Source organism: Hydra vulgaris, chromosome 12 (assembly GCF_038396675.1).
Source record: "Hydra vulgaris chromosome 12, alternate assembly HydraT2T_AEP".
NCBI classification, from domain to species: Eukaryota; Metazoa; Cnidaria; class Hydrozoa; order Anthoathecata; family Hydridae; genus Hydra; species Hydra vulgaris.
Genome location: NC_088931.1, coordinates 69581963 through 69870320, shown reverse-complemented (window position 1 = coordinate 69870320; position 288358 = coordinate 69581963). Strand labels below are relative to the sequence as shown.

At 27.4% G+C, this 288358-nt stretch overlaps 2 protein-coding genes and 1 long non-coding RNA gene across 5 annotated transcripts in view; 2 read left to right on the top strand and 1 right to left on the bottom strand.

Annotated features, from left to right (window-relative positions):
* The window catches only part of LOC136088969 (receptor-type tyrosine-protein phosphatase alpha-like), a 107205-nt gene extending 86151 nt beyond the window's left edge, over positions 1 to 21054 (top strand). The window contains exons 13-20 of the mRNA XM_065814260.1: positions 648 to 687; positions 4169 to 4286; positions 8089 to 8174; positions 8261 to 9349; positions 14571 to 14881; positions 20108 to 20250; positions 20373 to 20508; positions 20620 to 21054. Of these exons, the coding sequence (XP_065670332.1) occupies positions 648 to 687; positions 4169 to 4286; positions 8089 to 8174; positions 8261 to 9349; positions 14571 to 14881; positions 20108 to 20250; positions 20373 to 20508; positions 20620 to 20694 (1998 nt within the window). The 3' untranslated portion in view covers positions 20695 to 21054. The remainder of the gene's footprint in view (positions 1 to 647; positions 688 to 4168; positions 4287 to 8088; positions 8175 to 8260; positions 9350 to 14570; positions 14882 to 20107; positions 20251 to 20372; positions 20509 to 20619) is intronic.
* An 11681-nt stretch (positions 21055 to 32735) lies between these two features.
* Positions 32736 to 35326, bottom strand: LOC136088968 (uncharacterized). Its single transcript, XR_010642673.1, has 3 exons — positions 35020 to 35326; positions 33821 to 33923; positions 32736 to 33287 (listed from the first exon to the last, which is right to left on the bottom strand). It is a non-coding gene; the product is annotated as an uncharacterized LOC136088968 (long non-coding RNA).
* Positions 35327 to 88780: 53454 nt separating this feature from the next.
* Positions 88781 to 247360, top strand: LOC136088967 (receptor-type tyrosine-protein phosphatase epsilon-like). 3 transcript variants are annotated; one of them, XM_065814258.1, is made up of 24 exons: positions 88781 to 88885; positions 90588 to 90751; positions 115424 to 115555; positions 136129 to 136273; positions 147697 to 147974; positions 171228 to 171375; positions 173222 to 173475; positions 188502 to 188649; positions 192293 to 192393; positions 192503 to 192689; positions 192801 to 192903; positions 216340 to 216583; positions 216744 to 216798; positions 221840 to 221927; positions 222035 to 222201; positions 228542 to 228675; positions 233122 to 233161; positions 236005 to 236122; positions 237440 to 237525; positions 237612 to 238700; positions 241414 to 241724; positions 246466 to 246608; positions 246732 to 246867; positions 246979 to 247360. In XM_065814258.1, exons 1-24 carry the CDS (start codon positions 88825 to 88827, stop codon positions 247051 to 247053), a joined length of 4407 nt encoding a protein of 1468 aa, XP_065670330.1. In that variant the 5' UTR covers positions 88781 to 88824; the 3' UTR covers positions 247054 to 247360. The 3 variants fall into 3 exon arrangements, 2 of the variants coding, with proteins under 2 accessions (XP_065670330.1, XP_065670331.1); XR_010642672.1 differs by lacking the exons at positions 246466 to 246608; positions 246732 to 246867; positions 246979 to 247360 and adding an exon at positions 239953 to 240075 and having other exon boundaries at positions 241414 to 241604; XM_065814259.1 differs by lacking the exons at positions 88781 to 88885; positions 90588 to 90751; positions 115424 to 115555; positions 136129 to 136273; positions 147697 to 147974 and adding an exon at positions 160019 to 160122 and having other exon boundaries at positions 246979 to 247175.
* The last annotated feature ends 40998 nt before the right edge of the window (positions 247361 to 288358 follow it).

The following is a 288358-nucleotide window of genomic DNA, read 5'->3' as shown; positions in this document are numbered from 1 at the left end:
TGTTAGTTCAATAAATTAATAATATCAAATTAATTTGTTTTTTATAATGTAGAGAAATAATCAAAACATTTTTTTAGAAAATTGATTTTACTGTTGGAATACTTGATAAAGTTTACCAAAGGTTCAGCTAATAATAAGTGAAAATAATATTTTTCATAAAAACCAGTTAGTACTATCAGGAAAAAAAATTAGGAAAAGCTGGCTTTAATTTTTTAGAAAAAGAAGAAAAAACATAGATTAATTGAAGAAACAATTGCTGCTCCAACTCATACACTTAGTTGATGTGGCAATAAAAATTAAAAATAGTTTTGTTTACTGATTTTTATAAAAAGTCTATTTATTTGTCTCTTTTTAAAATTTTAAATTTTTCTTACGTTACCTGGATGGTCTTTATCTATACATAAGAAGAACATTTATCACAGCAAAATAAATTTTACTTTTTTTATTATTATTATTTTTTTTTTCTTTGTTCAGATTATATTCATCATTTAATAAATTATTATGTTTAAAACATATTATATTATTAATTGTGAGAGTACTGACCAAAAATTTCAGGGGTAATGTTAGTGTGTGTGTTTGTAAGTGCGTAATTTTTTTTTCCTTTTATTTGTTCATAAATGCTGTATTTTTTATTAACTATATTTTAGGGCCGAATAATTACTAGTCCATGGTTTCCTGAGTTTAATGGTAATTTTAAAATTATTATTTCTTATAAATGTTCAGCAGACAGAGCAATGTATATTTACAATATTACTTTACAATGATTAACCAGATTAATAATGTATACTATAAATATAAATTTGTTCATTATTGAATTTGTATTTATATTTATATCCATAGAACATATATGGCTAAATATGATAATAATAATTATTTGTAGATGTTCCAAACATCTTCATATATAAAATATAAAATTAATACAAAATTACTGAAAAAAATTCAAACTTTTTTTTTTTACATTTTTATTTTGATTAATATTGGCACAAAGACACTAAAATATTAGAAAAATTACATAAAACCAAATAGTTGCTACCAAAACAATGTAAATTTAAAGTTAAAGCTGAAAATAATTACATTGATACTATGTTTTATAAAAAAAATTTGAAAAAAAAGAAGAAAAGTATATTTTTATTAAGATTTGTTTACAATTAACAAAACAAAGTACTATTAACTAAATATATATTTAAATATGTATTTATAAAAAAACATTTATCTATTTAAATAGGTATTTATAGAAAACATTTATCTAAACATTTCATCTTTGGTATGGAGTATCCCATACTAAGTAAAAAATAGGAGAAAAAAAAGGTACAGTAATTAAAGATAAAAGGAATAAAATCACTGCATATAAACAATAAAGTTCATTTATGTACCTGTTGGTGTTCTAACATTTGTTGTTATTGCAGTTGTTGGCTGGCTATGTATTAAATGAAGTTAGATATTTAGAAACAATTTTGAATTATGAAACTATATTGAGTTACATTTGAACATATTTTTTTTAGATTGATAGACTACATTAACAATGAAAAAAAGTATGCATCTAATTTTAGTATCTACCAAATTACAATCAGCTAATTTGTAATGAGTAACAGATTGAAAAAAGAGTCATTTAATTGACAGAACATATAATTGACAGAACATATAATTGATAGAACATATAATTGACAGAACATATAATTGATAGAACATATAAATAATTGAACAAATTGATAGAACATATATATATATATAAATACATTTAATTAACAGCATATTGTCTCAATAAAGCTCAATACTGACTTGCAAAAGCTTAGGTATAAAATTAATCTAAACCTCTTTCCACTATCCGCTGATAAAGTTAATTGCAACCACTTTCCGCTATCCACTGATTTTTTTTAGTGAATTATTAAATATTGTTAAATACTATTTTATTCCTTGTTTTTTAATGTTAAGTGAATTAGTATGAGATTTTATATAGTTAGATTTTATTAATTTTCTTCCAACATACTTAGAAAAGGATTGACTACCCCCAAAAAAGTTGTGTTCTTTGAGTTTACTTGACCAGATTTGTACATTTCAGTTTGGATGTCAAGTTTGTTGTGCTCTGTAAAGCTTGTACTGCTGAACAGGAAATTCAGCCAGCTCCCCAAAGACACATTTTTTGCTGCACAATAACTAAGTTACAAATAATTGTTTAGCTTGTTGTATTTTGTTACCAAGTGTGTTTGTAGTGGCTCCTCCCCATGATTTGATTCTTATCAATTCATATTAGAGCATAAAGCTATAGATTTAAATATTGCTAAAGGTGTTCTAAAAATATTCAGCAATCATATGTGATACCTCACTTAGAAGTCAGGCTTTTCTGTATGATAAAAACCTTAAAGATAAGCAAAAAGAAAAGATTGTCGATAAAATACTATTGCTAAAAGATTGTGAAAATAAATAAGTTTGTTGTTTGAGGTTTGCTAAATCTATACTTCTGATGCTTTCTGTTAATTTCTTATACATTACACTTATACGCATTATAAGGTTGTTAAAATGTCAGCTTTTTCATTGTTGAGATTTTGAGAGGTTTTTTGAACTTTACTTTCTACTTCTTATACATTACACAGTACACACATTTAAATGTTAATAAAATGTCAGCTTTTTCGTTGTTGAGATTTTGAGAGATTTTTTTAACTTTACTTTCTATTGTTAATCTGATGCTGAAATTTTTGAATTTGTATATATTTATCATTATTAAAGTTAACAGTAAGTTGCAACATATTTCAGATCAAAGATTCAAATTTCTTTGATGGATGTTACCATACCATAACAAATTCATTAGAGTAGTTCAAACAATCAAAACTTAGTTAGACAATCAGCGCAATAAAAATAAGCATATAAAATAGTATTTAAAATATTGTATATCTTTTTGCATTGAATTGTTTGTTGCAAATTTTGGTTGGAACTCTTCTCTGAATGGTATTTACTTCTTGCTTTAGGATCTTATACGGACCTTGATTGATTATTTGTCCATCCAACTGCATTAACACCATTGTTTTTTCAAAGTAAAATGTTTCTAAATGTATTTAAAGTTGTTTTTTATGGTTTTTATTTAATGTGTTGGTAAGTTCACAATTTTATTTTGTATTGGCCCTTATTTAAAAAAATGTAAGATTATTTTTGTGCTCCATTTTTATTTTTCAAAATTCCAGATCTATTATGATGTTAGATGTCCGCTGTCATTTTGAAAGTGTTTCTGATACAATTCTCTAAACAAATTTTAATCTTTTTGCTGTTTTTCTGTAATCATAGGGCTATCCAATACTTCTGTGAAATAATAATGGCATAAATTTAATAATGAAATTATATAAAATTTGATAATAAAGATAAATAATAAAATTATATAAAATTTCATGGAAATTATAAATTGCTATTACTCTCTTAGTTTTTAAGCTATTAATATATTTATAAATTATATATTTATAAATTGAACAGAATTTATATATTATATATTTATAAATTAAACAGAAATGTATTTATATAGAAATTTCATTATTCAATTGTTTCAATATTAAACTTCTTCTATCAACCTATTATTTCTAATTTTTCCAATTTGAGGACAAGCAATGAAGCCAGGTTATGGCAAAATAAGTTTTTTTAAGATTTTTCTTGCAAATTCTGACAATGACATCACCATTTCTTTCTTGCCGGTCATTATTCCACATTGGTATCTTTTTTTTTTTTTGGCAACTGATACTGGTCTTTTTTTTTTTGAGTAGTTTATATACTTTGATATAATAATTATTAACAGTTAATTTGATAAAATGTAGAACCAAGTTTTTACAACATTTTTTGGCATATTTTTTGTATTCCTTTGATAAAACTAAATTAATAAAAAAAGAAACAGTGTACTTGTTTCGTTAGTTGTAGAGAAATAGTTTTCCTATATCAAAGTTTTTTTTATGATGATATTAATTTAACATTCATTAAACTGATTTTAATATAAAATAGGCTTGCTTAGTTTTTTACAAAATGCAAATGTTATTTTTAAACATTTATATTAAATTTATAAAAATAGTTTTTATTAAAACAATTTGAATACAAACTACATATTAAATTCTAAGGAAAAAATTCAATTGTAAACAAAACATCCAATTGTTTTGAGAAAGTTTTAACATTTATAAACATATTTTTTTATTTATAGCTTCTACCATTATTTCGTCTCCTCTAGTTAGAAAAAAAAAAGCTTCAAATTACTCATATCTTTTTGCATTGGCTGCCATACCAGTTTTTGTAGTGCTTCTGATAGTATTCTTGATTAAGTATTTTACTTTTTTTTATTAGTTGGAGATACAGTGGGTGCAAAAAGTATCTGACACAAAGAAAAAATTTTATATGATTAAAGACCATTAACAAAATAACATAAACAAACACTATTCTAATGTAATTTTACATGGGAAATACAAGTATCATATCAAAACAACAATATCATTAAATGTTGACTTGATAATTGCAATTTTGTAAAAGTTAAGGTTCAAAAAGTAGCCAACACATTGTTAAAAATTTACTCAATACTTCGTCATGTGACCTTTAGCAGCCAAAACTGCTTCTAAACGATTGGAATACTTTTCACAAGATTAGCACATATGCTAATAGGAATTTTAGCCCACTCTTCCTCGCATATTTCTTTCAATTGGATAAGATTTCTTGGATCTCTCTCCTGTACCCTCAATTTCAATTCCCATCACAGATTTTCAATTGGATTGAGGTCAGGTGATTGGCTTGGCCATTCCAATAAGTCAATTTCCCTCTCCTGAAACCATGCACAAGTTGTCCTAGCCGTGTGCTTAGGGTCATTGTCTTGTTGGAATATCCAACCTTGAGGAAGGTTCAATTTTTCGACTGACTTCACGAGACATCTCTCAAGAATGCCCCGATACATTTCGGAGTTCATCCTTCCTTCTATCATTTCTAATTCCCCAGGGCCTGCAGAAGAGAAACAACCCCAAAACATTATGCTGCCACCTCCAAACTTCACTGTTGGGACAGTATTCTTCCGGTGAAATGTAGAGTTCTTCTGTCTCCAAGCACAACTGACACAGTTCCGACCAAACAACTCTATTTTAGTCTCATCTGACCATAATATTTTATCCCAAAAGCTTAAAGGTTTATTCAAGTGCTCTTCAGCAAAGTTCCGGCGTTTCTTTATGTGAATGGAATCCTCTCTTTCGAAGAACTGTCCTAATTGTATTCTTGCAAACATTTGTCCCAGATGATTGCAAGTCCTTTTGCAGTTCAGAGCGAGTCAGTTGAGAATTTTTCTGTACTTTTCGAGCTAAATTCCTAGCTGTATGGTCAGATATTTTTGTAGGACGCCCTGAACAAGACAGACTAGTTGATGGATGGAAGGATTTCCACCTCCGAACAGTATCACCAACTGTCGAAATTGGGATATTTAACACAGATAAAATTTTTCTATATTCCAAACCATCTCTGTGCAGCTGAATAATTGTTTTTCTAGTTGATTCAGACAATTCTGCAGTTTTAGGCATTGTTGAAGAGCATAAAATTTAGGCCACCTTTCAATGAAGATGTCAGGTAATGAATTACTGCAGTTAGAAAGATTCTATGACGTTCTTTTGCATTCTAGAATGTTCCAACGTTTTCTGATTCTAGAATATTCCCTCAAACATAACAGATGACAAATTATTGGTGAATGAAATTCTTTTTTTACGATGTGTTGGATACTTTTTGAACCTTAACTTTTACCAAATTGCAATTATCAAGTCAACATTTAATGATATTGTTGTTTTGATATGATATTTGTATTTCCCATTTAAAATTACATTAGAATAGTGTTTATTTACATTATTTTGTTGAATGGTCTTTAATTAAGTAAAGTTTTTCCTTTGTGTTAGATACTTTTTGCACCCAATGTATATTAATAACTATTTACTGATTGCACATTTAGTATATACTATGCATTTATCACTATGTTAGTTTAATATTGTTTTTAGGTGTGTATATATTTATATATATATACATATATATAAATATTTACATATATGCATATATATATATATAAATATATATATATAAATATATATATATATATGTATATATATATATGTATATATATATATGTATATATATATATATATATATATATATATATATATATATATTTATATATATTCATATATATATATATATATATATATATATATATATATATATATATATATGTATATATATATATGTATATATATGTATATATATATATGTATATATATGTATATATACATATATATATATGTATGTATATATAATGTGTATATATATTTAGTGTGATATCATAATTATTTCCGCTTAGTATTTTGTTCCAAGAAACATAAAAATAATTCTGAATTCATTTGGACAATATTTAGAAGTAGCATAACAAAGTTTCATAGCTTTTACTACTAGCTGGTAACTAGTATTTATGAATCTCAATTACTATATTTTTAGATGTGGCTCAGAGCTTTTTTTTTTGTGCAGACTGCAGACTTGTTTACTATTTTTACTTGGCAGACATCTTTAATATAATATTTATACTTCTAACATTCAAATTTTTTATATTACAGAATAAAATTTAGAAAGAATCAAATGGTTGAATGTTCAATAAAAATTTGAAGTAAATTTTTTATTTGGTTAATAAATTTCTTAAAAGTTATGATAACTTGTAGCCAACCTCCAACCATTGTCACATCTTCGTAATGTTGCTTCTCTTTCTCTTTTCTACAATTACTATAATGGGCACTGCTCTAAAGAGCTAGCATCTCTTGTGCCATCTACTAAAATTCATTCTCGTGTTACTCGTCATTCAATTAAGTGTCATCCTTTTTCTGTGACTGTTCCTAAGTGCTCCAAAAACGCTTATTCTTCTAGTTTTTTTTCTCAAACCTCAGCTCTTTGGAATTCGCTTCCTTCATCTTGCTTTCCTGATTCATATAATTTGCAATCCTTTCAGTTGTCTGTCAATCATCATCTTGCTCTACAATCTTCATCTTTTTTCTTTCAGTAACTTCCAACTTTAATTAGTGGCTGCCTGCAGTCTTGTTGGAAGCGAAGATGTTTAAAAAAAAAAAAAAAAACTGAAAGTAAACTTCCTTCAAATAAATAGGTTTAAAGTGTTTTCTCTCACCACCCACCACCACAAGACTATGAAAATCTATTCATAAAAGTGCAACAAATGTGTGAATATTAGCAGCTTTTTTGAATAAAGCTCGCATTCCTATGCAAACAGAATTTGTGCTATATTAAAATTGAAAAAACATCATGAAAAGTGGATTGACTGAAAGACTGAAACTCTGGAAAAGCATTTAGCATATTTAAAGAGAGAAAGGCTGTAGTAATTGTATGTGATTTTAGCTTATTATTTTTCTTGGAGACACACATGCTTGAAGAGTTTCATTTATGCTTCCTTGGGCCATGCAATATTGCAGATGGATGTTAATAACATTGTACACTTTAAAGATCTGGATGCTTAGAAAACAATTTAAATTAACCAACCATGAAAAATTAGAATCGCATTCAATCTGTATTTTTGTTGCATGTGTCTACATCAAAGCTCAGTTAACAGCTCCTCTTGCTATATCCACGCCTAATAATAATCTAAATATATTAAAAACTAGTTAAATATTAGCTAGAAAGTCCTTCTATTTCCAAGTCATCCATTTGTAGTTGTGTATCAGGTAACAACTTATATACATGCATTGCTACTTTGGTATATCATAAATGGTTAATTGTTAAATGTTGCTTAGGTTTTTGTTAGTGCTCATTCTATACATATATTCAGTAGAAAAAAATTATTTTGAAAAATAAAACTTTCAAACTTATATTTCATTTTGGTTTTGAAACATTACATATTAATATATCCAGATATTATAACTATATTACATAAACATCACATTTTAATTATATTTATTTTAAATACAATTAAATTTTTATACTCAAAATACAAGCAATTATAAAAAATATAATAGTAGTTAAAAATTTTTGACACATGGTTAAATTTAGAGTTGAATTTATTTTTATATTTTAGTTTATAAAAGAATTTAATTTTTTTTTTTTCACTACTACTAGTTTTAGGAGAAGAAAAAATGTTGATAATGATAAATTGGTGTTTTCTCAAGAAATGGATGATATAAGTATCCAAAAATCATTTCAAGGTAAGGTTTATAGTAAGGTGTAAATTATGGTTTGTATCTGTTACTTATGTTTGAGGTTAACTTATCTTTATATATTTTTTTATTAGACTTTACTCTAAACGAGACAGAATGGTATGGCAACTTAGATACTATTCAGAAATGGCCACCAGTAACAGTGAAAGAGTTCATTAATTTTTACTTGGATGTCAAAAAAAAAGATAGCATAGAACTGATTACACAGTTTGAGAGTGTTCCTGAAAACAAAATATATACCTACAATGAGGCTACAAAATACCCTCAGAAAAATAGGTATGCAAATGTTCTACCATATGATCACTCACTGGTCAAACTAGTTCCAGATTTTACTAATTATAAAAACACTTATATTAATGCAAATTACATACACTCCTACTCTCAAAAAGTAACTTACATTGCAACCCAGGCTCCTATTAATGAGACTATTGTTGATTTCTGGCAAATGGTATTTCATAAAAAGCCTAGAGCTATTGTAATGCTTACTAATCTAATTGAAAAAGGTAAAATAAAATCTGCTGAATATTGGCCAGAAAGTAATGAAGAATATGGTGGTATTAATGTTTGTGTTACGAAAACAGAAAACTTTGCTGATTATATTATTCGTTATATTTCTTTAAATTTTAAGGAAATCAATCATCATTTCATTCATATGCAGTTTACATCATGGCCTGATTATGGTTGCCCTGAATACCCAACAATGTTACTAAACTTTTGCCATCGATTCCGATGTTTGGTGCCGTATTCTGATAAATCTCTAACTGTTGTGCACTGCAGTGCTGGAGTTGGTCGCACAGGTACTTTTATTATAGTCGATGAAATGTTGCGATTAATCAACACAGAACAAAAAGTTGATATTTTCAATTACTTTGAAGCTATTCGCCAAGACAGAATGCAAATGATCCAATCAAAAGAGCAGTACATATTTGTTTATGATGTAATTTATGAAGCAGTAACATGTGGTCAAACTGGTATTTCAATTTCAAATTTTCCAACTACTCTTAACAAACTACTCAAAAAAGATTCTTCCACAGGAAAAACACTTATTGAGGAAGAGTTAAAAATTCTTAAAAGTATTGCTCCAGTTCAAGAAAGTTGTTGTTTTAAAACAGCAAAGCTGAATAAAAATTTGCAAAAAAATAGATACCCTCACATTTTACCACGTAAGTTATGACATTAGAACTTCAATTTTATTTTTTATTTAATATGAATAATTATATTCTAGGTTTAAACAAACCTTATTTATGACTATCGCCTACTTAAAGTACATAATCTTATATTTTGCATTTTTGCCTAAAAAATAAACGGCTATTCCTATATTTAAGTTTTTTTTGTAGCGTTTTGAAATTTAAAAAAACCGCACTATATAAAATGAATGTTGTGCCATTTTATTTTTATAATTTTAGCCATTATTATTCTTTGCTCTACAAAGTTTGTATCAATTGTTAAGAATTATTGATACAAACAACAAACGTGTTTTAACAGGAATGTGTTATTGACCTATGATCCAAATTTCTTTTTAAAAATGTACTGATACATAAATTTACGGATAAAAAAAACAATGCCTTTATGTCACAAAATCTTCACTAAAAACAATATATAAACTATGTTGTGTTGACTTAAAAAAAAAAAAAGGACCTTAAAACTATTTCAGGGCCCCTTAATCCAGCATTGCCCCCCCCCCCCTCTCATATAATTTTGTTCCTGCGGGCCTGACACAAAGCTTTTTTCAGCTGCTTGATATATTTTAATTATCAACAAGGATGCACTTTTTCTATTGAGGGAATACCTTAATAATAAATTCTTTACTATGTTTAAAATTATAAACTCTTTACAAACATAGTTAGCTAATGCTTAAGAAGGTTTTGTTAAACCAACACGTGACAAAATTTCAAAATACTCTGTTGAGACTTGATTAAAATTTAATGATATCAGCAAAGTTAGAATAATCTACAATCTTTTTTGTGATGTAGTCATATTGATGGCAACTTTTTAATCGTAATTGCTAAGTTTTTACAATTTCATATAAAGGTTATTTTTTCAATACTTATATCAGATTATCTAACTATTTATATTGGCTTTAGTTTAGGATTTCATACATAATATCTTTTTAGAGCTTTGAACTTTATGTAAACTGACTAAAAATCTGTCACCGCCCATTTAACAATATTTACTGAAATAAGTTTCCAATTAGCTTCAGATTAGCTTGAAATCTAGTTAAAACATCCTTTTATTTTTCTAAAAGCAAACTTTCTATCAGACTTGTAGTGCAAGTTTGCATTAATTAAAACACTTTTAGTATTTTAATTAATGCAAATGCTGTTGCTTGGATGTAAAGTTTAAGTGTTTATTTTAAAAGTTTTTTTAGTTTAGCAGGAACCAATTCATCTTTTTCATAGACATTATGCAATAAACTCCTCAAAATTTTACCAACTTCAACATAAATAATATCTTCAAACTCAAAGAAATCGAAATGTGGAAATACAATCTGTTTTGAATTTAAAAAATTGTTAATTTGTAAGTAATTTTACTCACCCTTTTGTAAATCAATTTCATCAACTAAAACCGCCCAGTCAGCATTATCATATTTTCCAAATGCAGTTCTGATATTAGATAAATACCACTTTTTGAAAATGATTTTAAGATAATGAAAAAAGTGGAAACTCTTCTACAAAAATATCAAAGTTTATGCCTGATTTGATGTGTATTTTTGCCTCAGAAAAAATCTAATTATTTCATTGGTGTAGATTAGACTTGTGGTTTATAACGGGGTTCCCACTCCTCCTTAAAAACCTTAAATATCCTTAAAAAAAAAAAAACTCCTCAAAAGTCCTTAAATAACCTTAAAAAAAGTAAAAATTTGACTGCTCTCCTTAATTTCTCCTTACTTTCTTTTTTTTTTATCATCTAGGAAATTTTATTAGCAAATGGATTATACGTATCTATAGAGAAGCATATAGTTATTTCTTTGATAAGTAAAAATCCTATACTTTTGTTTTATATATATATGTGTATATATATATATATATATATATATATATATATATATATATATATATATATATATATATATATATATATATATATATATATATATATATATATATACATACTTAATTACAACTAAATATATATACTTTAGGGAAAAAACCATTAGCAAGATATTAAACAAACTTTATATTAAAAAGATTGTTATATTTTTTTCACTAATTACCTTTAGATGCCTAAATATAAAAGTAGTTTCCGGAATTTTTGGTTAAATAATGATAGTTACACTTCTTGTTTTCAGAAAGATAAATATACCAGCCTTGCAAGATGCAAAGTTTGTTTTAAGTCGTTCTCATTAGCAGGCATGGGTATAAATCCAGATGCAATTTTATTGCTTTTTATGTAATATATTTTATTTTATTAGAAAAGTATAGAAATATTCTGAGATATTCTTTTCATATTATTTTTAAAATTTTGAGAAAAAATCACAAAATGTTATTTTCAATCTTGCTATTTTTTTTTCTTTAAGTTTTTTTTCAAACTGATAAACCAATGACTCCTTTTCTGGTGGTGACTCTTGAAGAACTACTACGCAACTTTTATGCGAAGTTCATTCGGTTAGATGTTTCTTTTAAATGACAAAACTACAACGTCTTTGTTAAAAATAGATTTGTTTAATTACACAAACCGGCTTTCAACCAGCAAGATTAATGTTAGTTTTTCATTGAAGTATTATCTGCAGCAACTCAAGAGTTAGACAAAGATTACTGATGTTCAAATTGACAAGTTCAAAAAGGAAATAAGTAATTTTCGTGTCTCAATGTGAACTCATATTATTGGGAAAAGCCCTTTGTCTTCACTGGTTGCTTGCTGTCTGGTGTGTATTTCTCCATCATTTATGGTTGAATATCACAGAAAAGTGTGATTATTTTTTTGGTAAACTGTTGATGAAGCTTGTTACTTTCAAGAAAATTAGAGCTTCTGTTGGTGATTTAGCTAAGAAAGAATATTCTGTAAAAGTGTGGTCGTTGATAACAAAAGTATTTTTGACTTTTGATAAAGATATGGATTGTTTAGACTACTTTTTGTGGGAATACACTGATTTAAAGATGTATGCAAATCTACAGCACATTTTCAAAATTGTCCTCATTTTATCGCACGGACAAGCTCAAGTTGAATGTGGTTTTAGCAGCAACAAAAGTCTGATCGATGACAATATGTCCCAGACACTATAATCTCTTTATGTTCAATCCAAGATTACCTCACATTTCATGGGTTCATGGCTCATGAAGTTGAAATAAAAAAAGATTAATTAGATTACTGCAAACAAAGAAAGTAGTATTTTGATGATCAATATTCAAAAGCCCTGTCTATAGAAAAAACATTGAAAATGGAAGCAAAAGGAAAAGTTATGGAAGATATTGAAATTGTCAATACTTAAATTTGACAGACATTATCTTATAATTGAGAATTTAAAGAAGTCATCTGATGAAACTGGATTCCGTGCTGAAAAATGAATAGCCTTAGGTTTGTGCCTTGAATATAAATGTTTTTTTAGTTTATATTTTTAGTTTAAATGTAATGTCATTATTTAATGACTCCTTTTCCATTTAGATGCCATTAACGCTGATATATCATAATTTAATGCATTAAAAAGAGCCATTTACAAAAAACAAGAGTTACTGGAGAAGCTATATGTTAAAAAAAAAATTTGTTGGAAAAAAAAATGAACTTATATGTTGACGACGATGATATATATATATAAATATATATATATATATATATATATATATATATATATATATATATATGTATATATATATATATATATATATATTTATGTATATATATGTATATACATATATATATATACATATATATATATATACATATATATATATACATATATATATATATATATATATATATATATATATATATATATATATATATATATATATATATATATATATATATATATATATATATATATATTCATTTATAATAGTTTATCTATTTATATTTAAAATTTATAGAAAAAAGAAATATTCTGTTTTTAATATAATTGTTTTCTCCTTAATTCTCCTTAATTTTCCTTCAAAAAATTGTCGTTCGCGACCGAATCTTCTTAAATATTAGGAAAATATCTCCTTAAATCTCCTTAAAATCCTTAATTTTAGCCCCAGTTTTAATAGTGGGAACCCTGTATAAAGAAACAGTTATTCAATTCTGATAATATACTTTTTGAAACCTTGTCTGCAAACTTCATGCAAAATTAACATACTGGTATCTGACATTTTGTAAACACTACATTTTTGAAATCATTTAGGTAACGGTACTGGAATTTTTAGGATAAAAGTCTTCATACTCTGAATGTTAGGAGTAACTTATTCTTCCTCAGAATATATTTAGATATGCACATATGTATCAATTCTTTCAAATAAAAATCCCGATGGACATCTGGATTTTTATTTGAAAGAAGTGATACATATGTGCATATCTAAATATTCAATAATTGATACATATGTGCATATCTAAATACATTAAGATCTATAATGATTTTAATTTTATCATATCTTCTTAAATCATTTTTTTATCTTGCAAATTATGGTTTTATTTATTATTTATTGTGGGCTTACTTTAAAGCTGAGCCTTATTGATTTAAATAAGATTATCTCATCAATTATTTTCGAAATGATCGATATATATCACTGAGTTTTCTGTTATGGTCCAATATTTAAATTACCATGTATATTAAATAAAGTTATTCATTCAATGCGCTTTTGGAATAATATTTATCATTTTCTTTATTAAAACAACGCTAATTTGTTATTATTAAATCAGATTTGTTATAGATTAAATCAGTTCAACTGCTCCGTTCAAAGTTTTCATAAATTAAAAAGGTTTAGTTTTTCTGAGCATTTAATGTTGGTAAATGTGTGATAAATCTCACAAGTAAAAAACAAAATAATGATTATTACTTATGAAAGTTATGACAGTTGATGAAAGTTGGATGACAGTTAATTTTAAAAACTGACGGTCCAATAAGTAAGGTTCAACATGTTGTTTGAACTTTACTTATTAGATTTGATATAGATTTTTTAAATAGATGCACAATAAACAAAGACAATTTTTAAAATAAACTTGAACATAATCAGTTTTGTTTACAAAAATGCAGATTTTAAGACTGTTAACTTTGAGTAGGCTATGTAGATGGCTTATATATGTTTCTGTAATTTGTTAGCTTACAATTGTTTAAAGTAAATTTGAATTACATATATTTATAGTTATTATTAAAAACTGGCCACTACCTGTTTCATTGAACACTACTTTTTTTTCTATGATTAGAACTGTTTTACTCTATCTTGAAGTTATAATACAATATTTTTTTTATAGGAGAGGATGCATTGGTTTCTAGTGAACCATACCTGAATGCTGTTTTTGTTGATGGTTATAAAAGAAAGAAAGCGTTTATTGCAACTCAGTGTCCACTTCAAACTACTATCACAGAGTTTTGGGATGTTTTAAAGAAACTTAATGTATCAACTATAGTATACCTTACCTCTCACAATGAACAAAAAGAAAAATCTTATTATAAATTTTATCCATCGGATTGTGATTTAAAACTTAATGGCATCACTGTAAAATTGACTGCTGAAGAGAAGTTAGAATCTATAATAAAAAGAAACTTGAGTGTTTCTACTGAGGTATAGTTTTATATTCATAGATTACTTTTTATGTTTTTAATTATATAGTTAACAATAAAAAGTTGTTTTTAGATGTAAAAATGAAATAAGTTTGCAAATTTTATGTTCTTTTTTAGCCAATACTCATTTAAATTTAACTTTAATCTGAACAAATGATGTAATTTTTAGATGAGTTTCATTTCTTTCAAAATAATAGAGTTTTTTTTGATGAATACAAAAAGGTTAACAGGTTAATAAGTTAACAGGTTAATAGGTTAACAGGTTAATAGGTTAACAGGTTAATAGGTTAACAGGTTAATAGGTTACATAAAGTTAAATTAGTATAACTATGATTAAAATTTTATAAAAAACAAAAAGTTAAAAAATGTCCAGTTAAAGAAACAAAATTTTATTACAAGGATTTCTTAAGAAAACTTCATAAAGTTGTGGCTGTGGAACTAGTTTCATAGCCACAATTTCATGAGGTTTTATTTTATTACTAGTTTTGTAAAGCATAAAAAAGTTTTTTTGTCCAACACTTTAATTTTATTGTTAAATATTTTGTTTAAGAATTTTTCATTCAACAAAGTGCTTTGATAACTATAATTAAGAAATTATTGTTGGTAGTTGAAACTTTTAATTATAAAAAGTTAAAAATGAAGAAATTAGGATTTTATAAATTCTTATGCATATAGTTAATATTGTGTATATAAGTGTATATATTGAAAATTTATTGTTTGTTTTTTCTTAGTGTTACTAAATACCAAGCTTTCTAGAAAGTAATTAGTGAGCTTAAGAAAATCTTTAGTCTGGAATTATACCTGTTTTTTACAGTTGATAACTTATGATAAAAATACTATAAAAAAACGTTTTCAATTACTTAGTCATACAATTAAATGATTTGGATTGCAGAAATAACTTTGATATATCCTAATTTATATTGATTCCTACTCCCACCACAAAAAACAAATTTTGTAACAAGATTTGTCAATGCCTAATATAATTATCCAGTGACTCATTTGAAAGACTTTTACTCACAGCAAAAACTATGGAACTTGCAATTGTCCTATCTTTGCTTCTACTAAACACTCTTGTATTTGGTGTGGTGGCCAACAGCATGACAGATCCGAGGGCAATGCTCATAACTCAACATGTAAACCTGTGGAAAAAATAAATACTGGGCAGCCGACTGCTTAAGTAAGAAATTAAACCTTAACAACAGCATAAAACTAAAGTAATCAAATAAAGCACACATAAAGAATGCATCAACACATTATGAGAGTAACAGATTAAGATAGCATTCGACTAACAGCTACAAATTTAGTCTACAAATTAAAAATTAAGCTTTAAAAGTCCAACAATTAATGGATTATCAGTATCAGCCCTCATTGACAAAGGCTCTGAACTATCATTTATTTCCCTAAGGTTTATGTCTGATCAATCTGTCTTGCAGATAATTTACCAGGTAAGAACTGTGGCCAATATAATGGTACCTCAGGCAAATAGAAAATTGTATGAATTTAAAAAATCCAATTTGAGTGCACAAATGTCTTAGCCATTTTTCAAAGCATCATGGATGACTTGTCTCATAATACAAACAAAAAACCTAACCTAATTTAGATGATATTATTATATTTGGATCCAATCATGAAGAAAATGGCCGAAACCTCACAGCATTTAAAGTAGCAGCAAATAACTTTAGAATGAAAAAAGTTTTCTTAAACCTAACTTTGTTTCCTTGGACACTTAATAGAAAATAGAATGTTAAAACCAGATCCTGAAATATTTCAGGCTTTACAAAAATATGCTACTCCAATCAACATTAAACAGTTGAACAACTTTAAAGCTTTTTTGCATATTATGCTAAACTGACCTTAATTATACCAATTACTATTTAGATAATTTGGTAAAAGATTGTACAACAACATCTGTAAAGTAGTCCAAGATCATCTGTACACTACACATCTGTCCAAGATTATTTGTATTTTTTTTACTCCAACAACATCTGTCCAATATCATCTGAAAATTCATGACCCCTAACAACATCTTTCGGAAAATGTAATTACATCTGGTAATTTTTCTCAAAGTCCAATAATATCTGGAAAAATTTCCTCCAGATGTAATTACATTTGAAAAAAATTTCATATGTAACTACATCTGGTTAAGAAAATGCATTATTATTTAATAATTTTTCTTATAGAAATATGTTTTCTGCTTTAAAATTTGATATTTTAACAGATCGAAAGATAGTCCTCCTTTAATACTGATCTCACTTTTAATAAAATAATCCCTCAATTAAACTAACAACTTTGTTTTTAAGTTTTGCAATAAAAGTTCGATTTTGAATTAGTTCAGTTTTAAACAAAATAAATCCTAACTTTTTTTTTTTTTTATAATTGAAAATTCTGTCTTTTTTCTTAACCGTCACTGCTAACATTTTTTACAATTTTTAAATTGGTTACTGATGCGTAACCTAATTATTTTACAATATTATTTTAGTTTCCATATAATCAAAAGCTACATCTGGTAATTTTTCTCTAAGTCCAACAATATCTGGAACAATTTCCTCCAGATGTAATTACATCTGAAAAAAACCTTATATGTAACTACATCTGGTTAAAATAATGCATTATTATTTATTAATTTTTCCAATAGAAACATGTTTTCCGCTTTAAAATTTGATATTTTAACAGATAGAAAGATAGCATTTAGAACTATCTGAATATCAATTTGATATTTCAATCAAATCTGGGCTGAAAAATTTTACTGCAGATTACTTTTCTAATGTCTCGTCACAAATATCAATTTTTGTGCTCTTCAACAACTATAATATCAAACTATGCCACCCAGGAGTTACACAACTAAACTACTACTGTAAAACACGAAATGTACCCTGCCTTATTGAAATTAGAAACATGTCAGGTATGCTGGGAGTTCAGACTAAAAGTTTTTCCAACCCCCACCAGGTCAACTTATATCCTCTAATAGACCTTGGAAAAGACTTAATTTAAATTTTGTTTTGTATAAATTTTGAGCTGTTAAAAACTGATTGGAAATTCGTACTTCTTCCAGCTCTATCCTCTCTTAGATCACTGTTATTCACAGCTGCAAATTTGCATAACAAAACACTAATGGCAAATTTGTATAACAAAACACTAATGGCTTTCAAACCCACAACTATAACTGGTGTTAATTTATTAGACTCTGGTTATACTATCTCCCACAAAAATCATCTAAGATTAAAAGGAGATCCACTGGTAGAACCAGTTAGCTTGAAACCATATCATCCCACTATGCACATATAAAATATATATGAATAGCAGAATTGACACTGTATCAACACATAACTTAGCATCATGTGCAACTCCCCACATTTAAGAAATAGTTCAACCACCTGAAAGCTTTAAAATATCTTTCCTACCCAATGAGGACAATAGCTATAAATACTAGTAATAACATAGAATGTGATGAAAATAACCTGAAATCAACAATTGGTTGTTATTTCCCATCTGCTGCTAATGATTTACCTTCTCCTAATAAAGTAACTATAAATACCAATTTGCACCACCCATAACTTAAAGCTCTAGTGGCACTACTACTTAGAACCTACCTAATATTATAAACTGCTTACACCGTATTAGTAGACCTCCATCAAGCTTAATTTTTAATAAAACTGAACTAAAGATGTTTAACATAATTAAACAGAAAACATAAAAAATATAGATCAGATCATGGCCTAATGATTGTCCTAGGTATTCTGATTTAATAAAGTTACTCAACACTAACAACTTTATGCAAAAGATAAATGTACATGCAAAAGACTACTTTTCTGACTAGAAAAATGTATTGTCCTCATCATCAACATTTATGACTCAATGACAACTTTAATGATCAATATCATTAACATTAATGAGCCATGGTCATGAGGCAAGTAGTATTCTCAAGTGAAATAGTAAATAAACTTCGGAGCAAAGTTGGATCGAACCACGTTTCAACCTAGTCAACCCTCGTTGTTGGATGTACAGAATACTTGAAATAAGATCCATTGTATACAAATGATAAATGAAAAAATTTAACATTTTTTTAACATTAGAACCCTTTAGGTCATATTTAAATTACATAAGGTTATTTTGAAGGCACAAGAAGCGTGTGAAATAAAAGAATTTTTATGTTAATTATAAAATCTGTATTTATTAGGATTTAAAACTCATAATATTATTATTCTGTTTAGCGAATTTTTTTCAGCTGTAAACAATATTTGCTGCAATGCAATCTCTTCTAAATAGTTTCTCTCTTGTTGTCTTAAATGCTTTAAGTGAAAACTTGTAAGAACAGGTATGTTGTATCCAACAATTGAAGGTGAAAATTTAATTTAATGATGTTGTGCAGTTTGTTGCCACTCGGTCACTCTCTGCCAATAAAAGTGCTTCATACACCAGTGTATTGTACTTGGTAGAAGTCACTAAACGACTTGACAAGATTATTAACAGACTTTGTAATGTAGTTCTGATAGTTCTAAGCTCTACCACCAGGAAGTTGATCAATAGCTACAACACTTGCTTCATTTGCATGCTGATTCAGTTGTCAAGTGCATGAAATTTCCTTGGTTTTCCCAACAAAATCAAGTGTCAGATATTTTGTTGAAAATGAAATAACACTATCATTAAGCATCATTTGCTTACAATTGTACAATGTGGAATGTGACTAAATTGATAGCCAGTGTGTTCTCACAAGTATGTTATAGATAAGTGCTATAATAGATTTTTTAGTTAGTAGATTTTTTCATTTCTAGTGTTTTATGTTAATTGCTAAATCTGGTTCACCTCCTCTTATAAGCAGCAGTTATTTTGCAGTACATGAGTTTCAGCATTTTTATCAGCAACTTGTTGGCATAACATGGTTATTTGGTGGGAAAACTTGCTTTGGAAAAACTGTTTTTTTACTTGTACATACCTATCAGATCCACTTTCTGTTTTTCCATATTGTTTCCTCCTTTAATACTGATCGCACTTTTAATAAAACACTCCCCCAAATAAACTAACAACTTTGTTTTTAAGTTTTGCAATAAAAGTTCGATTTTGAATTAGTTTAGTTTTAAACAAAGTAAATCTTACCTTTTTTTTTTTTTTATATTGAAAATTTTTTGTCTTTTATCTTAACCGTCACTGCTGACATTTTTTACAATTTTTAAATTGGTTACTGATGAGTAACCTAATTAATTTACCTAGACACGACCTGATATTTTAGACGGAAACCATCATGTGCATGCTAGAGTTTAGCTTTTGGTCGGAGAACTGTTTGCCAAGTTTTGATCTACTTTTACAGTTGATTGGTGAAGTGACAAAATCACAGCAATGTCTAGGAAATGATACCATTGCTGTTGTTTGCAAGTAATATTGTTGTGTGATGTTTTTTCAAATATTTTTGTTACATTTTCAACATTTTGTATTATATATTTAAAATAAGTAGTTTAATATAACTAAGTTGTTTTTGGCTATTTTAATTTCTATAGCAACGGTGTAAATCGTTCCGGTACTTTTATTTCATGTATCAATGCAATAGAACAATCTCAAATAGAAGAGCTGGTTGATGTATTTCAAGTTGTGCGAAGAGCTCAATTATCACAGCCTCAGTTTGTTCAAACTTTGGTAAGTCTTTGATGAATGTTTAAGAGAATTCTCTTCTTTTTTTATTGCCTAACATTTATTTGGTATTTCAGTAAAAAAATTAATGAAGTATTAATTTAATTTTGTTTTCAGTTTCAATATGAATTTGTTTACAAGTTGGTGAAACATTATTTGGAGACTTTTTCTTCCTATTCAAATTTTAAATGAACTCAAATGGAAAAGGAAATTTTATTTACGTTTTTAGTTATATAGAAGAGATCTCTATTTTTATATTTATACATTATTTTATAAAGAGTTATTATTAAATTTTATTACTTTTTTTTATGAAGAAAATGTTTTATTTTTTAATATATACTTTTATGTTGTGCTGTGTTAATTGTTTTACGCTAATATTTTAATATTACGGTATTTAGCGTTTTTCAAATTATTAAGCTTTTTAATGTTTCGGAATAAATTTTTTTTCTAATTTATATTTTTATATCAACTTTTAAATATATGTATTTTTTACTAATAAATTTCTATTGAAGAATTTTTTTATAAGAAAATAAAATAAAGTTTCAAAGTAAATTAGGTTTTAATTAAATGCAACATTTACTTTTCTTATGTTCACCATTGATTTAAAAGCAGAGAACCTTGTGCCTTTAAATCATAAGTGAATTAAAGATTTGTTACCCTACTCTCGTCTTTTTTTATTTCACCACTGCACAGTGGGCCAGAATGCACTTTTACTGGACAAAATTCATAACTAATTTAATATTAGAGCTATATTCACTAAAATTAGTATGAGTACTAATATGATGTCTGCGCTTTTTATGAAGGTAATATTTTTTTATTTCGTTGCTATGGATACCTTTATTTTGCTTAGCAACAACCTACTTTTGTTATCTGCAGATATTTTATAAGTGCTATATTCACTAAATTTGGCATGAGTACCAATATGAGATCACACTTCTTACAAAAGTGATAATTTTTTAAATTTAGTTGTTATGGATACTTATATTGCTTAGTTACCGGATACTTTCCTTAGTTACAAAGTGGTAAATTGATATTTGAATATCTTATCGGATTTTTGACCCACCTATATTGAATAAAAATTGAGTATTTAGGTAAATAATGTTTTAGGAATAATAAAAGCAAAAAATAGTGCAAGAAAACGTTATCAATTTTAAATTACATCAAAAAATTATTAAACAATAATATCTTTTGAAGATTGTTTAAGTAATTGTAAAACATCTGAAGGAAATGCTTTATGATTTGTTTGGTGTGATGTTGATTTACGCAATGATGAAATAACAGGATCACTGGAAACTAGGAGTCTATTGATAAGATCAGTATTTGTTGCTTTTCTGGATGTTTTTCGGCTGAAATTTTCGCGATAAGATTTAAAGTCTTTATTTCTAGCCTCTTGAGCTTCCTCTGACATAAGTCCGATGGGTAATGTAAGGCTTTTAATTATGTCATGTCCATGTATCAATACTTTGAGAACTGATTGAGCCATGTAATACCATGGATAAAGGGACACATATAGTCTAAAAGTGTCAAAACAATAATCCTTGAATTTTAGGCAGTCTATTTCATATCCTGAAGAGAGCGTTACCAAGATAATGTAAAATCTGAATATAAGGTTTTGGTCAATACCCAGAATTTCAGCTGTTTGTTCATATGCTGCAAAAGCACGCCTTGAGGTATTGCCATCATTACTTGTTCCAGAACCACCACTTTTAGGGAAATCAACAACAAGTCCCATTTTGTTCATAAAATCAGTCTGAATCTTTTGTTTAGCTACAGATGCCTTTTCTTTGTGTTCTTTAGATCTTGCTTGCCACTTTCTTGTTTCTTTTTTATATGCAATGTGCAATAACATCTCAAAAAATCGAATCCATGCATGAAGACTGGAAAGACCATATTTGAACTCTCTGTTAGTATAATCTATATTAAGGATATCAAGACTATTCATATTTTTTGGAGAGACACCACACACTGAACAGCATTGGTATGAGTTATTTTTTTTAGATAATATTATTTGAACCTTCCCATCAATCATTGTAAGTTCAATAATACAATTCACTTCAATAGAAGATCCGCAAACCTCTAATAAAATATTACCCAAGCTTTCTATCTCACTTTTAATGTACTGATCTTCTTCAATCACAGATTCCTTGGATTCCATTTTGTATGCAAATCTTATGGGTCTACAATAGGCTGTGGAGGACGACTTTTGATTTCTCCAAATAGGCACCGTTGCTGTTGTTAAATCCAGTCAAATCCAATGGGACAAGACAAGTAATAAATAATGATTCTTCACGCTTTAAATCTCTGTTAATGTCGGGTTCTGATAAAACTTGTTTATAAATGCTTTGGCCAGTAGCACCATCAAAACCAGCCTTACACGTTAGTGTCATTGTTTTTATTGCTTTGTCGTTCAATATCAAGTGCCTTAGCACAGGTTCCTGAACTGCACAGATTCTTTGCAAAGTATGAGTCATTAAATCTTTTAAAGGAACTGAAGCTGAATAGTCCTCCACTGTTATGTTTGCAGGATAACATTTCAATTTTGCATCTCTGACATCATTGTAAGCGGGGTAGATGTTATATTCTTTCTCCAAGGCTCCGCTTCTAATCAATTGATAGGAAGCTTCTGTCAGACTTGCATCAATTATTAAAGCCAGTGCTTCGTCTGCTGAATATTTAGTTGCTTTATCTGTATTTGATATATTTAAAACATTCTTGGCAGCAATAACAACAGATTCATCTCTAAATTTTTTATTAGCAGCAAAAAATAATTCATTGGATGAATGAGATTCAATTAAACAAGATACACGCCGTTTTTTAGTTTTATTAGAACTATTATCAAATGCAACTGGTTTTCGACCACGTCTACTTGCAGTTGGTTCATTGTCTTTTTTTCTGACAATTAAATATTCATTAAGCCAGTTCACAAACTTCTTTTCAAAATTTTTCACATTATAGTTTGCAGATTTCCACTTTTTTTTATACAAGTAAACAAATCGTTGAACAGCATGTCTAAAATCAACGTCTTTAAAATCAGCAAATTTTGGCTGAATAAATTTTAATATATCTTCAGTAATATTTTGTTTTGAAATACTAAGATTGTTTTTTTGGAGAAAATTATGAATGTCTAAGTTTAACAAAACCATATCTAAATAATTATTGTAACAAGTATTTTGTATTTAAAAGTAAAATGTTATAATATATATGCCGCCTGGACTACTAATACTTGTTAGTAATTAAGTTACTACAAGTGTTAGTAATTAAAATTAAAAGTAATTAAATTACTGTCAGTGTTAGTAATTAAATTACTAACAACTACCGAAAATATGTTGTTGCTATGTTATGCAAAGTAAGGTATCCATAGTAACCAAAAAAAGTTAACCTCATAAGAATTCTGAATCTCATTTTAATACATACCCCCAATATTGTGTATTTAGCGCAAGTAAAATACTGTTAAAACAACGTTAATGTAAAAATGAGTTGTTGCTATGCAAAATTTAGTACCATAGCAACCAAGTTAAAACATACATAAAATCTGGACGGGGATTTAAGGGGACGAGCAATCAATTAAAACTCGATTGAAGCATCATATAGCTCAAATAAATATAAGACAACACATGGCAAATTGTGGTAATTATTAGTTATTGTGCGGCAAAAAATAAGTTTCTTAAGAAATTTTTTTTTTTAATCTGTGATTTTCAAAGTATAACTGAGATAACATGCTATGACAAATTTATTTCACACATTGGTTTTTCTTATCTCTAAATACTCTAGAATAACATGTACTAATTTTTTGTTTCAAAAACGTAGATGTAATTGAAATATAACACAACGTTGATGTCACCGTTAATTACTTATTTATAATTTTTTTTATTTTTTATTTAATCTCAATATTCAAATGCTTAGAGTCCTGGTAACTAAGGGATTTAGTATAAATAAATTATTAATAGATTTCTCCTAATATATGTAGATACTAAAATTAAGTAGGTTTTCAAGATTAGACAACTAAAATTTTTCCAATTTTGTCCACCTACTGGCCCACTGTGCATTGACATCATTTTGTCATAAGACTTGATTAATTTTGACATTTTAAATTCTTTCATTAAATTTACAGTTAAATGTAATAATTTCACGTTATTACTTTAAAGTATAACGTAAAATGTAATAATTTCACGTTATTACTTTAAAGTATAGTACATTAGGCAAAACTTACAATAAAAAGTGCTACGCTGCACACTGGAGTATTTCTATGTAAACGTCGATCAAAAATCGAGAAAATTTAAGATTAAACGTTATAAGTTAATAATTTAAATAAGTTTGTCTTGTAAAAGTACATCATGAAAGTTTAAATAACAACATTTTAAGTGTTGCCCACAACACCCACCGATCTTCCAGTCATAACAGTAGTTGGAACTCAAACTTTGCGTATGCTTTGTTCTTGACGCTTCCGGCCAAAATCAACTTTTGAAAGCATTACTTGAGTTTGTATGCTGTAAAATCTTTAATTAATTATGATGGGTGTTGAAGAAGAAGGTATTTACATAAAAATTAATATATACTTCGAAACTGATCAAAATTATTAAAAAACGTACTGAAAATAAACAAAGTTCACTAAAAAAAAAATGACCATGGCCACTATTAGTATACGGCCTAATATTCTGTATTTTTCAGAAAAAATAGGTCAGTTGAGCGGCTTTGAATAAAATTGTCATGATCTATATAAATTAAAAGTAAAAAAGAAAAAGAGAAAGTTGTATTAGACATAAAATGATTAACAAATGTTGGGTTGTTGGTTGTTACTCAAACTATTTAAAACATGATGTGGTACCGGTTTTTTCATTTCCAGTGAAAGAAGGTTTAAGATCAAAATCGATAAAGTTTGTAATTAGACAACTTTGGATACCAACTAAGTCATCTATTATGTATGCAAAATATTTTAAAGAAAAACATTTAAAACATGGAAAGTAGGCAAAAAGATTTCGTTTAATAAAAGTTAAAACCGTTACCAGCTATACACCCAAGTTTTATTGCAAAATCTTCACCAACAATAATGGTGAAAAGAAAATCTCCAAAATGATCAAAGTAGCGAATATTTAAAAAAATGATTTAGTACATGAAGTAAATTGTGTTGCTGGTGTTTCATGCCCAAAAGGCTACCAAATGCTAAAACATAATATTTTTTTTTACAAAATGTTGTTTAATGAGCTTTTCTTACCAGAAGTTATCAAGTGTATACGAGTTGATGATAACTTACATGTAAAACTATTTTACAATGGTTGTTTAGTACCGTTACCTCAGCGGTTTCATATTGGTTATAATTGTATCCTAACTCGTAAAAGTGTTTGAAACTTGTAAAAAATGTTTGAAAACTTCCTGCCTATTTACAAAATCAAGCAGAAAATAGTTGTTGAAGTTTTTGAAGAACTTGAAAAAATAAAATCAGAAAAAACCAGTGCACTGTAGTAGATTATTAGATCCGCCTGAATTATAAGATCCTATTTGCGTAAAACTCAATTTTCTTCAGAAACGTTCCTCTGAGTCCGAACTTAGTTAATAATAACAATAGACTAAAAAATTGAAGTAAAATTAGTTTCAATATGTAAATTTGCCATTTTCAGATTATTAAAACACTTAATAAGTGTTTTAATAATCTGGAAATGGCAAATTTCCAGATTATTAAAAAATAATATCAAAATATATAAGCTTTTTCTTTTATGCTATTTCGACCATCTTCAGAGTTACCCCACGATCACCATTACCCCACTCCTCCCTACACAATCGAATCTACTAATTCAGGCGGATCTAGTAATTTATTACTATAGTGGATTATTTGTATTTATTAGACCCGTATAATTTATTGAATACATGCAATGGGATCGAATATTTAAAGCGGATCTAATAATCTATTACACACACAGTTTTTGACGCTATAATTTGCTTATAATATTTGGACTTTTGTTATAAGTTTAGCAGAAATTAAAGTAATAAAAATGTGTATGACTTCTTCACTTTTTATTTAAATATTTATTGTTCTTGGAGTAAATATATCATTTAATTAGTGGAATGGAATGTTCTTGGAGTATATCATTTAATATATATATCATTTGAAATATATCATTTAATTAGTGGAATGAAAGCAAACACTAATATCATCAAAAAGCTTCTTAAACTATGGGCTGCAACTCCAAATGGAGTCGCTTAACGAAATATTGGGGTCGCAAGATTTTAATGTAAAATATTTAAATGCATAAAGTTGTATAAGTGTGTATGTTTTTGTATCCATGGGATTTTTTTGTTATAACCAATAAAAACTCAGTAAGAAGTTAGCAATCCGTTTAGTGATTTCTCGTAGTTATATTTTGTAAAATATAATTACTCATGTTTACAATAAACTATAATTGATTGTCATAGCCATTGTTTCGTAGTAGTTGAGTAAAGTGAAACTCTGCTGGCAAAATAATGTCGTAATATTAGCAGCGACAATATATATTTTACTCAGAATTCTTTTAAAGTTATGTATATGTATGTATTTGTAATTGTATTTATGTTAGTGCAAAAAATGGAGTTTTGTTAAAAAATAAATTATATGAATTTTATAACTATAAAAAAATACAATTTTACAACTTTTTGTGCAATTTTTAATATTTAATTTTATATTTTTGTATTTCTAAACAAATTATAGAACTTATAGAATTTTGTCTTGAACATTATTTATCTTTTATTTAATTCATTTAGTGCTTTTAGTTTCTTTTTGCTTGTTATATATAACAAGCAAAAAGTAATATAAATGTAATATAAATCATACATAATTTAGATTTAAAAATCATATATAATTTAAATTATTTTACTTTTTCATTATTATTTTAAGCTATTTTATTATGTAATAACAGTTTCCAATTTGTTTTAAATTGGTCATACAACAAGTTATAAGCATATTTATATAAGTATTTACTTTAATAATTGACTTATTACACAAAATTCTAGATTAATATTTCACTCTAGATATATTACTTTAATTTTAAACTAATAGTTCATTTACATATTTCTTTAACTTTAAAAGTTGTAGTAATGTCAAAACGATCTGAAGTTTGGAACCAATTTATGAGAAATGAAAAAAATAGGGATATTGCTTTCTGTAAAAATTGTAGTCAACAATTAAGATGTAAGGGATCATCTACAACACCACTTCTTAATCATTTAAAAGTTCATAAGATTCTCTTAATTTCCTCTAGCCTATCTGCTGCTACTAAAAATTCATTCGAGATAAGTTATGATCAAAGTGAACCATTGACATCGAAAAAGTTTAAAAGTACTTATGCTGACAATAGCATAAAAAAATTTATTAAAACTAAAACATTGGAGAAAATTTCATCTTGATGTGTAGCAGAGAATGGGTTTTCAATAAATTTTATAGTGAAATCACAAGCCATTAATGAGTACATTAGAAGTAAAGGGTTTGACATGCCTAAAAGTCCTGCTACTGTAACAAAGTGCATTTTAAAATTTTATAAAATAAAAAAAAGTGAAACAGTTAGTATTACCTAAAGGAAAAAATTGTTGAATTCACACTAACAGTAGACAAGTGGATTGATAACTCTATGAACAGGTATCTTAATGTTACACATCATACCCTTGTTGATAATTTAATGAAGAAATTTGAAGTGTATGTATTGGGGTTAGTTCGCATAAATGTACATGTAATGCTGAACAAACAAAACTATATATACAATCAAAGTTTTGTGAAGACAATGAAGAAGTAACATATTATGAAGAGGTTAGCGAAGATAGTGAAGATGAATCTGTCAAAACCATTGATGATGAGTTGAATACAAATAGTTTTGAAGATACTAACACAAGGTTAGCCTTAACTAAATTTAGGCTTTCTGAATTGTGTCCAAATTAATTTCAACGTTTTCTGAAAGAGTATATTTTACTGATCACTATGTATATAGTCTACTAAATCAGAAAACTCCTATTAAGTAATTATGGCTTTTTTAAGATTTTTTCGCGTCTTTTTTTTGCGCCTTTTTTGTCTTTTACGACCATCTTTAATCCGCCATTTTTTCTGCCACAAATTTAATTGCAAAAGACACTCATAGAACAAATTTTGTTTAAAAAAATGTTAAGAATCGGTAAATCACATCCTCAGATTATTTATGATCAGCAAAAGAACAGAGAAAAAGTTTGTCTTTTTTGTGGTCGCAAATGTCATATGAAAATAAACAGCCAAAGACATATAATTTCTAAATTTTAGAGCTGTTTTTCAGATTATAAAATTGCTGATGATCGATACCCTACTGGATTGTGTCCGAGGTTGGTATACTTAATGATTTTTAACTAAATAAATATATATAAAAAGTATATATGTCATAAATGTAAAACCATTCACATAACTGAAAAATTGGATACCTTTTTGAACATAAAGAAATAAGATTTGATAAATGAATCAAATCTCATTTTGCTTGGTACTAGGATATCTTTATCTTTTTAAGGTGTAGAGGTATAGTTGAAAAAACAAATGTTGTTGATCTCAAGCAGAAAATTAATTTTGACATTGACTGGTCAAAGATGACTATACCGGCAAAAACACAACATGGGTAAAATGTTATTTTATTTGTATATCTGTTGTAAAGAAATATAAAACTATAATTTTTTATATAATTTCAGGAAGCTAAATCCTTGCAGCTGTAAAATATGCAAAATCGCAAGAACGCAGCGAAGGATACCCAAGAAAAAATCTGGTATAAAGACTTTTAAAACGGCAGCTTTTAGTCCGCGGTGTAATTCTTGTCTGACTAAAGTTAAAAAAGGATTGCATCATAAATGCAATGCAACAACGCTTAGGTAGAAAACGTTTTTATAACTTTGATTATTTGACTGTGAAAGGTTGTATACCATGTTCTATAGAAAATAAGTTCGTAAATGTAATTTTTTTTTCTTTCAGAAATAACATATCAGCTGCATCCGGATATCAAGGTATTAGAAAAACCGTATTAATTTGCGCTACTAATAGAGAGATAAGTGAAAGAAATGTTAAGAATAATAAATCAAAGATAATAATTTTAACTTAAAAAAACCTTTGTTAGCTCTTGAACCTATAATCTTTTGAACAATGTAAAGTTGTAAAAACCTTTTTCATTCAGTCTCCATAGTTTTGTAATTTATTTAAATGCCAAGGAACAAATGACTTCTCACGTTATTAAAGAAAAGCTATGTAGTGAAAGGGGTAACACCATTTCATTGAAGACAGGAGGTAGTAAACTGAAACTATCTATTGGTTCTGAGAATACTCCAAAAACAACCAATTTTACTCGCTAAAATGTTCTTTATATTCAGAATAATACAAATTTAATTCTGCACAATAAAATGATGCAATGTTTGGAGTAAAACTTATTATATAAAAAAATTAATAATTACAGAGTTGTTGAAAAAAGAAGAAACGCTGTAGAACCTGTGCTGAAAGACTGTGTCTCTGATTTAGACAGTTATCTTCTCCAATTATTTACCGAACAATATATTTTATTTAAATTTAAATACAAAGATAAAACTTTGGAATATAAAAGTATTACAGTAGCGTACTGCAATGATGTTACTCTTTTTGTTAAACTACTGCTGGATCTTAAATGTGTTGATTCTAAGAATCAGTTTCTAAAAATTATTGTTGACGGGGAAGTGGTTTTATCAAATTTTGTTTAAATATAGTTGACCTCAATGAAATTTTTGAAAATTACGGCAAAGTTGAAATAGATTACCTTAAAACAAAACCGGTAACAGCTTGCAGGTCTTTATATAAAGATGGTCTAAAAAAACTATTTAAAGATTCGTCAGTAAATGTTTCATTTCTTATTCTGGTAGCTCCAGAAATCCCAGTAAGATATTTAAACATTAAAATATTATTTGAAAAATTAAATCTTGAAAAAGTTGAGCACATTGGAGTATGCGACATAAAACTTCAAATTCTGACAGGTATATGTCCAAGTAGCAGTTCAATTCATCCCTGTTATGTATGTAAGTGGGATGGAAGAGAAACTTGGACAAATGCTCCATACAGAACTCTCGAGAGCTGTCAAAACAACTATACAAAATTCAAAGAATCTGGTTTAAAACTTAAGTGTGCACAACATTTTAGGAATTGTATAAACCCTGTATCAGTACATGGAAACCCCTCTGAATTTCTTGTAGATAGACTTGGTTTATCGGAGCTTCATATAATAGAGGGAACTGTCAACCATGTAATGGATAACATGGAGGGGATTTGGTCGGGAATGAATATGAACAAGATTTACGAACAGTTGCAAATTATTAAGACTGGTCAGCATAGTGGAAAATTCAATGGAAATTCTTCTCGAAAAATTCCTAAAAAGTGGGAAGTCTTTAATGATAAGCTGCAAATTAAATAAAGTCTTTTGGAGAATGCTTTAGGTTGTTAAATTTAGTTGTTGAGTCTTGCTTTGGATCCGGACTTGATGAAAACTTTCAAACTTATATCGAAAATTTAAAAGCCTGCTATAAAAATTTGATGTTGGAACATGATATTACTTTAACACCAAAATTTCATATCCTGTTTAATCATGTATCTGAATTCTGTAAAACAAAAAAAAATGGACCTTGGAGTTTATTCGGAGCAATCAGGAAAAAGTGCTCACTACCTCTTCCAAACTGCCTCGTGGAACCGGTACGAGGTGTCCGCAAATAATTCTAATTATAGACATAATTTAGTAAGGGCATTAAGTTCTTAACTATAACTCTTAAACTATGTAATATAACACAATATAATCTGTACTATTCATTTCCAATAAATTGTCTGTAACTTTTACAATAAAATTTTGAATGAAAATATGGCAGACCAAAAAATGAAGCAAAACACTTGTACAAAAAGCCGCAAAATAAAAGGCGCGATAAAATCTTTAAAATGCCATAATTACTTAATAGGAGTTTTCTGATTTGGTGGACTACAAACATAGTGATCAGTAAAATATACTCTTTCAGAAAACGTTGAAATTAATTTGGACACAATTCAGAAAACCTAAATTTATTTAAGGCTAACTGTGAACATAATCTGTAAGTTGAAGGAAGACGTTGAAATCATAGATCTCACTGAAGATTTTCAAGAAGTTATAAAAAATCTCAGAAGAATTATAAAAATGATAAATTCTCTTCAGTCAAAAACAAAATTTTACAAGGATATGTTAATGAACAAGCAGGCATGACATTGCAGTTGATGTTAGATTTTAAAACTCAGTGAAATTCATTGATAACCATGTTCAAACGATTCCTTCAAGAAAAGGGTCCTGTAAATAAAACTTTAAATGAATTAGAGCAACAAAAGATTTCAGAAGAGACTTTAGAAGAACTATTAATTGTCTTATTACTGATAGAAACTGCAATAAAGAAGTTGAGTAAAACTTCTGCAACTTTTGACCGCTAAAGATGTTTATAAAGTTACAAACGAATATAAGTAAAAATTTATTAAAACAGATAAAAAAGCGAATGGATAAACGCCGTGATAAAATGATTTCGCAGTGATAAAACATTACCCAGCAAACGCAATCCAAGTTGAAACAACGTTGAAAAACCGTTGAAATTCTTGGTTAAAATGGAAACGCAAATCAACTTTAAAACCAAACGTTAGAGCAACGTTAAAAACAAACCTAAAATCAAAGTTAGATCAACGTTAGTTGATTCAACCAACTTCATATGCGGCCGTGGCGCAGTGGTAGGAGCGCTTGCTTAGCAGGAGATCCAGGTTCGAAAAGAACTCTGGACATATATTCGCGTCACGGTAAGGAAGAAGGCTTGAACTTCCTAGTTAAATGCACTTCCGCGGTGCTGTGACAAGACCGTTAGGTCTTCTTGGGGCACCAAAAAAATAAAAATTTATATACCAGTTTATAAAACTTGAAATACAGCTTTTTGCGCCGTGACTCTTTTAATCTGAAAAACATTTATTTTTTGTACAATATTATTGCGAGTGAGAATAGAAACAATAATTCTTCATAAACTTATAATAGCTGTCATAGTACAATATCTTATGCTAATGTACTGCACATCTTGTTCTCAATTATTACAGCTTTCACTTATTATTATTAGTAGTATTATTAGTTAATTTTATATTATAATACTAACTGTTGTTATAGTTTTAGAAATAATCTGCCCTGTACCATTTTTTTTTAACGCAGGTAACTAAATTATAGAAATTGAAAAGCAATTGTTGAAAGCAAATAAAACCAAAAAAATAATTTATACATTATTTGAACGAAAACTTATACAAAATTAAAATTATTTTTAAAACGATCTTGATAAAATCGTGATATCGTTATCGTCATCATCAATATCAAATTCATCTGTATTTTTATTGCCTTTTGTCATCAGACTCATTTTGATTTGATTCACGTTTTCCACGATTCAATCAATATGGTGCAAACTTCAAACAGTCTAAATTATATCTTTGTGCATTGTGTCTTTTTATTTAGGCACATCGGGTAACTGTATCTAAATAAAAATATCTTTAAAGTAAGGTACATTTGTATAAGTATTATTATACTTCAAATTGTTCACAAGCGAATGTGAACATTAAGTGACAAATAATGGGGAACTCATTACTGATCCGTACCAAATTTACTTCATTATTGAACAAGATATCAACCTTTTTGGATAAAGATACATTACACATCAACATCAACGCATATACACACATAACACAAACCTTGGAGGCAGTTATACATCGCTTAAATCAAACAATCGTTTAGTCAAACCATTTTCTTTGGTCCTCAAGAGGATCAAGATACCTGTAATTAACTATACTTATATATACATATATGTATATATACATATATATATATATATATATATATATATATATATATATATATATATATATATATATATATATATATATATATATATATATATATATACCTATATCTATATATCTATCTATCTATATATATATATATACATATATATATATATATATATATATATATATATATATATATATATATATATATATATCTATCCACCTATATCTATCTATATATATATATATATATACCAATATCTATACATATATATATATATATATATATATATATATATATATATATATATATATATATATATATATATATATATATATATCTATCCACCTATATCTATCTATATAAATATATATATACCAATATCTATATATATATATATATATATATATATATATATATATATATATATATATATATATATATATATATATATATATATATATATTATATATATATATATATATTGGTTGGAGCAGCGCAAAGAATTAAAATATACATACCAATAAATATTTAAATGCAAATATTTAAAATCCATTCTCTTCTGTTCGTTTTGTTTTAGATCTGGTCAAGTTAAACTTTGTTTTTAATTTATTTGCCATTAACCTGTGAAATCAAAATAAATTAAATAAAAAAATAAACATATTAAAAGTACAATCAAATCACAAATAAATTAAATTAATGAAATACTCAAATCACAAATTAACAAAAATAATAAAATCATGGCAAAAAAAAAAATGTAATAAACCAAATCTTAACTAAGATCTGAAAAACTAGACATGAATACAACTGAGAGGTTAGAGCTAGTAGACAAACCGATTTAGACTAGTCTATATAAATGTGATTTGATACTCAAGGGTATATTGAAATATTAAAAAAAAAAAGAAGTTAGATAAAAAGCTGTTTATAAAGAGCTTTTTCCCTTACTTTCTTTCTTCTTTTTTTATAGTTTTTTGGCTGTTTTGAAGTCTGTTTATAAGATATCTTTATCTTATCAACAGACTTCAAAACAGCAAAAAAGATAGCTCTAATTTGAGCATGCTGTTAGCAACTTTTAATAACTTTTTCTTTTTTTTTAAATACTAACTTTTTTATAAATACTATTTATGAAATAAGTTGTCATGAATGGTATAATATTGACATATCCAAGTCAATTGTGTATGATGGCAGAGTAATAAAAGCTAATTAAAAAAGTCATAACTTACACTCTTTGCTACTTTCATAGTGTTTATATAATTACATATGCATTTTATAACCAGAATGTGTTTTATTTATTTATTTAAATTTAAACTCCATTACAGTTGAACAGCTTGATATTAATAATACATTAAACAAAAAAAATCTTTTTTTTTAGAGATTTTCATTGACTGGCTCCTCTCTCTGGCTGAGCATTACATGTACATGACAAAATAAGGTGAATATATTTAAAAATGACTTTATTGTATACTTTAGTTTCTATATTCTATTGTGCAAGCCATCTTTATTTTATTTTAATAATGCAGCAAAATATTAAAAAAAAAAAAAAAGGCAAAACAAAAATATCATATGTTCTTACTTTACCTGATGTTATTATACCAATCCTTAACAAAAAAAAATATAATAAATACTTTACATAAGATTTGACAAAGATTAAATGGTCTTTAATACTACACTTATAAATATAGATATGTTATAATCATTTATATATAATAGGTTAAAATACCTTTAGTTTTATCACATTTTAGATTAAACTTATACCAACCAACTGTTGTGTTATATTTCAAATTTTTACTGCAAATTTCACATTTCAATTTGGACAATGGATAAAACCATTTTTTATTCAACTTGATGGATTTTCATTCACACAAACAACATTGTCTTTTGACTATACAAACCAAAACATACTGGCCCACACTATAGTTTTATAATTATAATAATACTTTGATCGTAAATTTTACATACATATAAAAACATCTTTAAATGATTTAAATATTCATCCATTTTTATAGGCCGTGGATAGAGTGCCGAAAGTCGGCACTTTAACGAAATTTGCTTATAGTGCCGGAAGCCCGTTTATTGGTTGAAAAAGTCACGTGTCAAAACAAATTCCGATTTCATATATTTTAAATTCCAATCATTGGGAAAATATTTGAAAAACTTCATTTCATTCATACTTAAAAGATGTCAACTACTTTTGCATGCAAAGATACTTTTTTATCATTTGAAGATTATCAGTTATTAAGAAAATCAGTTATTAAGAAATATGAAGATTCTCATTTTCGTGACGCCAAAACAATTGAAGCTGCTAGAAAAACCATTCCAAGAAAAGCTGCTATAATAGCTCCACAGATAAAGTATTACTATATTAAGTATTGTTGCATACATGGTGGAAAGAAATTTACAAATAAAGGCAATGGAAAACGTCAAACTTCGTCAGTACTTTTTTTATTTTATAATTTTGTTACTATTAATGAAGAATTTATTATAAATAAAGGTTTAAAAAATAAATTGATAACTTATTTATGCATAGGAAATAAACAATGTTCTAATTTAAATGCCTTACTTCATCAAAGGATAGCATATTATTTCATGAAAAAATAACCGATTTTGATCATGTTTATTATAGAACTTATAAAAAAGAGTGTCCATTCTTCTTAAGTTTTAAAGTATCAGAAGATGGGCAAACATTAATTTTGCAAGAGTTAAACAATGAACATAATCATGAAGTATCTGAAGTAAGTTATAATTACTTATAACATTTATGATAAAATATCCTCAAAATATGTGAATTAAATTCTTGAAATATCCTGCAATTTATTTGAAAAAATTTTGTGACTGACATTTTCTGGAAAGGTATTGTGGTTAGAAACCATATTAGATTATATGTTGTCGGTATTTTTTGATTATAACGAATAAAATAATTGCTTTTAAAAATAGATTTTGTATAAGCACTTACCAAATCAAAGAAGATTTCCTAATTATGCTATTGCAAAAGCAGAAAACTTGTTACGCTTAAAAGCTAACAAAAAGCTACTTCAACATGAATTGTCAAAGGAGACTGGCAAAATGATAACTCTTCGTGACTTGTTAAATATTGCTGCTTCTGCACACAAAAGTGATACACGAAATAATTTAACAAGTTTTGTTAAGACTTTAAAAGAAAAATACAGTAAGAAAGTCATAAAACATTTTTTGTAAAGAATTATAGTTATCATTGTTTTCATTTTATGATTTTCATATTATTACATATATAAATGTATAAATATGTATATATATATATATATATATATATATATATATATATATATATATATATATATATATATGTATATGTATATATATATATATATATATATATATGTATATATATGTATATATATATATATATATGTATATATATATGTATATATATATGTATATATATATATGTATATAAATATACATGTATATATATATATGTATATGTATATATGTATATATATATATATATATATATATATATATATATATATATATATATATATATATATATATATATATATGTATATATATATATATATATATATATATATATATATATATATATGTATATATAAATATATATATATATATATATAATATATATATATATATATATATATATATATATATATATATATATATATACATTTACGTATATATAAACATATATATGCACAAATATATATATACAAATATGTTTATATATATATATATATATATATATATATATATGCGTTTTAGATGCTAACGTAGATGTTTTAACAGATGCAGAAGATAATTTAAAAGGGCTTTTCTTCCAAGATACTTCAATGCATCGTGCTTACAATGCATTTCCTGAATTTTTATGCATGGATGCAACTTATAAATTATTAGAAATTCGTCTGCCAGTATATATTCTGCTATGTGAAGATGGAGCTAGTAAGTTTTGATTCCTTCTTTAAATAACTTTAGTAACTAATTTTGAATTTGGTTACTGCTGTGCTTTTTTTGTTAGATTTTTGAAATGTGCTTGTTACTAGAAGTATTTTTCATAGGTGAAAGTGAAATAGCTGCTGTAGGTTTGCTTACACGTGAAGATGCTGCATCTCTGAGGTATGATTTATTAACTATATCTGGCTTTGATTTGTTTACTTTATAGCAGATGAAATCAATATTAAATAAAACAATCTGACAGTATTAGGTGTCTTTGAGTCACACACACACACACACGCACACACAATTCTTACAAAAAAATATATATATATACATAGAAAAAAGATTGTTTAAAAGTTATGAAATCTTTTGTACATAATTTTTAGTTGGTTCATTGAAAGATTTAAGAGTTATAATATTTCTTGGCCAAAGACAAGTGTATTCATGACAGATAAAGACTTGTCAGAGAGAGACGTATTACGTGGTGCTTTTCCAGGGGTTTCTCTATTACTCTGTTTATTTCATACTCTGTGGTAATAATCATTGTTTATATATGATTAGTTATTTGATTAAGGAATATTTTCTTGTTCAGATTTGAGTTAGGATTTATTTTAAATTTGTTCAATTATTTACAGAATCTTACATATTTTGAGTTTTCTGAGATGCCAACATTATCTTGTATTTCAGAAGTTTTAGTCGTGAAATTACAACTGTCAAACTTGGGATAACTAGTGGGAAACGAATTTCATCTCTAGAGTTTATTCAGAAATTAGCTTATGCAACCTCAGAGGAAAATTATGACGAATTGTTTAGACTATTTGTTTCATCAGCTCCTTCCACTGTTATAGATTATTATAACAACAATTGGCATAATATTCGTGATGAGTGGGTTTTTGGTTTGAAATTTGTCAGTGGAAACTTCATGAATAGCACCAATAACCGCCTGGAAAATTTCAACGGAAAGTTAAAAGAAGTTATTGACTGTAATAGCTCCTTAGAAGACTTTCTTGATAAATTCTATGTTGTTTTAACATCTATGCGTAATGAAAGGGATCATAAGACAATTTTCCAAATGCAAAAAGTTTCTGTTGATGTATTTGATCCCAATTCTGCTGAGGCAGCTTATAAAAAAGTTTTGACATTGTATGCTGGTCGACATGTTCTAAAGCAGATGAGCTTGCTTAAAGAAGTTACATTATTACCAGGAGAACATGGCCAATTCATAGCGAACAGCCATGAAGGTGTTCATACAGTGACTTCAAATTTTTGTTCTTGTATGTTTCAAAAGTCAATGAGTTTACCGTGTCGTCACATATTTGCAGCTCGCCAGATGCTTGGGATAAATTTGTTTGATACTGAGTTGTGTTCCGAGAGGTGGACATTACAGTACTATTGTCGACATCAAAGAGCCTTTGGTACCCCAGTCATGGTTGAAAAGTCTGCAACTGTAGATTTTCATGTTACTCAAAAAGTAAAAATGTATTCTCAGCATGAGAAGTTTAAATTTGCTGTGCAAGAGATATCACTTCTTGCTACTCTTGTATCTGAATCCACAGGTCAGACACTTGAACAACGCCTCAGTCTTTTGCGAGCTTTAAGTAAAGGTTGGGCAAAGGGAAAGGTCATGGTAGTTAATGAACTTATTGAAGAAGATGATTTAGTAACATCTAAAAAAATATCTAAACAAACAGGAGCATCATCATTACCAGTAAAATTAGTTGTTTCCAATGCTGTTAGTTTAACAACGTTTTCTGCAGTTGGAACAGGTAATTTAATTGACTCACCTATTAGTATTGATGTATCAACCATATCAGCTAGTATTTGTTCAACAAATACTTCTATAATGAGTGCATCTAACAATGTTTCCTACACAGATTCAATAAATTCATTGAGATGTACAGCAAATAACAACTTTTTATCAGAGCAAGCTGAAATTGCAGAAAAAGCACCATATCAGCAAGAAGAGTTGACATCTGGGAGGAGTGATCCAGATGCAGGTTAAATTATAGATTTGTTGCGATGTTCTTGTAACTATGTGTTTAGAATAATATATGTAAAACAAGAAGTAAATTATTTCTAGACTTCAAGAACCATATTTTATTGTAGATTCTCGCTTGGCACGGATTCATATGCCTAAACATGTTATACACTGCGGGCGTCCTAAAGGTTCCACTTTACCCATTATTGGTCTACCAAAAAAACGACAACGCCAGTTGTATGAAGGGCCGGTACCTTTTTTGAAACTTCATCCGTCTAAAAGACATGCTAGTATGTATAACCTATTTTGTAGACTACAACTTGTAGTTTATTTTATTCATTGATATTTCCTAAGTTTAATGTACAAGCAAACGTTTTGCTTCCTGCCAATCTAATAATACTAGTTATATATTTTTGTTGTAGTGATGCTGGGTTGGTTTTTGAAACCGGATGATGTCCAGAAAGCTCTTTCTGGCATTCTTATACAGAGTAGTTGTATAGAAAAAAGAGTGAATTGTATTTCTTCAGCAATTCTTGATGAAAGTGCACTTGGATCTCTTTTGTCTCTGCAATCATATTTTACTTCAGATGGGTGGAAAGTGCTCCACGAAATAATTGATATCAAGTCTCACCAACGAATTTGGCCTTGTGCAGTGTGCCAAAAAAGTACATCCGTGGGCAATGACGTTGGGTGCTCAATAGCATGTGATTCCTGCCTTTTGTGGTTTCACAAAAAATGTGTTGGCAAGAAAGAGGCTTGGTTTATTAAATCAAAATACTGGTTTTGTCGTTTTTGCTAAATTGTTTTAAGAATGATGTGCAATTATAATTTATTTTGTTTTATTTGGTATTAAATGTTTTACTTTATTATTATATTTTTGTATCTGATCTGTTTTAAATGTTTTACAACCATTTTTGCAAATGGTTAAGTAGCAATATTTGTATGTAGTTTTAATACTTTTTGGGTTGCCAAATTGTGTTTAATTATGTTCCCAACTGTTATTAAATGTATTATTATTATTATTATTAAGTGTTATTATTTTTTAATTTTTCAATTCTTTTAATATTTTCAAAATTTGTAATATTCTCAATACTAATAGGCCCGTTAACATTTAATACCACAAACAAATCACCAAAAGATAGAGCTTGTTTAAAGTTTTTTTGTACTTTACATCAGCTGCTAATAGTTAATAAAAACTTTTAGCCAATCATTTAATTCTCAGTTTAGTTTTAGAGTTTGTTTAGAGTTCTTTTTTATTGTACATCAGCTGCAAATAATTAGTAAAAAGTAAGAGTCAAACATATAATAATCAGTTTACTTTTAGAGTTTGTTTAGAGTACTTTTTTGTTTTACATCAGCTGAAAATAGTTAGTAAAAACTTTTAGCTAATCATATAATTCTCGGTTTAGTTTTAGAGTTTGTTTAGAGTTCTTTTTTATTGTACATCAGCTGCAAATAATTAATAAAAAGTACGAGTCAAGCATATAATAATCAGTTTACTTTTAGAGTTTGTTTAGAGTACTTTTTTACTTTTCATCAGCTGCAAATGGTTAGTTTAAAGTATGAGTCAAGCATATTATAATCTGTTTAGTTTTATATAGAGTTTAGTGTTCTTTTTTACTTTTCATCAGCTGCAAATAGTTGTAAAAAGTATGAGTCAAGCATACAATAATCAGTTTACTTTTAGAGTTTGTTTAGAGTTCTTTTTTACTGAACATCAGCTGCAAATAGTTAGTAAAAAGTATGAGTCAAGCATATAATAATCAGTTTACTTTTAGAGTTTGTTTAGAGTACTTTTTTATTTTACATCAGCTGAAAATAGTTAGTTAAAAGAATGAGTCAAGCATATTATAATCAGTTTACTTTTAGAGTTTGTTTAGAGTACTTTTTTACTTTTCATCAGCTGCAAATGGTTAGTTTAAAGTATGAGTCAAGCATATTATAATCTGTTTAGTTTTATATAGAGTTTAGTGTTCTTTTTTACTTTTCATCAGCTGCAAATAGTTGTAAAAAGTATGAGTCAAGCATACAATAATCAGTTTACTTTTAGAGTTTGTTTAGAGTTCTTTTTTACTGAACATCAGCTGCAAATAGTTAGTAAAAAGTATGAGTCAAGCATATAATAATCAGTTTACTTTTAGAGTTTGTTTAGAGTACTTTTTTATTTTACATCAGCTGAAAATAGTTAGTTAAAAGAATGAGTCAAGCATATTATAATCAGTTTACTTTTAGAGTTTGTTTAGAGTTCTTTTTTACTTTTCATTAGCTGCAAATGGTTAGTTTAAAGTATGAGTCAAGCATATTATAATCTGTTTAGTTCTATATAGAGTTTAGCGTTCTTTTTTTCATGACTTAAGTGGTATAATTATTCGTTTAGGATTTATTAGTTACAATTTCTATTCTTATTATAATTTGCTATGATTTTTATTAGTTTATGGATTGCATTAATAATCTGGCTTCTAAATAATTAGTTTAGAGTTTTTGCAGAGTAGTATTAATAATTTATGAATGTAATGGAATTTGAATGATTGGAAGTCTTATTTCTGAATTATTTGTTGAAATTATCTATTAATTAAATTATTGGTTAGATTTAATTGGTAAATTGAAGTAGTTTTACGGCTTTTTTTCAGTTACTTGTAACAACATTCCTAAATGTTTTGCTATATTCTCTTATTATTGATTAGATTTTTAGGTTTACCAATACAAAGGCTGAAAAATGTGGATTTACTGTACCATTTTTTTCTCAAACTAGTTTAGTTAGGTACTGAATGTATTATGTTCTGATTATATTTTTTTTACAAGTTTTTTTGTTATATTCTTATTTTTCTTTAGTTTTATCATTATCATCAACTTGAATTAGTTTGCTGGCTGTTGAAATATGGTTTTAATAAAGTAAAACTTTCATGATTTGAAGTTTATTTTATTGATCATTAGCCAACAGTCATCGAAAATTTCTATTTAACACAAAGTGTTGGACCCTTGGTGTATTGCTAAAGATGTTGAAAGCTTCAGGAGATATGGGTATCAGTAAATGTCACTACTTTTTTTTTTACTTTAGTGGCATATAATTATTAGTTTAGTATTTATTAGTTAAGCAATTCCTTACATTTTTTTTTCTTTTAATTTTCTAAGATTTATATTAGTTTATGGATTGCATTAATAATGTATAACTGCTCTTTTTTTTACCCCAATAATATAACTCTCAGGAGATAGGGGTTTTTAGTAAATGTCACTACTTCCCAATGCGATTGTACTTGAAATTACTGATAGTACATTGCCAGGTAATAAATATTCTAAAAAGATTTATTGGGGTAAAAAAAAGAGCAGTTTATACATCAATAATATGCAATTTGATATAAGATAGTAAAGTTACAGATGATTGGGTATCTGCATGTAGGACACTAATACATAGATGATGATGATGATGATATGATGATGATGATGATGATGATGATGATGATGATGATGATGATGATGATGATGATGATGATGATGATGATGATGATGATGATGATGATGATGATGATGATGATGATGATATGATGATGATGATGATGTTATGATGATTTAGTTTATTCAAAGCAATTACTAATTGCTTAATTTTTCAAGCCAATAATAACCAACTTCTAATTGTCACAGGGTTGATAAAAATCACAATTTTTTTGAAAAAAATCAAAAAAATCGATTTTTTTGATTTAAATCAGATTTTTTTGATTAAAATCTGATTTTTTTTTATTTAAAATACATTTTGAAAAAATAAACTTTTACTAAAATTATTTTTTTAAATAAAATGTAATCATTACTAAATTAATTTAAAACTTTGAAAAAATCTTTTTTAATGTTGATTATTTACAAATTTTCAAAGATTCAATCAATTAAACTCATTGATTCTAATGCTATTTGATTAAATAGTTTGAATAGAAAAACCAATTTGCCTGCTTTTACAATTCCGAGTCTATAATGTTTGAATGCAAAAGACCAAATAATGAAAATAATCTTTTAACTCCGACAAATGAAGCAACTGCAGTAAGAAACTGTTCAACAACTTTCAGTAATTCCTGATTCACTCAATCGTTATGAGATTTCCACAAATCACATGGCTTAATAGTTTGAACAATGTTATCATGGAACATAAACTTTTGAAATGGTGCTGCTTCTGCTTTAAAGTTAACCAAAAGTGGATGAAAATCTGGATTCTTTGTAGCTGCAAAGTCCATTCTAATCTCTATTTCTTTATCAGTTAATTCTTTACCTCTGTATTTAGGATTAACAATATTAGCCAAGAAATGAGCTGGGGTCATTGTCTGTTTTTAATATTCTTATAAATTATTGTCCTGTTTTCTTCATAAATTGTTAACAGAATCGGCCATTGTTTTAGATAGAATTCAAGGTAATCAGCCAATGTGTTCCATCTGACATCTTGGGGCATTATAAGTCATAGCCCCTCTTTTGCTTTGTATGTAGCAGCAGCAAAATTGTTGTTTCTAAAATGTTTAACAACTTGAACAATCTGCTTCTTGATGTTAGGAATTCCCAAATCTTGGGCCAATAGATTGAGAATATGAGCTGAACATCCATATGTAATAACATTAACATCATCTCGAGTTTCCAATTATTGTCTCATTTTTGAAACATTTGCTGAGTTATCAGTTACTGCACTGTGAACTTTACAATCAAATTGTTTTTCGCATTTGTTAATGAATTAATAGCAATGTCAACCAAATAGTCAGAAGTATGTGAATGGCCGGAAGTATCAATTGTATCTGCAAAATAGTTATCTGAATTTATTGTTGTTACTGTTGCACAAACTATTGATTCATTATGAACATTGCTCCACCCATCAATACTCATGGTCACAGACTGATCACGTAGCAAACCTGAACAGCTAGTTAAACTGTTCTGGTGAACAGTATCTAGAAGTTTTCTACTAATATTGATTTTACCTGCTCATCAATAGCTTCTTTTTCAGATTTAGTGGTTTTAATAAGGTATGAATCCAATTTAGTTGTCAATGTCTTGCCACTGCTTGGTCTTGTCTCTGCTTTTTTATTTTAACAGAAAAAACTTGTTTTATCTATATCAGATTGACTAGATTCAGTTTTCTTAACAGAGCATTGATTAGTTTGTGGTTCTTCAGTTGCCTGGTTGATATTTTCGAAGGGTTTTTTGACAAATAATAATGCTTTTGTCATCTTGAACATCTTTCAGAAAATTACATTTACCAGCACTTTTGTGGTTTCTCATTCGAGCAACCAAACTTTGCATTTGTACACCCCAGCTTTTACGTTAAGCTTTACTACCCTTTTTCCCAAACTTTGCAGGTATTTCTTCAAACCATGTCCAAACTGCATCACCTTTTCTACAGGCATGAGACATTTTTGTTTCTAGTTATATTATTTTTATTTTCAACTGAAAAATAACAACCAGTTCTACATGAATACTGTAATTTAAAAAAAATTTGATTATACTCTTATATAAAAGGAATATATTTATATTTATTATATAAGTAGTAACAAAAACAGAAATTAATGTAATTAGTCAATAAGTTAAAACATGAAAAAAAAATTTACTTAGACGGTATAAAAATCTTACAATAAATTTAAAAATTTAATGATTTATATGACTACTATATATTTTATAATGCATCATCTGACTATTACAACTATTAGTAGTTTATGCAGTAGTTATATATAGCTAGTGCAATTTACTTTAACTTGATTAATAAACAAATAATCATTAAAAATAATTAAAATCAAAAAACTCAATTTAAATCATGATTTTTATTCGTCTGATTTAAATCATGACTTAAATCCATTTAAATCAACTGATTTAAATCAATTGATTTAAATCAAACCAACCCTGAATTGTCATAACAACAATTGATTACTATTATCCTCAAAAATTGCAAAATTAATTATAAAAATTGAGTGTCTAAAATCATATTATAAATAACAAAATTTTCTTTTGTTATTTATAATATGACTTTAGTTTTAAAATACAATTTTACTTTTGCTAATATTGCCTTGATTTTTCCCTATTTACCTTATCCACCATTCATCTTCTAGGCTTAACTTTTACTTCCGATCTTTCTTGGAAACCGCATTGAAAGAATATTTTCATTATTTCGTCTTTTGCATTCAAAGATTAGAAATAGAATCAGAATTGTGAAAGCATGCAAATTGGTTTTCCTATTCAAACTATTTAATCAAAAAGCATTAGAATCAATGAGTTTAATTGATTGAATCTTTGAAAATTTGTAAATAATCAACATTAAAAAAGATTTTTTCAATGTTTTAAATTAATTTAGTAATGGTTACATTTTATTTAAAAAAATTATTAAATCAAAAAAATCGATTTTTTTGATTTTTTTCAAAAAAATTGTGATTTTTATTAACCCTGTGACAATTAGAAGTTGGTTATTATTGGCTTGAAAAATTAAGCAATTAGTAATTGCTTTGAATAAACTAAATCATCATAACATCATCATCATCATCATCATATCATCATCATCATCATCATCATCATCATCATCATCATCATCATCATCATCATCATCATCATCATCATCATCATCATCATCATCATCTCCATCATCATCATCATCATCATCATCATCATCATCATCATCATCATCATCATCATCATCATCATCATCATCATCATCATCATCATCATATCATCATCATCATCATCTATGTATTAGTGTCCTACATGCAGATACCCAATCATCTGTAACTTTACTATCTTATATCAAATTGCATATTATTGATGTATAAACTGCTCTTTTTTTTACCCCAATAAATCTTTTTAGAATATTTATTACCTGGCAATGTACTATCAGTAATTTCAAGTACAATCGCATTGGGAAGTAGTGACATTTACTAAAAACCCCTATCTCCTGAGAGTTATATTATTGGGGTAAAAAAAAGAGCAGTTATACATTATTAATGCAATCCATAAACTAATATAAATCTTAGAAAATTAAAAGAAAAAAAAATGTAAGGAATTGCTTAACTAATAAATACTAAACTAATAATTATATGCCACTAAAGTAAAAAAAAAAGTAGTGACATTTACTGATACCCATATCTCCTGAAGCTTTCAACATCTTTAGCAATACACCAAGGGTCCAACACTTTGTGTTAAATAGAAATTTTCGATGACTGTTGGCTAATGATCAATAAAATAAACTTCAAATCATGAAAGTTTTACTTTATTAAAACCATATTTCAACAGCCAGCAAACTAATTCAAGTTGATGATAATGATAAAACTAAAGAAAAATAAGAATATAACAAAAAAACTTGTAAAAAAAATATAATCAGAACATAATACATTCAGTACCTAACTAAACTAGTTTGAGAAAAAAATGGTACAGTAAATCCACATTTTTCAGCCTTTGTATTGGTAAACCTAAAAATCTAATCAATAATAAGAGAATATAGCAAAACATTTAGGAATGTTGTTACAAGTAACTGAAAAAAAGCCGTAAAACTACTTCAATTTACCAATTAAATCTAACCAATAATTTAATTAATAGATAATTTCAACAAATAATTCAGAAATAAGACTTCCAATCATTCAAATTCCATTACATTCATAAATTATTAATACTACTCTGCAAAAACTCTAAACTAATTATTTAGAAGCCAGATTATTAATGCAATCCATAAACTAATAAAAATCATAGCAAATTATAATAAGAATAGAAATTGTAACTAATAAATCCTAAACGAATAATTATACCACTTAAGTCATGAAAAAAAGAACGCTAAACTCTATATAGAACTAAACAGATTATAATATGCTTGACTCATACTTTAAACTAACCATTTGCAGCTAATGAAAAGTAAAAAAGAACTCTAAACAAACTCTAAAAGTAAACTGATTATAATATGCTTGACTCATTCTTTTAACTAACTATTTTCAGCTGATGTAAAATAAAAAAGTACTCTAAACAAACTCTAAAAGTAAACTGATTATTATATGCTTGACTCATACTTTTTACTAACTATTTGCAGCTGATGTTCAGTAAAAAAGAACTCTAAACAAACTCTAAAAGTAAACTGATTATTGTATGCTTGACTCATACTTTTTACAACTATTTGCAGCTGATGAAAAGTAAAAAAGAACACTAAACTCTATATAAAACTAAACAGATTATAATATGCTTGACTCATACTTTAAACTAACCATTTGCAGCTGATGAAAAGTAAAAAAGTACTCTAAACAAACTCTAAAAGTAAACTGATTATAATATGCTTGACTCATTCTTTTAACTAACTATTTTCAGCTGATGTAAAATAAAAAAGTACTCTAAACAAACTCTAAAAGTAAACTGATTATTATATGCTTGACTCATACTTTTTACTAACTATTTGCAGCTGATGTTCAGTAAAAAAGAACTCTAAACAAACTCTAAAAGTAAACTGATTATTGTATGCTTGACTCATACTTTTTACAACTATTTGCAGCTGATGAAAAGTAAAAAAGAACACTAAACTCTATATAAAACTAAACAGATTATAATATGCTTGACTCATACTTTAAACTAACCATTTGCAGCTGATGAAAAGTAAAAAAGTACTCTAAACAAACTCTAAAAGTAAACTGATTATTATATGCTTGACTCGTACTTTTTATTAATTATTTGCAGCTGATGTACAATAAAAAAGAACTCTAAACAAACTCTAAAACTAAACCGAGAATTATATGATTAGCTAAAAGTTTTTACTAACTATTTTCAGCTGATGTAAAACAAAAAAGTACTCTAAACAAACTCTAAAAGTAAACTGATTATTATATGTTTGACTCTTACTTTTTACTAATTATTTGCAGCTGATGTACAATAAAAAAGAACTCTAAACAAACTCTAAAACTAAACTGAGAATTAAATGATTGGCTAAAAGTTTTTATTAACTATTAGCAGCTGATGTAAAGTACAAAAAAACTTTAAACAAGCTCTATCTTTTGGTGATTTGTTTGTGGTATTAAATGTTAACGGGCCTATTAGTATTGAGAATATTACAAATTTTGAAAATATTAAAAGAATTGAAAAATTAAAAAATAATAACACTTAATAATAATAATAATAATAATACATTTAATAACAGTTGGGAACATAATTAAACACAATTTGGCAACCCAAAAAGTATTAAAACTACATACAAATATTGCTACTTAACCATTTGCAAAAATGGTTGTAAAACATTTAAAACAGATCAGATACAAAAATATAATAATAAAGTAAAACATTTAATACCAAATAAAACAAAATAAATTATAATTGCACATCATTCTTAAAACAATTTAGCAAAAACGACAAAACCAGTATTTTGATTTAATAAACCAAGCCTCTTTCTTGCCAACACATTTTTTGTGAAACCACAAAAGGCAGGAATCACATGCTATTGAGCACCCAACGTCATTGCCCACGGATGTACTTTTTTGGCACACTGCACAAGGCCAAATTCGTTGGTGAGACTTGATATCAATTATTTCGTGGAGCACTTTCCACCCATCTGAAGTAAAATATGATTGCAGAGACAAAAGAGATCCAAGTGCACTTTCATCAAGAATTGCTGAAGAAATACAATTCACTCTTTTTTCTATACAACTACTCTGTATAAGAATGCCAGAAAGAGCTTTCTGGACATCATCCGGTTTCAAAAACCAACCCAGCATCACTACAACAAAAATATATAACTAGTATTATTAGATTGGCAGGAAGCAAAACGTTTGCTTGTTATCTATGCAAACATTTTTTTATAATTTTTAGAAAGTAGTTACTAACATGGGGATGAGAGTCTAAATCATCTTTATATAGAAGTTCTCCATTTTTAAATATTGACACATTCATCAATGATTTTGTGTTATCAAGTAAATCAAATATACTCAAACGTAACCATGCAAATTATACTAGTTTCAACTTAATTAATGACACAATTTGCAGTATAACATCAACAAATCCATATCAAGATAGCACAAGAAAAAGAAACTCTACGGCCTCTGTAGTCCGCGAAATGTTAACAAGCATAAAAAATTTAACATTTGATTTTAATGAATCATCAGAAGAACTATGTGATCTAGATGAAACACTTTGAAATATACTCAAAAAGCTTTATCAAGCAAGAAAAGTCTACCATTAAGTTGAGATTACGGTATGCATAATTATTTACATTTACATTAAAATCGAATGTTATCTGATACAGTTATCATGTGTTTCCAAGATATGTTAAAGGAAGCTAACCCATATGCAAATGGACTTCAAGATCCCATATTGGGACAATTATTAAAGTTTGATGTTCTTGGTTCTTTACCATTTGTACAAATTGTATATAATTGGGATTACCATTGGCTTGCCATTAGTACATATGGTTGCACATAAGGTGAAATAAATGTGCTTGATAGTAACTTTCATAGGTGGTTAAGCCTTGAAACACAAAAATAAATATGTGCCCTTTTAAAGTACTAAAAAGATGTGATACCAGTTAAAGTGCTCTCAGTATGGCAACAAGATGGTGGTATGTTTTTAATAGTGTTTATTGAATTTATCTTATAACCCTCTCTCAACTCTATAACTCTGAAACACGAACCTTGACAAACAAGGCCGCTGCGCGGAGAAACTAGTTGAGCACGGTACTACCAGGGACTTGGTGGGGATCGAACTCTGAACCTCTCGCTTATAAAGCAAGCGCTTTACCACTACATCACTACCGCATATCTATTATGGTTATTGAATTGCATTTGAATTTGACTTTGCAGTTGAATTTGGCTTTGGAAGTTCAATATGTACTGAGTTATGTGTGTCACAATACAATTTATGTTTAGATAAAGATTTTTCAGTATTAAATCCTAATAAGCAATTTCTACAATAGTGCATAGTATGTATTCTATTAGATGTTTGAGAAGAAAGTAATCTGCTTAAACTTTTTGTTAAACAATAATGAATAGTTTCACCATTTGAAATTAACGATAAATCTATTAAATGTTTGCAATCATTATTTTTTGACACACACAAAATATGAACTGATGAATTTTCATATCCAACTACATTGACACTGATATCTGCATTATTTTTTTCAAATTGTGTAATTTAATTTAATGATACTGGAAATTCTATTTTTTCCCAATTTATTTTTTCCCAATTTATTTTTTTTAAGTTCCTTATCTACTCTTTGAGGATTATTATCTGTTGGATTTAATGCTCTTGTGACCACTTAAAACACCTATTATCTTCATTTTTTATATTAATTATTGCCTTTTTAGTTGCTAAATTTTTATCAAGTGGATTTTATGATTTAGCTTTAATAGGATTATACTCTATAATATTTATATCCAACTTTTTAATAGAAACAAACTTCCTATTTGACCCTAACTGTTGAAATGATGATAAATTTTCCAAAATTTTCTTCTTTACTGTTTCATATAATTCTTTCTAATCTGTTGATTCTAATGCATCTTTAACTCTTCATTGAAAATGAATGAGTTGTGGTTTTAGTTTCTGCTGTTTTCATATCAATACGCTCCATTTCACAAGTAAGAACTATATAAACCTTGGAATTTCTATTTTCTATTAGTACTTTAATTGCACTGTTTTTAGTTAAAATTCATAAATGATAAAGCATCATAACCTTTTTTACCAGTAACTGTAAATTATTTTGTCACATGATGATGATTGTGTTAATTTAAATTCTATTGGTTTTTTAAATCCAAGTTTACTGTACAACTAATGTAAAAACATTAGCTTTTAATGCCTCAATTTTTTCATTTAATGTTCTTTTAATTGGATTAGTAATAGTTGTAATCTTTGATAGAATTATACATTTTATTCGTTTTTTTTCAAGTTGGTGTAATAGGTGTAAAAGGTGTAGGAGTTAAAATTTCTGAAGATGTTATATTTAGAACTGGTTCGTCTAATATAAATTGTAATGATCTTATGAGATCACTTTTTGCATTCTATAATAATATTTAATTTTTCGTTCTTTAGCAATCTTTTACCATTTTATTTTCCATTTTTTATATATCAAGATTATTTTTTTAATATCAATTTTCTTTATGTCATTTTTTTAAAATAAAAAATCTTGCCGTATTTTTTATTTTTTACATGTTTTTAAAAATATTTACAACTACATGTAAATATTTTATAAACATTCTTTGAGATTTTCACTTTTAACACCATTATTAACTTTTCCATCACGTAATTCAAGATATCTCCATCCATGCTTAGTCTCACGCATAGCACTATATAATGATTTATATATTTTAATTTCTCCAGTTTCTATATTGGTTAACTTAGCTGTGACTGGTTTTTCCTTTATTGTACTTTATCTTTCATATTTTGGATCTATTTCTTTTCTTTTTCTATTTCGTTTAATTCGCAATGTTTTCTCGGTCTACTAACTGGTCTTTTATCAGTTGCTTCTTTTACTGGATGTATTCTTGGTCTTGGTTTTTTATCATTCGTTTCTGTTATTTTTGTCATGATAGTTTCTTTATCTAATAGATCATTATCTGCAGCAATCATGTGATGAAATCATGAACAATGTGATGAAGTTGATTTTTGTAAAACATTATTTTCTTTTAATAAATTTTGTAAAGATTTCTTTGTATAATTCATTTTTACTATATAAAGAAAAAAATTTTAATTCGGTTCAATAAAATTAAAAAACAACGTTTATTTTGTTTCTGTCTGATTAAAAGTGTAAAAATCTATCAGATATTTGCAAAATTTATCAGATAAAGCAAATGCTTTAGTATCTGCTGGAACAGCTGCATTAAATGTTGCATTATTTTTAACATCTACTACTGATGATTTTAATCTTTCTGATTGTTTACTAACATCAAAAGCCATAAGTAGGTATAAATCTTTATAGTCAGAAGGACTTACGTCACTGTGTTATCAAATCATTCATTTCATAAAATTTTTCACTAAATACATCTCTATAAGCTCTTGAAAATTGATGATTTGGAAATGATAAATTATAATCAACAGCAGGATATCTTTCCTGATTAAGCATAATGTACATATTTTTCAAGTCACAATGATCAAATATAGAAGAATTAACTTCTTGATTTCGATCTTTATTTGTTTGGAATCCAACAATGATATATCTTGGTTTTTCAGGAGATATCTTTACACTAAGTCTCCAAGAAAACGATGTAGATGGTGGAACAGTTATAGTATAACACATCTGTGAGCAGAAAGTTACTGGAATTGTTACTTTTGATTCAATAGTTATATAAAGATCAACTCTTTCTACATCTTATGAAGTCACATGCGGTATAAACAATGATATTTTATAAGGATCAACTTTTTCAGCTGCTGCAGCAGCAAGTCTAAAAATTGCATCGTTATCACTTTTTCTAACAAGAGTTACTGTATGTTTAAATCTGTAAATAACTTTGTTGTAATCATCACAGAATCCAAAAATGTGCTTTAAAGGTATACGAAATGAAAATGTTCCTTTGTAACTGGTTTCTGAATTATATATGCTTGTCTTACAGCAAACCCTGGGTTATCAGCAAGTACTGCAGTTGTTCCAGAATCTTTATACCACTATTGATTTAATCCTTGTGCTAATTGAAAGTCATTTGGTTATTTGAGCATTACTAACATTGTTGTTGCTTGACCTGGATAATAAACTGACTCTACTTCTTGGTTTGATAATTGAAATGATATTTGACTAATTTAGTGCAAAGTACCATTATTTGTGAGTGTCACTGTGTCTGCATTAGCATAAGCTGTCCCATCAGCTTTAAGAAGTCTTCCTTCAAACAAGAGATAAGCCTCAGATGGAAGTGTGAACAAATCTTGATGCTCAATGTTGATTCTTATTTCTCCAGTGCTATTTAAATTTATGCGAGCTACTGGTTCATATTCGTGGAATTCATATCTTTCAATTCTTTCATCTACAGTTGGGATTTCTGTAAAATCTAATACTTCAGAAGTTGCCATTTTGTTTTTTTATATACAATATAAAAAAAAAATTTTTTAATGGAAATAATCATGCGACTTTGATACTGCGGCCTTTTTTAACTAGGTATTCTATTCTTATAGCATTTTCATTGGAGATTTTTTTTGTTGATTTTACTGCACACCCCATCATCATCAATTTATTTGTATTTGTAGTTGGTTCATCAGTTCCATTATTTATTAAATTTGAGATTATTTCTCTACTTTTATTGGTAATGATAGTATTTTTCGGTTGTGAAACTATTTTTGAAGATACTTTTCCAATTAATTGTATTCCTTTTTCAACTGTGACATCTCTAGCAGCTTCTATTGCTGATGTTGAAATTTCTTTACCTGCTGATTTAGTAGCAGTTATTGCAGTTTTTCCTAAATCGCTAGCAGCTAACCTATTCAACATAGCTGATGATACTCTTGCTACTTTTGATGTTGCTGCCCGTTTAAATAAATTTTTAATAGTATCAAATATTCCACTACCACCAATAACATGTTTCTTCATATATCTCTTTTTCTATATAATTAGCATTTTTATGTATAATATATTTTTTATTACTCATATTATCATATTTTATGATTATTTTGTATTGCTCTATATTGGTTACTATTAATAATACCTTGTCTTAATAATTCATCGCAAATTGCAACAGCTTCATTTCTAGATCCAGAATTACCTGCTCTTCATGCAGCTGTACATAATTCAAGAATTTCAATTAATGCATCAGGATCGCTAGGAAGAATTATTGTTGATATTCTTGTTCTTGTTCCTATTCCTGTTCTCTTTAATTCAAGCTTTGTAGTTCTCTTTATATCTCTTAAAATTGGAGCTATTATTCCTTTGTATTTTTCACTTCTAGATGACTTTGGTTTGCCTGTATCATTAGTAGTTGCATCTGTTTTTAATAATATATCTCGATAATTTTGAAGATCATAATCATTATATATTTCCTTATCAGGATTAAACTTTGTTATTAACTCCCAAAGACCTAGAGTACCAAAGTATGTTTTACCATCAATTGTTATATCATCATTATTAATTAATATTGGCTTTTTTCCAATATATAATTCACCATTTTGAGAATGTATTCCAAATGTAGTGTCTGTAGACTTTTTACTAGTAGTATACATCCAAAGGTAATCTGTTGCAATTTTTCTCAACTTTAAAATTTTAGATTCCTTATCAGAAGGCATTGTTCAGGGTAAGCATTTGACAAATCTATCTGCAAATCAGCATCACCTATCCTTTCATTAAAATCATTTTGCTGTATTCTTTTTTTAATATCTAAGTATTCTTTGGCAATTCGATCTCTCTTTTTAGGATCTGTAATTTTTAAAAATGACATTTTGCTTTTTTATATAAAAAAGATTAAAAAACACAATATAAAAGTTTATGTTGTGTTTTACGTTTTATTTTATGTTTTACGTTTTATTTTACGCTTTACATTGTGTTTTGACAAATTTTTAAAAATAATGAATATTAAATGTTCCGCAAATATTTTTAATTTCAGAGTCTTTATAAATAATATCATTTGTTTCTAACAATCTTAATATGAATGCAATTGTTATAATACTTTTTATTAGTTTTTTATCTCTGATATCACACTCTAATTAAAGTACATATTTATCTATAATTCTTAATTTATCCTGTTTTTTAACATTATTCCATTGTTTAATCGATTCTTTAATTTCTTTTTCTACTCAATAAAAATCATTCCAAATAAGTTTAATAAGTTTATTTCTTTCATCGTCACATTCACGTTCTTTCATCGTCACATTCACGTTCTTCGTCACTATATGTTGCTGATATTTGAAAGTTTCCATAATCAGTAATAAATATTGAGTGTCCTCCTGAATTAGTAATAATACCTCTTTTTCGAGAATTTCGAAATATTTTTTTTTATTCAAATTTGTTTCACATGTACTACATTCTAAGAAGAACCAATATAAATGTTGCATATCTCATTACTTGTCAATAAAATGTTAAGTGAAATTTATTAAAAATTATTTTTTACTAAACATATTTTGAAATGTTTTAATAGCCTTTTCTCTTCCTTGGTTAATCAATGATCTTAGTTTGTTCATCAATGATCATCATGATGTCTTAGTTTGTTCAAGCATTACTTGAAATTTTTCAAGTTCACCAAGTATTAGCTCATATTCAGTATCACTTCTATCTCCATCTACTAAAGCTTTAGAAATATAATCACTTATTGTATTTAGTTTTGAATCAGCAAGTACTTTAATCTTTTTATGCTTTTCTGCTTTTAAATTTAACTCTTTATTAATTTATCTGCCTATCATTGATAACACACCTGCTCCTAATGCCGCACCCTCACATGCAACAACTACTGGTGCTGCAACAATTGTTGTTAAAAAACCAATTCCAATAGTTCCAAGTGCTATAGTGCTCGCTAGTAATGCATTATCAATTTTTGAAATTATTTTTACAGCTCTATGATATTTTTTACTTAATGTTGCCCTCTTTTATCTCTCACACTCTATTTCTTTTTTAATCCTGCTAATTTTTTGTAAACAATATATATGAGCTTGGTTTTTGTCATTAACTTGTTTTTCAGAATTGTTTTTAACAGGTGCATTTGGTATAGCTGGATAAATATTATTATATATTTTATTGCAATTATGTTTCATTTTAATATGAAAAAAATAAAAAAAACTAGCACAATAAATTAACAGAACAGAAACAATCCCCTTTTTTAATTATTACGTCATCAGTAGAATTATTAATAATATTTACTAAAATATCATCAACAGACTCTGATTTTACAGAATTTTGTAAACCTAACATTTTTAATTTAAATTCGTTTTTTAATGAAACTAATGCAACACCCCTTCTCATAGACACACCAAACTTTGAAGCAACACTTTTATGTGACATAAAACCTATTTTAATATCTTGTTGTGCAAATAAATCATATCTTTTATTTATCAATACTGGAGGATGTTCTAAATCTTTTTGCAGTTTAAAAAGTATTGGAGAAGGTTCAGGTTTTTTATGTTTATTTATGAATTTATGCACTGGCATGCTATTTCTTGACATTTTATTATATATAAATTTTTTTTTATATATATAATTTTTATATGAAAATATTTACAAGAAAATCAAAGAATCATATTCAAAAATGGAATATTAACAAATGGTGAATTTGGTCCTAATAATAAACCTGAACCTGCTGGTGTATAACCATTTCCAGCACGTAAGTACAAACCATTACCTAAAGAACCTCCTTTACTCCATGGTCTTAAATATAAGCCAGATCCTGCACATGTTAGTTCAACTCCTTGTCCATTCTTTTTCACTTACACAATACCATTTCCAGCAATTTTTTTAATCATAGTTGATCCAGCTGCTGAACCTACTTTTGTAAGTAGTCCTGTTGCAAGTGATGGTACAACACTTGATGCTAAAAAAGGTAAAAGTGCACCAATAAATCCTCCCTTTATTTTAGAATTGTGTGATAGTTGTGATTTACTTAATTTAAGTATTATGCCAGTTCCTTTTTCATCTGCTTCTTTAATTTTTTTCCATAGTGTATTCAAATTAAGGAAGTTCGAGTTAGAGAGATTGTACTGTATTAAAAAGAAGTTTTTAATATTTAATATTAATTTGATGATATTTATAACAAGATACAAATATTTTTACAGTCTCAGTATTGTTTTTAAGTTTATTAAGTAAATTATTAATCAGCAAAACAAGATTTATAAAGAATGAAAAAAATGCCTCGAGCAAGTCCTTTTGGGGAATATTTCATAAAAGGCGGTCATGGCAAAGATATTACTCAATGTAAGTTGTGCCCAGCTCAAATAAGCACAAAACAAAGTTGCACAACGGGCCTAAAATGTCATCTTAAAGGCTGTTACAAATCAACTTTTAATAAAATTGAAAATTTAAACAGAAAAAGAGTTGCAGAAACTACCAGTGAGATTTTTGGCGAAAGAAGTGCCATCAGAGCATGACTCACAGGTTGTTTCCATTTAAGGTGTTGAGAAAATGAAGATGGATATATCAACATATTGCTAAGTGGTAACGAAGTATAATGTCAATGACAAGAGACAACTTTTGGCTGATTTAGAAATGACTAAATATTTTTGTATCTTTAATCTACCATATGCACAATATTTTGTATGTTTAATCAACCAGATGCTTTAAAAGGACTCATGTCATTTCTGCAACCTGAAATAAACAAAGTTTATTTCAGGTCGCAGAAATGACATGAGTCCTTTGAAGTTAATTCTCGAAACAAACTTCCAATTTTGCATTTAAATATTCAAGAATAACCTCAGATCTTAACCTTAGATCTATGGTCAAGTCAAAGCAATGATTCATATGCAGCTTTAACTTTGCACTACATTAATTCAAACTTTGAATTAAAATTCTGCTTGGCTGCAATGTATTTCCAGAGAGGCATACTGGGGAAAATATAGCTTCCAAAACTGATGCTATTTTATCAGAAATACCTTTTAATAATGACTGTGAAATGACAGCCGTAACTGACAGTGGAGCCAACATGCTTTTAGGTAAAAAAAAAACTTTAAAATACTATTTTTGCAGTGCGTTTTTTTCTTTACTTAAAAGTGTCCAAAATTTTGCTTAAAGTTTAACGTAATTAAAAATTTAAAACTATCTTCAATTACTTAGATATTTTACTAAAAAGCGTGCAAAATATTTTTCTTAAAATAAACTCAATCATTTTATTTTAAATTGAATGTTTTAAAACATTATGCACGAATAATAAAAAAGCAAATTTATTAACTGCAGTGTTTTTTTTTTATTATCAATCTGGAAAGTTAGTCGAGCTGTTTTGCGAATAAATAATGTTTACTACTGTTTACATATATTATCTATGTTTCTACATTACTTCATCCAAAAAAATGTTGCGGCGGTGAGCTCCCTTCTGCCAACGAATTATTCTGCATTTTTACCTTAATTTTGTAAGTTTTAGTTTGGGTTTTACTGCCACAAAGAAAGTAATAAACTGCTGCTTTACTGAGCATTCAAAAAGTTTTTATAAACCCACAAGTGAAAATGTACAGTGGTGGCCAAATTGTTAGACTAAATTCAATTTTTGATGCATTTGTGAAATTTATTCATAAATAATGCAACATTTTTACTTCAAAACATTACAAAAAGTTAGAAAAGTTAAGAAGCGCAATATTTTATTGTAAAAAAGCACAAAATTGAACAGTTTAAGTATAAAAACAATTAAATACAATGTACAATTAGGACTTGATATTCAAATGCCAAGGTGACTTAAAATTCGCATTAATAGGACCAAGTTAAAATTACAATAAAAATGCAATAAGTAACAATAGAAAATGAAATAAATTACAATGGCAATAAAAGTTCGAATAATTGAAACATGTCAGTTAATATTTTGTATGGTTTCCCGTATTTTTAAACAGTGCCTGGACCCTTGAAGGCATCCCATGAATAAGTTTCGGGCAAAGCTTTCGGGTTTCGTTGTCATAATGCCAGACATTGATCAAAGCCTCTGTCAGTCCCATCTTGTTATTTGGTTTCATCCCTCTTACTCTTCTTTTGACAATCTCCCACAGGTTCTCAATGGGGTTCATGTCAGGTGAATTACCTGGCGACTGCAGAAGCTTAATGTGGTTGTCAGCTAAGTATTTCTTGACTGTCTTCGCAGTGTGACAAGATGCTCCATCTTGCATAAAAGTGAACGGTCTCCGTCGACACCATTCGCCAAGTTGAGGCAGCAGTTCTGCCTCAAGCACCCTCTTGTATTGAACTTGATTCATGGTGCCTTCAACAATATACAGTCGCCAGGCGCATGAATAGAGATAACTGACTAGACCATGACATACGTTGGGTGCTTTACTTTCTCTGCAACACAGTCAGGATGAAATTCTTCACCGGGTCTCCTACGTACATAAGCTGCTTTCTCATCCATGATGTAAAAGCATGATTCATCACATTCAGTGAAATTTTTGTGTTCCCCATGCCAAATTTTACCTGATTGCCGGAGTCAGCTTTGGTTTTCTGCGTGGCAGTCGAGCTCGAAAACCATTCACAACTAATTGTCTTCTGACTGTTCTGGTACTCACATGAACATTACTTTTTTGTAATTCTTTCTGCAACATCTTGCTTGTTGCTTTACGGTTTCTTATACAGCATTTCATGAGGTATCTGTTGTCTCGCACAGAAATTGATTTTTTTCTGCCACAATTGCCAACACGGTTGCCTCGTAATTTTGCACCAGTCTACATCTTCTTCATTCTCAATACCGATTTCTGACTTATTCCAACATTTTTAGCAATCTCCTTTTGCATGAGTGATGTCTCACGTAGATAAACCTCAACTCTGGCCAATTTTGTCTGTGACAAGTCAGCAGCTTTTCCCATCTATTAAAAGAACATAAAATGCTTTATTAATTAAACATGTTTCTTCATTTTTAATGTGGATAATAAAAATAAATAAAAGATTGACCTTAATGTAATGTCAAGCAACTCTTATTAATGTACATTTTCCTTTAATTTCTGTTCATAAACATCAAACAAATAAGAAAATACTGACATCTAACAGATAGCAGGTGACCAAATTTTAATATTCAATTTATAGTTAAAATTTTCAATAAGATGGATCTTGAGCGAAAATAAAAATAAATTGCACTTATTATCACTTAAGCAACATTGGGCTATACATGCAGTAACTATATATACATTAATTTAATAACTAATTTGTGCCAAGGTAGGTACATTCGAAAATAATCTCGGTTTTATAGCCTAGTCTAATAATTTGGCCACCACTGTATATAAAATGTCAAGTGTTATTTTAAGTCTAATTTTTCTTTACTGTTTGTCAAACAGGGTTTGTTGATTTAGTCTATACAATGCCTGCGTGCAAACTCTGATTAACTCTCCGCACTTTCTCCCCAAGGTGGTAGTGGTACATAACCATGCCCATTGATCTCAATGAAAAATTTGGATTCTTGCTCGATCTAAGAATATTAGAAACAATTAACAGTAAAAAACATGATGTCATTAAAAAAATGTCAAATGTTGAATTATGGGAACTAAAATTGTTTTATAATGTCAAATCCGTTTTCATTTTATTTCAGGAATGAAAAAATCAACTTCAATTAACAGCAACATACCATGTGCAGCACATCTACTCCATTTAGTGGTTATCAAAAGCTTTAAAGCGGTTAAGGAAGTTAAAGATGTACTCAAGGCCTGTAGATTATTATCAAAGGGAACACACAGTCAAGTTGCAAGTCAAAAGAGAATTATCAATGCTTGCCAAAATGTACAACCAAAAAAAATCAGTTTTAATAAAATCATTACTCCATGTATAACCAGATGGAACAGTGGTTTAATGTGCATGGAATCAATTTTGTACCTTAAACAAGGCTTTGACATTATTTCCGCTAGTAATTTTAAAACTGATGACAATTTGAGGGCAATTATCCATAGAACTCTAGACTCTAGGACAATTTGAAGTCATTCAGAAAATTGTTCTAATTTTAAAGGGATCAGTGATTTCTCAGAGTGTATTTTTGCAGAGAAACGACCTACAGGCATCTCATAATTCCTGATCTATATGATATCCAAGAAAAAATAAAGAACTTTATTTTGGCCAATGATAAAACAACAGCTAATTTTGTTTCTAAAATTCTTGCAAATCTTTACAAAAGGTTCCCTGACTGTGGTTCTAATATTACCAACAATTCATTGTTGCATATTTTAGACCCAAAATTTAAAGGTCATTTATTGTCAAGATTGGAAAATTTGGAAAAGAGTGTCAAACAATTAAACAATTCAAACTAAGTGCAACAGGTGACGATTTATCACTCAATTCAAAACAAACTCTAGCACCATCTCCAGATCAAGAACTTACCCCAGCAGAAAAGCTCCTTTTTGAGATGATGAATCATGACAGTCCACAGTCTGGGTTCTTGAACACATCAATATCAAACTCTTTGGGTGCAGAATTAGATGCTCACAAAAGATTGGGGTTCCCACAAAAGAGCTATGACATTCTGGAGTGGTGGAGGGTTCATTCACCACAGTTACCATTACTCACCAATGTAGCAAAAAAGGTTTTATACATTCCTGCTTCATCTACTTCATCTGAGCGTGTATTTTCACTAGCTGGAAATATTGTCAGTTGCAAAAGAGCTCTTCTAAAGTTTCTGACTTTCGTCAGATACTTTAGAAGAGTTTTCTATATATTTTTTAGATATTTTAGAGTTTTTTGAGATATTTTCTTTAATGTAAACAAGCTTTTCCACTTTAGTCAGTGGAAAAGCTTGTTTACATTAAAGAAAATATCTCAAGAGTAACAATAAAAAAATGGAAAATTGAAGAAGATATTTCAGAGCCTAAAATCGATTTTAAGGTCTGGAATCCAGACCTTGAAATCGAATAATTTTAATTAAGGTAAATATATTTTTATATTGTTTCCATTGATGTATTCAATTTAAATAAAATAAATAATAGAATAAAGCTATGAAACTTTTTTTTCATACTCCCAAAAAATACAGACTATAGTTTACTACCGAATCTTAACAAGAGTTAAAAAATATACTACCCTTAGTAATACCGATAAACAATAGTAGATATTCTTAACACCGATGCTCTTGTCACTCCCAACTTTTATCACTACTGCATTCCCTTAATCTAAACTATATCTAAAATTGTTATTTGAAGAGTCAACATTTGGAAAACTGTAGTATGTATCAAGACTAACTAATGCCATTTCATAATCTTTATCTTCACTAAGTTGTATAATCGGAGCAAAATTAGTTTTTATACGAGTACTTTTTTCATTCAATAATATATAAAAAGACATCATTTTGTTTTTTTTATATATATATATTTTTTATTTTTTAAAAGTTAGAATATATAAATTATCTAATGCACCTCTATATTTTCCATAATCTTTTTTAGAATATAAATCTATAACAACAATGAGGCTCAAACCAAGCAATCTTACAAAACCTTCTAAGTTCATCTTTTTTATATCATTTTAAATATGATCTTTGTAAATATGATTTAAATTCTTTGAATCTTGTGGAAATAAGTAAATAAAATTTGCATTTTCTCTAATAGTTTGTCTAGGTAACATAAAATAATTTTGCCCGAGATAGAAACAATCTACATCATCAAATATCATTAAATTATTCTTATGAATATCAAGATCTTCAGGATGGTACATCATCTGCTGTTTCAAAAAACTTACACTCCATATCTGTTATCTCATTCAAATTTTTTGAAATGTCTTTAATTATAAACTCTGGATTTGCATTTAATTTTTCTATTTTGTCTTGAAGCTTAAACAATTCCAGAATAACTTCTTTTTGTAACTTTTTTTCAAAAGAGCTTTTTAATATTTTGTATTCTGGTTGAAAAAGATATTTTCCAAAAACTTGTCATTAAAAAAATTATTATAGTGTAATCCACCAGGTCTTAAAAGTAAGTTTAATAATAAAGTAGTTTTTCCACAACCCGACTTTCCAACAATAGTTCCTCTTATACTTTTAGGCAACAACTTGTTATTACTTCGCTTATTATTATTTACATTCCATGATAAATCTATGTCCATTTTTTTATTTACTTTATATAAAAAAATGTACTGTGTCAAATGTAAAAATAAACCAAATACACTAATTCTGCGACGAATTGTGAGTAAAAATAATAGAAATATGTTACGTGGAACTTGTGCTATTTGTAGAACAACAAAAAATCAATTTGTATCAGCAATAACAGGAGGTGATTTAGTTAGTTTAATTAATTCAGTAACAAAAAAAATAAAATTACCATGGGCAAAGTTCCCAGGTGAAATGCATTTACCTGGTATGAACTTTGCTGGTCCTGGTACTAACTTGGATGAATGATTAACTTCTACTGGTGCATATAAAGAATAGAGTAAACCTGTAGATAGAGTTGATAATGCAGCTTACCATCATGGTCTTGCTTATCAACACTTTACAGACATAGCAAGAAGAAATGAAGCTGATATAATTATGCTCGAAGAAATGGATGCTATAAAAGATCCAAAAATATGAGAAAAATTGAACGAAGTATTATAAAGCCTATTATATCAGCCAAATTACTAGAACAAACTAGAACAAGTAAGCCTAGTCGCTAGTGGAACATATTTAGAAATGCTTTAGAGAAAAGCATTATGTTTTATGATTGATTAATTTAGAAAAAGTTTCAGTTTAATAGTTATACTATTTATATAACGTTCACTGTTAAAGCAGGTAATTAAGAGAAAAAAGTGGGAACAGTATACCTGTTTATTTAATTGGTTTTTTTTCTTGTGTTGTTTTTATTTTATTTTTGAAGCCAGCCATAATCATGACCAAATTAATCACATTTTGTGATTATTATAGTTCGCAGCCACTCCAAAACTCAAGGCCGTATTATCTGTATTTGCCTAATGAGGTCAATGGTTTGAACTTGAACAAATTTAATAAAAGGTGAAAAAAAAAAATCATGTGATAACTAGTAAATACTAGGACATATGCTATAATTTTTAGTTTTTACATTGCGCTATAATTTACAGTTATCAAGTATTAATTAGTTATTGTAGGATTTTTTAAAAAAATTTTAGCAGATAAAGGTTGACAATTTGGTTTAAACTTGGCTAAATGAACTATTACCTAATATAATTATTCGAAAATATTTTTCCAGCTGGATCTTTATAGTGTCCTTTTTGGTGTCCTACAGTCATTAAATTTTTTTAATTCATGAAGCATGAAAAAATATTTCAAAAGCAAATTGTGACTATGTAATTTTTTTATAAAAGTTAACAACTTTCCCTTTTAGTATCCCTTTTTTGTGTTTGTCAGTGTTGTTTTTTTGTGTCCTTGATATATTTTATGATCATGTAAATATTTTTATCAGATAAGTCTTATTTAACTGTCATAGAAACATGTATTATGAATTTATATAAGAATCCTGAAATATTTTTTAGTTGCATGCTTTAAAGTGTTCTTTGGGTGTCATATAGTTATAGTGCAATCATGGTGATGAACTGGGAGTATTTTTAATGTTTAAAGAAATGTTACCCTAAAAATATGAATTTTGAAATGTTAAAATGTTACCATAAAGCATAAATTTTGATCATGTATACCTATCTGGAAAAAGTTGTTACTGACTTTTTTAGGGTGTTTTACAGCGTGTTATTTTGGTGTACTAAAGTTATGGTATGCCCTCAGGAGTATTTTTTGATGATTGAGCTTCAAAATATAAGCTAAAAACATATATCATAACCATGTTTTTTCCCATGCTACATAAAGAGATTTTTCCTAAGTATCTTCAAATGTCCACAATAAGTGCAAAATAAACCACTTTAAGCTTGAAAACAGAACTATTGCACTTGATGCAGTTTGACACCAATATCAAACATGTGGCAGGGATTGAAGTACATTAAATTATTTTTTCCACACTTACTGTTAGATTGATATTATCTGCAGACTTGTACATTAAATAATATGATTTGTTTATACATTTTTTTCAAATTATTTTACTTGTCTTACTTGACTAATATTCTTTAAGACCTTCATTATTAAGTTATAGGATTTTAATACATCTTTAGCCTAGTTTTTTAATTGCAATTTCTTAAGCATGATCTTGATCTCCATTCCCAAATATGAGTATATTTGGAAGAGTTGTCATCATCATTATTTTCATTTTTTATCAGAAGGTGTTTATTATAACTTGCTTATTTTTACCTAGATTAAATTAGAAAAAAAAAACAAATAAAATTTTTTTGAGTTTTCACAGTTTATTAAGATAGACGAAGGAGAAGTTCAAAGAAGGCATTTTCATCAGTTTGTTTTTAGTTTGTAGTTGTATTTTTCTAGGATCTGTTTATTAAATTTTCGGAGTTATGTTTTAAGTTTCTAGAAAAATTATTGTTTTAAAAGCAGTTCTTTACATATACTGCTTTAACATTTTTTTATTTTAAAAATTTTTATTCTATTTACCTCCATTATTTTTGCCAACATTTTTAAGTGATAGTTGAAAAAGAAATGGAAGCCATTTTTACATTTTTAAAAAAATTAAAAGAAAACTGATTTTGTTGTCATTTATAGTCATCCCACAGTCATACAGTAAACCAAAGTTTTTTTGCGTTTTATAAAAAAATTAAAATTGTTTATTTCATAAAACAAGTTGCTTATGAAATATATTTATAATTTTTGTATATTTTTTGTAGATTTAGATTTTTATTACTTTTTCTAATTCTTCTGATGAACTCTTTTGTTTAATGTGAAAATTTTAAACTTCTAACCTTGGCAAAGATTCTTTAAAAAAGCACAAAATTGCATTTCAATGCAGTTTTTAAAATTACATTGCAATGCAAATGCTTTTTCCCAATCAATGACTTTTAAAGAATCTTTAATAATAATAAATAACATGTATTTTAACCAGAGCAGAAGTTAAATAAGAAAACATTTTTATAAACTTATATTATAAATTAGTATTTTATAGAAAATACTAATTTATAATATAAGTTTATAAAAATTAAATAACGCACATACAGTGTAAAAAAATTAATTTTTAACACATCTATTAATTGTTTGACACATCATATGATAAAACTTGTATTTAGTTAAAATAATAAAACTTTTTTTTTTAACAAAACTAAAGTTATTTAAATTTTGTTTTTAAAAAATTATTACTTATTTCCTACCAAAAAAGTTACCAAATTATACAAATGTGCTGAACCACAATGCTTAAAATAATTAAAAAAAAAAAAATACAAAATAAACAAGTAATTTAGAATAGCATATGCAATAAAAAAATGCATCAGAATTAATTCAATATTATTCTTGTTTTGTTAGTGCAAACTATGACTTTTAAAGAGTTTTAACTTATTACAAAAAGTTATTGCTAAAAAGCTCCTGGTAACATGTAACCTATGGTTAAGCTACTGGTAACATGTAACCCATGGTAACATGTAACCCAAAGCTACTGGTAACCCAGTGCAACCTGTTCCATATCCTCCTCCTTTGTGGAATTTGCTTTCTAAGCATTTGGCTGGAAGGAGATTACTTCCTGTCATCAGTACTATTTTAATAATATATACATATATATTAATTTTTATTTTATTTTTTCGGGGTGTGTATTTTTTATATAGTTTGAGGTGCCTTAGTTACTGTTTTAGATCACCTGTAATCTACTCTAGCGTGGTGTTGACTCACCCATAAGTTTTTATCTGTATGTTTGTGTTCTGTCTGAACCTCTGGCACGGTGTTCACTCACCAGTAAGTTGCCATCTGTATGCTTGTATTCTGTCTGAACCTCTGGCGTTGTGTTGGTTCACCTGATAGTTGCTATATGTATGCTTGTGTTCTGTTTAAATGTTCTGTTTAAATGTTTAAATCTGTTTTGATGCAGTGTGAGCTCATTAACTAACTAGGCACTACAACTATTACACTTATGTTCACCCTTATCTCTAGTATTTTGTAGGGTGTAACATTTTTCCTAATGCATTTCCAAAATATCATGCCCAATAATTTAAGGTGCGGTTTGCAGGAAGAAGATCCTTTTAAATACTCCGAGTCAGGTCAGGTTCATGATTATCATGATCACCCTGCTACTGGTATTATGTAACCCAATACCACCTGCACTACCCTTATAGAGTGTGGTTTTTTAGGTAAAGGCTAAGAGAAACGATCTCAGACTTTAAAATTCCTTGTCTTGGGGCCCTTGGCTGAGTAAAAGCTAGAAATGGCATCGACAAAAATACCCATCCTCGACAGATGTTAACTGCATCCAGCTAAAACTGACCCTGCTGACACTAAAGCCTATAACTTCTGCATTTCTCAATCTATTACTCAGATAGTTATCATTTATTGACTTGTTTTCCTGACAACCCTAATCATTTACCTTCACTCCTTGATTTATGTCTTGTCTCTGATCCTAGCTTGTGTTGAGTTTCTGCTTTTTCTCCCATAGGTAGTTCTGACCATTTAATGATCTCTTTAAATTCTTCATCTTGTACTTCGTTCATTTTCAGAGTCACCCTATCATTGCACTAGTTACTACTACCCTAGAACTGACTGGGACTCTTTTTATGATTTTCTTTGTGATGGTTCTTGGCTGATGTCTTTTCCCTCTCAGCTGAAAAATGCACCTCCTATGTAACCTTCTGGATTCAGGAAGGAGTGGATGCTTTTATTCCTTTTTCAGTTCCAAGTTAAGCCCCATTCTACTCAATGGTTTTCACCCTCTTGCTAATTATTATTGCTAGAAATTGATGTAAAAAGGTGCTGTCAGATGCTAAGCTCCATTATTCTCAGTTCACTAAGTCTCGTATCTTATCTCAGAATTTAGCCTCTAAAGACTTTTAGAAAATCTTCAATAGCATTGTTAACATAGGAAGGTCTAACATCCCATCTCTCATTCATCAGACTGATCTTATTACCTCTCCCAAGGATAAGGCTGAACTGCTTACAAGAAACTTTTCTTTTAATTCGACTCTCAAATCTTATGGCCATACTCTTCCTTCCATTTCAATTAAACAGGTTAACCACATTTAAATCACACATTCAAAGTCATATCCTGATTAAACTTTTCTACGGCTTTTGGTCCAGACAACATTCCACAGTCTTACAAAATTGTTCTCCTAGATTCTCTCCAATTTTCTCTAAACTATTTAATAAGTGCTTATCTGAGTCTCGCTTTCATGCGTGCTGGACAATGGCATTTGTTGTTCCTATTTTCAAAAACTCTGGTGACTTAACTTGCTGTCAGACAATCAATACTTTTTTCGATCCTTTCACTTTTCTGCCGACTTACTAACTGTTGTGGCTGAAAGATTTTATTGTGCATTAGATGGAGACGGAGAGCTTAGGGCTATTGCTCTTGACGTATATAGCGATTTTGTGTTATAGAGTTGGTTAACTAGTTTCCTGCTTCTTTTCTTTGCCTTTATTTGTTGTTCTATAGTGTATTTTGGAGTCTTTTCACGTTTTCTATATTTAATATTCTTTTTTTTTTAACTGACGACCAATTGTCGATTGATTTACACCGAATTTAATACCTATTTTTCTCTGACTGACCCCTTTTCGATTGTTGACAAATCTCGTTAATTTGGCTTTCTTTTCTCTAGTCCAGGATGTCAGACGACCAGGGTGCTTTCTATCAGAAAACGATTAAACAGTTTCAAGTCATTTTAGGTTATCATATATTGTACTTCGAGCAAATCTTTCCTTTTCAAAATGATTTACGATTTTTTTTTTTCTTAATATTAGGTTTATTTACAAAAAACATTTTTAGTCGCTTTCGAAAAGATTCTCGTTCAGCTGCGTTTAACCTCATTTTACCACAAAAACTGATTATTATGCTCAAATAATAATCAGATTTTGTGATAAAATTAAAGATAAGCCACAAAAACTAATTATTATGCTCAAATAATGAAATTAAGATTTGTCTGATAACTTCCGCATCACCCGTTAGATATATGTATTTATATATATATATATATATATATATATATATATATATATATATATATATATATATATATATATATATATATATATATATATATATATATATATATATATATATATGTATGTATTCATTGTTTTTAATGTTATATTATTACTTTAGCAAAGTATTAAGTCGTTCGGGTATTTTTATTTCATGCTTTAATGCGATTGAGCAGTTGCAAATCGAAGGACAGGTTGATATATTTCAGGTGGTGCGACGAGCTCAATTATCACACCCTAGTTTTATTCAGACTTTGGTAAGTCTGTGTAATTTAATAAGATAATTTTTTTTAACTTTTTAGAAATAATTTAGCTTTTTTTATTTTTAAAAATAATTTACACTCAAAAAATGTCTTTTTTAGCCTCAATATGAGTTTGTTTACAAGTTGATGAAGCATTATTTGGAAACATTTTCCGACTATTCAAATTTTACATGAACTATTCAGAAAGAAAACTATTCAGAAAGAAAAAATTCTAAATGTTTTTTTATTCAAAAAGCAGTTGTTTTGTTTTTTAGTTTTTTTAAATTTTTATTAGATTTTTAGTTTTTTAAATTTTTATTGATTTTTTTTAGTTTTTTAGATTTTTAATGCTTTTTTTAGTTTTTTGGAGTTTTTTATGCTTTTAAAAGTATAGTTATTTTACTGTTAATTTTTATGCATTTTTTTTTTTATTAAAAATACTTTTTAAGAATTTAAGAAAAATATATTTTCATAAATGTTACAGTTGATTATAATAAATATCTATATAAATTGTTATATATATTATATTTTTTTAAAGATAAAAAAAACTGTTGATATGTTCTTATTTTATTATTGTTTTAATAAATATTTTTTTCATGATGTAAGATTAAGTATTTTTTAATTAGAATTTTCATATAAAAAATAAATTTTTAATAAAGTTAAATTACATGATGTCTATTTATTTTAAATCTAAATTGCATTTTAAAACTGTAACACAACCTTTCTCATATTTGATATTAAATAAGAAGTTTAATTCACGCGACTTTTTATTGCAGAAAAACAAAATCGTTTGTAAATTGGTGGTAGCACACCATTAAAAGTAAAGAAAAAAATTTTTTTACATTTATTTAACCAAAAATTCGAAATCTGTGATGATTATCAACACAGATTTTGAATTTTTGATTTTATTGATTTGATTTAATTAAATTAAAAAAACTTCACATGTTAAAACTTGTTTAGAATGTATCGGTATTAAATATTATGATTTTTTCCTCTAACAACGCTTTGTTTATTCCGTTTTTATACACTTCACCAACAAGTTAAACCATAAAAGAGCCATAAAAAAGTGTTAATTAGTTTAATATGATGCCTTTATTGACGTTTATTGAAGCAAGAAGCAAATTCTTGCTTCAAGCTGCATTCAAACTTATTTTTTTATTCTATAGTATATCTTTTATTTTTTTTAAATAAAAATATGGGTGGATCTATGAGAAAACAGTTATCAAACAGAATATATAATAATAAAAAGTAATATTTCGTGGAAACAGATATACAAAAATTCCTTCCTCAGAAAGGAAAACTTTATCCTTTGTTGAATCTGCTACACATTCTAATTCTTCAAAAAAATTAAATGCAGCTGATAGAGATTTTCAAAGTACATATTTTAGCTATGTTATGAAATTTAGTCTGTTGAAAAACGTAATAAGATTACTGGAAATGCCTAAATTTGTGTGAAGATAATGTTTATTTAATGTTTGATTCCTCAAAATAAGTATGGTTTAAGAATTGGTTTAAAAATATTTTGTAACAGTTGCAATTAGAAAACTGAGTTTTTTTCATCTGCTACATTTTGTAAAAAAAATTTAATCGAACAATAAGAGCTTAGTAAAAGCAAATGTAGTGAATGAAAACCATTTGATATTAACACCCGTGTCATTGTGGCTTTTCGTGAAATGGGTAAAAGCTCATCGTCATTAGAAAAATTTTGTGGAATAATATGACACCACCTATGAACATAAAAAGCTACAATAAAACTTTACGTAATCTGTTAAATGTTTATCAAAATTTAGTTGACCAGAACATGAAATATGCTGATGATGATTTAATCCCTGGAGGTGAAACATCAAGAGGCATTTTGTGTAGCTGCGATGGTTCGTGGCAAAAACGTGGTTTTACTTCGAAAAACGGAGTTGTTTCTGCAATTTCAGTTGAAAGTGGTAAATCTATAGACTTTCAAATAGAAACAAAAACATGTAAATTATGTTCAATATGAAAGTTAAAAAAATACGCGTATCCAGTTGAATATGAAAAGTTCCAGTCATCACATTACCATCGGAAATTATCATTGGAAATGATATTCTTTTAGAAAAGTGTTTGCACGGTAAAAGAGACGTTATTTGATAAGCTTGTAATAACAGTAGGTTGCAATCTACATAACTTTTGTCTTATAAATGACTCTAAGCGCATTTCTAAAACAGAAAAAAAATGCACAAGTATAGTGAAATTACAACGCAAGAAACTAAGAGATATGCAAAAGGGTTTTTGTGATCAAAACGAAACGTTAGAAGGTGCAGTTTATGAAAGTGTGGAGCTTTGAAAAAAATTTTTTTTTTAAATTTTAAACTGAGTTTTTTTCAAAATCATGATTTTTAGCCTAGCAAAGAAGAAAACTTTTAATGTATGTTGTAATTGCGTAAGTAAAGTATCACAAGCCAAAATTTCAGTTCAAATTTATTTATGGTTGCTGAAAAAACTCTGTCGCTAGTTATTCATTTTTAGGCTTTGTCTATCAATAATTATGCGCATAATTGAATTTTTTGATGTTTAAAATTTTTACTTTTATTTTAATCATATAATATAATGTATTAACATCTTAGATATTATGTTATAACATATTACTCTTTATGTTATAACAGATTACATATTATTTTATAACATATTACTTATTATGTTATAACATATTACATATTATGTTATGCACTATTAAAAATTGAAAAAAAAGTTGATGTGAAAATGGAATAATTTTTTTTTTAATTGTATACGACAACCTTAACAATTTCATTGAGAAACAACCAAAATGATTTTATGAAGGTGTTGACGAATTAAAACCAACCTTTTTAGAAAAGAATATCATATTAATAAATAATTTTTATTTATGTGCTGACGACATTTTGTTTTTTGAAAAGTTTTTTACTTATAAATTATAAAATTTCGTTTTAACGTGGGTTTTTTCTTTTTTCTGTAGGTGATTTGTAGAATTGCCCCCAGTCACTTTGCTTCCAACATTTAAGTTTTTTATATATAGGATGATATAGATAAAGGATGGTTTAGGTTGATATATCTAGCTATTATCCCGTATCTAGTTAGGTTAATATATCTATCAATATAAGTTTCTTTTTGACGACATTCAAAGAAGGTTTAAACTAGTCGGTTTTTTTTCCAATTTTATTTTAAAAAGTTTTTTTTCATTCACTGATAAGTAATATATAGGATGATATAGATAAAGGATGGTTTAGGTTATATATAGGATGATATAGATAAAGGATGGTTTAGGTTGATATATCTAGCTATTATCCCGTATCTAGTTAGGTTAATATATCTATCAATATACGTTTCTTTTTGACGACATTTAAAGAAAGTTTAAACTAGTCGGTTTTTTTTCCAATTTTATTTTAAAAAGTTTTTTTTCGTTCACTGATAAGTAAGTTTAAACTAGTCGGTTTTTTTTCCAATTTTATTTTAAAAAGTTTTTTTTCATTCACTGATAAGTATTTCAACACTGACAATTACATCAACAGTATACTTATCAGTATGTTTTGTTATTTTGTAAATTACGCTGTAAGTTACACATATAACATCATGTATATTATTTAAAAAATAGTTTTTATGGTTTTATAAATAACTAAGTTTATTAAATTTAGGAAATTAGTAATTTATTGGTGTTAATTGATGTATGATGTTAAGTTTAAATTAAATTTTTAATTTTTTATTGGCATCTTTTCTAAAAAGTTAAATATATATTTAGATAAATCCTAATAAAGAAGTTTATGATTGGTATTTAACATTAAAAGATTACATCAACAGTTCTGTATACTGTAGGTTTTGTGTGGACTTTATTGCTCAGTTGCTTTGCTGTAAATAATATTTAGTCTTAAAGATAACTAGATAAATTTGCATCAAAAAGTTAAAAAAGCAATCGAAAAATAAAAAGATTTGCGTTAGGCTTTTATTGAACTTGCGACAACTTTTCTTTACAATTCATTACCTAGTTTTAAAATTTGTAAAGTAATAATCCGAATCAGCAAAAACTCATTGCTCATAAAAAAAAGGAAATTTAAATTAATGCATTAAAAAATGCGTAAAGTAATCAAATTAGGTCCGTTATTAATGATGGACTTAAGATTCGATAATTTTACGCATTTGAAAAGTATTTAAAAAGATTTTTTTACGCGAAAAAAGTTTAGATATGCCTGAAATAAATTTAGAAACATAATATGCTTAGTAACGTAGAACATGTTAATAGTATATAAGTAATTTAGTAGAATAGTAGTATTGTATGCATAGTTGCCTGATAACCTAATATATAAACAATAATAATATAATAAATACTAAATAAAATATTTTCAAATTGTTTATACTAATGTACTTTTATTGTCTTTTTGAATGAATTTACAAATGTTTTTAACTTAAGATTTCAACAATGTTTGTGTTTTGATGTACAATTGATGTGTTTAATAACTTATAAATTATTTGAATTGAACACTTCAGCAACTCTTTTGCTTCTTTCCTTATGTTTGTTGCTGTAATGCAAAACTCCAAACCTGTTTATTACACTTTTCATCTTGGAATGGCAAGATTCAGATGTCTGCTCGTTAATCTGCCCAAGGGAATGGCCACTCGAATTAACAAATGTTTCCCGATGTGCGGTGACAGCATATACTTTCCAGGTAACCGTGAGCTGTTTATCTAAAAACTAAAAGATTTTACTATAAATATGTTTATCAACAACTTGGTTTCAAATACAAAGGTTAAAGAATACAGCAATTACCTCTCTGCAATAGTCTTGCGCATCTTTATTACTTTGTGTATAACTTTCAATTAAAATTGAATAGTTTGGGCCAAGTTTATAGCCAAAGACATCATGAACAATCTTATTAAACTTTCTCATTGTTTTCAAGAGAGGATACAGTTTAACAAGCATTGTCAATTCAAGTTTGTCGCAACTTTTAAGTATCTCTCTACACGTGTTTCCTTCAAATGTTCCTCCATGGTAAACTTTTCGAAGGCATCTAATGCTCTTGATCCAATCTATAAATCCAGACTAAAGCTGCATTATAAATTCTGCCACGTGGTTAATAAATTCTATCAGAAGGTGAAGTTCTGGTAATGTAACTTCTTTTATTATACTTAGGGATTTGTCTTCTATCTTGAACAGACAAGGATTAATGACATTCTAAATATATGGAAATAATAACTTTTTATCCTTTTAAAAACTATTAACTTGTGATTAATGATATATTTTGAAAATATTTTCAATATACTTATTTATTTATGCCTTGTATTCCTTCATTTTTTTCACCGGAGATTCTGCAGACGAATACAGTTCATAGTAATTATTGAAACTGATTGAAATTTTCTTGAAAAATATTGAAATGTTTTTAACTCTCCAGAAAATAGTTCAGAAGAACCTTCACGCCATGCACAGGCATACTTTCCTCCATGAGCCTACAATTTAATGTAATAATTCCGTTTATAAATATATTGTTCGGTAAAAAAAAAAACCTTTTCCTAATATAGTGTTTATCTTATATGCCTTATTATCTCAAAATTATTTAAAAACAACATACCAAAAATCGTAGCAATATCTTGACTAAAATCATGTTAGAAGCCAATGAGTACTTGCATTTATGCAACTTCAATCTTTCCACAATCCTTTTCATGTTAGAATGATTCTCACTCACCCTTCATAGTAAGCTAAAACAAGTGAAGTATTTGCCCCTGAGTATGATCCTATGGAGCTGCTATCTTCTGCCCTGTCCTTGGTTGGACCAAACAGATCTAATATTACTTTTAATGATCCTCCATCTATAAATATATATCTATATACATACACACATAGATATTTGTATATAAGTATGTAAAAATAATATTTTTAAAAATATGTTTTCAAAAAGATGATTATCAAAGCATAAATACCTGAATCCATTCCATAATAGTTCAAAAGTAGTTTACTTTTTTCATGCAGGGCTTTCTCCATGTTTGATTCAAACTTTACACCACTTGTCCTTAAAGTTTTTAACATTTCATTAGATTTTAACTGAATCGTAAGGTATTTACCAAAGCTTCTATCTCATTGAAAAGAATCTTTCTCTGATCTCTTTCTGGAGTACCCATTGTTATTTTAACTGTTTATTGACAACTGTTTATTTTAAGAATAATAGTTTATCATAAGGATAAACTGTTTATTTTATAAATAAATATCATAGCTATTTTTAATTAACAATATTTTACCAGTTCTGAGAATGGTTTGAGATCCTAGACTTTGCTCTTGATCAGAACAAATTTCTTTGAGAAGGGGAAAAAGCCACCTTTTCCTTTACTCTTTTGAAAATTTTAGAAATACTGTCAGAAAGATTTGTGCTAACCTAAAAAGGTGAAAATTTGTGGGATTTACCTTTAGCAATTTCACAGAAGCATATTTGGCAAAGTTTCAGTGTTGAGCTAGTTCCCCTTTTTAGAGTTTTACTTAATAATCTATTTCTTCCTTGACTGCATATACTACATAATATCAAGCAGTCTTTAGAGGTTTTCAAGCTAGACAAATCAGCAATTTTCCATTTTAGAATTAATATTTTATAGTAAGCTTTAATATTTTAGAGTAACTGTGTCTGCAATAATTTTACCAACCTTACAGAGATATAAGTTTTTCTTACAAACTGGGCATAATCCCGTAGGTTAGAAAAATACTTTCAGTGAAAAGTCAGGCTTATAGAAAACTTGAACAAGATCTTTCAAATTTTTATCAACTGGAATGCATTTGTTGTTCTTTTCAAGGCAGCAACAGCAGATGATCTTATGAAAATGTACATGATCTTTTTCAAAATGATATTCTCTACTCTCCTTTGAGAGCAGAGGAGCCATAGATTTAATATATTATGTATCTATAATAGTATATGCGTATCTAAATTATAATATAGGTATAGATATCTATAAAAAAATAAAAATAAAAAAGCATAGTCAAAAATAAATATTTTTATTACAAAGCGTTTTGTTGACCAACTTTGATTATTCTAATGATGTTGATGTATAAATATTAGATTAAAGTCCTTAAAAAGTTGGTATATAATATTTTTTTTAAATAAAGTTAAACTTTCCGTCAGTTTTATTTAGTTTTTTTAAATACGAAAAAAATGACTTTTTAGCCGATTGTCAATTTTCTAAAAATGTGATACCTCCCAGGTTTTTCTAAATATGAAAATGAACTGTCAAGATGCCCTACTTACTATAATTATTAACATTTTTAGGGTGCTCAGATAGTAAACTTAAAACTTAAGTTTCTGAGCTGTGCAAATTAGAGTAAAAAAAAAACTGGTAATATTAGAAATTTAAATAAAAAAGTAAAACACCATGGTGTTCAGTTGGAAATAAAAACAAACAAAAATTAATCTTTAAAAAAAAAGAAACAAAATGTAAAATATCACAATTAAAAAAAATATATATTTATTAGTTTAAATTTTCAAGATCAAAGATGAAAGCATTTTTGAACTAATAAAAGATAAAATGTTACAAAAGTAATTTTAAAATTTACTAAATTAAAATTTTCATTCTTATATGATGTTTCATTCTTACATGATGAAAATTTAATAGCTTTTGAAGATTGTAGATGCTGAGATGACATTCAAAAAACCATCACGAAACATCTGGAATGTTTGTATGAATAGTGTCAACAAAGTCATAAACATAGTACAGGGTGCCCTAATTAAAATTTTCTAAAACAAAATATTATTGTTGGATGGAAAATTTAGAAATGTTTAGGAAAAATACATACAGTTGCGAAAAATAAAATAGCACACTAAGCGTATTTTCTTTTTTGTTAAGAAAACACTATGCAAAATAAAATTAATTTATAGCTTTGCTGTTTAAAATTTTGGCTAACATGTTTCCTTTCTAAAACAAATCATTTTGGGAAAAAAACTGCTTGGTGTTGCTCGATTTTAATCAAAAATGCCAATTCTGACCGAAAAATAAAATAGCACCACACTCTCTTTTGTTGTAAAATACTCTGAGGTTGTAGTGTAATGATATGGGCATGCTTTTCTTATTACGGAGTAGGGCCCATTCATCACATTACTACTATTATGGACCAACACGTTTATGTTGATATATTGGATAAAGTGATGTTACCGTGTGCAGACTATGAAATGCCGTTGTCCTGGGTGTTACAATAGGACAATGACCCAAAGCACACTAGCAAGAAGGCGAAGAATTGGTTTGAGGAGCATAAAGTGAACGTTATGGAGTGGCCAGCACAGTCACCAGATCTTTACCCAATCGAGAATTTGTGGGCTGACGTAAATGAGGTGGTTGCTGCTGCCAAACCCACCACGAAGGAGTCACTTTGGAACGTAGTTAAGGAGACATGGAGCGAAATTCCGCTAAAGCGATGTCAGGACTTGGTTAACTCGATGCCAAGATGTTGTGTAGCCGTCATTGTCAATAAAGGTCACGCTACAAAATACTAATATGTTAAGAAATAACTAATATTTATTGTAAAATGTTTAAAAAAATTGATCTCATAATATTTCCTTATTTTAAAGTACACATTAAAGCTGTGGTTTCTCTTATTTTTTTCGCGTTTTATTTGATTTTTTTTGAATTTTTGTTTCATAAATGAATACTATATATTAAAACTTGTATATTTTGTTTTTTATAAAAATTATAAGCCATTTTACTTCTAAATATGTATTTAAAAGATTTTCAAACTATTAAAAATAGTTAAAAATTCTAATTTCAACCAATTTTTGGTGGTGGTGCTATTTTATTTTCGCAGCTGTAATTATTATGAGAAAAGTAAGGGGTTTAATGTATGCAGCTTTTGAAATGTTTACCATCAGATACAACTAAGCAACAAAGTCTATCAAGAAAATTATCAAACTCTTTTGGGAGCATTTCATTTGAAATCAAAGATGTTCTATAATTGCACTTTTCAGGTCATCCAGTGTTCTTGGTGAGTTCTTATAGATTTTATCTTTAAGAAATCCCCATTAGAAGAAATAACACGGTTTCATGTCTGGTGAATAAGGAGGCCATTCGATTAGGTTGTATACAATTTTAGCTTAAAAATTATATTGTTATTTGAATTAAAAAAATTTTAAAAATCACAAAATGATAAACCGTAATGTTCTTTTGTTAAAATACAATAAAAAGCATGCCTGAAATCAAAGTAGTTTTATTTGGACCATCCTGTATCAAAAAAAAGAGCAAAAACAGGCATATCTGGACTGCTGTAAATTGTCGGTTAATGTAAAATGCTTCAATTTTAAGTCAGTTTCAAATTTTTAAAGGTGTGCTTAAAAATAGTTTGACAAATAAAATACTCTAATGTTTCCAAAGCGATGGTAGAAAACTCTCAAGTTACAACTAAAAATGAAAAAACATCTTTTGGTTTGTCATAAGTGGTTGGTGGGTATGCAGTTACTATCTTGCAAAACTTTACAAATATAATAGATAATGTTTTAAACTGGGGTGTCTGATTTAATACTGTAGTAAATACCTTATTTGTAAACTTCCTTAGTTCTTTTTGGCCGTTTATAATTTTTTCATTAATTAAGTTTTCTTGAGTAAAATTCAATACTTTTTGTAAATCTTGTATAAAAATTCAATACTTATTTAGTCAATTCAATAATTTTTTGTAAATCAATATATTGCTGCAAGCCTTGTTGCTTTTTTACGACTTTCGAAATCGGTTTGTTATACTTTATATTGAAGAAAAAAATTGTCCATTTAGCATTTTGAATTGAAGCATTTGTGAAAATAACCTAAAAAGCGAAATTTCTTGCGCCTTGAACTTTTTCTCCATTATAATTTCAAATTGTTTTTTGCTCGGCATTTAATTATTCATGTGTTAAATATGTTAAGATGGTTGCATACAATTAACCAATTAACAATTAAATTTTTTTAATTTTTAACTTTTTTTTTTGTCTTTGTAAAAATACACTTATGTAAAAAATACGTCCGTTCGCAATGAAAACCACAGCCTAACAATTTACCGCGTAAGCAATAGTTTTAAATCGGAGATTTTGGATATCAAACGGTCTCTCATTCGGAAAAACTCTTTTTGTTTTGAAAAGCTTAAAAATTAAACTTTTAAAAAACTAAAATGCTTTTTAAAATCAAATAACAATAAACAAAAGATAAATGTAAACTTTTTATAGATTGCTGTTTGGAAATAGTTTAGACCTCTATGTCATGGTAATATTTGTTGACATTTATCTAAATACTGTTTATGTATACATTTCAACGTACATTTTTATATAAGGTTACGCCAAAAAAGTTTACTGTAGTTTCTCTTTTATTGTTAGAGTTTTTAATTATTAAATTTGGCAGTTTATTGGGAATAATTTTTTGATTTATTCACTATATTGTATAAAATAAATTTGTTTTTATCCATATTTAGAGAAGGTTTATTACTTCCATTTCCGAGCTTCTTTTCCATTGTCTTTATAACATGCTTTGACCTATACCATACTTTTCCATATTCTTTTCAAAAAAAGTTGTTATTTATTAAAAACAAATCGTTATTAACAAGTTTTTGTTAATAACAACAACAGCAACAACAAAAAACATTGTTTAGGAATATTTATAATTAGTGCGTACGCACTTTTATGTTGATCAACTCCTCCCCCCCTTCGATTTTGTACACGTACTTATGGACAATCCCTTAGTAGGTAAATTTTTCCGATATAAAATGATAATCTTAAGAATTTTTTTTTATTAATGAGTATTTCAGTGGGACATATATGGTCATGTACATTTATCGGAGTTGTACATTGACCATATATGTACTCTCTTTAATGGGATGGTGTAGTCCTTTTGTGGCTATTGTTCTTACAGCATTAAAACCAAACTAAATCAGAATGAACATTATACTGTATTCGTAAATGTAAATTTCATGTGGGCTACATATGGAAAACATATGTAAGCCATATTCTTTAATTTATAAAGGAGAGTGGTAAAAAAAGCCATCATATTATGATGGCTTTTTTGCGGTCCATATCGTTATTATGCTTATACCACTAAAAAGCACACTAAATAAGAAAAAAACACCGCACAATATTTTTTCTTGAAATTTCACATGGGCTACCTCTGTAGCCCACGTGAAAGTAATGGCATCGGTGTGCCACATGTGTGGTTTTGATGCTAATACAGCGCAAAATTAAACGAAAAATATACGATCGTCACATTATTTTTTACGGAAAAGTTTACCGTTTTTTTTTAACTTTTATTAGGTGCCCCAAAAAGACTTAACCGTCTTGTCACAGAGCACCGCGGAAGAGCAATTAACAAACTAGGAGGTTCATGCCTCCTTCCTTATTGATGGTGCGAAATATACAAAGAGCTTGCTTCGAACCTTAAATCTCTTGTTTTCACCACTGCGCAACGGCCGCTATAAACGCTATTAACATAAACAAGTTGTTGAGCTTATCTATATAAGCAGATATGCAGAATGCAGTTGCAAAACTACATATCAGTTAAAAACTTAAAGAGCAAAATATTACAATTTTTGTATTTCTTTAGGATTTTATTGACAAATAAACATATACATTAAAAAACTTTCATAACTTATTTGTTCAGTATTCGTTCTACACACCACCGCAATCTTATAAATTATGTAATAAAACGATGATGACCTCATTAACGTTTTTATTGTAGTATTTTTACAGTGCCTTCGAACAACAGCTAAAAACTAAACTTTTATGTGTATTCATAAGTGATATTCAACAAAGTGACTTCCAGTATGTAGAAACATTATAACAGAAAAAGAAAACTTATGTATCTTCCGTAACAAGTGGAGAAAGGGGTATAACAAATACAGTTGTTTTACTATGAATGTGACTGAAAATGAATGATAACATATTCAACAAATAATTTTAAGAAAACAAAAATGAAAATAGAGCTCATAGATCATGCTCCCACTAGAAAAAGTGGAGGTTTCTCTAAAAATGGTTGAATTGAATATATAATACAATTAGCAAACTAAAAAAAAAAAAGCAGATTATAAAAGTGCATTAGGAAAGGGAGAAGAAAAAGTAAAAAAGTTCATTGTTTAAGACCGGGAATGCCATGTTTGTAATTGATTATGGAGTAAGGCTGGAAAGGTTCGAAATGTACAACTTGGGCTTATTCAGATTGTTAATTGTTTCAAAATACTCGTGAAGCTATATGTGAATGATATGACTATGTTAGTTCTAATTGTCAGGTTGGTATTTTTTCACTTAATTAATGTTATTTTTTCAAACAAATTTAAAGTATTCGTTTAACCAAGTGGTCTGGGTAATATGAGCACTTTTCCTACTATTTTAAAACTTTTGTGTTTTTTAAAAAAGATTTCGGGTGCCAAATATCTAAGTGGATCATGAGTAGAGATCCCTAAAAACTGTTTATTCGCAAAAATTTTGGATCCAGCTTAATTATTTTTGAAAATATTCCAATTTTTGCTTAAGGTGCTTATATTACCCTAATCTACCCTATATGTTTTTTTAAGGAGATAGTAAAAATAATTAAAAAAAGCAATTGCCGCACAGTGGAGCCAAAATGCTTCGAAACTAGACATTTGACGAAAATGAATAAAAGCGTTGTGAAACATTTTTTGGTGGTAATATACAAAAGAGTCTGTGGTCCATCTTATCCATGTGTTTTTTTAGAGTAGAGCTGGCCTTTAACCCTGTAAAACCCATAATCTAGCTCAACTTTTTTGTTTAAAAAATAACTCGCGCAAGCGAGTTAATAGTACTATTTTGTATTTATAGTGTTAAAGCTGTTTGTTTAAAAGAACCAAATTTTTTTCAGGAATTCTTCAATTTTAGGTTTGCCGCTATCTTTTGCTAATAAAAAAAATAATTTTAAAGTGCCTAAAATATACATTATAAGGTATTTTTAAAAAGTGCATTTAAAATATATATATTTTTTTTTTTAAATTCACCTTTTGAATATGTCCTCACTTAGATAAAATTTCAAATTTTTTTTAATGAAATTGGGGTGATTACAGATTGTAAAACTTTTTTTTGTTGCACTTGTTGAGCCCATTTGAGTGAATTAATGGAAATGTGTCAATTACATCAGTAGAAGCCAGGTAACGAAACCAGGTCATGAACGCTTGAATGATGTTCTTTTTTTTTTTGATTTGTTTTAAGCAAATTTAAGCGAATAAAACTTATAGAGTTTTTTAGTAACTTTTTTGAGCGTCGTTTTTAAATTAAACCCGAATTACTGTAATTTATTTTAGTGAATTGATTAGAATACGTTTTAATAATATTTATCTATGCAAGCTTTTGATTTATTACTTTTTTACGTTGTCACTTACCGGTTTTTTTACTCGAAATTACTCGAAAATACATAAAAATCGTCTGACTTTAATCGAAATTACTCGAAAATACATTAAAAACGTCTGACAAATGTAAATAAATGTTTAAAAAACTTTGGAGAAACTTTTCCTAAGTCTAACAAGTACCCTTAAAATAATTATTTAACTTAAAAATCCAAAACAAAAAAAAATTAATTTTGTTCAGTTTTAAAGCCATTCTGCACCCTGTGAGCCGTGGTGCAATGGAAGCACATTTGCCAGAAAAAAAAATCCGTGGATCTAACCCCACCTCTGGGCAAGTTTTACGACATCGTTTAGGAAGGAAGTAAACTGAAGACCAGATTTTTAGTATAATGGCATTATGGCATTATAAAAAGGAGGAGATGCAAATCGCAGAACTGTTTAAAATTTAAACTTAAACATATATATATTATTAAATATACATATAAAAGATTAATATTTTAAAGTCTAACGAGCTGTATGTCAAACTTTGTGTTTATTACATTCAAATTAGTAAAAACTTTCATAATATATCGAAAAAACAGATTTTAAACTTAAAGAAACTAATTTTTTTTTGCCCTTTGATATATTTGCAGACATACGACTGGTTAGAAATTAAATACACAACTTAAAACTCGTTTAGAAATGTTTTACCTTAGTATAGCATCAACGTCATTTTATATCAAAAAATAATACCTTAACAATGAAGCAAAATTTTATACCGAAACTTAAGTGATTTAAAAAAATTTTAACTTCATTTAATTTAAATAGACAAAGGGCTGAAAACAAAAAAAATCGTTTTTTTATTTTTTAGTTGTGCTAAAACAATTCATTAAAACATACCCTTTTTATTAAATCGCAAAATATGTGTATTTTTCAGAATGTGCATTAACGGCGTTGAGTATGTAGGCTGGGTGAATAAAAAAAGCAATTTCTTTTACTCAGTAATTGCCCAGCTTTACGTGAACAAAAACTGAGCGATTTTAATCTTATTTTTATTCACATAAAGCTGAACAAATACTCCAAAAGCGCTGAATAAAAGCAACACACGGGTTTATATAGTCTCAGGTCCGTTCCGTAAATTATCACAAAATCGTTTAGTAAGATAAATATTTCGATCTTAAATTAGTGATGTTTGGTTAGGAAAGATATTTAGCGTTAAAAAAAATTTATATCAAAGATTTTATATCAAAGCAATATCAATATGTCATATTCTTATATCAAAGTAATATCAATATATCGTATGTTTTTTCAAATTCTTTCTCAAATCTTCTCAAATTCTAGAAGTTTACTTTTCTTAACAATATTGAGATAACTTGCAAAACGGAACAGAGACTACAAATCCGTGTATTGTTTTTTTTATTTACCCGGCTTTATACCTTCTTTATGCTCCGGCCATTTATAATACGAGGGATCTGTGAAAAAAGTGCTTAAGCCACAATAACTTCAATTTCTGTAAATTAGAAAAAACCCTAAGGATCTTTTGAAAAATAACAGGAAAAAGTATGATTATTAGAAGGATAGTATTTATTAAAGCGAGACGAAAAAATACATTGCTATACTGTCCACGATTTCAGATTATTACATCAAGCAACAAAAACCTACCATTTTCTGAATGTGTTTGCTTCATTTTGAATAAACGTGATGATCCTTTTTTTTATCAATTTTATCCAGTATGTTTTAAGCCATGAAACTTTTTTTGTCATTTACTAATTTTATTCCATTTGTTACCCCCATTTGCCAATGGTTTTGTACAGAAAAATTCATGGGTCTCTATTTTTCTTACAATAAATATAGGAGCCCTCAATATTAGGAGCCCTCATCTTTATTTTTAATTAGGTCTATCCAATAATCCAGAACAAACATTTGGTTCTTTAATTTTTTTCTTATGTTACAATACATTTTGTGGAAATCTCCAACACTCAAAATCATTGAACAAAGTTTTTTGTTCAATGATTTTGAGTGTTGGAGATTTGCACATAATCTTTTAGATGCTTGTTCCTCAATTGATACATACATAAATCATGTCTTTATATTCTCATCCAAGAGATCCATGATGAAAGCATAAGATCATAAACATAACATCAAATCCACCTTTTATAGTAGACTACTCCTGTACTAAATACTGGTGTAGATAGTTTTTTTAAATTGAAAACCAATACCTTCTTGTGTTAATATGTATGTGCATCGAGTGTGTCTTCTTTTATTTAAGGTCCCTATTAACAGTGTTCTTTTCTTCACACTCCGAAGACACTTCATTTTGTTGCTAAACAAATCACATTTTTGACATGTATCTGATTGTAAATGGTGAAAATGTAAATTTAATTTTGTATTGAACATGTGAAATACAAAAACTGAAAGTGGAATGCAATCATTTTCATTGCAATTTCAGACATATTTCTTGTACATCCTTGACATTCGTAAAGTTGGTGGCAGATAAATTCTGTACTAGTTGCCCTTTCGGCCATAATGGGATTTGTACGTTGAAAATAAGCAAATAAATCTTAGAAGATTTTTAATGCCTTCATCGCTGTTCTTGTTTCTTTGTTCAATGTTTTGCAAACCTTTTTAACATTTGTATCCATTATTTTATGGGAACGTACTGTATCAGTTTATAGAAACATTATTAATTCCCAGTTAATGGTATAAAAGTTAAAAAAACTTGATTACAACTAGCAATTTTTATTTTACTGCTACACTCTATATTGCACCAACAATTTCTGTCAACAAAAAAATTCGGTTCTACTAATTTATCTTTTGTTGTAGCATATCTTTTCTTTGTTGACCTCTTATATTTTAGAGTATTTTTTTTGTATAGTTTTGGATGGGTAACTCGCTAATAATCCAGACTTCTCTGTCATTTTTTCTTTTCTTCTTGAAGAGTCTTTTCTTTTCCAACATAGTTAAAATTTGAATCTGCAATAAAAATTTTGGTTGAAATTTTAGTTCTAATAAGAAAAAAATTCCTAACATAACAAGCTAAATGACCCTAGCCAGCGGAAAGCTAGGCTAGGGCCTAGGACGTAAACAATCGGACATAGGTCATAATAATAGGACCTACAAAATTCCTTTTGTAGGCCAATTTATTTTAGGACAATTTTGTACATACTATCAAACCCTGTTAACATAGGTATAGGTCTTACTTTTTTTTCAATACAATGATTCCCAATACACGAATCCACAATAAAAAAGTGCATGCCAGTTTTAAAAATTGAAAAGGAAAATATGTCTATACAACATTTTAGGTTAGAAACTATATTGTTGTTTGACAAACTCAATCAAAGTGTATATTATTTTTGTGTTGAAGTATATATGATTATAGTTGTAGCGCTGTATGTACAGGTTTTGGGGTTCGACACTTTTTCCACAACAAACTACATATTTAATGCATTGTTGGCAGTGATTATCCATAAAATTTTTTTTTTTTTTAAAATGTGGTTTTTGCACCATTTCCAACAAGCCCCTCATATATATAAACGATCTTATATATAATATTTACATATTATTATACGGTGATAAAAAAAAATGCAATTGAATTTTACTTTTTTTTCAGGGTGGAGGACGTACTTAAAAGTACGCATGGCATTAAAATTAGTAATCTTTAGACGACCCGTATTTAATATAGAATTGGTGAAAAGAAGAACAGTACTAGTCCATTTTTTGTTGTTTGCACTTTTTTTCATAATTTCATTTAACTTATGTTGATCTCTCTGTATACAACGAAAATAAAACTAGTCCATCTTTCTTTCATTATTTTTTGCCATAAAGTAGATTTAAACTAGTCGAAGAACAATACTTGTCCACGACTAGTACTGATATTCTACTCAATTCTTATAACGCACCAAATCAAGTTTAATAAATTCTATCACCAGAATGCGCCCAAGTCTATAGAATGTCAGTTTAGTACAAAAGTTAAGTTGACGTGTGCTCAGAATATGAGACCTTGGGATCAAGAATACGCGATAAAAACCTAAACGACAATGCTAATAGATTAAGGGCAGCACAGCTAATGGTCCACAAAAGACGTGCTAATAAATTTTATGATAAAATAAAAGAAGTAACAAATCTATGTACAATGTTTTGCAAAAAGTACTATGGCTACGTACTATACGGCTAAATACGGCTACGTACAATGTTTTGCATGAATTCAAAACATAGGACGTAGCCGTACTATATTTTGACTTCATGCAAAACCTCCCTCTTCCGCACATACCTGTTCAAGAGGTATTTTACTATTGTCAACTTTGGGTAAATACTTTTGAAATTTACAACCTGGGAAAAAATATGGGCCACTGTTATGTTTATCACGAATGACAGGCCCGAAAAGGTCTAAATAAAGTATGTACCTTTCTACAAAACTATATCTTCACAAAAATTCCGGATTCTGTTCAAGAACTTCCTCTATTCTCTAATGGCTGCCTCTGGGCAAAATAAAAACCATACCTTTGTTCGATTTCTAGTCGCTCTACAAGCTGGAAAGTGTTTTAAGAAAGTTTATCATTATATTCATACGCGGGGACACTCAGTCCTTCCCTGTGATAGAGACTTTTTTGCTATCAAAAAATATACGAAAGCATAATCGCATCTACCTTGTAGATAAGTGTATTGATTTGATAGTCGGTAGCAAAAAAAATTCCAAACCATTTACGGTTACGAAGATCACGCACGAGGACATTTTAAACTTCAAAGATTAATGGCCTACTGTTTATAAAAAAGCCCCAAACCCATCAGAGACAACATACGCAATCGTGCATTTTCTGTATCGGATTATGAAATGCTTGTTTATCACAGTGCAATGCCTGGGTACAACTTATGACTTAATTGATGGACTATGTTCCAGAACTTTTACACTTGTAAAAAATCGAGCTGAGCAACAACTGCCCACCAAAAAAGTTAATCAGGAACCAGTTGCAATAAATAAAAAAAGATCAATGATATTAAAAAGCTGGAATGTTACATACCCACCAGCGCAACTGAGTTTTATAAAAATATATTCCTGGAAAACAACCGGCAGCGTGGAGGAAGATAATTAACTTTTTTATTGCAATGGCTATTGTTTTTTAATTTAAATACTCATTTGTTTAATAAAGTATAGCCTTTCACGTAAAGTTCGCAGTTTTTTTATTCCTTAATTCGTAAAAATTTGATTGTGAGGAAGAATAGTACTTGCCAAGGATTTAATTTTTGTAGCAAGAGCAACTTTTTTCTAGGAACAACCACTATATTAATAGGTGCTTAGGGAATGGAAGTAAACACTTGCTAAGATAACTGGCATCCGAAGTAAATAGTTTTTAACCATAACTGTTTAAAACTTAAACATTGATTATCTCGAAGTGAAAATATAGGACTAGTACTGTTCTTCTTTTCACCGATTCAATTCTTTGTTTTGATGCGCGAAATTACCGCGATTTGTTGTAAATGAGAATATAAATAATTTTCTTTAATTACTTGAACCTAAGAAATCAGGATATTTGGTGCTAAAAGCCATTAATGGATCAAATGAGATTCACTTTAACACACTTAAACAATTATTTTGCAATTTGAATGCTTGCATTTTACTTTGTTGCCATATACTGCTTAATCATTACCAATGACTTGGCAGAAAATGACAACTATCCACCCACTTTTCATACTGTAATCAAGTAGAATACTGAATAGTTAGTTTTCTAATAATATTGTCAAGAAAAATAAAAGCAGAGATGCAATGGAAATTGAAAAATCATTAGAATAAATAAGATAAAATGGTACAAAAAAACAAAAACAAAAACAAAAACTGCATAAAATGAATTATATATGAATTATATTAAAAATGAATTATATTGACCCAAGTAATTAAAAAAATATTGTACTATAAGGTTCTAAAATTAAATTTTTTTAATGTGTAGAAAATATTTATTAGGTATGAATCCAACTTGATCAGCCAATGTTTTGGTTTCTTAAATATAAAAACATCAAAGGAATTGCCAGATCTTTTGCACAAACATTTATTAATTAAATTAGTTTAAAAAAATTATAAATTAATTCAAAGTCATCTATAATCAAGTTAAGTACAAAATTTGAAATGTTTTGAACTGTTTAAATAAATAGTAATTGATTGAGCTAATTGATTTCGTACAATTATTTTTATTTTATTGAAGTGTTTCAATTTTTAATTTTACTGTTAATTGTAAGCATATTTAAGGTAGACTGTATCATTATAAATGCTTGTCAATACATTGTTTACCATTGGTTTTGTTAATGACTCTTTTTAGTTTACTTTTTAGCAATACTAAATTATTTATTTTATAAAAATATTAAACAGAGATTAAATATTAATCACAGATATATTTTTAATTCATTTAAATTGGTGCTATTTATTATTATTGTATTATATTTCTGATTATTAAAATGAAACTAGTTTTGAGTAATTAAAGAGCAGTGCCTAGTTATTAACTTAAAAGTTAAGTATTTATGAGTATACTTAGTCATTGCTTCAAAAACAACAAATGACATCAAAGAATACAATTAAGCATTGCATATTTGTTATAATTTAAATACAATTGCATATAATATATATTTTTGAAGTTCTTTAATCCATCTGTTTTTATTAGTTTAGATAAGCAAAATAAGAGAAGTAATGTTTACCAAATGCTTTGTTTGTATCTTTTTAAATATTGTTATGGCAAAAGAATCTAAAAGTAAAGTTATTTAACTTTTGTTGTTTTTCTAAACTACTGCGATGAAACAAAAATTAAGCAATAATAAATTAGTAAAAATGTTCAGTTATTTTTTCTTTGACAGGCTGTTTTTTCTTATGTTGGTTCATCAGAAAGTATTATATAAGTACATACGTATATAATATTATCTAATGAACCTACAGAAAGAAAAAACAGCCTATTAAAGTAAAAATTAGATTAGTGTTTTTACTAGTTTATAATAATACATATTATTGCCCTTATATACATATAATACGCCCTCTTAATGTGTTCTATATGATAAAAAAACACTAATGAGATTTAGGCATGGTTATTTCATCTGACCTTAAGTGGCATGATCTAGTGACTTCAGTGATGGCAAAAGCGCAAAGAACTTTGGGTCTAATTAAATGTACATTTATATACTTTGATGTGGAAATGATGAAATCACTATATACGACATTTGTGAGACCACTTCTTGAATTCGCTATACCTGCATGGAAGCCTTATTAACAACAGGATATTGATGAGTTAGAGAAAGTGCAAAGAAGAGCAACAAAATTAGTCTCCCAACTTAAAACGATTTCATATGAAAAAGACTAAAACCAATCAGTTTAACAATATTAGAGAAAAGAAGAGTAAGAGGAGATCTTATACGACAATACAGATTTTAGCAAAATATGGAAAAAACAAGTTAGTACAAAAATCTACAATTGGCAACATCCTTGACTTGTTTAGGCCAAACCTCTTAGTTACAGGGCAACTAATACAGGTTAAAAAGAAAATACGTACCATCATGTTTACCAAGATGGAATGGTTACCAAATAAAATCAGAAGCAAGATTGTTGAATATTTTTAAAGCACGAATAGATAAATATCTTTGATAACTTGTGTTTTAAATTGTGTGGGCTGTCTATAACACGATGCTTGCATTGTGTTTCACAATTTATTTTGTTTTTAAATATTTTATTATATGTAGAAAAATTATAATTGTTAGAGCAATAAATATTGCTATTACTATTATTATAATCAGCACTTGAAATAATTCTTAAAATAAGACTGAATTAAACTCTTTAAAGTTTTTAAATAGCCATATTCCCCTCCCCTTGTCCATTTTTTTTTAATATGCAAATTTTTGCCCAGAACTTATCTTAGAAAAAATGGTTGTTGAACATTTCACCTTACAAAATGTGTCTGACTTTATGTCTGATGCATGAACTGCCTTAATGCACAAACATTTTAAAACTCTGGCATACAAAACAAACAAGTTATTGGGTGTACTTTTTATATCTTATTTTTATATATAAAATTTTTATAGTATTTATTATGGCAAGGGAATCTATAGATCTAACTCAATGTTGCATTGGAAAAACATTACAAGATCAAAAAACTTAAGTGTTTTCAGGAATTATACTAAATCTTGTGAATGAATAAGGTCCTCTTTGTATAATAAAAACTTTTGTTGTGTTAAAATGTTTAAAAAGAAATAGACTTAATCAATTATTAAAAAGGAAATGGCTTATTTAATGTTACTTTTTAAAATCTGTCAGAGTGATTAGTTTCTTTTGCAAAGGAGTTTGATTTAATATCTGATAATATGATGATTTTAATGAGACTCATACATTGCTGGCTGTAGTTGCCAGCAGTATTTTAGTAATTTTAGTAACTTCTGTAGCTAAAACCTAATTTTAAATGTTACATTTAGATTGTACAAATCGAACACCACTTGGAATGAGAAATGGATACATAAAAGCCAACCAAATTACAGCTTCATCAATGTTTAGTAATCAATACAATCCAAATTTGGGAAGACTAAATAATAGTCAATGTTGGTGTGCAAAGAGTTCGAAAATATCAGAATGGTATCAGGTAAAGTAAGCAGTTTATTATAAACACTGATTTTTTATAAATAAAGAAACTAAAATCTGTTTGATTCATTATGAAAAGATTATATGAGTGGAAATATTAATGGATTATTCAAGTGGAATAAAACATTTTTAATACACACAGAGTAATAATATCAACTAATGTAGAGTATGGTACTCCGTAATTGTACTTCAAGTTCTATAACATAAGATACTGTTCCATGACAACTTAAGTTAATTATTTACAAATAAATGATACATGTTTTGCTTATGTCTTCATTTGTTTAGTTGAATTAAATAGTTCAGCTGACCAAAACATGACATATGCAATAAGGTTACATAATTTTATTTGCTAAATATTTCTGTGAATTAATTTCTTTGTTACGTAAAAGGTTTCATCTGTACTTGCTTTTACAAAAATATTATTTTATTAGGTTGGGATTGTATTTAGGTCTTACATACTTATGATCTCAATTACTACTATCATTTTTTAGTGTTATATTAACTCGATAATTTATGATAAATAAATTTTGTTATTCAAGTGACCATTTTGTTATTTAGATCTGCTTGCAGCTTAACAATTTAAAGCATATGCTATACAGGGTCTTCAAGTGTTTTATAATGTTTTTTATTTTACTACCACTTGCAAATAACTTTATATAGTTTTTGGTGTTGTAGGTTGTTAAGATTAAGGGTTTAAGTGCTATTATAATAGTTTTACATATAGTTATCAAGAATGGTTCCATTTATTTTATTAATCAAACATGTGACATTTTATTTAATGTCTTTTTATCTAAATATAACAAATCTAATGAGTAATTGTTTTTTAAGGCACCTGTAGTTATATCAAACATTTCCCATAAATTGTTGAGGCAAATTTTATTTTTTTTATAAATCAATGTTTTTATTCAATGAACTATTTGAAATTTGACAATGTAGTTAAGTGCATTATTTTCTATAAAAAGGAGAATTTGCATTTAACATTTTCATAACGTTTAACCAAAATTTCAATAATTAAGGTATATTTATTTCTAACAATTACTTTGTTAAACAATTTCATTTTGTGCCCATGTATAACATTATCGTTTTACAAAAACAAACTCATTTAAAATTATTCACATTTAATTTTAGTTTTAATAAACAATAGATGTTACAATATTAATTACTTTTTTTAATTGATATTTAGTTAAATTAAATTGATTTATTTTAAAGTTAATTAACTTGATTCATAATGACATTATAAAATATTAATTTTAAAAAGTAAGTTGTGAATTATTTATTGAAGTTATTATTAAAACTCTTTATTGAAAAAACTTTTTATAAAAATTTTTTTTAATAAAAATGTTTCATATTTATCTGTGGGCTTTCATTGCTCAGTCTAGTGTATCTAAAATTTTCTTTTATGAGTCTGAGTTTATCCTTTCTATTACATGCGCTGTATATCATTATTATATTTTTATATCATTATATCAAATATCATTCTTTTATTTTTACTATACGCTTTACTATAGTTTCTTTGTTTTTTTTTGAACGTCTTTTTAAAATATAGTTTTAAATTTTTTGTTCTTTTTCTTTTCCTAATTTTTTCCTTATATCACTTGAGCTTGACAGCTCGGTCTAGTTCTTTGATGCGTATTTTTGCGTTTTTTAAAATTATTATCAAAACTCAATCTACCATTAAAATGTCAAAAATGTTGTTAGCAAAAAAAAAAAAAGATGAAAATTAAAAATTTAAAAGTGAGTGGATAGTCAATTCCTGTAATGTTTTATTTGCAATGAACAACTTATCAAAAGTAAGAAATGACAAATGTAAAGGTATTTTAAAACAACCATAGCAAATTTCCCGAAAAAATATTCATGATAGTGATTCTAGGAAAAAAGTTTACCCTGAGATCCGTCACAAAGTATCTAAAACTCAGGATACATTTTTGCCCCATGGATAAAATCATCAAGTAATTACAGTTTTTATGACTAGCCAAGTAATTGCGCTTTGTGGAAAATACTTTTAAGTGGAGAATATTTAAATTGAAAAATATTAGAAAGAAAGTATTATTAACATATCTAAGCATCTTTTTAATGACTTTCAAAACATCTATTCAATTTTCAAAGAATTTGTTTATAAAATGATAAACATGCCACTGTTATTTAAAATTGTGAAATAATGAACTGTTAGGATGGCTACTGATGTAAGTAACCAGCAAATCGAAAGTATAAAATCAGTATATTGTCTAGCATGCAATGAGTCTTGTGATATGGATGACATTGCACAAGTTGTTCTAATTTGTGAATATATAAACTCTATTTAATGAAAAAAGTATATTGAATGACTGCCACTCTGGGGATAGACTCAAGGAAAAGATATTGCGAGGGGTGTCTCTAAATTCTTGCAAACAAAAATAATAGATACCAGCAAGCTTGTATCAGTTGCTACAGATAAGGCTCCAAGCACAAGGGAGAGAAAAATGGTTTCATTTTTTTATTAACAAAAAGTGTTGATAATGTATTTTTTTTTCACAGCATTAAATACCATGAAACCCTCTCACGGTCGGCCTAACAGCTGTTTTCTTGGACATTGGTTCATAACTTTTGAATGAAAATTGTTATAGGCTTAATTAAGGACATTTTGGAAAGGTTTTTATGTGTAAATTTGGGAAAAACTAAAAAGCTAATTTTACCGCAGCATATTTAGGTCATAATTTGGGAGAACAAAATATTAAAATTTTATTTTTGTAACAGACAGAAAACTCACTAACTAGTAATATACATATGTACAATAATATTAGCAAAATTCCTGTTATTGTTGTTCCTCCTTTTCCAGTTGTATCAGGGTAGTCTCATTTCATACCTTTTTTTTAAATATCTCTGTTTGTGGTAAAGTCTTTGCTTGCTTCAGAAATCTATATGAAGCTATGGAAAGGGACCTATCAAAAACACTAGCTTTCATGTGTACTACAGTCTTCATGAAATGGTCAAATAGTAAAGTATGAAGAATCTATAAAAATATCAGTAAATTTTAAAATGTAATAATTTTTAACATCAAGTATGTTCACATATCAAGAATACAGAATAATATGAACGCTATTACAAGATACCAATTTACTTGTATTGGCGTTGTATCACAAGTTGGAATTGGTTTGATGGTTTGTTCAACCCTTGTAATATAATTGTTTTTCTTTTAAGTAAAGTACGGTCTTCTTGTTTAAGTTGGTTAAATATTTCATTCATAGTTATAATGTCTTGATTGATTACAATACCATTTTCAATTCCTTCAATATTCAAACACTGATGTTTAGAGCATGTGCACAGATCACAATATGCACCTCCAACTAAATAAAGATTCACTGCTTTAATACTCATCTTATATGACTATCACCTTTACATTAAATTGTTTTCCCTCTTTATTCATAAGAAAACCTTTTTTTTTTAAACTCTTTAAACTCTTTAATGTCAGAATTAATGAAAAGACAACATTTGAAGAGTTTTTCTTCATACTTTTCCCATTTGAAGACTCAGCTCTCTGTGACTCAGTGGGGCGTTTAGTGACTTTTGCAACCATATTAACAAACCTGCTTCTGTTTCAAGTGAAAATGGAGCTAACATTAGTATGATATTGCTACTGTTAACATTATCTTTTTGATTAAATATTGCATTGCTTCCACTGCCATCAAATCCAAACTTTATTTTCATTAGTAAATTATCACTGTTTATATCTGAAAAAATGTCCTCTAATAAGTTCTCTCTTTGCATTGTTAATTTAACAGCCTAAAATAGACTGCAGTAAACAACAAAATAAGGTTCAAGATAATTCATAATAATTGATGTTACTTTAAATTGTTTTTTTCTGCAATGTTTCCAGCTAGGCAATAACAAGCAGTTGAAAAAAGTTGTTTTGGTTTTATATGAATGTCTAGCAAGAACACAGTCTGTATAAATTGACATTTTGACTGCTTTTTCTATTGGAATCTTATTGAAAGAGTTATCCTTGTGTTTTCCAGAAAAAAGGTCATAAATAAAATCTGATGCACATTTATCTTGAGATTTTGTCAGTAAAAAATCATATAACTTGGTTAAACTAATATTTTCAAGATCGCAAATCTTATTTAAAATATCATATAGTTCTTCAGTTCAACAAAGTTGTTGTTTTCATTAAAATTTTATCAAAAGGCTTTTTAGCTAAATCATATCTTGCCTTATTTTCTGATAAATTGATGTCTTCAGATATTCTAAATGAGTTTATAAATTTTATAATAAGCAGCTAAAAAGTTATTAAAAATAATTATTGGGTTAATACAAATGGTAATATTATTATTGAAGAATATATTTAATTATATAAATTTTATTACATGATTACAGTAATCTAAAACATACTTTTCAAGCAAGGTTTCCTTACCAGCCTCAAAGTGTGTGCCAGCATAGTCTATTTTTCTAAGTTTGTTTTTCTTCAGAAGCTGAAATTTTCACAAGGTATTCTGAACTAATGTTTTTTGTGCAAATTTCAATTTGTCTGAGCAAGTATTTTAGCAATTATCAGTGTACAATCTGTTATATCTTCAGAAATATATTTTGGTTTCTATTTTCCTCAGCAATAAAAACTTCAAATAAGTCAATCTTCATTATTATTAAACTTAAGATATAAATACTTTTGTTGATTCATAATCTATTAATTTTTTAAACAAAATGGCTTAAACTTAAAACAATATAATATAATTTAAAATATAAACAAGTTTACGTGATAAGTAAAATTGTTATATTACCGCAAAACCTTCAGTTTTATTTTTAACTCTTGCAATTCATTTATTTTAAAACAGATATAAATGCTGCAATATTTTTTTTATTTCAAAACAGGTATAAATGCTGCAATTTTTGTTTCCTTTTAAATTTTTTATTATCCACCAAATCCATAATTTTGAATGTAGATGATGCATATTCTTTTATATATATATACATATATATATATATATATATATATATATATATATATATATATATATATATATATATATATATATATATATATATATATATGGATTTTAAGTTGAATTTTTGCGTGAATTTTTAATTTCATTTGTTTTAGCAATTAAAAGCTAGGACTTAAAGCAATATGCATACTATTATAATTTTCTTAAACATTTATAACAAATAAATATTTTTATCATATTAGGCTACCTGAAAAAATAAAAAAATATATTTTGATCATTTAATTTTTGCATAATAATATCGTTAGAGTTTAAAAATAAACAACAATTTTCAAAACGCTATACTTTAGCTAGAAATAATTGATGACTTTCATTTCTCATTGACAAATATATTAAATATGAGTCGTAGAAGTATAATATTTCACTTAAAATACTCACAAGCAATCTAATTTCTTAAAAATATGTACATGAAATTAACAAATTCGCAACATCTGTGCACGACTTCCGTGCGTGATCATTCATGAACTGCATTTAAATGATTGGTGTGACTCTATGATACATAGTGCAAACCTGAATCTTTCTGGAAAGCTTTACAAATGTTTAAAACATTGTTTAAAAAATATATATAACACTGAAACTTTTATTTTCCAAGGAATTTAAGTTTATTTATCTAGTAACTAAAATTTGATTCTGCTTCAAACTTAATTTATTCTTTGTTAACATTACTAATGTATACCATTTTTTGTTTACAAAATATTTACATATATTGTTTATATATACATATTATAAATATATTGTTTACAAAATATTTTCATAGGTTAGAATTAAATGAGAGTAAATTAGAGATAGCCAGTTTTATTAGTATCAAAATAATAAAAACAAAACATATACTAGTTTCCGTGCGTGATTTTTTGGAGATGCCCATAATATAAACTTTTTGTTTTTTTTTATAATTTTCGTTTCCAACAAGGCTGCTAGCAATCACTATTAGAGTTGGAAGTTACTGGAAGAGAAAAAAAAAGATTGTAGAGCAAGATAACAATTGACAGACGACTTAAAAGATCGCAAATTATATGAATCAGGAAAGCAAGATGAAGGAAGGGAATTCCAAAGAACTGATGTTTGAGGAAAAGATATTACAAGAACTGCATCTGAATCAGTTGGTATCAGTTGAAAAAAATTAAAACCAGCATACTCATATCAATTGCTACAGATGAAGTTCCAAGCATGAGGGAGAAATGGTTTTACTTTTTTATTAACAAAAATTATTAATAGTAATGTATTTTCTTTTTACTCTATCATTCAGCATGAAACCCTCTGTTCGCAAATCTTCCCAATATTAAAGGATACTTAGATTATTTGTTAAGATCACCATTGTTAGTCTGAATTACCATCATTTTAGTAAATTTATTTAAGAAGTCAATTATAAATACTTTAATTTTCTTTTGCACATGAGATATGATGGTTATCTCAAAGCCAAGTTCTGTAGGAAATTGCTGCTTGTTTTAATGAAGTTAAAAAATTTTAACGTGAAGAAAATTAAATATTCTTAGTTATCAGGCCCTGGTTACAAAACTCTACTTCATGCTTTTAAGTGAGAAGTTATTGACATGACTTTTCATTTAAGAAGTAATGTCTAAAGCTGTTCAGAAAATGGCAATTTTATTTGCTGATTGCTTTCAAAAATTTAGGACAAAATTGCAGCATTTTTAATATAATGAATGAGAACAAATATTTTCAAACCAATTTTATTATCAATTACTTAAATTAACCAAGCTCAATTTGAACCTGAATCGGCAGATTTAGAGGACAAAGCGTTGTAGTGTTTGAATTTTACATATCTAATCCAAAAACTTGGAAACCTTGAAACATGAGCTTGAAAAACAGGATAAAGTTATGTTTGATGTTTAGGACTGCTTATCCAACATCTGTTCTCAGCTAAAGATATTTTCATTTGGACTTCTCTTAACTTTTCCTGTATGAGATCTATTAAAAGCAAATTAAGAAGTCAACTTGAGGCAAGTTTCCAGTCAAGCTTAAAAATCCATGTTCCAAGTAGTACTGGACTCAACTTGTTTCTTTTCACAGAGGGCTTGTTCATCAAGGTTTGTGTTTTGGAGTCAGAAAGTTTAGAGACGGTTGTACACAATTAAAATTTGTAGTGGCTTTCATGACCTAAGGGAGATAAATTAAAATTTAAAAAAATAAAAAAAAGAATAAAGTTTGTTCACCAACTTTATTTTATAACATTTTCCAACTTTGTAAATAAGAAATCTCATTAAACTTCACTTTTTTTTTTTTTTTGGTGTAATGAAAAATGTTTTTTGTATTTTCTTTTAAAATACTGAATTAAAACCATTATTTCACACCTCAGTATCATTATATAGAAGTCAATTAAAAAAAAAAAAATCGAATTCTATATATAATTATTTGGATTATTTTTTGAATTTATTTTTTTTACATTTGCTGTTTTAAAAAATTGTTTTGTTTTTTGTATTGTTGCATGAAAATTAATCATTTTTATAGTTGCGTTGTTACTTAAAAAACAACGGTTTCGATGTTTGTATAGTTGCTAGAGCAGTAACAGTTTTGATATTTGCATTGTTGCTTTAAAAACAGCAGTTTTGTATTATTTTATATTATTTTATTCAATGAAGATTTTAATCAAGATTTCATTAAGATTTCAATCTTATAGCTTTCTTTTTTTTTTTAATGTTATTCACCTCCTCTAGGCTGAGAGGCCACTACAGTCAAGGAGGTTACTTTATTTCGATTACAACCTTCTCTTTAACTCCAAAACATGAACCTTGACAAACCAGGTTGCTGCGTGAAGAAACAAGTTTTGTTATTGAAATTTTGCCATGCCATTTTACTAGTCAAATATGCTACCAATTTTATAATTCTCAAAACTAAATGTCTCTGTTTCATTTTGAATTTTTTAGGTTTTTATAGACTTTATCTATAAATATTAAGACATTGATTAAATTTAGTTAGAATTTGACAAACATCTCAATGAAGTTGCAACAAAATGATATTAGTTAGTTATAATAAGCTGCTATGTGAGCATTATCGTCTCACAAAGTAGCCCATCCGTTGACAAGCGGCTGTAGCAACTAGTCTGGAAGTTGTCCAGCCTATTTTTGAATGCATTTATTAATGAAGTCATATCTTAATTAAACTCTTCTACCGCTTGCTGTCCAGACAACATTCTTGTCATAGACTTACAAAATTGTTTTCCAGAACTCTCTTCAATTCTCTCTAAAATATTTTATAAGTGCTTGACTGAGTCTTGTTTTCCTGCCTGCTAGAAAGTGGCATTCGTTGTTCCAATTTTCACAAACTCTGAAAGCATTCTGACCCCTCTAATTATTGTCTAATCAGTCTTCTTTCTGTTACTAGCAAGATTTTGAGTCTTTAATCAACAAGTTTCTCACATCCTATCCTAAGTCAAATAACTTACTGTCAGACAATCAATACAGTTGATTTGCTAACTGCTAAAAGATTTTATTGTGAATTAAATGGACTGAAAGTCCATTTAATTCACAATAAAATCTTTCAGCAGTTTGAAACTGATGTGACTGAAAGATTTTATTGTGAATTAGATGGAGGTGGTAAGGGTAGGGTTATTATTATCTTTAGTTTATTGTACATATTTAAACTACTAACAGCACACACATAGAAAATTTTTAATGTTTAAATTGGGAGGAGCTATTAGTAAAAAAGGAACCTGTTTTTTAACAAAATTTCTTCATTATCAAAATTTATTCATTATCTTTTTTTTTTAAATTAACAAAATACAAATTGTTAACAAAAAGGAACAGAGTGTAAATAACGACTAGAGATTACAGAATAAGTAATTCTTTTTGGAGAATTACACGGAAAATGATCACTTAACTATTTCCTAAGAGACTAATTTCGCACGAGGAATTATAATTTAAAAGCTGTAGCGCTAAACTCAATTTTGGTTGAAATAACGACTCAAGAAGACTACACACAGTTAATATAATAATTAGTTGTAACAATTTAATATATAGATATAGAAATTAATATTAAACAAATATTAAAGCAATTCTCTTACTTATAATATATAAGAAGATAAAACATTACATGGTACCAGAAGTCGACTGAAGAATTATACAAAAAGATTTCCGAAAGTGCTTATCTATAGAAAGAAAAAAGAAAATGGAACACTTATTATCAAAGCCAAATGAAAGATCAAAGAATACTGTTTACTGAAAAGAAATCTGGTTTTGGAAAGAAGAAAGTTTTTCTTACAAAAACAAGATGTTAATAAATTGTTTGATTTTTTTGTGACAGATTTAAAAAATCTTGCTCAAACATGTGAATTTGAAATAATTCAAGATGGTCTTATATTAAACAAAATAATTGACAGAATCAAATCAGACTAAGTTCAAAGTACTTTTTACTTCAAAAAGAAACGGATTTAACTTTAACAAAAGCAATTAACATATGCAGAGCTTAAAAAATTGCAAATGTAGAAATGAAATCAATTACAAATGAAAAAGATATTGATGTGGTAAAGAAATTCAACCAAGGCAAGCAATTAAGTCTATCGGAAAAATACCGAAATGGAGAAAATTTGTGTATAACGAAAATTGATCAAAAAGCAAAACAGACTGGGTTGAATTAATTTAACAATACTGGAAACAAATAAATAATGGTTCAAATAAAAAACTACAACAAAGGCAGTGCAAGAAATGCAATAGAACACATGAACCAAAAAACTGTCCAGCATTTGGTCAAATGTGCCACAGATGTAACAAAAAAAATCATTTGGTGACTTGCTGCAACTCAAAAAACATATACCATGTTGAATCTTTATCATATGGTGAAATGAATTGTAAAAAAGAAGCTTTGATAATCTTCAAAATTAATAATTTTTTGGTACGTGGAAAAATGGACACTGACGCTGAAGTTGATGTTATGCCAAAAAAAGTCTACAACCAACTAACATCATACAAACCTTAAACTATGTGGTTATGGAGGGAATTATACTCCAGTACTTGGAATATCAAAGATGTGTTATTAAAAAGTTGTAAAAAGATGGTTAAATTTTATGTAGTGGAAACAACAAGCAAACTTGTTCTTAGCTTACAAACTTTTCAAGACTTGCAAGCTATCAAACTAATAAATGAAGTAAAAACTGTAGACACGAACGAATCTAAGTGCCAACATCAAAAAGAGATATCTACAATAAACAAAGTAAAACAAATTAAAGAAATACAAGCAAAAGAGTTAAAAGAAGTAATACCAAAAATATATCCAAATTTATTTAATGGGTTAGGAGATTGGACCTGAACATCATATCGAGTTAAAGAATGACTCAAATTCTGTTATTCATCCCCCAATGAAATTTCCTGTCACCTTGAGAGATAAAATAAAAACTGAATTGGATGAAATGGAGAAAACCGGAGTAATAACAAGAATAGAACCATCAGAAAGAAATAAACCAACAGAATGGGTTCTCACTAGTAAACTCACTAGTAGTTGTGGAAAAACCAAACGGACAACTAAGACTCTGTCTAGATCTAACAGACTTAAATAATGCTATAAAAAAAGAACATCAATTACCTACTTTGGAAGAAATATCAACTAGAATTTGTGGTGCAAACAATTTTACAAAAAGCTAGATGCAAATTAAAGTTATTGGTAGATTCTACTGGATAAAGATAGCTCTATATTAACTATGATGAACACACCATTTGAAGGATTAAGATTTACACGTTTTTCATAAAAGAATCAGTCAATGTCAATGATGATCTTTATTTTGTGGAAACTAATAGCAATGATATTCTAATACGGGGCACAAAAGATGTAAATCATAATAAAAATCTTATAAAATGCTCAGATCGTGCTGAAAAATGGGAACGGCCCTAAATATTGAAAAATGCAGATTTTTAACAAAGGAGTTGATATACTTAGAACTTAAGTTATCAATAAATGGAATACAACCAGATGAATTAAAAATTAAAGTTATCAATGAAATGCCAAAACCTAAACAAAAAACAAAAAAATTTCTTGGTATGGTAAACTGTTGGTAAATTCCTCCCTAATTTATCAGAAATTACGGAACCATTTTGAAATCTTATAAAAAAAGGAACACACATGCAATCAGGCAAAGTGCAAGATCAATCTTTCCATTAAATTAAAAACTACCATGCTCTGAACAATGTCTTTTATTTTGTGACATCCATAAACCTGTGACATTACTAGTAGACCCATGCAAAACTGGTGTAAGAGCAGTTCTACTTTAAAATGAAAAACCAGTTGCATTTGTATCAAGTTCAATGACACCAGCTAGGTTAAACTATGCAATCATCGAAAAAGAACTGCTCGCTGTACTTTTTGGTTGTGAGTGATTTCACCAATATATATATGAAAAAAAATCACTGTTAACAGTGATTTTTTTTCCATATATATATATTGGTCAAGTTATGTAAAACATGCCTTGAATAGTCAAATAAACAAACAACAGAATTAATGATATCAAGTGAAATACCAAATTGTAGGAACTGATTTATTTCACTGAAATAATCAGGATTTTTTAATAGTGGTCGACTATTATAGTTGTTATTGGGAAATTGAAAGATTACATAACATTCAGTCACAAACAGTGGTAAAGAAACTAAAAATGATCTTTTCCAGACTTGGCATACTGCAGATAGTATGGAGCTACAACGGCACAAATTTAGTAAGGAGTGGGAGTTTAAACATATAACTAGTAGCCCACAGCATCAACAATCAAACAAAATGGCTGCGAGACATATGCAAATAGCAAAAAACTTGCTGACCAAAGCAAAAAGATCAAATCAAGATCTGTACATAGCTCTACTAGAGGTGAAAAATACTCCTGTTGATGGTTTTGCATCATCTGCTTGACTCAGCAGTGGAAGAAGATTGAGATCAACACTTCCAATGTCTCTGTCACTACTCCAAGTAAATCCAATTGACGCAAATAGATTTAAGAACAATCATGAAAAAATTCAAAATTTACAGAAGAAATATTATGACAAAAACACGAAAACATTGGAAAACAGGTAAGGGAGACAGTGTTCATATCCATGATGGAAATAAAATCAACCAGGTAAATTTGTTGAGAGCAGACAACTAGCGATTGCGGAACAAGTGATTCCTTTTGGAGAATTACATGGAAAATGATTGCTAAACTACTCCCAAAGGGACTAATTCCACAGGAGGAATTATCACTTAAAAGCTGTAGCACTAAACTCAATGTTAATTGAAATAACAACACGAGTTTACTGCCTGGTGTGTATTTTTTTTTATTTTAACAAATTGGTATTTACTATATGATAAAATTAATAACTAAAATTCCTGCCTGGCGTGTAGTTTTTTCATATTTTATCAACCCGACACCTAAATTAAAAAATAAATAAATAAGTTAGTTAAATAAATAAATAACTAACTGCATGCTAGACAGTAGCTTAGTGTAGCATAGCCTAACATTTTTTCATCGACCTGGCACTTATTACATAAGAAAGAAAAAACCTTAGTCAACTTGTTTCTCCACACAGCGGCCTTGTTCGTCAAGGTTCGTGTTTCGGAGTTAGAGAGTTGAGAGAGGGTTATAGCCACAAGTAGCCTCCTCATCTGTAGTGGTCTTCTCGGCCTTGGGGAGGTGAATTACAAAAAAAAAAAAAAAAAAAAAAAAAAGCTGCCTGGCATGTAGTTTTTTATATCTTTTTTAAAGCGCATGTTTGTTACAACTGCCGGGCATCTAAGTTTTACGCTTTTACTACCAGGGCTGGTTATGCAAACACGGCGAATTATTATCTGATATAAAAGTTTTATATCTTATTACCGATTAAGCAGATATTACCAGATAATAAAGATTAAAGAATACCTTATCGCATGGTCAAAAGTATATAAAGAAAGATGAAAAAGACCAAGCGTGCTGAATCTTCTTTGAAAAACTCTGTGTCAAACACACACAAATGAGTAACGGCTTCAGCAGCAGCATTAGCATTAAATTAAACATTAATTACAAGCAAAAATGTAGACAATGTACTTGCAGGCCTTGTTAAGAAGTGTTACACAGCTCGCATTTTGCTTGCGAAAAGGCGATTTGCCTATGTGTTCAGCAGTTTTGCGCTACGCAAAAACTAATATCTTTAAGAATATTTAAATTATCTTTTGATTGTGGTTAATGTGACGTAACGTAACGTTTATTCAGAAGAAATAAAGTCGTAAGTAAAAACATTTAACCGCAATTGTAAACTAATAGATTTTTTGTTAAAGAAATAGTTTGTTTCATAATTTTTTTTGTTGTTGTTAAAAATAAGTTAAAAAATAAAGTGTTTTAAGTTTTATCTTAAGGAATTAAATATATAAATTCCTTTTAAATATAAAAATTATTTTTAGTCATAATAGTTTTAAAAATGCACGATTTATTTTGATGTAAATATTTTATTAATAAGATATTTTGTTTATTGTTAATTCAATAACGTAAAGTTTTAAAGACATTCGTTTAATTTATGAAAATAAATTATGATCACGAGTATTTTATCGCTAACTGATAAATAACAAATAAAAAATTCTTTATTGTTTAAAAACATTAAAAAGAGTTCACAAATTAAATAAGAAAAAATTTATTAACAGTTAATAAAATAACCAAAAACCAACTGTAAAATCATAAGAAAACAAACATTATTTTACGTTTCATAAAAAAATATTTTTTTTCAAAATAAAATTTAGTTTATATTTGAAAACAATAATAAAAATGATTTTTTAAATAAGAACTTAGATTTTATTTGTAACTTTTGTTATAGTGAGAAAAAAACAAACTGTTTGTATGATTTTTAACGCGTTAATAAAATAACTGTAATTACAATGCGGTACTTGAAAAGACGCTAGTGACGAAATATAACTTCTAACGATGCAAAATATATTTGCTGAGTTGAGTTACTTAGAAATGCGTTACGCGTTTTCGCTACACAGGGAAATTTCGTAACAAGGCCTGTACTTGCTTAAATCTTTTTTGTTTGCACAGCCGACTAATCAACGACAACTTTGAAAAAATAATAGAGTTACAAGTAAATATCTTGTGCGTGCTTATTTAGTCTGTATGCATCTGGTTTTTTTAAAGCACAGCACGATTTTTAAAAAGCAGGAGTATAAGTAACTTTATTAAAATCCTGAAGGTTGAGCAAGTGTGTAACACACGACTGAAAGCGCCGCCTAATTTTAATTTGTTAAGTAATTAAATTTTTTTTTTAAATTAACAATGTTGACATCAACTTGTCTTGACTTCTCCCCCTCCACTTGTCAACAATTGTCAAAAAATTTCAGACCCTCCTACTTTGTTGACATAATTAATAGGTAGCGCCTGAAGAGCATCAATTTTAAGATTTGTTTTTAAGGTTATTGGAGAAAGAGTTTTCAATTTATAATTGAAGTGAATTATATATTATAAAAAACATTTATGTGAAATAAATTTATAAAAAATAGATGGTTCCATACTTTTAAAAATCGTGTTTGGTGCAGAACTCTTTCCAAATTTCTTATATATAACACTTTCATTCATTTTTTGATGTGATAGTTTGTAAATTATTTATTTTTACACTCATAAAATTGCAGATATTTACAGTGATGACAATTAGATTATATTAGTTAGACATTTAAAGTTTTTTATTATATTTATATTGTTTAATTGAATATATATCTTGTTATACTATTCATTTTGTTTTTCTTAAAAATTAAAATAATGTTAACTAATTATGTATTCAGTATAAAAATCAGCTGTTTAAATCAGCAACATAAGTATAAAGTACCTTGATAAGCAACTAAGTAAAAAAAAAGTGAAACTCCTCCTTTAACTATGGTATTAATTTGCATTTGTTAGAATCTTTACAAACTTACAATGATTCACATGAATTAGAAAATAACTTGTTTTTATTATGTGGCGCTTTTTTTGGATCCAAATTATAAAAGTTTTCAGTTCTTTAAATAGTAGGAGAAAAAAAATTTTTTTAAATGTACAAAGGAATTTTTGTCAGATTTTTATCAGACAAAAAATTTGTGAAATAGTTCTATTTAAAATGGTGACAATGAAATCATCATTTTATGATGAAGATGATAACTCTTAAAATGATAGTGATAAAAATGTAAGTTTAGATTTAAAAAAAGAAATCAGTGATTACATAAAATTGTCAGTGCATGAGCCAAATGAATCAAAATCAACATGTGTTTTCATTGCTACCAGTGCACTAAGTGAACGCTATTTCTCTGATGCATTAAACAAATTGTATGCAAATCGAAACAGAATGACAACTGAATGTTTTCAAATGTTGATGTCTTTGTACAAAAATTTGGAGTTTTTTAATTTAGTTTAAAATTTATTAAATGTAATATCGAAGTATCTTCTTGTAATAATTAGTTTTTAATTTATTTTACTGTTCTTAAATAAATATTTTTAAATTTAGTATATGAACTCTTTTGTGTTATAAACAATAAAGCTAGTTGTTTTATTTTTTATGTCTTTATATTATACAACAATGAAAAGGGTGGGGCTAGTTTAGCAACTTTTACTAAATCTAACAGATCTCCAAAGCGGTGGGTAGTATTTATAGAATATTTTTTTTATTAGAAAGATAATTTCATGGAAAAATGTAAAACTGTTTTTATGAAGTTATCTTTAGAGAATAGAGTAAAAGCGGTTAAAATCAAACAATCTTTATCCCTTTTTTCAAAATTATATTTGTTATTTCTGGTAAAAAGTTATGAGTTAAAAATGGAAACGGTTAACTATGGGGTTAAATGAAATACAGCATTTATTAGCTTGGTAAATAGGGCTTTTATTAAGTAATAATGTCTAAAGTGACCAAATAATTTTTATAAATTCTTTGTTCAACTTTTAAATTGATTATTACCAAATCTATTCTAATGTAAAATATGTCTCAAAAAAACTTGCACACAAAAACAGCAAGAAAATAAAAATTAGCAAAGCTTTCACCCAACAAAGTTGGTCATTCATTTAGTTTAACAGCAGCAACTCATTATAGGCGTGTCAACAACGTAAGTGAAACAATTAGCAGTGGTTTAAATGCAAGATTGTCTTGCGCCATACATTATTTTTAAGTGGTCTAGACGATGCCGTATACGCAACATCTTCGTCCAGATGGATGAAAGATAAGCAATTGCAGTGGCTCATTAGCTTGTACGTTCCCGCAATTAAAATAATCCAGTTTGTTAAAAATTAGTTTAATCAATTAGTTATTTAAATAAATAAATTGAACTTTGGTTATCCAATTATTGGTACTCAAATTTTAGTTAAAGATGGACACTTGCACATGTTACCTATTGGGTTGTACTCCTTCATATTGAAAACAATATCTTGTTAATTTGCTTACCAGCTCTTTCACCACGTATTCTGCAGCTACTAGATGTCGGTAATACTCTCCCCTGCTTAATTGTAGCTGGTGGGGGTTAGAATAGTCAGAGGGAGTGGACAAAACAATAAATATTTGTAGATTGTGGTATTGCAATTGGGTTCGAAACGAGCACTGGGCATATTTTGGGGCTTTGATAAGGAAGGATTGTAAACTTACTATTTAAATGCTCTTCTGCGTTGCTCTGAGACAAGACTATTAGGTCTTCCTGAAGCACCTAAAGACAAAAACTTAAAAAAAAAATTTTTTTTAGTTAGACTAAAAATACGTAGGCTATTTGTAGTTAGACTAAAAAGTTAGTCGACCAATTGATTTTAGTTAAAATGTTAATTGACTAATTTTAGTTAGACTAAAATGATAGCTAATTTTTATTAACTAAAAAGTAAGTCGACTAATTTTAGTTAGACTTTCGTTGTATGATAGATGATGCAGCTCAGGTACAGATTTTGTTACTTATTTTTAAATATTTTTTAATATACTCATATCTTTTTCAAGATAAGGACTTTATACCTGTATTGCAAATTTTAAATGCAGGCGTATATAACTACAATACAGCCATTTTATTAGTTCACTGTCTTTATACATAAATTATTTGCATATTATACCAAATTTATTGTTAGCAATAGATAATGCCGTTTTGATTTGTTGTTCCCATTTAAAGTCATTTGAAATTAATACGCCTAGATCCTTTTCCAATTTAGTAGTAATCAATTCTTGTTTTTTTATTATTGTTAGTCATAAAATATTTATAGTTTTAATTTTTGTCACCAATATGCATGATTTTACATTTTTCAAAATTGAATTGCATTTTCCAGTTTATTACCCATTTGTCTAATATAGCTCTCCAGTTTATTACCCATTTTTCTAATATCTAATATAGAGTTGGTTAGATATTAAATGTTTTAAAGTTTTACAAAGAAATAAAGTCAAGGAAACTGGGCTATAATTTGAAACTTTATTTCTACTGCCATTTTTAAACAATGGCATTACGTTTGCTGTCTTCCATGAAATAGGTACTACACCTTCGTAAATTGAGTTGTTAAATAATAAAGTTAATGGATTAGAAAAAGCATATAAACTTTCTATTAAGACGAAAGGATGAATTCCATCTTGGATTTAAAGCATTTATCATATTAATAACTTTAGTTAAGGTAATACTAATAAATTGTAAATACATGTTAAAATGTGCACTAAAATAAAAGTAAAATGTGTTTCTCAATGTCTGGATATTTTTATTATAAATCAACTAAATAAAATCAGTCGCTAACAAAAATATGTTGAGGATAATTTTTAATAATATTGAATAAAACAATGATTTCAAAGATTAAAATAAAATTGTTTAGATTTATTTAATAAGAAGTTTTTTTTTACTTAAAAATTGATGACTCCTTTTTGGAAAAAAGATGACTCCTTTTTGGAAATAGGTACAAAGAATTTATTTTACAACCTGTTTTGGCTAGTTTAGCTTTAGAATCAAAATTTAGTGTCAACTATTGATTTATTAGAGAAAGAATCATTTCACATTTCTTTTTGTTCTTCAAGTTGCACCAATAAATATTATATTAATTAATATGAAGAATCCTAATACTTTGCTCTATTAGTTCAATCCTAATAATAATGTATTGTTATCAAAATGACATACAATGAGTTATACAAAGGATGCCAATGTTTTTATTTTTTATGCTACAAGAATTTGACCATAACATAGTTTAGATAATTTCCAAAAAGTAGTTGTAGAGGATGGATCTCGCATTAATAAAACAATGTTATAAATTTTTACAAAATATTTGCCCACTTTAAATTTTTTTATAATTTATCAATTTTCTCTGCTAATTCCAAAAATGTTTTTTTCCGTATCATGGATCGTTTCAAAATAGTGTTTTAAATGCCAACCAGCAACTGGGAGCCCACATATCAACAGAAATTAGTGGGTAATTTAATAACAAATTTATAAATTAGTTATAAATTTGTTAATGTAAAAATGTTATTGATGAATTTAATAGGTAATAAATTTCTTTCATGGAAGATTGTCAGTGTGCTTCGCTTGCAGCCTGGGGTTGTATGAGGAAAGAAAATTAGTGGGTTACAAGACAGATTGTTAATACATATATTGTAGATGGAAAAATATGTAACAAATAGATTTTAAAAGCATATTAAGCTACTTAAGACATATCCTTTTGTCATTCTCAGAGTAAGGAGAAAGGCAAAGAACTATTACTATGGCTGTTACTTTTGTATGATTGATATTATGAAATATAAAAAAGCCAAAAGGGTAGAAGCTCTTCAATATCCAGACATACCATCATCTACAGCACTGGTTCTACATGATGATAGTCTACCAGTACCACAGTTACCACAAAGTGTAAGTGTACTTCTCAATCGTATGCTACTGTTGTTTATGTGTATGTTGAAGTTGCTATATGTTGTTATTATGTGTTGCTATATGTTGTTGCTGTATGTTTTTCATACTTTTATGAAGGAAGGTGCAATGAGTATTTTATCTCATGAGTGAGTTAGTGAAGAGGAAGCTTTTGTAGCAATAATGACTTATCAGCCTCACTTTTCAAATCAGATTAAGTTAGATGATTTAATCAGAGATTTAGATTAGATTTTCACAATAACAACTGTTTATAGATAACTGTATATATCTCAAAACAGAGTTTTAAGGATATTTATTAACAGAGTTTAAATATTTATTTCAAATGGAAATAAATATCTTTAATTAACTGTGGCTAATAAATAATCATTACAAAAAAGTTCAAAAATCTTATTACTCCATCTGCATATTTAACTAGTATTGATATAACAGTTTGTAAAAACTTTTTTTTTAGAGGAGAAGCTTTACAATAAATTTTTCTCATGTTTTTGATGCCAATAGAGGCAAATATCAAAGTTAGTATATTTATTGGATCCCAAATAAAAGCAATGTTGAAGTCAGAAAAACTTAAAAGAGCAATTACAAAAATAAAAAAGCATTTTGTGATGTAGTTCATGGGTTCCTAGGTAATCACAATAACCCTAATTGCAAACAATTGGTTGCAAAGCTTATTGAAAAATTCAAGATTTATATGTTGCGTTCATACCTAGATTTCTTCCCCAAAAGCTTTGGTGATGTCTTGAAGAGCTTGAAGAGAGATTTTATCAGGACTTTGCAAAATATAATTTTTCTATTGTCCTGCTCACCTATTGTATTTCTCTGATTCTTCTAATCTTAAGGAAAGAGTTTTTATTAAAGAATTGTATGGTGATTGTAAGTTTAAAAATATTTAGTATAAAAAAAAGTTGTATTGTTTCTTTTTGTTTTCACTAATATAGTACTTTCTTAATATGTTTCAATATATTAAAAGTGCTAAATGCTGTGTAATATCCTTACAATATTAGAATAGATTGATATAGGGTAGTTCCATGTCAATTAACCCAGGCCATGTCACAATGCATCTCAGATTTTACTTATTTTTATACATTTGAAACTACTTAGTCAAATAAAAATTCCTTGAAAATTTTAGCCTCAGGCTTCAAGAAGATCCTAAAATATGACCATTTTACTTTTGACAGATATTGGTTAGGCCCCTCTTGTCCCCTCAGAATTGTAACATATTTAAAGGTTTCAAGTCACATAACATTAAGAGTACTTGATCTTTTTTACTTAAAAATTTATACGTGGCTATTTTCAGGGGTTACAAATCCAATAAAATGATCAGAAATATAAAAAATTATTATAAAGTACCTAAATTGCCTTAAGTAAATTTAGGCATTTTTTATATATCTGTTTTTAATGCATGTTTTTAAATCATATAGCCTCGATGGTAACAAAAAATTTTTTTTATGTGTCGTTCTATATTCATTGATGTTTCAGAAAACATAACATGGATTTCTATATATATAGAACAGGGCATGGAGCTCACTTTTTTGTCATGGAATATTACGATTGATTTTTCTCTATCTTTCAAACTAGCTAGAGCTCTGAAACTTTTAGAATTTCTGAAGTGCTGATAAATTACATATTAAAATTGTTTCCAGCGCCCAAAACACAAGGGGAGGGAGGGCTGGGTCAAGGGCCCCACTTTTTTTTAACGGAAGCTTGCAATAGATTTTTTACTACTTTCCAGACAAACTAGAGCTCTCAAAATTTTGGATTTGTATAGTCCTTATGAACATGTGTTAAAATTGTTTCCTGGGTAGACTACCAAAGAATCTATGAACCTGGGGCACCAGAGGCCATGCCTTTATTTTACTTATTTTTTCTAAAAAAAAATTTTTAACAGAGCAAAGATAACTTTTTTAGGTTTATACTTGTTCTGTTTTATTTATTTATTTACAAAATAAAATAAAAAAAAATATTGTGTCAGTTATTGTTACAGGTGCATCAATGATACAAATTTTATAAAATAAGTTAAAACTCAGTAATCATCTTTAGATGGTCAGAAAAGTTTTTTAAAAGGGTTGTGTGGATTCATAAACGTTGCCATAGCGTCTTTAACAGATGACAAATTTTAACTATCTACCATCATCATAAAAAAATCTCAATACAATAAATTTCATTTATCATACCTATCCAATGAAATGTATCAACACAGTATTTATACAGAATAAATAAACCAAATTTCAATGCATCAATGTTAGTTTTCTAATTAGTTTGAGAACTTTTAAAACCATAAAAAAAAAAAAATGTATGTTATATTAACATTCACTTGTTTGTTTAAAACTAATAGTATCTATAAATTCTGGTGTAAATTGATGATAGCTCCTATTTCCAGGAATTGTTCTACTTTATAAATCTTTTCATAATGATGACAGATTGTTAAAATTTTGTCATCTGTTATTCCAGATCTATAATAAATTAGTTTATGACAGGTATCATTTGACAGTTTTCCAAAATCACAAAAATCCATTCTTAATGTAAAACTAACTACTAAGTTGCATTTCAGATTAAATTATTAATGAGTAATTAATATAACTAGCAGACTTTTATTTTTTTAGCAGAATTATTAATGAATAATTAATATAATTAAAGCAATGGAAAATGTAAAACTAATGGTTATCGAAAACTAAACAGTGATTAATTTCTTTTATTTTTTTGAATGTAAAAGATAATTTTTTGACTCTTTGACAAGGTTGTTTAATTTTAATAAATTTGTTAATGTAAAAATGTTAATGATGAATTTAATAGGTTATAAATTTCTTCTAGACTAATGTTATGACATGTTTTTTTTTGTTACTGTTACTAATTTTTATTTAATAAAACAACTCAGTGTTAACATTTTATAATTAAATATCAGTAAAACTAATGATTTTAAAAGTTAATAATTTTCTTTTTATTGATGTAATGTTGTGGCAGGTTGTTTTTTTTTTTTAAATTTGGATTTTAGTTTGTTAAACAACTTGCTGTCACCATTTTAGCATTAAAAAGTATCAGTTTTTTTTCAATTCAAAAGTTTAAAGTTATACAATGTAAAGCTCTGTTAAAGTCAATTTAGAATGATGACTGTTTTTAATTTGTATACCTGCGAATCGAAATTCTTATAAACAAACTTTCTTAAAATATTTGGTTAATAATTTTATTTAATATAAAGCAAAATAATTTATTAAGACAATAATTTATAATAATTAACAATAATTAAGACAATAATTTCTTAATAATAATAATAATTTCTTAATAATTTCAATAATAATTAACAATAATTAAGACAATAATTTCAAAGTTATCTTTACTTTATGTAATCTGAAAAATAAAAAATTAAATAAAAAAAATGAGACATGGCGCCTGGCGCTCCAGCCTCATGGACCATCTGGTTGTCTGTTTATCAGGACTACACAAATGCTAAATATTTCAGATCTCCAGTTTGTCTGTAAAGCATGATCATGATGACCCAATCCTTTGCCCCTGGCGTAATGGGCCCTGGAAACAACTTTATCATGCACATTCATTAGCACTACAGAAATTACTACATGGTATTACCCTATAACATATTAACTCAGAGAAAATTTGCGCTTATATCAAGAAAATATGAAATTAGGCATAAATTAAAAACTGTCGATGTTACGCCAAGAAGAATATGATTTTTGAATTCATTTGTAAAATATAAATACATAAACGTTGACAAATCTAAGTGGGCAAGACCTTTGTTATATTGTGTAATTGTATATAATTGTAAACATTGAGTGAAGAAGGTTCTGTGTTTTGATGCTAGTTGTTGATATATCACACCCAATTTGCAGTTTATCTCATTAATTTGTTGAGAGGAGAAAGATATTTTACATGGATCACAGTTAAACTCTGATGTAATTTTAACATTTTATAGCTGATGTTGACTCTTTCATAAATTCAGCATTTTTTTAACTTTGTATCTTCTAGACATTTTTCTAACACAATGATTTAAGATTTTGAATAATTTGATGCAAAAATGTTTATGTCGGCTTTAATAAAGTATTTTTGCATAAAAATTATGAAAATAATTTTCAGCATTTAAGTTATGAAAAGCAGAGTTCTAGTTTTCATTATTTACATCAAATGCTTGGCATTTCAATACTCATGTTTTAACAATTTCATGTCAAATTAACATACTAAAAAAGATAATATTTTCAAATTTTAATTTTGTTTCAGTCAACAAAGCAATCACATTTACAGGCAAAATAGCTTTTTTTACAATATTAATCAATAAAAGGATCTGAATGACATATAAGGAAATAAAATACAGCTGAATAATATTTCCTTTGGTTGCTTTTTCTAGTAAAGTATTTCCTGTATTTCTGAAGTACTAATTTGAGTCTCCACTGTAGTAGTTTTCTTGGCCTTGGGAAGGTGAGTTAACATAAAGATGGTGTATATATAAAAGGCTATATCAATTTTTGGAGATTGTTTGACTTAAGATGAGAGTTTTAAAAGTTTTGTTAATGTTTGTTTTTATTATTATTAGTAAGACTTTTTAATAATAGAAAAAAGTCTAATTGAACAATAGTTAGAGAGGTCAGAGCAATCTCCAGGGTTTTTTTTAAATTAAAAAAATCAATCGATTCAAACCTGATTTTAGGACAAATAGGTGTATTGATAAAAAGTATATGCCCAGGCCAAACATTGCAGTTTTTGTGAATAAAAATAGGATTCAACTCTGATATATAAAGATAAAAGACATGAATTTAAATTTTCAAAGAGCTAAGGTATGGTGAATTTTGCAAGATTCAACAATGAAAAGTTACTTTGAAGATCATGAATATTTGTATAGGTATTATATATATATATATATATATATATATATATATATATATATATATATATATATATATATATATATATATATATATATATATATATATATATATATATATATATATATATATATATAGCTTTTTTTTCATAATAATTTAAAAGTTGGTAAATTCAATCCTAAAATGAAGTGGTTGTAATGCCATGTTGAATGAAGGTCAATTATTTTTTGAATTGTGGTTCATTATTTATTATAAATATAGTTGTATATAAATGAATTTATTTATTTATTTAGTGTATAATTATGGCTGATCAAAGTTCTGTTTTGGTTTTGGCCTAAATTTCAATTTGAACCGATGCCAAAATTTTGGTTTTTAACTTGTGTATAATAATAACTATTAGATAGACTTTGAAAAAAAGTAATCATTAACAAAGGTTTTGAATCTTTCAATAAAAAGGAAACTTTTACTAAGTGAATCTTGAAAATGGTGAATCCACAAATTGTTGTTTGTTTGTTATATTTTGTGATGTTTCTTTCTTCTCAAATTTGGTTCCAAAATTTCTCTGAAAAACAATACGATTCATATGTGTTATTAGATCAGTCTAACCTTGGTTGCCATTATTAATGTTAGCACCATTATTAATGGAAATATTTAACAATATGTTTTTTTTTAAATATTAAAGCCGTTTAATATTTTGTACCTTTTTTCTCCATTTTATTGGGTTTCAATAAAACTCTTATAAACTATTAGTTCTAATTTATTCAATTAAAGTATTAAAGTCATCCTAGAAACTATTTATGTTTTTACTTTTGTAACCATTGTATTAAAGCCTGTTTTATAAAATTTGTACAAAATGTGATATTTATATTCAGTTTATTTATAATGAGATATAAATGTTTTTATAATAAAATATAAAGTAGATTTAATTTTCAGAGAAAGGTAAAGTTTGGTAAAAGATATTTTCTTTTAAATATATTTTTGAGCAATTAAGCAAATTATATACCAAGCATAAATGAGAAAAATATAAAGAAATGCTATTTTTACTCTTTATCTTCTATTATTATATTTTTATAATTTACTGCATATTATAATTACTTGCTTTGTTTAAAATTATTTTTTAATGTTTAGGTTCAATTTGAAAAGGTAACAACTGTTAATGGTATTGCACTCCAGGGTTGCGTAAATACTTGGAATAACTATATCAAAAAGTTTTCTTTAAATTATTCTCTCACAAAAAATGATAACTTTGTTGATGGCCAGGTTTTGATGTTTTTTTGTTTAAAAACAACATTTATTTGTATATTTTTTTTTATTTATCCAATATTTTGTTTCAGATAGTATATTATTTTTCCAAGCAACTAATTCCCCTGTTCTAACTTTTTGAAAGAAAATCAATGCAAAAAACAATTTTTTTTTTGATTGTAATGCTAATAAAACATTAATATAAATGAGCTAAAATATATATTTTTATAGTCTGTTAAAGTTTTAATAATTACACTGATTAACAAGTTTTTTAATGTTTAGAAAATAAACATAATTTCTACATTAAATTGTTCTCCTGAATTGAAAATTAATCTTTATTATTGCTTATCAAGCAAAAATGAAGGTTAATTTTGTTGAAAAAGCATATTTTGTGGTTAATCTTGAGACAAAGATATATGTTGAATATCACGTAGTGTCTGCAAACAATTTACAGAACATGTAAGATGGTGGGCTAAAGGGACTAGAAGAAGTTTGCTGTACCAATGATATAGTTGGAACCCTATGATCAAGTGGATCACTGCTGTTTTGTAAATTGAACTGCTGGCTTCCCAACTAAAAAAGAAGAACCTCAATCCTAAATGTATCATTTTTGTTGACTTGAAAATAGTGAATTTTCTCATGAAATAAATACTCATGACAGGTGAGACCAAGTAAACTTATGTGTTAAGATAGAATTTGTTGGCAGAACCTTTAGTTGAGTGAGAAAAAATCATTTTCCTCCCTTTGCACATTAAATTGGGATAGATCAAACATTTCGTCAAATTTCTTGAGAAAAGTAAGGGTGTGGGGTGTTTTAAGTCTGTCTAGAGGTAGACTGATCATTTTAGGAGGAGCCAGAGCTGGAGTTGCAGTAAAAAATTCTGTTAACTTCAGGTCCTTTATCCTAATATTTTAATTATGTATAGCTTCTTTCAATGGAAAATTGTATTTTCAATGATCGATTTAAAGAATATTTGGAGAACCAAGTGAGATACTACATTAAATGCAATATTAAACTATATATATACAGTATTAAGTTATCAACAATATTAATGTTGAAGTGAATGTTCATTTGTGTCTCTTTTGACACTTTTTAATTTTTTTAAACAAATTTAAACAGAAAAAAAGTATTGCTAAGGAGAATGTAGATCGAGAGCTTTTTGCTTATTATCTTAAAAATCTCTATATAAATGATTTGTAATATTTTAAATTCATTTAACACTGGTTTAGACTTGCCTACTTTTCAATTTCCTGCTATTCAATTCAATTTATAAGTGTATAACAAACTCATGTTTTAAAACTTTTTTTTTTTATTCTTTAATTCCAATATATAGTTTAATAAATATAGTTTATTAAAACATGCTAAAAGTTTTAACCATGTCAATTTGTTTAGTATGATTCATTTAGATTAACATCTAATTTTATTTATAACAAAATGCAATGAACTTATATTTTTATAAACTATGGTTTATAATGTTTGAAAAAATAAATTTTATCTTGCTTTTAAGCAAGATAAAAACCAGCATTTACTCGATAAATATATTTAATAAGTTCATTGCAACTTTTATTATTAGGAAACTGCAATAGAATATCTTTATTACTTGGGATAGTTTGATATTTATTTTTATTGGTTAGCTTTTAGCACAATCTATTAAAAGCATTAGTATGCAATTGCTCTTCTAATTTATCTTTCTTTTCAGGCTATAACGTATCATACAATAAATCAATTCTTTAGTTAACCATATAAACCAAACAAAAAATTTTAATCAAAATAAAATGGATGACAAAACCAAATCAGCAGCATTTAAACATTAAAAAAAATTTAAAAAGCATTTAAACATTAAAAAGAAGATCAAAAATAATATAATTGTCAAATAAAAAAAGATGGTGTTATCTGTATTTTTATAATTAGTGCAAAGACCTATAATTTAAAACAGCATTTATATAGTAAGCATATTGGTACTATGGATATGAAAAAATGGACTATGGATATAAAAAAATCAATAAATGACTATATAACTATGGATATGAAAAAATATGAATGAAATAACTATGGGTATGAAAAAATCAAGAAATTGAGAAAGTTCTCTAAGAATTTGTAATAAATAAGAAAATTGTTTTAGCACTTATGTGAGTGTATTCTACAAATAGAGTGCTCAATGTTCTTAAAGAAGAGAGCATTAATAAATCAGTAAAGACACTCATCTAATTTTTTTCCAATAATATATACAAATAGGAGAGTCCGAAGGGGTTTTAAAATGGTTTTAAACAATTCATGGTAAAATCTGTCCATAAATATAGATTTTAGGCATTTAATATAATTGAAAAATTTTGTATATGCAAGTTTTCTAATTAATAAAATAATATTATTAAATTTTGTTTATGTGATTTGATTGATGATGTTAATTTTTTGCAGTTCAAAACTAAATAATATACTGTAGAAAGCTCACTAAAATGCCTCCTTCAACAAAGCAAAGTTATATCAAAACAATTTTTGGATCAACTTTTTCAGTTTTAAGGAATGAATGTATACAGTGGTTTCAACATGGTATAGGTACTAAAGTCTGCATAGAACTGTCTTTTCAGGCTCCTAATGTTGCCTAATAAAAATCAAGTTTTAAAGCTGCACTTATTCTACAGAGATTTTTATGGAGAGAAGATTGTAGATAGTATGAAGACCACTGATATTCACACTTTGTTACCTGAGGCTGTTATAAGGTCAACATTCCTGTCATTGTCATATAAAAGTGTTCTCCAGAGCTCTCTTCAATTCTTTCTAAACTATATAAGTGTTTTCCTTTCCTTTCCTTGAAAATGGCATTTGTGGTTTCAGTTTTTTAAAATTTTGGAGAACTTTCTGACCCCTCTAACTATTGTCTGATCAGTCATCTATCTGTTATTAGCAAAGTCTTTGAGTCTTTGATCAACAACTTTCCAACATCTCATCTTGAATTTAACAACTTACTCTCTGACAATCACAGCAGTTAGCAAAACTTCCTAACTGCTGTGACTGAATGATTTTATTGTGCATTAGATGGAGGTGGCGAGGCAAGGGTTATTGCTCTTGACATACCTAAACTTATCTATAAAGTTTGGCATGCTGGTCTTCTCCATAAGCTTGTTTCCTATGGTGTATCTGGAAAAGTTTTAAAAATTATCGAATGATTTCTTTCTATCCGCTTTATCAAAGTCATCCTCAAAAGCCAACAGTCTTCTTTATTTTCAGTAACTTCTGAGGTACCCCAAGGTTCTATCTTTATCTTTATCATATACTTTGCAAAATGCGGAGACCACTCTATCAGGAAAAATATTGTGAAGAAAACCTAGCGCTTTTTACATAGCTAGATTTTGTACTTTTGGAATATATATATATTTGAAATAATATTTGCAATAATATAGTTTAAAAGCTTTGACATTTTGCAGACAGTTAGAACTGAATGAAGAGACTATAGTCAGTCTAAAGAAGCTCTGCAGATTCCTATTTATTATTTATATTCCTCACTTTATCTCTGCTTCTATTGGCTGGGATGCAATCGTTAACAATCTGTTAACTTAATTAAAAATTTGTTAAGTTATAAGACTGTAGACCCTCAACTCGATGATGCTGCATAGACTGTACTGAGAAGCCTCTTCTGTTTTCTGATAAGCTTAGCAATAGTCAAAAATCTAAAATGGCCAACTGTCTGTTGTCTTACAAGTCAAATGTACCTGAATTTTACAACTTAAGAAACCTGTTTTGCCAAGTTACTTCACCTAATTTCTCCTCACTTATTTATGTTTTTTTACCATCCTTGACATGGACTTCATATGGCTTAAAATTGATCCTGAACTTTGGAACTCTGATAAGAATTTTTAATTTGCAAGGGATTTTGTTTAAACTGTAAATGTCACAAATTATGTAGCAGAGAAAGGCATAAAGCTTGCACAGGAGTATTGTAAAATTCTGACAAGGGACAACAAAATAAAATCAGAAATGCATAAGGTTGTAGAGAGAAATAGAAAACTATATCCTGATTCAAGAAAAGTATACTGAATTTTTGAGTTTTGGATTTTTTACTCAAATTACAGATCAATTAAGTAGTTCTGATTAAGAATCCTGATTTTTTCACACATATTTCTTTTATAAATAAAATGTATTACAGTAAAATTTACAGTAATTTACTTTTACTTTTTTTACAGTAAAATACTTTTACTTTTTCTATTTACTCTCTACTCTACTCGCATTAATCATATTTTTTTTCATAAATAAAATTTATTACAGTAAAGTTTACAAGTAAAATACTCTCTACTTTTTAGCATTAATTAATCCCTTATTTATTATTTAAAGTACTGATGTCATTGTAAGAGCATAGTAAAAAAATGCAAAAAAATTACAATGTTTATCAATTTTATTGTAAAAAAATTACAACGTTTATCAATTTTATTGCAAAAGGTAAATGGGTTTCAATATCCAAAGGTTAACTTTTTTGGGTTAAATTCATACTTGGGATGATCTTAATGCAAATTTACTCCTTTTCAATTTAACCAAACCATTTCATCTTACTTTTTTTGAATTTGCTGATTGGAAGCTCTGAGATAAAGTCAATTTTCAAATAAAATTTTTTTATGTCTGATATTAAAAACTGTTGTTGTAATAATGGTACATTTGAGCATAGATATCTTTATAATTTATTTTTGCATGTATGCAGAGCATAAAAAATTTTATAGACTTATTGTTTTTGTTTTTTGAGCTATTCTAATTTAATTTTTGTGTGTATGCAAAACATAAAAAATTTTTAAAGAATTATTTTTTTTGTTTTTTAAGCTATTCTAATGTAATTTAGTAGCAATTTTAATATGTACATATTTTGTAAACTAGTTAGTTCAGGTTATCCTGATACTGGTAACATCTAACCCAGTACAAACTGCTTCATGTCCTGCTGCCTTGTAGGATACTCTTTCTTAGGTAAACGCTAGGAGAAGCCAACTCTGACTTAGCACACCCCAATTATTATACACTCTTTATTCAACTAAGAGCCTTGGGACTCTTAGTTGAGTCTACTGCCGGCTTCTGCCTTCTACAATTTTAGCCTCTTACGCAAAGACTTAAGGGGTAAACAGATTCTATCCATTATTATAGGCATATATTAGGCTTACGTAGAGGTATTTATAATACATTGTTTCCTGTTAATAGTGTTGAATGCTGGATCAATACATGGGTTTATCTTGTGTCTCTGTTTTTATGTTGAGGCAACTCATTCTATTATCTTCTAATGAGAGCACAGCTTTAAAAATCAGTTCTGACTTCAAAAATATGGTTCTGAGGCCTACTGGTAGTCAGGTTTCCTGAACTATGTGATAGCTCACAGAGAGGCTAATTTCTTCAACAGATGTAAAGTATCAGAGTATTAACAGTGCCATGTTGCGTATGAATTGTGTTTCTGTTTGTACTTTTGGTGTACATTGCCAAGGCCTCATCTAGAGCCCTTTGTTAGAGCTTTGGGGTTATTAGGTGTAATGAAGCAATAGATTGGACTATTAAATAGTGTACTAAATACTAGCTGTGCTTTGAGTCAAGTCCTTTAACAAGTCCAAAAATGAGTAAAAAAGTATAAAAACTATATAACACAAAAAACCATCGTCATCACCAAGTTCTTTTAACCTATCACTAATATTCGTGTTCTTCAAAGTAATTTTTCCAAATTGACCGAGACCTCTTTCTTTATCTTTCAGCCAATATCGTTGTTGTTAGTGACTTTAATGCTCATCACTTTGAATGACTTGGTTCTAGTGTCAGTGACTCTGCTGGTGTTAAGGCTCATAACTTTCGCCTTTCTCAATCCCTAACACAGATAGTCAACTTTCCAGCTGGCTTTCCAGACAATCCCAACCATTTACCTTTCTTACTTGACTTGCATCTTGATTCTGATCCTAGTCAGTGCTCAGTTTCTCCACATACACCTTTAGGTGCTTATGATCACGGTTTGATCTCTCTAAAGCTGTTATCTTATTCTCAATCATCATCAAAATCCCTGTATCATTGTACCTCTTACAACCACCTTAAAGCTGACAAGGATTCTTTCCGTAATTTTCTTTGTGATGGCTTTTGGGTTTCTTATGTAACTTATTGGATCCAAGCTGGCATGGAATCTTTTATTCCCTCTCAACAATTTAAAGTCAAGCCTCACTCTTCATCATGGTTTTCCTTTCATTGTGCTGCTGCCATTTCCATTTTTTACCTTACTTCCGCATCTATTGCCAAAACAATTGTCCAGAAAACAGATGTCTGTTTACTATTGCTAGAAACTATTGTAAAAAAGTTTTGTCTAATGTCAAAGTCTGCTATTCTCAGGTCACAAAATCTTGTATTTTATCTCAAAAATAAGGCCCCAAAGACTCATGGAGAATCTTTAACAGTGTCAATAATAAGGATAAATTTATTATTCCTCCTCTCATGCATGCTTCAAGTTTTGTTACTTTACCTAAATACAAATAGTACAGTCATTTTAGTAAAAATAAATCAATTACCCAGAAAAAAATCTAATTAAGCTGAAATTTGGCACATACTCTCGTAATATCAGAGAGTAACATGTAAAAAAACTCCTTGTTGATAGCCCTTGGGAAAAATGAATTATTGACATTTTTCCATAATGCTGAATTTTATGTTTTAATGTCAGAAAACAGATTTTTACTTATATCACAATTAAAAATTATTTTGATTTTAATTTTTGAAAAATTATTAAAAATTAAAAGTTATAAATGTAAAAAATATTTTGTTTAAATACTTCTTCATTGTCGCTTTCGTCACATTTTCCTTAGTCCTCGCTCGACTGTCACTAGTTCCTAAAATATGATGGGTAAAGAATTGGTAATAAATTAATTAAACGCCTTCTTTGACATATTTGTATTATATTGATATGGTACTGTAGTACATTTTTGTTACATTACTGTAATACTTACGTTATATGGGTTCGCACACATTTGTCCTTGATATTCCCCACATGCTTCTGAAAATTAAAGTCCGTTTTTGTGCACTGATTTTAAGAATTATCTTTGCATTTACATCTAATGATATGAAGCAAGTTGTCATATGCAATATCCAAATCTGTGATAATGTACCTTCCTTTGACTGCCATCCCCTATCCTCTGGCATAAGCTGGAATAATTCTAGTATTTTCCAAACAACAACCTAAAATAACAATAGAAACTCCTAATTGAAGTGGATATGTGAATCCAGAGCAAGTTGAATTAATATTATAGCTTACCTGTAGATGCACTCTAATCCATGGTAATAAGCTGTTTGCTTCAATGGTGGCAACTTAGCTGGCTCAATTAATCCCTTGCATGCCGTTTCAAGATATTTTTTGTATTTAAAAAAATTTATAATTTTTCAGTTTTAATATAAAATATACAATTAAATACAGGTTAAAAAAGTATTTTGTATCACATCCACTCATAGCATGGACAAACAGAAAGTCTTTCTTTATATTGTTCACAGTTGGACTTAATACATTCATGCTTCATCTTTTATGCAGACAATGTTCATAGAAAATAATATTACCCATCTCTTTTTGCGAATGGTGAACAAGTATAACAAAATCTGTGTCATTAGCAACCACAATAATTTGTTTTTTAGAGTTTAATGAAGCAAATTCTAATGTTGTTGATCAAATGATTGTATTAGCATTGCCTGGGCGAATGAGAACAGTGTTCCTGTCATTTTTTAAACAGTGCGAAAGTATCTTGATAAATTGGCTTTTGTTTGTTTTGTTTGCCATAAATATTTTATTTAGAAACCTGAACAACATTTTTTTCTTAAATTTCGATATCAGGACATGTTTTTTGACATATCTTCTCACATGTTTAGCATTTTTAGTTGATTCAATTTCATAACCATCATCCTTCTCTTCTTTGATTAGTGATTTATCTGTACCTTGAACTCTGAATTCAATTTCTTCAAAAAGTATATATGTCAAGCATGAGTTTGTTAATAGCTTAGCTTGCAAAGCTCTTGACACAGCTTTTTATATATTATATGGTCTACACTGCTTTCTGTGTGTACTTGAGCAAAACGTTTTTCTAAACCAGACCCTTTCATAAGTTTCCCAATATTACCCAGAAAGCTCATTTTTATGTGAAAACCTTCAAGTCTGGCTACAGCTGGCAACTTTAACTCCTCTATGATTCCTACTGCTTTTAGCCATAAGGGTTGGTCAAATGTGATACAGAGCACTTTAATATTCATGGTTTTGGCTTGGTTGATGATAAATGTCAATGCAAAGAAGATGCAATGTTCATCATTCAGATTCAAATCCATTATTGGAAGGAATGATATTGTTAACTTTAGAAAAGCTGCATTTCTTTGGGTTAGATCTTGCACAAATCCGGACCGGATCCGTTTGGTGTTGGTTTGGAAATATCTTGAAAAATCTTTAAAGAATATTACTATTAAATTCCTAAATTGGGCTCAAAGTAGTTTGTGCAAGACCTTTTATATACGTACTGTTGTATTGGTGGGTTGGGATGTTGTGGTCATTTGTGAATAAGGTATTTTTCAGGTAACCTTTAATTCAAGCAACATTTTGTGTTGCAAGGCATAGTAGTTTGTCTGACATGGATACTCTGCCTATCCTGGGGAAAGTTGCTTTCCCAGTTATGAGATTTTGATCTCCCTTGTCTGCTGCCCACTGACAAAACGTTGGTTGATCGTCTTCTTCATTGCGGTGGTTTACAGCTGATTGCTTGTAGTGCAGAACCTCACCTGGATAAAATCATCTTGCAAAACTATACGCAAAACACAAGCTTTGCAAGATGATTCACTAACCATTTGGATCCGAATTACTCATTAAGCTGTACTCCAATGCCAAAGTGTATAGGACGCATCAGAAACTTGCTTCTCGCAGCATACGTTACACATTGACCAATCAAAACTTGCTTAATTGTGTTTGGAATAAGTAAGCTTATAATAACATCTGAAGGGATTCACGTATCCACTGTTTCTGTCAATCGAAGTTTCTTATGTCTTCAGTAGTTGGGTAGAAATTGCTTAGTTTCTGAATTTCACAAATTTCAGCTTTGATTATTTTTGCAGCCAAATTAATTCTTTACTCTGCTTGCTGTTTTTCATTGCTTCACTCAAAAAATATATTATATTGTCTATGTTTGAAAAAATATAAATATAAATATAAAATTTTAAAAAACTTCAAATTATTGTGAATATGATTGTTAACATGTGAAGTAACAACAGTGTGAGCTAAATATTCATAAAATCCTCATTTTTACTCTTCTTTGGTAGTTAACCTTTAAATTCTCGAGCAACCCCATATTGTTTGAGCTATTGGTTTGGCATTTTTTGACTGAGATTAATTGTTCCAAAATAAGTCCAATATATAAATCTTTTGCAATCTTCGAAAAAATTTTTTTTTAGGTATCAAAAAAATTGAGCTTTCAGTAGTTTTATCATAACCTTGTATGGATTTTCTAAATGTCTAACAAGTCCACTATTACCACAGTTACTTTTATTCATTGACATGAATAAAACTCAAAATGAGAGAGCAACAAAACAAGTTTACAAAAATTGAATTAATTTGTTCCTTTTAATTTTAATTTTAGCATAAAAAGTTATTAACTTTTAATGACTTTGCGTAAATAGTTTAAAGTAAATGAGCGACAAAAACAATTTTATACGATTTAAATTCATTTATTCTTTAAAAGTAAATTTTAACTATTAACTTAAACCTCTTACTTTCATTATTAAATGTTAATCATTAAAGTTTTTGTAAATAGAAAATATATGATTTTAGATTTTATTTATATCACTTATAATAGAAATAAGTAACCACTAAAAATGTAAAAATGCCATTAAAAATGTAAATTGAGGTATTTTATTTACAAATTTATTTCTATTATTTTTCTCTAAGTAAACATAATAACTAAACATAAAGTTTTTTATTTTTTAAACAACTTAATATCTAGTTAATAATAGTGATGCAAAGAATACATAACCAAAGAGAAAAATATAAAGATTTTGGGAAAACTCTAATTCACCAATACACTCGTACATAAAAGTGTAATGCTTCAAACCCCAACTAACTAGATGCGAGTTGAAGCTTTCTTTTCTTTTCGTGACAAAGTAACCATTTAAGACACAACTTATGTATTTTATGCATCACTATCATTAACTAGATATTTGATAGATTGATATTGATAACTAGATATTTGATAGTTGATATTGAGGAAATTTCTTATAATATTTGATTGACCAGCCATTCCAGAAAAATTATTGCATTTCCGTAGTGCTTCTTGAACAAATTTTTTTTAATGTTTTGGTGAATAGTTTGTTGTATCATATTTTTTTAACTACTCGATCAACTCACTGTCACCATCGTCCTCATTGACATATTTTTTCAAACATAGACTTTATAAGGAAAGATGTATTACATCTTTTCTTATAAAGAAGAATGCCAGAAAGAAATTAAGAATGGTATATTCCTTCTTCTGCAACAAGTTCGTTGTGCGAATGAAGGTGTTTCTTTAAGTTATCTTTAATTTCATCAGTTCTTTGAGCCACATATTTATAACCCTCTCTCAACTCTATAACTCCGAAATACGAATCTTGACGAACAATGCCGCTGCACGGAGAAACAAGTTGAGCGCGGTACTACCAGAAATGTGGTGGGGATCGAACTGGGAACCTCTCACTTATGAAGCAAGCGCTTTACCACTACACCACTACCGCAGTTCCAATTGAAATTAAAATCCAAAAAAAGTTCCTTACCGTAGTTCCAATATAGTAACAATTGTTGTACGCAGTACCGTAGTTCCAATGTAGTAACAATTGACACTAGATTTACGTTCAGGGTGGCGTAAATCCATTATATTTACAGTTTCACAAATCCATTGGCCACAGTTGAAACACTGGTTTTTCTAGTCAAAAGTGTCCCCTAATGATCTCAATGTCTCATTCGGATTTAATGTTAATTTTCTTTTGTCTGTAAATGTTCAATAACATTTCTTATGGACGAGTATGTTTTCTTCTCTTTGATCTTTGAATTAATTTCTTCATTTATTTCTTCAAAATCCCTTACTTAACAAAGACTTTTAAGTCTTCTCAATCCCTTCATACCAAAAGTCATTGGATTTTAAAACTGTTTCTTTACAGATAATGCATTCTTTTTTGTCTTCATTGTTTCCTATTTTACATGTTACCTATTTCTTGGTTTTAACTTGCTTTTATTCCGTAAACATAGAGTTGTTTTTTATTATTATAATTTTTTACTTTAAAAAAAATAAATAAATGAACTCAAACTTTTGAAAATATTCAAATCACTTTTAGATTAGAGTGTTTTACTCAAATTGGTGCTTTTCTGAACATTTATTCCACAACTTATACCTCCTTTCTATGAGTTAGGAATGATATTTTAGTAGTAATTTTTATTTTACATTTTGATATTTTGTAATTGTAATTTTTATTTTGAATTGATATTGCACTATTTTAAATTAGTCAAAATTTATAATCAAAATTGTAACTAATGCGATATTTGTATAAACTTATTTTCTGACGTTAAAACATAGAGTGAAATTTATTTATACATTATAGAAAAATGACATTAACTCATTTTCCCCAAAGGCTATTTATTTATTTATTCATTAACTTTTCCCAAAAGGCTAAAAGACCACTCTTGTAATATCATATAGTAACACCAAAAAAAAACCCAAAAGGTTTTTTTTTTGGTGTTACTATATGATATTACAAGAGTGAAAAATTTCAGCTTATTTAAGATTTTTTCCGGGTAATAACATAAAATGACTGAACTAAAAGCTGAATTGTTTGCTAAGAACTTTTCATCAATCTCATGTCATGATTCTACTAATCACATCCTACCTGATATGGCCGAAAAACAGGTTGATCTATTGCTTGACATTCCTATCACTCCAGGTTTTATTTCTTGAGTGATTTCCTGCTTAGACTCTTCTACAGCTTGTGGTTTAGGCAAAATACCTGTTATAGTCTTGCAGATGTATTCTCTGGAGCTGTTGTCAATACTTTCAAAACTTTTTAACAAGTGCTTATTAGAGTCTTGTTTTCCAAACTGCTGGAAAGTGGCATCTGCTATCCCTAGTTTCAAAAATTCTGGAGAATGATCTGACTTGTCTAACTTCCGTTCCATTTACTTCTTACTATCATAAACAAGGTTTTTGAATCTTTAATTATAACCTAATAACTTAATTTCTGATCATCAATATGGATTTTGATCTTCTCGTTCCACTGCTGATTTGTTAACAGTAATACTGATAGGTTTTATCGTGCATTAGATAGACGTGAAGAAGTTATGACTATCACTCTTGTTATTTCTAAAGCTTTTGATAAAGTTTGGCATGCTGGTCTTCTCCATAAGCTTTCTTCTTGTGGCATATCAGGTAACATCTTTAAGATTATTGAATCCTTCCTTACCAATAATACTATAAAAGTTGTCCTTGCTGGCACTCTTCTTTATAATCTATGTTTTCAAGTGTTTCTTAATGTTTTTTCCTTGGCTCTTTACTTTTTTGAATTTGCATTAATGATCTCCCAGAAATTCTCACATCTAAGGTGCATTGTTTGCTGATGATACTACCATTTATTCTTGTTTTGAAAAGGATCTCACTTCTTCTACATCATAGGGCTTTCAGTGGCTGCTGAACTTTAACTCAGGTAAAACTCAATTTTTTTCAGTTAATTATTATCGCAATAATCTAGATCTTCCTATATTTACGAATGGTAATGACTTGATGAGTTATCTACCCTTCACCTTTTAGGATAAACTCTTACTTCCAATCTCTCTTGGAAACCATATATCAAATTAATTGCAAAATTAGCATCTTCTAAGGTTGCATCTCTTTATCATGCTCACCACTTTTTTACTCAGGATTCTATTCTTTATCTCTATTAATCCCAAATCCATCCTTGTATAGAATACTGTTGCCATGTCTAGAGTGGATCTTTGAATAATGCCCTTTCTCTTTTAGATAAGATGCAAAAATGCATTGTAAACATAGTAGGACCTGCTCTTGCAGCCAACCTTTGAACATTGTCACATCATTGTAATGTTGCTTCTCTTTCTCTTTTCTATAATTACTATAATGGGCACTGTTAAAGTTCATACTTGTATTACTCATCATTTATTTAAGTCTCATCCTTTCTTTTGACTTTTTCTTGTGTCTTGTGCAAAAACTCTTTATTGTCTAGTTTTTTTCCTCAAACATCAATTATTTGTAATTGTATCCTTTTTTCTTAAAGTAATCTTTTAATCGTTATCTTGCATCTTAAACTTTATCTTTTCTCTTTTTGCCTTGTTGGAAGTAAATATGGTAAAAATTAATTATATATATAAATATATGTATATATATGTATATGTAAATTATGTTAGTGTATTTTACAAATAGAGTGCTCAATGTTCTTAAAGAACAGAGCAATAATAAATTAGTAAAAAACACTTATCTAACTTTTATCTTCTACTTTAAGTTTCACCATTGCTGGATTATCAGGAAGAGTTCTTCCTGATGATCCAGCAATGGTGAAACTTAAAGTAGAAGATAAAAGTTAGATAAGTGTTTTTTACTAATTTATATATATGTATATATATATATATATATATATATATATATATATATATATATATATATATATATATATATATATATATATATATATATATATATATATATATATATATATATATATATATATATATATATATATATATATATGTATATGTATAAATATACGTATATATATATATATATAAATATAACTCCGAAACACGAACCTTGACGAACAAGGCTGCTGCGCGGAGAAACAAGTTATGCGCAGTACTACCAGTCCCTGGTAGTACTGCGCATAACTTGTTTCTCCGCTTAAAAATAGCTATTTTACTTTTCGTTTCACTTAATTTAGTATTTTTCAGTTTTTCTTTTGTAATACAAAACCTTGTTAAAGTTATTTTTAATGTGTTATTATATTTTTTTAATGTAATGTTTAAAATTGTAAATAATATTTCATTATTTAAATCTTTTTAGTTTGGGATGTATAAAATAAGCAGTGATATCATAAACAAAAACAAGAAAACTTGAGAAAGCAATATAATTCATTTTGAGAATGTAAATGCAAAAAGAAACAGAAATCAATCACATTGAAATACCACTTGACAAGCTAATTCTAAATGCACAAGCTGTTTTAGGGAGGTTCTTTTGCTTGACCTCTTTAGAGGAACCTGTTTTTGGAAAATGCAAAGTTATTACCTGTGAATTGATTTCATTATAGACCAAACTGAATTTTTCAGCAATAACAGAAAAATCAAAGTATCAGCGATAACAGAAAAATCAGTTTCAAGAAAAGTTGAAAATTTGGTGATTAAATACCACAGATCAGAAGGCACAGATAATCAGTATCAGCTATTCTAATGAAATATTATTTGATATTGCAAATAAAAAAGGTGTATGGCTGAGTACTAAAGAAAAAATTTTTTACAAAGTGCAAGTTGAAAGTAATGGAAAAGTAGGATATGTTACTTCAAAAATTGTTCCATCTCATCCATCTAAATGTATCAAAAATAAAGTAGCTGTTGTCAGCAAAATCATGCAACAAATAGAAATCACTGACTTTGACTCTAGTAACAGTGAAAGAAAAACTGAAGATGGTTTTGCCCCATCTACTACCAATCTCAGTTGACTTAAATGAAAAAGAAATGCTTCCACTGCTTCAGCTGTTTCTTTAGTAAAAAGTGTAAAGCTAAGTACACACCAGAGCAAAAAATGGTTGGTACTTAGCTTTGACAATATCATCAATTATCAGAAGAAGGTATTAATATTTCAACTCCAATGCAGTCAAGTATTTACAAAAAGAAATGCAAGTTGTAGTTTTAAAAGAAAATGATCAGGAAAATAAAGTTATAAAAAAAATAAAGTTATAATAAAAAGGAAATAAAGTTGCTATGCATTGATTATATTATTAAATGAATTTGATATATTTGAGGTAATAAAAGGGATTATTTGTAACACAACAAACACAAACACTGGTGCAAAAGGTGTTATTGTAGCATATTTAAAAAAAGAGTTTATTGCCAGAAATTTTGATATTCCACAATATATTGGTTGCCAGGATCATGAGTTAGAATTGTTATTAAAGCCGTGGATGTTATAAATGTCGTGGATGAAATTTTTGGAGGCAAAACATTGTCACCAAATATAAATCATTTTTTTGTTGATGAACTTATACAAAATTATCTTGGTTAAAAATTTCAAAAAGTCAATGTCAATCATCAGCATACAAGGAGTGGTATGGCGAGATTGCATAAAGTTTTTGTGTGAGCTTGGGCATCTTTACAGATATTATATGGAAAAAAAAATTTTTGCCAAAATTAATTTAAAGTTTCTTCCAAGTATTATTGCTAGATGAAATTCAAGAGGAATTATAGCATTACTGGCATTTATTTTATTTCCAGAACATTGGCAGCAACTGCATTCAGCATGCAATTTTAATACTGGTGAATGGATAAATATATGGTTTTCCAATCACTATTATAATAAACAAACTATGAAGTTTTATTAGCTGCAGTTAACCCGTATACAAAAGCGAAAAAATCTTTATTAAGATAATGGTGTAATTAAGAAACTGTTATAAACACTGCAAGACCAATATTTGTGCAGAATGTGCAGTAAAAACAGTGCAAGAATTTATGGTTTATGCAATAACTGAAAAACAATCAATAAAAAACTAATTTTTTGTAAAAATATTCAAAAGTTATATTGGTGCTAATTTTTTAAACATCTAGAATTAATTAGAAATAAATGATTTTATATTAAAAAAACATTAAAAACCTTTTTTTTGCTTTATGGATGAAGTTTTTAATTTTTTTTTTATAATAAAGATATCTTTTTTTTTTTAATTTTAAAACTCATTGTGTGACACCATTTTTATATGTTTTTGAAACAGTTAAAAAATTTTGAAACAGTTAAAAAATTTTCTAGAATGCTTTTAAAATCTATACATATATACAATTTCTATAGTTCTAGTTCTAGTTCTAGTTATATAAAATTTCTAGTTCTAGTTATAGTTATATACAATTTCTATAGTTCTAGTTCTAGTTATAGTTATATAAAATTTCTATAGTTTTATCAGTTTGTTTTAAGCACTTAAAAGGAGTTGATTGAAGTTTGAGTAAGATTTGGTTTGTTTGTACTATATTGAAGTTTTGAGTATTATGAAATAATATTTGTTATTTAATTCTTACAATGCCACGCAAAAGGGTGTTGAACGAGAAAAAAAAGCAAAAATTATTAAAAATATAAAAATATTATTAAAATATTAGATTGTCCAATCGATAAATTAATAAAAAAATTACTAAAGAAAAATGTCAAAATGTCTCATCATGCATTAAATAATTTTGTAAACTTAGATGAAAATTACCACAAAAAGCAACCTAAGGGTGGAAATAAAAAAATAACCAAAAGTCAATTTTATGTTTTGGCCCCATCCATCAACAAATTTTGTCAAAATCAGTACGATTCTAGTGGAGAAAAATGATTACAAAACCAAAAGTGCAAGACTTAAGTTTGCCATGGACCACATAACATTGGATGCAGAATGGAAAAATGTTATTTTTTCCGATGAAAAAAAGTTTAAATTAGATGCGCCTGATGGTTTTAAGTATTATTTGCATAGTTTGAAAGAAAAAAATAGTATTGCTATTAGTAAGTGACCGGGTCCATGGCCCTGGCCCCAGCTTAAAATGAGACTTTTTGCAAACGTGGCCCCAGCCCCGGCAAAATTATAAGATTTAGGAAAGGGTTAATAGTCAAGGCTAGAAAAAATTCATAATACTTAATATATTATAATTTTATGCTTACATTTACTATTTATTAAATACTGGCATACATTTATAAATTTTTAAACTCTAATTTATTTCCAACAAGATTACAAGCAACCACTATTAAGTTATGAGTTACTTTAAAATGATTAATAATTTAAAATACTAGGAAATGTTTAAACAAAGACTTAAAAAGGTGTGAGTTGTACGAAAAGCGAAACTGGATTAATAAAAGTTTTTTTAGCATGAAGGGACAGATAGAGTAAAAGGTTTCAACTTATTGAATAAGAAGCCAAGCAACAATGAATTTTGGTTTATTGTAATAGAAAGAAATGCAACCTTACAACAATAAGATAGTGGCTCAAGCTTGTCAGATAATGTAGGTCTAATTACATTTACAATTTGCTTTTAGACTTTGTCTGAGAGTAAGAGGGTTGTTATTTGTCAATATAGGAATTGCAAAAATATTTCAATATTTTTTTACAGTTTTTAATGAGTTTTGTTGTCTAACAAAAATTGTGGATTTCAAATCCAGAATTTGAACCCATAAGCCACTGCAAGCCTTAGGCTGTTACAGAAGAGAGATCAGATTTAAAATCGGCTGCATGTTCTAATCAATTGAAAAGTGAAGATTTTTAGTAAAGACAAGAGTGTTAAGTTGAGTCGTCAGCAATTAGAACCACTTTAGATTTCATGAAGATCATTATTGAAGGTAAGAAACAATACAGTAGCAAAGATAGAACCTTGTGGTAGCCTTAAAGTTACTTGAAATAAAGAAGAGAGTAGGCCTTCAAGAATAACTTTACTACTGCAGTTCGAAAGTAATAATTTATTAAACTCGAAACCTTTATATAAAGAAACTAATAACAGAGTGAAGACTAATTATAGGATAGTTGGAGGGGTCAAAGTGTTTTCTAGAGTTTTGAAAAAGTGGATATACTTATTTAGCACTTTTTAAAATTTTAGCAAAAATTGACGAGAGTTCTGGAAAACACTTTTATAAGACTATGATCAAAATCTATTCTCGAGCACAAACTGTAGAAGTGTTTAATTGAGAATTAAATTTAGCATAGAAAGCCAGAGTGATTTTGATGTTTAACAATGGGTTAATCTGTTTAACTGTCATGAAGAGTATGGCCATTATATTCAAGACCAAATTAGGGAAAGATTTCTTTGCAAATAACTCTGTTTTATTATGGGGAGAAGTAAAAAGATCAGACCCGTGAATTAGAGATTAAATGTTAGACTTTTTTTAGTTAATGACATTGTTGAAGACTAACCAAAAGTCTCAAGAAGCTAACATCTGAGAAAAGATAGAAGATTTTGTAAAAAGAGAATTTACAGAGCTTAACATTAGAAGGGACTTTTTTTTATTGGCTTCTTGCAATAATAAAAGGACATTTGTTCTTAAGAGAGATGTTCTTGTAATAAAGATGAAAAAAATGGTCAATGTTGAAAAATGTGAAGTAGGATGATACTTGACTTTAAAATTGAAGAAAAGTAATAAAAGCTTCCAAACTTTTATTCATAAAACCAATTTAATTCTAATTTTTCCTAGAACCAGTGTAAAACACTGGTTCTAGGAAAATAATATACATGTTTGGATTCATCATCATTCACCATCACGTTCACCTGACTTGAACACTATTGAAAAATTAGACTGAATAATTGCACGAACTATATATGGAAATTCTTGACAGTATAATACAATATAAGAACTTTAAACTTCTATCCAACAAACATGGAACAGTATTTCAGAGGTTTGTTTGGAAAATCTTATAAAAAGTATGAAAAATCGAATCTTCTAATTAATTAGTGTAAAAGGTGGTAGTAAACATTAAAAATTAATGTATTTAAACAATTTTCATTTTAAACAAAATATATAAAGGTTTACTTTTGATGGAACTATAGAAATTTCGCATGTCTTTTTGAAATATTTCTATCGTTCATTTTTTTATGATATAAATTAATAATTATTTTCTATTAAAATTATAATTGCATATTTATTCACTCCTTATAATTCCTGTAATAAACAAAAAAACAAAATGCCAACACTTTAAGAAATTATATCCGTATATATATTAGTGATTTATCAATTGCACATTTTTGGCATATGTCGATGCCGCCACGGATGGACAAAAAAAGGCAGATACTGATGCCAATACCGATTAATTAACCAATGTAAGAATATTTAATAAAGCATACAGGTCAGTTCTGAAATCAAGATAATCATGTTCACCTAGCTACTGGTAACATGTAATCGAGTATAACTTAGCAGATGTTTTGCTTCCTTTTAACTCTGACTTAAAATACACCCTGCTTTGTGATTCTTAGTTGAGTTTAAGCTAGATATAGTGTCTTGATAATATATTTATCTTGTGTAGATTTTCAACTATCAATTGAAAATTTAAATTTTTCCTTATTAAGACAATTCTTTTAATACTACTTAGTATTAAAAGAATGCTTAAAAAAAAAAAAAAGCTTGAAAAAAGCTCTTAATAAGGAAAAATTTAAAATTTGCATAAAAAGCATTTGAAGGGTGTCTACAACACCCTCTAAAATATTTAAACTTTTTTTTTCAACAAATACTTATTTAGATGAGTTAGTAACGTATCTGTGCAAGCTTTTTTTTAATGAAATTTTTAGCAAGTAGTAAGTAAAAAGGTTTTTAAAGATGGTAAAAAAAAAGCATTTCTTTAAAATGATGCAGTAAGTATAACAAAGATTTCGATATTAATAAGATTTAAAAAAATGTGTAAAAAATTGTAAAAATTTAAAAAAACCAAATCTAAAAATTAAAGTTAAACTGTTATCGTATTTAAAAAATATCCATGTGTAACATATTTCTAAAAATTAACACAGCAAAGCATGTTCATACCATGCCACTCTTAAAAAATCTTAAAAAGCATGGCACAAAATTTGGCCAAAAAAACTGTAAAAACAGATTTACGCATACTTAACAATGGAAAATCTAATAGAAGATGGGAAAGACCAATAGTATGGTTTATTTATGACAGATAGGTTAAATTCATGTTCTGCTTTCATCAATAAATTGACAAATTCTTTTACCGAGTTTGAAAATATTGATTGAATGTTTCTTTCTAAGAATTTAAACTTGAGCTTAAATAAAGTTAAAAAATATCATTTTTTAACTTTTTTCTATATTATTATATTTTATGCAAAATATTTAACATTGGTCCATGGTACTAATGTTGAATATCTTGCTAATAAAAATATTAAAGTTGATAATTTTAAGTTGTTTGATTACTTTCAGAACTTATAAATGTTTAAAAAACTGTCCCTTTCGGCCACTCCCTTTCGGAGCTTCTGGCATTTTTCCCCATATGGTAATGCAGAATGTAATTTTGTCTTTGATGCAAATAAAATGATCAAAAGAAAGAGACAAATTCAACTGTACAATACAATTTTAATCATCTTTTATGTAGACGAAATGATTGAGGACAATGCTGCATTCTTAAAAAGGGTTAAAGCTCTGCTAAATATGTCTTTTTCGAGAGTGAATAAAAATGTATTTCAATGTAATAAAAAAAAAAATTAACTGTTGTTAGTAAAACTTAGTATAATAATTGCTTTTTTTGTTGAACGAGAACCAACTTCAAATTTTGAGGGGGATACCTTGTAGTATGTCCACCAGTTTTTCTGGCGGACATACCTTATGGTATGTCCACCAGAAAAACTGGTTTGCAAGGTGTCTGGTTTCAAATTTTTATTTTATCAGATCAAATTTTCATTTTTTTTTTGTAGGTATTTGATGGTGTAAGTAATAAAAATGAAATGGTGTACAGGTGGTTTTTAAATCCTATTAATGCTCTGCGTATAATAATCTTTCCTCAAGATCTTGTATATAATTCCGTATGTCTTCGAATTGAATTATTTGGTTGTTTAAGTAGTGAGTATTTAAATATTTTTTTTGACTTCATGTTGTCATGTTATCAATTAGGGTTTAATTAAAACTTACTTAAGGTTTTTTTTGAAAAATCTTTAATGGTAAACAAGTAGAGTAGGGAAAGAAATCATTTAAGTTTTTTCTAAAACCGGTTTTTTGAATAAACCGCAGTTTTCAATGTTTTAAAACTGGTTTTCCGGTTTTCTAGTGTATTATTTTTATTATATATATATTTCAGGGGAACAACAGCAGCAAAAACATAAATATATAGCAACAATGTCATATACATACATCGAATACAATTGAGCAGCAAACAAATAAGTCTTTTTAATGGTTAATTTTATGTTTCTTAAGACAATAGGCATGTAAAAAACATAAAGCATTAATTGTTTCATCATTTAAACTTGACCTTAGTTTAGTAACAAATAGACCACTTGCAGAAAATGACCTTTGAGTCTCCACACTTGTCACTTGGATTGACTTCAAAGCCGTGTGCAACAAATCTAAGTTGCTTGTTCGTTTTTTTTGTTAGCTCAAATACTGCCATTTCTTTGAGCATTAGTTTGAATGTTGATTTTATTTTTTGTTTCTTTGGTGAAACCCATTTGACTGTCTCTCTGATGGAGAACTCGAGCTCTTCTGACAAGGAAGTAAATTGTTGTAATTGTTCCTGGCTAGTTTTATTATCTGACAAATTTTCCTCATCTATAGACTCACTTCTCTTTTGCTCAAACAAACCATTAAACAAACTTGATGCAGTAGTAGCAATTGCATTTCTCTTTGGCATGGAATTTTCGAAAATGTCATGAGTTACTCCGTTGATGACATCAGGATTATTGAGATATTTAACTAAGTTTACTAATATAGCATTCCTCTTCTCAGTGACTCTTTTAGTCATTGAGTCAACTAGCTCTTGACTAAAGGTGTTTTCCTGAATTTTTAGCTGCTTGAAAATGAACTTCAGAATGCCATTAGAAGAGAGCAAGTTCAAGTCTCTGCAAAGTGCTTCAGCACTAATTTTGATTGGTTCTAAAGCATTTACTAGATTTTGTAAATTGGTAAATTCGACTCAGAAATCATTATATCGCTTGATAACTCAATCAGTGACATTTGAATACATTTCTTAAAGGTAACAAATCTTGAAATCATATCTAGTAAGCTGTTCCAACAAGTCTTAGAGTCTAAGATTGCTGCAGCTCCTTTCCAAACTCAGACTGAACATGCTTTTGCAGAATCATGTCATTTTTAACTGGAGACTTTCGAAACAATCTGACACATTTTCTGACCTTGTTGATGAGTTCTGTGACATCCTCCCTAATCATCGGAAGAGCTGATGCACCTGCTTTTGCTGAAACTTGTAATCCTCCTTCCTCATTGCTGTCATCATCTTCTTGGTCCTATTCTAGATTTGTGACTTGCTTAGGTGTGTCATTATCTTCTTTCCTAGATTGCCTATATAGAACATTGCAGACAGCCAAGTAGATTCCATGTGCAAGGCAGAGCTGATGGTCTGGTAAAATTGAGCTACCAAATTTTTTCATTACAGCAGCTCCCTCTGGTTACTGCAACAATATCACAGGCAAAAGGTAGCCCCAATTCTTTCTGTTTCTTGTTAACAATTACACAACATTTCTCTGCTGGCATAGACCCATGTACCTTGATCATTCCAAGGTTCCAATAATGAACCTTCCATATGAACATTTATGTTCATATATCTTCTGTTTCTGGATAAAGTTACTCATCAAGGGTTAAACTAAATTTGTGACCAACAAGCTTCTTTTCTGCAAATTGCTGCTGATATGTTTTCTTGAAATCTTCATAATGTTTCATCAGCAGAGCCTTAATTGATTTAGCATATTTGGGCAATTTATATCCTTGTGTCTCTAGAGCTGTTCTCAAACGTTGACTAATTGAGAAAACACAAAAGGGCAGCCTATCACATGAAATAAGCTCAGCCAAAACAACATCAACAGGATCCTTTGTCTTAAAAAATGAATCAATGGGTTTGATGACTTGGAGTTTCCTCTCAGGAGTAACAACAGCAGCAAACGTGATGTTGTGCTTTTTCCTCAGGTGGTTCCTTATGGAGCTGGCGGTTTCTCCTTTGCACTTAATTTCTTGGTTGCAGAGCTTGCACTTGGCCAATTCAAGTTCTTTTGAGTGCAAAAAGTGCTTCCAAACTGGTGTGTTATCCTAGTGGACTTCAGAAAATGACATTTTCGTTTTTGTGAAAATTTGTTTCACATTTTTACATCACAAATCGTAGTAACTTACTGTTAAAGTTCAAGTGGAAGCAAGTTGAATGTTTTCATTTATTTTCTCAAGCAACTACACATCAAAAAAAGTGTTTTAGAATTGCCAAATAACCAAGTAAATTTTGTACAAAAGATATATGTCCAAAAACCGGTTTTGAAAAAAACATTTTCGGTTTTCGATTTCCAAAAGTTTTACGGTTTCCAGAAACCGGAAACTGGTTTTCCCCTCACTAAAGCAGAGGTTTGTTAAAAAACCCATTTATGAAATAGTAATAGTTAAGTTTTAATCTAACTTTAACCTTGCTTGTTTTTAACAGACCAAATTTAGATGTTTTATGTATATGTATAAAATAAAACTTTTGTTTTTATGGTTTTTATGGTCAGTTAATTGAAAAAAAAAGTTTTTGTATTTAAGTTATTTGAAAATTTAAAGAGTTACATATTAGGTTATGCGTTAGATTATACATTATGTTTACATTACATATACGTTATTTTATGCAATAAATATTTTATTGAATATTATTTAATATGTCAATGCATTTTATAAAAATGTTATTAAATTAAATAAATTAATTAATAAACATGAACTTGTTATCTTAGAAATTTATTAATGATTATAAAAGTATTATTAAAAAAATACAACAAAAATTACAACAAAACATAAGAGCTGTAAACTATTTCAAAATTATAATAGCAGTCAAATGCTATAGAGAGTTAAATATACTCAACTTTATTTTGTTTGTTAAAAAAAAGACAGAAAAACTAATGTCACGTTTCTTTATTTTTATATATATATATAGTCTTATAGAATATATAGAATTGTTATATCTATTACCATTTTCATTTTTTATTATGCGTTTAACAATGCCAATAATATAATAATTTGATTAGCTTATTATTAAATACTTAATATGATATTATTTTTAAAAGGTTTAAAAAGGAAATTTCAAAACAACTTTTATTTTATTTTTGACTCCTTTTATTCTAATTTCTTCAAGTTTTTACATTTTTTTATTTGTAAATATTCATATATTCATTATCAATGGATAACAATTTACAATTGTTAGGTCATTGCATATTAATTATCATTAATTTGTTTGTTTATGCGACACAATGGTCGCAAAAAGTGACCAACGGAGCCGTCCAGTCACGTAGATCTGGGAGATGTGAAAATAGAAGTAGATTGTAGATGATGTCATTGGGTGAGAATCATAAATGAATGTAAAGACTATTTTGTAGGAGGAAGAAAATTTTAGGACTCAAGGATTAGGTGAACAATAACTCACGCTCTAGTCATACTAAACAAATGATAAAACAATGGTCTATGAGTAAACAAGTCAATATCGATCCGCTGGTTCATTAAAGGCAACCATGGCTAAAATTATCGCACCATACAAAAACAATAAAATAAGTAGATAACAAAATATAAAGTAAAATGATAAAAAATATAAGTACGAGCAATATAAAAAGAAAAAATAGGCTAGTAAATGTGCTACTATATATGGTCTAAACTCAAGATAACAAACTGAAAACTAATAATCACCTGTGTGAGATAAAAGTATATAAATGTCGTTAATGTAACAAATTCATAATATAAAGCTCACAAAGCGCTATAATACGTGGGTGTAAGAGGTAAAAAAATGTTGGTGCCATGGTAACCAATTAGAATTAAGTAGTGGATAATGGTGATCCCCCTCCTCAGGAATGCACTGCGATCACCAATGATGTTTTGGAGGGCCCGAGACCTGCACTAACGCCACTCGTCAGGGGCGTGTCCTTGCAACAGATCTCACCACCTGCACACTATGTCATGCTAGTCAATATTGCAATATAACAGGACTACACTACAAAAGCCAAAAATCTCAATCCCTATCCCAGTTTTTAATACAGCTCCAACATTCTTAGAGATCTCATGAGAGTGGTAAGGGATGCGCGTGGTGTGAACATAAGCAAATATGTTAATACATATAAATATCATGTACACTTACATTAGAAAAGACAAACGTGTACACATGCATGTATGCGTATGTATAAAAATAAACAATTTAATGTATAGAAATAACACAAAGCAAATAGAAAATAGAAATTAATAATTATGAGTAACTTACCATTTCTATATATATACATCAAATACTTAATAAATTTATATTTTAAAACGTTTTAAAAAAGGTCTTATTTTATTTTTGGCTCCTTTTATTTTAATTCTTTTCAAGTTTTTTATTTGTAAATATTCATATATTCATTATCAATGGATAACAATTTACAATTGTTAGGTCATTGCATATTAATTATCATTAATTTGTGTGCACTTTGCAAATACGTAAAAAATTGTTTTAAAAAAATAAAAATTGATTAAATTTAATAAGCAATTTTGATATATCTAATAACTTGTTAACTAAAATAAAAGTTATTTGAAATTTAAGAGATATATATCATATATGTTTTAAAAAAATGTTTTTTACTCCCTTATGTGATATATATCTCTTAAATTAGATGTTTGTCATTAAATAAAGATACAAACATTAAGGCTCATTAGTAAAAAACTAATTGTTGTTCCCTGGCTTGTAACAAGTATAAAACCAATTTTTGTATTTAATAAATAATTAAATGAATAACAGAAGTTTTCTAAACAACTTCTTGTAAGAAGTTGTTTAGAGGAGCAGCTGACAAATTATAATTGTCAGCCTGACAATTATAAACTTTAAAAACTATAAAGTTTTGATTTTATCTAGTAATCTCTAAAGTTCCGTTTTTTTAATGATATACCTATCATGTCTTAAACAAATATCATACATTTTTTTTTGCACTATTAATCTTATTTTTTGGGGTATTTTGCTATTAATTGCACTTCTCCTCAACATAAACTTGCAAATAATAACAATTATATAATAATAATAATGATAATAATTAAAATGAAAATAGGAAGAATATCTATAGTATTATATATAATAAAATCATAACATCATTATTAAGAATAAATATAAATAATTGCTTGATAAGGAGGGAGTCACTCATGCAGACCCCTGATCAAAGGACCTGATCAACACCAAATAATTATATTAGTTATATTAATTTAAAAAATTAATAATAATAACAATAATAACTTTAGCAGGTTGTACTTGGTGTATTTGGTGACCTTTAGTTGATTTGGTGACCTTTGGTGTATTTGGTGACCTTGGTTGTGTTTGATGACCTTTGTTTAAAAAAGTTGTTTTAAAGGTTCTGTTAATTTTTTTTTTTTTAATTAATATGTTAATTATTTATTATAATAAATTATTAATTACAATTAGTGTACCATTAAACCAAGTCTGTTTCAATTCAAGCCTAGGTTGATTTTAAAATCTTTATAAAAAATTGTTCATAAAAAAAGTCTTGCTCTTTATTTAGTTTATATCTTTATTTCCATAACAAATTGCAGAAGAATACTCCATATTAAACTTTAACAAACTATAGAGCCAGGTGTTTAAATAAAAGAAAAAAGGTGTTGACTCACAATTTTATTAATTTAATTTTAATTTTTTTTATTAATTTTAATAATTTAATTATATTAAGTCAATAAGTTTTTTTCTTAAAAGTCAAAAAGTTAATTTGTCAAAAAATCTATTTTTCATTTTCGGAAACAGTTATTTATTATGTTTACTGTTTCATCTTCACTTTAAAAAAGGATAAAATTTCTACCTTAAAGTTATGTAGGATATGCGTTATTCTCTTAATAAGGATTAATTTTTAACCTTCTAAGGTAGAGAGTTGTGTTACAAATAATAATTTGCCATGCAATTTTTTACCTTGAAGGTATAATTTTCTACCTTAGAAAGTAGAAAATTATACCTTACTAATGGTATATCACATATTCTACCCTAAAGTAGAAACTTCTTTCATTTTTTTTAGAGAGTTCTTTTAATTCATTAGTCATCATTTGTTAAATTTAATAAAAGAATACATATGATATTCTTTGCTATAGTTTTCAGTGAATGTCCTTTTGTGTATTAATTGTAATTTAAAAACTGTTTTAATCAATGACTACTTACAAAACATTTTTTTAGTTTCAAAATCAAAGTATTTTTTAATAATGCTAATTTTTAAAAAATAGTTAATTATTTTGCCATACCTTTTAAATTAACATAGAAACTAATATTCAAAAATATATTTTCTTTGCAGGTAAATATGTAAAAATAACCACATTTATAAATAACCACTCAAGAAGCGTGTTTTTAAGTTAGTAAATCAATTTAATCATAGTCTATAGAAGTAAACCCTGGTCTAGCAATCTTTGTTCTACATTATAGTTAATTTTCTGAACTTAAAAAATATAAAACAAATGTCACATAGTAATGTAGATACAAGAAACTTAAGTATAAATGTTGATTTCTGAATCATTTTTAGACAAATTGAATTTAGTTAAATTTGATAATATTGTCTTACATAAAATATTTGAAAAGGATATCAATAACAGGCCTTGTTACGAGATTTCGCTGCGTAACAAAAATGCTTAACGCATTTTAAAGTAACTCAACTCAGCAAATATACTTTGTATTGTTAGAAGTTAAATTGCATCACTAGCGTCTTTTCAAGTACCACATTGTAATTAAAGTTATTTTCTTAACGCGTTAAAAATCATTCATACAGTTTGTTTTTTTCTCACTATAACAAAAGTTACAAATAAAATTACAAAGTTCATTTGAAAAATTATTTTTAACATTTTTATCAAATAGGAACTAAATTTTATTTAAAAAAAAATATATTCTCATAAAACGTAACATAATATTTGTTTATTTTCTTATAATTTTACAGTTGGTTTTTGGTTATTTTATTAACTGTTAATAAATTTTTTCTTATCAATTTTATGAACTCTTTTTAATGTTTTTAATTTTTTTAAACAATAAAGAGTTTTATCAGTTACCGATAACATATTCATGATCATAATTTATTTTCATAAATTAAATGAACGACATGAAAACTTTACGTTATATCGAATTGATTTGACAATAAACAAAATATCTTATTAATAAAATATTTACATCAAAATAAATCGTGCATTTTTTAAACTATTATGGCAAAAAATAATTTATATATTTAAAAGGAATTTTTATATTTAATCTCTTAAGATTGTCTGCATATCATCTTTGCTGTCTACGTCATAAGTATAGGGGGTGGGGGACACATACCTCCTTCCCCGCCCAAACACCACTTTTTCTTTAGAGGCCCTTTTTTTTTAGAAAAAGACCTATAAATTGAAAATTTTTTTTTCATATGAGTGTGTCAAGCCCCCCTCCCCCATTCTCACTTCGAAAACCGCGTTGTCTGCCTTGACCCCGATATAAGTTTTAAGTTATCTCACGCCATTTGGCTTGAATCAGTGCTTAAACAAAACAAAAAATCTATCAACAATTTTTTTAAAGAACTTGACTAGTAAGTATTTGCCTACTGCTCATAAACTAGTTTATCATTTCTAATCAACATTCTAAGATCAATCTAAAAAATTAATGATAATGGAAACATGTATGCAAAAAAGAAACTTCGACCAAAATATCATTCATTTCTAATTCTTCGACTAAAAAAAAATTTGAACAACTAAATTCTCTAACATATCATTACCGACAGGTCCAGCCAGGGGTGATTTTACAAATGAAATGAGGAGAGTGAATTCTTCAAAAGTGTCGAATGTCTCAAAAAAAGAAAAAATTTAACTGTTAGTCTTTTTATATGAGGGGGGGGGGGAGGGAGTTGGCAACAAACCCCTTCCCATACAACTCATGAAATCACACCTGGGTCTCGACAATTGATGATGAGGAAATATTTTAATAAACAGCTCATCATTAGTACTTCTTTAAAGAGATGAAGAAAAAAATAATTGTTTTAAAACTATAAATAAATCATTATATGTAAAATGAACATTAACTTGTGAATGAAAGGTTATAAAACTTAAAATTAAATATGATGAAAAGTTTAAACTTACAAACATTTTTTTTTTTTAACTAATTTATAGCAATAACAAAAAAATTATTAAACAAACTGTTTCTTTAACAAAAAATCTATTAGTTTGCAAAACTGCTGAACTCGTAGGCAAATCGCCTTTTTGCAGGTAAAATGCAAGCTGCGTAGCGCTTCTTACTAGGCCTGCAATAATGCATTTAAAAAGGTGTGATTTTTTTTTTCTTGGATAAATTTATATCAAGGTTTTTAAAAAAAATGATAAAGCAAATAGTGTGTCTACATCTGTGTATGTGTGTCCGTGTTTGTAATGCTATAATACAATATTTTAAAATTACAAAATTATAAAGAAAAGTTCATGTATTAAATGTGGGAAGATTTGCAAGTCAAAAGGGGGTTTAAAATGATACCTATAATGAGCACACCAATCCATTAGTGATGCATTAAAGATAACTTCAATCATTTAATAGTTAAAATGTTTTCAAATATTCTTATGTAGGTTCAAAATACTTTATTAAATGACATTTGTTATCCAGAAGATAGGAAACAGACAATTAACTAGTTTAACTTTTAACAATTAACTAGTTTGAAAAAACCTGTATGAAGTAACCAAGTTTTTAACTGAGTTTAGATCAAGAAGAAATGCTGAGATATTTTTTATTAAAGTTTTATTTAAGTGTTGTAGTGTATGCTTATAGTTGCATTTTAAATTTGGATAATTATTTATGTGCTTTATTTGTGCTTTATATTGGAAACCATACTTGAAGTTTTTATAAAAAACTTTAAAACTTAGCTAATCAAGAAAAAAATAAAACAAAAACAATAAATAAACAAGAGCTAGATGGATTGCATTATTAGGCAGATTATGTTGTACACAAATTTATTAAAGAATAGCTTTTGTGTTATTAGGAACAGGTACAACAGAGTGTTGCATTCTTAATGAATTTAACTGATAACCAAATTGGTGTATAGCAAGTTTATCATTTCTTCCTAAACTACAATGCCTTTCGAAATACTCCTTTAAAACATCTTAGTTAAAAGGCTCACTAAGAGCATAGGCATTCCAGCTTTTAATAAACATTTTGTGACCTCAATATAAAGTAGTTCTAAAGCCATTGTATGTTTAAGAAAACAAAAACATTCTCCCTTATTTATCAATTAAAAAGTCACTTTTAAATTAAAGGTCACAATTAAATGTTTTGCAGTTTTATAAACAGGCTAAGAGTTTTCATTAACATATAACAGTGTTTCTCTCACCACCTTTAAAATGATACCAAATAACCATTTCCACTCCACATGTGATTTCCAATTAAGTCTAATAAGGACAAAATAAACTTATATGTTTTCCAAATGTTTTTCATATTTACAAAAACATGAACAAAATCATATTTACAAAAACACATACAAAAAAGAAAATATTTTACCTGAACGATAAAAGCGATTTCTCATAGTTTTTATTAGGTGAGCATCAGCAAAAAACCAAGTTTAGTTGGTTTTTAATAATGCTTACCTAAAAAGTAAAAGTAATTTTCAAATTTAATTGCAAACAAAATAATGTATAACACATTAAACGTTTTACTTTATTGTCAACCAACACTTCCATTATTGTATGTATTCAATAAAACTTCCTATTGGTAGATAAGTTTGTCTGTATGTTTGTTAAAAGCATAATCCTCTTGAATCTTGACCTCTTTAAAAGAAAGACAAACAAATTTCTGGTATCTAATTAGATTTTAAATTTCCTGCAGGAGTTTGTCTATGACTGCAGTATTAAAACCTATTCAAGCTTTAATGGTATTTTTGTAATCACTAATTGTTCTGAAACTTAAAAAGTTTGTCCTTGTCACATTGTATGATTACAACTCTTTCTCTTTCTAGAACAATTACTATAACAATTGATGCAAAAGCAAGTTATCATCTCTTGTTCCTTTTATCAAAACACTATTTATTGTGAATTTTCATTCAGCAAAGTTACAATCTTTTACTGTAACTGTTCCTTCATTTCTTAAAAAATTTTCTTTTTCTTTTTTTTTTCCTTTAAACATCAATGCTTTGGAACTTTCTTCATCAACATAAACATCCACTTATTAAAGAATAGTAAAAAATAATTTAAAAAATAAATATGTATAATATATAGATGCAAACAAAAGTTTGTTTATTTGATGTTTCCTTTGTGTTTATAGTCTCGGCGAAAAACAAAAAAAATTAAAAGAATTTGAAAATAATTCATGGTTTTTTCTTTTTTACAAGCATTTGTGGTCTGCAACAGTCTCAAGCAGCCCCATTATCAGTTTATCAAAAGACATTTTATATTGTTGAAACAATAGTTTAATAAAATATTCAGTTTAGATTTGGAAAGCTTATTTCATTACGCAAAAAAAGTTTAAACATATTTCATTAAATAATTTTTGTTGCTTTAGTTGTTTTTTTGGATTAAAATGTCTGGTTCACTTTTGTAATACATGTTGGTAAATATCTTTTTTATTATTGTTATTAAATGCAAGATTTTTAGAAAAATTTGAAATATAAAGTCAAATAATTTTAGATTTTAATGTTCTCAGACTTAAAGATAAAAATTCATTGGGCTGAGATTTTATTTTTGTATATGTGTTTGTTTAAGTAATTAAAAATTATTTTAAATATGAAAGTTATTTTTAAAACAAGTCTTTTAAAAGGTTTTTAAAAAAGTAAATTGTAAATGTTTTTGAATGTTGTTTATAAATTTTATTGAAATTTTGAATATATTTTATAATTAAATTCAAAATTTTTAAGTAATTAGATAAGTAGCCTGATTTTAAAGTTTTTAAATTCTATTTATAATTCTTATTTATTTATTATTGTTGTAAGTAAATTACAAGGTATTAAAAATTAAATTTGTACCATTTTTTTAATTTATTAGAAATTTTTAATGAAAAGTAAATATCAACTTATTAATTTTTATACTAAAATATTTTTTTTTTAGCAGTAAAGCAATTTTACTTTTAAAAAATATGATAAATCTTGAAGTGCAGTGTGTAGTCAATACATAATTGACCCTTTTTTTTGATAAGACAATTAGGAGATTTAGATTAAGTGATTACTTTTTAAACATACTTAACATAAACAAATCATCTTTTTACAAATTAAAATGTAACTTTTTTTATTGTCTAATTTTTTAATTTTTTTTTATCTAATTATTTGTTTATTTGTTTCATTTATTTAAGTGACTTTGTTAAGTTGTTTGTTCTTTATTTTATGCAGATCCTTTAGAAGAAATTGGAATGGAAAGTCAAATAATTCTAGACTCGCAGATTTCTATAAGTGCAGATTCAAGTGTTGTTAAATCACAAGCACGCATGTATTATGGGTCTGGTAATTTTTGGTCTTATCTTAACAAAGATCTGTATATACAAATTGATATGAAACATGTGATGAGTATAAGTGGTATTGCAATAAAAGGTTCTGATAAGTATAGCAGTAATGTTGTTAAAAGTTATTTGGTTTTTCTTGGTACAAAATATAGTTTAGATTTTGTTGGTGTAAGTTGTTTATTTTTTAAACAAATTGATTTTTTTATGTTATAATTTTATGATTCAATTAAATTAAAAATGATATGGAATCAGGGATGCAAAGTTGGAGTTTGGAATCCAGGAGTCCCTGTTTTTACTCGTCCGGATTCCTGCCTGTCATAATTGATTATTCTCTAAGACTTTTTAAGAGTTTTTTAAGTTTCATATCAGCGTGTAAGTGTTTCCTAACAAACCCTTATTTACTTTTATAAGTTTTTTAATTTAAACTTGTTTAGCCAACACTTACGTAGCTTTAAACCAGTAAAAGCACAAATGTATTGAATTACAAAGCGTACGGCAAGCCCTCCCGCGTATAAACTAGAGATGCCACAAATATTTGCAACTATTTGGTATTCAGTGTACATTTTATACTGTTCAGTATTCAGCCAAATATTGCAAACTATTTGGCCGAATACTGAATACAGAAACATGAAAAAATTTGCATTAGAAATAGATTATATTACTATATTTACTATAAATGATAGAATAAACAGATTTATCAAATAATAAATATATTATATTTATAAGATTCTATTAATCTTAAAAATTTTTATTCAAAACAAGTTTAATACTTGAAATCTATTGGTGGTAAATTATGGTGAATGAAAATAATTTTTTCTTATTTGCTGAAAGCAAATGATTCTGCTTTTCCTTTAAATTATACCTGCTTCCAAAAATAGCCACTCACTATGCACACTACTACCTGGAGATGATAAACAAGTCTTAGCAAATTTTGCTATGCTTTTATATTGTTTTGCATTAGTTGGCCACCACTTGTAAGGGTTTGCTCTCCGATCTAGGCTAACAGTTTTCATGAATAAATTTCGTTTGCTGTTGAACTTTTCTGTTTGGCATCTTCATCTGTCCGTGTGTTTTCTTTAGCAACTTCCTCAAAACAATTTCAGAAACTATTGTGTATCTTAATTGTTTATCATTTTCATTTAGGTTTTTTTTTCTTTTGAAGTAGAGATAATTCATTATCGGTGCTACTAGACGCTTTAAAACTTTTTTTCAGAGCTTCTAAAAGATTTTTTTGTTTTGATCTTTGTATTTTTACTATACCCAAGAAATTAGTTTTAAATAGCGGGAAAAGAAAAATTGCAACCAGATATTTATCATTTTCATTAAAGTTGAACCGTGCTTCAAGTTCAGATTGAAACAAAGATCTCATAGTTGATAAATTCGGCGTTCTCTGTGCTGTCTCTACTTATCCCAGGTATTTTAAGAAAAGCAAGAAATACCCGAGCTGACTTTACTCGCTGGTTATTTTTGTAATTTCCTCAAACAGTTTGAGAATTTTGATACATTATTCCATTAACTACCATTGAGCAGATGTTAAATTGTTTAAAGAATCATGATCAGTTATGTACAACAAGACAGCTTGCTTCTGCTCTAATAATCGCTCCAATAAATAGTATGTTGAATTCTAGCGTGTGCTTACATCTTTTATTAATTGGTAGCAATTTAGATTCTTGGTGAATGCATTTTAGTTTTTTTTGTGCTATACTAGAGTGGTTAAAATGGGTGAGGATTGGTCTTGCAACAGCTACCATCTGTTGCAAGACCAATCCTCACCCATTTTAACCGTCTACTACAGCCAGATGTAGTAAATGATAAAAACACTTGGCAGAATCCTATTCTAGCAATTTTAGTGCAAATTCTATTAAATAAACTCTTCAATTTTAGTGCAAATTCTATTAAATAAACTCTTCAATTTTAGTGCAAATTCTATTAAAAATATCGGGGATATTTTTCTCAGTCATGTAGGTGTGGCAAGGGATTTTGTCTTGCCATACTGCTTTTTCCATTAGCTTGTTGAAGCCACTTGTTCAACAAGTCATAATGGTTCGTTGTTTAAGGTAATCATTTCTCCAGTTAAGTAATGATATTTTATTGATTTTGGACCATTAATAACCCAACACAATTTCCTTTCAGCTTTATCTTTCAGAGTTAACTTACTTTTTTTAAGTTAACAGAGTTAACTTTTTAAGTTACAGAGTTAACTTTTTTTAACTTACTTGTTATTGCTGGTATCTTAGAGTTGGTATAAGTGAGAGAACTCTCATTTTTGCTCCCTCTTGTTGGCTCCAGTTAACTTAGTGTACTGCTCAGAGTGCTTCTTTTGAAGGTAGTTTTTTTTTAATTTTCTTCTAAAGACTACTTTTTTAAATTTTTTCAATGATTAGTGTTCTTTGATGAGTGCTTCATCAATTTCTTTTAAAAGTTTGAAGAATTGTCATCTTCTTATACGAGTAAAGCCAGCTGAGAACTTTTGGTTTTTTATTAAAAGGGTGAGTTTGCATCAAATATGCCCTTTAGAAAAAAATTACTCTTCTCCATGGTTTGACTAATCAAATATTTTCCCCAGTTATTGCTATTAAGTTTCAAACTGTTTTTTTAAAGTATAATAGATAGTTTTGCCATGGAGGATCATGATGTTCCTTTTCTTTGAAAAAGGAAAGAAAGTTATCCCTGTGAGTACAGGCATAACAAAATTAAACAAGCTTGTTTAGCGGACAATCATACATCAATCAAAATTGAAATGAAGTCAGCAAATACTTAGACTAGGTTAGATATGGTTTACCTGTTTGCATGACGAGTAAATTGACTCTAAAGTAAACAATTTACAGTTCTTATAGTTATTACAGTCATAGTATAGTTAGTACAGTCAAACATAAAACTATTTTATTCTAGCATGGCTTGCAGTCAAATGTGCATTTTCTAACAGCTGTTTTATCATAATTTTAATAGGATTTAATATGCTGTTATAAGTTTTAAACCAGGGCTGTGGAGTCGGAGTTGCGACATTTGTAAAGGAGTCAGAGTCGCTAAACAAAATTGCGACTCTGACTCCAATAATAAAACTTCTCGGTTTTGCATGTGTATGTACAAAATATTTAACCTTCAAAGAAAATTTTTCATAAATTTAGCAAAAAAAAATTTTGTTTAAATTATCGCGTAATACTTTTTAAAAAATTTTTTAAAGAATTTTTTATAAATTTTACTTTGGAGTCGGATCTGGAATCCGAGTTGGAGTGGTACTCTGAAAATTTCAATGATTGGAGTTGGAGTAGGTACTTTTTTTTTTTCCAACTCCACGCCCCTGTTTTAAACTTTAGTGAGAAATTAACCTAATGCTCATATTAGACAAATCAAAATGTACTAGGTTGATGATTTTTAAAGCCTGTTTACACTGAAAATTTTTGTTTTTATCTGTGGCTGAAATAAGGATTTTCAAATTTTTTAAGGCAGATTTTTACAGATTTTTTTTTTTAATTTTGAGATAAAATCAAATTTTTTGTTAATAACAAGTAAAAATTGTTATTAACAAAAAATTGGTGGGGGTAGGGGGTGGGGTTGGTTTATTTGCTTTTTATATTATAAAAAATAATTTTTATGATATAGGCAAAGTACGCATTAAGGTATGTTCCAATGCATTATTATGTTCTGTATATTAGTAAAAAATTATTACAGATAATATGGAACCTTAATAATATTGGAAAAAGCCTTAAAGATAAAAGAAGAAAAGGCATTACTCATTGTCTTCAATGTCATACAATCATTTCCACTCAAGAAATTGCCTTACTCAGCGATCTATTACCTCAATGCCATTTAAAAGTGAGCAGTTCTTTTTATTGAAGCCATTTTAAAGCAAGTTTTAATATTTGTTTTGGCTGTCTACAAGCAGCAACACTTGTTGCAAGTGCGAAGAATTAAATCTCACTCTGAAATCCTCATGTCTGAATGATGTAACTCAAAAGGTAGCGCAAGCTGAGTTGTTTATAAACAGATGAGTTAGTGGACAAAATAAAAATCAAACCTTATCACATTTTTGTTTAACGGGTGCTGCGGAAGTTATCGGACAAATCCTAATTTCATTATTTGAGCATAATAATTAGTTTTTGTGGTTTTATGCGTAGGCATAAACGTTCTATAAAATATAAACTTTATTATTTGAAACACAATTATTTAAAATGAGGTTAAATACAGCTGAACGAGAATCTTTTCGAAAGCGACTAAAAATGTTTTTTGTAAATAAACCTACTATTAAAAAAAAAAAAAATTGTAAATCATTTTGAAAAGGAAGAATTTGCTCGAAGTACAATATATGATAACCTAAAATGACTTGAAACTGTTCAATCGTTTTCTGATAAAAATCACCCTGGTCGTCCGACATCCTGGACTAGAGAAAAGAAAGCCGAATTAATGAGACTTATCAATAATCGAAAAGGGGTCAGTCAGAGAAAAATAGCTATTAAATTCGGTGTATATCAATCGACAATTGATCGTCAGTTAAAAAAAATAAATATTAAATATAGAAAACGTGAAAAGACTCCAAAATACACTATAGAACAACAAATAAAGGCAAAGAAAAGAAGCAGGAAACGAGTTAACCAACTCTATAACACAAAATCGCTTCTAGTCATCGATGACGAAAAATACTTTTGTTTGTCAGGGGACAACATGCCTGGAAATTCTGGATACTACGCAAACAACAAAAAGACATGCCCAGAAAGTGTTCGTTTTATAGGAAAACAGAAATTTCCAAAAAAATTATTAATGTGGATAGTCATATCTGACTGTGGTATGTCCGAGCCATTGTTTCGCACTTCCAAGGCTGTAGCAATCAATTCATCAATCTATATTAATGAATATTTAGAAAAACGACTTCTTCCATTTATTCACAAGTATCATGGAGACTTTAACTATTTATTTTGGCCAGATTTAGCAAGTTCTCATTATTCTAAAGATTCTCTAAATTGGATGGACCAATATGTCTATTACATTGATAAAGAATCCAATTCCCCAAATGTGCCTCAAGCACGACCAATTGAAACTTTTTGGGGACATTTGGCACAGAAGGTTTATGTGGGAGATTGGCAAGCTTCAACAGAGCAAGTTTTGATTGATGGCATTAAACTAAAACTACAAGAAATTGATTTAAACTTTTTACAGTCGCATATGAAAGGCGTCAGAGCAAAATTGAGATCAATTGTAGATGGTGGTGTTTTTTCATATAAAAAATAATATATTTTTATTAAAAGATAAATGTTTTATTTAAAAAAAATATAATAGTAGTTTTTTTTATTTTATTTATAAATAAGTTATTTACGTTTTTATTTTGTCCGATAACTTCCGCATCACCCGTTATATTTGACTGAAAGTGGCAGGTTTGATAAAGTTGAACATTTTTTCCCAATAAGAGGGCATAGATTCCTGCCCTTTGATAGGGTCTTTGTCATGATTTTAAAAGTTTTAAAAAAAACATGATCATCTTTACAATATCCATAAACTCAGAGAGCTTGTTATTAATTGCTCCAGCTCAGAAAAGTTTACTGTGAAAGAAATTGTAGATGCAACTGAATTCTTAGATTTTAAAACTTAGAGCACCAAACATCACAAAAAGTATTTTTGAAGTATTTTTAATAAACTCATGCAAAATTAACATCTTAATGCAATTTGATAGTTTATATAACTTTCCATTAGTTAAAATTTAAAAACTCGCCATTTTAAAAAAAAAATTTTTTTTGGAAGGAAAATAAATTAAAACTACAACTTAAAAGCAATGTTTTAACATAAAAAATCAATATAATACATAAATATAAGTTAATGACTAATATAAATATAGTAACCATTAGGTCTAAGAATTTTATTCCAATTCTTCCTCAAAGTCACTATCAGGGAGACCTAGACACTCAGTAGTCGGCCAGGTCATACTTTTTATATGGTTAACCATACTAGTGCTGTACCACAGGTGAATACTTTAGCTTACCCAAGCGAAAAGGTTGCACTTAAAAAACAAGCTGTACTCCTGGCCAACTACTGAGTGTCTAGGTCTCCCTGATAGTGACTTTGAGGAAGAATTGGAATAAAATTCTTAGACCTAATGGTTACTATATTTATATTAGTCATTAACTTATATTTATGTATAATATTGATTTTTTATGTTAAAACATTGCTTTTAAGTTGTAGTTTTAATTTATTTTCCTTCCAAAAAAATTTTTTTTTTTTAAATGGTGAGTTTTTAAATTTTAACTAATGGAAAGTTATATAAACTATCAAAGTGCATTAAGATGTTAATTTTGCATGAGTTTTTTAGAAATATATCACAAAAGTCCCGTATATTTATGAGAAAAATAGTTTTTTTAGTTTTCCCGATAACGGGCTTTGAGCAATGGCGTTCTTTTAAAAACTCTGATTCATTTGAGGTCTGTAATTTAAAACAAATATTTGAATTTGTAAATAAATGAATTGCATTTAGTGAATTAAACTCATTTATTTACAAATTCTAGTGACAATTTATATTATAAATATATTAGCAACTAATATAAACCGTAAACAACGCAATTGCCACTAACTGCTCTAAAACTTTCACTATAGAATTACACGTATTGTGTAATTCTATAGTGAAATTATGTATCTTACTATCTTACCTAACAGTTTGTAAGAAATATAGCTAAGAATAATATAAATAAGAATAAGACCAAAGTTTGTCTATAGGAACAAAATTTGATGTAACAAATAGTCGACAAATAAAATGCAAATAAAATATATAAGTAAAGTGAATATCATAGCGTAATTATGGTATTCACTTTACTAATCCAGGTTGGAAACTGTGAAGTTTTCCAAAGTTACTAAATATTCAGCTATTTGGCAGAGAGTCTTACCGAATATTCAGTACTCAGTATTAAGCAAAAATCACTGTTTGTGGGATCTCTAATATAAACTATTCAAAAATGTGCAGCATGTTTATAGCATACATCACTTATAGCATACATTGCTTTAAAGAATATAAGAGACAAATCACAGCATATGCAGTGTACAAAACCTATGATGTACACTGATAGCTAGATGTCAAATTACGCTTAGGCACAATTATTTACACACTCAAACCTGCATTAACGCAAAAGTGAAAAAAAGTATTTTTCTGATGCATTCTCCTAATAATATGGTTAACTAACCTTGATTAACTAACAGATATGGTTTAACTGATAAAAAAAGTATGAAAAAGTCATATTTTTAAGTCATATAAGACATTTTCTTAGTCAATAAGTGTAGCAATTAGCAAGTGTAGCAATTTGCATCTATTAAATGTGTCTGAGCATGTTATTAGAATAAATTGTAATGTTAAATATTTATTATAAATTTAATTTAATAATAATATTTAACATAAACTTAAATTTAATTGAAAATTTTTTAATACCTAATTATTTGTTTATGTGTTTTATTTATATAAGTGTCTTTGTTAGGTTGTTTATACTTTTTTTAAGAGATCCTTTTAAAGAAATTGGAATGGAAAGTCAAATAATTTTTAGCTATTAAGTCTTTTTAAACACAGTTAGGAAGTGTCATTTTACAAGTGTAACAATTGACATCTATTAAATGTGTCTGAGCATATCATTAGAATAAAAATTGTAATATTAAATATTTAATATAGATTATAATAACTAAAAATTTTTTTTTAGTTAATGTAATTTATTATTTATGTTAAATAAAAAAGCCTTATGACATTTTGTTTTAAATACATGTTTAATTTATAAGTTATTATGATATTATATATATCATTATTAATCACGACTTTAATAATTTTTGTGTGTGGGTTATTTAACTAATTATGTAATTTTGGGAAGAATATAAAATAAAATTATGCCAATGTGCAGAGAAACAAGTTCAGAGTGGTAATTGAACTCAGAAATTCTTGCTTACAAGACAAGCACCACCACTACACTACTGAGGAATGTAAACTTAAAGTTAATAAATCCGTTATCTAAAGTATGTTAGTAGAAATACCTTCAACCTACAAGATACACCATAAAATCGTCTAAGTTCGGTCACCATCTTTGGTCATTTAAGAAAAAATATGAAAAAGCATACAATACTCAAATTTTACAAACTTTTTTTTCTTGTATATTATTCGCTATTACTTTGTAAATATAAATCTATAAAAAAAATATTTATGTATATTTGCAACCTGCTAGAATAATTCTTTAGCAAAACAACAATTCAAAAAAAGGCATGCTATTAAAATCTTAAATAAGCAAAGTATTAAAAAGGATCAAATTTAATCTGAGTGTTATTAAGAATCACCAAATTAATTTTATTTACAAAAAAAATATATTAATTTTTGAACATTACTTTTTTTTTTTAAAACTATTAAAATTTTGAAATACTCTAACTTCAGTCACTCATGGATAAATAACAAATGGAAAATGTTGATATGTTAAAAATTGTGAAGATGTTGATATGTTAAAAAGTGACTTAGTTAATATGAACTTGTGTTGCGATTGCATAAATTTACATGTAAATTTACTAGTAAATGTTGACATTTTTATAATGGATACTTACCATGATATTTTATTTGAATAAAATACTGAATTAACCTGTTTTAAAATAAAATTTACTGGTCAATTTGCAGGTAAATTTTGATTTTAAAGTTTACTGGTAAATTTAAATCACTCAATATGAACTAATTACAAAACAGTAATATATATTGCAATGCACTGAAATAGTTCTTTTTCAAGTTAATATATCTATGTCATCTATGGATTTAAGTAAGAAAGCTCAGGTGGCTTGTGGTTTGAAGGCTGTGGAAAAAATGTATGAGTAAAAGGAAAGCAGCTATAACATTTGGCTTTAAAAGATCAACTTTCATCAACAGAAGTAACGGCAAGCATACTGAAAAAAATTGCAAACCATCAAAGTTGAGCGAAAACATTGAGGACATTTTAGTAAAAATTTTAATATTTATCAGTGATGTTGGTGTATTGGTTTTAGTTTGACTAGACTTGAAATACTGTATATTGTTAAATACTACTTGGTTAATTCAAGTCAAATGCGTTTTAATGGCCATAAAGTTACACTTGCCTGGTATTACTCATTTATTAGACATCATTGTGATGAGCTATCGCTCAGAACTTCAAATTATATGCCGTCAAACCTTGCAATGTTGACTCAGCCAGGCACTATTGATCAATGATATTTATTAAAAATTTTAAAAATTATGCAATCAGGGTTTGCACAAATTTTTGATATGTTCAATAGAGATGAATTTGCAACCAACCAACCAAGCCATTGCACATTTTTAATTAATCTGGTCTTCAATGTGATCAAGGCAAATTTAAGGTAGTGTATCGAAAAGGTTCAAAAGGGCCTAAGAAACTTTGTAGTAGCAACGAAAAGGCTTCAGCACCAATACTTGTTTGTTGTGATGCTTTTGGGACATTCTCGCCTGTTCATGTTTTATTCCAAGGCCAAAGGTATTTATGATGAATTTGATTATTTATTTTAAGAAGCATTTAAAAAAAATGTGTGAAGAATCCGGAAAACTCCGCATTTAAAAAACTATTATTAAAAAAACTATTGGCTCATGCATCTCATGTTCTACAGCCACTTGATGTAGGCATATTCAGGATGGTGAAAAGTAAATTGCGTGGAATCCTAAATAAACATTTCATTCAAATTGGTTTCAAAGATCTCACAAAACCTAGCTACCTTGGGTTGCTCAAACAGTTTATTGACCAAAGCTTCCTTAGTGACAATGTGCATTCTGGCTCCAAAGCAACAGGTATTTTTCCTTCGTGTCAGGAAAAAATAACTTCTAAAAATTAGCTATTGCATCAGTTTTTGTGCAAAGTACTCAAGCCTTACCAATGCTGCCTATACCAGTCACCGCAATTCCAGAAATTCCTTCAAGTATACAAAGACATAGAACTTCAAGCACACAAATAGTAAACAATTGGGGGTATGGCCGGGGCTAGGTTTGATAACACACAGCCGCGACCGGGGCCATGTTTATGACCAGGGCTGCATAAATATTGATAGATCCTATAAAAATGTTATTTTTAATTAAAATTTATGATATGAGCTATAATTAAAAACAATACTTTTATAGGATCTATTAATATTAATGCAGCCCCAGTTATAAACCTGGCCGGGGCTGCATTAAAATTGATAAATCCTATAAAATATTGTTTTTAAATAAAATGCATGTTGTAAATTTTAATTAAAAATAACATTTTTATAGGTTCTATCAATATTTATGCAGCCCTGCTCATAAACCTGGCCCCGGTCGCGGCTATGTGTTATCAAACCTAGCCCTGGCCATAGCCCCAGTCGTTTACTACACACAAATTTCTTCAAGCTCATTAAAACAAAGACTTCCTTTAACATGCTGCACAAGTGCTTGTGAGCATTTAAAGGCTTTACATCTTGACCTGCCCAAAGCTTCCGTATCAGAGTCAATGCTAAATGTTTCTAATAATAACAGGCGCCTCATGAAAAGTTACAACATGACTTCTAAAGAAGCTTTGATAGAACTTACTTATAGGCAAATAAAGGCACAAAATAAGAAGAACAAAATACAAGCTAGAAAAGTTTTGCTTGAAAAAATAAAACAGGAGACTAATTCAATTAAGATTTAAAAACATTTGGCAAAGGAAGCTGGTTTGTTTAACAAACCTGCTATTAAACAACGGAAACGATAATGTAATTAAGAGGTAATCAAAGTTCCGTCTATATCAGAATCTGAAGCGACTTCCATATATCAACATTGTAAATGATGGTTCTTTGAATTCAAAAAAATGTCAAGCTTGCGATATTTTTTTTAAAGATGAAATTACAACATTATGGATGTGTTGCGAATTCTGTGACAAAGGGTTGTGTGGATCTTGCTGTTCTACTTTGGTTGACGATATGTGCAAGAATTGCCAATAAACATACAAAGCTTATTTAAAACAAACTAGTTTTTTTTTTTGGTTATAAAATTCTTTTTAACTTAATTGAAAAATATCTTTTTAATTTTATTAACCAGTGGCATAGCGAACATTGCATGTAGATGCCCCAAGAAGTCCTTATGTTCTTTACTGTGATAAGACTGTAAGGACTTCTTAGGGCACCTGAACAAAAAAAAGTGATTAAGGCCAAAGTAATAAAATAGTTGGCTAATTACATAAAATAAAAAATAATACTATTTATACTTAAAAAAGTCTTTTCTAATGTGCTCCATGTTCTTTGGTGCCTCAAAAGACTTTTTTTTAGAGTCCGGGACAACACCCTTCTTGGTTACTGATATTATATCATCATTAAATAATAAAACAACATTTAAAAATTAGTTTTCATTGTTCGTGACATGATGCATTATTTAGATTTATATAGCGACCAAACTTATGAGATTGTACTGAAAGTTTGGTCAAAGTAGATGTTCTCATTTAAAATTAAATATTGAGTACTAATTTTTATTTTTCATTTTTTTATTTTTTATGATTTCAACTATCAATATAATTGCCTGTGTGTTTCATGAAAAAAAAATAGGAATTTTTTTATTTATGCATGATAAATAAATGTTCAAAGTTTAAGTAACCAAGCTTAGGCAATTTTACAATAATAATTTTTTTAGCAAATAAATGAAATCAATAATAAATTTTTTACAGTCTAATTGAAATTTTATATAGTCTACTCTAACATTTCATTATAGTCTACTCTGTCATTTCACTATTTTATCTCTAAAAACTTTAGTTTAGTTGACTGAAAAAAATTATATAAAAAAATATTTAAGGTCTGGAGTTTGAGGAGTCTCTATTGTTAGACTCTGGAGTCCCAGAGTCCCTAAAAATTGGTAGGGCTTTGCATCCCTGTATGGAATAAGTGACTTAAATAAAAGTTTGTTTTGAATAGTTTATGATTTTGTCTTTTATTAACCCAATGTATGGATTGTGTATACCCAGTGTATGGATTAGTGCTCTTATTTACCCTATGGGGTGTGAGGTTAGCTCTAATGTAAAACATTACCTACTATTTTCAATATTCTGAAATTAAAACTATAAAATTATACTAAAAAAATGATTAAGAGTCATTTCTTATGAAATGAATTTATTTATTTGAATTAAATATGATTTATAGATAAAAGTCTAGTAAAATATTTGTTTATTTTCTCAACTTTTGACATAATCATGTTTAAAAGTAAATGAATACATTTTTTAAATAAATAAATTATTTGCTTAGGTTAATATTTTTTTAGGTTAATTTTTTTACACTTAGTTTATTTATGTGGTATTAAAACAGTAGACAAGTTTTTCTTCTGTAGCTGCACATTTTGATTATTTGGATATTTCAAAAAAAGGTTAGTTTTAAAAAAAACTGAAACTTTGCTTTCATAAAGTTATATTTTTTTTATAAATTTATTTAATTATTATTTGGTTTAAATATAACCAAACAAAAAAGTATACACACATATACATTTATAAACACTACCTGGTTACCGTTCACTCTGCAAAAAAGTCAAAGTATAAGTATAAAAAACAAATTAACTATTTACAATTAACTGAATTTCATTGCAAATAATTACAAACTAATCAAGGTTTTCAAACCTACAATTAAAATAATCAAGTTTATTTGTCAAAATATTAAAAAAAAATAAAACTTTGGGACTCCCAAGTTACAACTTTTTTTTAAAATATGTATAAATATATATATATGTATATATATATATATATATATATATATATATATATATATATATATATATATATATATATATATATATATATATATATATATATATATATATATATATATATATATATATATATATATATATATATATATAAATTAGTAAAAACACTTATCTAACTTTTATCTTCTACAGCATGTTTCGCCATCAGTAGGCTCATCAGGAAGGCTTCCTGATGAGCCTACTGATGGCGACACATGCTGTAGAAGATAAAAGTTAGATAAGTGTTTTTACTAATTTACTATTGCTCTGTTCTTCAAGAACATTGAGCACTTTATTTGTAGAATACACTGACATAATTTATATATATATATATATATATATATATATATATATATATATATATATATATATATATATATATATATATATATGTGTGTGTGTGTATATGTGTATGTATATATATGTATATATATATATATATATATATATATTTATATATGTATATATATATGTATATATATATATATATGTATATATATATATATATGTATATATATATATATATATGTATATATATATATGTATATATACATATATATATATGTGTATATATATATATATATTTTTATAACAACAATTATAAATGTATTCTATAAAATAGAGTGCTCAATGTTCTTAAAAGAATAGAACAATAATAAATTATTAGAAATCACTTATTAATAAGTGATTTCTAATAATTTATATATATATATATATATATATATATATATATATATATATATACACATATATATATATATATATATATATATATATATATATATATATATATATATATATATATATACACATATATATATATATATCTATATATATATATACATATATATATGCATATGAGGAATTCCACATCAGAAGATTAAAAGTCATGTTAAAAAAAAGTATTGCTAAATGTGTTTCTCAACATTACTTTGATTAATATAAACATTGAAATTATGTTTTCTATGATTATTCTGAAAGTATTTTGTGACTTACCGATATTTCATTCATTAAAAATATATAATAACAATAAAATTTAAATTTGTAAATATAGGCTAATTAGCTTAGCATAATACATCTAATTAAGACATATTTTTATTTGTTTAAGTGTTTTATTTTGTACTGTGACTCTAACTCTACATTTTTTCTTCAACACCAGGTCGTAATCACTCTTATCTGTTGTTTTGTAGTAAATATGTTTTAAATATTTTTTGTCTGAATGCAATACCATTATTAATAACTTACTGTTATTCTAATTTGTAATGTTTTAATTAGCATCAGTATATTTATGATTATAACTTTAACATATCATCCAATGTTTATGTTATTAAATAAACTGATTTTTAAATTTGTCTGAATGCAATATAAAATGTCTGAATGTGACATAGTGAAGTATTTCTAACTTAGGGCATACCTTAATTCCAATATCCAATACACTATTTGGATTACCATATATAAACAAAAATCTGTATTTTTTATGTTTTAAAATGCAATGTATCAAACAATTGTAAACAGCTGTTTACAATTGTTTGATACGTTGATTTGTTAACAATTGAGTAAATTAGTTTGGATTAACCATTTAGCAGTTTTTTATGTAGCGGTTTTTTATTTAGCGGTTTTTTATTTAGCGGTTTTTTATTTAGCAGTTGTTTATTTGGATTAACCATTTAGCGATTAACCAACCAGCGCTTGTTTATCATTAATTTATATTTTAATACTATTTTATTTTAGATATGGGATCTAGATTCAAAAAATTTTGTGACTCTCATCCAGATTACAAAGTAAAAGAAATGAATCAAGTACGCTCCATGAGACAAAACATGACACCTGATCAATTAAAAAAATGAGGTAAAAGAGACAGAGAAGCCAAAAAAAGAAAGTACATCCACAGATTGACAAGCATTTTTTACACCACAGTCTTTTGGTAAGGCAGTAAACAAAGTTAAGAAGAGTTTACCAACGGATGAAGACCGTTGACGGGTTGTGTTTGTAGAAGTGGGCAAAAAAATAGTTAATAATGATGTACCAAGTAGTTAATAATGATGGACCAAGTAGTACACTTATAGAACAGAAGAATTGTCTCACTCTACTAATTCATAAATTTTATGAACGCGACAATATTTCCCGTCAGGCACCTGGCATAAAAGATGTTGCTATCAGTAAAGTTACTAGGGAGAAAAGAAAAACTGGTCATTTGCTATTCACACTGAAGGAAGCATTTGGAATATTCAAGAATGACAATGCTGGTGTGTCCGTGAAACTTTCAAAATTTGCTTCCAGCAGACCATTTTATGTTAAGCTTCAAAGAGAAATTCCAGAAAATGTATGCGTGTGTGCTATAAATGCGAATTTTCAGTTTGTGATCAACTCACTTGCCACTATGCTTGGTCTACCCATACATCAAAATTTTGTTTGCAATCCATCCCGGTAAGAGTGTATGTTTCTTTTTTGTGAATATTGCGGTAATCTTCAATATGAGAATTTCAATGAATGCTGGTTTAAACTGGTGTTTGGTGCAGATGAAGTGACTTTTGAACAGTGGAGTGGTGGGTTTAAGGAATTTATGATAATGCTCTTTACTATATTCACGCAACAAATTTTACTAATTTGCCTGCTTTTTTGAGACACTGCTTTGTGAGGCGAATTCAAAGTGCTCATTTTCAATTTACACATAATCAGGCCTCAATCTAATGAGGTTCAAAAAATAGAAATATTTGCTGATATAAAAGTAATTAAAAATCTTTTGATTAATCAAGAATTATAATTATCGGATGCTAGCTTTATATATTGGTCAGACTGTCCTTTTTAAAGCGAGTCATAACATCAGCCATTTTTCAACAATGGAAGCGCATTATCAAAAATACAATTTATAGTCTCCCTAATAACAATAATAAGTCTCAAAGACTATCATCAAAGTACATAAAATAAGACTTAAGCATAAACATCACCACTTTTTTTTTCTTATAATTCGTAGGCCATATTATTTTTGAAATGTCATCCGTTGAGATTAGAAAAATGTTAAAGCATTCACTACACCAAAGATTGTTATTCTTAAAACTTTTAACACTTTAGCATTACACTTACCCTCCAACTGAGGACATAGCAGCGCACTCTCATGAGGAAATCGTAATATATGTTTGGATACCAAAAACTTTATATTATTTTAATATTTAAGACCTATGCTTTGAGAATAACTCCATTTAAAATGTATGGCATTAATAGTTTCAGAGAATTTTAAAATAAAAATTTTTTTGTTTTGCCTAATTTTATCGTTCTGAATGCAACATTACTTTTAGGCACCGTAAGTTGAATGAAAAGTAATCTACATAAGTTCTGACAGCGTTTTGTTGTGCAATATGTTAGATCAAGTTCATATTTATTTGGAAAATTTTACTAAAACCATTAGCAATACTTTAATTCTTGTAAAATCTTCTCTAATGTCTAAACCTAACGTCGTGGAATTACCTATATGTATATATATATATATATATATATATATATATATATATATATATATATATATATATATATATATATATATATATATATATATATATATATATATATATATATATGTATATATATATATATATATATATATATATATATATATATATATATATATATATATATATATATATATATATATATATATATATATATATATATAGTATATATATATATATATATATATATATATATATATATATATATATATATATATATATATATATATATGTACATAAATTTATACTAGTATATCACAAAGAATGAGAGTTAGTTTTAAATTTTAATTCAATATTTTAGAAAGAAAAAGCATAAATTAAGAATTTTTGAAAAAATATTAATTTATGCAAAATCTTTTGTTCAAATATACTTTCAAGACAAAAGAATTTTTTTAATATGCGATTTTTTAATTTTATTAGTTTATCAAATATGATTTAACCCAATACACTTAAACACACTTATTTTTTTGGTATATAACAGAAGCTGTGATTTCTTTAATGTTGTCGACATGATATATAATTTGCTCTACTTAACAACATCAATAATAACTGCTACTTTAATAACACCAACTGCAGTATCACAACAGGTTACCTAACCAGGTAAATTTCCACCTTTAATGTGTGATGTATTTTTCAATTTATATTTTCATGTCATAAGTACTCTTTTAAGATTAATTGGATGATGTATTTATGCCATAGTAAACAAAATGATGATTGCTTCTTTTAAAAAATGAACAAAATTGATAATTGTTTCTTTTAGAAAATTGATAATTGTTAATTTGAGAAAAAAAAATTGTTAAAAATATGTTAATAATATTTCATTACATTATTTAATTATATTAATCAAGAGTGTTATAAATGTTTAAAGTAAATTCCTTTGCATTTTATTATTATTTATACTTTCTTTTAGTAAGTTTATTTTTTCCAAAAGTAAGATTGCCCAATCACCCATCCCCTCTACTCTTATTATTGAAAGTTTACAATAAGATGTTCAAGTATCAGCCTTGATTCATATATCTTTTTAAATGAAAGTATTAAGTCAATTAATTTATATCATTTACTAGAAAATAATAACAACAGCAGCAATAATAATAACAATAATAGTAATAATAATATTGTATAAATGTCACAGATAAGTATAAAAGAATAATAATAAGTAATAATGACAGTTATAAAATGTAAATAAATTGAATGAAGAGGTAAATTATTCCACTATTTGATGCATTGCTTTGTAATAGAGTTATCAGTGTATTTTATTGTACAGCAATATAGGATGGATAGTTAAGTTACTAAAAGATCGATGATAATAACAAGAACTTTATTTAGTGGTGAAAAAAATGACAGACAAATAAACAGTTAATATATAAACAAGATCACACATTTTGAGTACTTTTGATAAAAAGTAAAGGATGACAGAATTAGAATGTTAATGTTGAAAGTATATTATTTTTAAAAAAGCCTTGTTTTGTAGGTTAGATAAAAAAAAAGAATGAGACTTGGTTTGTCCCCAAACCTGACATGCATATCTGTGATGTGAAAAAAAATTGCATGGTATATATTGAGTAAAATTTCATAATTGACATAATGATAAATTTTGGCTAGCATCCAATTTGATCTACGCAGTTTCACTGCTAAGCTTTTAAGATGAGAAGAAAAGAATAGAGTCAATTTTCTATTCCAAGATATATGAATGAAAGTACACAAAAGATTTTTTTGCCACTTTTTGTCTAAAGTTTAGGTTTTCAAAGTTTTTAGATAGACTTGATTTGAAAATAATGAGTTCAGTTTTGTTAGTATTAAGACTTAATATGTTTAAATATTATACTTAATATTAAGACTTAGTTTGTTTGAGCGCACCCATTGAAGTAAATTGGATAAATCATGATTAATGTTTGATAATTTTTTTAATGATTTGTTTTTTATGCGTATGTTGGTGTCATTGGCAAAATGGTAAGCTATTAAAAATTTAGAAAAATATTAAGATCATTTATAAAAATAAGGAAAAGCAGACTAATACAGAACCTTTGGGTACACCTGTGGAGTATTTTATTGGCAAAGGTTTGGCATCATTGATCGAGACACATTGCAATTTATTGAGAAGATATGATAAAAGCCATTGAAGAGCAATACCTCGAACACCACAGTGTTCCAATTTACTTCGGAGAATGGAGTGATCAACAGAATCAAAAGCTTTCTCTAAGTCAAGAAACACTCCACATGCAAAAAGTTTGTTGTCAAGAGCTTTTCTATTACCATGAGAGAACCCCTTTTATGGATAGGAATGGCTTTGGCCATCTTAAAAACATCTGTAAAAAGGCCTTTCATAAAAGAATTACTCTACATAACACAGGGAGGCTTGGAAATAACATTAGAATTAAGTTTAAGAAGGTATGTTAGGATACTATTTGGACTTTTAACATTTTGTAAAGTATTTTTTATTAAATCAGACACCTCATTTTCAGTCACTGGATTAAGAAAGGAAGAATTAAAATTAGAATTTTTAAATAGTCAAAGAAAATACTTTTAGAAGAAATCATTTTACTATTGGGTGGGCATTTTATTGTTTCATAGTAGTTGTTGAAAATGTTAGAAACAGCCATATTGTCTGAGATAGTGTTACCATTAAATTTAAGAATGCAAGATTTAATTTGTGGATTTTATACATGTAATTTTTGTATTTTTAAATTTTTTGCTAAAGAAGAAGATGTAGTATGTACATTTTAAATTTATTGAAAAGTTCTCTTTTTGTGTTGGGATCTTATAAATTTTTTGTAGAGCTTATTTTTAACTATAATTGACTTCAGAACTTCATTAGTGATCCAAGGTTTAGATTTGAGTTTAACTTATTTTTTGTTCAGTTTTTTGTACAAGGCATGACGATCAAGAACTGTGTTAAATGTTTTGAAAAAGTTCATAGATTCGTTGACATTATCATCTTCTTTAATATGAAACTCCAAGTCTATGTAAAGTATCGTGAATAAGTTCATTATCATTGAAATTCTTAAATGATCTTTTAGTTGTTATGAACTTTTTTCTTTTGGAAGGAGTACTAGGAATGCAAACAAACTGTGCTTTGTGATCTGAAATTGTTAGGTTGCCAGAAATAAGATTAGGAATTTGAAAATTTAAAAAGATGTTATCAATAATTTTTTTAGATTTACGGGTTACTTGCGTTGGTTGAATTATTGTTAGGAAAAAAGAGTAAGAATATAGTGAGTCAAGGTAATCATAGATAATAATGGATTAATTGTAGTTTGGTAAGTCCATATTGAAGTCACCCATTAGCATAACCCGTTTATTTTCAGACCTAAGTTTTTCAAGCAAAAGATTAAAATGATCAGAAATAAATTGCTTTAGGTTCATTTAAGGATGCTGATATATACTGCCAATGATGATATTTTTCTTAAAAAGATTGAAGATTTAAATAAAGATACATTATAGATATTTTGGGGCATATACTATAAGATCTCTTCCAATATTGTAGTTTAGGTCGGATTGTATGTATAGTCGAGTAAACTCCTTTTTTAGCTTCAGTGGAGCACTGTTCGATATTATAGCCATTTATACTTATGTCAATTATTTTGGGATTGTTAATGTATAATTTAGATTACAAAATTCCAAATACTATTGGAAGAATGGTAAGTAAACTTATGAGGCTGCAAAGATCATCAATATGAAAGTGCAAAGAACCAATGTTTAGATAAATGTACAATTCAGAATTTGATTTTAAAGTTTTATTAGAATCAAGAATATCATAAAATTTGCTGTTAGATATAGTGTTAAAGATTTTATTTATAGTTTTGAATTGTCATGGACTTTTCAAAAAATTTAGGGTATTAGTTGGTAGAGTCTGTTGCAAATAGCTGATTCTGTTTTTTTTTCGCGTGTAAAATATTTCCAAGCTTTTGATTCACTTTTACTTGCCATGATAGGGTTATCTAATTTGATATTTTACATTATAGCAATGAAAAATGAATTAAATACTGCATTATAAAAAATTTGTTATAAAAAATTTAACAACTTACAATTTGCTTTCTGATCCTGAAAAATATAAGTTAAAACAAAACAGTAATATATAAAAGTATGGTATAAAGCATTAATAAATAAATATATAAGCATATAATATAATAATAAAGGATATAATAATAATTATATAATAATTATAAATTATATTAATTAAAAAATTATAAAATTATATTGTATTAAAAATTTTGAATAGTCTAATGTTAAATAATATAACAGCAGATAATATATGTATAATAACTAAATAATAATAAAGGATACAGCAACTAAAAAAACATTAAAAAACAAAAATTAACTATATAAAAAAAAAATAATATAATACAAGAAAATTAATAATAGTAAAATTAGAAAGAAAAAATATAATAATAAATTATTGACAAATTAAATCATTAAAAAATAAGTATAAAATAACGAATCTTTTTATTCATTGTTTATAATTTTCTTCCTTATTTTTTCTTTTATTTTTCTTCTTCTTTTGTTTCTTTATATAGGAACAACTTTAAATAGGAAGGATGCATTGAGTAATTAAAAGAAAGGAGTGTATTTGGTTAAAACATATTTTATATGTACCTAAACTAATAAAGTAAAAAAACGCAACATATTGCATATTAAAAAACTCTTTTGTCTTTTTAATGAGTTTGCATAAATAAAGTCTTTTTTAAAAAGAATTTTCTTTCTAAAAATTTGAATTAAAATTTAAAACTAAACATTTATCAAATGTTTTTAAAAAGTGTTATTATTCATACATTTAAACTTCATTTTTGTCATGCTTTCTTAATTACTTTTTTTAATTACCTGAGTTAGGAGAAATTCGGTCACAAGCCAAAAATTATTTTTAATGAATTTGAATTATGAATGGTAATGTACTTGATGAGTCATCTACCCTTCATTTCTAGGATTAACTCTCACTTCTGATCTTTCTTGGAAACCATACATCGAATCCATTGCAAAATTAGCATATGCTGTAGTGGTGTATATATGCGGTAGTGGTAGAGTGCTCGCTTCATAAGCGAGAGGTTCCGAGTTCGATCCCCACCACGTCCCTGGCAGTACCGCGCTCAACTTGTTTCTCTGCGCAGCGGCCTTGTTCGTCAAGTTTCGTGTTTCGGACTTATAGAGTTGAGAGAGGGTTATAACCACAATTAAATAGCCTCCTCGTCTGTAGTGGCCTTTGGGCCTTGGGGAGGTGAATTAACAAAAAACAAAAAAAACAAAAAAAAAATATGCTAAGGTATTTTTATACTTTATCTCTATAAATCTCAAACCTTTCCTTGTATGGAATACTGTTGCCATATCTGAGGTGGATCTTCTAATGGTGCCCTTTCTCTTTTAGACATTGTGCAAAAACGCATTGTAACAGCTTTCATAATTGGCTGAAACGAAACAGTCAAAATTTATTATTTTGGCGCATACGTTTCTATTATATTAAATCTATCAAGAATGCATTTATATATTTTCCAAAATTTTATCAGAGCCTTACTTTGCTAATAATTGTAGGCAATAATGATTACAATAACTATTTGAATACAAAACATAATAAAGCTAATGACAATTGCATGACATTTCTCTTTATTATTCTTTTGTAAAGTTGTGGGGACCACTACAGTTTAGCAGGTATTTGTTTTTTTGTTGTTGCTAACCTCTCTCAACCATAAAATGTTGAAACAGGAACTTTTAAAAACAATGCTACATAGAGACAATTGCTACATAGAGACAATGCCATCGCATAGAGAGTTAAGTCAAGTACTACCAGGAATGTATTGTTATTTTTTTGTTTTAAATGTGATTTTTGATACTAAATTTTAGGCTGTAAAACAGCCACTTTTTTTTCTTCATATTTACCTGTTTTTTAAATACAATAAATTTAAAAGCATTTCGGAAATTTTTTGTTTAAATGCAATTTCTAAATATTTTTAGTGGAGTCACTCCATACAAATAATAGAATAGAAAATAAATGTGTCTAAAAATCCTTCTTTTTTGTTTGTTATTATTTCAATCCAATAAATTACTATTAAATTGATAGAATATACAAATAATTTAATTGTAAATTTTAATAATTTATTTTTTTAATTTTATATGCTTTTTTTTTAATTTTTAAAAGACCTCAGTTTTGCTTAGTATATAAAAAATGTTTGTTTACTTTATTTTGTTAAGCGTGTGCTATATGAATTTAAGTTTTGGATTGTCTAATCATAAGGTAAATAAACTTAATGTTAAGATGAATTTAAAGGTAACCTTTAAATTTATCTTTAAAAAATGTTATTAACAAATGGGTATAAACTTAATTTTTTTTAAATTTAAATTTAAACATACAATTTATTCAGTCTATACTTTTAGTTGGACCATCTGAATGGTGCTACCTTTAAAAATATGTAATTAAATTTTTATAAGAAGGGAGTTTTGATAAACATATAAACATTTTTTAAAAGTTTTTTTGGAAAATATATAGATTTTGTTAGAAACCAGAAAACTCAGAGACACTCATTTCTTAAAGGAGCTTCAATCACAGTTTTTGTATTAAAAGTGTTTTGCTTGATATCTTAATACTTTCAGAGGTAAAAAAAGTACTAAAAAAAATTTGAGATAACAAAATTCTTATTTTATTGAAGTTGAATGTAGTTATGTTGCTTAAAAAAATGAGAACATATAAATGAATAAATCTACTTATTGATGTTATAAATGGCTAGTATTGGTAGCTATATGTTAAAAAACTATGAATAAAGTAGTAAAGTGAAAATATATGACTACATGTATTATATTTCATATAATATATGCAGTCCTTCAAATTTATAATTACTAGAAAATGTCTGTCAAAAAGTTTCGTAGTCTTGTTGATTACACAACTTTATGCTTTTTTATATACTTTAGTTGTAAATATAAACTGAAGTTGTATTAGTTTATATTTTCATATTCATCTGACTGGGAAAAGTGATTAATAATATTCTACATTTAATGCAGATTAAATAATCTACATTAAAATGTGGGTTGTTTATTAATAATCTACATTTTAATGTAGATTATTAATATATATTTTTTATCACATAATCTTCTTGTAAAAAATATAAAATGTGGTAATAACAATAAGTATCATTTTAAGTCACAAAGAAAAATATTTTAATTATTATTGTTTGTAGAAATGTTCCTACTTAGAAACAAAAAAAAAATGTTTTGAACTTCTTTTTTTTTTAATATTTTTTTTTTTAGGAGTATCCTGGTAATTTTGAATTAGGCTACTCTCCTGTATTATCAACTCTGAATACTACAAAAGTTGGCAGTCAGATTAAAATTGTTAGAAAAACTTCTAGTAATGATTATAGCCATATGGCTGTTGAAATTTATGGAAAACGTCTAAGTAAACGTTTATTGCGTTATTCAACAATATCAATACATATTTTTATTAAAAAATTATAAAATTTGTTACTTAATTTAATTTGAATAGGTATTTTAATTTTAATTTAGTTTGAATTTTAAATGTTTTAAAGTAAATTTAGTTTTTTTAACAAATAAAAAACAAACTTATAAAGTTTTAATATTGTAATTTAAATTATACTAATATGTACCCTATTGAAAATAAATTTAATCCTATTAATTACTTATTAAGTTGGTTTAGTTAAATCTAGTAGGTTACTAACAAGTGTTAATACTTTGATTTTATTTCTGCACTTAAATGGATTAGCAGATTTTACATAACATAGTAAAAATATAAATGAATACTATCAATTTTTCAAAACTTGTTTACTTAATATAATTTTTTTATTTGTTTCATACTTTCATACATTTTTATTTGACTTATAATTAAAATTTATTAAAATCCAACTTAACTTAATTGAAAATAAACATTGAAAATGATTTTTTGAAAAAAATTTGTGAAAATTGCACATGAAATGTTCTACATAGTCAAGCTACATAAATTTACATTTGCCAATGGAAAAAGGCACATGTAAGTTTGTCCACCCAGAATATCACATTTGTCTTCAATTTTTATTTTATGATGAAATTATTGAAAACATTTCTGGGATGCTTTAACCAAATATCTGTTTTTTATAATAAAAATACATTTTCAATGCAACATTGTTTTTTTAATAAAAAAATACTTTTCACTATTTTTTTTTTTTTTTTTAGTGGGTGTTATTAAAGATAAAAAGATGAAACATTCCAAAATCAAAAATGTACCTGTTAAAAATAATATAAAAATTTTTTACATAGTTATCTTTTTTAATAAAAAGCAAAAATAATAGTATATAAAATAATTTTTTTTTTTAAATATACAAAATATACATAAGTTGTGAATGAAATTAAACTGATAAGAAAGTGCATTAACATAAAAGTCAATATTGAAATACTTCTAAAACAAATAGTTGTAAAGAGGAAGACCATTAGTGTTTTTCCATCTTAAAGCATATGCATTTTTCAGCCATTTGTCTTTAGTTCTTGAAACTGGCCTCTTCAAATGACAATTGACAATACCATAGTAGATGTAAATGTAAGATTTCCTAAAGTTTTTAAGACAGATCATGAAATGTAAGCGTGTACCTTTATCAAATTGTATATTTTTTATAAATAAAAATTTACTTTATTCAAGTAATTATTAAAATCAAGGTTATCTATAAGAGTATGAAGGTTGGCATGGTGATGAATGGCGTTCTTTTACATTGGAACAACAACATTAGTTGTTGTACTTAAACAAAGATTTTATTATTTCATTAGAAATCTATTGTTTTTCTTTTGAATTTATTCTATTTTTTTTACTTTAAAGGTATTGTGCCTATTTAAGTGTGTTTGGCTTATTGCAAATAAAGTTTTAAATCTAAGAATATATTATCTATGAGTTTTTTTATAATTGTTGATAACAAATATGAGAGGTTTTTCAAAATTGTTAATGACACACTAAGTTTTTTAGATTAAATAGTAATAGTCGAGATTTTAATATTTTTTTGTTAATTGTTTGGTTTTTTATAACTGTTAATGACACAAGCAGGATGAAATAATGATTAAAATAGTAAAAAAAATAAATATTTTATTTACATATTTCTCAAGTTTATTTTTCTAGAAAATACAAAAAAAAAATTAAAAAAAATCACTATAATAAAATAGAATTTTTACTTAGTTAATATAGAAAACATAATTAATTGAACTATGTAGAGCATTTTACAATGAATAACATAAAAATTAATTTCACATAGTGTGATTGTTTTTAGTTTGTGGTGATGTTATTCCAATATTTGCTGAAATGTCTTCAACAGTCAATTTTACAATAATGGATGCATACATTGATAGCCCATATACATGGTGTGCTTTATCTAATGATAGTAAACCATATACAATGATTGAGTTAAATCAAGTTTCTGCAATATCAGGTATTAATGTACAAGGTGATTCTAACAGTGATTCATGGGTAACAACATATCAAATTTCATATGGTGTAGACAAGTATAAAATGAATGATGATGAGGTTTGTAAAATTTTAATTTTTAATATAATGTAATTTATACAATTTTATTTGTTAAAGTTTCAATATATCTTTTTGTAGAATGTAAATGGATTTAAGTTTGTTAAATAAATAATTGCATTTTTTAAGCCTTTTTTTTTTTCTTTATTAGTCTATGTTTAAAAAGCTAAAAAAATAAAAATGCTAAAGAAAATGCAACATACTGAAAACATCAACTACTTTTTTTTTTAAAGTTTAACACTTAGTAACTAAGTTTCAATTAATATTTTATGAAGTAAAATATGAAGTAAAAGATTTAACAAATTTTTTTTATTCAAATGATTTTTTTTCTTAATCTTAGTCTTATTAGTTTGCTTTTTTTTAACTGGTAAGTAATTAATTAAGTTAATTAGAATTATAGTTGAACACTTTTTCCTCGCTCTTTATTATGCTGACCCCGGACCTGCTTTAGGCTTAGGCCTAATAAATTCAGGTGGTATGGTTGAATTTTTAAGAACTATTTGAGTGATTGGGCCTTGATTGGAAATTTTTTTTTGATACAAGTAGAACTTTTATTATTTTTTTTCTACCTGACTAGTTGGTATCTGAATAGATTCTTAGAAACCTTTTATTTGCTGGTTAAATTGAATAAGTTTGACAGATTTCTTTATTTGAATCGGTCTGTGAAAAAGATGGATTTGGATGATCAGTTATATAATTAGGACAAGGTTTAATTACCGTAAAAATATCAGGATTTAATTGGTTAATACAAGTTGCAGAAAATCACTCAAAAATTTTTTTAGCGATACAGTCTGTGGAAACGCAATACTTACTAGTTTCAGAATATTATATATTGTAATGGTTTTTCCAGGATTTACAACCATTGAGTTATAGCAAACATTTTTATAGTTTTTGAGTGGACTGTTAGCTGCCTTATCCAAGGCTCCAATCTGTGTGTGGAATGTGGTTGAAACGTAAGCATTATGGTTCCATTATTTTTTGCAAAATTTAAGTGTACAATATTAGGATGTGTTTCGTGATTGTCAAATAACAATAGCACTTTCTGTTTGTGAAAAATCTGCACTTTCTGTTTGTGTTCTTATTAGGAAATGATATCTTGTATTATTTCCTAATCAGAGATGCAATCTTAGCATCTGCTAAGGTTGCATCTCTTTTTTTTTTGTAGAATGTAAATGGATTTTAACATTATACCATAGCATAATACCATAGAAGGTGTTAACTCCGTAAAATTATTCTCAAAACACCTGGCTTAACAGCAACAGCTATTACAAGGCATTTAAAAACAAAACAAAAATTGAAATTTTTAAATGCAAAAACTCTGCACCTGAGGCTGCAGAAAACATTCTTGCTGCTAAAATACCATGAATTGAAAGTTTTTTCAAAGATGACCATAAAACTCTACCTGAAATTTGTTGAAAGTTGACTATCAGCTATTGATGGAATCAGCTTTCACACCATTGCTAAAAGTGAAATTTTGCTATTAGAATTTCGTGCCCAGCGATACTAAATTCCTCAAAGTCCTCAAATTGTTCGCGATCATACTTTACATTAGTCAAGAAAAAAGTTATAAGTTCTTTGAAAATGAAACTTGAAGATAAACGTAAATTTAGTCTTACATTTGATGAGTAAAAAACAGAAGATATATGAATATCGCTTGGAATAATAAGAACCCAAGGTACAATGCCACCAACAAAAACTATTAAATTGATCAGTGATAAGCTTAATTCATTTTATTTAAATTTGAACAAAGACATTGTAGCTTCTGTTACTGATGGAGCTTCATGAAAAAAATTGGTCCCAACACTAAGCTTGAATATCAAATGTGTAACAACCACACTATTCATCTATGTGTGATTGATGTGCTCTTTACAAAAAACATAGTTGATGAACATGGTTCTGATAATAACCCTGTTAATGGTGATAAGAAAGCTGTAGATTATATTCAAGGTTACAGTGATGATGATGGGACTGAAGTTGGTGATAATATTCAAACTATCAGTGAGCAATGATGATGAACTTCAACCAAATATAATTGAAAAGTTTGGAAAAGAAAAAGCTTTGATTTGTGAAATAAGGACATGATGAAGCAGCACTATTGATATACTTTAACGTTTTTTTGAGGTGCAAACAGAAGTAAAAATAGCTCTGATTGGTATGAATATTGATTTTCCTTTAACTAAAAATGAGCTTGATGTCATAAATGAACTTTGTTTTGCTTTAAAACCACTAAAATTGGCCATTAATACTCTTTCAAAATGAAAGCTTTTGTATTCTGATATTGTGATTGAATTTACAAGGAAAAAAAAACTTCATGAAGCTAATACACCTATAAGTCAACTTGTTAAACAGAAATTTGAATATAGAATAATTGAAAGAAGAAACATTCATTTAATTCATCTAATGAAGTACTTTTCAAATCCGAATGTCTTGAATAAAGATGACCAATTTGGCAACATTATTAAAAAAAGACGATTATTTCAGCCATCTGACAATAGCTCTGATGATGACAAGGAAGTAAATAGTATTACTGATAGTATAACTGATAATGTAAAAAGTATCAAAAACGAATATGACTTAACAACTCAAACTTTTTGTTAAACAAACAGACACTGAAATCATTCTTGACCATCAGGAAATTGGAACAAACCTCGTTCAAAAGGAAATGGCTGTTTTTGAAGCTAGCAAAGCTAGGCCCAAATATTTAGATTAACTTTTCAAAGCTCTTCAAACAATTCCTCCAACATCCGTAGAAGCTGAGAGAGCTTTTTCTATTCTTGGACATTTTGCTACTAAAATAAGAAGTTCTTTAAATGACAAAACTTTAGATGCACAAACTTTTTTAAAGCAAACTATGAAGAGTACTCATTGATGTTATTTAGTTTTGTCCTAATTAATGATGACAAAAAAATTAATACTTTAGCGCATAATTTGTATTACTTTTGTCTGATTTTACATAACTAAAATAAAGTTCAGAATTGTTCAAACTTTTTTCCATAACAGTTCAAACATGTTCAGGTTTGAACTTTTAAAAAAAGTTTTAACTGGAAGCCCAAGCTACAATGCTATTTTATGCTTTTGAATGATAACACAAACAAAAAATTACTCATTTTAGTTGCTATGCAGTTCTGGGCTCTTAGAAACCAGTTTTGCTTAGATCAAAATTAACTCTAATGGTTTATATTAACAGTTAATTAAATTTTAGTTATATCCATGTAGTTCAAATGTCCTTAGCAACCAAATAAAAATCAACAAGCTTTCAAACAATTAGAACTAAAAAATATTTTATAAAGTATGTCGGAAAATAAACAAACTTGTATATTTACAAGAAACATGTTTTTACATATCATGCAATATTTTATTATATAAATAATAAATTCTAATAAAGTAAACCCCTTCTTGGATACCAACAAAAATTAAAACCATACAAATGCAATTTACACTTAGTCAAAAATTGGAACCTCTTTGAGTAAATCAAAAACACCATTTGAAAGAACGTTTTTTCACGACTATGGAACTTTCTCAAACTATTTATCAGAGGGTCAGAAGTACACATTAGTTGCCTTAATAAAGCTTTATTTAGAGTGTTTTGAGCATGTTCTAAATCAAAAGGTTGCTTTAAGCATAAACTTCAAACTAGTTTTGCATTCTTTCTTTTGCCATCTTTAACAAGATTACAACTACTAGCATATAACAGTTCATTTGATAAACTAGTTAATAAGTCAGGCTTAACGATGTTGGCAAGACCGATGGCCTTAACTTCTCCACCTTTATTTAATGCACGATGAAACCTATCAGTTATTACTGTTAGCGAATCAATATCAATAGGGATAACAGATGTTATCCCTTTTTATATTGATTTGTAGGGATAACAGATGTCGCTTTTCAGCAGGCTGAAACAAGATTCTGTTAAGCACTTGTTAAATAGTTTTGAAAGTATAGATGACAGCTCTGGAGAATACTTCTGCAAGACTATAATAGGTATGTTGTCTGGAGCTGCAAAAGAGGCTAAACATGAAATCACTTTAGATACAGAAGCTGGAGTGATACAAATGTCAGGCAATAGATCAACCTGTTTTTTTGGCTGTATCAGGTAGGATGTGATTAGTAGAATCATGAGATGAGATTGATGAAAAGTTCTAAGCAAACAATTCAGCTTTGTCTTTAGGTGAGGTGACAAAGTCTAAACCATACAAGAGAGGTGAAATAACAGAATTGCCCTTATTATTGATACTATTAAAGGTTCTCCAGAAGTCACGAGAGCCTAATTTTTTTGACGAAATACGAGATTTCATGACCTGAGAGTAGTGGGCTTTGGTTTTAGATAAAACCTTTTTACAATGGTTTCTAGCAGTAATAAACAGGCGTCTGTTTTCTGGAGAATTGTTTTGCTGATAGATATGAAAGTAACGATTTTGATTGAAAATTGCAGCAGCACAATGTGAAGAAAACCCTGGAAAAGTGTGAGGCTTGACCTGGAAATTGCAGCAACAAAATGTGCACAATCAAAGTTGACTGCTTGAGTTAGGGATTGAGAAAGGCAAAAGTTGTGGGCTTTAATGCCTGTAGAGCCAAGTTATTATACAGTTATTCTCCTGCATAGCTTTTTTAACTAAACCGTGATCTTAAACTCACGCTCTTCTTCTTCACTTTTATAACTGTTGTAAATTATGACATATTATTAGGATTTCACTTATATTTGACTATGTTTATATTTGTATACGTATATGTTTTGATACATATATGGCTTATTTTTTTGGTTTATTAGGTTTATAAATTTTTAGCAGCGCAAAATGAAATGTTAAATTAGATCTCTAAAGAAGCTAAGATCATTACTTTCTACCATTTTATGTAACCTATTGAAAATGAGTAAAAAATAAGTGGAAGGTATGATTCAGACATATCATGACCCGTTGTATAGGTCCAGACTTTCTAGAATTACTATTATCACTGTTATACTTTGTAATGTTCTGAAATTCTTTGGATTTTTCATTTCAAAAATTTATAGTTCGCAAGCACAAGTTGCATTTTTGTTGACTTTAGTTATTAATTGTACTTTTTATTTATCATTTATACTTTTTATTTATTTGAACATTAATTTATTGCATAATTTAACCAAATTAATAAGAAACTTATAAATCGCATGATTTCTATAAGTACTAATATTGTCCATTAAAAATCTCTAATGAGGTTAAGATCATTATTTTCTACAATTTTCTGTAACTTATTGAAAACAAAAAAAAGATATGTGGGAGTTGTGAATCAGATCTATTATGACCCGTTTTACGGGACCGGTCTTTCTAGTATTTGTTGACTCCTCAAATTTTTTCACAGGTCTATCACTAATGATTTATTATCTTGTTTTTTTGATGATTTAACAAAGTCTTCTTGAAGCCATACTGAATTATGTTTCATAAAGTTTTCATCAATTCTTTTACTTAAAGACCAACATTTACAATACTTTAACATAAAAGTTAAAACTTCGCATCAAATTCAAAACAGTATTTAAAACTAAATTTACAAACATCAAGTTTGTCTTTTTCATTAGACATAGATGTTATTTTTATTAGATGTTGCGCATAAATGGTGTCCCTGTTTGTACTTTTGGTTTGTATTGCTGAAGCTACATTTTAGGCTCATCATCAGAATTCCTTTATCATTGTACCTTTTACAACTACCATTATATCCTTCCTTTCCAATCGTAGTATAAAAGTTATCCTTGATAGACAGCACTTTTCTTTACTTCCTGTAACTTCAGAGGTTCCTTAGGTTCTATCCTCAGCACCATACTTTTTTTTAATTTACATTAATGATCTCCCAAAAATTTTCACATCTAAGGTGATGTTGTTTGCTGATGATACTACCATTTATTCTTGGATTGCATGCAGGGGTAATTTCAGCTTAAAAAGGATTTCACTTCTCCTACAGCATGGGGCTTTCATTGGCTGGTGATCTTTAACTCAGATAAAACTCAATTTTTTTTCTGCTAATGGTTATTGCAATATTCTAGATCTTTCTACATTAATAAAAGGTACTCAATGAGTCATCTAGTCTTCGTCTTCTAGGATTAACTCTTACTTGCGATCTTCTTTATAAACCATATACCAAATCCTTTGCAAAATTAGCATCTGCTAAGATTGCATAAATATATATATATATATATATATATATATATATATATATATATATACATTACATACATACATACATACATACATACATACATACATACATACATACATACATACATACATACATACATACATACATACATACATACATACATACATACATACATACATACATACATACATACATACATACATACATACATACATACATATATCTATATATATATATATATATATATATATATATATATATATATATATATATATATATATATATATATATATACATATATACATACATACATATATATATACATACATACACACACATATATATATATGTGTATATATATATATATATATATATATATATATATATATATATATATATATATATATATATATATGTTGTGAGCAGTGAATTGAATTCTTGTCAGACCACTTTTTTTATGCTTTTTCTATTCAAACATAATATTTAATATTATATTACCTTTTTGTTATATAAAAATAATTTTAAAATAACTTTTTAAGCCTGGTAATTTAGACTGTCTAAATTACCGGGCTTAATTAAAATTATCATAGATCAATATTAACAACAGTTATTTGCTTTTCAAAAAAAGTTGTAATTAACAGCTGACTCCTCTTAGCATCTTGTTATTAAAAACTAATATTTTAAGATAAAGTATCCGCTAAACTAATATTTAGTAAACTTATTTAAAACATTTTTAGTGTGATAAAGTTTTTGTTTACAGCCAATATTGTTAAAGGTTTTTTTTAAGTAAATCTCATTTCCTTTTTTTTTTCTTATGAATTGATCTCTTTAAATATAAATTGATCTCTTTAAATATGAATCGATCTCTTTAGATATGCTAAAGTTGGTAATTTTCAAAATTTTATAGTAACTTGAATACAATAAGAAATTAATTGAATAAGAGTGTATTTTGTTATTTTCCGTAATCCAGACACACCCAGCCTTTTTATGCAAGGTTTCCTTTCCAAATTGTAAAATTGTGTCATTTAGACTTTCATATTTTCTAAACAAAATATGCTTTTGCAATAATTTTTTTTTTCTGGAAGTGAAGATTTATTTGACATTTATTTGAATTACAACTAAGTTAGAGACAGGTAAAGTGTTACCTTTTTGAACCATGTGTTCGGTTTACTCAACTGTGAGGTGGTTATTCTAATTACAAAAGAGCGCTGAGGGTTCAATAAGTGAAGACTAAAGGTTCATTATTCATCTAGCAAGTGCAATCTAAAAAACTAATTTTTATTTGCTTCTTTTTTTATCAATGCTAATCTCTGTAAAAATCAATGTTTCAAAAGGTCATCTTGGGACATGTCTGTGGTAGAAACTGGGTAAAGCCACTCAACACTTTTTTAAATATCTATGTTATTACTAATAAATTTCACCAATTTCACAGTTTTTTTTATTGCAAAACATTTATAAAGATCTATGAGGTCTCAAAAAATAACAAAGATAGTTAAGTGTTGGTTATAGATTTTTATAAAAACTTTGAAACAATATTGTTTAGTAATTAATAGTTAACAAGATCTGTTTTATAAACAAAAGAATAGAAAAAAATTAAAATAACATTAACACATTCAATTCCTTATTTTTTAATATTACAATCAAAAGCCTTTATAATATTATTTATTGAATGTAGTAAACTTTATCTTTTTGTTTTTAATAGCCATTTTATTGTTTACATTTTTTAGGCTGAGGTTCTTTTACTCAGTTTCAGAGAAGCACTTGGTAACAACTAATAAATTGCTGCTTTTTTTTTTTGGCAAACCAAAAAACAGGTTGGCAGATATAAGTGGGTGAAGGAGATAGACAAAAGCTCAGTTAACGGGTGATGCGGAAGTTATCAGACAAATCCTAATTTCATTATTTGAGCATAATAATTAGTTTTTGTGGTTTTATGCGTAGGCATAAAAGTTCTATAAAATATAAACTTTATTATTTGAAACACAATTATTTAAAATGAGGTTAAATGCAGCTGAACGAGAATCTTTTCGAAAGCGACTAAAAATGTTTTTTGTAAATAAACCTACTATTAAAAAAAAAAAAAATTGTAAATCATTTTGAAAAGGAAGAATTTGCTCGAAGTACAATATATGATAACCTAAAATGACTTGAAACTGTTCAATTGTTTTCTGATAGAAAGCACCCTAGTTGTCTGACATCCTGGACTAGAGAAAAGAAAGCCGAATTAATGAGACTTATCAACAATCGAAAAGGGGTCAGTCAGAGAAAAATAGCTATTAAATTTGGTGTAAAACAATCGACAATTGGTTGTCAGTTAAAAAAAATGAATATTAAATATAGAAAACGTGAAAAGACTCCAAAATACACTATAGAACAACAAATAAAGGCAAAGAAAAGAAGCAGGAAACTAGTTAACCAACTCTATAACACAAAATCGCTTCTAGTCATCGATGACAAAAAATACTTTTGTTTTGCAGGGGACAACATGCCTGGAAATTCTGGATACTACATAAACAACAAAAAGACATGCCCAGAAAGTGTTCGTTTTATAGGAAAAGAAATTTCCAAAAAAATTATTAATGTGGATAGCCATATCTGACAGTGGTATGTCTGAGCCATTGTTTCGCACTTCCAAGGCTGTAGCAATCAATTCATCAATCTATATTAATGAATCTTCCATTTATTCACAAGTATCATGGAGACTTTAACTATTTATTTTGGCCAGATTTAGCAAGTTCTCATTATTCTAAAGATTCTCTAAATTGGATGGACCAATATGTCTATTACATTGATAAAGAATCCAATCCCCCAAATGTGCCTCAAGCATGACCAATTGAAAATTTTTGGGGACATTTGGCACAGAAGGTTTACGAGGGAGATTGGCAAGCTTCAACAGAGCAAGTTTTGATTGATGGCATTAAACTAAAACTACAAGAAATTGATTTAAACATTTTGCAGTCGCATATGAAAGGTGTCAGAGCAAAATTGAGATCAATTGCAGATGGTGGTGTTTTTTCATATGAAAAATAATATATTTTTATTAAAAGATAAATGTTTTATTTAAAAAAAGTATAATAGTATTTGTTTTTTTAATTATAAATAAGTTATTTACGTTTTTATTTTGTCCGATAACTGCCGCATCACTCGTTAATACTTAACAATTATGAGAGAAATTTTCAGAACTTCACTGAGCAATTGTTGACTTGATCTCTTGAGGTCAGGTTAGGTCCAGAGTTGACTGCAAGTTTGTTAAGTAACATAAAATAAAAAAAAAAGCAGTATTATAAGAAGCTTTGCATAATAGGTTTGTCTATAAATGTTTCTGTCTATCAGATAACTCATAATTTTGCTATTCATATAAGTTATTGGCAGCTTTACAACTTCTTTTCATTGTCAACTTTTTGCCGGAGTGTACCCAAATCTTTGAAAAAAGGATTTGAAAGTTCTAAAATTCACAAAACACTGGTCTGCATGTACTAAAGTTTGCATTGCTTTTTATTATATATAATCTATTATATTACAATATTATGTAAAATATTATATATAATTTATTTATTTTATTTTTATATATATAATCCAGTTATTAGGCTTATTTTATAATCTTTCTATCATAAATAGATTTTTCAGTTTTATCAAATAGAAGCTCTAAGAACACTGAATCAAGACTCTGCTTAGACACCTGAATTTTTCAAAAAATGGAGCTGTAAGAAACTGCAATTATGTTAGTTATCTGGAGCATGATCAGATCATGGAGAGATTTGACAAAGTGAGTAAGAAATAGCGAGCAATTCAGATTGACATTGCCAATCTGAATTATTGAAAATTTCCATTTCTTGCCATAAGTTTTTTAGCATTTTTGATTGACATTGTCAATTTGAATTGCTGAAAAATATCTGCTAGATCTTTATGCTTTATTTTCTATTATCTTGGAAATTATTCTGTCTAATTATAAATGCTATGAGTCAGATGTAAAGAGTCAGCAAATGCTGCTGATCAAAGAGTTTGTACACCTTGAAAGTAGCATTTATACAAAATTGAGAGTGCAAAAGATACATTATTTTCTGGAAAATTAAAAAATGGTTACAGAAACCAACATCATATTAAACAATCTAACCAATGAGCTTGAGTGCAGAAAAGTAACCTATTTGAAGTTGAACTCACTACTTGGAATTCTTACTAAATTACACGAGTTGGGTGCAAAAACATGTATATTATATGCTGAGGAAGTTATTAAATTTTATATGAATAATGTTGACTCATTCTTTGCAAATGAGTGGTTCCCTTTCTGCATGTACTGAAGAAAGATTGTTTTTGACATTTGCAGTTCTCTAAATAAGAGTGCTTTTTTTTTTTTAATATGAGAAAAATTCTGTAATTGATAAATTTACTCAATCCCAAGAAACGATCTATAGATAAGCTTTTATAATCTCCTTTTTAAATTTGTATGGATTACAAATTTAAAAAAAATTTGTGTTGGATTTTGTAATATTTTATTGCATGAAGATAAAAGTTTTTGTCAATGAAAAAAATGTTTAATGTTAAGACTTCTCTTTCTTGTTTTCAATAGAGTATTTTAATTAAAGTAGACCTGCTACAAATAATGATTTTTTTTACTACTAAAAGTGATGAATTTATTAAAGCAAAAAATTAAAAAATTGGCATGAGACCAAAGACACTTTCTAGTCCAGGGACCACGAAGGAAATTTATTAACTCTGGAACCATTTTGCTTAAGAAAATCACAGATAATAACATTGAGTTTCTTTTAAATGATTTTATTATTGCTATATAAATATATAAACTAAATTATATCTATATATAATATAGATATAAACATAAAAACGTAAGAAATAGGTTAAACTTTAGTGGCTTATATTTATTAATATAATGTGTGTTATTATAAATTATTTCAATTAAATTAAGTTTATTATTTCAATTGAATTGAATAACAATATATATGAAATAGAAAAGACTTCCTTATATGTAATTTTACAATATTAAATGCATTTGAATGAAAGTTTTATTACAGAATCTTCGAAAAGTATTTAAATGTCAGGAACTATACTCATTTAAATGCACAACATTTTAATACAAAATATTTTGTTGAAAAGATTATTTAAGATTATTTAAGAAATTTTTTATGACTATTCATAAGTGATTAATAAAGATTGGGCAACACTTCCACAATTTGTTACTTAAACTTCCAATGTTTTGTGGGAGATCTAAAAATGATCCTAAATTTGTAATTTTTAGTATTTAGCTTTTTTAGATCAAAAGTCATTACTGGTAAAACCTTTAAAAATAAGAAAAATAGTTTTAAATGGACCACCCTAAGTGCTGCCATAGAAATAAAGATTGGTTGCTTAGGTTGCTAAGGTAAAGATTGGAACAGTATAGATTGTTTTGTATCATGATTTTTGACACAACTCAAACACTGGAGCCATAGCTTAAGGCTGTGTTTTGATGCATAATCTATATATAAACTTCATTAGCTTGCTTATATCATGTAAGAGAGGTTATACTAACTCTTGCATATAACAATTTAAAAATTGAGTTTTTCATAAGTCTCAACTTATTTAAAAGCAAATGTAAAAACGGTTTAATATTTGTAGTAACGCAATTTATGTATATTTAGTAAAATAATTTTTTAATTTTTTTTAAACTTGTTTTTTAGCTATAAAAATATTTTAATTGTTTGAATTGATTTTAGAAATATTTTAAAAGTTTAAAGATCTCATTTTTTTGATTTCACTCAAGTTACACAGTCTTTAATATTCAAGATTTTATTATTTATTAACAATTAGTCACAATTTTGTAATGTAATGTAGGTGCTGTGCAATATGTGGTGTTTACTAGACCAGATACTTTGCACAATGCATGGTTTGCATATCAAAGTTTTTATACTTTATAAAATTTTTACTTTTGATCAAGAATATATCAGTTACTAAAGGAACAGTTTTTGTTGGACAACAACTTCACAAGCTACATAAGGTTGTTTAGCTTGTTGTGTTTTTGTTACTTTCCATTGTTGCTAAGTGCATATATATTTTCAATAGCTCTTTCTAATTCCTTGAATATTATTTATTTTTTTATTCTGGTTCCCTCTTACAAGGCTGCAAGCAGCCACTACAGTACTCTCTAATTCGAATTTTATGGGAAAAATGAAAGCTCAAATAAGAGAGATTTTTGAATTACAGAAAGTTGACTTTTTTTTAAATATTCTTGTCAAAGTAACAAATAGAAATCAAACAAACAAACAAATAGTAATTCTTAGGCCTAAATGAAATACATATTATGTGTTTTAAACTTTTACATTTTAAAAAAAAAGTTGGTAATTGTAGATTGTCTTTTATGAGCTTGTAAACCCATGTTAATGACACGATTTATATCTTTAAGAGCCTTTGTCAAAATATCTCTAAAGTTAGAATAAAGACTGTAATTTTCAAGTAGAGTGGTAGCATGAGTCGCTTTGTTCAAACTTGGTTTTTTAGCATTGTTAGAAACATCAATGCGCTCATCAATAGATTCCTTCAGTTTCAATAGCATCATGTCCAGAAATTTTTGCAATGATATCCTCATCTGATTATTTGTTGGCAATGCAAACATCAAAATCTATGTCTACTAACTTGTCATCCGTGAGGTTAAAATATGCATCAAATTTTGCTTTTAACAATTCAAAATAATCTTTTAAGTTTCCATTACAGCCTCCTCTACATCTAACCCACAGAAAGAATTGTTATTAACATTTGAATGCTTTTCTACTGCTTCTAATATTATTCCTGATTTCTTGAAACAATTTATAAAGGTTTGGTCTGGAATGGAATTCCATGCCTTTGTTAGCATAAACATAGCAGTTAAAATAGAAATCTTATATGTTTTGTTCTCTTTCCAAGGCAGCAATTTGCATTTAATCGAGTTATGGAGGTTTTAGAATTAAGGAGATTTGAATTGGAGAGATTGTACTATATTAAGTTAGGAGTTACTAGGAAAAATAAGAATAGAGTTATAGAGCAACAAAACAGTTGACAGAAGTCTTAAAAAGTTGCAGGTTGTATGAGTCAGGAAAGCATAAAGATGAAGACTAGATGAATAAAAGTTTTTAAAGCATTCAGGGACAGGTACAGTAAAAGAATGAGACTTTGCTGAATGACAAGTCAAGCAAGAATGAGTTTTGGCTGAATTAACTAGAGATGATACCTCCTTTGAGCAGCAACCATGATAGCATTTGTAGAAAAAAAGAAAGAGATGCAACTTTATGACAATGGCAGAGAGCTTTGATAAGTCCATTATTGGACTTCTAGTATTCACGTCTACGTTACACCAGTCAAAATGACTTTCAACCAATTTTATACCAATAACTCATACCATCAAGACATTCTATTACAGTAGACACACACAAGTACACTGCATTGACAGTCTACATTACATACACATCTATAAGACTCAAAACAGTTCACAAATCTCACTGACACTCCTTATACTGCAACAAAACACTGCACTCATCGACACTCATGTCAACAAAGTTACTTACAATTGTACGCAAGTTGTACTGAGCCCTACTAAGTGTCCTTTGGTCCCAGTGTCAATTCAGAAGTCTGTGGCAATCGTCCTGACGGGATACTCTGAGAATAGTCCTTTTGGGATAACACAATGGGATACCTTAACAAGATACCCTGGTGTAGACCCAGAGTGAAACTTCTTTTGGGGTACCGGCCTCGGACGAAAGTTGTAGGACTTTTTGTTGTTCATACTGTACCAGATGGCATGAGTCCATACTGTACTCGAGACACCCATGATACACTTATATCTATAATGTATGTTTTTCATCTTAAAAATACAGACCACATGATAACTACTTATAAAACAAATAATTCTGCTCCATCACTGATACTGTCTATACATCACACTTATGCTTGACACTAGCGACAATTTAGTAGAACAACAGTAAATGACTCTTACATATCTCGACTATTGTTTATTGTTATTGTTTATTTTTACAACATCCTACTTTTCAGTTTTTTAGTATTTTCCTACTTTGAGGCTCTTTGTTTTCCACTGGACATCTGTCCTTTTGTACTTTTATCTTACTCTGTTAAACTCTTTCTAACTTATTATTCATTTGTAAGGCGTTCACTGCTCGGTGCAGCTTCACTAAAATGCATTGCATTTACAACAAAAATATCTGCAGTTATTGAAGGGTAAAAATCATTAACATCAATTTGAATAAATGCACAGTCATTTTTATTTTCGATTATGGAGAACCAATTTATAACATCAGTGGTATTTTTCCATTGTTGTAAATTTAATTTATTTCTAAGAATATTATTAATTTTGTCCAATTTAATTTTGCTTACATGTCTAATCTCACTTTTTGAGGAACCAATAACCTACAAGGAATTTTGTTTTGAAAATTTTGTTTATGGTCTTTTAGTGTTACAAAGGCTTGGGCAGGGGCAATTTATTCGACTTTTTGTAATTTAATTTTTGGTATAAATTGAAGTTTTATTAATTTATCTTTCATTTCTGAAAAGCCTTTATTGATGAAACACAGTGTTAAATGAGATAAATTTTTGTATAGTGATTTTCTACTAATTTATATATATATATGTATATATATATATGTATGTATATATATATACATATATATATATATACATATATATATGTATGTATATATAATATATATATGTATATATATATATATATATGTATATATATATATATATATGTATATATATATATATATACATATATGTATATATATATATGTATATATATATATATATATGTATATATATATAACATATATATATATAAATATAATTTATGTAACGTCATATTTATTATATTATATAAGTTAGATGATAGTTTAATTAGTTAATTACTTTTTTGGTTATTTGAATTTTTTTAGAATTTATATAATGGAGCTAAGGGTCGAATATTTCCTTATACTATAAACTGGTTTCCAAGGTTGTACTTTGCAAAGTATTTAAAAGTAATGCCTGCATCTTGGAACAACAATTGTTGTATGCGTATTCATGTTAGAGGATGCACAAAATGTAAGTTGTATTTTTTTGAATATACATGTGTAAAATTTTGAGGTAACTTTTTAGTTGACAACTTTAAGTCAAATCTTGACTTAAAATTGTGTCTTAAAAATTTTTTAACAAAATAAAAAGTTATAAAGATAAGAAAGATTAAACATTTAAGATAAAAAATTATAAATTGCTCCTAAAAATTAAAGATACCAGAAAAAACAAGCTGAACCTATCAAGTCATGAACCAAAAACCTTAAGAACATCAAATGTTATGGTTTTTTATTATTTTTATTTATTTTTTTGCTTCTACTCTAGTCATGATTTAAATTTTTTCCACTCAAACACGGACATTAGTTGGACCTATAATAATTATCAGGATCTATATGTGTCAAATTGTATCAAAATATATTAATTATTGTCAAAATGTATTATACAAGCATAAAAAAATGCCCAAATTTGATATACAGTGCCAAATGAAGAAAGATCAATCAATTAATGTGAAGACTTGAAATCTTGGAAGTTCTCATTTGATTAATTCTACTGACTTTATATTTTGAACTGTTGAGTTTGTATGTTTGTTCAGTTGAGCATGTATGTAAGATCAAAATTCAAACTATTGTATATGTATGCTAGACTTGAAATATGGAATATGCAATTAGTTCTTGGCCATAAAAAACAGGAAATATGTTAACTATCAGTATTTTCATGTAATGCAAGAATCTGCGTCTTTTTACATCAATAATTTTTAGTAAATGATAGAAAAATAATTCATTTAATAATCTTGGCTTTTGGTTAACAATTAATGTTTAATACTTTAAAGTTTCTTATTGTAAACTTATAATACTAAACAAGGGGAGTAAGAACACATATTATTTATTCTGCTCTTTTGCATACTTTAAGCTTATTAGAACCGTATCTCTTTTTTTTATTTTGAAAGAAAAAAGTTTGAATTGAACAGCTTTCTACTTTAAAAAAAGAAAAATTGTCTCTACTGTGTTAGATGTGCACATTTACCTAATTGGTTACATAAGTACATTAATAACAATATTATCTCTAACATATGACACAATTTTGACCCACACAAATTTGATATCTTCACAGTTAATCAGCTGGTAAAAAGAGTTATTTTAATCAAAAGTAATCAAGATTTTAAATTACAAAGAACTTTTGCCAAAATGATAAAATGTAAAATAAAAGTATATATTAACTTAAATATATTAAACATATATTTATTTACAATTAGCAAAACATGAGTTGTTATGAAAAACATACAAAATATTACTTTTCAACACAATTAGTTTATAAACAAAACATAACAAAAATTGTTATTTACAAAATATAACAAAAAAAAGTTTTTTTAAACATAACACTTAACAATAAGTTTATATTATTTACAAATAATATATATATTTATATATACATATATATATATATATATATATATATATATATATATATATATATATATATATATATATATATATATATATATATATATATAAATATATATATATACATATATATATATGTATATATATATATATATATATATATATATATATATATATATATATATATATGTATGTATATATGTATATATACGTATATGTATATGTATATATATATATATATGTATATATATGTGTGTATATATATATATATATATATATATATATATATATATATATATATATATATATATATATATATATATATATATATATATATATCAGCCCTCGGAATTAAGAAAAATAAGGTTGCCAAAAACTGCCCACCTAAAGCTGTTTTAGGTTGGCATCAAGTTGGCACAAAATTTAGAACCAGAGCTCAATAAATTAACAAACATGGGAAAATTCAGTATAAAATTGACAGAAAAACAAAACACTGAATGTTGGCATTTCCTTAAAAACTTGTAAAAATGAATTTTTTCATTTTACCATTTTAATAGGAATTTGAATAAAAAAATTACTGTTTTTATTATTATTATTATAATTTAGAGTTAATGAAGTTTTTGTGTTTCTGCTTTTATTCTAATTGTTTTGTTTACTATATAAATGAAAGGTTTAAATTTTAAATTATTTAAAATGTTCATTTTTTGCCGTTTTTATTTTAAGTATTTTATTCATGTATATTTGAATAAAATGTTCTGCTTTTTTATTGGTTTTTTGAAAATTTTATTTAAAAGTTAATTAAAACCTTGGTGTTTTTTGTTTCTAGTAGTTTACTGATGGTTTTTTGTAATATTTTATTCAGAAGTTAATTAAAATGTTTGTTTTTTGTTTTAATTTTAAATATTTTATATTAGAAACTAAATAAAACTTTGTATTTTATTTGATGGATTTTAATTACTTTTATTTAATTATAGATTTAAAAACTACAAAAATACTCATCGTAGATGTAGTTAATTGTTTTATCACCACTCACATTTCTCTTTTTTTTTCCTTCTATAAGAGATACTCCCCTAATAAAATGGGGAGGTCTTTGACTGTTCTACAATATGTTCTGCAAATTCCTAAAAATGGATTGTAAGATAAATTTAAAATGATAAAAAGATAGTAATAATAAATAAATATAAAAAGACGCCACAAACAAAGACTTCAAATCGATTTACTCGTCGTTGCTTTTGTTACTAATATTAATGTTTAATTAATAACTGCCATTGTTGCAACCCCTGCTCTTGCAATTCAGTACATAATTAGGAGATAAAAGATTACCCAATAATCAAATTTGTATACAAGATTGGTTTTCCAGTTTTCCAATGGTGATAAACTCAAGCGCAAAATAGCAATAACACAATTAACTGTAATAACTGCTTTTGTAATATTACCAAAAAATACAATTATTTGTTACCAGGAAACACAATTGTTTTTACTTCAATTGTTTTTCCTGGTACCTCAATTTTCCATGTTTTTTATATTTGGCTTTATATATATATTATTTTAAATATATATATAAAGCAACAAGGAAAGGCTTTCTATAGAAATTCTGTTCAGTGATACTTTTTAACATTTACTAACAACATTTTTAAATTAACAACCTACAAAAATCTCAGTTTAGTAAAATAAATATTTTATTTTACTTTTTATTTTATTTATATTAAATTAAACTAAACAATTAAGGAAACTAGTTACAAAACTATAGTATAAAAATATAGATAATAATATTATTAATATTTTATAGTATAAATTGTAGAATGTAAATGAATATAAGTTCAGAACATACATTCCCTGGCTATAATATTATGATTGTCTCAGTTTTTCCGCATATTTTGTATTCAAAGTTATTTTAAAGTAATTTTAAGATCAGTATATTATTATTACTCATATTAGACAATACTGACTTAATAAAATAATTAAATAAATAATAATAAATAAATTTTATAAATAAATAAGTTTTTTTAATAATTTTGACCAATATGAAGTTAGATGTGTTTCAAGTCAGCAATGTAAATTTTTATCAATTTTAAAAAGAACGTGGTTGATCTGTCACGTTTTTTTTTGTTTTTTTTTGTTAATATTTTCAAGTTTTTTTTGAGTGAAAATGTTTTATTACTTTTAATACATTTTATAAAGTTACAATAAATGGGAATTAATATATACTATAATATATACATACCAAGTTACAATAAATAGTTATTTTTAATTTTTTTTTTTTTTTAATATAGCTTTGAATGCTCCTACTGAATTAAATATAAATGAAGAAAACAAAAAGTTGATGTTGAATTGGAAGAAACCAGATTCTAAAGTTTTAATTCTAAAATATAATGTATCATATTTTTATTTGTAAATATTCAATTATAATTCAAATTTATTTTTATAGTTGTAATTTTATTGTGTTTTTTTTGTTGTGTATTGTTTTGTTTTTTTAAATTTAGGTAAGTTTACAATCATTCAAGCCATACAACAGTTCTTTTTCATTTCTTATATCAGTTGAGACAGTTAATACAAACATCACCATTAAAGTTGGCTTTCATGCAGCCATCTTCAACATATCTGTAGATGCTGTGTATGATAAAGATTATTTTGTGAGATCTAGTATACAGTATTATTCTAAACCAATTTGTATGTTTTTTTTTATGTTTATCTCTATGCATTGTTAAATACTTTATAAAAATGTATTGTTGCATTATGATTTTGATGATAGCAATGTTTTCAAGTTTATTTTTATTTTAGCACCTCCAGCACCAATTTATAAAGTGTTAAAATACTTTGTTAACTACACTGAAGTACTTGAATGTCAGTTTTATAGTTTATCTGATATCAATGGACCTGTCAGGTTAGCATTTATATATATATATATATATATATATATATATATATATATATATATATATATATATATATATATATATATATATATATATATATATATATATATATTTATATATGTATGTATATATATATATATATGTATATATATATATATATATTTATATATGTATGTTTATATGTATATATATATATATATATATATATATATATATATATATATATATATATATATATATATATATATATTATATATAGTTTTTTGGTAAATGTTTTCCTTATATCAAATCCAATTTGGTCATTAAAAAAATAATCTAGAAATGGTAAAAGGTTGCAAAATCAACTTTTGTTTGAGTTTTATTAAATACTTTTTATAGGTACAAAAATACAGTGAATAGATCAAAATCAAGATGCATGCTCTAAGCAATATAAATGTTGTTATTTTTTTTCATCTAGGATGCTGTATTAATCCTTTGCATCATCATTGTCATCATCATCAACATCATTATCATATGAAAAATTTGTAATTAAGTTTATAGCAATTTTTCTAGGTTGTAAAAATTTTTGACTCAATTTAGAAGTTTTTTACAATCTTTGATATATTTGTAATTGTATCTTGTTTTTAATTTTTGTAGCATTACTATTAAACCATTGTGTTGATATAATTTTAAATAAATTGTATTTCCCTGGATTTTAGTGTGGATTTTTCAAACAATTGTTTTATCTACAGTTTCTGCTTTAGTTTTTGCATTTAATGACAATTATTGTCTTTAAACTATGTAAAAAGTTAAATATTGTTTTGCCAAAGAGGCTACTTAGATGATTTATGGTTTATTGCAAAGACAGAAAAAATGTTAACACTAAAAGTTAAGAGTGAAGAGTGCAATAGAAAGTTCTCCTAAAAAAATTTGAGTATGCAAAATTTACTTTATTGAACACAAAGAAAAAGTTAAAAATGAGATTGAAATAAATAGTGGTGGAAAGATTTGTGAAAAGATGGATTTGTGGAAAGATGGTGGAAAGGTTGGCAAGTTTTGATGATACAATAGTTCTTTAAGTCTCTCTGGCTGCTTCTTAATGCATTTTTCATTACATATGATCAACATACAGGTCTTTTATCTTCTTTATTACATGATCCGAATATCCCAGGTATATTCTTATTGAAAGCTTAACTATAAGATTTACAAATTTATCATGCTTTTTGTATAAAAGTACAGATGTTACAACATCTAAAGTTGCAACATGTTAATTTCATTTTGGAATTGAAGAAGTAGATCAATTTAAGAGCGAACCAGCATGAAAATTAGCATTTACAAAATAAAATCAATTGTAGCGATTCTCTTTCTTTTTAGTATTTTTTCCGTCACCTGAACACCTGAAAAATAATAAAATAAATTATATTATGATAATATTAAATATATAAAATATAAAATACAGTTTAAATATATATATATATATATATATATATATATATATATTAAAATATATATATATATTAAAATATATATATATATATATATATATATATATATATATATATATATATATATATATATATATATCTGTATTCAGGGTGGGGCAGAGAAACTTGCTTATTTGAAACATATATTATAACAAAAGTATTGAATATATAAAAATGAATTTTGTAATAGCATAATCAAGAACAAGTAAGTTTTATAATTTGCCAATTTTAAAGATGATATTACGCAAATGGCATCCATTATTGTCAATACATTGTGTCAGTCGTGTCCGGAAATTGGTGTTGGCTCTTTCCAGCATCTCAATAGGAATATTGGTGACGGCTTCACAAATGTTATTTTTGAGATGGTTCAGGTTGTTGGGTCTGTCATGGTACACGATGGACTTAAAATATCCCCACAAGAAATAATTGCAAGGCGCAAGATTAAGGGAACCTGGCTGACCATTGAAGATTGCCCCTCAAAGTGATCACGTGCCCAGAAAAGGCTTGGTTCAAGAAAACCATGGATGCTCTTGATGTATGCGTAGTTGCACCATCTTGCTGGAACCAAACATCGTCCAAGCCCATCTCGTTCAGTTTTGGCAGGAAGAAATCCTGTAACATCTTCACGTAACGCTCAGATGTCACCAAAACTGTCCTCATTTTCTTCGAAGAACCAGGGACCAATTATTCCAACTCGGGATATTGCGCACCAAATTGGAGACCTCAAGATGGATTGCCGCACCGCTTCCATGTTCTGCGGAGATCTTGCAGTCCTTTGGAGACCAGTCTTCTTTTTCTTCACATCTCCAGATTCCCTGAAGTTCTTCACCCACGAAACAATTGACTGTCGTCCTGGAACATGGCCACGAGGTGCAACATGGAAGTGCTGACGAAATGCACGCTGTGTGGCAATGATTGATTTACCACAGGAAAAATATGCCTCAACCGCAAAAGCACGTTCCACGTTTGTCCATTTCATGACTACTACAAAGAAAAAAGAAAATAAATTAATGTGGCTCATCATATAAACAAAATTTTAAAGTTTGCGCTCTTGATTAAGCCCCTCCTTAAAGTTATCGTAGCAAATCACACTTCAGGAAGGCTAATTCAAATAAGCAAGTTCCTCTGCCCCACCCTATATATATATATATATATATATATATATATATATATATATATATATATATATATATATATATATATATTATATATATATATATATATATATATATATATATATATATATATATATATATATATATATATATATATATATATATATATATATATCAGGCCTTCCCAGGCATGGCCCCCATTTTGTAAATGATAAATTCATGATATGATTTAAAAACTAATCCTTTAAGTCGTCAATTGTTATCTTGCTCTACAATCTTCATCTTTTCTTTTCCAGTAACTTCCAAATTTAATAAGTGGTTGCTTGCAGCCTTGTTGGAAGCAAAAATATTTAAAAAAAATCATACACAATTGCAGTATTGGTCTTAAAAATTGCGGTATCATATCTTTATACCTACGGTAAGTAAAACGTTTTGAAAAGTATTTAAAAGTCTTGAAATAGTGATACCATTGTAAGATATTATTTTCACAGGAATATTAAAAATATTGATTAGTTGGTCAATATCATTTGATAAAAAACAAAAATCTTTTTTGGCTACATCCCCTGATATGTCATCTAAATTAAACTTTTTATTACTATGATAAAGCAAAGTTAAGTTATTAGATATAAAGTAATAACAGCTCTTCATTGTTTATTATATTTTCATTCTTATCGAAATGAAAAATAAGTAACTCATTACGAATGATAATGAATACTTGGATAACTATTTATTGAAAAGGTATTTTAAACTTTGCTTTTTTGTTGCATGAAAAAAATCACACAGAACAATACAAAAACTTTTGATTGCAACACATTTTCAAAGTAATTTTACTTAAAATGACTACGACAACGACAACTTAAAAAAATACTTTTACCATCTAATTGCAGTTGGCTTTTGATTTCGTCGCTATTGTCTCCAATATTTTATTGTTTTTCTTTTAAATGCTGCTTTCTTTTTTGTATGTAAAAAATCTTTTTGTTGTATGTTTTCGAATGATACACATCTCTTCTCATTCAGATTCCTTATACCATTTAAACCTTATAGTGTATTTTCTAAGTAAGGCGCACACACATATATACATAGTTTTTAAACTTCAATTAGGCCATGCCATCTTCAAATTTTTTGCATAGCCTTAATTGTTTCATATTACCTTTCTATTCCTGTACATTTTTTATCTCCAAATTTTTAGCGCTTTGTAATTTTAGGTACCTGTTGCTTTTTAACATTCAGCTCTGTGCGTTTAATTCTACCCCCCCCCCCCATCTCTTTTAGTCTACTATAGTTTTGATGAACAATTATCAATAATAATTATTATTAATTGTTATGCAATTAAAAATAATAATTGTTTACCATTTATAAAAATGAGTTTTGGGGTAAGAAGAATGCACAATATTAAATACTATTTAGGAGCTTTTATACTCCACATATAAATTTTTAATTTTTGTTTTTCTTAATCACAAACTTTATAATACACAAAAAATTTAAATTTAAAGTAATAACATCTCTTCATTGTTTATTATATTTTCATTCTTATCGGAATGAAAAATAAGTAACTCATTATGAATGATAATGAATACTCGGATAACTAATTATTGAAAAGGTATTTTAAACTTTGCTTTTTTGTTGTATGAAAAAAAATCATACAGAACAATACAAAAACTTTTCATTCCATGACATTTTCAAAGTTTTTCATATTTTACTTAAAACGACTACAACAATGACAACTTAAAAAATTATAACTTTTACCTTCTCATTGCAGTTGGCTTTTGATTTCATAAAGTCGCTATTGTCTCTATATGAAATTGACTATGTAATGCATGTGTATACTTTTATGGATAACTTTTTTTATTACATAATTATATTTATTTGATTATAAGTATACGCATGTTTAGGTTATTTGGATAAGGCGTTTACTTCATACATGGAATGTCCGCGGTTTGAATCCTACCAGTATCCAATATTTTATTGTTTTGCTTTTAAATACTGCTTTCTTTTTTGTACGTAAAAAACCTTTTTGTTGTATGTTTTTAAATGATACACATCTCTTCTCATTCAGATTCCTTATACCATTTAAGAGTTACAGTGTATTTTCTAAGTAAGGCGCACACACGTATATACATAGGCTTTAAACTTCAATTAGGCCATGCCATCTACAAATTTTTCATATAGCCTTAATTGTTTCATATTACCTTTCTATTTCTGTACGTTTTTTATCTCCAATTTTTTAGCACTTTGTAATCTTAGGTACCTGTTGCTTTTTTTTTTTTTTCAGCTCTGTGCGTTTAATTCTACTTGCCCTATCTCTTTTGGTCTACTATGGTTTTGATGAACAATTATTTATAATAATTATTATTAATTTTTATGCAATTAAAAATAAGGATTGTTTACCATTTATAAAAATGACTTTTTGGGTAAGAAGAATACACAGCATTAAGTACTACTTAGGAGCTTTTATACTCAATGTACAAGTTTTTAATTTTTTTTTTCTTAATCACAAACTTTATAATATTCGAACATATAAACAGTATAGATTTTAGATTTAAAATAATAAAGATAAAATTATATTAAGCTTATTCAAATTCTTTTTTATGAAAAAATAAACACTTTTTAAGTGAGCAACTGTTGCTTTTAAAGTTACTATCTTAATTTATTTGTGTATTTACTTTTTTTCATGCAATTCTGCACATAAGTAACCATTACATACTATTAAATATGCTATTGAATGAAATTATCAGAACTGTGAAAATGTGTATTCTTTTTTTTTTTACTTTACGTGTGTTTGGATGGATTTTATCAGAAGACCTTCTTGCAATACTCTCATTTTTTAAATGTTTCTTCACCAACATTTACTTGTCTGAAGGTTATTTATTGTGTAAGGGAATTAAAGTTTCTAATATAAGTAAAGAGCTTTAATTCTAAAAAGATGTCATTCCAAAAAAATTTAATTATTATGACTACCAACTGTTTGCACTTAAACCACATCAAAATGAGTATTTCCGCTCTAAAAATTATCGAATCTTTAACTAAAATGCTAATATATATTTAACTAATTAAAACTTAATGCTTGTATTAAGTTTACATCTCCTAATAGTATAAAATTTTAAAAGTAATTGTTTAATATGTAAACAGCTAAAGCAAGAAATTTTAAATATGCGATATGTTATGGAAAACCACAGTGAAGCTGTACATCCACAAATCAGTAAAGATTTATAAAATATTGTTTTCAACATGTTAACAGAATAATGTTTTAAATTCTATGAAGTTTTTATGGTCAGAACAACAAAAATACATTTAAACATCTTGTTTTAACAGTGTTTAATATCACCCAATGGTTATCAAATTTTGTTTAAATTTAGCAGCCAAATCTTCATTTGCATATAGCAGTGGTTCCCAACTTTTTCTAACCCATTCCCTAAATTATATATTATAAAATCTTCATGGACCCCTTTTCTTTTAAAAATTATTAAAAGGTGAAAATTTTAATAGTTATCAGCAATAAATTTCTGAAAATTTAGTTTATTTTAATTTAAATTTATTTAATTTAGTTTTTGGTAGAGCATATTTAATATCTGCATCGATATCGAGTCTATTTCTTTTTTTAGTATTAAGAGATACCCGGCTTCACACAAATATGATGTTGAAAAAAAAATAAGGGCTTTAGGTGCAATTGAGGAACTCAATGGATATGAATTCTTCATTTTTAACCAGAAGTTATTTAAAGTTTTGTTTTGAAGTGATCTTTAGCCGTGGTATCATTCTTTAACTCTATAAATTCTACATGTGCTTCCTCTATCACATTTTTTACATCACAAGAACATGTTGGTATAATAAATTCACTGCTCAAAAGGTTCACATCTGGAAAATAGTTACCAAATTCATTAATGAAATTATCTAGGTGACAAACTATTTGTCTTTATATCTTCGGGAGGCATGTTATTTCCAATTACACTATTTAAATTTTGAAACATGATCAAATTTTCATTATTAATTCTAGTCTTCTACAGTTTTAGCTTTTCAATAAATGCCTTCAGTTTATCCGAGTGTGTAATGACATTAGCATTTTTGCCTTGAAGTTGCAAATTGTTAAAATAACCCACAATTTCAAGAAGTTTTGACACAGTTGTTATATAAAAATTTTCAAATTTAAAATATTCTATTATTCTACTTTTCATTTGACATAAAAGTTCTTTCAATTTATTTATAAGCTTGAAAAATTCCCAGCAGATAGCCATCGCACTGAAGTATAAAAGAATAATTTATTGTGTTCAGCATCTAGGTCCAAGCAAAATTTTATAAAAAGTTGAGTGTTTTTGATGAATTATATAAAATCTTCTGCTCTTTTATAAAATTTTATAAAAGAGCAGAAGGTTTTATATTATTGATCAATTAGACTAATTGATTAAATACAACTTTCAAACTACCGGTTAAAGTTTTGGTTGCCAAAGCCTGTCTATGAATAAAACAGTGTACAACATCTACATTTGGAGCAATCTCTTTTACTCTAATCTGCAATCCAGACTTACAACCCATCATGGCACGAGTTCTATCAGTAGTAATTCCAAAACAAATATTTCGATTGTAATTGATTGTCATTTAAAAACTGTTTTAAAAGTGAATATACCTACAAAATACAATTAATTGTGTCATTGAACTTACATCTACGGATTCATCTAACTGAATAGAAAAATATGGTGAATTTTTAATTTCATTTATAAAATTTTCTTTAATATTTGATAAAATGTTGTCAGTTAGCCTCCATTTGACTAGTATTTGATAAAGATATATTATCTATCTTCTTTACAGCGTCTTCTCCAAATAATAATTTAATGATTTCTTTTGTACATGGAAGTATAACATCTTCTGCCAATGTGTGACCTTTTTTGTTCTGCGCTATTATATATGAAACCTTACAAAATGCTTTTAATATATTTTGTTAATTTTGGTAAATAATCCCAGTTTTATTCAACTTACATCTCTTCAGTGATTCAAATTTTCTTTTGAAAAAATCAGTGTCTTTTGTTCGAAGATCAGGATGGCACTTATTTAATTGAATAGCAAGCTTTGAGGATTTCATAGAGGCATTTTCTAGTATTTTAAAACAAATAACACACTGTAGGTAGCAAATGGTTTCTTTAAGCATGTAGGTAAAACCATATCTCATATATTTATCTGAATATAACTTTTTTTTTCTTTTAGATCTCAAGTATTTAAAAAGTAATATAAAAAGCATCCATAATGTAAATATTCAATTAGGATAAAAGTAGTATGTTATTGAATTTTTATAGAAAATAACTACTTTCTTTTAAACAAATCAGTTACGAAAAATATTTTTACCATAAGATAAGATTTTATATAGCATATAAGTTTTATATAGCATTTAAGATTTACAGATGAAAGAATTATTACATTATATAGCATAAATTATTGCAGATCATTACAAAGTAATAAATGCATTTATTATTTTGCAGTGGTTCGCAAGTCCTCAACGGTTAATGTTGAATCAGATTTTGTGTAACAGTTTTCTGGCATAAATTACATTTTTAATTTAAGATTCAACTTGTTTCTTTAAACAGATAAACATATCAAAATTAAAATTCACTAACCGAAAATATATTTAGAATTTATGTTTATCTTGTGGTCTGCCTAAAAAGTTCTTATGAACCCCCGGGGTCCATGGACCACCAGTTGGGAACTACCAGCATATAGAGAAAACTGGTAATAATATTTTAGTTCTTCCTAATTACTTAATTAAGCGAACACTTTAAGATTGTATGAATTATATTCATCCAACTAGAGGTAAGTAAGTCTTTCTGCACAGATATTAAGTAAGACTTGGTAGTTGGTAGTGTTTTGGCAAATTTTAGCCACCAGAAGCAGCTGGTACATTACTTTTTGTTAAATGATGGGTAAATTTTTTGATCACAGTTTTAAAACCATATAAATCTTTTAATGACAAAAGGTTTCTTTAGTTAAATGAATTTCTTGAATATTTCAGTTTATGGAAAGACTCAATAAAAACATGGGCTGAACATTTTAATGCTAATTCAAAATCAAAAATGCTCAATTAAGACAAATAAATAGTGTGTTATTTTTAATTATCTATACAATTTTACTATAAAATGTTTATGCTAACTTTTTCTTTTGTTAAATTAACAAAATGATAATTATAGGAAACTTGTCCAAACTTCTCAGTTTAATATTCCATACAACTGTGGAATTTTAGACTCTTAATTTTTTAAAGATTAGCATATTTAATATATATGCATATAAAACTTTATTTCCAAAAAGATTTTACATGAAAATAACTTAAGTTATGTACATGCTGATTTTAACCATCCACCTAACATAATAAATAATCTTCCAAAAAATATCGAGCTAAGATTGTCCTCCATCTCATCAAGTGAAGTTATTTTTAATAAATTGAAACATCTTTTATTAGTCTCTAAATGCAGACACAAAAATAAATTTCTCCTTTCATTATTTGATAGCGGAGATTAGTTTTCCACTACGTCTTCTTATACTATAACGCCAGAACTCATTCTACCGTAGTAATTTTCAAACCTTTGTACCTTTCTACCGTTTGTAATTTTTAAACGGTTTTTTTATATTTTTGATTTTGTACTTCATGGCTGATGATTGTCAAAAAGCATAAAAATTTAAGTTCCATTATAAGATGTTTTTTCTAAAATTTAAGTATAAAACGCTCTGTTTTTGAAAAAATATATATTTTCTTATATATATATATATATATAAATATATATATATATATACATATATATATATATATATATATATATATATATATATATATATATATATATATATATATATATATATATATATATACATACATATATATATATATATATATATATATATATATATTTATATATATATATATATATATATATATATATATATATATATATATATATATATGTATATATATATATATGTATATATATATATATGTATATATATATATGTATATATATATATATATATATATTTAACTTGTTTGATATTATTATTCACTAAAAGTTTGTTGTTATAAGTAAAATTTAAAAGAAAATTTAAAATTATCGCTGTAAGCTGTGATTCTTGTCCTTTGACTAGTTTTATGCATAACCAAGTTAACTTTAAAGAGATATGTTTTAGTATGCCAATCATCAGCCCTAATAATAATCTATTATATTTATTTATAGTATAATAAATAAGTAAAAATATAAAAACGTATATATATATATATATATATATATATATATATATATATATATATATAATATATATATATATATATATATATATAATATGTAAAAAGTACCTATTTATTTTAGAAGTTGTTTGTTTGAAAAAAAAAGCTTTTTAATTCACTTCGCCATGGGGGCTACTTGAGTTGAGGATGCTGCCTAATTTTTTTCTAATTTATAATATTTTATTTGCAATTCTCAACTCTAACTTTGAAACACAAACCTATTAGATTAAAAGAAACAGGTTAATTTAAAAAAAAAATTATAATTGGGGATCTGTTAAAAGTGTGCAAGATTAAATATTATTTAAATATTAAATTGTATTTAATATTGTTAAATATATTAAAATTTTATTATTTCTTACTTTGTTTTATTATTTCTTACTTTTAGGTGCTTAAAACACGGGACAAAAAGCTTAATATTTATTGAAAATTTTTCCTGCCCACCCCAAAGTTATAAAGACCTCCCCCCTCCCTCTTTTTTTAATTCTATTTGTTGTAAACACAAAAAAAACATCTCATAACTAAAAAAAATGGTAAGAATTGTCACTGATACTAATAAATATTTCAGTGTAATCAGGCTGTAAAAATTGTCAACCTTAAAAAAATCCTGTAAGTTTTGATTTATCATTAATTAGGTTTTACTTTATTTCTCACCATAGTATAAAACTTATATTAGCATATTTCTTACATAAGTTCCAACCCCCTCCCCACCTTTTATTAAATGGCTGCCTCCCCCACCTTCCTTCCTTGTTTATTATAATCCCCCCTTCCCTTTCATCCTATTATTCCTACCCATATGCACACAATGCGTGCACACACACTCACACACACAGGCACACACACACACAAACCTTGTATTAAACACTGGATACTTATAAAATTTAATTCAGAATTACTTATATATGCTTTTTAGCTTTAGATAATTAAGTATTAAATCAGTGATAAAGGCTTGTCATAGACCATAATTTATGTTTATTAGAAACCATAATTTTTTTTTGTCTTTAACTAAAATGGTTCTACACTTTTATAGTTCGGACAGGTTTTCAATAAAAATATTTTCTTATTTAAATATAACAATGTGGAATAGTTGAAGCAATTTTTTACATCCAGATAAACTTCCTGACGTTGACCTATCTAGCCTATCAGGGCTGAGTATTTTAGTAAAGGTAGTACTACCAGAAAGATTACTATTCTAGGTCCTTCAACTCTTATCTACTATTAAACTGAAGGTTTTATATCAGAGTTTTCCTAGGTAGGTTGCTCTCACCCCAGCTTTACATGCTCTTTATATAGATGAATTTTGATGCCGTGACCAGGGCATTTTTTTATTTGTCTTTAGTGACAGCTTACATTTTAAAATAAATATTACTAGAGACAATAAAAAATATTTATCTTTTAAATTATGATAGTATTTATGATTAATTATTTTGTTTAGAATTTTTTTTTACTCTGAGATACCAAATAAATGGGGTGGTCATAATAAGTGTAAAAATGGAAAATATTTTGACAATATTATTAAATAGCAGGTCGTTATACATAGAGGGGGGATTGATGAAAGGGGTCTAAATACAGACTATAGCTTCCAAGAGAGGCTTAACATTAACTTAATGCATAATAAAAAGTTCCTTTTTTAAAATAAGTAACTATTAATAAGATGAAAAAACAAAACACATATTGAATGGTTCTAAAACATTTTTGAAAAATGTAGCAAAAAAAAGATAAATCTAACAAGATTATTAAAAAAAAGGGTTCCTTTTATCCTAGTGGATAAAAAAAAACTCTCAAAGTTGGTGGTGGATAAAGGAAAAATTCAAAAAAACATTAATTTATTTGGCACCTCAGAATACAATTGATATTATTTATGTTATCTCTGGTGACCAAATAAATCATTAAATCGTGTAATTATGAATAATCAAGCATCTTGCTAGCCTAATTTTGTCTGCTTTTCATTTATCTGTCTGGAGGGTACACTTTTTATAATTCATGGTACCATGATTTACAATTGAACAATATATAGTGCTCGTTCAATTAGGTTTCTACCCCAGGAATTTTGTAAAATCAAGATCAGAATAGAATTAAAAAATCTATGTAAATGTAAAAGTATTTTACTGATGTTTTCCATAAAGAACTTTGTTTATGGATGAGCATAAATGATTACACAAAAACTGATTCCAAGTCTATCTGATGTCCAAGTTAATCATGCCTACACACTTTATAAGCGCAAGTCAGGTTGCTACCTGGCTACTTGTAACATGTAATCCAGCACAAACTGCTTCATATTCATATAATTTTTTATTTTTTAATGAATTAAAAATTGATTTTAAAGCCACTGTTATTTATTGTTTGACTGGCATGAATATTTATTTTTTTGTGTGTTTGATTATAATACTTTTATTCCTTGAAAATGTAAATTCAAAAACTTATTTTTAAATTTAATTCAAACCAGCCAAATCAACAGGGCCCTAATATTACTCTTTTTATAATAGTAGATCAACCAGGGTCTCAAAAAATTGATGTTTGTTCAAATGAAAATAAAGATTTTAGATTAAAGAAGTTACAGAAAAATTATTGGAACAAATCATGGTTGCATCTAATTATTTGACAATAGAATATTGACAAAATGGCAAGGTACTTGCACTAGATTACTTCAACAAACTCAATATCCAATGTTGCTGATTGCATGTAAATATAATGTAATTGGAATATTTTCTGGAACAGTTTAGACACTGAAACTAAGGAACTGAAAAGAATGATTCTTATGCCGTTAAAACATATCATGCATCAAAAGAACTAAAGCTGATATGTAAAAACAATCTTGGCAGTTTCTGTAATTTTATAAATGATAAACTTAAAATGATTAGTAAACTGACTGAGATGACACTTTAAACATGGATATACAATCAAAAATTAGCTACTGTTCAGTTTTTTAATAATGTGATCAATTTTCAAGAAATTTAAAAGGTGATATTCTGTTTTTTATTATTTACTCTAATTTTTTATAAGTAACAATTGTAACAAATTTAAAATATATCAACAATGATGGAAATGTAAGAAAAGAAAACATGCGCTAGGTGAATAGTTCTATCATTATGTAGGTTCAAATTTTACTTTCCAAGACCAGTTAACCATTCAAGGTTTATGGGAAAATATTTTTACTATTTAAAATTGTATCTTTTAATAAATTAAATGAACCTGACAAGGAAGAAGTAGCTGGTATGGCTTTATTTAATTGTCTTTCCTATACAGAGTGGTTTTTATAAGGTAAGTCCTTTGGTACCAAAACAGTGATACAGCCTTTTAATATTTTATTGTTAAGTTAGATTATTTTAAGTTATTTATTATTTCAATAAATAAAACTCAAAATAATAATTAATATTATTTATAGACATGAAAGCTTACTGGAAAATGAAAGGGTTTGAGGAATAAAATCTACTTGGCTCTCTAGCTGTTGCAAGCTCTATTTTCTAACATACTTGGTATCTGGATCCCAATTTGGTATTTTTTGCCCTAGCAGATGAAAAATGTTGGGAATGTGCTTATATGGCTAAAAAAATTTATAGTTCACAAAGATGTCAGAGTAACAAGTTTTCTTTGGAGTACCAGATAGTGGACCAAGCTATATTGTATGGCCTCAACTTAAGTAAAGATGAGCTTCCTTGTTTGACTCCAATAATAACAGTTAATTTGTAGCTAGTTTTTGACACGGCACGGAAAGGCAGAAACTCAATGACTGAAGACTTTACATTTGAGTTTTGGAAATTTGACAATTTTTTCTAGAATTTAGAAAAAGTCAAAGGGTTTATTGTTTTTATGATGTTTTTAATGGTCTGAGTGAGCTTTTAAGTTAGTTCAAGACCTAATAACTACTAATAAACAGAGTACATTCTGAGAAAAAAAGGTAGCACACCTTTCTCTTTACAAATGATTATAAGAAAAACAGAAAAGACAGGAAAAAAATACATTACAAATAAGCTGCTAGTACAAATAAAGTTTAGTTTCTTATTTTGCTTTTTTTTTATTTATAATAATTTTTTAAATGAGAATAGAGAGGATCATAAATTTACTAGGATTGCTGTATTTCAATTTAAAACAAATTTTTGTTTTTAATAGTTTCATAAATTTTACTTTTTTCAAAGTTTGAGAAAAAAACCATTTGGTTTTGACTATTGATTACAAAAAATATATCCTCATTCCTTGTCTCTGGCTCTTTTACATAATTTTAATTATTTAATTATCATAGTTTTATTTATTACATAATCCTTTTTTACATTTTCAGAATAACCCCCTGAAGCTTTTAATGCAGTACTATATTGATTTCTCACACTATATGTGAGAAATCAATATAGTACTGCATTAAAAGTATATCAAAAGTAAGATATACTTTTGTAAGTTTTATGATAACATTCTCAAAAAAATATTGTATTTTGAAAACTCTAAAATCCCCAAAAAATTGTTTAAGGATTTATAGGTTTTTTGAAACAATTTTTAAAAATTACAATTTTTTTATTGAGAATGGAGCCCATTTTTTTTAGATTAAATATGTCTTTACAAACATAAATATAAAAAAATACTCAAAAGTATTAATGTTAGACTTCCTAAAAACTGCTTTAAAGACTAAACTGTTGTAAAGGCTTCCTAAAAACTGTTTTAAAAATGGTACAAAATGCCATAAAAATTACCCCTTTTACTCCCTTAGAATTTTCAAAAATTCAAATAAAATTTTTTTTTATTACTTAATTATGGTCTGGGCAGATGATAAGCTTGAGCTCTTTATTTTAGATATGACCATTTTTTGAACACCCTTTTATATATATATACATATATATATAGATATATATATATATATACATATATATATATATATATATATATATATATATATATATATATATATATATATATATATCTGTATGTGTGTGTGTGTCTGTGTGTGTGTTTGTTTGTGTGTGTGTGTGTGTGTGTGTTTGTGTGTGTGTGTGTGTGTGTGTATGTGTGTATGTATATATGTAGACTATATAGGTAAAACTTCAGATGTCACATTGTTCTCATTTTGAGAAAAATGAAAATTAGTGTTTAGTGACAGATTGTTTATCAATAACATATTTAATTAAAAGTAATATAATATATTTAATTAAAATATTTAATTAATTAACCGTTTATCAAGAATATACTTAATTAAAAGTATGACATTTTAGTCCTAACACAATATATAAATGCAGTCTTTCTACTAAATAAAAGAACTATTTTTTCCATTGTAAATTCATCAACGCATAAACCATGTTAGCTAGTAACCATTATAATATACAACCGTTAGATGGTAACACATTATAATATGCAACCACAGCGTACTAAGTGTGTAATGGAATAATAAAGCCGACCCCTCCCTTCTTTTCATCACTATATTAAGTTTGGATAAACCATACAAAAACCAATTTTAAACAAACCATTAATAAAAATGTGTTAATAAAAGTTTCAAAGAAAAATAAAATAAATTTTTCAAAAATAAGATAAAATAAGATCAAATAATGTCTTATTTTGTCTGCTTAGAAAATGTTTAGCTTCAATAAGTCTTTAAATTTTTGACAAAAAAAGAGGCTATGTATGCTTGTTTCAGTTTATCAGACACTTCAATCTTTGATCTAAACATATCGAATGTAACACGTATAAAATTAAATATTTCTAGTTTTCCATATAATTGAATTTTAACTAACCTTTATTGTTTCTATTTCTCCAAGTGAACATGCCTAAAATAAACAAACAACCAAGTAATTTAGAAACTCTGCAAATTTCAGAAATTTTTCTTGTATCATGTTTATATATAACATTAAATTGTTATGGATTTTTGTGAGATTGTCCAGTATTTCTGTCAGAAACTTTTTATTTGCAATAGCCATGTTTCTGTCACATTCTATAGAGGTGTCATACCTATACAGAACATGACAGAGTTAGCAATGAAACAGTTTTTCAGTTTTATGAACAAGATAATAAAATCAATCTTAAACTTTATTCAATTATAAATTTCCTCAATTGAATTTAATGGTTTTGACATAAAGTTTAAATAAATGTAATTGAAAAAACACAACTTTATAATGGAACTTAAAATTTCATGCTTTTTGGCAGTCATTAGCCATATTATTCAAAAATATAAAATAAAAATCTTTATAAAAAATATGTTGGTAGAATAATTAAACATATTTAATTTGATATTAAAACTAAGTTTGGAAATTTTATATTTAAATCAGTAGAGTGGTACACAAGATGTAATTGGTTCAAAAAACCTCAATGACAAGCATTTTTATAAATTCCTTATTTTTGACATCGTTAACTTTTACCTTTCCATTAATGAAAAGCTATTTATTGACTCCATTCACTTTACAAAACAATAGGTTACCATTGATGCAGACCAAAATCTTTATTATTTACCAATGATCAAGTTTGAAAAAAATCAAGCGATTTGTTTGATGTTACAATGGATGCTTTTGATAGAGCAGAGGTGTGAGAGATAGTGGGTATCTTTCTTCGAGATTTTGCAGTTTTATAACAAGTGTGGGGCTCTTTGTAGCAATTGCGGGGTAGGTTTATAGCAAGTGTAGTGCTTTTTCGGAATTTTATAGGAAGTCTGAGGCTTGGCTTGAAATTGAAGAGAAAGAATTAAAACTTTTAAATTTTTTTTACCAGAAAAAACAAAAGCTTCAAAGATGCGCATTTATGCAAACATAACATGGATAAAAACATATATGTTTGCTATTTATTTAGATGCTGGCATACAATAATACAATATGTTAGATCAGGTTATGCTGCTACTGGTAACATGTAACCCAGTACAACCTGTTTCATGTCCTGCTACCTTGTAGGGTAGACCTTTTTAGGCAAAAGCTAGACGTTGCCAACTCTGACTCAATTCACCCCCTGCTTTGGGGCTCTTGATTGAGTAAAAGCCAGAGATGGTGTTTTGGTAAAAATATTCATTTTGGGTACACATTAAATGCATCAGACTGCTGTCTTGTAGAAGTTGCCCTAGGCAAAGACTTACGAGGTAAGCAAATTCTATCTGTTAACCAGCTTTGCACCCTTTCTTCATCTATTAGGCTGGCATAGATGTATTTATAGTACATTGTTTCCTTTTAAGGATGTTGAGTGCTAGATCTTCTTGACTCATTACATGGTTTTGCTTGTGTCGATGTTTTTATGACTAGGCATCCCATTCTATTATTTCCTCATGAGGGTACAGCTCTAAAACTTACTCGCTCTTTATGAGACTAATTTGAGTTTAGCTGTTTCATTTTGAAATCTTATTGTTGATGGTTATCTACCTTTAATTTCTATAGACTCCAATAGTTATATGCTTGGCATATGACTATTAGAGTCTTTAGACTATTTTTTTACATTCGTAAAAATGCACCCATTTGTCAGTAAATGAGGTTTGAATCCACAGACTATTCTTTTATGTGCTTTTTATAGCACTACTTCACTTTATCACCTTTCTCTTTGTTCTATATTGCTCTCCTTCATCTCAAGACTGTAATCCTTTCAATCTTATTTCTGATCAAATTGACCAAGCCCTTTTTTTTTATCTATTTGCCAATATTATTGTTGTTGGTGACTTTAATGCTCATCACACTGAATGGCTTAGCTCTAGTGTTAGTGACTCTAGAATCATTTACCTGCGCTACTTTACTTATGTCTTGTTTTTTATCCTAGTCAGTACTCAATTTCTCCAAATTCACCCCTACCTGCTTCTGATCACAATTTGATCTCTCTAAAACTATTATCTCATTCTTCTTCATCATCAGAAGCCCCTTATCATTGTAACTCTTTCAACCACTTTGAAGCTGACTGGGACTCTTTCTGTAATTTTCTTAGTGATGGCCCTTGGGTAGAAATCTTTCGTCTTCCTGCTGACAAATGTGCTTCTTATGTAACATCATTTATTCCCTCTCAAAAATTTCAAGTCAAGCCTCACTTTTCTCCATGGTTTTCCTCTCATTGTGCTGCTACAATTTCTAATCAAAAACCATTACTTCCGTATCTATCTTTAAATCAATTCTCTAAAAAACAGATATGTGTTTACTATTGCTAGAAACCATTGTAAAAAGGTTTTGTCTAACACCAAAGCCCACAACTCTCAGGTCACAAAATCTTGTAATTATTCTTGAAAATTAGGCCCCAGAGACTTCTGGAGAATCTTTAACAGTGTCTATAATAAGGGTAAATTTGTTCCTCTCTTGCATGGATTTTACTACCTCACCTAAAGTCAAAGCTAAATTGTTTGCTAAGAACTTTTTATCAATCTCATCTCTCTATTCCACTAATCACATCCTATTTTATATAGCTGACAAACAGGTTGATTCATTGTTTGACATTTACATGTATATCACTCCAGCTTCTGTATCTAAAGTGACCACAAGCTTTAGAAGAGTCTAAGCAGAAAATGCTTAGACTCTTCTAAAGCTTGTGGTCCAGATAACATACCTGTTTTAATCTTGCAGAAGTGTTGTTCAGAACTGTCGTCTATACTTTAAAAACTATTTAACAAGTGTTTATCAGAATTTTGTTTTTCAGCCTGCTAGCAAGCTGCATCTGTTATACCTATTTTCAAAAATTCTGGAGAGTAATCTGACTTGTCTAACTACCGTCTCATATGTTAAAAAAAAAAGGTGTGATTTCAGACTATATAGAGATAATGGCTCAGCCCTGTTTAAAACCCAAATGGTTTTAAAATGGGAAAAATTAAGAAGTTTTTTACTTAAACATTTAAATAAAATTTTATTTTCATTTTCTCCCTTCAGCAAAAATGTTGTAACCAAAAAGAGATACCTTTTCATAAACTTAAGTGACATTTTCTATTACATCATAAGCTCCATAAAATATTTAAACAGAAATACAATAAAACTTAGTTGCAGTTGAATGCTGAATATTCTATCATATATTAATTCATACAACCAACTAGTTTACCAGTGAGTTTGCAACAAATTTACCGGTAATGAAACAAACTGCATTGAGAAAACCGCATGCCCATAAAATAACGCATGCCCATAAAATAACGAATGTCTATTAAAAAATATTATATATGAAGCCACTGTAACATAGCCTAATCCCAGTCTATTGGAAATTTTTTTTATTGGTATTAGTAAAAACCAGGGGCTATTCTAGGAACATAATTTGGGTGGCGATAACCACCTACCCCACACCTGTCCCGGCGAAATTTAAAGGAAATATTGCCAAATGTTGGTGTTTTTTTGCGAAAAAGCAATATTTGTCATAATATAAATACATACACTGTCCTCCAAAATATTAGCAACCAAATAAAATTAAATTTTTTTCTACATTGTTTACTAATTACAGCATTTTTTTTTAAATTATGTCTTAAATGAAAGAAATGGTAATACTACATATAAGAAAAAGATTTGTAAGACTAATAAGACTACTTGAAAATGAATAAATGTATATAACCCGTCTAAACCCTTCTTCGCGGGCTGCCCACCTAGATAGTCTTGCACAGGCTTTTTTGAAAAATTTAAATTATTATGTTTTGATGAAATTTTTTTTTTATTCTGAAATTTATCTTTTATTGATGTTTCATGCCATATTTTTAGCAATAAAAAGACAGAAAAACAACTTGCAAAAAAAAAAAAAGACCTAACGTTTTTTTTAAATAATTTTATATTTAATTTTTATTTAATAGTTTAATAATTAATTAAATAATAAATAAAAAACTATATTCAAATGTTAAAATATAATCAATCATTCTAATAAATCAACAATATATAAAAAATACTGTTATACATCATATAGTTGTTTTATAAAAACGAATGATCTTAATTATATTTTAAAAGTTCATTTATTTCTCTTCTTCTTTGCAAATGAAAATGTCATCGTATATAAAAGTTTCTACAATTGCTTTATTATCAAGTAGGAGAGTGACAAATTATTTAAAAAGACTTTGATAACATTCGAATAGTTGGATGCGTGTAAAGTTGAGATTATAGTTTTTCGAAGTTTTTATCTTTTGTTCAGAGTTATTAATGTGTGCTCTACTTAGTGAGTTTTTGTTATTATGTTTTTGTTTTGGTTTTGTTTCTCGATTTTCATCCAGACTTTATTCTTTTATTCTCCAGTTTCATCAGTTGTGTAATCAGATTTTTGTTGATTTATTCCAGATATAGTCAAACCAATAATTTGCAAGCAACGCAAAAAATAGCAGAAAAATAACTTTTGCAACCATTATGTTTCTTTATTCAAGCATCTTGATGTTTGCTTAAAAAATTTTGCAATGAACGTAGCTATTTTTCAAGATCTATTTAAGTATTAATATACTGACTTATTTTTTTATAGCCCTTCTTTAGTTAATTCATTTTTCTTTTGCTTTGTAAATTAAATTAAATTTTTAAAATTTAACTATGATATCTCTAAGCTATAAAGACAAGCTATGATATCTCTAAGCTATAGTGACAATTATATTGAAACCTTTTTTTAAATAAACCTTGAACCAAAGAATTCTATTCTTTTACAATTGTTTTTCAACTGTTTAGACTAAAATTTTAACTACTACTATATTTTCGTTCAATTTACTATCAAACTCTTTTATGAACTCGTAATTGATTTTATATTCTTTTCAGAAATTAGGAGAAAATATATGTTATGTTGATGTGATATGTAAGTTAAAATTTGATCTAATTGTTAATTTCTAAGAGACTTAGTACAAATAGATTTTTTAAGATTCTGATATATATAAAACTTAAATATATTCTTCTTATATAATATAGGTGTGTATAAAAAAAAGCCTTATGAATTTTAAAAAAAAACAAATCTTTTTTACATTTTTTTATGAATAGAACCAATAGAAGGGTATTGAATGCAGTATTATTTTATATATGGGCAATTCCATTTTTAACTTACGTTACACGCGCAACAACTTTATCAAATATTTGCATATTTAAACTGTAAATTATATTTTTAGCTGATTTTTATGAAAGCTGTCAGTCTAAAGAATAAAACAAGCTAAAAAGTTTTGAGTCTGGCTAAAAGAGGGCAAATTTATTACCGAAAATGCCACTTAACTTACGTTATGCAGAAAACAAGGTAAAAAAAGTGTTGCAACTTTTAAGTCGAATATTTGCGAACCATTAATGCGGATCGTGTTAGAAATTTTTACAAGATGTTGAGAATTCAATACTTATTACAATAATAAAAAAAAAAATTATCAGAGGTGACCGGCTAAGAAAGATATACTTGTTTTCTTGGTACTAGGTTTTTAACTTATGTTACATCACTTACGTTACCTTGCGATTATTTTCGTGGAATTTTTATATCTATTATTTCGTGATAGATTTTTTAGAGTTATGTAACAAAAGAACGGCAGTTGTATTAAAACTCATTCATTCAAAGTAATTAGCAAAAGTAATTTTCAATAACTGGTGACTCTACTGACAGATTTTTTTGTTGATATTAATGAAGTTTTTAAATTGTTAACACTTATTTTCTGAAGCGCAAGAGCAACTTAAAAAATTACATTTGGTATGACAACTTTATTAATTTTTATTGAGTTATTCAAATAAGAAAATGTTACAGTTATTCGAAAATTTTACTATAAAATTTTACGCTTATAATTTTTATGTGCCGGCTTAATTTTTTAAAATGCTGCTAACTATTTACTCTACCCTGCTGAATAAACGGGAGGGGGTGGGGATCTTAATAAACGGAGGGTCGGAAATTTTTCTAAAATATTATAAACTTTAATAATAACGTTTAATAAAACAGGAGGGTCAAAGTTTTAAAAAGCTTAAAATATTTTCATTGGTTGGTTGTTCATATTTTCATCTAATATTGAGAGAAATTTTTTCTCAAAGTAAAAAAATAAGAAATTATTTTATATTGCTTCAAAATTATTTAACGACGGGTTGGAGGAGAACAGTTGTAGCTGTTTGAAATAACTTTTTTGATTTTTATAAAAACAACACAAACAGTTTTACAAAGTTTTATCATTTGAGAAGTTTTTAAAAGAATAACTAAATAAAAACATTAAAATATTTAACTTTATTTTTACCAAAAAATTTTATTTTGCACGGCTTTATTTCGCCCGTGTAAACTGATTTGCACAGGTGTGGAGGCGGGCGCAGGCTATAATCTGCCATTCCTGCCAAAGCCTGAATGTGTTTTTTTGCCTCTTTTGGTATATTTATGCAAAAAATGTGACTTCCAAAACATTAGCAACTTTTTTATAGTTACTTTAAAAAACTCTCGAAAAATCATCCGCACAAGAATTCCTTCTTGTGAAAATAACGTCCAGGGGAATTTTAGTGCTGTAATCATTAATACTTATCCAATGAGAATAGACTAACTGTTAATTTTTGTCCAGAGAGGAAAATTGAGTGTTGCAATCATTACAATATTAATTTGAGATCGTGTGTTTATGCTGTTTTGGATTTTATAATTTAGCTTTTTGATAATGTGTTGTAAAAGATTATAAGAAAGAAGTCAAACAAAAAGAAATTGCAACAAAATACTCTATTACCAAGTCAATTGTAAGTCAAATAATCAAACAATTTGTTAAAGGCAGTCCTTTAGAAATAGAACATAATGGCAGAAGATCACACAAAACATGTTGTGCTAATGATATCATTAAAAAAACAGTGCTAGTGATATTAATTAACTAAACGTTTCCATGTCTCAAAATACCGTTTGTAGACAGTTACAACTTTCAGGACTTTTGAGCTTTAGAGCAGCAAGAAAAACCTTTCATATCTCAAAAGAATCGAAAAGCTAGAATTGAATTTGCAAATGCTCATAGAGAATGGACTATAAATGATTGGAATAAAGTAATTTGAAATTGGAATAGGAAAGGTCCTGATGGCAATTTAAAAGTATGTAGGCCTAAAGGTAAATGCTTAGATCCTAAATACTTAAGAGAAACAATCAAGCATGGTAGTGAAAAGGTACAATGGTTTAGGGTTGTTTTTCTAATTTTAGTGGAGTTGGACCTATTTACAGAACAAATGGCATTATTGATCAATATATTTATTGTGATATTCTTAAGGAAAAAGTGGTTCATACTGATAATAATATGCCTATTTTATAGACATTTCAACAAGACAATGACCCCAAACAGACATCTAAACTTGTTAAAGAATGGTTTGAAATAAATCAAATTAAAGTAATAAAATTGAAACCACGTGGAATGAGATCATACAAGAAAAAATTAATAAACTCATAGAGTGTATGCTGAGAAGATGCTCCATGATCTTAAAAAGTAAAGGATATGCCATTAACTAATGATTTTAGTATTTTTTAGAGTAGTTATAGAAAAGTTGGAAGACCATATTTTTGCATTAAAATACCAGTTTAAGCAAAAAAACGTGTTTATTCATTTTTAAGTAGTCTTATTATGTACAAATCTTTTTTCTTATATATGATATTAACCATTTAAAACATAATTAAAAAATGTTGCTCTAATTAGTAAAAAGTAAAAAAACTATTTTTTTTAATTTAGTTGCTAATGCTTTGGAGGACAATGTATATTAAGATGTTTAGTTTTATATATTACATTTTATATGATATTGTAAGAGTTAAAAGTGTATTGTGCTTAAAAAAATAAATTCTTATAACTTTTTTTAGTTTTTTTGAGATTATTATTGCTTATGAGAATATATCTTCACTGAATATGGAAACTTTAACTTTGAAAGATCAATCAACTGCTGAATCACTAAACCTTCCATATTTTTTAGCTGCAACATTTCCTTCAAACAACTCTATTTCCAGGTCTTTAAAATTTTATGAAGGTTTTGAAACAGTAAATGATTTAAATGCAAAAGTGCCTACTACTAGAAAAGTGTTTCTTTATATTCGTGCTATTATCAAGGTGATGGTTATATTTTTTTGTGTATTAAATTATTAAGTTTTTGAATTTATTGTTCTATGTGTTTTAAATGCTTTTGTCTAAAGTTTTAAGTTTGTGATTTCTGACTTGTTTTATGTGAAAAAATTAATTTAATAAATTATTGTTTTCTATTTATTTTTAGGATAATTTTTTTAGCAACTTAACATATTATGGTGATGCCATAATGTTAACTATAGGTAAGCACATTTCCTGAATAATCAATCTAGGGTTATGTCTTCTATTGTGAGCCCCAACCGTGGTTTTAGCTAAAGTCAATTTTTAATTTTATTTTATAAATAATATATTATTAAATTAAATTTTATTAATAAATATTATTTATTTTAGTAATAATATGTTATTAAAAAGATTTAACTTTAAAGTTTTGAGATGCTTTCTATCCATGTATGATTTTTTTTCTATGAAATGACTTTGTTTACAGTGAAAAAAAATAATTTTTTAATGACTAAAAATTTATAATTTGTGTTAAAGAAAGAAATGTTGATAAAGAATGTAACAACAGCAATAAAAAAATGTTACAACTCTGTTTTGCATAAATGCAGGTACTGAATTTGCTCCATCTTTAACATTACATAAGTATTGGCGCCATCTTTAACATTACATAAGTATGTTTGAATGCTAGAAAATATTGCTGCTTTTGCACCACCAGGTTGGTGTCTCAGTAAAAACAATAACAACAAATGATTGGCAACTGCTTTTATGAGTACTTTAAAAATTTGTAATAATCATATTTGAAATTTAGTTATACACAATTACCAATATATATTTTCATGGATGAACATTGCTTGCATCTGTCTAAGGAACTCAGCGTGTATTGCTTATCAGAAAGAATAAACTTGATTTCATTTTTTCCAAATGCTGCACACATCTTACAACCATTAAATGTGTTTTTAGAGCATTGGAACAAAAGTGGGGGAATATTTTTGTCATTTTAAATAGGATAATGATTTTAATGAAATTCTCAGAGAAAATATACCAAAGTTGTTGAATAATTTTTTATGGATCCAAATATGAAAAAAAGTATTATAAACAGATTTATGTTGACAGGAATATTTCCATTTAATGCAAACAATTTTGATTATAAAAGTAATTCATTTTATTAAATTAAATTCTAAGATTAATAGTAATAAAATAAATACAGCAATAACAATGTTGAGAACATATTTAAAAACAAGTTTTTCATCAAAAAGTATGACATATTTGGTATGTATGGAAAGATTATTTTAACCACTGTTATAATCTAGTAAAAGTTATGCGGCTATATCAAATCGTCAAGCATAGTTTTATTTAGAAAAGATGTAGTTTTCAGCATAATGTACCTTGGGGCTTGGCTATAGATAAGTCTATGGATTTGATTTTTTCATAAAAGCACATATTGGTGTTTGTTTTCAATGAATGTAACTTGACATTTATAGTCAGACATTATTTGGGAAAATTATCCATGAAAAACCATTATTTTATGAAAATTGAAGTTATTATTTTCAATACCACTCCTAAATGAGTATGTTTAACAATAATGTCACGTTAGATTCAGATAAACTAATGTAGTGTTGATTTTTCTACAAAAGTCATTTTTGCATAAATAATCATAACTTTTAGCCCCATTCAAAAAACTGTTTTCGTATTTAGTATCATTTTTTGAAATACTCGGGACTTATTCGGCTATCTTGAAAAAATAATTTATTCCATTCAGAATGCGTAAACAATTAAAAAACAGAGCGGTTAACTTTATAAACAAATTACTTTCATTTTCAAACTCATTTCGTTTTTATATCAGTAGTAAACTTTAATTGAGATATGGTTTCTTTTATTTTTATAACAATAATATAAAAGTAACATAAGTTACAATTAACTTATTGTTATAAAAACAATTATATCTTTGAACACTAAGTCGATAGAAATAGCTATTATGGCTTCAGTAATGTATTAAGATAAATACTTTTTGTTGTTAGCACAGCTCAAAATGAAATATATATTACATAATTCATTCCTACTGTTTTTAAAAGTAACATATTTTTATAAATCTACCAACACAGATGTATTAGTTTGTAATTAGGTTCATAAATTATGTCAAAAAAACACTTCAAGATATCTTTATTGTTATATGGATGTATCTCCTGCAAAACTAATAGATGCTTCATATTTTACCATTATTTACGAATTCTTCGTTTGCATAAATTAAATACCAATAAATAAAAAGTTGTTTCGTTTGCCACTAACAATCAAACAGATTTGTTTAAAATTATCGGCTTTTTTTTTTACGAGTTTGTTTGTTCTATGCCTTAGTTTTTTTTTTTTTTTTTTTTTAAACATCTTCGCTTCCAACAAGGCTGCAAGTAGCCATTAATTAAAGTTAGAAGTTACTGGAAGAGAAAAGATGAAGATTGTAGAGCAAGATAACGATTGACAGACAACTTAAAGGATTGCAAATTATATGAATCAGGAAAGCAAGATGAAGGAAGCAAATTCCAAAGAGCTGATGTTCGAGGAAAAAAACTAGACGAATAAGCGTTTTTGGAGCACTTAGGAACAGTCACAGAAAAAGGATGACACTTAATTGAATGACAAGTAACACGAGAATGCTATTTAGTAGATATCACAAGAGATGCTAGCTCTTTAGAGCAGTGCCCATTATTGTATTTGTAGAAAAGAGAAAGAGAAGCAACATTACGACGATGTGATAATGGTTGGAGGTTGGCTGCAAGAGCAGGTTTAACTATGTTTACAATGCGTTTTTGCACCTTGTCTAAAAGAGAAAGGGCATCATTAGAAGATCCGCCCCAGATATGGCAACAATATTCCATACAATGCCGGATTTGAGATTTATAGAGATAGAGAATAGAATCCGAAGTAAGAAAGTGACGAGCTCGATAAAAAGATGCAACCTTAGCAGATGCTAATTTTGCAACTGATTTGATATATGGTTTCCAAGAAAGATTGGAAGTAAGAGTTAATCCTAGAAGATGAAGAGTAGATGACTCATTGAGTACATCACCATTCATGGTTAAATATAGGAAGATCTAAGTTATTGCGATAACGATTGGCTGAAAAAAATTGAGTTTTACCTGTATTGAAGTTCACCAGCCACTGTGAGCCCCATGCTGTAGCAGAAGTGAGATCCTTTTCAAGCTCAAATGCTCCCTCCAAGCAATCAGAGATTGTTGGCTTCTTATCGCTACAAGATTAAATGGTAGTATCATCAGCAAACAATGCCACTTAGATGTGAGAATATCTGGAAGATCGTTAATGTAAATTAAAAAGAGTATAAGGCCAAGGATAGAACCTTGAGGAACCCCTGAAGTTACAGAATAAGAAGAAGAGTGCTGTCCATCAAGGACAACTTTTATTTTATAATTGGAAAGGAAGGATTCAATAATCTTAAAGATGTTGCCAGATAGACCATAAGAAGTAAGCTTGTGGAGAAGACCAGCATGCCAAACTTTATCAAAAGCTTTTGAAATGTCAAGAGCGATGGCCTTAACCTCTCCACCTTCATCTAATGCACGATAAAACCTGTCAGTTATTACTGTTAGCTAATCAGCTGTAGAACGAGAAGATCGAAATCTATATTGATGGTCAGAAAGTGAGTTATTAGATTCAAGATGAGAAATTAAGTTTTTGTTAATTAAAGATTCAAAAACCTTGCTTACGATAGGAAGAAGACTTATGGGACGGTAGTTAGACGAATCAGATCGCTCTCCAGAATTTTTGAAGATAGGGATAACAGATGCCGCTTTCCAGCAGGCTGGAAAACAAGACTCTGATAAGCACTTGTTGAATAGTTTTGAGAGTATAGACGACAGCTCCAGAGAAAACTTCTGCAAGACAATAACAGGTATGTTGTCTGGGCCACAAGCTGTAGAAGAGTCTAGGCAGGAAATCACTTTAGATACAGAAGCTGGAGTAATATGAATGTCAAGGTGAGGTGACAAAGTTTCGATCGGCAATCGCAGTTGCATTGAGTATTGCATTAAGTATTGCATTGAGTATATTTTAACATTTTAACATTCTTTATAATTTCAAAACTATTTAAAAAATGCTAGTCAAGTGCCTGCAGTCACCCCGTATGCTGACGTAAGGTGACTTTGGACATGTATAGAGAAGGTTATGGACATTAAATAAATAAATAAGCAATTTCATCAATGATATTTTTCATTTATAAATAATTGCAATTGGTATTCATCTAAATTGCACTTAAAATAAATCGTGTCCTTAAAATGACACATCATGGAACATCAAAATTATCAGCATTACTGTCATTAAATCCATCGTCATTATGTCTATAAGTACTCAGGTTATATGTAGTATCGTTAAAGTTTGTAGGTCTATTGATTCATGGAACATCAAAATTATCAGCATTACTGTCATTAAATCCATCGTCATTATGTCTATAAGTACTCAGGTTATATGTAGTATCGTTAAAGTTTGTAGGTCTATTGATTCATCTAACGATGATTCATAAAGGATTGTTTTTTATGAGGGTTTTCCTTGTAGAATCTTATTCTTCATTGTCTTTTTTGTAAGCTTCTTCAACATTCTTGCTTTTTTTGCAGCTGCAAGTGCCTCTTTGCGGGGTATCTGTGGCTGTTATAGATCTACCCTTATGGTGTCCTTGATTATTAGTGTTTGAATTCCATGGAGCCGCTTTAGGATACGGATGAATTTGTTGTGGGGTAACATGTGAATCAATAAAAATGCAGCTTTTATATACATTCACTCGAGAATTCCTTTGTGCGGAATTAATCTACAAGGGAATTATGGTGTTGCAATCCTTATTGATTGTGTAAATAGAAATTTACAAAACTTAAATAATTATCTATTAAGAATTGTTATTTAGCAATCATTAAAAAGGCATTGGACAATTTAATCTGATGTCAAATTGATGATGTCTGTTAAAAATTAGGCTCATAACTAGGATCTGATTCACTTGGAATTGAAAATTTTACATCAAAGAACCAAAAAATCGTTTTTTCACTCTAAAATTTGTTTTTTAAAATAAAGTTTAAAAATAGCTTTACTTAAATATGGTTAATAGACATTAATTAATAATTGAGTTTAAAAAAATAAAATTTTTCACCCAAAAATCCGAAATTAAAATCTCTTATGGATTTGGAGTTATAAAGTTTTAAAGCTGAAAATTTTATTAAAATTATGATACAGGAAGATATGACCCTATTTAAGTTATAAGAAAAATATAGTTTTAATAAAGAGGTACTTTAGATCGCAAAACCTTACCTTTAAATACTATGCAATGGGATCGAATTCATGGACATATCATTGAGTTGACAAAAGGACCTTCAAATACAATGTAAGCGTTGTTTTCAAAGCATTGTTTATTCATATAATTTGTTATACAATTTTTATAAATAATATAATAATTGTTATACAAAGTTTTATACAATTTTTATTTTGAAGGATTTACGAAGTTGTTGCAATGAAAATTAACATGAATACAATTGTTAAAAATGCCACATCTACTTATAATTATTTTAAAGATTATGCAACTGCAGATTATAATGAACCTTACATTGCTGCTTCATTTAATGCGTCCATGTATGGAAAATACAGAAAATTTGTTTTAGGTAAGTTCTTCTTTTTTATATTAAAAAAAAAATTGAAAAGTAACAACTTTTGAGTATGTGAGTGGCAACCCTGGTTTTAGGAATCACTTTGGTTAATTAATTTTTTCTTTCTTGAATTTTAAGTTCTAAAATTTTAATGAAAAATTTTTGTTGTAATTATTTCTCTTTTTTTTTTTTCTTTTTTTAACGTTAGACTTTAAAGGATGGGTGGAGGTTTTAGTAAATTTTGGGTTGTTCCATGCCAAATTGACCAAAAATTTAGGATTTCAACATGGACCACCAAACCAACCACACAACATGGTTGGTTTATGAGTTTTAAAGAAAAGGTAAATTTTCAGTAAAATGGAACATTTTCAACTTTATTTCAACTGTTTGTTATTCTTTATTAAAGAAAAAAGTAGTCACTTGATTACAATTATTAACATCTCTGCATTTTTTTTAAATGAGTTCAGTCTGTGACATGTTTTTGGAGACAAGCTTTCTTTGCTCTCATACAGTCAGCAGTATATTTTGACATTGATCTTTGTTGTGGAATGTATCAGGGCTTTTGGATAAAACTGGTATTTCTATCTGCACAATCATTAGTGGCATTTAATCCTGATACAAAATTACAAAAGTTTTTATAAGATGCAAGTACCTAGAGGTGTTCCTTAGTCTGATACCACTTTTTTTCCAGCACTTGTTGTATTGGTAAAAATAAATAGAAGCCAGGTTTCCTCTGTGATTAAGTTTTTAATTTTATTTAGACTTGTATGATATCTTCCCAGGAGCCTCTAACCATAAATCTTTTATTTTTGGTATAGGGAATGTAAATAGCTTTTTAACATCAGGAACATCCAATTCTATAGTAACACACTTTGGGGAAAAATTTATGTATGTTTGTTAAGAGTTTTTAGTAAAACACTACCAATATCATAATCTTTTCAAATGATTTCAATGTGCTTCGTATTCTCCAAGGTCATTTACAACTGTATGTTCAGCATTGCTGGATTTCAAAAATGAAGGAGAAAAGTATAGGGCAACAATAAAGTTAGCCTTGGAAACTAACTTGTTTATATAATATTAATAACACTCTCTGAAGAAAAATGTAAAATCAAAAAAAAAATCTTTTAGCTGACTTTAGCAAAATCTGTACCCATAAAGAATGAGAGGAAGAGAGTTCTTGTTAATAGACTAGCAGTATCAGTTACAAGTTCTGAATTTTCATCAAACAATTATTGACTTCTCTGAGTTTTTCCTGCGGTGATATGGCTATTTTACTCCAGACTCCGGTAGAATATTTTGAAATATCAAAAATATCATTTGTATCAAATATGCTGCGTGTACAGACACAGCAGTTTCATTTATATCCCAATTATTGTTGTTTTTGAGATATATTTTGTTTCATTAGACATAAAACAAACAGAAGTGTTTTCTCAATACAAACAGCTTCATATTTCTTTTAAATTCCTGGTAACTTGTATGCCTACTTCACAAACAGCATAGTTTTTAAAACCACAGAGGCCCAAATATTTACAATATTTTGAAGCAAACAATATTCTCCTGTCTTAGCATTGCAAGGTTTGTCATTCCCTTTGCGCTTCCTACCTCTGCAAGGTGTCTTTTTATATACAACCAAAATTAGTCTTGATTAACATGAATCTTTTAACCTTGAGAGAAATAATACAAAAATGACATCATGACAATTGATAGGTAATTGACTACTTGCTCAGTGTTACAGTTCCTTCTTAAGCTTTTGCTCTTCCCATTGTTCTAAAATATACATGCATTTGAACGAAAAATTGATTTAAATATTTAGAAAATTTTAAATAAAAAATAATCAACTTTGCATTCAAGTGAATAGAGTTTATAATAAGAACTAAATAGCAGACAGTAGTAAGAGCGGGGTCTTTAGGGTTGGGGAAAGGATGGGGTAGTTGGTGGACATGTTCAATACGATCTTGAATAATAATATGAATAAAAATAAACAAAAGTGTTTTTATTTGACATCAGCAGTATTCTACTATTTCCAGTGCTATGTACGGTTAAACAAGAATTGGTTTTGAAACACTGTTTACTGAAATCTGTTAAATAAACTGATTTTTAACATTATTATATATATATATATATATATACATATATATATATATATATATATATATATATATATATATATATATATATATATATATATATATATATATATATAACTACAAAATTGATAATAAACAATATAATGGAAAAAGGTATGCCAAGCAAAAAAAAAAACAATAATTGAATTTTTGAAATTTGAACACTGTTTACTGAACACTGTTTACTGAAATCTGTTAAATAAACTGATTTTTAACATTATTATATATATATATATATATATACATATATATATATATATATATATATATATATATATATATATATATATATATATATATATATATATATATATATATATAACTACAAAATTGATAATAAACAATATAATGGAAAAAGGTATGCCAAGCAAAAAAAAAAACAATAATTGAATTTTTGAAATTTGAAAAAAGATTTATTTCTTTTAAATAAATATATAAATAATAAAAAAGCACTAGAGGCCTTTCACTATTTTCATCAGTAGTGCTATGTTTAATGCTTTATCAAATTTTTTTATATTACTGTAGAAAGTTAGATAATAGAAAAATTAAATTGCTATATTGTAACTATGAGTTACCATTGTAACATTTTTTTAAAAAGGAAGTTTCAATTAAATGTGTCATGTTTTTGTTTATGTAAATGACTTTCATATGACAACAAATTTTTTTCACTTTTTAATTCAAGGAAAACAAAGAGTTGGAAAAAAGGTTCTATAGTTTTGTTGTGCAATCTCTGGCATTCAAATACATGATTGTCAAATTGGTCTGTAGAATTTCCTGTTCTGCAACTGGAAATATGACCATTAGTACGATTTCTTAAATTATTTGTTTTTCCAGTGTAAGTAGATAAACCATTACATGATAAACACTTTAAATAATAAATAACATTTTTGCTATTACAAGTAATGCGACTTTTAATATTCCAAATAGTTCCATTAGACGTCTCAAACTTATCAACTTCTTGTAAATATAATTGGCAAATTTTACAACGAATATCTTTACATTTGAATAAACCCGTTTTTTTGATAGATGAAATAGAATGAAATTTTGAAGAAGTTAGTTGTCTTAGTAAATTTGGTGGTTGTTTGTAGGCTATTACTGGATGTATATTTGAAAAAACCTCCTTTACCCTTGCATTAGTAGATAGACTAAGTAAAAGGTTAGTTTCTGTTAAAATAGGCTGGCAGTTTAAATTGCTATAAAATGTAGTTACCAGAGGAAAAACTTCTTTGGATTTTTTTAAAGGTGCTGGTCCTTGTAATTTGGCATTATGAAATGCTTTTTCTATAATATTATCTGGGTAAAGACATTCTTTTAACCATAGTTTTAGTTCCGTTAAACGTAGTTTTTCTGTAGCATAATCCGAGGTAAAAACAATTATTCTTTTAGCAAGATTATATGGGATATTCTTTTTTATGTGGAAAGGATGAAAACTATTGTAATTTAAATAGTCGTGGGTATTTGTTTCTTTGTAAATATATCTGTTTTGATATGTTTGTTGTTTTTAAGAATAACCGATACATCTAAAAAATTAATGACATTGTAGATATTTCCGTTTTTATTGTATTGTGTACCTAAATCAACCGTAAAATTAATTGAATTATGTAGTTCTTCTAGAGAACTTTTAAACTTGGCGATGTCTAGATTTTTTGGCCATATGTTAAAACCATCATTAACATATCTAAAATAAAACTGTTCAATATTTTTAACTTCTTCTTTTGAAAAGTATTTTGGTAAGATTTTTGGAAAAAGCAAAGTTTCTTCTAAAAATCCAATTGTAAGACATGCATAGTCTGGGGCAAAGTCTGTACCCATGGCTGTACCTGTAATCTGATGGTATACTTGGTCGTCAAAAATAAAATTATTGTTTTCTAAAATGAAAGATGCCGATTCTAAGAGGAAATCGGAGGTGAATCGATCTGCTATTAAATCTTTCTGTTGTTCAATCCAGTATTGTAATGCTTTAAGACCTAGATTATGTGGATACTTGTGTATAGATTGACAATGTCACATGTTAGTATTACACTGTCTGAATCAATATTTCTAGGGATTTTTCTTAAGAAAAATCCCTAGAAATATTGATTCAGACAGTGTAATACTAACATGTGACATTGTCAATCTATACACAAGTATTCCACATAAAAGAATGTCTTTACCCAGATAATATTATAGAAAAAGCATTTCATAATGCCAAATTACAAGGACCAGCACCTTTAAAAAAATCCAAAGAAGTTTTTCCTCTGGTAACTACATTTTATAGCAATTTAAACTGCCAGCCTATTTTAACAGAAACTAACCTTTTACTTAGTCTATCTACTAATGCAAGGGTAAAGGAGGTTTTTTCAAATATACATCCAGTAATAGCCTACAAACAACCACCAAATTTACTAAGACAACTAACTTCTTCAAAATTTCATTCTATTTCATCTATCAAAAAAACGGGTTTATTCAAATGTAAAGATATTCGTTGTAAAATTTGCCAATTATATTTACAAGAAGTTGATAAGTTTGAGACGTCTAATGGAACTATTTGGAATATTAAAAGTCGCATTACTTGTAATAGCAAAAATGTTATTTATTATTTAAAGTGTTTATCATGTAATGGTTTATCTACTTACACTGGAAAAACAAATAATTTAAGAAATCGTACTAATGGTCATATTTCCAGTTGCAGAACAGGAAATTCTACAGACCAATTTGACAATCATGTATTTGAATGCCAGAGATTGCACAACAAAACTATAGAACCTTTTTTCCAACTCTTTGTTTTCCTTGAATTAAAAAGTGAAAAAAATTTGTTGTCATATGAAAGTCATTTACATAAACAAAAACATGACACATTTAATTGAAACTTCCTTTTTAAAAAAATGTTACAATGGTAACTCATAGTTACAATATAGCAATTTAATTTTTCTATTATCTAACTTTCTACAGTAATATAAAAAAATTTGATAAAGCATTAAACATAGCACTACTGATGAAAATAGTGAAAGGCCTCTAGTGCTTTTTTATTATTTATATATTTATTTAAAAGAAATAAATCTTTTTTCAAATTTTAAAAATTCAATTATTGTTTTTTTTTTTGCTTGGCATACCTTTTTCCATTATATATATATATATATATATATATATATTTATATATATATACACACACACTCATATATATATATATACATATATATATATATATATATATATATATATATATATATATATATATTTATATACACAAATATACATATATGTATATATATATATATATACATATATATATATATATATATATATATATATATATATATATATATATATATATATATATATATATATATATATTACTTATAATGTTTAAAAATATCTCATGAAATATCTTATTATGAAATATTGTAGTTAAAGTTATGAAATATCTGTTATTACATGTTAATAAATAAAATCACTAAATCTATTTAAAAATGGATTATTACTTGTAGCTGTTACAAGCATCCAGCACACATAAAATTTTGCATGGAAACTCATATTAGTTAGTGAAATCCTTAGGCTACCTCAGCATGAAATTTTTTTTATTGTTTTTTAACAAAAAAAAAAAACAATAAAATCACCCTAATAGTCATTAAAAATTTATTTGATTTTTCCAAAATAAAAAACTTCAAAACTTTAAATATGTTTTGTTCATACTTTGAAGCTCTGTACTTTAAAAACAAAATTTTTATAGAAAACTTTTACAGGCATTTTGTGTTTGCTCATTCATCATAACCATTATTTATTTATTGCATATATTTATATTGTATCCATCATCCATCCATCATTGGATTTTCAATATCTTACTTTATATATAGAATAAAAATACACAAAATATAAAAAAAAGATTTTATTTTTCTTAAATATAGTTTCTACTCCTATTCTTAACAAGCATTATCTACCCCAAAACCACTAGAGCAAAAGTAATAAAACAAATCACTTTTTTTTTTTTTTAATTTAATTTTTGAGGTTTTGAACTTCCTGCTATTAAAATTGCTTTTTTGAAAAAATATAAAAATATATAAAATACATAAAATAGCAACTTAGTTTTGCAAGAGTATATGTATTATTATATAACTTCATGTAGTACAACATGAAATTTATAATTTTTTTCAATTTTTGAAATATTATATGTCTTATAAAATATATTTTTATGATTTTTAACGTCATTTGATAAATCTGAAGTGGCATAGATAACCTAATAATTTTTTTAGGCAACAAAGAAGTATTTTCAAACAATGGTTCCAAGATGTTTCATAATAATCAAATTTATATTGATCACTATTTCAATGGTGAACTGATTGCTGGTCAAATATACACCTTTTTTCAAAGAAATATTCTTGATGATGTAATTTTTAATTATTGTTATTATGGTACTTGGTGATATTTAAATAATTTTTAATATAATATATATATATATATATATATATATATATATATATATATATATATATATATATATATATATATATATATATATATATAGGGCATTCATACTATAAGAAAAGTGGGTTGGATTTATCAACATATTAAAATAACAGAATATGGGACACTATATAAGCATTAATAGTGTTATTTTTTTATTGTGATGATGTTATTATGTTGTTATTTTTTACATTATATTTTGATATTTATTTAAATAACAGCATTAGTTATAATGTTGTAATAATAATTAGTTATAAATCAACAAAATGTTTTAATTTGAATATAGTTAACAGCAAAATGCTTTTATATTGTGATCCAGTAGTGCTATATTGGGTTTATATTAAAATCAAGCTAACAGCATAATATGTTATGTTATCTTTATTTTTATTTTTTAGATAATAATCATTTAAAATCTAAACATTATTATACTATAACAGTTATACATTTTTGTATTAGTTAAACAACATTATCACACAATTAATACAAGAATGTATAACAGTTATACATTTTGTATTAATTAAACAACACTATCACATAATAAAAAAATGTATGATAGTTATACATTTCTTATATTAATTAAACAACATTTTCACACAATTAATGCAAGAATGTATAACAGTTATAAATTCTTATATTAATTAAACATTTTTTCATGACTAGAAAATTATGATTATTTTAAAACTATAATTAATGATTAGTTTCGTTTAACTGCAAATACTACTACACCTTTTTAAGATGTAATTGAGAACTTGAAAGTTGTAATTAAGAAATGTAAGATGTAATTTAAAACATGAATGTTGTAAATAAGAAATCGTAAGAGGTAATTGAGAAGATAAAAGTTGTAATTGAGAAAAGTTTATAATATAGATTGTCAGAAATTTTTTGTATTTTTAATTTTGTTGCCTTAGTTTACCTTGTAATTTTAGGTTGGGTCCTATTTTTGTAAAGGTGACCATATGGGTTGGTTTTCAATAAATAATAATATATTATCAATAAAAAAAATATAATGAAAAAGGCATTTGTGGTTTTGGCGGTACACCTCTTCCAATTAAATTTAAATTTCCGCTGAAAACCCATTTGTATGTTGTCTTATATTTGACACCTAAAGTTTGCGCCAGAGTCACCCAATTGTCATTTCACTCAGCACATTCAATAACTCTTCTTTTATCATTTGATGAAGATAAAGTATAATGTTTCCTTTCAACTTGTTTAGTTGTATGTATATCATGTCTACAAATTGGACAAGGTGGTTCTGGTTGTTCCAGAAGTGGGTGTAAACAAATTTGGTGAAATAAATGCTTGCACTGATTCAATTTAATAACAGGTTTTCTGTTCATAGTTTATCAACAAATAACACAACGATCTTTCTATTCCATTACTGTATTACTGTATTGCTGGTGCATACAAATGCTAAACTTGATATTATTAACTTATTAAAATGCATGTCCAAGAAAGGTTTTTATAATGACCTTTAAGCTTACATTGTGAATTCGCAATTACAAAAAATGTATTCTCATTTACATATTATGATTTCTTAATTACAACTTTTGTTTTTCAAATTACATATTGCGATTTCTTATTTACATGTTCGGTTTCTCAATTTCTCAACATTTTAAAATTTCTTAATTACATGTTGTGTTTCTTAATTACATATTGCGGCTTCTAAATTACATGTTGTATTTCTCAATTACATCTTACTTTTCTTAATTACAACTTTCAAGCTCTCAATTACATCTTGAAAAGATGTAGTAATATATATGATATTATAATATTTATTAAAATTTAAGTTACATTATTTTCATTAAAAATTTTAAAGAATATAATAAAATCATTATAACATAATTATAAGTTAAACAAAATCAAAATATCTTTTAAAAAAAACTTTATATAAATAGTTATATAAAGTTTTATATATATATATATATATATGATATGTATATATATGTATCTTTTATCATTGAAACAGGAACCTTGAAAAACAAGGTTGTTCAAAAATTCTAGTTGATTTAAAAATGATTACATACTATAACACAAAAGTATTTTTAAATAAACATGCAAAGAAAAATGTTAAGGTTAAATATATTTTTGCATAAATCATTAAACAAATATTATAAAAAATTGAAAAAAAAATGACAACAAAAAACTAAAAGAATGAGAACCTTTAAAAAAATTTCAACTTACTTAAGATTGGTTAAATAAAATTTTTATTTTTGGAACTTCTATGTTGCAAATAAGTTTTGTTGATTCTGAAAATGCTGTCTTGAAAAATAGTTCATGCTTCTTTGATAAAACTTTACTGTGGAATAAGGCACTTTTTTTTTTCAATCAAGTAAGCAATTTAATCACTTTACAATAGAATCCAAAAATTAAAATGTTGTATAAATTGAGTTGTTGGAATGTGGTGAAATAAATCAAAAATATTTTGACCTGTTTTTTATCATATTAGTGTGCAAGTGATAATAAGGTTATAATAGAGACAAATAAAGAAAAACAAAAACTCCAAATTCAAGAAGAATTGTTCTTCTAAAGGCGCCGACCTGCCCTTAGACACTAAGGTAATATTTGGAGACTTTTTAGGATTTGAAACTTGATGGCATTATTGTATTAATCAAAAAAATTTATAACAAATATATAATCAGTAATCCAACATACATTGTTGGATTATTGATTATATATTTCTTATAAATCTAACTTTTCTTACTGAAAAATCTAACTTTTCTTACTGAAAAATCTAACTTTTTTTACTGAAACGTCTAACTTTTCTTACTGAAAAGCAACATTTAGAGTAGAGTTGTTATCATAAATTTATAAAGCAATTGCAAATTCTGTCAACAAAACAATTATCAGATCTTTTATAACCAGTTTTTCCAAAATGTTTTAATACTCAATTTTTTAAAATTAAAAGTATTTTTTTCATATAAATAAATTTTTTATTTACAGATACATAATTGCATGCATAATCTATTGAGTTCATAGATACAGGTTTTAAGTTATGAGGCTCTTTGATAAAAAAACAACTTAATGTTCAAAGTTATACCAAGATATAGTTGCGAAAAACATTTAGTTTTTTTCTGGTAATAAGTTTAAAGATTGCAAGGATTTTTGGCTTTTCTCTACTTTTTTCCTTTTCTTGCTGTTTTATGGTCAGAATTATTAGAAAGTTATTTAATTTCTGATTCGAATTCAATCTCTAATTCCAATGGTTTAGTTGTTGAAATTGTCACAACTGTTCTTTTATATGGATGAATACTTTTGAAACTTGTGGGCTTAAAAATAAAATAAAATAAAAGGTTTGGTATATTTTGCGTATACTTTGAAAAGTCATAAACTTATTGCATTTAAAAAAATTAAGTATTCAAACAAAGGTATGTGTTACTAATTGAATCTTTATTTTTATATTATTATATTAAAGATTTATATTCTGGCTTTTAATTTGACTAATGAAAATTTATTTTTGGATATATAAAAGCCTGGTCAAGTAGAGGGTTATAGTTGTGACCATGATGAGATCATCTTTTATGGGTAAGAAAATGTAGCAATATTAATAAGACTAAAAATGGTTTTAATATAAACAATTATATCGGAATGTTAGTTCAATTATATCACAATTATCACATTTATATCACAATTATATCACAATTATATCACAATTATATCACAATTATATCACAATTATATCACATTATAAACAATTATATCGGAATGTTAGTTCAACAAATTAATAATATCAAATTAATTTGTTTTTTATAATGTAGTGAAATAAGCAAAACATTTTTTTAGAAAATTGATTTTACTGTTGGAATACTTGATAAAGTTTACCAAAGGTTTCAGCTAATAATAAGTGAAAATAATATTTTTCATAAAAACAAGTTAGTACTATCAGAAAAAAAAAATTAGGAAAAGCTGGCTTTAACTTTTTAGAAAAAGAAGAAAAGACATAGATTAATCGAAGAAACAATTGCTGCTCCAACCCATACACTTAGTGGATGTAGCAATAAAAATTAAAAATAGTTTTGTTTACTGATTTTTATAAAAAGTCTATTTATTTGTCTCTTTTTAAAATTTTAAATTTTTCTTATGTTACCTGGATGGTCTTTATCTATGTATAGATAAAGACCATCCAGGTAGAAGAACATTTATCACAGCAAAATAAATTTTACTTTTTTTTATTATTATAATTTTTTTTCTTTATTCGGATTATATTCATCATTTAATAAATTGATATGTTTGAAACATATTATATTATTAATTGTGAGAGTATTGACCAAAAATTTCAGGGGTAATGTCAGTGTGTGTGTTTGTAAGTGCGTAATTTTTTTTTCCTTTCATTTGTTCATAAATGCTGTATTTTTTATTAACTATATTTTAGGGCCGAATACTTACTAGTTCATGGTTTCCTGAGTTTAATGGTAATTTTCAAATTATTGTTTCTTATAAATTTTCAGCAGACAGAGCAATGTATATTTACAATATTACTTTACAATGATTAACCAGATTAATAATGTATACTATAAATATAAATTTGTTCATTATTGAATTTGTATTTATATTTATATCCATAGAACATATATGGCTAAATATGATAATAATAATTATTTGTAGATGTTCCGAACATCTACATATATAAAATATAAAATTAATACAAAATTACTGAAAAAAATTCTAACTTTTTTTTTTACATTTTTATTTTAATAGAACATATATATATATAAATACATTTAATTAACAGCATATTGACTCAATAAAGCTCAATACTGACTTGCAAAAGCTTAGGTATAAAATTAATTCAAACCACTTTCCACTATCCGCTGATAAAGTTAATTGCAACCTCTTTCCGCTATCCACTGATTTTTTTTAGTGAATTATTAAATATTGTTAAATATTATTTTATTCCTTGTTTTTTAATGTTAAGTGAGTTAGTACGAGATTTTATACAGTTAGATTTTATTAATTTTCTTCCAACATACTTAGGAAAGGATTGACTACCCCTAAAAAAGTTGTGTTCTCTGAGTTTACTTGACCAGATTTGTACATTTCAGTTTGGATGTCAAGTTTGTTGTGCTCTGTAAAACTTGCACTGCTGAACAGGAAATTCAGCAAGCTCCCGAAAGACACATTTTTTGCTGCACAATAGCTAAGTTACAAATAATTGTTTAGTTTGTTACCAAGTTTGTTACCAAATGTGTTTATAGTGGCTCCTACCCATGATTTGATTCTTATCAATTCATATTAGAACATAAAGCTATAGATTTAAATATTGCTAAAGGTGTTTTAAAAATATTTACTGATCATATGTGATACCTCACTTAGAAGTCGGACTTTTCTGTATGATAAAAACCTTAAAGACAAGCAAAAAGAAAAGATTGTCAATAAAATACTATTGCTAAAAGATTGTGAAATTAAATAAGTTTGTTGTTTGAGGTTTGCTAAATCTATACTTCTGATGCTTTCTGTTAATTTCTTATACATTACACTTATACACATTAAAATGTTAATAAAATATCAGCTTTTTCATTGTTGAGATTTTGACAGATTTTTTGAACTTTACTTTCTGCTGTTAATCTAATGCTGAAATTTTTGAATTTGTATATATTTATCATAATTAAAGTTTACAGTAAGTTGCAACATATTTCAGATCAAAGTTAGGTAGGTTCATTCAAATTTCTTTGATGGATGTTACCATACCAAAACAAATTCATTAGAGTAGTTCTGAACAAGAATGCTATTTCATCAAAAAATGAAAGGTGTAACTAAAAAAAATATATATATATAATTTATAAAATAAATCGTCTTCATTTTTAAGAAACTCTTGTGTTTTATAAAATTGATGGCCACTTTGATCCTCTTTTACACTTCCACAAATAGCATACCTTGTTTTTAAACTTATTTATCTTACTCTGTGAATACTAAAATGCTTGTTTAAATCAGTTCAAAGTAATAAAAAATTTTCTTGTTTGTCTCAAAGATTTTCAAGCTAAAAATTTAAAACGGCATCAGAATGGAAAACTTACATTTAAATTTGCTACCACTAGACATTGTCAGAATAACTATAAAAGATATTGAGCAACTTTACTTGCAAGAAAAATTTTTTATCAAATGATTCATGCGTCTTGGATGACATGGTAAAACATAGTTGTTTTTATAAATATTATTGAACATTATAACAAAAATTATCAATAAAAAAACTGCGACAATCAGCGCAATAAAAATAAACATATAAAATAGTATTTAAAATATTGTATATCTTTTTTGCATTGAATTGTTTGTTGCAAATTTTGGTTGGAACTCTTCTCTGAATGGTATCTACTTCTTGCTTTAGGATCTTATTTGGACCTTGATTGATTATTTGTCCATCCAACTGCATAAACACCATTGTTTTTTCAAAGTAAAATGTTTCTAAATGTATTTAAAGTTGTTTTTTATGGTTTTTGTTTAATGTTTTGGTAAGTTCACAATTTTATCTTGTATTGGCCCTTATTTAACAAAATGTAAGACTATTTTTGTGCTCCATTTTTATTTTTCAAAATTCCAGATCTATTATGATGTTAGATGTCTGCTGTCATTTTGAAAGTGTTTCTGATACAATTCTCTAAACAAATTTTAATCTTTTTGCTGTTTTTCTGTAATTATAGGGCTATCCATCACTTCTGTGAAATAATAATGGCATAAATTTAATAATGAAATTATATAAAATTTAATAATAAAGTTTAATAATAAAATTATATAAAATTATAAATTGCTATTACTCTCTTAGTTTTTAAGCTATTAATATATTTATAAATTATATATTTATAAATTAAACAGAATTTATATATTATATATTTATAAATTAAACAGAAATGTGTTTATATAGAATATTTAATTATTCAATTGTTTTAATATTAAACTTCTTCTATCAACCTATTATTTCTAATTTTTCCAATTTGAGGACAAGCAATGAAGCCAGGTCATGGCAAAATAAGTTTTTTTATGATTTTTCTTGCAAATTCTGACAATGACATCACTATTTATTTCTTGCCGGTCATTATTTCATATTGGTATTGGTTTAATATAAAATAAGCTTGTTTAATTTTTTACAAAATGTAAATATTATTCTTAAACATTTATATTAAATTTATAAAAATAATTTTTATAAAAGCAATTTGAATACAAACTACATATTAAATTCAAAGGAAAAAATTTAATTGTAAACAAAACATCCAATTGTTTTGAGAAAGTTTTAACATTTATAACCATATTTTTTTATTTATAGCTTCTACCATTAATTCATCACCTCTAGTTGGAAAAAAAAAAGCTTCAAATTACTCATATCTTTTTGCATTGGCTGCCATACCAATTTTTGTAGTGCTTCTGATAGCATTCTTGATTAAGTATTTTACTTTTTTTTATTAATTGGAGATATATTAATAATTATTTACTGATTGCACATTTAGTATATACTGGGCATTTATCACTATGTTAGTTTAATATTATATTGATGTGTGTATATATTTATATATATACATATATATAAATATTTATATATATGCATATATATATAAATATATATATATATATATACATACATATATATATATATATATATATATATATATATATATATATATATATATATATATATATATATATATATATATATATATATATATATATATATGTATGTATGTATGTATATACAATGTGCATATATATATGTATATATATATATACTTATATATATATACATATATATAAATGTATATACATATATGTATATATATATATATATATATATATATATATATATATATATATATATATATAAATATATATACATATACATATACATATACATATACATATGTATATGTATTAAGCTCGCATTCCTATGCAAACAGAACTTGTGCTATATTAAAATTGAAAAAATTTCATGAAAAGTGGATTGACTGAAAGACTGAGACTCTGGAAAAGCATTTAGCATATTCAAAGAGAGAAAGGCTCTAGTGATTGCATGTGATTTTAGCTTATTATTTTTCTTGAAGACACACATGCTTGAAGAGTTTCATTTATGCTTCTTTGGGCCATGCAATATTGCAGGTTGATGTTAAAAACATTGTCCACATTCAGGATCTGGATGCTTAGAAAACAATTTAAATTAACTAACCATGAAAAAAGCTCAGTTAACAGCTCCTCTTGCTATATCTGCGCTTAATAATAATCTAAATATATTAGAATCTAGTTAAATATTAGATTGAAAATCCTTCTATTTCCAAGTCATCCATCTGTAGTTGTGTATCAGGTAACAACTTATATACATACATTGCTACTTTGGTATATCATAATTGGTTAATTGTTAAATGTTGCTTTGGTTATCGTAAGTGCTCATTGTTTACATATATTCTGTAGAAAAAAATTATTTTGATAAATAAAACTTTCAAACTTATATTTCATTCTGGTTTTGAAACATTACATATTAATATATCTAGATATTATAACTATATTATATATTATATTATATAAACATCACATTTTAATTATATTTATTTTAAATACAATTAAATTTTTATACTCAAAATGCAAGCTATTATAAAAAATATAATAGTAGTTATAAACTTTTGACACATGATTAAATTTAGAGTTGAATTTATTTTTATATTTTAATTTATAAAAGAATTTAATTTTTTTTTTTTTTTTTTTACTACTATTAGTTTTAGAAGAAGAAAAAATGTTAATGATGATAAATTGGTGTTTTTTCAAGAAATAGATGATATAAGTATCCAAAAACCATTTCAAGGTAAGGTTTATAGTAAGGTGCAAATTATGGTTTGTATCTGTTACTTATGTTTGAGGTTAACTTATCTTTATATATTTATTTATTAGACTTTACCCTAAAACAGACAGAATGTTATGGCAACTTAAATACTATTCAGAAATGGCCACCAGTAACAGTGAAAGAGTTTATTAATTTTTACTTGGATGTCAAAAAAAAAGATAGCATAGAACTTATTACACAGTTTGAGAGTGTTCCTGAAAACAAAATATATACCTACAATGAGGCTACAAAGTTCCCTCAGAAAAATAGGTATGCAAATGTTCTACCATATGATCACTCACTGGTCAAACTAGTTCCGGATTTCACTAATTATAAAAACGCTTATATTAATGCAAATTACATACACTCCTACTCTCAAAAAGTAACTTACATTGCAACCCAGGCTCCTATTAATGAGACTATTGTTGATTTCTGGCGAATGATTTTTCATGAAAAACCTAAAGCTATTGTAATGCTTACTAATCTAATTGAAAAAGATAAAATAAAATCTGCTCAATATTGGCCAGAAAGAAATGAAGAATATGGTGGTATTAATGTTTGTGTTACAAAAACAGAAAACTTTGCTGATTATATTATTCGTTATATTTCTTTAAATTTCAAGGAAATCAATCATCATTTTATTCATATGCAGTTTACATCATGGCCTGATTATGGTTGCCCTGAATACCCAACAATGTTACTAAACTTTTGCCATCGATTCCGATGCTTAGTGCCGTATTCTGATAGATCTCTAACTGTTGTGCACTGCAGTGCTGGAGTTGGTCGCACAGGTACTTTTATTATAGTCAATGAAATGTTGCGGTTAATCGACACAGAACAAAAAGTTGATATTTTCAATTACTTTGAAGCTATTTGCCAAGACAGAATGCAAATGATCCAATCAAAAGAGCAATACATATTTGTTTATGATGCAATTTATGAAGCAGTAACATGTGGTCGAACTGGTATTTCAATTTCAAGTTTCCCAACTACTCTTAACAAACTACTCAAAAAAGATTCTTCCACAGGAAAAACACTTATTGAGGAAGAGTTAAAAATTCTTAAAAGTATTTCTCCAGTTCAAGAAAATTGTTGTTTTAAAACAGCAAAGCTGAATAAAAATTTGCAAAAAAATAGATACCCTCACATTTTACCACGTAAGTTATGGCATTAGAACTTCATTTTTTATTTTTTATTTAATATGAATAATTGTTTTCTAGGTTTAAACAAACCTTATTTATGGCTATATATACCATCGCCTACTTAAAGTACATAATCTAATATTTTGAATTTTTGCCTGAAAAATAAATAGCCATTCCAATATTTAAGTTTTTTTTGTAGCGTTTTGAAATTTAAAAAAGCCACACTATGTAAAATGAATGTTGTGCCATTTTATTTTTACAATTTTAGCCATTATTATTCTTTGCTCTGCAAAGTTTGTATCAATAATTAAGAATTATTGATACAAACAACAAACATGTTTTAACAGGAATGTGTTGGTAAAACTATGATCCAAATTTCTTTTTAAAAATGTACTGCTACATAAATTTACGAATAAAAAAAACAACGCATTTATGTCACAAAATCTCTACTAAAAACAATATATAAACTATGTTGTGTTGACTTTTTTTTTTTAAAAAAAAAAAGATCCTTTCAAGGCCCCTAATTCCAGCACTGCCCCCCTTCCCTCCCATATAATTTTTGATTCTGCGGGCCTAACACATAAAACTTTTTTCAGTTGCTTAAAATATTTTAGTTATCAACAAGGATGCACTTTTTCTATTAGAGGAATACCTTAATAATAATTGCTTTACAGTGTTTAAAATTATAAACTCTTTACAAACATAATTAGCTAATGCTTAAGAAGGTTTTGTTAAACCAACATGTGACAAAATTTCAAAATACTCTGTTAAGACTTGATTAAAATTTAATGATATCAGCAAAGTTAGAATAATCTACAATCTTTTTTGTGATGTAATCATATTGATGGCAACTTTTTAATTGTTATTGCTAAGTTTTTACAATTTCATATAAAGGTTATTTTTTCAATATTTATATCAGGTTTTAGATTATCCAACTATTAATTTTGGCTTTAGTTTAGGATTTCATGCATAATATCTTTTTAGAGCTTTGAACTTTATGTAAACTGACTAAAAATGTGTCACCACCCAATTAACAATATTTACTGAAATATGTTTCCAATCAGCTTCAGATTAGCTTTAAATCTAGTTAAAACATCCTTATTTTTCTGAAAGCAAACTTTCTATCAGACTTGTAGTGCAATTTTGCATTAATTAAAACACTTTTAGTATTTTAATTAATGCAAATGCTGTTGCTTGGATATAAAGTTAAGGTGTTTATTTTGAAAGTTTTTTTAGTTTAGCAGGTAACAATTCATCTTATTCATAGACATAGTGCAATAGACTCCACGAAATTTCACCAACTTCAACATATCTTCAATAATATCTTCAAACTCGATGATATCAAAATGTGAAAATACAAACTGTTTTGAATTCAATAAATTGTTAATTTGTAAGTAATTTTACTCACGTTTTTGTAAATTAATTTCATCAACTAAAACCGCTCAGACAGCATTATTATATTTTCCAAATGTAGTTCTGATATTAGATAAATACTACTTTTTGAAAATGATTTTAAGATAATGAAAAAAGTGGAAACTCTTCTACAATTATATCAAAGTATATGGCTGATTTTGTGTGTATCTTTGCATCAGAAAAAATCTAATTATTTCATTGGTGTAGATTGGACTTGTGTTTTATAAAGAAACCGTTTATTCAATTCTGATAATATACTTTTTGATACCTTCTCTGCAACTTCATGCAAAATTAACATACTAGTATCTGACATTTTGCAAACACTATTTTTTTGAAACCATTCAGGTAACAGTACTAGAATTTTTAGGATAAAAGCCTTCATACTCTGAATGTTAGGAGTAAGTTATTCTTCATCAAAATATATTTAGATACGCACATATAAATTCTTTTAAATAAAAATCCAGTCTTTCATTAAGATCTATAATGATTTTAATTATATCATGTCTTCTTAAATCATTTTTTTATCTTGCAAATTATGGTTTTATTTATTATTTGTTATGGGCTTACTTGAAGCTGAGTCTTGTTGATTTAAATAAGATTATCTTATCAATTATTTTCAAAATGATCGATATATATTACTGAGTTTTCTGTGATGGTCCAATAGTTAAACTACCATGTATACTAAATAAAGTTATTCATTTTATGTGCTTTTGGAATAATATTTATCATTTTTTTTTTATTAAAAGAGCACTAATTTGTTATTATTAAATCAGATTTGTTATAGATTAAATCAGCTCAACTGCTCCGTTCAAAGTTTTCATAAATTAAAAAGTTTAGTTTTTCTGAGCATTTAAAGTTGGGTGATAAATCTGTGATAAATAAATCTCACAAGTAAAAAACAAAACAAAGATAATTACTTATGAAAGTTTTTTGGATGACAGTTAATTTTAAAAACTGATAATCCAATAAGTAAGATTCAACACGTTGTTTGAACTTTACTTATTGGATTTGATATAGATTTTTTAAATAGATGCACAATAAACAAAGACAATTTTTAAAAGAAACTTGAACATAATCAATTTTGTTTACAAAAATGCAGATTTTAAGACTGTTAACTTTGAGTAGGCCATGTAGATGGCTTATATATGTTTCTGTAATTCATTAGGATACAATTGTTTAAAGTAAATTTGAATTACATGTATTTAAAGTTGTTATTAAAAACTGGCCACTACCTGTTTCATTGAACATTACTTTTTTTCTATGATAAGAACTGTTTTACTCTATCTTGAAGTTATAACACAATATTTTTTTATAGGAGAGAATGCATTGGTTTCTAGTGAACCATACCTCAATGCTGTTTTTGTTGATGGTTATAAAAGAAAGAAAGCATTTATTGCAACTCAGTGTCCACTTCAAACTACTATTACAGAGTTTTGGGATGTTTTAAAGAAACTTAATGTATCAACTATAGTATACCTTACCTCTCACAATGAACAAAAAGAAAAATCTTATTATAAATTTTATCCATCGGATTGTGATTTAAAACTTAATGGCATCACTGTAAGATTGACTGCTGAAGAGAAGTTAGAATCTATAATAAAAAGAAACTTGAGTGTTTCTACTGAGGTATAGTTTTATATTTATAGATTACTTTATATATTTTTAATTATATAGTTAACAATAAAAAGTTGTTTTTAGATGTAAAAATGAAAATAAGTTTGCAAATTTTATGTTCTTCTTTATCCAATACTCATTTAAATTAAACTTTAATTTGAACAAATGATGTAATTTTTAGATGAGTTTCATTTCTTTCAAAATAATAGTTTTTTTTTTATGAATACAAAAAGGTTAACAGGTTAATAGGTTAATAGGTTACATAAAGTTAAATTAGTATAACTATGATTAAAATTTTATAAAAAACAAAAAGTTAAAAAATGTACAGTTCCAGAAATCCAGAAACAAAATTTTATTACAAGAATTTCTTAAAAAAACTTCATAAAAATGTGGCTATGAAACTAGTTTCATAGCCAGAATTTCATGAAGTTTTCTTAAGAAATTTTATAAAGTTTTATTTTATTACTAGTTTTGCATAAAAAAAGATTTTTTTGTCTAACATTTTAACTTTATTGTTAAATATTTTGTTTAAGAATTTTCCATTCAACAAAGTGCTTTAACAACTATAATTAAGAAATTAATGTTGGTAGTTGAAATTTTTAATTATAAATAAAAAGTTAAAAATGAAAAAATTAGAATTTTACAAATTCTTATGCATATAGTTAATATTGTGTATATAAGTGTATATACTGAAAATATATATATTTTTTTCTTAGTCTTACTATATACTAAGCTTTCTAGAAAGTAATTAGTCAGCTTAATAAAATTTTTAGTCTGGAACTATACCTATTTTTTACAATAGTTATAATTTATGATAAAAATACTATAAAAAAACGTTTTCAATTACTTTGTCATACAATTAAATGATTTGGATTGCAGAAATAACTTTGATATATCCTAATTTGTATTGATTCCTACTCCCATCACAAAAAACAAACTTTGTAACAAGATTTGTCAATGCCTAATATAATTATACAGTGACTCACTTGAAAAACTTTTACTCACAGCAACAACTATGGAGCTTGCAATGTGGAAAAAATAAACACTAGGCAGCCATCTGCTTAAGTAAGAAATTAAACCAAAAAAACAGCATAAAACCAAAGCACTCAAATAAAACACACATAAAGAGTGCATCAAAACATTATGAGAGTAACAGATCAAGATAGCATTCAACTAACAGCTACAAATTTAGTCTATAAATTAAAAATTAAGCTTTAAAAGTCCAACAATTAATGGATTATCAGTATCAGCCCTCATTGACAAAGGCTCTGAACTATCATTTATTTCCCTAAGGTTTATGTCTGATCAATCTGTCTTGCAGATAATTTACCAGGTAAAAATTGTGGCCAATATAATGGTACCTCAGGCAAATAGAAAATTGTATGAGTTTAAAAAACTCCAATTTGAGTGCACAAATGCATTAGCCATTTTTAAAACATCATGGATGACCTGTCTTATAATACAAGCAAAAAACCTATCCCAATCTAGATGATATTATTATATTTAGGTCCAATCAAGAAGAAAATGACAGAAAACCTCACAGCATTTAAAGTAACAGCAAATAACTTTGGAATGAAAAAAAGTTTTCTTAAACCTTGCTTTGTTTCCTCAGACACTTAATAGAAAATAGATTGTTAAAACCAGATCCTGAAATATTTCAGGCTCTACAAAAATATTCTACTCCAATCAACATTAAACAACTTTAAAAGCTTTTTTTATTATGGTAAATGGATCTTAATTATACCAAGTAATAACTAAATAATTTGGTAAAAGACTACTACATCTGTCCAACAACATCTGTACACTTTTGTCCAATATCATTTGTATTTTTTTTTTACTCCAATAAAATCTGTCTAATATCATCTGGAAATTCAATGACCCCTAACAACATCTTTGGGAAAATGTAACTACATCTGGTAATATTTCTCCAAAAAGTCCAATAATATCTGGAAAAATTTACTCCAGATGTAATTATATCTGAATAAAATTTAATATGTAGCTACATCTGGTTAAAATAATGCATTATTATTGAATACTTTTTTCCAATAGAAACATGTTTTCCGCCTCAAAATTTGATATTTTAACAGACTGAAAGATAGTGTTTAGAACTATCTGAATATCAGTTTAATATTTTAATCAGAACTGAAAAATTTTGCTGCAGATGTACTTTTTTAATGTCTCGCCACAAATATCAATTTTTGTGCTCTTCAACAACTATAATATCAAACTATTCCAGGAGTTACACAACTAAACCACTACTGTAAAACACAAAACGTACCCTACCTTAGTGAAATTAGAAACATGTCAGGTATGCTGGGAGTTCAGACTAAAAGTTTTTCCAAAACCCACCAGGTCAACTTATATCCTCTACTAGACCATGGAAGAGACTTAATTTAAATTTTGTTTTGTATAAATTTTGAGCTATTAAAAACTGATTGGAAATTGGTACATCTTGCAGCTCTATCCTCTCTTAGATCACTACTATTCACAGCTACAAATTTGTATAACAAACTAATGGCTTTCAAACCCACAACTATAACTGGTGTTAATTTATTAGACTCTGGTTATACTATCTTGCACAAAAATCATATAAGATTAAAAGGAGATCCACTGGTAGAATCAGCTAGCTTGAAACTATATCATCCCACTATGCACATATAAAATATGTATGAATAGCAGAATTGACACTGTATCAATACATAACTTAGCATCATGTGCAACTTCCCACATTTAAAAAGTTCAAGCACCTGAAAGCTTTAAAATATCTTTCCTACCCAAAGAGGACAACAGCTATAAATACCAGTAATAACATAGAATCTGATGAAAATAACCTAAAATCAACAATTGGTTGCTGTTTCCCATCTGCTGCTAATGATTTACCTTCTCCTAATAAAACAACTACAAATACCAATTTGCACCACCCATAACTTAAAGCTCTAGTGGCAATACTACTTAAAACCTACCTGATATTACAAACTGCTTATACCGTGTTAGTAGACCTCCATCTAAGCTTAATTTATGATAAAACTGAACTAAAGATGTTTTAACATAATTAAACAGAAAAAAAAAATATATATAGATCAGATCATGATCTAATGATTGTCCAAGACATGCTGATTTAATAAAGTTGCTTAACACTAACAACTTTATGCAAAAGATAAATGTGCATGCAAAAGACTACTTTTTTGAGTAGAAAAATGCTTTATCCTCATCATCAACATTAATGACTCAATGACAACTTTAATGATCAATATCATCAACATTAATGAGCCATGGTCATGAGGCAAGTAGTATTCTCAAGTGAAATAGTAAATAAACTTCTGAGCAAAGTTGGATTAAACCACGCTTGAACCTAGTTAACCCTTGTTGTTGGATGTACAGAATAATTGAAATAAGATCCAATGTATACAAATGATAAATGAAGAACTTTAACATTTTTATAACATCAGAACCCTTTAAATCATATTTAAATTACATAAGGTTATTTTGAAGGCACAAGAAGCGTGTGAAATAAAAGAATTTTTATGTTATTTATAAAATCTGTATTATTAGGATTTAAAACTCGTAATATTATTATTCTATTTAGTGAATTTTTTTCAGCTGTAAACAATGTTTACTGCAATGTAATCTCTTCTAAAAAGTTTCTCTTTTAATGTCTTAAGTGCTCTGTGAAAACTTGTAAGAACAGATCAATGTATCCAACAATTGAAGGTGAAAATTTAATTTAATGTTGCGCAGTTTGTTGCCACTCGGTCACTCTCTGCCAATAAAAGTGCTTTGTACATTTTATTGTACTTGGTAGAAGTCACTAAATGACTTGGCAAGATTATTAACAGACTTTGTAATGTAATTCTGACAGTTGTAAGCTCTACCACCAGGAAGTTGATCAATAGCAATTACTTCATTTGCATGCTGATTCAGTTGTCAAGTGTATTTGCATGAAATTTCCTTGGTTTTCCCAACAAAATCAAGTGTCAGATTTTTTGTTGAAAATGAAATAACACCATCATTAAACATCATTTGCTTACAATTGTACAATGTGGAATGTGACTAAATTGATAACCAGTGTGTTCTCACAAGTGGACACACTGCGTAAAAACTTGTGACACAAACAAGTTATAAATAAGTGCTCTGATGGATTTTTTAGTTGTTAGATTTTTTCATTTCTAGTGTTTAATGTTAATTGCTGCATCTGGTTCACTTCCTCCTGTAATCAGCAGTTATTTTGCAGTATATAAGTTTCAGCATTTTTATCAGCAATTTGTTAGCATAACATGGTTTTATGGTGGGAGAACTTGCTTTGGAAAAACTGTTTTTTTACTTGTACGTACTTATAAGATCCACTTTCTCTTTTTCCATATTGTTCCTCCTTTAATACTGATCTCACTTTTAATATAACAATCCCCCAAATAAACTAACAACTTTGTTTTTAAGTTTTACAATTCAAAAAAAGTCAGGCACTCATGGTAAGTTTGTTTGAGTAAAAGTACGATTTTGAATGAGTTCAATTTTAAACAAAATAAATGTTAAACTTTTTTTCATATATAATTGAAAATTCTTTGTCTTTTATCTTAAACGTCACTGCTGACATTTTTTACAATTTTTATATTGGGTACTGATGAGTAACCTAATTAACTTACCTTATTATTTTAATTTCCATATAAGTGTTTAATTAATGCCATCTTTATATAAATCTTTCAATCTTCCTCTAATAATTTTTTTTTTTTGTACAAGACACGAACTGATATTTTAGACGGAAACCATCATGTGCATGCTAGAGTTTAGCTTTTGGTCGGAGAACTGTTTACCAAGTTTTGATTTGATTTTACAGTTGATTGGTGAAGTGACAAAATCACAGCTATGTCTAGGAAATGATACCATTGCTGTCGTTTGCAAGTAATCTTATTGTGTGATGTTTTTTTCAAATATTTTTGTTATATTTTTAACATTTTGTATTATATATTTAAAATAAATAGTTTAATATAACTAAGTTGTTTTTGGCTATTTTAATTTCTATAGCAACGGTGTAAATCGTTCCGGTACTTTTATTTCGTGTATCAATGCAATAGAACAATCTCAAATAGAAGAGCTGGTTGATGTATTTCAAGTTGTGCGAAGAGCTCAATTATCGCAGCCTCAGTTTGTTCAAACTTTGGTAAGTCTTTGATGAATGTTTTAGAGAATTCTCTTCTATTTTTATTGCCTAACATTTATTTCGTATTTCAGTAAAAAAATTTATGAGGTATTAATTAAATTTTGTTTTCAGCTTCAATATGAATTTGTTTATAAGTTGGTGAAACATTATTTGGAGACTTTTTCTTCCTATTCAAATTTTAAATGAACTCAAATGGAAAAGGAAATTTTATTAACGTTTTTAGTTATATAAAAGAGATCTTTATTTTTAAATTAATACATTATTTTATAAAGAGTTATTAAATTTTTTATTACTTTTTTTTAGAGAGAAAATGTTTTATTTTTTAATATATACTTTTATGTTGTTCTGTGTTAATTGTTTTACGATAATATTTTAATATTACGGTATTGAGCGTTTTTTAAATTATGAAGCTTTTTTTATGTTTCGGAATAAATTTTTTTCTAATTTATATTTTTATATTAACTTTGAAATATATGTATTTTTTACTAATAAATTTTTATTAAAGAAATTTTTTATAAGAAAATAAAATAAAGTTTCAAAGTAAATTAAATTTATTTAAATACAACATTTACTATTCTTATGTTCACCATTAATTTAAAAGCAGAGAACTTAGTGCCTTTAAATCATAAGTGAACTAAAAATATGTCATCCTACTCTCGTCTTTTTTTATTTCACCATTGACATCATTTTGTCAAAAGATTCATTTTGTCATAATAGTTGATTAATTTTGAAATTTTAAATTCTCTCATTAAGTTTACAGTTAAATGTAATAATTTCACGTTATCAATTTAAAGTATAGTTTTTTTTTTTTTTTTTTTAAAAATCTTCGCTTCCAACAAGGCTGCAAGCAGCCACTAATTAAAGTTGGAAGTTACTGAAAGAGAAAAGATGAAGATTGTAGAGCAAGATAACGATTGACGGTCGACTTAAAAGATTGCAAACTATATGAATCAGGAAAGTAAGATGAAGGAAGCGAATTCCAAAGAACTGATGTTCGAGGAAAAAAAACTAGACGATTAAGCGTTTTTGGAGCACTTAGGAACAGTCACAGAAAAAGGATGGCACTTAATTGAATGACGAGTAACACGAAAATGAATTTTAGTAGATGGCACAAGAGACGCTAGCTCTTTAGAGCAGTGCCCATTATAGTATTTGTAGAAAAGAGAAAGAGAAGCAACATTACGACGATGTGATAATGGTTGGAGGTTGGCTGCAAGAGCAGGTCCAACTATGTTTACAATGCGTTTTTGCACCTTGTCTAAAAGAGAAAGGGCATCATTAGAAGATCCGCCCCAGATATGGCAACAGTAATCCATACAAGGCCGGATTTGAGATTTATATAGATAAAGAATAGAATCCGAAGTAAGAAAGTGACGAGCTCGATAAAGAGATGCAACCTTAGCAGATGCTAATTTTGCAACTGATTTGATATATGGTTTCCAAGAAAGATTGGGAGTAAGAGTTAATCCTAGAAGATGACGAGTAGGTGACTCATCGAGTACATTACCGTTCATAAATATAGGAAGATCTAACTTATTGCGATAACGATTGGCTGAAAAAAATTGAGTTTTATCTGAATTAAAGTTCACCAGCCACTGTGAGCCCCATGCTGTAGCAGAAGTGAGATCCCTTTCAAGCTCAAAACTTACAATAAAAAGCGCTACGCTACAGAGTGGGGTATTTTTATGTAAAAGTCGATCAAAAATCGAAAAAATTTACGATTAAACGTTATGAGTTAATAATTTTAATAAGAATCTTGTAAAAGTATACAATACATCATGAAAGTTTAAATAACAACATTTTAAGTGGTGCCCACAACACCCACCGCCCTTCCAGTCATAACAGTAGTTGGAACTCAATCTTTGCGTATGCTTTGTTGTTGACGCTTACGGCCAAAATCAACTTTTGAAAGCATTACTTGAGTTTGTATGCTGTAAAATCTTTAATTGATTATGATGGGTGTCGAAGAAGAAGGTATTTACATAAAAAATTAATATATATTTCAAAACTAATCAAAATTAATAGAAAATGTACTGAAAATAAACAAAGTTCATTAAAAAAATGGCCATGGCCTACTATTTGTATACAGCCTAATATTCTGTATTTTTGCCAAAAAAATAGAAGGTCAGTTGAGCGGCTTCGAAGAAAATTGTCATGATCTATATAAATTCAAAGTAAAAAAGAAGAAAAAGAAAAAGTTGTATTAGACATAAAATGATTAACAAATGTTGGGTTGTTGGTTGTTACTCAAACTTTTCAAAACATGATGTGGTGCCAGTTTTTTCGTTTCCAGTGAATGAAGATTTAAGATCAAAATGGATAAAGTTTGTAAATAAACATCTTTGGATACCAGCTAAGTCATCTATTATTTGTGCAAAATATTTTAAAGAAAAACATTTAAAACATGGAAAGTAGGCAAAAAGATTTCGTTTAATAAAAGTAAAAACCGTTACCAACTATACACCCAAGTCTTATTGCAAAATCTTCACCAACAATAATGGTGAAAAGAAAATCTCCAACATAACTTTACCAAAATGATCAAAGTAGCGAATATTTAAAAAAATGGTTTAATACAAGACGTAAATTGTGTTGCTGGTATTCCATGCCCAAATGGCTACCAAATGCTAAAACATAATGATCATATTTTATTTGACAAAATGTTGTTTAATGAGCTTTTTGTTTAATGAACCAGAAGTTATCGAGTGTATACGAGTTGATGATAGTTTACGTGTAAAACTATTTTACAATGGTTAATCAGTACCGTTACCCCAGTGGTATCGTATTGGTTATAATTGTACCCTAACTCGTAAAAGTGTTTTAAACTCATAAAAATGTTTAAAAATTTCCTGCCTATTTACAAAATCAAGCAGAAAATAGTTTCTCTGTTTTTGAAAAACTTGAAATAATAAAATATCAGAAAAAACCAGTGTACTGAAGTAGATTATTAGATCCGCCTAAATTATAAGATCCTTTTGCGTAAAACTTAAAACGAGGATGCGTTTTAAAACAATGTTCTTCAGAAACGTTCCTCTGAGTCATAACATAGTTAATTATAACAATAGACTAAAAAATTGAAGTAAAATTAGTTTCAATTTTTAAAATTGCCATTTCCAGATTATTAAAACGCTTAATAAGTGTTTCAATAATCTGGAAATCAAAATATATAAGCTTTTTCTTTTATGCTATTTCGATCAAGTTCGGAGTTACCCCACGTTCACCATTACCCCACTCTTCCCTACGCATTGGAATCTAATAAATCAGGCAGATCTTATAATCTACTGCTATAGTAGATTATTTGTATTTATTAGACCCGTCTAATTTATTAATACATGCAATGGGATCGAATATTTCAGGCGGATCTAATAATCTACAACACACAAAATTTTTGACGTTAAAATTTACTTATAATATTTGGATTTTTGTTATAAGTTTACCAGAAATTAAAGTAATAAAAATGTGCATGACTTCTTCACTTTTTATTTAAACATTTATTGTTCTTGGAGTAAATATATCATTTAATTAGCAGAATGAAAGCAAATACTAATATCATCGAAAACAAAGCTTCTTAAACTATGGGTAGCAACCCCAAATGGAGTCTCTCAGCGAAATATTGGGGTCGCACAATTTTAATGTAAAATATTTAAATGCAATAAGTTGAATTTTTTGTTATAACCAATAAAAACTTAGTAAGAATTTAGTAATACGTTTAGTGATTTCTAATAGTTATATTTTGTAAAATATAAATACACATGTTTACAAAAAATTAAAATTGATTGTCATAGCCATTGTTTCGTAGTAGTTTAGTAAAGTCTAACTGTAAAGTAATATAAATATAATATAAATCATACATAATTTAAATTATTTTACTTTTTCATTATTATTTTAAGCTATTTTATTATGTAATAACAGTTTCCAATTTGTCTTATATTTGTCATACAACAAGTTATAAGTATATTTATATAAGTATTTACTTGAATAAGTGACTTATTACACAAAATTCTAGGTTAATATTTCACACTAGATATATTACTTCCATTTTTAATTTATATTATTTTTATTGTATTCCAATTTGATTTATATTGTTTATATTTTTTTATTATTAATTTAAGCTAGAGGAAAAGCGGGTCAAACCGATCATACTATTTTTTCGATCACTGATCGAAAAATTTAAATAAAACTGGAACTGATAGGAATATTTAAAAAATAAAAACACGAGAAGAAAGAGAATAATCTCCTCTATTCAAATGTGTCAAAATAAAATCCAAGTCATTTTTCAGTCATTTTATTTTTATAAAAGTTTAAAAGAGAGTCGTAAAAATTTGCTTTTTTCTTTTATTTGCTATCGTAATAATTCGGGAACCATAATTCGTTTAAAAATAATTTTACCTCTATCTTGTAGAAAATTTAATTTTAATACCGATCACATAACTTTTTTTCGTTTTATAGTAGAAAATTAGACAAAAAAGTAAGAAAAATTAATATTAAATTTTTTCTGGTAAAACCGATCATTCTCATATTTACTTTAAATTCCTTTATTAAGTAGTATGTGAATTTTTAAATTAGGTACCTAGGTGAATTAAATTATTAGATTTTCTCATGTGTTAGTTCCGGGTTCATCCTACATAAAGTCATTTTACAAAAATGACTCAATAATATTTATTAATTATTCACTTTTAAGATAACAACAAGTAAAAAGTCATACAATGAAGAAGATATAGAAGCTGCGTTAAATGATATAAAAGAAAAAAATACTTCAATCAGAAAAGCTACATTTAAATATGGCATTCCACTCTCAACTCTAATAGGTTGCAAGAACAACAACAATGCCAGCTTCAAGGGATCAGGATCAACTACCGTACTCTCACAGCAAACAAAGTCAATTATGGTGCATGCGTTTAAGTTCCTATGTGATTGGGGTTATGGTTTAACACGAAATAATGTCATGGACTTCGTAGCGGTTACCTTCTTCGTACAAATCAATCAGGCCTATTTAAAAACGGCAGGCCTGGCAAAGACTGGTTTTATGCATTTATAAACCGATGGTCTAAAGAAATTTCCTCAAGAAAAACTCACACTTTAGCATCTGCCAGAGCCGCTTCTTGTACGCAAGAAATAATTGATAATTATTTTGAAGTTGTCACTAAACAATATCATTTGCCTGGGATAACTTCTGGTTGTCACATTTGAAATTGCGATGAAACGGGTTTCTGTGGTGATCAAGGCAAAGCAACTGTAGTATGTCGAAAGGTGCAAAGCGTGTTTTGAAACTCACTGGTAACAATGAAAAAATCCATGATACAGTGAACAATTGCTGTAATGCTGATGTATACTTTACACCACCATTCGTGGTATACAAAGCAAAACGAAACTTTAGAGCTGAGTGGGCTTTAGGTGGTTCGACTGGCACAAAATATTCAATTTCTAAATCTGGTTGGATGGACCATGACATATTTATTGAATGGTTGAAGGAAGTGTATATACCAGAATGTCAAGCTATTAGTGGTACTCATATTTTACATCTTGATGGACATACGTCTCACGTCAGTTTAGCAGCTGTATTTCTATGTCGGGAAAGCAATATAATTTTGATTTGTCTACCAGCCTACTCATCTCACATTCTTCAGCCACTGGACAGAGGTGTCTATTGCCATGTTTAGCAAGTGTGGAAGGCAGTTCTTACCAAATATTACAAAGACACAAAATGCAAAAACTTAGATAAAGAAAATTTTCTTACGTTGCTCAAACAGGTGTATGAGCGCGGTAAGTGTTTTATACGTTTGCACGCTATTGCTGGTTTTGAATATACTGGGTTATTTCCACTTAACAAAAACAAAATCAATCAACAGGCATTAACTATCTCCGAAACGTTTAATCAACCGACGTCTTCAACGCCCTAAAGAACAATATAGTCTTTAGCATTATCTTCTGAATAAGCAACAGCAGCTTCGAGGTTCGACAGAGCGCTACATGAGAGAATGAAAATCGAAATGGAAAATGAGTTAAAGGATTTTTTTCAAGAAAAAAATTAGTCTCATGTAAAAAAATTGAGGCAACCTAATATTCCAAAAATTGTTGGCCAATTTATTACAGAACACGGTGTTGCAGATCATCTCAAAAAAAGAGAAGAAGTTAAGCAACTCAAATTAGCTGAAAAACAAGCTAAAAAGCGTAAAACCCTCTGTAAACTCATAATGCCATTGCCAAACCCTGCAGAAAAAGAAGTAACTCAAAATATAGAACCAATTACAACACCTTCAGCCAAAAGAAGAAATGTTATTAAATGTAGAAAGTGTAAAAAAGAATTACATTCAGACATGATGTCATGCGAGAATCCAAATTGCAATACTTGGCTCTGCAACAAAATATGTTTGCCAAAAATTTTTGTAATGGGTTCAGATTTTTTTTGTTGTAAAAAATGTAAACCGTAAATCTTTTATTATTTCTGTATGCTATATAAAAAATATATAGCATATTTCTGTATGCTATATAAAAAATATATATAAATATATACATTTACATATATAAAATGTTAAATTTATTAAATGTATTTTATATTGATCGGTTTTAACAGACTTTCTGCCAAAAGCGATCATTTTTTTTCTCCTAGTTTTCATACTTTCAAATACAACTAAAAAAAATTAATAAATAATAAATAATGTGCCTGTTGGTATTTTTTATCTTATTTAAAAAAAATACTTTAAAAATTTAAAAAAATAATAAAGTTACTTGATTTTTATTGTTCGGTGATCGGTTTGACCCGCTTTTACTCTATTTTATTATGTAATAACAGTTTCCAATTTGTTTTAAATTGGTCGTACAACAAGTTATAAGCATATTTATATAAGTATTTACTTGAATAAGTGACTTATTACACAAAATTCAAGATTAATATTTCACTGTAGATATATTACTTTCATTTTAAATTTATAGTTAATTTTCATGTTTCTCTAACTCTAAAAGTTGTAATGTCAAAACGATCTGAAGTTTGGAACCATTTTAAGAGAAATGAAAAAATAGGGATAATGCTTTCTGTAAGCATTGTAGTAAACAATTAGGATGTAAAGGATCATCTACAACGCCACTTCTTAATCATTTAAAAGTTCATAAGATTCTCTTAAATTCCTCCAGCCTATCTGCTGCTACTAAAAATTCATTCGAGATAAGTTTTGATCAAAGTGAACCATTGACATCGAAAAAGTTTAAAAGTACTTATGCTGATAATAGCATAAAAATATAAATTAAAACTAAAACATTAGATGAAAGTTTATCGCAATGTGTAGCAGAGAATGAATTCTATAGTGAAATCACAAGCCATTAATGGGTACATTAGAAGTAAAGGGTTTGACATACCGAAAAGTCCTACTACTGTAACAAAGTGCATTTTAAAATTTTATAAAATAAAAAAAAAGAAACAGTTAGTATTATGAAGGATCTAAAGGAAAAAATTGTTAAATTCTCACTAACAGTAGACGAGTGGACTGATAACACTATGAATAGATAGTTATCTTAATGTTACACATCATGCCTTTGTTAATAATTTAAATTATGTTATTATTTTTAAATTAAAGTTAAATTTTAGTTAAATTATCAACTATGTTAATAATTTAAAGAAATTTGAAGTGTATGTATTGGGGTTAGTTCACATAAAAAGTACATGTAATGCTGAACAAACAAAACTATATATACAATCAAAGTTTTGGGAAGAAAATGAAGAAGTAACAGATTATGTAGAGGTTAGCGAAGATAGTGAAGGTGAATCTGTCAAAAGCATTGATGATGAGTTAAATACAAATAGTTTTGAAGATGCTAACATAATCTGTGAGCTTAAGGAAGACATTGAAATCATAGATCTCACTGAAGATTTTCAAGAAGTAATAAAAAATCTCAGAAGAATTATAAAAATGATAAAATTCTCTTCAGTCAAAAACAACATTTTACAAGGATGTGTTAATGAACAAGAAGGCGTGACATTGCAGTTGATGTTAGTTTTCAAAACTCAATGAAATTCATTGATTCAAACGATTCCTTCAAGTAAAAGGTCCTGTAAATAAAACTTTTAATTAATTAGAGCAACAAAAGATTTCTGAGGAGACTTTAGAAGAACTATCAAATGTTTTATTACTGATAGAAACTGCAATAAAGAAGTTGTTTAAAACTTCTGCAACTTTTGACCGCTAAAGATGTTTATAAAGTTACAAACGAATACAAGTGAAAAATTATTAAAACAGATAAAAAAAGCGAATGGATAAACGCCGTGATAAAATCCTCACGACATTACCCAGCAAGCACAATCAACGTTGAAACAACGTTGAAAAACCGTTGAAATTTATGGTTGATTTTTGGTTAAAATGGAAACGCAAATCAACGTTAAAACTAAATGTTAGAACAACGTTGAAAACAAACCATAAACAAACGTTAGATAAACGTTGATTTAGCGTTAATTCAACCAACTTATATTCGAGTTTATAAACCTTGAAAATACAGCTTTTTGCGCCGTGACTCTTTTAATCTGAAAAACATTTATTTTTTGTACAATATTATTGCGAGTGAGAATAGAAACAATAATTCTTCATAAACTTATAATAGCTGTCATAGTACATTATCTTGTGCTAATGTACTGCACATCTTGTTCTCAATTATTACAGCTTTCACTTATTATAATTAGTAGTGTTATTAGTTAATTTTATATTATAATACTAACTGTTGTTATAGTATTACAAATAAACTGCCCTGTACCATTTTTTTTAACGCAGGTAACTAAATTATAGAAATTGAAAGCAATTATTGAAAGTAAATAAAACCAAAAAAATAGTTTATACATTTTTTGAACGAAAACTTGTGCAAAATTAAAATTATTTTCAAAACGATCTTGATAAAATCATGATATCGTTATCTTCATCATCAATATCAAATTCATATGTATTTTTATCGCCTTGTGTCATCAGACTCATTTTGATTTGATGCACGTTTTCCACGATTCAATCATAATGGTGCAAACTTCAAACAGTCTAAATTATATCTTTGTGCATTGTGCCTTTTTATTTAAGAACATCGGGTAGCTGCATCTAAATAAAAATATCTTTAAAGTAAGGTATATTTGTTAATTAACATTAATGTATTTGTAATAATGCGGTCTTCGTGAAGGTATTGGAAAATTACGCTAACGTAATTACATGTATTTAAAGTTAATACAGGGTTATTCATTTTTATATGCGCGTCTATTCATTTTTATATGCGTGTTTATTCATTCTTATATGCGCATTTATTCATTCTTATATGCACGTTTATATGCGAATCAACCACCTATAAAATCTCCAATATAATTTTATATAAACAATAAATAGGCTTTTATGTTAAATAGGTTGTTGCCACTGTTATTTATTTAAAAAATGGTCGACGAGCTGGATTTATGTAATAATTATAAATAATTAAATTTAAATCTAGATTAATGAATATTTAGATAAATAACAATTTAATCAATTAATAAATTTTATAATAAAATTAAACAAAGACCTAATACTAAATTAAATAAACTATCATCGAATATAAAAAGTCTTCGTCCTAAGTATTTTTAGCCTCGTTTACAGTTTTTCAAAACAAATTGTTCTTGTTTCCTGGTAAACGAGGTTAAAAATACTTAAGACGCACATTAAAATGCTGAAGCATTTAGTTGAAAGAAATGAATTTGCAGCAAGCATTTCCACTTCTCATAATTTATCTATCCACACAGTTCAAAATCTTGTCGTTAAGTTAAACAGAGGAGATTATGACGACATGACTGCATTCAAGTCGTTGTCTGATAAAAAATGAGGTAAAAGACCTATAAACGCAAATAAAAAATATTATTGAATTATGCGTACAAGAAAACAACCTTTGTGCGCAAGAAGCAATATAAGAAAATCTTTCTGCAGCAGGCCTAAATATGTCACAGCCTACTATTTCAAGAAAACTCAAACGCTCGGATTTATTAAGAAAGCGTGTTGTGCATGTGCCAAAAGCACGAGTTACTGATGCACGCTATGCATTTGCAAGCAAATTTAACGGATTTTCAAATGAAAAACTTATTTACTTGGATGAAACTGGATTTAATGTGCATACTAACAGCAAATATGGTTATTCACTAAGAAGTGTGCAAGCAATTTTACATTCGTTTGCAAATCGTGGCAAGAATATTAGCTTGATTTGTGCTGTTTTAACAATGGGAGTGCTGGCTTATGAAATAAAAACCGGAGGCTGGAATGCAGTTTTATTTTGAACTTTTATTACTACAACGTTGGCATCAGCGATTAGGAATGCAGATGTGGAAGCGCCGGTGTTTGTTACGGACAATTGTAAATTCCACTGGAGTCTTTCTGTTAGGCAAACACTAGCCTCTCATGGCATAGCAATTAAGTATCTGTCAGCATACATGCCACAGCGTTACCCAGTAAAAGAACTTTTTTCTTCTTTAAAGCATACTTCCAAATAGGGAGAAAGGCCTCGGAATACGGATGGGGTAATCAGAAAACTTAGAAATATTATGGATACTTCAGAGTTTAATTTAATTCCATTTTACAACCATATGCGTAGTTACATTAATTCAGCCCTGGCTCGGCAACCATTTTTTAAATAAATAACAGTGGCAACAACCTAATTTATATTTTAAATATATCTGTATAAAAACATAAAAACCTATTTATTGTTTATATAAAATTATGTTAGAGATATTATGGGTGGTTGACTCGCATATAAACCCGCATATAAGAATGAATAAACGCGCATATAAGAATGAATAAACACGCATATAAGAATGAATAAACACGCATACAAGAATGAATAAATGCACATATAAAAATGAATAACCCTGTAATATAATGTTTTATGGTTCTTAATTTTAGATAAAAATGGATGATATTTGTAAATAATATACTCGCAGTGAAATGATAATAAAACAACTATAAATAAAGGAGTGAATTCATTAGTGTCACTCGGAAACGTTTAATAACTCCCCGTTTAATAATATAAACAATGAATAGGCTTTTATGTTTTTATATAGATATATATAAAATACAAATTCGGTTGCTGCCACTGCTATTTATTAAAAAAAAGGTTACCGAGCCAGCGCTGGATTAATGTAACTACGCATATGGTTGTAAAATGGAATTAAATTAAACTCTGTAGTAACCATAATATTTCTAAGTTTTCTGATTACCCCATCCGTATTCCGAGGCCTTTCTCCCTGTTTGTAAGTATGCTTTAAAGAAGAAAAAAATTCTTCTATTGGATTAAGCTGTGGCGTGTATACTGGCAGATACTTAATTACTATGCCATGAAAGGCTAGTGTTTACCTAACAGAAAGACTCTAGTGGAATTTACAATTGTCCATAACAAGCACCGGCGCTTCCACATCTGCATTCCTAATCGCTGGTGCCAACATTGTAGTAATGAAAATGCAAAAAAAATGCATTCCAGCCTCCAGTTTTTGTTTCATAAGCCAGCACTCCCATTGATAAAACAGCACAAATTAAACTAACATTCTTGCCACGATTTGCAGACAACTGTAAAAATGCTGGCGCATGTGCATAGCGTATTTGCAAGCGAATATACCGGAATTTCAAAAATGCTGACGCATTTGCAAGCGAATTTAACGGAATTTCAAATGAGAAACTTATTTATGTGTATACTGGCAGATACTTAATTACTATGCCATGAAAGGCTAGTGTTTACCTAACAGAAAGACTCTAGTGGAATTTACAATTGTCCATAACAAGCACCGGCGCTTCCACATCTGCATTCCTAATCGCTGGTGCCAACATTGTAGTAATGAAAATGCAAAAAAAAAATGCATTCCAGCCTCCAGTTTTTGTTTCATAAGCCAGCACTCCCATTGATAAAACAGCACAAATTAAACTAACATTCTTGCCACGATTTGCAGACAACTGTAAAATTGCTGGCGCATGTGCATAGCGTATTTGCAAGCGAATATACCGGAATTTCAAAAATGCTGACGCATTTGCAAGCGAATTTAACGGAATTTCAAATGAGAAACTTATTTATTTGTATGAAACTGGATTTAATGTGCATACCAACAGCACATATGGTTATTCGCTTAGAGGTGCGCCAGTAATTTTACAGTTGTCTGCAAATCGTGCATCTATAACTCGTGTCGAGTTTCGTTCTTTTAATTTTTTAATATTTTGCTGCATTATTAAAACTAGGGTTAGGACTATTGTAATTGTAATGAAAACAATAACAGTAACAATAATTATTGTTATTGTATTAACTTAATTTAGAAACAATAACAATACTTGTGATTTATAACTATTGTAATTCTGTAATACAATAACAATAAATATTGTATTGCAATTCATTTTTATAAAACAATAACAATATCTGAAAAAAAAAAAATATTGTAATGACCCACAACAATAACAATAAATATTGTATTGTAATTCGTCTTTGTAACACAATAACAATATATTGTTATTGTAATAAAAGACATTAACATTTTTATTTAAGAAGAACTATTATGTTTAACTGTTTGTGTTACTAAAGTTAATTTTCATATATATTTTAAGTTCCTTTGCAGCATTAAAATCAAGAGGAAAAAATAAAAGGGCTGAATAAAATAATTTATGAATGTTATTTTTCATAATAAGGGTATCATCAGACAGGTAATATTTTGCGGCCATTTAGAGCTTAGAAATAGATAACAAGATAGGTGATTCGAAATCTAAATATGTAAAAAATAAAATTTGCAATATATTGCAAATCCATAAATAAAAAATAGCAAAAATAATAGTAAGTTCATCAGAGATGAAAATAAATACGTTAAAATACGTTAGCTTTTCTACTTTAATGTAAAGTAATACACTACAATAGTTATTGTAAATGTTTTCATCAAAACAATAACAATAGTTATTTTAATTTTATTTCATTATAACAATACAATACAATAGTTCTCGAATTTTATTGTATTGTTAGAAAAAAAACAATACAATACTTACTGTAATTGTTTTTCATCACAGCAATACAATACCAAAATAATATTTTTTTATTGTTTCTGTAATATTACAATACAATATCATTGTATTGTAATGTGTAATTGTATTGAATTTTTACAATTACAATTACAATAGTCCTAACCCTAATTAAAACAAAATAAAGATGGCTTGCACAATAGAACAGAACGAAAATTTAACGCTTTAGATAAAAAAGAAAAAATTTACTAGTTAATCATTAACTGTAGGTACGCTAATTGTACGCGTACGTACAATTAGCGTAAAGTAGTGCGTTGCAAGCTGTTTGTTACGTACAGTTTGTATGTACAGTTGTACATACAAACATACAAACAAACGTACAGTTGCGTACCTACAATTGTACATACAAACACTAATTGTAGGTACGTGACATGAAATTTTTAAATTAGAAAGGTTAGCGTAAAGTAATGCGTAGCAAAAAGTGTACAACCACTGACGTACCGTCAGTGACATACAAAACGATGAAGTCAATTGGTTATCGTGTGCTGGTCAGTTAGAAAATATTGTCACAGACTTAAACGAGTGTGGAGCCATTTTGTCTAAATTAAAATCTGAGACATTTCCAAATCCTGTGATATTCTTATTGGAAAGCATTCGGGTTATTAGTAGAATAAAATCATGTTCTAAAAAACTCCTAAAAAATGCAAATATTTTATCGGAAAAAATCTCTAAATCACCTGAAAGTTCCAAACCTATTAACAATATTATCGATAACATAATTAATCATGATTCAGGCAGTCGTGATTTGGTTGCTTCAGCATCTCAGCATCAATACCTTATTGCTTTAGGGCCACATCAGCCAAAATTAACTAAACACCCAGTTAATACTACAGTTAACAACATTAAACAGCATAGTTTTAATCCTAAATGGTACAATGAATATCTATTATTAGAAAATAGTATTGTGACATATTCTGCATACTGTTTTGTATGTACTTTATTTTCAAATGGTCCTGGAAGATCTTATCAAGATTCAGCATGGGTAAAATCTGGTGTTCGTTAATGGCATAAAATGAAAAGCTGTGGAGTTAAAAAATTAGGTAAATTACAGCAATATTTTTCTTGTTTTTCTCATAAAGCAGCTTTACATGATTATTATCAATTTATGACAACTGAAAATCATATTGATATAATTTTAAACATATCAAATAGAAAAGAAGCAATTAAGTTAAAACAAGAAAAAGATTTCAATAAGCAAATTGTAGTTATATTATTTGATATTGCTAGAACATGATCACGACAAGGATTGGCATTTCGAGGTGATGGTGACGAAAGTGGAGGAAATTTTATGCAATTTGTTCAATTACTCTCTAGGCATAATCTCTTAATGAAACGCTGGGTGGAGGAGTATTCTTTACGATCACATAAAGTTACTTACTTAGGTCCACAATCTCAAAATGAATTTATTGAACTACTAGCTAAAGAAACACATAACATAATAAAAAAAGAGATACATGAAGCAAACATTTATTCAGTATCTGCTGATACTACACCAGATATATCACATCAGGATCATTTATCAGTATGTGTCCGATATGTTAATAGTCAAGGTAAATTTGTTGAGCGACTTTTGGAAATTGAAAAAGGAAACGATAAAACTGGTTCGGGTACAGCATCACAAATATTCAACATTTTAGAAAGTAATTTATTAAACCCGGAGTTAATACCCTTTCAATCCTATGATTTTGCAAGTAATATGTCAGGGAAATTTAATGGAACCCATGTTAAATTTTCTGAACTTGTTGTGACCAGCAAGTTCAAAAAGTTTAACATGGGTTAAACTTTCTGAAACTTTTTAAGAACAAATTATATTTATACCATGCTAAGCCCATTGGTTGAACACGTTTTTAGAACACAGTTGTGATGCTAGTAGTATAATTGGAAGTACTATAGATATATTAGAAAAACTCTGTCTTTTTTTCCTCAAGTAATAAAAGATATGGTTTGCTTAATGAGAAAATTTCTAAAATTGAAAATGCGTTACAATTAAGAAACTTGTCAAAAACCAGGTGGACAGCTCGTGCTGAAAGTGTTAAAGCTGTATGGAATTCATTTGAAGCTGTTGTTGAAAGCCTTGATGAAATTCTATTATTAAACAAATGTTTTGATAAAGGAACAAGATCAAAAGCACTTGTTCTTCGAAAACAAATTCTTTCTTTTGATTTTATTTTTTCTATATCTTTCATGAAGAACATTATGTACAAACTAAAGTATCTTACTGAAACTCTTGAGGCAAAAAATTTATCTATAATTGATGCAATAACTTTAATTGACAGCACAATGAAAATTTTAGCATCAATCAACTCTGATGATTATGCAATCAACAATTTCATCAATAGTGCTAAAGAGTTTGCCACCTTACTTGGAATAGACTCTGAAGCTGATTTTCGAAACCATCATCGTAGAAGATTAGCTCCTAAACGATTCGATTGTAATTCTACAGCACAAACAGAATTTACAATGAATTTATTTTACAGAAAAGAGTTTAAAATAGTTCTTTATACCATTTTAAAACTAACAAATGAAAATTTAAAAACATGTATTTCTTCTATTGAACAATTATATCTATTGTTTTCTCAACCATTTAATAAACTTAATATTTCATTGGGTAATGTACAAAAAGCTATTATAATATTTCCACCAGCCAGTCAAGGTACAAATCTTAAAGATTATGACTTAGTTCAAACAGAAATAGAAATATTTTTTAATATGTTAAAAGAAGACGAAAAATCATTTAATTCCTTAATGGAAAAATCAGAAGAAGTAAAGCATATTTTACCATGTGCTAATCCAACTTGTCGTTTAGCCTTGACTTCTCCAGTTACTGTTGCAACAAATGAAAGAACATTCAATAAACTAAAATTGATAAAAACACATCTTAGATCAACAATAGTTGACGAGAGATTGAATTCTTTAGTGTTTTTGGGTGTAGAAAAAGATATTGTGGACCCGTTGGATATAAATAAAATAACACATCAATGGTCGATTTTAAAAAACCGGCGTATAAAAGTTTAACAAGTTTATACAATTTATTATAAAATTTTATTGCTAACGTTAAGAAATATTGTTTAGATATTATATAATTTTATTAATGTTTATATAATAAATAGTATTACAGTATTAAAACTGTATTTTGATATCGTAATATACGCCCATTTCATATATGATAGTTATTACTCCAATGCTCAGTAGGCCAGAATATTTTTTCCGTGGTCGAAAGTCCCAAAAAAGTGAATTCTTCAAACATTTTCTTTCTTTTATTATTAAAACATAAGTACTTTACTCTACTAAATATTTGGCATTGTATATTTATAATTTTTTGACCAACAAGTTCAGAAAGTTTAACATGGGTTCCATTAAATTTCCCTGAAAATACTTGCAAAATCATAGCTTGCCTTAGGCAAGCTCGCTATAACCATTCATAATGGTTTTAAAAATATCAAATTTTTGCTTATTTTATTTAAAAACTTATCCTCAAAATCTACGTAATTGTACAATGCATTGTACAGTTACGTAGATTTTAACAATAAGTTTTTTTGAAAAAATAAGCGAAAATTTGTCATTTTTAAAACCATTATGAATAATTGATGAATAGTTTTGAGTGTTGTGTTAATGTACAGTGTACATTAACACAACACTCAAAACATCGAATCGATGCATGTAATGACGATAACCCAAGCTCTAAACTTTGCAAATCCGTTGGACGGATCAGAGCTTTATCTAAGTTGTTCAATGATCTAGGAGTACAAAATTTAGAGGGTCAGAGACCCCCAAAACCTAAAAAGTAGGTGTATTTAAAAAAAGGCCCAGTATTTCACTGTTTTCGAGCGTTACAAATTTTTTTTTGAGTTGGCATTTACAGGAGTTTCACCCCCCCTCCCCTATTAATTTGGTTCGGGACGGCCCTGGTTAAAATCAAACAAAAGTTAAGGTAATTTAACAATTAATAAATTACTAGTTATTAAATAATTAATTAATATTCTAGTTAATAAATATTAAGTAATTAAAAAGTAGTTTTTAATATAAAGATAATTTTTTATTTATTACTAAATGTTGTAATTTTAGGCAAAACTGCAAAATTTCATTTTTTTATGATCTGGAAAACTTTTAGCGACTCCAGGGTCAATTGGCGAATCAAGACCTGCTTCAATTCGAAACTAAAAATGATTTGCAGGGCCCTAATATATATATGCATAAATATATAAAGCTCATGAGATGCATAGTGGTATAAGTCACTTTTTTCAATATTTTGAGTTATTGCCACCAATGGCTAGCATTTTGTTTATTCTATTACATGGCAGAGTGGTATAAGTCTAATGATATCAATAATGATGCTATTTTTATTTACTTCCTCTAAAACAGTTTGATGATTTATGATATGATGTCTACTAAATGTCTCTGTATCTCAAAACTAGATATGAGTGACTTATACTACTATGCATCGCAGGGGCTCATATATATATACATCTACATCTATCTATCTATCTATCTATCTATCTATCTATATATATATATATATAGACAGATAGATAGATAGATGTAGATGTAGATGTGTATATATATATATATATATATATATATATATATATATATATATATATATATATATATATATATATATATATATATATATATATATATATTAGGGTGCATCAAACGCCCCATACTTTTAAAAATTAATCTGTCCCTATTCTTAAAACTTTCTATTGGTTCTCACAAGACACTCTGTTAAATTTTTTCAAAATTGAATCAGATTTCGGGGGCCACCTTAAATCTAAAACTTGCAACGAGACCCTAAACAAAAGAAAAAAAGTTTTTTGAATGTTTTTTCATGTTGGGTCTTAAAAGAAGCGAAACTTTTCAAAAATAATTTTCATTTTTTGTTAAAAATTTCTTGAAAAAAAGTTTCGACAAAAACGATGAAAATATGTTGTTTTTTTTAATTTTTTGTTATAAAATAATAATTTTAATGCAATAAAACTTAAAATAATAATTACTATATAAAATTTTTATTATTTTTGAAACTTGTGAGAACCAATAGAAAGTTTTAAGAATAGGAACAGATCAATTTTTAAAAGTATGGGGCGTTTGATGCACCCTAATATATATATATATATATATATATATATATATATATATATATATATATATATATATATATATATATATATATATATATATATATATATATATATATATATATATATATATATATATATATATATATATATATATATATATATAATATGTATATATATGTATATATATATATATATATATATATATATATATGTATATATATGTATATATATATATATAAATCTATATCTATATCTGATATATATATATATATATATATATATATATATATATATATATATATATCTATATATATCTATATATATATCTGTATATATATATATATATATATATATATATATATATATATATATATATATATATATATATATATATATATATATATATATATATATATATATATATATCTATATATATATATATATATATATGTATATATATATATATATATATATATATATATATATATATATATATATATTAATACTTATTTTTTTTAATATTGTTACTATTATAATATATGCATGTGTAATATATATTCTAACAATAACACTTTTAAATTGCCGAGGTATTCTTTAATTGATCAAGAATGTCTTTTTAAAAAATGTGATAAGTGGAAAAAAGCAATCCTTCCATAAATGTGTTTCTCCGACCAAAATCTGAAACCATAAGCAATGTCAGTGAAGCATTTCTTTTTGCTTATCAGTCACTCTGGCAACAAGAACTTCTTCTACGTTATGGAAATGAAATAGTGCTTCTTGATGCTACCTACCAAACAACAAGGTATTCTCTTCCATTTTTTTTTTTAGTGGTGAAGACTAATATCGATGACCAAGTTATATTACTTTTACAATTACTTTTGTAATTGAAAACGAAACAAAAAGGTCTTTCACAGAAGCATTAAATATAATAAAGCATTAGGACACATCATTTAACCTTGCTTTTTGTATGACTGATTATTGCAATGAAGAAATAGAATCCTTGCAATCTATTTTTCCAGAAATGGATATGGGCTTATCGTCTGGATCGGTTGTTAGTAAATTTGAATACCAACAATGGGGTTGAACAACAAAATGAATCATTAGAATACTCTTTTCTTCAACGGCATAAAAACTCTTCTATTACTGGCATGGTAACTGTGTTAATTGAAGAATTTTTTCCAGATAAGTTAGAACAGTAAGTATTTAGTTGCCAATTATAACTATTCTTAACTTCAATGCATAGAAAAAATATATATTTTATTTATACATTTTAGTTATTCAGAGTTCAATTTCAAAATGAATTGTCAATACAAACGCTATGGTAGCAACATACCTGAATACTTACATAATAGGCCACATCATTTTCTTAAATGATTATATGATATTACTGACAATAATACTAATTCTATCCTTTCAACCCCTGATACAGTATCTTCAAAACCTTCTGATGAAGTTACTTTCGGAAATTTCATCAGAAGTTAAATTTCAGAAGTGAAATGCTAACAACAAGTAAAACTCTGACTTATAATTTCTATGAAGCATCTGAAGAAGTTTCTGATTTACATAAAAATCATCAGGCATTCTTGAAACTCTTTATCGTGCAAGAAAGAAAGAAAAAGGTCTACCTGTTAGGGCTGAAAAAACCAATGACTACATACCCAATAATCTAACAAAAGTAGTTAAAATACCTAGTATTAAAAAAATATATCTCACCGATTTGGAAAAAAAAAAAGATTTATTGTTCTCATTGAGTAGCATCAAAGCTGATTATGCTGTTCATAAAGCACCGATACAAGAATTTGTTATTACTGATAATATTTTTTAACTTTTTTTTTTTAATTATTCACCAAGGCTGAGAGGGCTACTGCAGTCGAGGAGGCTGCTTTTCGTGGTTACAACCCCCTCTCAACTCTATATAGTTATAACTCTATAATTTTCTTTAAAGCTATACTGTTTTTGTATATATATATATATATATATATATATATATATATATATATATATATATATATATATATATATATATATATATATATATATATATATATATATATATATATATGTATATATATATATACATATATATATATATATATATATATATATATATATATATATATATATATATATATATATATATATATATATATATACATATATATATATACACATATATATACAGAAGTTCTTTTCTTTTAGAAGTTGCCTTTACTGTGTCATACATTTTCTTTTCAAATATCGGTGATTAATACTTTTTTCTTAAAATAAGTGGATATTTTATTTTTTGTTACAAATATGAAAATTTTTTATTTTTTATTTGTTTATTTGATATGATTTTGTGTTTGTTTCAGCAGAAGTAAAGTAAAATAAAAAATAAATGTAATGGAGGAAATAAAAAATGTAAGATACATCACAGAAATAGATTTATTCACACTATTTATTAAAGCTGACAAAATTGTTAAGTCAAATTCAGTAACATATTCAGCCATTAAAGAAATATTTTATAAAAATTTTGAACTATCAATTAATTCACTGGAGTTTGAAAATGTGTGTGAAAAAACATGGAAACATTATAAACACCTGAAACAGAAACATTTCAAGGAAAATGGATATGCATTTATACTTTCATAAGCATCAAAAGATATTATTTATGAAGTAGATGATGCTTACATAACAGAACCGTGTTTTTCAAAACAAAGAAAATCTTTTACAGAACTGGGTGATAAGTTGAAAAAGGAGAGGACACTGGAACTTCTCATTTATATAAACAACGTTGTCAATAATGAGTGCCCAGAGTTGCATGTTAACCAGTTATTGGGTTACCTCTTATATAGAGTTAACACACAAATTAATAAAAGTATTGCTCGTGTTGGAAATGCTATTTTTACAAATATCTTTAGTATAGATGAATCCATTGCTTTAGTGCATTCCATTACATTAAGTAAAGAGCAAATGAGAAAATTAAAATTTTTTTTTGCTTCAAAAAGCATTTATTTTCCAACAATCAATAAATTGCTTGAAGGAAGAAAAAAACTGCAAGACCAATTAGTAATATTTTGACTGGAAGAGGTGTTTCTGTTAAATACAAAGAGCTTGTAAAATTGACAATTGTTTCTGTTTTGAATATAATTAAAGATTCTTTTATTCCAGTAGATGGCGATGAGTATCAGATGTGCTTTAAGGATGGTTGAGATGTAACAGGGCAACAAGTATTGATGAAATCAAAGGAAATGATTGAAAGCAAATTCCTCTGAAAATAATATACCAGCAAGATAGTAAAAATATGACCCTGTGACAAAACTATTCACTAAATGCATCAAGATCATTGTTTTTGATAAGAGAAACAGAAACTAATCAAGCTTTGCTAGATCTTATTGTCCCAAGTACTGATAACGCACGAGAAGAGTTAAATGCTGAAGAAATGTGTCGTCTGTTAGGCAATAATTTTATCAATGTCAAAATTTATATTCAAGATACAATGAAGGATTTAAAGTTTAAACAACTCATCAGCGGACTAGGAGGTGCAGATTGTATGCTTTGCAAAACAAAAACTACTGAATGGACAGATATTAGGAGAGTTAGGGAAGGATTTCTGATTGATCAATTGTCAGAAGAAACTTGGATGCTTTATGAAAAGCTAGTTGATAAGGATGGTATCATTCCTACTAAAACTCGAGATTTTGTCACACGAAAAGGACTGACTAAAAAACCATAAACCAAATTTGATCATAAAAGCATATGTATTTTAAAACTAATTTATCGGTGTCATATAGATTATAGACTTTGGTTCACCAAGTGGTCCTGTTCACAAAAACAGGACCACTTGGTGAACCAATACGTATTGCAAAAAACAGGGTTATTACTACATTCTCAAATCAGTATAGTACTTCGTATAGTTTTTTGTCAGCATAAAATTAAAATGGACACGTTTCAGGAGTTATGCAATAATGCTACACTTAATATTATTACAAATATGCCATGGGCACAAATTAACCACACTCTTCAAAGAGTCCTTCACCATTCAACTGAGTTAATAATTCTTAATGATGGTTATGGCCTTGGCAATTTATTGGAGGAAAGTCTAGAAGCAAACAACAAAGATATTAAAAACTATTTAAAACTTCTCACTCGTAAGACATCGCATCTAGAACAACTTACAGATGTGATGAGTCGTCTTTTAGAGAGATTGGATACTTGTGTTTTAAACTGAATTATCCATTCGCATCCTCCAAAGTTATGCCTAGATTGTGGTTCAAATGAACTTACAAGCAGATCTCATGAGCGTAAGTTTTCAAAACCAAAGAGATATTTTGTTGACATGTTTGAAAACCTTATTTATGATTAATGATAAAGTTATTAACATTTTTCACTATTTTAACTTAACCTTCAAATATATGTTGCAAGTTCAAATCATTAGAACTCTTTCAGTATTTTATTATACTAGCATTATTTTAAATCCAAATTTGACAGAATACTTATTTTTATATACTAAACTTCTTATCAATAGAACAGTAGAAGCCAGACCCCCAAATTATTTAAATTTTTGAATTTTCTTTTCTTTAATTATATCTTATAAATTACTTTTTTAATTGTCATCTAAAAAAAAAAATTTTACTTTGAGTATTTATCAAAAAATACTAATTTATGACCAAATATGGTAATTTGAAATCCAGCCCACAAATTTAGTTTAATATTAAAAATGTAAATTTTCCTATAACAAGCAAAAAAATATCTTTCTAAAAAGTCCTCAATGAGTTTTCTAGGATTTCTTATTCATTAGTTATGATCCTATTTCCAAAACTTTGCCTTCTGGGCCCACTGTGCAAGGAACGCGCATAAATCAAGTCAATAAACAAGAAGCAATAGCGAAAACAGTAACTTGTTTTATACAGTAATATAAAAGTGTTTTTATTGCATTTTGTATTGTAATTTCATAGCAAAAATACGTAGCAACGAAGAAATCAAAGCGTTGCTATGGATAAAAATTGATACTAAATCATTTTAAACAAAGATTAGATGTAGATAACAATGTTTTTTTTGCAATCCAAGAAAAAGTTAGGAGCCTACTATAATTTTATTGATATAAAAATGAATTTTTGAAAAAATTATTTTTTCAATTTTAGTTAATGCATTAACCCTAAATTAAAAAAATTAATTCTTACTACAAAATTTCCACTGCGAAAAATTGGCGATTACATTTTTTGAATTAACGCCAATAATTTTGAAACATTTTTTGTCCCGCTATTTATGGGGTAATCAATAAATATATAATGTAATCCTTATATTCCCACTATATGAAAACGTTTTATGTAAGTTTATAACTGAATATATAACTTTAAAGTATAAAAGTTTAGTTTAATAGTATAGTATAAAATTTTATAAAAAAATATATACTTATAAAAGTAGTATTTGAAAACATTTTAATTAATATGCAAGCTTTCAATAATAGTAACTTATTTGTATGGATGTACCGGAATTCCGTTCCGGCCAGAATTTGTAATTTTTAAATCATTCCGGTTCCAGCCAGAATTGTAATATTTCAGGCCGAAATGCCGGAATATATTTTTTACTTTTTTTTTAAGACATGTGACACAGACTGTTTAAATTAAATCAAAAAATCATTGTCCAACAGGGCAATGAAGAACTGTAGGTAAACCTAGGTAAAAAATACTAAATTTTTAACAAACACAATGTAATTTTAGGTAAAACTACAGTAAACGGTCCAAAATAAATTTATTTTTTTGATTGTTGCGCTCTCCTCAGTGGAGGATTTTTAAACATTAGAAATTATAATTGAAATAATAAAAGAAAACAGATCGCTGCCCAATGCCAAACCCTCAGTCGATGTAGCAGCACTTCGTTGTAGCAGCATGCTATAAGATAGTCAATGTAGCAACACTCCCTTGCAGCAGTAGGTTATAAGATTATAGATGTAACAGTACTGCTTTGTAGAAGCAGGCTATAAGATGTACTAAAGTCGATGTACTAAAGCCAATAAAAATTTTTATTTTTATATTGAAATATCACCACTTTGAGTAAGTCTCTGGAAACGCTATAAGCGAAAAAATAAAATTGTTTTAGACCGCTTAACTGTAGCTTTGGCTAATTTTATATGTAGTACTCACTTATGTAAAGATTTCTAAAAGTTTATAAATATTGTGGTGCAAAAAGAGATGCTTTCCAGTTGTGGGAAACAAACAAGCTCTTTTTTCATCAAAAATGTTACCCGCCTCTGAGAATAGTCTTATTTTTAATGTTTCTTAACTTTTAAATACTTAAAAAGTATAGGATGCCTAATACAGTAAATATTTTAATTTTAATCTAATCAGCGTAGGTAAGGAGAGATCCGAACGGTTTGTATTTCTTAAAAACAAAAATTTACATGTTTAAACTTCAGTTATTTGTGTTTTCCGCCTATTTTCAACTATTACTGTTATTTTAAAAAGTAGAATGTAAGCTTTTATTATATAACTTATCATTTTTTCTATAAATCTTTTTTTAACCAAAGCATCAAGCAAAACAAAACTACCACTAAAATACATAAAACGCGACGGGGTAGCTTCATAAAAACAGCTGAAACAAATGTGTTAAGTATTTACATTCCGAACATGTCTCTTTTTTCAAAAGTAAAGAAAAGTTGTTTACAACAATTGAAGTTTTCACATCAGTTTTCACTCATAACAATTTACTTCCATAATCTCTTTATAGTCGTTTGAATAAATTACTAAACAAAAATATTTCAGCTTTTATAACTTCTGCCCCATTGTATTTAGCTAAAACTTCAAACTCGACACAAAATAAAACGGCATTTTTTTTAAAACGAAAGGGCCTTAACGCTATATTTTTCTTTGGATCTCTCGTTAACTACGCTGAGTAAATGTAAAAATATATAAGAAAGAAATAATTTTGAATATAAATACTATGCAGATTAAAATTTTCAATAAATAAAATTATAAAAAACAAATATAAACAACATATTAGATTTAAATTAAATAAGTATCAAATTAATGAAATAGGTTTTATATATTTAATAAATATAAATATATATATATATATATATATATATATATATATATATATATATATATATATATATATATATATATATATATATATATATATATATATATATATATATATATGATATATATATATATATATATATATATATATATATATATATATAACCTATTATATATATATATATATATATATATAATAGGTTATATATATATATATATATATATATAATAGGTTATATATATATAAAGTGGCCGCGATATTGTGGTGCAGGTTTTCACTTTCAAGCTTGAAGGTTAAAAAATCGAAGTGTCTGGACGTTCGGCGACCGGACTTTAGTACTATTTGTCCGGCGGTCGTACTACGTGATCGCCGTAAAAAGTGGAAATTGTGGAATTTATACGTCAATAGAATATTTTCGAAAATTACATGAGAAAATATCATGTCCAATATTATAAAAGAAATACAAGAACTGAATCCGTTTTCATAAAATATTTTCCATATCATTTTCTGCCTTACGTATAGAGAAATAGGATTCAACTGCATCCACGATGGGAAGAAGTTTAAATCCACCGCTGTTACAAGACCAAAACAAAGTCTTGTAACAACGGTGTTCACATATGGCAATAAATAGAATAAGTCTGTTTACCTTCATACAACACGAACTCGTAAGCCTCAGATAAAAAATATGAAAAATAAAATTAAAGCTATAGTATTTTAAAAGGTATATATAAAAAATTAGACAGATGTCTTGAAGGAAATCAATATTATTAAGGTGAGTTAATTAATTACGTTACAACTAAAAACAATAAAACTTTTTTCAATATACAACCTAATATTGAACTCTGGTAAATCAGTAATGCAACATAGCGGATCATAAATTTGAACTTTCTATATGTTATTCTAATACGGTTAAGACTGGTTATTATGTAAGACTAAAAATAAAGATCAAAACTTTGTTAAAGTTAAAGAGAAAATAAAGAGACAAACAACATTTTTTGTTAAAGAGTTTGTACTTGTCATTTTTATTTTTCGGAAAAAATCCTGTTGCACCTACCTACCCCATAACAGTGTAGGGTTGTATACTTCTCATATGGCGATAAACAGAAAAAATCTGTTAACCTTTATGCAACACGAACTAGGAAACATAGAATTAAAGCTATAGGATTTTTAAAAGGTAGTAAGAAAAAATTATGCAGATGTCTCGGAAGAAATCAAGATTATCAAGGTAAGTCAATTGATTACATTACAACTAAAAGCGATAAAACTTTTTTCTATATATAACCTAATATTGAACTCTTGATAAGCAGTAATGTGATATGGAAGGTCATAAGTTTTAACTTTCTAAAAGGTTACAATCTATATGTTATTCTGATATGGTTATAATTGCTTATTGTGTAAGACTCAAAAGAAAGATCAGAATTTCAACAAATTTGAAGAAAAAATAAAGAAACAAAAAATTTTTTTTATTAAAGAGTTTTTACAAAAGTTTCATTTTATACTAAGTTTAACTTTTAAGTTTCCATTATATACTAAGTTTATATAAATTTAAATAAGTTAAGTTATACTAACTTAACTTATTTAATTTTATTTCTACTCTTATGTATTAAACTACATGAGTGATAATCTACACCAGTGATAATTTTATCATTAATATTATCTTAGTTTACTTAAATTTAATAAATTATTTACATTAAAGCTTGGTATTGATTAAAGTTCATTCCTTTGCGCAAAGGAATAAACTCAATTATACAAACATCAATTGCTTTTTATTAAATTTTTTATAAATGATTTATGGTTGATTTCATAGGTAAATTAGAATTAATTTTGGGATTACATTATTGCAAAGATAGAATGAGAGCTAAAGCTTTTAGATTAGATAAATAAGAGAAATTTTTTGGTTCAACCTCATACACAATCTCCATCTGTGAGTCAAAGCATAAAAATCAGCCTAGCAGCCAATGAGTCAAAAATAAATGTGCTTCTTCATTTACATTCACAAACTCCTTTATTGAATAACAACATTGCAGCTAACTTGCTATCACTTGATGAGTTTATAAATTGGTAAATACTTTTCCTCATTACATCATTAAAATTTATAATTGTTCATTTTTTTAGAATTGATTTTTATTTTCTGCCAGATCCAACCTAATTAAGATTCCATCACATATACCCAGGCGTGGCGACCAAAAGGATCTGAAACAACAGGTACTGGATTACCCAAAAAGAAGAGATTGGCCACTTTTAAGTTGTTGTCATTTTTAAAGATGTCCCCAACAGATAAGAATACAAGTACTAATAAAAAAGTATAATAAAATAAATAATCCTATAAGATTTAATCCTAAATATTGTAATCCTTAAAGTTTTTTCGATATTGTATATAAATTAAATATGTTATACTTATTTATATATTGCTTTTATAATTTTTTAATTCTGTTTCAGTGCTGCTTGGATGGTTAATAAAGCCAAATATCATGGTATCAGTCCTCAGTGGGGAACAACTTGTTGAGATTGTTTATATTCTATCTGAAAATTCCAACAAAAATGACATTTGAAAATTCCAACAAAATTGAAAGTCTTTTTCCTCGGTTTCTTGGTCATATCTGACTATATCATATCTAACATTTGTTTTTCAATGAGTTTCCTATTTTGAAATAACATGTTTACTTGCAAGTGTTACATCCATAATTTGGTAATGCATTGCTTGTATTTTCAAAGTTTTTTAAGTTTTATCTATCTAGCTGAACTTTCGTCACAAAATTGTGACATCTCGTTAACAACTAAGCTTTCTGCAGCTGATTTGCAAGATATTTTATCCAAACAGATGTTATTAGACAACGTGATTCAGATAGTTTAAAAAATGATAAGAAATGTTTGTGGGTTACAAGGTCCAGTTCTAGGACAAAATTATTCATTTAAAGTTGTTAATGAATCATTTATACAAGTTTTGCATGATGGCACTTTACACTGGGAAAAAATCGGCATTTTTGGATGTGCTAAAGATGAGGTATGTGTTTTAGATAGTATGTTTCATCGAAACATAAAAAAAGCTTGTTATCAGACAAATTTGTTTGATTGTGAACTGTTCCAATGATATTTTCACGGTACGTGTTTTGCCAGTGCAGCAGCAAATAAATGGTGTCGATTGTCGTTTATTTGCATTAGCTTTTGCGCAATACATTGCTTGCACTAGCTCAAATCCTTCTTTTGTTGCGTTTGATTCACATCAAGATGAGAAATCATTTACTTCAAAGCATTACAGAAAATCATTTAAATGATTTTCCTAAGACTACAAAGTTAGTAAAGTTTTACAAGGAAAAAGTGTTTTCTTTACATTGTATTTGTAGGTAGTTGTAGGTGCCGTTTAGACAAATTTGACAAAAAAAGGTAAGTCAGCTAGTAATTAATCTAAAATGTATTTAATCAGTCATTTAAGTCTCAAATGTATGATTTAATGTTTTTTTTTTAAATTATAGTCTCATTATGAACTATTACTAATAGTATAGTTATTGAGTTAAAATTTATTATGATTGATTTTAAATACGAAATAATGATTTTTAATAGGAAACTGATATTAATAGATTTAGGGATATTGTACAGCGTATCAACTGTGAAGATTGGTTTCATGGTATTTGTCAAGGACTGCTAGAAAGTGTTTCAGAAAATAAGATTCTTGAATGGTTGCTCCCAGAATGTTTAGTAATTTACAGTTTGTAGTTGCTATTAATAATGTTGTAGTATTTTATCTAATAATTATTCTTGTGTTGATTATCTAATAATTATTCTTGTGTTTTAATATTTTATTTTCTTAAATGGTTATAAAATATTGATTACAATAATAAACAAAATAAATGTAACAGTTGTAAAAATATTTATGAAAATATAACTAATTGGAAATTGAATAAGAATATTTGTTTAGAATTGATTAGAATATGAGTTTAGAATTCGTTAGAATATGAGGTAAGAATTCATTAGAGTATGAGTTTAGAATTCATTAGAATATGAGGTAAGAATTCATTAGAGTATGAGTTTAGAATTCATTAGAATATGAGGTAAGAATTCATTAGAATATGAGGTAAGAATTCATTAGAATATGAGGTAAGAATTCATTAGAATAAGAGGTAAGAATTCATTAGAATATGAGGTAAAAATTCATTAGAATATGAGGTAAGAATTCATTAGAATATGAGGTAAGAATCCATTAGAATATGAGGTTAGAATTCATTAGAATATGAGTTTAGAATCCATTAGAATATGAGTTTAGAATTCATTAGAGTTGCAACAGCATTAGATTCTTATATTTGTTTACATGTTTATATTTGTATTTTTAATGTTTTGAAAATTCTGCTCTTCTGTTTGCACTTAATGTTTAATAATCTAAGTTTTTATGATATGAAAGAGGTATTTTAACAATTTTCAAGTATTTTTAACAAATTTAAAGAAAATCGATGTAAAAAAAAATTTAATTTTATTATAAAAACATATATGACATCTTTTGGATCTTTAATCACCCTCTACAACAAGAAAAAAGCCCTTGTAACATAGTTGCATGGTGAACGACATATTGTGTAATTTCCGCATGATCTATTAATAAGGCAATGTGAACACACACATCCAAAGGGTTGCTTTTGTTATGGTTTTTATTTGTGTAACTGTGTTGATGTACTCTATGCTCATTACAGACAATGCTAAAGTCGGCATATGCTGATTTGTTTTACTTTTAGATCAAATATATCCTTTTTTTTCAACAAGTTGAGATTAAAAATTTGCAACAAGGTACAATATAACAATCGTTAAAGAATTCAATTTTAGTGTTTTTTGAGCTGCAGCAAGTGTGTTAAACGTTTTTAACTGTCCAAAAACCCGTTATTGAACATTATTCTGCGAGTGTACCTATATATCAGTTGTTGAATATACTTTATTTTACGTTTGTTCTTTTGCCAATGTTAGCAAATTCTTTTGATGCACTATGCCGCTTGTTTATACTTGTCGTCATGGCCTACTATATTCATGAATATAGTAGACCATGTTTGTCGTCTATTGCATATCCAAATAATGTCGCATGTTATAACAATATTTTTAAAATGAAAATCTTATCAAGTAATAAAAAGGTTCCCCACCCATGTTTTTTAAGATAGATAGCTTAGCAATAATTACCTTCTGTAAGATCTTTGAAAGAAATTTGAGAACTTTCAAATTTGAATTTCCGACTATCATTTATTGGTATTCTGCTCGCATTTAGTAATAAAAACTTCGGTAGCAAAATACTGAAAATTAACTGAACCAAATTAAGTCCTTATTGGCTATCATTTTCATTTATATATGGTATTTTCTTAAAAAACGTCGCATGAGGCTGGAAAGGTAAGGCCAAAAATAATGTTTGATTATAGTTTAAAGACTTATGTGAGATTTTATAGGGAAGACTTATAAATTGTATGAGACATCATTCCAGAGCTATTTTAAAGTAAGGGGTCATCCATAAATGATGTCAGTAAATAAAGGGGGGGGGGGGAGTGCTGGAAAGTTTGACACTAATTGACAATGGGGAGGGGGTGTTGAGGCTAAAATGATGTCAATTTAAATTATTTTTTTAGTTTTAATGAGCAGATTTTAACGGTATTTACATTTACCAAATAGTATTGAAACGACGTTTTGTTTGTGGGGAAATTAATATTAAATGCGGGGAATTTGATATTATATTTTATTAAATTATTTATACTATAATTATTATAATTAAATTATTTATAAATTAATATAATAAGTTTCCCAGAGACATTAAATAAATAACAACCACTAACGTAAAATAAAAATTACTATCGTTTTATTAATATATTACCATTTGACTGCGAATCAAATTATGTTAGAAATATTAAGTCTTTGTATATAAAATTCACAATCGTTATTCGCTCCCTAGCGGATTATAAAACGTGGTTCAAAGTAAACTCATAAAAGTAAACTAATAAATTTGTCATTTTTTGAAATTAAATTGTCGTTATTTCAAATACGAAACTCTAATTGCTCTCTAGTTGATTGTAAAACGTGATGCAATGCAAACACATAAAGTCTATTGAAAATTCAAAACGCTAATTTCTTCCTAGCGGGTTGAAGAAACTTTTTTGAAAAGCTTGCGCTAACGATGAGTAAAATCATTATTCTGATTGTGATGAAAACAATACTAATAAATCAATATTAAAATATGGATAAAACCGCATTACTTAACTTATTGATGGACTCGTATGGAAATGCTCATCCCGATAAAAAAAAGGCTAATATCCAGAAAGAAGTCCATAGTATATGGAATTCATTAAAAGAAGAGAAACTGGTGCATAAAGATGAAAAGGCAATGAAGTTCAAGAGCAAGCAATTATCATTTTGTGCCAATACTCCAAAACAGTCTGCCCCCACTCAACTTGAATATGACATACTCAATTTATACTCAACTTGAATTTGGCAAGAATTCCTCACAGTTTGTTTAGCCCACCAATGAGCGATCTGTTATTGATGATCAACAAAATGCATTAACTTTGAGTTTGTTGACCACGAAAAATCAAAAAAATGCAAAAACAGTGGCTCAAGATCGACTCAATTCTGAGATTGTAGCTTTAAATTGTGAAGTTGCTGGACTGAAGACTAGAAAGAGAAGTGGATTCATTGCTGAAGCTGAAGAGGATGGTTTGAAAAAGAAAAAGAAGAAACTAGCTCATCTATGTAAAGAACTGGCCAAAAAAAAGTATGATCAAGCTCAACAGAAGAAAACTAGAGAACTGAAAATAGCTAGAATGGAGGAAATCTGCTTGGAGCATCCAGAAGTCAAAGAAAAACTTGAAATCAGAAAGAAACCTGGTCGATCGTCATTAGAAGTAGATCAACCTCTTCTTTTAAAGGCAATTATGGATATTGCTCTCCATGGTTCGTCCGCTGATGAAAGATGTCGGTCAGAGGTTCTTCGGGTAATGATAGCTTAGCTATGTTTGTTAATACTGTATTTGTTAGAATTTTACTCTTAATTAGTACTTGCACTATTGTAAATATCCTTGAAATGTTAACAACTAGTTTCAAAATTTGATTTGAATATAATTTACGAAATAAATCCCGTTTTCCGTAAAAAAATTAATTATATTCAAATATATTTCTTTATTATTTAGAGCATTGAAACTCTCGACGAATTGACATCCGAGATGAACAAAATTGGATTTGCAATCAGCAAGAGCGCCATCTATAGTCGTCTACTTCCGAGAAGTTACGGAACATTAGAAGGCAAAAAGCACGTCAAAACAGTCCCTGTTAGATTGATCAGTCCTCAGAATGAATCTCATTTTAAACATGTTGACAGACTCTTTTGCAGTTCAGCTATAAAATATGTGGAAGAAGTTTGTTCTATTTTAGGGCCAGACGAAGTGTATTTCATTAGCCAAGACAACAAGGCAAGAGTCCCAATTGGAATCACAGCAGCCAAAAAACAGGCGCCATTGTTGATGCATTTGGAGTACCGGATAACTCTCCCGGACCACAACTGGATCGTGGCTGCTAAACACAAGCTTATACCATCTGTATACGCTGGAATTACGATCAAAAAAGATGGTCTTGGAAAAACAGAAGCTGTTACTTATTCTGGACCTACTAACAATGCTGTTCGATCAGGAAAACACGCATCCTCAACCGCCTTCGCTCATGGATTAGACTTTCAGCGGCTCTTGGATATCAAAGAATTCGTTCTATTACCAGAGATTGTCAAACTAATATGGTTAAGCCTATTGTTGTGTTTAGCGTCAATGGAGGATCCGACGAAAATCTCAGATACCAGAAAGTAATTGAAATCGGGATTCACCATTTCTTGAAGAATAATCTTGACGCTCTTTTCATCATGACGAACGCTCCAGGCCGCAGTGCAATTAAAAGAGCTGAGCGACGAATGGCACCTCTAAGTAAAGAATTATCTGGGGTAATTTTTCCGCACGAACATTACGGAACTCATCTTGATTCTCAAGGTAATTGACGAAAAGTTACATTAACATTGATGAAAGTTAATTTGTAAAAATATAAATATAATTTTTAACCTATAATAACTAAGATATCTTTTTAAATCAGGGAGGACAATAGATGAAAATTTAGAAAAACAGAACTTTGGTTTTGCTGGACAGGCTTTGTCTGATATTTGGTCTGATCTACAAATTCACGGTTATCCAACCATTGCAGAGTATATTGATCCAGACATATTAGAGCTAGAGTCAAGGAGCCTTTTATTACAAGATCAACGTTGGATTGCTGATCATCTTTGTACAAGTCAATATTTTACTCAAATTGTGAAATGTGAAAATCGTTTTTGTTGTCGGACTATTAAAACCTCTTACTTTACTCTAATTAGAGCAAGATTTTTTTTGCCACCTGTTCCTGTCAACCAAACGAGAGACAGGCTCAAAGCAGTAGATGTCTCAGAAGGAGCAAAGTAATTATTTCCATCATCCGTCTTTATGCTCATCGCATCAAACATTGAAAGTGTTCTTCCTCGTACTGCCAATGGATTTCCAATTTTGCCGTATGATGCGTTTTGTCCATCAATTCAGTCTAGCCTAGCTGATAGAATCTGTAAAAAGCGCAATATCTACTTTGCCTCTCAAGCTATGTTGAAAAAGCACGCTTCTATCCATTCTTCTGCAATAACACTCCCTCTAATCAAAAAGGTCCAACCTGTTCGTATCGCTGCCAAGCGTCAGACAGAATTTTTGACAGTCATCGCCTTGCAGAAGAGTTCGGAAACTGCTGAATGGTCAGATGAAAATGAAGTTGACGCAACGAATTTGATTGTACCTTAAGAATACGATATCCTTTTAGAGCGCGGAGAGCATTCACTACCTATTGTTTCAATCGATGATCACTTCAACAACCCATGGCAAGATTATATTAAAGATATATAATACTATTTGCTTAGTTGATTATTTAATGATATATCGACTATTATATAATATAATTTGATGAGATCTACTATTATATAAATGTATAATTTAGTCAGAAAAAAAATCAATGGTTTTTAAGCATTTTTATTATTTTTTAGGGGGGGGGAGTACACAAAAACCGACATCTTATTGTTATTAAATCTGTAAACAGTGTCTATTTAAATGTATGATTAATACATTTTAATAGATTAAATAATTTTGTGACTAAGATAAAACTTCCCTCAAATTATTCAATTGAACTTTAAGTTATGTTGTGTAATGATGCATGCAAAATATGCAATCAATAAATAAGAAAAAAAGCAATTCAATGTCAAATTTAAGGTGTTTTTTTTTTTTTTATAATGCTTTTCCATTAACTCTGTATACTCTGCGCTTTATATTCAGGATATTTTATTTAGAATAATATCAGTATCTGCCCGACAGTATTATCCCCCAGAAGAATGGCTGTCAAGTTTGTTATTCGACAACTGTAACTTAACGCAAAGACTCGCCGTACATATATCCCTATCACTATTTGTCCAGTGGTCACGTGGTACGCTCGCTGGACGTATATATCCGTTGCTATAAGTCCGTTTAGTCACGTGATATATCGCCGCACAAATAGTGCAGAAGATATTCGTCCGGTCGCCGGACGCATAGACACTGCCTTAAAAAATTTATAAATATAAATCTTATTCGGGCCGAATTTTTTCAACAATTCCGGCTGGAATTCAAAAAATCAAATCCGGTACACCCTTACTTATTTGTAAAATAACTTTGAAGTCAAAAATTAGGTTTTTGTAAAAATGCAGTATATGATATACCAATATGAATATTGTAAAGTAAAAAGAATTTTCTACGTGTTGTAGATCATATCATAAAACATTTAAAGATTGAACTAGAGATTGTTGGCAACCATTACACTTTGAATTTACTATTTTCTTAAAGATTTAAACTTCTAATTTTTGACGGAAATCAAATCGTTTTTTGCCTCACAACTTTGTTTTGATATTTTTTCGTATTTGAATTTTGTTACTAGTAAAGTTCTAGAATAATCATACAATTTAACTTTTTTTTATACAGTTATACAGGAGTTATACAAGGATAATTGAATTGATAGAATAATTTTTAACAAAATAGTAAAATATATTAATTACAAAACTTTGCATAATAAAGTTTTTCTTTATTTAATTGGATAGATGAGACAATTGTCATTTTGATGTATAATCATATAAAAGTTTTTTAAAATCATATAAAAAAATTCCACGTGACAAAAATGTTTCCTATTGTTTGACTTTTGTTACCTATAACAATTGCAAGCGCGCATATCTTAACTTTTAAACAATGAGTTAAACGTCCATCTATTGATACGTCCTTGATCTAAGTAAAGCTTTTTTTCCGGTAGATCATATATTCTTATATATAAACTTAAAAATTATGGTGTTAAAAATTCTGACTTAGTTTGGTTTAGAAGTTATTTGACAAACAGGAAACAGTACATCTCATTTAATGATAGAAAAACGGATTTAGCGTCAATTATCTGCAGCGTCCTGCAAGGATCAATTTTAGGGCCTCTTTTATTTCTCATTTATATAAATGACTTGAGTAAATTTTCAAATATCGTAAATTCAATTCTATTTGCAGACAATACTAATTTATTTTATTCAAATAAAGAAATTATTACTTTATTTAAACCAGTTAACAAAGAGCTTGCGGATTTCGCAAAACTAAATGAATGGTTTATAGTGAATAAATTATCTATAAATATAAAAAAAATAAAATATATTTTCTTTCATCGTCTTCGTGAAGAAGAACTCATTTCTCTCTTTGCATCTCTTGTATTATCAAAGGATCCATTCGGAACTCCGTCTCGTCGGATTTTTCTCGGTTTTTCGGAGTTTCGGAGTTTGAGAGAAATCGAGAAACCTCGAGGGAACTTCGACGAGGTTTTTAGAAAATATCAATTTTTACTTGTAAAATAATTAAATTCTTATTTTATTTCTGCGCTTCTTTTACAATAGTTCATGTTGTTTTCAAAATTTAAGTGTTCTTTTTGTTCAATACCAACACTAATTTACATCACAAAGCAATTAGTAATGCACAGTAGACCTAGTGGTGGTGGTTGAAAAAACCTCAAAAAAAAAGCTTATTCTATTCAAAACCATATAATAAAACATTCTCATACTTTTCCATTGTACTATTTCCAAAACTCTTTTGAGTGTGATAGTATCTTTTTAATAATAGAAGTTTTTAAATCCACAAAAATCAGTTGTGGTATAACAAAATGTAATGCATAATAAAATATCTTTTTTTTATCAAAAAAGCAAGAATTTTTTAATTTTTAAGCAAAGATTGTAAACAGTAACTTTTAAAATATTATGCGTGTGTGATATTAGTTAATGTATTTTAACTATTTAATAGGTTACCTTAACAAAAAAAAATGCATTGTGGCGAAATTATGTAATAAAATGTTATCACTGATAACAAATAATAATAATTATTGTTTCATTATACTTACCTATTAGAATAAATAACTTAATTAATAACTTAAAATGTGATAACTTATCACAATTAAAATAAAATTAAGAACAAATATCTATCGCAGTCAAATTGATAATTTTTCTTTTCTACAGAAAAATGGTTTCGGAAGCGTGGAAATACTTTGATAAAGTTGTGGTAAATGATAAGAAATACGGAGATTGCAAAAAATGCCACAAAAGAATCGCTTGTCCAGGAAGCAGCACAAACGGCCTAATTGGTCACGTTGCAAAAGTTGCGAGAAAATAGATTTTAAACCATCCAGTTCCAGACCAGTTTTGACTAAGATGTCGTTAAACTATCTTCTTGCCAAGTTGACAGCTCTTGATGGATATTCGATTAGGTCCATAACTCAATTTGAAACACTTAGAATGCTTTTTGAAAATTATAGCCATAGTTTGCCCAAGTCAGCGTTCACAATTTCAGAAAAAATTAAGATGTTTCATGCTGAAGCCAAATGTTTAATGATAGCTGAATTGGCTACATTGAAAGCAAAAGGAGAAAAATTTGGACTAACAGGTGACGAATGGTGTAGCAATAGAGGTAGAAGATACTACAATTTAAATGTTCATCACGAGCGTACATTTAAATTGTAGTATCTTCTACCTCTATTATATTGTTTAGGAATGGTAAGATTGCCAACTCCTTGTTCTGCCGAAACATTAAACATTTTGATAATGCAAAAATTAAAAGAATTTGGTATAGATGATGAAGATGTTGCAGGTAAAACTACGGATGGCTGTAGCTGGATGGTGAAATCGGGTACCATATTTAAGTTTCCACATCAAATTTGCCAGAATCATTTAATTCATTTGAGTTTTTGTGATTTGATATGCGCTAAAAAAGATTGTCGCGAAACTGTGAACAAAGAAACTGAATCGGATATTGAAGCAGAAACGGAAACTGATGGAGAGACTGAGAGTTTTTTATTGAATATTTGGAGAATGAGATTGAATATTAGGGTGTGTCATACTTTTTTTTTTTTTTGAATTTTACTTTGCATAGTTTAAAAAAGGGTGAGGTATAATATTAAAAGTTCAGAACCGTTAAAAAAAAAAAAAAAAAAAAAGTTTTAGCTACCAGGGAGTCAGTGAGACTATTTCACCAAAAGCCCGGGGGGGAGGGGGAGGTAAAAACTTAAAAAATGGAAGTATTAAAAAAAAATAACTTATAAAACGTAAAAAAACGCCATCTCTTTTTTAAAAAAAAAAAATATTTTTGTAAAAAAAAATAGAGAGGTTTGCCCCTTTTAGGTTGTTTTGGAACTAAAAATAAAACTTTTATATAGATCCACACAACATTTACTGGCATTTATTAAAATAAAGTACAATAAAGATTAATTCTTAAACATTGTCAAGCCAATAAGGTTTTGTTTAGATAGATTACGTGACATCAACTTCTGTGATAACTCTAGTCCTTTAATCCAACCATCTCTTCTATCTTCTGTAAAAACATTTTCGCATGCCTGGGTAACTTTTTTTACACATCTTTCGACAGCTTGAGTGTGGCAACACCAGTTTGGTACAATCATTGGTTTAAATAAATACTCTTTGATGTCTTTAGTTGTCATGCAACAAGTCAAAGGTGGTTCAAAAGCTTCATTCCAATCAATAAGATCCTTGAGACAAGTTGCCTTAGTATTGATATCTGGTGTCCTTCTTGGTCTAACAGATAGATCTCCTAGTTGTTCATTTTCATCACCTTCTCCTCTTATTTCTAGAATTTTGAGTACATTGAAACTTCTCTCCTCTTTATTTTCAGAACAAAGCATAGTTTGAAGAATAGATTCAGAGAAGGCATACCAAGCAGATCGCTTAATAGGTGGAATGACAATATTCTGAATATCGAGTAACTGGTGTTGAAGCAACTTAAGCTGGTAAAGAACATGTTTTGGTCCTTCTGTCCAACTATGTTTAACTTTGATGTTAAACCAGACAGGAAAGTACACTCCCACAATGAACTCGACTAGTTTAAGAAGTTTTTGGGCTGCATCGCCTTGAAGACCATGATGAGATACCCAAATTCTACATATTCTATTGGCTGTTGTTAGCCATCTGGCCATGTTAACAGGGCCAATTTCAAGAAGTCCTAGTTGCTGAGGAACATGACCACTGCGTATGGCGTTAACTATTTGATAGCCGTAAAACCAACACCATATCGAATACTGGCTAATGCAATATTAGAGATATCTTCATAATTTCTAGATTTTTTTAAATATTTTGTACAAGACTTTTGAATAGAAAAAATCTCATTTTCCTCAGATTCAAACTCTTTATAATTATCATGTTCGTTATCTTGTTCATTTTGAGTATTATTTTCTTCTTGCGTTGTGTGTTTTTTTTCTCTCGTTTGTTTTTCTTCTTCTCTTCTTCGTTTGCAACTTTGTACTTTTTTGAACATTTTGGACTCCATCAAATCAGCAGGTCCAAGTTGATATGAACTATAAGATCCAATCTTTTCTCGTTGGGCTAAAAAAAAGGTAGCAACATTTTGCTTACAACTAGACAAATTAAAATAAAATTTTCTTTTTAAAATAATCAAAGAGATCAGTAAAATATTATTAAATTTGATTTTCAGCTTTACTAACACTTTTATAATGATTGTGGTATGGTCACTCATACCTTTTATATAAACCAGTTCAATAATTGGTATTTTTCTCTCCCTAGGACAGATACAGGTAATGTGGGCACCAAATTTACAGTCAGGAGGACAGCATTGCTCAGAACAAAGAACTATTTTACAGTTACACGCCACCAAGTCAAACAGTTTTTCAATAATGAAATTAAACTTTTGTTTTATAACTTTACTTGCTTTGTTTTGAGAAATTAGATTAGCTTTGTTCCATGCGTCTATAAGTCTTGTTACCAAATTATGCTTTAAACAAGTTACGGGAGGCACAAATAAAACACTGGCCATTTGCCATTTTTCTGAAAGTTTATTATAAATATCCTGGATCAACTCAGAGTTGCTATAGTTTCTTCTGTTTAGTTTACTTGTTTCTCTTAAAAGAATACCATATCTTAGGACATCTCTCATTGTTGGCAGTTCAGCTGTTGGCAACTCTTTTCCAGATCCCAAATATTGACGTAGACAAGAACTATTTTTCCATCTTGTTCCAGTAGCCATTTTAATTTTAATATTATTTTTTATCTAGTAACTTTTAAAATTAGAAAGACATAAATATATATTATAAATATATAAATATATATATATATATATATATATATATATATATATATATATATATATATATATATATATATATATATATATATATATATATATATATATATATATATATATGTAAATATATATATATATTTATATATATATATATATATATATATATATATATATATATATATATATATAATTTGCATAACAAACATTAAAGCAAAATACTTTTGAATAAAGTTTTGTGTGTAGCCATTCATCAAATAGAATGTATAAGTTAAATACATACAAAACTTTGCAAAAATACTAATTTTTAAGTATTTTGTAAACCAAAATTTCTGAAACAGTATAACTATTAAACGAATTTTGTTTATCCTGCTATAATTTCTTTTGATAAGGTTGTTGTAAAGCAGATATAATACTAAAATATTGAAATTAACCCTGAAAATATGAAAATATCAAAAATTTACAATTTTTGGCAATTTTCAAGGCAGTTCCCTGGTAGCTTTAACTCATTTAAATTCAAATTTTTTGATAGTTCTGAATTTAATATGTTAAACCTCACCCTTTTCTTAAAAATGCCACTGATAAGTATGAATTTTTAAATTTTGACCATAGTATGACACACCCTATTGAATATGAAGAAAATATCGAAAAAAATCTACAGAAACTTCGAATTAATTTTTTAAAATATTCATCGTTTTGATATGAAGTTCTTTAAAGAATAATACACAAAATTTTGCGGATCTTCGCATGACAAAGGACTGTTGCTTGACAACCGCACTAGATGGAACAGTGTTTTTCAGATGGTCAAAAGATTTTTGGATTGCTTTGAAGCTGTAAAAAAAACACTCGAAGAACTAAACTGTTTATACATGTTAGATGAAATTGACTTGGATTTCTTAAAATCGCTGTCTGACTTATTGGAAGTCATTGCTGACGCTGCAGTTCGCTTGGAAAAACCAAATACAACAATTTTGGAGTGTGACATCGTTATGGAAACGAGAGTAAGGAAATTAAAGGAACTAGAAACTAACATCAGTTCTAATTTTGCTGAGGCGTTAATCCCCAGATACGAAAATTGTAAAAACATTATGTTGGTATCATTGAGTTGTTATTTGCACAATCCCAATTTTTTTTTAAATAAAAACCACATATTTTTTTACGCTTCTTAAAAAGATATTCAAGTTTATGCTGCAAATTTATTTGATCAACTATTTGCACCAAAAGAAAATCAGATGATTGCGCTAAAAGCAAACAAGAAAAACCATCACAATCGACATCTTTTTTTGCCGAAATTTAAGAAGTTTTAAGTCAAAATCAATCAACAGCTAAAAAGCCAAAAAAAAGTCAAGACCTTCACCGATCGGTTAAAAGAATACGAAGTAACTGGTGTGAAACAGAAGCAGTTTTGAAATTTGAACAAGCCATCTACAGAATTCAAGCAACTTCCTCGGAAGCAGAAAGAGTTTTCTCCTCGTCTTCCAGATTTGTCACAAAGTTTCGTAGTTCGCTTTCTGATGAAATGATAGATGTTTTCATCTTTTTAAAATATTATTTTAAAAGATCTTCAGAATAAATACTGTTTAAAAATTTTTTTTTAGTTTTTACTATAGGTTCCCCAAGAAGTCTTTATTACAGAGCACCGCGGAAGAGGATTTAACTGAAAGTTCACGCCTTTTTCCTAACCAATGCCGGTTAGAAAGCCATTTATTAGATATAACCT

What these genes read in the sequence shown, in the direction of transcription:
- LOC136088967 (XM_065814258.1), top strand. Translation starts at nt 88,825, where the DNA reads ATGTTTACCAAATGCTTTGTTTGTATCTTTTTAAATATTGTTATGGCA. An exon ending in TATGGCAAAAGAATCTAAAA is followed by an intron (nt 88,886 to 90,587) that starts GTAAAGTTATTT and finishes TGTTACATTTAG; the next exon opens with ATTGTACAAATCGAACACCA. An exon ending in ATTATTTGGTTGTTTAAGTA is followed by an intron (nt 136,274 to 147,696) that starts GTGAGTATTTAA and finishes TATTTTATGCAG; the next exon opens with ATCCTTTAGAAGAAATTGGA.